The 286,148-nt window shown below is 44.3% G+C and overlaps 9 protein-coding genes and 2 long non-coding RNA genes across 24 annotated transcripts in view; 5 read left to right on the forward strand and 6 right to left on the reverse strand.

Moving 5' to 3' along the window:
• The first annotated feature begins 13,683 nt into the window (after positions 1 to 13,683).
• Positions 13,684 to 21,861, forward strand: FZD5 (frizzled class receptor 5). Its single transcript, XM_080600454.1, has one exon. The coding sequence runs from the start codon at positions 13,803 to 13,805 to the stop codon at positions 15,531 to 15,533; it is 1,731 nt and encodes a 576-aa protein (XP_080456580.1). The 5' UTR covers positions 13,684 to 13,802; the 3' UTR covers positions 15,534 to 21,861.
• On the reverse strand, positions 21,239 to 56,718 carry CCNYL1 (cyclin Y like 1). Of its 2 annotated transcripts, none has more exons than XM_080600485.1 (10): positions 56,382 to 56,718; positions 42,878 to 42,952; positions 40,558 to 40,592; positions 39,138 to 39,238; positions 37,653 to 37,688; positions 36,876 to 36,942; positions 33,338 to 33,457; positions 31,036 to 31,202; positions 25,877 to 26,039; positions 21,239 to 23,005 (listed from the first exon to the last, which is right to left on the reverse strand). In XM_080600485.1, the coding sequence occupies exons 1-10, from the start codon at positions 56,620 to 56,622 to the stop codon at positions 22,889 to 22,891; spliced, it is 1,122 nt and encodes a 373-aa protein (XP_080456611.1). In that variant the 5' UTR covers positions 56,623 to 56,718; the 3' UTR covers positions 21,239 to 22,888. The 2 variants fall into 2 exon arrangements, with proteins under 2 accessions (XP_080456611.1, XP_080456612.1); XM_080600486.1 differs by having other exon boundaries at positions 36,876 to 36,927; positions 56,382 to 56,715.
• A 376-nt stretch (positions 56,719 to 57,094) lies between these two features.
• Positions 57,095 to 65,685, forward strand: METTL21A (methyltransferase 21A, HSPA lysine). Of its 2 annotated transcripts, none has more exons than XM_080600477.1 (3): positions 57,095 to 57,406; positions 64,101 to 64,212; positions 65,211 to 65,685. In XM_080600477.1, exons 1-3 carry the CDS (start codon positions 57,164 to 57,166, stop codon positions 65,606 to 65,608), a joined length of 753 nt encoding a protein of 250 aa, XP_080456603.1. In that variant the 5' UTR covers positions 57,095 to 57,163; the 3' UTR covers positions 65,609 to 65,685. The 2 variants fall into 2 exon arrangements, with proteins under 2 accessions (XP_080456603.1, XP_080456604.1); XM_080600478.1 differs by lacking the exon at positions 57,095 to 57,406 and adding an exon at positions 63,667 to 63,952.
• On the reverse strand, positions 57,406 to 63,578 carry LOC308198305. The gene is made up of 4 exons (XR_013953805.1): positions 63,442 to 63,578; positions 63,227 to 63,357; positions 61,311 to 61,451; positions 57,406 to 59,910 (listed from the first exon to the last, which is right to left on the reverse strand). It is a non-coding gene; the product is annotated as an uncharacterized lncRNA (long non-coding RNA).
• Positions 65,686 to 70,049: 4,364 nt separating the features above from the next.
• On the reverse strand, positions 70,050 to 109,737 carry CREB1 (cAMP responsive element binding protein 1). Of its 3 annotated transcripts, XM_080600499.1 has the most exons (9): positions 109,599 to 109,736; positions 91,615 to 91,750; positions 90,481 to 90,602; positions 87,024 to 87,170; positions 84,928 to 85,028; positions 82,007 to 82,149; positions 80,356 to 80,538; positions 78,901 to 79,051; positions 70,050 to 76,616 (listed from the first exon to the last, which is right to left on the reverse strand). In XM_080600499.1, exons 3-9 carry the CDS (start codon positions 90,592 to 90,594, stop codon positions 76,472 to 76,474), a joined length of 984 nt encoding a protein of 327 aa, XP_080456625.1. In that variant the 5' UTR covers positions 90,595 to 90,602; positions 91,615 to 91,750; positions 109,599 to 109,736; the 3' UTR covers positions 70,050 to 76,471. The 3 variants fall into 3 exon arrangements, with proteins under 3 accessions (XP_080456625.1, XP_080456624.1, XP_080456626.1); XM_080600498.1 differs by lacking the exon at positions 91,615 to 91,750; XM_080600500.1 differs by lacking the exons at positions 90,481 to 90,602; positions 91,615 to 91,750 and having other exon boundaries at positions 109,599 to 109,737.
• A 28,416-nt stretch (positions 109,738 to 138,153) lies between these two features.
• On the reverse strand, positions 138,154 to 152,589 carry LOC308198299 (uncharacterized protein). The gene is made up of 3 exons (XM_080600533.1): positions 151,725 to 152,589; positions 150,558 to 150,708; positions 138,154 to 139,764 (listed from the first exon to the last, which is right to left on the reverse strand). Exons 1-3 carry the CDS (start codon positions 151,803 to 151,805, stop codon positions 139,643 to 139,645), a joined length of 354 nt encoding a protein of 117 aa, XP_080456659.1. The 5' UTR covers positions 151,806 to 152,589; the 3' UTR covers positions 138,154 to 139,642.
• An 864-nt stretch (positions 152,590 to 153,453) lies between these two features.
• Positions 153,454 to 212,469, forward strand: KLF7 (KLF transcription factor 7). 5 transcript variants are annotated; one of them, XR_013953801.1, is made up of 5 exons: positions 153,686 to 154,018; positions 183,297 to 183,909; positions 201,486 to 201,609; positions 208,454 to 208,848; positions 209,491 to 212,469. XR_013953801.1 is itself a non-coding variant. In XM_080600495.1 (4 exons), exons 1-4 carry the CDS (start codon positions 153,815 to 153,817, stop codon positions 208,503 to 208,505), a joined length of 891 nt encoding a protein of 296 aa, XP_080456621.1. In that variant the 5' UTR covers positions 153,454 to 153,814; the 3' UTR covers positions 208,506 to 212,469. The 5 variants fall into 5 exon arrangements, 4 of the variants coding, with proteins under 4 accessions (XP_080456621.1, XP_080456620.1, XP_080456623.1 ...); XM_080600495.1 differs by having other exon boundaries at positions 153,454 to 153,916; positions 208,454 to 212,469; XM_080600494.1 differs by having other exon boundaries at positions 153,684 to 154,018; positions 208,454 to 212,469.
• A 26,179-nt stretch (positions 212,470 to 238,648) lies between these two features.
• On the forward strand, positions 238,649 to 245,596 carry LOC308198317. Its single transcript, XR_013953822.1, has 3 exons — positions 238,649 to 240,639; positions 243,347 to 243,537; positions 244,985 to 245,596. It is a non-coding gene; the product is annotated as an uncharacterized lncRNA (long non-coding RNA).
• On the reverse strand, positions 243,571 to 259,558 carry CPO (carboxypeptidase O). The gene is made up of 11 exons (XM_080600464.1): positions 257,187 to 259,558; positions 253,962 to 254,037; positions 253,411 to 253,535; positions 251,077 to 251,188; positions 250,377 to 250,478; positions 249,523 to 249,627; positions 248,806 to 248,916; positions 247,593 to 247,683; positions 246,825 to 247,027; positions 245,717 to 245,801; positions 243,571 to 244,524 (listed from the first exon to the last, which is right to left on the reverse strand). Exons 1-11 carry the CDS (start codon positions 257,378 to 257,380, stop codon positions 244,256 to 244,258), a joined length of 1,473 nt encoding a protein of 490 aa, XP_080456590.1. The 5' UTR covers positions 257,381 to 259,558; the 3' UTR covers positions 243,571 to 244,255.
• Positions 259,559 to 272,136: 12,578 nt separating this feature from the next.
• FASTKD2 (FAST kinase domains 2) lies at positions 272,137 to 283,148 on the reverse strand. The gene is made up of 12 exons (XM_080600456.1): positions 283,019 to 283,148; positions 282,022 to 282,789; positions 281,528 to 281,631; positions 280,128 to 280,236; positions 278,993 to 279,116; positions 277,051 to 277,190; positions 276,605 to 276,777; positions 276,046 to 276,209; positions 274,821 to 275,042; positions 273,873 to 273,957; positions 272,719 to 272,833; positions 272,137 to 272,270 (listed from the first exon to the last, which is right to left on the reverse strand). The coding sequence occupies exons 2-12, from the start codon at positions 282,706 to 282,708 to the stop codon at positions 272,175 to 272,177; spliced, it is 2,019 nt and encodes a 672-aa protein (XP_080456582.1). The 5' UTR covers positions 282,709 to 282,789; positions 283,019 to 283,148; the 3' UTR covers positions 272,137 to 272,174.
• The window catches only part of MDH1B (malate dehydrogenase 1B), an 8,304-nt gene continuing 5,174 nt past the window's right edge, over positions 283,019 to 286,148 (forward strand). For 2 of the 6 annotated variants that reach the window (XM_080600458.1, XM_080600459.1), the window contains exons 1-5: positions 283,019 to 283,192; positions 284,430 to 284,564; positions 284,730 to 284,872; positions 285,075 to 285,137; positions 285,543 to 286,045. In XM_080600458.1, coding sequence (XP_080456584.1) covers positions 283,037 to 283,192; positions 284,430 to 284,564; positions 284,730 to 284,872; positions 285,075 to 285,137; positions 285,543 to 286,045 — 1,000 coding nt within the window. In that variant the 5' untranslated portion in view covers positions 283,019 to 283,036. Of the gene's footprint in view, positions 283,193 to 283,323; positions 283,437 to 284,429; positions 284,565 to 284,729; positions 284,946 to 285,074; positions 285,138 to 285,542; positions 286,046 to 286,148 lie in introns of those variants that run through there. The other 4 variants (XM_080600460.1, XM_080600462.1, XM_080600461.1 and 1 more) reach the window with 4 other exon arrangements.

Raw genomic sequence — 286,148 nt, forward strand, 5'->3', positions numbered from 1 at the left:
TCTATGAACCCATCACTGAAATGTGTTGCTGAAAGTACATAGCCCAATAGCTGTCACAGACAACTTGGGGCTGGAGTTACAAAAATCATTGCTTTTGGTTTTGGTCAGGAGCTGAAGTGATGGGATTTTTCTCCCTGTTATACATTGTCATTACATGAGAGCTGTGCCCTCCAGTGAACTGCAACTCTGCCAGTAAAACCTTACATTGGCAGCCCTGTTCTTAACCCCTGCACGCTCCTCCTCCTCGCAAAAGCCAAGCTTTTTGGGTAGTTCTGTTAACCTTCTGTTAGCCTTTTGTGTTAATTTATCAACTAGCCATTAGCTCAGCAGGCCACAGAAAATACCAGTCAGACTGTGAACTGGAGCGTGCCCTCCAGGTCCTGTGGGAAGCAGTAGCAAAACTGCTGTTTTCTTCTGATGCTGAGCAATCGGGACAAATTGGCACCCACAGAGTATCTACCCACTTTGTTTTCTTCCTGATTGACACCCCTTATGCCGGTGGGACAGTCAGTGTCTTGTATCAGCGTATGTGCTTGGGAATATTAGATCATAGACAAATCTCGTAACCCCTTAGGTCTAACAGTGAGTGTTTTGGATTTTGTTCTTTGTGTTCTCTTTGCACATTAAATGCAGTGAGTTGAGTCAGGAATATTCATCGTCTCGTAAGGCCAAGTCCCATGAGTGGTTCATATCACCTGAACATGCCAACCAAGCTCCAGCTCTTCCCTGAAAGGTCAGGACACTTCTATTTTAAAAAGCTACCCTTCTAGCTCTTAGACCAAAATTAACAGTCTTTGATTTTATATAGGAAGCTTGTTTTCTAAAAGGTGGCAGAACTAGAATACAGCCCTTCTTTGGGGAATAGGTGGCCGTGGTAAGTCCACACATTTAAGAAGCCTTGAGGATAGCGTTTGAATTAAATAAAATGGTACAAGCTCCTTGTCCAGAACTGTGCTCCAGGCTCAAGAAAATACTTTTTTTTTTTCATTCATCTTTTCAAATTCCCATAATGTGTATGATACAATCCCAATTACAATACAACAACAGATCAACCCAAATGGAACTAGCTTTCTCCTTCTTTCTTTAGGGACAGAGAGGGGCCTTCCAGGTCTAAGGGTCACTAGAGCTTTTCAGTGAAAGGCATGCTGAGGGCAAACGAAAATATTCTGGGAGTGTGTGTGCATAGCTCTGGTCTTTTTAAAATAGTTCTTGTTTAACTAAATACTCTCCAAAGCAGTGGTTCCATCTAAAGGTCTGAGTATTACCACTGTGAGAAGGTGATGAAAAGCATCTCAGATAACCAGGTGTCACAAGTAAAACCAGACAAAGTCTCCAAGGCAAGTAGGAGTAAATTCCAACCATTTAAAGCATTGACAAATATAAACTTTGGCATTGAGGCTGCAAACATGCTAAAAAGCTGGTCCACTGTTCATAGTAAGTGACTCTTGATTTTCTATAATTGAGTCTGAGGTGTTAGCCTCAGATATTAAAAATGAAGTTGTGAAGTTCATATGGAAAGCAAGGAAGTCAGATAAGAGCTTGTGTTAAGGGCTGGACTTTACATTGACTTGAAAGTTTCAGGTGTTTATCGTATAGATACGATATGTTGAGGTGAACAGGAAGGAATTGTTAGTAACGCTAAACGTTGTTTAAATGTAAGAAAGTGCAAATTACTGATTCTGTGTAGGAAAATAATAGATGCAATCAGTGTGCATAGAACAGTTCAGTCCAAACGGTATTCATAGCATGAAAGGTTATAAATAAGTCTCAGCAGTGACTTACACTACAGGCAGGTACTTGAAATACAGTGATGAAGGCATGAAACAAGACACGTGTCTCTCTACTGACTTGTGCCTTGCCCTGCAAGTAATCCCAGTGCTTTCTGTGAATCCCTTGCTCACAGACACCTGTGGAAGCAAGGTTAGGGTGGAAGAACTGAGACCCCAACACCATTCTGTCAGCAGACATTGGCATGCAATTGCTTGTGACACTGGTGGATGTTGTTTATTGTGTACTTATTGCAAAATGTCCTGTTCCAGCTTGGACTCTGCACTTTTGAAGAGCATTCATCTCTGATTTAACAAACAACATGATTGATCCTTTAAGCAGATACAAGTTCTGCTGATTTAAATGAAAGCTGCAGTTTATTAAAAGAACCAGAGCTGGGCTCTCAATGTTCAGAGACATGAGCTGTAGCAGTTTATAAAACTGGCAGATTCCTTGTAAAATGAAGTGACTGCACATGCATTCAGCACAGAGTTAACCCTGGGTGATAGCAGGTAAAAAAGGGTGAAAGTATAATAAAAGTATGAGTCTCTACTGCAGGTATTTACACAGTATTGACATTGTTAGCCATGCTTAGAGATTTATGTCAAGTGTTACTGCACTGTCATAAAATAATAAAGTACTTCTGCGAAGGGCTTAGGGTAAAGGGGAGGCAAAAAAGTCTCGCTATGTAAGGCCCTTCTCCAGCTCCGGTGGTAGTCCATGGAAATGTTTCCATAGCTGTCAGCAGAAGCTGCATGGAGGCCTGCTACGGGAAGGTGAGCAGAAGTGGCATATTTGCTATGTTTAGAGCAGGTAACCAGGGGTTTTGTCTCAGGGAGGATATTACCACCACCCAGTTTCAGGAGGCAGCTAGTGAGTCTGCCTTGCAGCCAGTGGAGATGAGGGTTCCTCCTGGAAGCAGGGATGTATCTGAACTGAATTATCTTTTCGTGTTTATAGAAGTGCTGACAAGGACCCACAAAAGCTGAAAGATGACATTAAGAAAAATGCTGTGCTCAATGTGGCTGGGAGGCCAAAAGGGCAAGAAGAGTCTAGTGTCTCAGGGTTTCTGCACCATGCATCCTGGACTCAGCACACTTTCGGCTTTGGGCTCTTGCAGCTTCATTTCTCACTCTAGGCTCACAGTAGGCATCCCCTCAACATTTTGGCTGCAGGACCAGATTTTGCAGCTGAACTCAGTGTTTATATGTAGTGGAGAACTGAAATGTCAGTGCCAATCAGTCAGAGCACTAGGGAGTTTGGATCCAGGCACGATGCCTGCCTGTCCTTAGGTCCGTATCTCCAGTTTGTATGCCCTACTCCAGTTTGTATGCCCTGCTCCAGTTGGTATGCCCTACTCATTGTCTCTGCCCTTCGTGAGGTTGTGGTACCATTTATTCTGCAAGCCATGCTGATACATGGGACCTGGTAGCCTTGCTGCAGAAAATTACTGCTGCAGAGAAGTATTGCTCTTCTACTAGGGGTGGTTTCCTGGTTAGACGCTACTGCATGGGAAGGCGTTTTGCTGCCTCTTTCCAAATAAAGGAAATAATTCTTTTCCACCAAATCATTTAGCAGAATTGTTCCCCCCATAGCAGTCTCATAGCTGTCCTGCCAAGGGTTGGGAGAGCCTGCATCCTGACTCTGCTCTGGACAATGCTTCTCAAAAATCAGGCAGCTATAAAAAAGAGAAATGCCTCTGTTGAAAAGGGAGCTTTCAGAGCCCTTCATAAACTTGCTTTCCCTGCTGAGAACCAGAGTGCTGCACTGTTCTGTGGGACAGCTGGCACAGGCTGTTTGTAAAACATGGGTTGGTAGGTGTTGAGCCCTTCCACATCTGACCCCATGTGTCTCACCTGGCTGAGCTAATTTTCTGCCTAGGCAACTAGATGAATGAGCTTTCCTCTCCATGACCATACTTCTTGTCATGGCCTCTGTCAGAAGCCTGACACATGCCATTTCCTGTCCCAGATGGTGTCTCAAAAGCTCGTAAGTAGGGCCGAAATTTGTCTCTCATACATCAGTTATATCAGCCTCCAAACTCTAGGGCTGACCACACACTGGAGCAGCTCTGAAAGTGCTCGCTCCATGGGCTCACCCCAGCTGAATCTGTGAGACTGGAGCTGGTCTTTCCTTAGAGTCCTGGAATGTGTCACTGTGGCAATAAATAGCCTCAGTCCCGTGACACGTGGTGTCCCTTTCAGTCCTCCAGCTCTCAGCTCAGCTGGTGCCGAAGACGTGGTCCAGGTGCATTCCCGTACTCCCAACAATACTGTAGGTTCCCAGTCCACAGGTCTGCCACACAGCCTGGCAGAGAATCATAGGACCTGCCCTTGCTTCCCACTGGCCGTGGGCAGCAGTGAGGGATTTTAAGCTCAGTTTGTTCAGAAGCGAACGCTCCCTCGCACATGTGCCCAGAGGAGAGGGCTGTGGCACCAGCGTCCCCCTGGCTTTGTGTGTGATCTGTTCCCATGAATATCTCAGTGGTGTCCTCATCACATGAACTCTTCAGCCTCTGGGATGGTGAGAAGGCCTCGGAGATTGAGAAGACCCTTTTAGTTTGTACATCTCTTGCTCTGCATAGCCACCCATTAAAATTATTAGCTTCACTTGTCTCTGTAGGAATTTGGGGGGGACCTTGGACCGAACTGCTGGGGACTAGTAGGGGGCGTGCATGCGGGAGAGGCAGAGAGCAGAGCGTGTCTCGCACCCCTCACACTCCTCCTCTTCTTTTTATTGACCCAGCTCACGGATTGGAAAAGACCCATGTCCCCCCCACGGCCCCCTCTTCCTCCCCGGCCGCACAATTGTCACCGCCAATTAGTGCATTGTTAGGGCACACAATGGCGCTGTGGCCACTGGAATGGGACGCTTTTGTGCGTCTCCAGTCGGCCGTAGGGGCAGTCAAGATTCATTTAGGGCCTTACACAACATGGACAGAAAATACTATCAGAAAAGCAAAAGGGGGAAAGAAAAAGGGAGAGGGAGAGAGAGGTAGCAAGAGGGGAGGGGGGGGGTGAAGTCTGCTATTCAGGGGTTAGCCCAGCCGCATGAAAGGCCCAAGAAGCAGTGCCACATTGAAGACGCCCCTTGGAACACAAAAAGGAACCAGGGCTTAATAGCAATTAGTGGGCAAACTGCAAAGAGCACCGTGGCTCTCCAGCGAACTGCTTACTGCCACCGCTCCCCCTTCCCCCTTCCCTGCGGATCCAGCCGGGAGGGGAGCAGCTCAGGGATGGGAACTGGCCGTCCTCCTCTACCCACCGCGCTCTGGGGAGGCCCCAGCCAGCACTTCTTTGTGGCAGGTAAAGCGAGTGTCATTCTCTAAAGCTCACAGCCAAATGCAGGAGGTGTTTTGCAGCCAGAGCAGGATGTAGGGTATGGTTTCAGAATCACAACTGTTTCAAGGACCTTTAAAGCAGCCCTGTTCCCTTTTGCTGCCTGGCACCAATGCACCTTGCAGCTGGGCTGCATTTGTCCACAGCCTGGTCCTCTTCCCCCAGCAGAGCCTCGGAGATCACCGCTGTTCTTCTCATCTGTGTCCATTATTATCCTCTTTACTCATAAAATAATCATCTGTATATGATTTTATGATATGTATATATATTTTTTTTCTAAAGAAAATCCATGGAAGAAGGCTGCAGGACAGTGATTAGTTTATTGGCTGTTCTCAGCTAATGGATGTGCATATATATTTAGGCAAAGCAGCTCTGTAGGCTTAGTAGCTATGAAGAACCTGTTCAGGCTGAGCACCAGACCTCACCCTCTCTTCTCCATGAAAGCCTGCACAGTGTGAACAACACCCGCATCCATCCTTTTCCCCTCGTTTCTGTGCCAGATCTCAGTCACTGTAAGGTCTGCATTGGTACAGAATTTCTTCAAGCACATTTTGGCCCAGCATGGCTTGGACTTGTCTTGGGTAGCTGCATTAGTGCACAGCTAAATACATTTCATCTCTACTTTTGTAGAGATCAGCTTGTTGCTGTTGTCATTCTCAGCTCATCCCCTGAACTGCTCATGCTAGCTTTAGTCAAGAGCTTACACGCCTCACACTTAGCTGCATCTCAGGAATATTCCAAGTTAAAAGATCCATAAGACAGGTTTGACCTCACATAAATATGCTTAAGTATTGAGGAGGAATTCAGGGCATCCTAGCCCTGAGACACAAAATTAGGAACGATTCCTTTTATGTTCTAAAGAAAATCCATGGAGGAAAGCTGCAAGGCACAGTGCTTAGTTCAGCTAATGGCTGTGCATCTCATTTTTCCTTGGATGTAGGAGTGCTGGAGCAGGTTCTGATCTTGAGCACAACGCCACGCAACCCCATAAAACTTAGCTGTGCTCTTGTGGACGCAGCTCAGTATAAATTAGACAAGACACCAACCAACCAAATTTAGCTGTCTCTGCTGGAAATGTTCCCGAACTGCAGTGCATGAGGGTGATACGCACACATGTACAATTCTGGTCCACTGCTTTTCTTCACGTAGAGGCTGGAAATAACTTCTGGTTTCCTCTGTTATCTGCAGCAACTGCAGCTAACTGTCTTCTCACCTTGTCCTGCCCCTTGCTGAAGGGGAAATGTTTAGTCCTGGAGGGATGCAGCCGGGCAGGCCCTCTCTTCTCTCTAAGATACCCAAGCGTGCCTGGGAAATGCAGCTGCTGCTTCAGTACCAGTCTTTTTTTTTTCCACAAGCTGGAAGCCATAGCTACTCTGTATGTCTATACCAAATCAGTTTGATTGTATCAAGACATGCAAACAGGATTCACAACCAAGACTCTCTGTCCATCCAAAATCCCATCACAGGTTTCACAGGAAGCTGAGGGTAGCACAGCAGGCATCAAGGACTTGGCTGGCATTGCTGGGATGGCCCCTGAAAGGCAAACATGATGGGGAGCTCACAGCGTATGTGTCTCACAGACAGGGCTGGTTGAAGGCACTGTCTCGCAATGCAGAACGTGTCTGTCTCACACCAGCCACAACACATCCTCACTCTGCTAATTAGCAACATCCCTGGCAGAGTCTCAGCTGAAAGGATTAAGCTGTCTTCTCACCTTGTCCTGCCCCTTCCTCGCCCAAGGGGGGATGTTTAGTCCTGGAGAGATGCAGCCAGGCAGGCCCAGGTAAGGAGGTGGTCTCGTTCCCCTCCAGAATGCAATTCTTTCAGAAAGGGATTTTGTCTCCAGGACAGTCTGTCCTGACCGAATGGACACCCAGCCTCACAGCCCTGTGGTGCGGTGCCGGAGGTTGTCAGCGTAACATGCTCTAGGGAAAGGGAAACAGAGAGCAGCGCCTGCAGCAGGAGCCAGAGTTGTCTTTTTCCAGCGTAGGCCCAAACAGCTGATTTCCCAGCTCTGTGTGGTAAATCACAGAATTTCTCTGTCTGTAAAAGCAGGAGAATTGTCTGTCCTTTCTCCTGTTTTTTGTTCCTTGTCAGCTCAGCCTGCGAGCTGTTTGTACTGCAGGTCCACTGAGCACCTGGCACTGCGAGGGGCAAATAATGAAGTTGTGTGGTGGAAGCTTGCACAGTAACTTCTCTGTGTGCACCCAGCGGGGTCCTGTCTGCCTCGTGGTGGCATAACTGCGGGGGGTCAGTGCCAGCCTGTGGCAGGCATGGACAAGGGCTCAGCCACTGCCTTGCCCCATATAGCAGAATAGTTAATTTCACCAGCGTAAGAGAAATACACACAGACAGACTGAATTTTGCTGCAGACACACAGACCTCTCCGAGCAAAAAGCTGAACCAAGCTACTCCACTGTTTTTATGCCATGAGGAAGGTGCTGGTCTGTGTGGACCAAACCCCGTCTTTGTAGATGTTGTGCTACCTTTTTTGTCAGGATGTCACTTACATAAAATCAGTTTGACTGCATCAGTTCAGTAAAAAAAGCCTGTAAGAGGACTAGACAACCTGGTCATCAAAGATTTTCGGCAACACTTTTCCAGCACTCGTGTAAGGATTTAAAATGTGTTGGCACACTTTTTCGTATCACCAGTATATATCCCAAGCAGTACTGCACATTGCAGAGAGGTACAGGATTTAGATAACACACGCCTTTTTTTGCCCTGCAAATCTCTTGATGTGCTCCAATTCCATAACACTAGTCCCTGCTGAAGCTGTTGCTTTTTAAGATCAGCATCTGTGGATCACTTAGGTTTGCTAATTCTTCCTATCTGCCTAATGCCTGAATACGAAGGTTGCTAGCAACATCCTTTCCAAAATCATTTTGACCTGTGTATTATGTTATCCTATGAATAACTCGTAGAAGGAAGTAATCAAAACGTGTATAGTTCCAGCTAGTGCTAATTGCCTTTTCATCTCGGTTTCAGTCTCTTTTTACTCCTGTCCTTAATAAACGTTGATTACGCAGGGATTTAAATCTGTATCTCAACATAATTTGGTTCATTCGATGTGAATGACATGACTCACTAAGCCTTAACTTCAGATATTCCTCCAGCCCTCTCTCAAGCACTTCAAGGATGTCAAAAGCACATACTGGGAATCCAGAGTGCCTGGTCTTTGCGAGAATGCCTAAAAGGTCAGAGAAAGGACATTGTTTCAGAAGGTCTCTGGCCTTGGTGTTTACTCACTGATTTGTGGAAACCTGAAAACACAGCACATGTGTATTGCACACACGGTTTTATCCTTCTAGGGAACTACAGATGAGTACACATGCAGGATAAAATTTTCAAATGATATGTGATTTTCGTTGCCTCTAATCATGGGTGGCCAATATGGCACATCATGGAGGTGCCCAATCTTCAGAGGACAAGTGTGCAACAATTTCTGAAAATGCAGCCCAAGTGGATGAGGTGTTTGAAATGTATTCGGATGTATGACACTTTGTATTTTCACAAAAGGCCAGACTGAATTCACTTTTAACAGCAGCAGTTGCTACCATACATTTTTCACCCATTCATAGATTTTTAAGGCCAGGAAAGACCACCCATATCCACAGGTGATCATACCAACAGCAGTTTCTTTGTAAAGGGACAGTTCTCTTGGAAACATTTCTGTTCTGACTTTCTCTGAAAGCGTGCAGGACCGCGCTGCCTCCTGGCTGAAGTCTGCCTCTTTCCCGGCAAGCTCTTGGCACCCCAGGATTTCCGTGTCCCCCGCTCCAGGATCTCCTCCAGTCCTGTCCTCGCAAGGCCTCCCAGGCAGGGGGCTTTTAGACCTTTTCCGTGTTGGGACAGGAAACCTCCTAGCTCTTCCTGATGCTGCAGGATTTCTCAGAAGTACAGGCAGCTTGCCCTATTTGGCACAAACTAGTGTGTTTTGCATTGTTTTTTAATGTTGGAATTTTCCACAAAACAGAAATTGCAAGTTTTAGCCAGCTTCAGTGCATGCTGCTTGAGCATTTTCTCTGGAGGATTTTCACCTTGGCCATTACAAACTTGTATTCCAGCTCTGAAGTATTTGCTACGTTTTCAGCCACAGGTTCCTCCTATAACCTGTCCATCTCTTACAGATTAGAGAACTGATTAGTAATACTTTTGCCCCCAGAATAAAGGTCTGTAACTGTAGTGGATTTTATTTAACCTTGAGTATAGAGCAAGCAAATAGAAAAGGGTTTTGAAGGTTGTGACCTGAGGCAGGGTACAGAAAGCATTATGCCAAAGCTGAACTGCTCTGAGGAGTTTCACACTGAAGGTATCTCACAGCAAAGGAGAGGGCAGGAAAATGAAACGTTTAAAGATGGCAATGATCAAAACAGCACTAGTTTGAAGATAAAGTAAGCAATAATTAGTCTATATTATTACTTAACAAAAGCATTTAATAGCTCCCACATACGTGTTGAGGTTTTGTGTTACTCCTGTGGCCAGAGCTGAAGCTGGTGTAAGCCAGTGCTGATCTTTGCCGGGGGTGAAGCCGTGCTCCTGCTTGCCTGCCAGGGAGCAGCTCCTCAAATCCTCACCAGTGCTTAGGAGCCAGCATTTGCATTTTAGTGTGCCAGTCCCCAGCAGGCTACAGGACAGTGTTGACAGTCCCACCTCACATGCAAGCAGAGGGTTAGACGTGCCACGGTAGAAACCACACCTTCATGGCTGTTAAAGTCACCTTTGGTGGACATTCAGATCAGACAGGGCAAACTTCTGGTGGTCTGCAGGAAATGCACAGCTCTCAGCTGGGAAACAGCCTGAGCTGCTCAGACCACTAGAGGGGCCATTGCTGGCCTCCTGGTCAAGAAAAAATCTCAGATTTCATGCTTCAGGGTTGCTCTTTTGGCGGCTTTCCTGAGAGCTTGATGCATTTATAGCTATAAGCATGCAAATGGTGTGCAGTCCAATCACCCTGCTTGGAAATCCCAGCAGAGCAGATTATTTAACTCTGAAAAAATACTTGGAGTAACTGCTTTGCAATATATAGAGCGGCAAGCATTTCAGAAACAGTCTATGTATTTAAACAGTCATTACTGCCTTCTGGGTAAATAACACGTTTTTAAAATGGTCTCTATACACAATAGACACTAACACAATAAATCCTAATTGCTCTGAAGGACCCATTAGGCACTATGAGGTCAATAAATGGTAGAGGTTTTTTGAAAGTCACTCACCATGTTGTTACATACGGCACAATTTGAAAGTCCATAAATAAGTATTTGCCCAATGAAGAGTGAGGGCTTTGCCAGGGCCATACTAATTTATCATGTCAACTTCACTATGGGGACTGTTTTCTTTTCAAAGGCCAATGTTAAAAAAAAAGAAAAAAAATAAAGCAGGGCGGGGGGAGGGCAGAGGACGGTGCGATGTGTTTCAAAAAGTCTGTATCTGAGAAGTTTCAGGCTACAAGATGCCCCCCAGGAAAATCAAGCATAAAGTTCACTGCCTCTTCCTCTTCTTGGCATTGTGTGAATCGCCGTGAGATTTGAAGAGCAGCGTGGTTGTGGTGCTGGAGGCTGGGCTGCAGGGTGGCAAGGACCTTTCCTTGCCCCCCCCAACCCTTTGAGCCATGGCCCCAGTCCTGCCTCTGCCTTCTGTGCGCCGTGGCGGTGGCACCTTGGGACAGGAACACCCCTTCTGTGCGCCAACCACGCCTCACAGACCCCGGTCTCAGTCCCTGTGGAGACCAACAGAAGCTAATCATGTGCTTCTTTTGTGCTCACATAAATAATATTAAGTAATAGTTGACAAGTCCGGCAAGATGAGCTTCAAGTACAGCTGCTCTTGCCAATTTTACATTAATCTTCCTTTTCCGAAGTTTTGGTTGTGTTTTACAAACCAGAGCACTCACGTCGGCTGTTGGTACAGCCTGTGTCACTGTTAGAAACCAGGTTTCGCATTAATTCACTCAGAAAGTGTCGAGTTCCATGTAGCTTTTCGAATATGACTACAATTTGGCATGGGTTTGTTTTCTCACAGTATTTTACAATGTGTAATCGCACAGGTAGATATAAAAACAAACAGTAGTGATGCAGGTTAGGGTTTTCAAGTTTAGCACGGCTCTCATGGTGAAAAGCATTCAAGTGATTTAAATCCGAATTCCTGTCCCCAGCCGACAGCTTTCAAATCATTTGAGCTCATGAGAAAATGCTGCCCCCCCGCTGCTGCTGCACTTGAGTAGGGTTCAGGTGCCAGGGTCCTGCTGCACGTGCTGGCAGCAATTCTCCGCCTGCCCTGCCCGCTCTCAGGGCATCACCCTGCGCCTCTGCCTGCCAGCTCCCTCCAGCAGGCAGGGACTTCGGTCCCTTGTAGGACCCCCGCTCTGGGTTTGGGGCCAGCAGGTCGGTCTCGGTGCCAGGGCTTGCAGTGCTGGCAGCCCAAGGCCTTGTGTCTCAGGTGGGAGCGCGAAGGGGTGGAAGCCGACAGCCTTCTCTAAGCCGTGGTTATCAGGGGTCACTGCTAATTCGAGCAGCGCCTGAGCTAGCACGGCCTCCAGCTGGGGTGAGTGACAGGCTGCCCGCCAGCACCAGGAGCCCCGAGTCACCTCCCTCCTGGCAGCCTGGGACTTGGCAGCGCCGGCAAAACCGGGATTTGCTGCTCCAAGCAAGAGGGGTCGAGGGCTGGGGCCGGCTCGCGGGTCCTGCAGCAGAGCCGTGGTTCCAGCCCGGCTTGGGTACAGCGAGGTCGCTGCTCCTGGCTTTGTCCCTGCCCGCAGCCTGAGCTGAAAAGCTCCGTGCAGATGTCTGCTGGGTTCTCCAACAAGGGCAAGAGCAACAGCTGGTCTTTGCCAAGGAAGCTCGCTCAGCCCTTCCCTAAAGTGTTTTAAAAGTCACGGTATCCTTCCCAAAAGTAGTTGGTAAACTGTGAATGCTGACAATACAGCAGGGAAAGAACCAAAAGCAGAAGTATTTACCACCTTCTTATTCTCTGTTCCTACCAGAAACCACTGCATCCCAGCTGGAAATGCACCAGTGAGTGAAAGGGGCGTCCGTGAGGACACGCGCTGCCAGCCCCTGCCCCTGTCCTTCGGGCTGGAGCCATGAGCAGGGCCGGGCCAGGCTTCCGAGCAGACCTGTCTGGCGTGGTGGAGCTTCATGAACGCCTCTGCACAGGGATTAAAGGTAAAGCAATTTCCTAATAATTTGTAGAGTTTATTAACAATGGCAGAAAGGTCTTAGGGGTGAGAAACACTTTTTCTTTTGTCTCCAGGATTTGGCACGGTAGGTTTTGTGCAGGCACAGCTTCTGTCACTAATGGTGCTGTATGCACGTACAGCACTGTACTCTCACACCACACTGTAGAGATGAATAACAAGCCTATCAACTGTACTTGCACTTACACCATATTTAATCCTGTTCTGGTTGCTCTGCTACATATTCATAAAACCAAAAAGGAAACAGAAGCACAGAGCAAGCCAACAGATGTCTACCTGTCTCTTAATTGGATTTTATGTGTCCCCAGTGTAGCAAATGCAGCATTATTTACAGCCAGGCTCTGAGAATTAGATACATCTGGAGGAGAGGCAAAACCTCAACCAGGCTACAAGAGCTGATAGATTAACTGAAATGAAGAGCTGCCCCATTTTCCCCTTCTTCTTATCTGCTCCCTTCCCCCCTACGTACCTGTTCCTCATTGTGTGTCAAATCAAACCAAGATATTGCCCAAGGGAATGATTATAAAAATGAAAAATACCAGCAAAAATGAGAATTTCTGCTCTTGCGGAGCTTCATCAGCGTTTTCTAATTGTACAGCAATGATGATAATAAAAAGGCTGCCCTCTGCTCTCAGCTGTAATTTGGATAATCAACTGAAAGCCATAATGAAACTGTCTGTGATTGCTTTCTGCTGGGCTGCTAGTTCACAGAAACTCATTGCCGAGGAGAATTAAAAGTTATGACTCCTGCTACAGGGATATGCTATTGTGTTTCAGCGGAGCACGTGACTGGTAACGCTGTGCCGTACAGCTTCAGCGCTGGCAAAACTTGCAGCGTAAAGCGAAGTGGTACGGGGACTCACCACAGCTTTGGGTTTGCCTTTTTTTTTAAATAAAGTTGTTCAGCTTCAGGGTTGCCAGTGCCAAACGCTGCACACGCCAAGGCCGGGTGCACGTGTAGACACGGAGCGTTTCGGAGGCGGCCGTGAGGTGTGCGGCCTTAAAGCCGCTGAGGACCTTGGCGTGTGGCAGCCGGGGCTGGCGCCGTGCCGGCCGGCAGCCACACCGCGTCCTGCCCGCGGGATGAGCGGCCGGGGAGAAGCCGCCTGGCGGGGGCTGCCCTGCCCCGCTGCCCCCGCTGCCCCCGCTGCCCCCGCCGCCCGCCCGGCCCGAGCAGCGCCGGCCGCCCCGCGGGCTGGGCTCGGGCGGCGGGGCCGGGGCCCGCCGGGGGGCGCTGCCGCGGCGGGGCGGGGGCGGCGGCGGGGCCGGGGGCGGCCCGGGGAGCCCGGCGGGGCGGGGCGGGGCGGGGCCGGGGCGGGGCCGGCGGCGCGGCGCGGCGCGGGGGCTCGCGGCCGCCCCAGAGCGCAGGTGGCGGCGGCGGCGGCGGTCCCGGTCCCGGTCCCGGTCCCGCGGGGCCCCGCTCCCGGCCCCGCTCTCGGCGCGGCGGCGGCGGCAGGGGCAGGCGCCCGGGGCATGCGGCGGCGGTAGGGCGCGGGGCGGCGATGGGCGGCCGGGCTCTGCCGGCGCCGCTGCTGCTGGGGCTGCCGCTGCTGCTGGGGCTGCCGGCGGCGGGGCGCGCCGCTTCCAAGGGGCTGGTGTGCCAGGAGATCACGGTGCCGATGTGCAAGGGCATCGGCTACAACCTCACCTACATGCCCAACCAGTTCAACCACGACACGCAGGACGAGGCCGGGCTGGAGGTGCACCAGTTCTGGCCGCTGGTGGAGATCCAGTGCTCCCCGGACCTGCGCTTCTTCCTCTGCAGCATGTACACCCCCATCTGCCTGCCTGACTACACCAAGCCGCTGCCCCCCTGCCGCTCCGTCTGCGAGCGGGCCAAGGCCGGCTGCTCGCCCATCATGCAGCAGTACGGCTTCGCCTGGCCCGAGAGGATGAGCTGCGACAGCCTGCCGGTGCTGGGGGACACCGAGGTGCTCTGCATGGGCTACAACCACACGGAGGCCACCACCTTGCCGCCTTTCTTCGGGAAGCCCACGCGCCCGGCCAAAGACACAGCCAAAAACCTGACGCCGCTTGGTGGGCAGCGCCCCGGGGGGACGGAGTGCGGGCAGACTTGCAAGTGCAAAGCGCCGCTGATCCCCATTTCCAAGGAGTCCCATCCGCTGTACAACCGTGTAAGGACCGGGCAGGTGGTCAACTGCGCCATGCCCTGCTACCAGCCCTACTTCACCCAGGACGAGAAGACCTTCGCCACCTTCTGGATTGGCCTCTGGTCCATCCTCTGCTTCCTGTCCACCTCCACCACCGTGGCCACCTTCCTCATTGACATGGAGCGTTTCAAGTACCCCGAGCGTCCCATCATCTTCCTCTCTGCGTGCTACCTGTTTGTCTCTGTGGGCTACATCGTGCGGCTGGTAGCAGGGCACGCCAACGTGGCTTGCAATCCCGAGCACCACCACATCCACTACGAGACCACAGGCCCCGCGCTCTGCACTGTGGTCTTCCTTCTCCTCTACTTCTTTGGCATGGCCAGCTCCATCTGGTGGGTCATCCTGTCCCTCACCTGGTTCCTGGCTGCTGGCATGAAGTGGGGCAACGAGGCCATCGCCAGCTACGCGCAGTACTTCCACCTGGCCGCCTGGCTCATCCCCAGCGCCAAGTCCATAGCCGTGCTGGCACTCAGCTCTGTGGATGGTGATCCAGTGGCTGGGGTTTGCTATGTGGGCAACCAGAGCCTGGAGAACCTGCGGGGCTTCGTGCTGGCGCCGCTGGTGGTTTATCTGTTCACTGGCAGCCTCTTCCTGCTAGCTGGCTTCGTCTCGCTGTTCCGCATCCGCAGCGTGATCAAGCAGGGTGGCACCAAGACCGACAAGCTGGAGAAGCTGATGATCCGCATTGGCATCTTCACTGTACTCTACACCGTGCCTGCCACCATCGTCATCGCCTGCTACATCTATGAGCAGCACAACCGGGAGGCGTGGGAGCAGGCGCAGAACTGCTCCTGCCCAGGGGACCCCCACCGCCCCAAGCCTGACTACGCTGTCTTCATGCTCAAGTACTTCATGTGCCTTGTGGTGGGCATCACCTCTGGCGTCTGGATCTGGTCTGGCAAAACGCTCGACTCTTGGAGGCGCTTCACAGCCCGCTGCTGCCGGCCCAGGAAGCCCGCGGCTGCTGCCGCATACGGCGAGGCCAGTCCGGCGCTGGCAGGCAGGACGGTGCTGCCCAGCATGGCCTCCTACCACAAGCAGGTCCCACTGTCCCATGTGTGACCGGAGGGAGCCTCGGTGACCCCAGCCACAGAGGGTTGCAAAGACCCCGTGCCGCAGAAGAGGGAGAGGTGGCACAGCCACCCCTGTGTCCCCAGCCCCGCCGCAGTGGAGCTGCCCAGGACCGAGCGCGTGCCCACGGGGCACGGAGCAGCCACAGCCCCGGGCAGGGGCAGGTAGCCCTGTGGCCTCAGGGCAGGTTGTGCTGGTACCAGGGCGCGGGGCAGAGCTGGAGCGGACAGGGCTGGCGGTGGCCCCTATGCTCAGCCGATGACTTGCACTGGCACTGAGCCACTCGCCGGAGCTGGTAGAGCTGGCGGGGGGGGGGCGGGGGGGCTGACCCCCACCCTGCTGCACCTGCATCCCCGGGCACAGCTGTGTGTCATGGCAGAGAGGGCTGGGGGCTGGTGCGGGGCTCGGGCAGCAGGATGGGAGCAGGGCTTGGTCCCAGGAGGAGAGGGAGGGAGGGAGGGCGCTGCACAGGCTGGGGGCTACACAGGCGGTGGTGGAACAGGGCTCGGCAAGGAGCTGCCACCTGGCCTCGGGGATGGGCAGGGGCAGGGCCCGGCTTGCTGCCACGCAGCCAGGGGCCAGGTGACCCCAGGGTCCCATCCCTGCACGAGTGCATGCCGGCTCCACAGGCAGGGCTGGTGCTGGGGCCACGCCGGCTCGGGTGCTGTGGGAAGGGTGGGCACCGCTCCACGCCTCTGCATTGGGGCGAGCTTCTGGCGTCTCCCTGGCGCTGTGCAGGCTGCCTGGGCTGAGGCGGGGGCCCCAGCACCCTGCCTGCCCGCCCGGGCACGCAGCGCAGCAGCTGCGCGTGGCAGAGCCGGCCATGCTGGGGTGGTTGCATTTCTGAACCAGGTTGTACATGAATGGGGGTTTTCCGAGGCAGACAGTCATCTGTCTGTCTTGGGAAACAGCTGGGTCTTCTAGCAGCCAGCCAGTTTCACCTCTTGCTGCTTTTTTGAAAGCTATATCTCTGTCAAAGACAGCACCAGGTTCAGGAGTTACCTGTTAATTTAGGAAAGCTCAGCAGAGCACTCGTACGCCTTTCCCCCCAGCTCCACAAGCTTTTTTCGCTTCCCTGGGGTTTGGCAGGAGCAGGGCACTGACAGAAGCAGTGCGTGGCATTAAGCCACCGTGACGGCAGGGCTTCAATAAGTAGGACGCTGAGGGGCCCTGTGTCAACCTCACTGAACAGCAGCGAGGCTGGGGGAGCTCCAGTGGTAGCAGGGGATGAGAGGTGGCTGCAGCTGGCTTCAGCTCCCCTGTGAAAGTACCCGAGGGACTGTTGATTCTTTCCCCCCGCCCTGAACAGCGGTCATGTACGTAACTGCCCAGTGATTACTCGAGTTCTTTTTGCTCTCCTTCAAGCATGGCACTGTGACCCGGCCGCTCGAGCACAGGAGAAAAGCAGCCAGCTTTGCTCCTGTGGGACAGCATGGGTCTGAGGTTGTTCTTGATACCCTCGGACCACTTCGGTCAAGGAGGTTTCCGCCTCATTTTAAAACCAAAGCCCGGGAAGTGAGGGGCCACTCAAATGGCACACCTACTGATAAAGGCACTGCCAGGGCACTGCATGCGTGTCCCTGCGGCACTGCAGAGAGCAGCTGGTGGCACAGGGCTGGAGCACTCTGCGGAAACTTTTTAGATGCAGGTATCAGCACTCTTGCGACAGAGGGCTGGCTCGCTCCAGCGTGTTGCAGTACTTCAGCTTGGACAGAATTGCACCATGTTCTGTTACAAACTGTAAATAGTTGTATTATAGCCTGCTTTGTACATATAGGAGCCGTAGTGAACTTTGATACGGGTTTGGGACAGGTGTGTTCTCAGCAGCGGGCAGGTCAGGTGCAGAGATGCTGTGGGTAGGCTCATGTTGTAATCCCGGGCATTAAATAATTCTAACCTGATCCAATCCACACCTCACTGGACTTGTCTCTTTCTATAGTGCCTTTTGTAGATACAGCTAAACACACACCATGCAATACAATGAACAAAAACATGTCAAAGGTTGTGTTTTGTTTTTTTAAAGTGTAACTGACTATGTAAATCTTTTTTTTTTTTTTAAAGACAAAAATTCAAGGTTAGCTGCAAACTGTTGCCTGTTGAAAAATGCAAGACTAATGGCAGGTTAATATAGTCAACTTGTATTTGAACCTGGCTTCTCAGCAACAAATTGCAGGCAGGAGGGAAAGAACGTTGTCTTATGCCCTAAATGCTGTACATAATTTACATCTTGGTTTTGCGTCTTCAGTTACTGATGTTGTTCAACTTTGTTAAAATAACTGTATTATATTTTGTGAAAAGCTGAAGAAATTTTATTCAAAGAGAAGTATAGAGATTAGTTATTTATGAGGAAAAAAAAATGTGTGTTGTTTTCTTTGCTTCTGCTAGACTGATAATTACCACAAAACCTTACTGTGGGGAAGGAGGAGGAGTGTGCCAGAGGGCTGTGTCGGTCTCATATCAGCAGGGATCGTGTGGAACTTGTGAGGCAACTGCACTGGCACAGTGCAAGACTCATTTGCTAGGTGTGCTGAACCCCACGCAGCTCTGCCCTTGGCATGGGGCTGTCACACACCAGCAGTGCTGGAGGGGAGGCACCCATAAAGGTGTGGTGAGTCCCGACCCGGCGGCAGCAGCCCAGCTCTGCTCTGGGCCTCAGGGCTGCTGTGCTGGCAGCAGGTGCCCATGGCCTCACTGACAGCATTTCCCTGACGGTCCAAGGTCACACCTCACCAGTGGCAGAGGGTTAACGATCAACTTTTATTGGTGTTCTGCAGTTTGCTCAGTATCAGTCCCTCACCCCACACTGAGATCAGGTGCTGAAGAGTTGCCCTTTGGTACATACCAGGCCAAAGGGATGACAGCTCTTACCCAAGTAGGATGTTGCATGCCCATTTAAGTGCCCATGTTGCCATCTGCTGTGCACTCTCCTGTGTTGGGAAGAGCACTCCATGAGGACAGCAAGGGGTTAAGCTGGCTGCGCTGTGACTAATCGTGCAGGACTCTGCTATCTAGTTAGGTGTGTAGGCACACACGGGTCCCACCAGATAGGATCTCTTACCTGGAAGCAGCATTCCAGCACCCAGCGATAAAACTGACGGAGAGCCGACAGCACAGCCTGACTCACCTGATTCTGCCGTGCTGGTGATCTGCTCCCCGCCCTGCACTCAGCTACAGCCAGAACAGTCAGAGGCTGACTGAGCGAGGAGCTGAAGACACCCATCACCTGCCTCTAGAAATAACACCCTGTTGGCAGCAGCGTTACCACCTTCGCATCCCAGGAAGCCTCCATGTCCTCAGCTCTTCAGTAAATAGACGTTTGGCAGAGCTGCCATCCACTGCCACCTTGAGACAGTGTTTTCAAGCAAGGGAAGGGCCATTACTGCAGGCAGCTGTTGTGAGCCACCTGCAGGGCTCTGCTCCTGCATGGCAGCACACAGTCCACCCTGACAGTGCTGTGTCACACGCGCATGCTCCATGCCCCATTTGGAAAACTCAGGCTACTCTTGAGGCAGTCGCTGGCTTCCTTTGGAGTTGAACAGTGCAAATGCAGCAAAAGTTCACTTACTTGGTGGTATGGGGAATGACAGTATCTGACAGCACAGAGAGCATGTGTCCTCACAAATGAGGTTCTTATATCACAGGAGCAGTAGGCAATGTGGTGGTTTCTTCTAGAAATGCCTGTCCGCAAAGGCAGCCTCAGACTTCTATTGCAAACAAACCCATGGTCAGTCATGTGCATGCCTTAGCTATTAAACTCGGGGGGTGTGGAGGGGTGTATTAGTACAGCAGTGCACTTATATTCAACTTCTGTAGTGTCGCACAGTGCATTTGGTGTGATTGCCTTTTTCCCAGAGAACGTTATGGGAAAGTCAGGCCTAGGCAATGCTGCTGCACTGTTGCACTGCAGGAAAACAGCAGCTCAGGACAGGGCAGCAGCCCTCCCAGTGCTGAGCTCTGAACAGGGCAGGCTGCCCACACATGGCTGCCAGCCCCACTGCACAAGCTCTCACTTCAGTTGCTCTTGTGGCCTCTTCTGCTTGCTCAGGTTAGTCTTGATGCCTATATTCTTATCCAGAAGCAATGTTCTTGACATTTATTCCATCCCTGAAGTGCCTGTCCTCTTAACTGCCAAACCCACACTGAAGTAGTTCTCATAAAATTCCCTTAGAAACAAAATACACAGTCTCCATACACAAAGGTAGAGGCCTGCTGAATCCCAAGGGCCAGATGTAGCCCAGGAACAGTGATTTGCTCCCCATATGGGCAACAAACACACAATGCTCGTATTATTCTTGATGGGCCATGATGTAGCTACTGTCTAAGCAAACTATTTTCCTACCATTTGAGGAGTACTACCCTGGAACTGAATGCAGCCAGAGGTTAGCTCACCACAGATTAAATATTATTAAATATTATTCAGCTGCTGGGTAGCAAGAAACAAGCATTCCTGTCACAAGATACATCCTTCCTGTAGCTGAACAGAGGGAGCAGAGGTAGGTAACATTCACTTTAATTCTACGATTCCAATTTTTATTTTGCCTTTGTAAGAACAGAACTGCCAACATATTAAGAATAGCGGAAGTTACAGGGTGTCTCCCCACCCCAGTTCAGCTCACAGCAGACCCACCTAAATAGAATTCTCTCTGAAACAGTATCACTATTCTTCCCCTCAACTGTGCTCTGTTAGTTTTACTTCTTTCTGGTTACTTAAGAAATGCTGTAGGTTTGTTTTCCAGGCTCTCTTTCAGATAGACCAGAATGTTAAATGTTAAAGGGAAATGCTGTTCTCCCTCTCTTAAGAGGTCATGTTGTAGTTGAGCTCTATTTAGCATCTGCCGAACAGATCAAAATCCTATTGACTAAGTGCTCTGGGCTAAGCTACAGAAAAACTGGAGCCAGTTAAGGCTCTAGACAAAATTAAGTTATGAGCAGCAGTCTCCTGGAAGACAGAATGCAGAAGCAGCTGTCAGCTGAAGTTGTCATTTACCTGCCAGCCAGATCAGCAGGAAGAGGCTTCATCTCCTTTGGCAAATAGGTAAAGGCCTGCCACAAGTCGCTGCTGTGCACCTTGGAGCTGAATGGCTGTATCTGCAGAAACCATGTGCTAGCCCACAGTGAAGTGAATCCAGACTGACCTCACAAAGTTGAAGGCACCTGGCAGTGCTAAGGAAAGAAAAGCTCATTAGCAATTAGGTCACAAGTCAATCCAGGAGTTGGTCACTCGTAGCTTCCAATTTAGCACTCCTCAAGGGAGGACTTAAAAACATAAAATCACCTCCAGACAGATTCGCCCTACTTAAAGGTCATTTATGTGCAAAGAAACTGTCAGTGATTAGTTACTGGAGCAGCCTGAGCCCAATTCCAAGTGGAAGCGACACAGGGGAATAGGTGGGCAGCTACATAAGGCTCCTGCCACTCCTTCAGCTGAAGCCGGCTGCCAGGGCCCTGCCCGATGCTGCAGACCGAGCAGTTTGAAGTTGCCAAATGACCTCTGCTGCTGGCTCCAGAGACGTTCACAAGTAACTGCAATAAAATGAATACAACGTGCTGGTACGGGGAAAGGGGAAGGCCCTAATGCACACCACTGATTTCCACCCCCCTCTTTTTCCGTAACTTGAAAGAAACTGCACAGCACCAAATACTTGTGAGGGGAATGAAATCAGACAACTGTACAAAACACACAATTTACCTTTAACTTTAATTAAAATAGAGTTTATTAGCTTTTCTTTTAATACAAACATGAGAAAGGAAAACCACCTGAAGATGTAGCATTATTTTCAAAATTGAATTGTGATCAATACCTGAAGTGCCAAGTTCCATGGATTTGAGAGCCAGGGGTTGGCATATTTGCATACCACAAAAGACTTTATGCATCATTTTAACAGTTGAGTGCAGCCAAACTGATTATTGCACTCAGACACCCCCACTCTCAAAAGTGTATGGACTTGCTATTCAGTGTAAGTTTCTGGACCTTGGCTAGAAGAGGAAGTGCACAGAAACCGTGCCATTTGGAGGGAGATCTGCTCCTAGGACAAACTGCCTAGAATCTATTTGGATCCAAGAAGGGAAGATATTACAAAGACTTGTAACAGGAAGAGTCTAATAATACTTATCCTGTTTAGAGTTCAGGTTCAGAGCCTGAAAGTGAGGTCCCATTCCAAAGTCTCAGAAGGAACAAAACCCAAGCCTCAAGAGCAGTTGCGCAAGATAAAATTCACTTTGGGGAAAAAAAAAGTTTTAAAGAAATATTTTTGACAATTATCAGTTGAACACTTCTTTTTTTTTTTTTTTAAATCTACCCTGTTAGGTAGTCTAGGATTCTCAAACTCATTACTGTCTCATTATGAATGTAAATCCCTCCCAAGAAACAAATACTCAAGGAGAGCCAGATGGATGCACAATATCAGCTTTAGGAACTCCACTGTATATAGCACAAGAGATCTGCAGTAGAACTCGAGAAGCAGTGCTGCACACATGCCATTCACCACTGGATTGCTACACTGTTTGGGATGGTGATGATGTTTCCAGACCAACTTTCTCATTCAATGCCTCAGAAAAATATACAGATTGCGTCTCTTCCGGAGCAATAATAAGTATTAGAAAATGAGAGAAGCACCATAATTCACAAGAAATGCAGCATGGACCCTATATATTTTAACAATACATAAAACCATCTCTCTGCCCCCAGTCAAAACATTCAAAGTCTTTTGACAATCTCTACTGGAGTGAAGTTGGTGCAGAGCTGGGATTCCTTCCTGCTGTGCAGCTTCTTGGTTATGAACAGATCACCAATAATAGCAGCTTTTAGTAGCCAAACCAGGGAAAAACCATCAACACATGTCTATGCTATTGTTTTCAGCTCCAGAGTGGCTTTATACTTTAAAGAGTCCCATGTTCTGTTTCGTTTTTGTTAACGTAACACTGCATTGGCCTGAAATACAAATGCAGTGAGACTCTGGATGACAGGGGAGAGGAGAGAAGAACATTGTAACTATAGTCATGTGGTTAGTGTTTAAATTCTAAAATTTAAAACTACTTATTATTAAAAACCTCAAGAGTTCACAGCTATAGGCCTACATAGTAAGCAAACATCTGTGGGGAAAAGATGGAGACAAGTTTGTTTTTGCACCTCTGGATAAATTAAAAGGAGGAGAGAGTTATTTGATAAAGGTCTTGTCTTTTGCACCAAGTATGCTCCTCAAGCTCTGGGCTCCCTTGGCTAATTTTACCCCTCCTCTCCTCCTTTTGCTGGAAGACACCATCACCGCTGGCTTGTGTGCATGGAGTGGTGGTATTCCTCCGATTGATATGGATGCTGGTTCATGGTGCTGCACCTTTCTCTCTCCTCAGGAGAGGATGGCATTAGAACGGCGGATACCAACTAAATTATCAGCACTGAAAGATCGTCTCATAGCAGCTTTTGACAAGTCTTTGTATTTATCTTCACACAGCCGGGAGATAGCCTGGGTATCATGTTCAGAAACAAAAAGAAAAGTACACATTAGAAAAACTGGAACATTTCAAGGAAGCTTTTACAAGTGTCATACCAACACAGCAGGCACCCTGTAGCTGTGACACTACTAGTTTTTTTTTTTTTTTAAACCAAGAATGACAGTAAATAAGAACTACTTTGGAGGGAAAATATTAAGGGGGTCCCTTCCCATGCTAACAAGAACCCCATTCATCTGGAATTAAGACATTAAAAAGGTGAGTGGTTTCCATATCTGAGTATCTTCATTCATCTGCCAGTCTCATTACCTAATGGCAAACTTGGATTCATTTCAGACTTACAAGTTTGTGCAAGTTATGTACAGAAGCGCATCCAGTAGCTAGGTCTGGTGTTTAGGTTTTTAACAGCACAAAAATGCATATAGCAAAATTTTCTCATTTATGAGAAAAAAGGCTCAAGCTAAAATGGTTTCTGCACTTCCTCAAGTACCTTGCCCTTGGCCACTCAGTGAAAAAGCTGTACTAGGACCTCTAGTTTTGCCTTTACTTTCTCTACACCTTCTTCCCCAAGCTGCTCTTCCCAAGATCACTCACGTGATCAAGTCAAGAAGGGAGGGCAGCACACTGCTCAATGGCACAGCAATAGCCATGGCACTAACACAGCTATTAAGTATCAGCATGTGTGGACAACTTAATATTTAATGGCTTTTCCAGCCACTTACTGGCTTACCTCTGCTCTGCTATTTAGCTAGTCAAGCAGCTTTTATTCAGATGCTGCTTTTCTAGTATCAAGCCAAATTATTTCAATTCTAGTAACACAATTGTCCAGAAAATAATGTGTATCCTCCCCGTAAAGTCTATTTCTGATTGAAGCTTTCAGACATGATCAATGCAAACAAGTAAGGATACCAGTAATAAAAGGCTGAACTGAATTTCAGTCCTGAACACTTACTTCCATTAATTATTTACCACCTATCACCAGATGAACTTTCAGAGTCCTACAATAAGCTACAAGCCTACACCTTCCCTTTAAGGCAGAACCCATTCAGCACAGCCAAGTGTTCTGGAAGTTCAAAAGGTGAAAAGCACTCTGAGCATGAATAAACTCTTAAGTGTATTTTAAAATAATTATTTACATTTATTTCTGCCGACCTTCTGGAGGCATGCATTTGGCTCAAGAGTGGCATTCTTTGAGACACTGGCTGTATGAGCTCCCAGTGCAAGACCAGACAGACTCTCCATCCTGTTCTAATGCTAGCACATCAATCATAAGGCAACCTGTGTTGACATATTTAGCCCCAGTCACCCACATGTTGTAAATCAGTTTTCAGTCCCTGGAATACTAATTCACTGCTTCATAAGGGCTCCTATCAGCTTCTCATGTGCTTCTAACAGAAAGGTAGAATTATAAAGAAGTTTAGCAAATGGTTTAAATATTTATCACGTTTCAGAATTAGAAATCAAAATGCCCTGTGTGTGTGTGTGCCCTATGTAGGTGTGTTATGGCAAACCACACACCATACTGAAAATTACTCTGGTTTTAAATACCAAGCTCCCAAATGCTAGCAAAGAAGAAACAAAACAGGCTCACAATCTGTAAATCATCCACTTATGCCATAGGCACTGAGCAGTTCAGTAAACAATTTCCTGTGGAATATGAACTGCCCTACAACCACATTTACAATTAGTGACAGTGTTAGCTTAAAGTGCAAGTAACAAGGGTGAGACAAAGCAGAAGAGCTGCATTGCTTAACTTTAAATAGAGGAATTTGTAGACATGTCATACCTGTCATTCCAAAGGACCAGGAGGGATCACACTTATTCCCAAAGTTCAACCACTTTGGGATGAAATAAAAAAACTGGCACTTGGCAGAATTATTGGAGGTGGACAATAAAACAATATAAGCCAAGAATACCATAGCACACCCCTTTTTGAAAGGGGTTATGGTATCAGTGTACACAGGGCCTGCATTAATGCCTTTGTTGAAAGGTCAACAAAACAACACACACAGTCATCAATTAAACCTGGACAGATGAAAGGTTGCACTGATCCAACAAGAAATTTTGCCTGGGAACCCGGGTAGTTTAGATATTTTCAAAGTATCTTTTATATATATATATATATATATATATATATATTCACCAGCAAGGAATAAAGTCTGACACTGCAAAAGGTCTTTAAAACAAGCCTTCATATGAAGGAATGCTGTGGGGACTTGCAGCAGGGCAGCCTTCTCCATTTAGCAAAAAGGGTCAGTAATATATATTTATACTCCTCTGGACATGCTGAAGTATTCCTAAGAAGCAGCTATTCCAAAAGTTTGTCTTAAAGCAACATTTCTTTGGAAGTGTGAGGTTCTAAAGACTGCGAAAAGAAACATACTATTTCTGCAGCTGTCCCTCTAACAAATGGTTTATTAAACCATGAGAGCAGTAAGAGCACTCCCTCTAAATCTAAAAGCAGCTGTGCAGTGGGATGCAGTGGGAAACCTTCAGCTGGTAGTATTTAGAAAGGTCCAAGTGTGACTGTCTCTAGGTGCTTGGAATACTGACTGTGACCAGGGAAGGACAGACAATCCATTACATATGACACTAATCCTTTCAATCTTCAGTAGCCTAGCTGAACTATGGTTCCAAAAATCCATTTTATTTAGTGATCTGCTAGACTTCCATGATCTCTGTTCCCTTCCCTTCCTCAGAATACTAGTTTAGCCTAGGCATGGTTTTAAAAGCGCTAACTGTAGTTATAAAGGGGTTAAATTAGCCTGTAATACACTAATCTAAAAGCTTTTTAGTTTTTCTAACCGCCACTTAATATGATTAGCAACAGATGCTCTTACTACACACACACACAGTCCCCTGCTCAGCCAACCTCAGACCATTACCTCCAGTTTCTGTGCTCTCTCTTTACTAAGAGGCTCCAGCAGAAAGCTCAGGTTATTGTCATCTGCTAGGGAGCGGAGATCGAAGTAGTATTTGGCGTAAACACTGGCAGGAACATTGATATTAAACTGCAGTAGCTCCAAGAAGTGTCTTTCCATCTCATTCCTAGGAGGCAGAAAACAAAGGAAAAAAAAGATTGTTTCAGCTGGCAGAAAATTCTGAGGAGACCTCAAGCTAGTTTTTAGAACCAGTAACTTTGAAATAGTCATTGAGAGGCCTGCATTATTAGTTTCAAGAGACAGTTCATTCACTGGTGCTCAAAACAAGGTGCAGCTTTTGAGTCCTGGCACCTTCAGCTAAGAGAGAAAGGTAGTGCCCTGTCGTGCACTCGCTCGGCTGACCAGGAGGCTCATTCTTCGGAGTTCCATTAGTGCAGCTGTACAATTCATGCGCCATTCTCACTCTCTTGTACGGCCCCACACTATAGTGATCAGATGAAAGGAATGATGTATGCTGTTTATTAGCTCTGAAGAACTTGCAGACATTTTCACCAGGCTGATAACAGGAAGGGGGTTTATTGAAGTAGAGGCGGACTAACAAAAGGAGTAGGCAGATCACCACGGCAACAAATGGATCTATGAAGAGCTGCTGCTATTATCTCACAGAAAAAAGCCTCTTGAAGCAACATGGATTCATCTCCAATAAATAAATAAATAAGCAGCATTAGGTGGGAGAAGGAATTTTCTCCTCAATAGCATTAGGCAGGATAACAAAGTACTGTGTCAAAGGGCACTGTCCAGTTTTTACTCACTCGTCTATTTTCACTGGGCAAAATATTTGGAGGAAAGTGGGAAAAGAGCTGTGACATAAAAAAGGCTGTTTCAGCTACTGTACTGTGGTCAAGTGAATCAGAGATGTTCTACAGAAGAAAAGCTTTTTTTTTTAAATAAACAAATCAACCTGGGCGAACAGGGTGGTACCCAAACCAAGCAATTCAACACTAAGTCACAGCGACTGTTCCTACTGGTAACAGACCTTTATCTATAGGATGTAGCAACTGTGTACGTCAAGCATAAATACACCAGGAGATACGTTGCACAAATTCAGTGCCAAGGCTGTTCTTGCTTTTTGGGAGCTTTTAAAATTGATGTTTTACCTGTCAGGGAAGAAATAAATGAAGGAATCATCCAGGTTGTGTCCTGTATTGGATGGTGGGTCTCAATATCAATAGCAGCTTTGTGCTTGTTTTTAGCACAGTGGACTTGAGCACCATTGAACCTAGTGCCAAAATTAATTTCCTGTTCATATGGTCATAAGCCTATAGAAATGTAAATCAGATAATGTTTTGATGATCAGCTGATCAGAGCTTGATTTACCCTGTGAATAAATGCTCTTCACTGCCCCTTTTGTACTCACTACACTAATACATTGTAATTGTATAAAAATACAATTCTTCATTGGATTAACAAGACTATTAATAGTGGTTTAAAACCTGGGAAAGCATAATGCCCATGTGTTTTCTATGCCTTATTTACAAATATATGTAGCCGAAAGAATGAACAGCATGTGTCCCCTTAACAAGTAATCACAGCAAGATTAGCAGCTGCACAGTTAATTTTTCAGTGATTATGGATTCACTCTCATCAAAGCAAGCAAGTTTTGACAAAGGATGACTTCCAAATATCAGTTTAATTTCCTTTGATTTTTTCCATTAGAAGTAAGCAAGCAAAACCAAAACAAGCCAAACCAAAACACAAAAACAACAACAACAAAAAAAACCACTACAACCCAAAAGACATTTTCTGTTAAAAACAAACAAAAACTTTGCTTTGGTCAAAGGAGAAATGGCTTGTGGTAGGAAAAAAGGAAGTTTATCTATCTTGAGTGGAACTTTATCTATCTTGAGTGGAAGGAAGCTAAGGCAAATTAATTCATCTGTGACTCACGAGGCCAGTAGCACACATTCTTTAGCAAATCACAGAATCATGAATGGTTTTGGTTAAAAGGTACCTTAAAGATCATCTAATTCCAGTCCCACTGCCATGGGCAGGGACACCTCCCACCAGACCAAGTTGCCCAAAGCCCCATCCAGCCTGGCTTTGAATGCTTTCAGGGATGGGGCATCCACAGCTTCTCTGGCCAACCTGTGCCAGTGCCTCACCACCCTTTGAGTGAAGATTTGAGTGAAGAATTTTTGTAACGCCTAATCTAAATCTCTCCTCTTTTAGTTTAAAACCATCCCCCCTTGCCCAATCACTCCACTCCCTGACAAAGCATCTTCCTCCAGCTTTCCTGTAGGCCCCCTTTAGGTACTAGAAGGCCGCTGCTATAAGGTCTCCTTGAAAGCTTCTTTTCTATTGGGGCTGAACATCCCCAGCTCCCTCAGCCTGTCTCCATAGGAGAGGTGCTCCAGCCCTCTGATGATCCTCGTGGCCTTCCTCTGGACTCATTCCAATATGTTCCTGTCCTTGTGCTGAAGGCCTCAGAGCTGAATGCAGGGCTCCAGATCTGCAGTCATGAGAGCAAACTTTAATACACACATAGTCTCTCTGACAGCCACACAGCTCACTGCTAGCAGAGGTGTGAGATGAGGCTGCAGAACGAGTGCCTTTAAGCAGCAAGGGGTGTTTGGTGAGGATGAGCTGCACCTACCCTGCCTTTAGAAGAGGTGTCTGCCTATGGTCCCATGGCTTGTGCGTATGTACAGATGTGTACATACACAGACGCACATGCATGCAAGTTGGTTGACCTGAAACTGATATAAATCCTTTTGCCAGTTTCAAACTGGTGTAAATCCCAGGCTTGACTTGCAGTGGCTAAACAAGAGTATGCATTAAGTTAGTAAGATCCTTCTAGATATTTCAAGCAAAGAGGAAAATTCACAAATAAAACTTGATACCAGTCCCTGTAGACAGACCTTTACTGCAACAGGAATGACCCACCTAGTAGAGTCTACAAGTGACCTGTAGATCAGGAGCTGCTGGGGCTTGGGGCGATTCTCCCACCACCACACACACACACCCCTGACAGCATCATCAGCCATCTCCAACATTAGAATGCAACCATGCCTGAAATCTTCTGCCAACTTTTCTCTCAGAAATGCTTGTACTCAAAATAACTACTGCTCACCATCAGGTGGCTAGTTTAAAGAAGGCAGTGTTAAAAGCTTAAAACTCAGTTTTGCTGCCTAGTCTAAGCACTTTTCCAAGGTCCTGATTGTGGTGATGTTGCCCAATCCAGGAGCAGTGAACTCTGCCCAGCTGCATCAGCACAGGGCCTAACTGGAACCCCTGGCCACTATCAGAAAGGGGTTGTACAGTTTCTGCCCATACCTAAATTCAAAGGTCTAAATCATTTCAAATGAGATTACAAAATTCCCATCTTCAAGTTGGGGAGGAAAAAACAAAAGCCTAAATTCTGTCTTTTTTTTTTTCCCTTAGCACCATCACTGCTTTGAAAATGTAAGTACTGAGAATTTCAGGAGACCCAGCACTGGCTATAGAGAATAAACATCCTGCTTGTTACAGATATTTTCAGTGCTATCAATTTGATTTTTCCCAAATAGGGCTAGAAGAAGGGACATCAAAAAGAGCAAGATGTATACTCCAGCACTCCTAGCATCACTGACCCCACTTCAGCCATCTCAGAGTTATTTGCAGCAATGCTTCAAGTATGTTCCTCAGATAGATGAGCACTCTGAGCCAGGTTGAGTGAAGATGTACATTGTATAAAATCACTAATTATGCTTTCCAGAAAGCAGGCTGGCACAGCCCTGCTTTTGGAGACAAATAAGTCTCAGGCAAGGGGTATGCATAAAACAAGATACTATGTTTGCTGTTGATATTTGCAAAACAAAATAATTTGAAACACAAGAACTGTTTTGTTGAAGAAAACTCCTGTATTTTTAGATATTTCCTACCCTCCTCCCCCCCAGAAAAGCAACAAAACTGGATATTCCTCCTACTAAAGGAATTTATCCTAGATAGATATTTACTTACGGTATTTTAAACATTATCTCTATGCTGAATCCAGGGAAGAAAGCTTTGGACGAGAACAGAGTATATAACTTAAGTAGCCTACCAGTGCTGTGTAAGAACTGCTACCACCTCAGTCTTCTCTTGTACTAGAACTGACTTTACTACATAGGCCTGGACACAGTCACAGCACAACAGCACGATGAAACTCAAAAATGGACAGAGCATTTCACAAAGTTTATTAAAGCCAGAAAGCGTGATATTAAGCTAGTTTTCTATGATTTCTACCACCATGATAAAGAAAATGCAGGAGGAGGTTGGCTAGAAGAATTAAAAGTGTTGACGTCTCAAAGCTCTCAGAGAGAGCTTCGCAAGAAGGAATTTAACAAAATCTTATGGGCCAAATCCACTCCACATAAACACACCTCCAGCCTGTAGTGTGGGCCCACAGCCACAAGGATGAACATTCTCTGAAACTGCAGGGCTTAAAGCTGAATACAGCAGGAAGAGAGTGGATTCAAAATTTTTGAAAAAATGATCCAGTATCTGAGACAAGAACATATACAAGAAACTATACAAGAAACAGCTTTACATAAACAAGGAGTGGTAAGACTGAGAAATTTGTTCTCAGCAATGTGGTCAAGTTTATGAATTCACCCAAAGAGGAAGACCTGTAGCAGCAGCTGGATGCAACACACGCAACCATAGATACCAACAGAAATGACACGTCTGCCACCTTGAAATACTTAAATGTTTGCTCCTACATCTAGCCAATGCTTAAGTCACAAGTGACAACTTACCTTGCAATTTTTCAAATTCTAAAACAGAAAAGGCAAGGAACAAGTTTAGTTCTAACAGTTTTTTTTGTTTTTGTTTTTTCAAAAAGACTATTGGTAAGAATAAAAATAGGGCACTTTAAAGTTAGGCAAAGCAGCCAGTCCCATGGCTCACCACTGGAGGAAAAAGGTTAAAAGAAAACTAATTTTGAAGTTACTCAGCCCAGTAGTCAGAAATAATAAAACAGATTTGTCTCAAAGTAAGGTTAATCCAAGTTTCCTAGGTTAAAAAAGGGAATGAGGCCTGACACCAGTTATGCATCATAGCACCAGAGAGACATTTTTTCAGTAAGGCACGATCACAAAAATTACCATTCTGAAAGCACAGATTAGTCAAACCTTGCAACTTACATGTCCTCAACAGTAATGTCCTTCAATATTTGGCAATAATCCACATTCCAAACAGCCTGATCATCCCAGACTTTAGAAGCCAGCAGAATAGCTCCTAAGACTATCCTCTTCCAGTTACTAGGGCAGATGTCAATCTCTGCATAGGTTAAAAGCCTTTCCAAATAAACCTATAAAAAAAAAGTTTTACATGTGTAATTAAGATCTAGAGCCGAGTTCTGACTAGCATGCTTGACTGATCAAATACACAAGTATATTTTATCCCATTACAACTAAGTGTATAAAAGTAAGTATTGGTGGGTAACTACTTACACTTTAGAATCCCAGCTTTCAAGAGTTACAGGTTCGTTTCTTTATTTATTGAAAAAATGTGAACTGGACCACCAAGATATAAAATAAAGATACTGAAGAATCAGTTCTGAGCAGCGAGTACTGCTGTTATAGTGAAACACTGCTAAGAGTTCTTTCAGTCAGTCACTGACAGGGCCTATTAGTGCCTACCTAGGAAAGTAAATCAACACCACTCTAGCCTTTATCATGGTTAAGGTTCAGCACTTGCAGCTTAACAGGAAGTACTAAAACCTGCATTGTGATCTATAGTCTTTGGACAAAGATGCATTAATTGATAACTCTCCACAACCAAAGACATCATAGTACTATTTTTACTTCATCCTCTAAGGAACAGACTTAATTCCTTCACATACAGCAACGTCATCCTCCACTTTCATCTACATCACCAACTGCTAGATAGTGAGATATCCAAGTTCAAAGGTATGTTGACGTATTTTACTCATTGTTCCCATGCAATCTCAAATTAGCCCAAAGATATCGGAGCAATGCCTTCCTTAAAAGTTTTCTACTGTTTAACACTCCTGTAATGGTCTATGAACTAAATAACCAGCACTTTGAAATTTGAATATTATATATAATATTTTATATATATATATATACACACACACACACACACTATATTTTGAATATAGATTGTTTTTGATGTTGCATTCCCTAAACCTAGTGGGTGCAGAAAGCTGTTGTATAGATCCAATGTCAGGATCAATACCTATTACCAGGGTCTCCTTATGCTTTCTTCCCATCCTTTGCTTGTAGCCTTCAAGTGGACTAAAAGTGTTCCTATAATAACAGAGCCATCTAGTGGTAAAGTCCACTTTACAAAACAAGTATTTTTTGTTAAATATTTCAGCTGGCTAGATTGCCTGGGGTTATTTACCATCTTATTCTGTCAAATTGTTTGTATATCTTTGGAAAAGCAAAAACCTCAAACTACTCTCAGAGTTTCAACAGCTCTAACTACATAGCCCTTTTAATTAGCTTATTTACTTAATAAAGAGTCCTTAAAGCTGAGTCTACTTAGTTGTCACATTGTCTTTTGGTGACAGTTCTTTTCTGTTCTCCTTTCAAATTGTTTAGCAGTCAGAAGCCACAATGAAGACTGAAGCCTAGTATGCAACAAAGTGCAGAGTTTATGCAGAGTTTAAGAGATCTTCTAATGCTGTGATTATACAGGTTGTGTTTTTTTTCCACTTTACGTACTTGTATGTATACACCTGCATGTGTGTGCACATGTATTCACACATGTATACATGCAGACAAACATAAATGTGTGCGCATAAAGAAAATCATCAGTATCATCATTTTTCTTAATCCCATCTCTCTTTTGGAAAGCAAACACCTGTAGTGAAATTACTTTCTTTTACAAGTATTCTTAAGTTCCAAGTATGTCCACATCATCTGGGGAAAAAGGTCCAAAAAAAAAAAGAGAAAAAGGGGGCAGATAGAGAGGTGGCAATGACTGAAGGATGTAATAATGAGAAAGTTCATCTTATGGAATCCTGCAGTATTGATCCTTAACCCCTTAGGGCATGTTATTTGTGCACTGTTCTTGTTAATATGAAGTCAAATCTCCTGCTCTTGCCTCCATACCACTGAAATAAAAGATGTCTTTGCATCCGATCTTGGTATACTCTGCTGTTTATATTATCCCACTTTATCTGCCCTTTTCAAGCTTCTTCACTGAATTATGTATTATGAAATAAACAAATGTTTGATTGGACAAGTAATTAAGCATTACATATTTATAAACAGGAAAGGTAAGTTCCTTTTAAGTTAACCACTTCTGTGACTACTTAGAAATCTTTCCCAATGAACCTGTTTGTATAGTGTCTTCATAATTAACATGGTTTCATGAGGTACTGTAACTATTTAAATCGTGGTTCAGCCCAGTTCACTCACTGACAGGACAAAAGTATTCTAAAAGCTTAAATTTCAGTAATCAGGCATCTCTTACCAATGTCACTATTGCACATTCAGCTGTCAATTGTGCAGCACTGAAAAGTGTCCGAACAAACCGGTAGATGTGCTTGTGATCAGGGTCATGCTTGTAGTAGTCATCTGGAACTTCTTCCCGCTGAAATAAAGTCCTTTGAATTACTGAAAGTTTGTTTTACAAACTGTAAAGAACAGCCACACACAGTTATTTCTTCTCACCAAGTAGAAGCTTATACAACCATGCTCATGTCACAAAGAGCTAGAACAAGATCATATACTGAAAGAAATACATAGACTTGCAATAATATGACTGTTACAATCAAAGCAAACAAAACAAAAAAAAACAGCAATAGCTTTAGCTGATAAGATCTATGTTGTCAACACTTTTTTGATCTGTAAGACTAACGGGAAAGAACATGAACTAGTGTCATTATTACACTAGCTTACTATTGTACACGGAACTTTTTTTTACAGACTAAAAAAAGGTTAAAAAGAAAACCCTGAAGGTTTCTCCCAGTAAGACAATCACACAGGTGTATACACACGAGGGAAACACTGACTTTTCAAAAAGCAAGATTAAGTTCACAAGGTCCCCCTTCCATCTGAGGAAAAGCTTAAGAACACATTTCAATAATTCCATCACAGGCAGAACTGGATGGTAGCTTACATTGTCTTCAGACTTGTTCTTGAGAAATTTCAGAAAGACAAAGCTAATGAACAGCTAGATTTAACTGCGACACGATGCTAAGCGGTTTCTAAACACACCAGAGAAGAAAAGCTTATAATTAAGTCTGTGAAAACAATCCTAAAATGAGCGTTGAAGAACTCCAACTTTGCACATTTATTCTGCAAGACTGGTACCTGTAGTCCAAGTTAGATGTATAGTGCAATACAGAACCAGGTGAGAACAGCACAGCTGCTTTATGTTATACAAGTAGTCATAAGCAAAGAAGCAAGTATTTTCATGTGGCTTTGTAGTTTAAAATAGCCAGGTAATAGTGTTAAGTAAAAGGAAGAGGTAAGTTAGCGTTATAATGTCTACACAATCTTCTAATACATCACTAACCAACATTATGAATAACGTGGGCAGAATCCCCCTTGCATAGTTTCCTGTGTGGCTGAGGCTGAGCTCAAGTTCACATGTATTAAAACTTTTTGCTCCTATCATTTGTCTACAGAACCAACAGCCAGCATAGAGGCTTTTTGTCAGGGAGCAAAGAGATAGAAAGACATGCTATCCATATAACTGAGCATTACTCTGAAAAACTAACCAGCATGCAGCAATAGATCCTGGCACTACCATTGGGGTTTACTATTCACAAAAACATACAGTTGACCACAGACAAGTTCTCATGGACAGAAGTGTTCAGCGCATATATTTCCCTCTTTTGCCTCTGAGAGGATCCAAAGCGGTGCAATAAATTGTCTGCTCTCTCTCCCTTCACCAGCAAAGAGAAAGAGGCAACAAGTAGACAAGATCTCATAAGCCAGTGCTTAAGTAGTAAGAAGATTCTTCTTCCTACATCCAGCCAAAATTCTAAGCCAATTCAAAAGGTCTGCACTATTAAAAAAACCAGGATCTCACAAGAACACTAGTTCTCTCCAATGGGAATGTACTTGCAAGTATAGCCTTTAATTTACTCATACAGAAGTATCTATTCCCAGCTACACTCACAGTTCAGTAACTTGCATCTGTGCTCTTCTGCATTACCTTTCTGCTGAGGATGTTAAGGTCCTCCCAAATGAAGGATGCAACATGCTAAATAGTCAAGGAAACACTAGAAGCAAGTAGTTCCAAAGAACAAAGCTGTTCCTGAGCAACATCAGGTTCCCAAAAATAAAGATTTCTGAGGTGGGATCACAACAGTCAGTGATCTTGTACCTAAAAACTTGTGAAAAAAAGACAAGCAAAGATGATACTAGAATTGACTGAAACACAAAAGCACCATGCAGAATAGCAAATGGAGCCATCCAGAACCTGTCAGTATGTGCAGTACAAAACCACATGAAAACATGTTTTTGCTGACTGGAACCGAGGAGGAAAAGTCTAAGACCACTGTTAGTGACTGAGCCCTATGATGCTGGTAACTTGCAGTTTGTTACTTTTGTAATGAAGGACAAGAGAGCCTGGACAGTTATCTGGATTTGGACTTCCTTGTAAGTGAATCTTTAGAGGACAAGATGTGCAAAAATTTCTTCCAGTTAATCTTTAAAGGAACTGTAGATACTAGGCCCCAAACCCTATTGCTAAAGGCATTAGGAAGTAATTTATATCTTTCCCCTCAAAAGTATGACATAGAGCCTTTACACTACATTTCTGTCTGTGTACTGCACTAGGATAGAAGAAACCTTTAAGTGTTCCCTAAAGGATACAATGATTTTCCTCTATTCCTACTCGCTAATTAGGAGGTGAGCTATACGAGCGGATCAAAAGATGTCAGACTGCTAAAAAAAAAAGAAAAAAAATTGTCTGATGAAGTGGATGGAGTTCATCTTACATAAATAATTCTCAATACGAATCAACTGATTGAGGTACTTAAAACAGTTTTGGACCAGATATTTCTGTTGAAGTGCCACATTTCATACAAGAAATCTATATAGCTCTTCTCTGAAATTCATTATTTTGATTGAGTCAAGAGTTATGTTTATTAAAGTATACAATTCCCAGCACAATGGGTCCTGTTTATGGATGAACCTCTACCAAAACTTTAAACATTTATTTTTTTTTTTAAACAACTGATTGTTAACAAGCCAAATATGTGATCTAAATTAAGCTGCATTCACTCTGCTAAGTCACAGAGCGAACTGAATTTTTAAAGACACTACAGCTTTGCTAAATTTATTTCAGGTGAGAGAAAATAGAGTAAGCAGTTCTATAGGACAGTCAAAGCTAGTAGTGCTCAAACTGGACATGAAAAGCACACACACCAGTCTTAAGCTAGCCTGTACTATGAGGTTTTGCATCTTAAAGATTGTCTAAAGAGATATACCAGAACCGTTTATGTTGGAATCACATACTGAATGCTCCTAGATGTTAGTGCGAGCAGCATTAAACATACTGGCTTTAAATTTTTGCCTTTTAAGATGAGAATTACTGTCTCCTACTTTGTGTGATACTTCATGCATTAAATACTCCTGTTTACAACCTTAAAAGGTTAGGCACATACCTACTATGTCTTCCCAAATAAATTGTTAAGACTTAACTAAAGTAGTGTTAAAAGAGGAAAAAGAAAGGAGTCAGACAAGACAGCTCTGATATGAAATATATATGAATCAGCACGTGCTTGCTTTATGTAAACAGATTCAGATAATGCAGAGAAAACCAAACATCATTGTAATATTCAGAAAGACTAGTTTCTGTTCATGATCTCGCTGATATCAGAAATCCAGCAGATGCCATCTGCACTGTATTTTATGTATAAAGATATAGCTTAACATCAATTTGTTTCTGAACTGGTGCTAAGACATTTTTTTTTTATATAAGTTCTATAGATCAAGATTTTTCAAAAAAATGTATATTAATACACATTCAGAGGATCAAAAAAAGCTACACTTACTGTGAGAGGATGAGATTTTTCATCAAAAATATCCAATGATCTGTCTGAATCTCTACAAAGTAAAAATCTGTTTTAACAACGAGACTTAATTGGTAATGCTATGCTCCACTAAAAAGTATTATTCATTAAAGAATAAAGGAACATATTTTATAGTTCATCTTTTCCTAGAACAATGCATGAAGTTATATTGCATTTTTGCAAAGCATTTAATGGTAAGATCTTACAACTGAATATTTAACAAGCTAAACAGTGAATAGTTATCCATGTTCGCACCAGCAAGTCAAATTGAATTTCCAAATACAGAAGCCATAGTTCATATTATGCTTAGTACACTTCTCCTTTAAAATGTGAAACCACGTGATTGATTAGCATTATTTCAAAAAAGACAGCTGCAATTTTGAAGCATATGCTGTAATTAGCTATAATGGCAAGGGTTATTTGTACATGGGACAGTGTGTTCCTTCACATATCAAAACTAATCTGTACCTCTGTATTCAGAAAAAGCTAACCCAAGTCCCAAGGCTGATGCGTGGTGAGTTAAGTGTATTTTCCTCACTCCCCCTGTTTTGACTTTTTAATGCTTTGTTTGAAGCATGTGTCATTGGACAGGTGTATTATGGACCTTTCCATATCAGCTCAAAAAGGGGTCCAAAGAGGAAGCAGATACATCGTGAAGTTACCAGATTTTTTCAACTCTTATAACTAGCTGTTACTGAAATGACCAAGACCATATCCCCAGCTCAAAAAAAAAAAAAAGGAAGAAAAGAGCACACTCACCTGTTCTTTATGTGGTAGAATATTGCTAATGTTACACTAAAAAAAAGGAGAAAGAAAAATACAGTTTTAACAAAGCATACTGTAGCATATTCTGTGCAGATTATTCTGCTGCAAAAGTTGTTGTTCAGGGCAAAATGTTCAGAACCCGTTATCTATGAGCATCCTCCCACATCCCTGAATACCTGTTACCCCATTTCTGATCCTTACCTGCCTGAAGAGAAACTAGCCAAATCAGATTTGCTAGCCAAGCTACTTTTACATTTGGTGTAGAGATATTTGTGCCTTGAAGGAAATATTATGCTGGATTTTAAACACATACCTTCATTGCCTGATTAGGTGACATTTATTGAAAACGTCGACTATTCATAACTAAAATATGACATTTCTATTTGATGTTGCATATACTCTGCTTATGTTTCAACTTTGTATCTCTGGCTGTCTAATTTAGGATGTATTTTTTAAAAATAGCAAAATAAAGAATGCCAGTGTTGACACTCATCTACTCATCAGTGTTGACACTCATTTACTGCAACCAAATTTCAGATATTCACAGTGACAACAGGAATACTGCTGTCACAGGAAATTATCATGGACAAGCACTGATCTATTGCTAACTGTACACCACTTCAAAACTGCATGAGCACTATCTTTTACATTTGTTCTTCTTTACAAAAAGATAAATAAAACGCTAGATACCTTTGTTTGAAACCAAATTTGAAAGCAAAAAATCTTAGATATTTCCAAACTCTACTAAACTGTTAAGACAGTAAAGCTTTCTGGGCCTGAAGCTGTTGTACCTTCCTTTCCCTTCAAGCACTTCTCATCTGGAATAGTCTACGTGAAAATAACTGTCTCTGTGTTATCCAGAACAACAGCTAAAACAGCCGTTTCCGCTGGAGAACCCAGACAACTAAGTAATTGTCAAACTCACCCATCTAAAGTAAGGACTATACCAGGAAACAGTAGGCACTAGAACTAAAACCAAGGCCAGCAACATACTTTTATCCACAACTAGAGGGCAGACTAATACCACCGGGAAGTAGCAAACAGTTGTACAAACTTTTCCTGAAACTCCATACAAAACACATTTCAAGTTTTCCCAGATCTGCAGTTTATTGATTTGGCTTTCAATTTGAAGACTCTGAACTCACCCCAATGCACACTTTTAAAATCAAAATGCTTACACATTTCAACACTGGTTCAGTTTCTCAAGTGTATGACAACTACTCTGAAATACAATACATTAGCTCTGTAACAAAAGGAAAAAAATAAGGGGAAAGGAAAAAAAAAGAAAAAAGAAAGTCCACTTCAGCAGTCATATAATTAACTAAACCTCTACACCTCTTCCATGACCAACTTGAATAAGCAATGCCATGCTCCCGTCATTGAAGTATGTAACTACCTTTGGAACAGACACCACCACGAAAATCCCAAATAAACTTTGCAGTGTTACTAAGCCCGTTATTGATAACGAATGGCTCTTACCACTTTATTGTGCTTCTAAGGTTAGGTTGACTGACCGTGCTGTCATCTATAAATATTGTTGAGCATGAGCTGTATTTTTTTGTAAGCTGCCCTGGAGAAACCTTTGGAAGGAGGAAAAGAAAGCAACAAGAAATAAAATCAAAAAGATTGATTCTGTAAGCTTTGGTTTACCACAGTGAATACTGGCTTTATAGCTAAAGTAGCTACTGAGAGGAGGTCTTTGTAGATGATGATGCTTGTAGATGCTCCTGGTGTGTAAGCTACCTCATAGCCATCAAGTTGCTCAGAATAAGCCTTTGTGCAAAATTGGCTTATAAGCCATCCCTTGTAATATACATATTTTCAGATGAGCATTTTTCAGCAGAATTAGCTGCAGCTAAAGCAGCCAAGTCCTCTGATTTTCTCAGTTCTTTCACTTGATTCTTGCCAGATATGGTCTGAGTCTTTCCCTTATAACATTTTCTTAGATTTTTTTTTTTTTTTATATCCATCATCATTTTCTCCCTTCCTTTACACCATATCTTAGCTGTAGGTTTTATACTTTAGAAATTTTCCTATCTTATTGTAACACTAACTCTGGCTTCCCTGAGCATTTTTAGAGAATTCCTTGAACTCAGATATATCATCATAACCGAGAGAAGAGTTTTAATCTAGCAATTCAAGATGCATTCGTTTCTGCGACCATATTTTTAAAAGCCATGTCTAAAACTACCGCCAAAAACAATCTAATCACAGTTCACCTTGGTGCTGGCAGACTAAAGCTGGTATTATAAGGAGGGAGGGATGGACAACCCCGTAACTGTATTAAATACAACACATTTGAAATATTATCTTACTAGTAACTTATCAGTAGACACTTCTGCTAGGCATCATTTTTAAACTTTTATTATGTTCCATTACTAGTCAAATTATTTTTATCCACTTATTAATAAAAAAAGATGAAATGTTATAAGTCACATCAAAGAAAAATATCTAATATGTGCAGAAGCAGCTTAGAGCATATTTTCAAATTTTAAAACTTATTATTTGTTCATGCTGATGATACTGTTTGTTCATCATTTTTTTATGCTGAATGTTTGTTACAATAAGCCTTACAGTGATGTTCAAACAGTAAGTTGTTTAAGACTTGTCATCTCAGCTGAGAAATTAATCCAATTTTATTTCTGTTTTAAATACCAACATAGGCAGTTTGACTTGCATTTTATTATTTACTGTTTTGAAACGCTTAAGACTGATAAAAGAGAAAGCCATTATTATTCTTTTGTCATCAGCCACTGTATGCTCTGTAATACTACGCCTGCTTATTTTTGAAAGATGGGCAAAGATAATTCATTTTTATCTTGCTAAGAATGACTTAGAATGTATGCAGGGCCGTACACATAGAACTACCACAGTTGTTTCTCTTAAGAATTTTACTTACATGGTTGATGTGGTTACTCTTCCTCTTCTCTCTCACTAGAAAAATGGAGAAAGAATGTGAACTTTTCTAAAATAGAATCCTGATTTACATTCAATCAAGTCATTCTATTAACCTAGCCTTCTGAAATATATGAGCATTAGAAGTTTCTAATTTGACTGTTAGGTCTCTAGAGAAGTAAATTTTGAGCAAAAATGCAAAGTTTTTATCAACCTAGCAAACTACGTACTACTTCTAGCTTTCCACATGTATGTTGCGAAACAACTACTACCCATCACACTAACAGGAAAACGTCTCAGCATTGAATAGATGTTAGTCACTAAGAAAAGCTGGGTGATTTTAAGATAGTTTGAATATATAATGTCTAATATCAAACAGCAACCACTTAGCAAAGAGAAGTAAAACCACCACATATCCTATTTGCCAAAGACACATAAGAAGGAACTGAGGTGCCTTATATACATGTTCTCTCTCCTCCCATTAGACAGCAAAAGGTAAGTTATTTCACTACACAGAAGATGCTGGCGCAAACTACAAGTAGGTGTTTATCAGATAACTGCAACCATTTTATTTAATCACCTTAGACCGTGTCAGACTTAAATAAATAAATGAAAATGTCAAGGGTTAGCTCCCAGCTGTAACAACAGCAGTGAAACAAAACAGTGCTGTTAGATGACAGCGGAGAGTTGCACACATGTAGTTTTAAAAGTGAAACAACCTATACAAATGTGACCAGTCTGGACAGGTAACTGTACCTCCTGCTCCAACCTTTTGACCTTAAATCATTACCACTTGTAAGAAGGACACATTCTCTTACACATTTCAAAAAAATAACAAAATGAAGAGAACGTCCAAATTTAGTCTGTTTTTTAAAAATTAAAAAAACCTCATGATTATGATAACATCTCAGTGAGAGAGAACTTAAGGATATTAATTCTACTGATCCTATGGAAGTTTAACTAAAGAAGATCCAGTGAAATTAGAAAATAAATCCTTCTGCTTGATTTGTTGGTAAAAATAGCCTGTAAAAATCAATTCATTCAACTAATAGGAACTTCAGAGGGTAGTTTAATAGCTATTAGCTCACCTAGCAGATCATTTTTCTACATGTATACAAGCGTACACATTTCAGTACATTACAGTTGAAGAATGCTGAATCTGTTTAAAAGCAATACTACTCTCAACAAGGACATTCATGTAGTTTGAAAGTTAAAGACTACACAGTGAAACCACACTACAACGTTCAAGAGCTACATCAACTTGTAGCTGCAACTTAAACAGAGCTTGCCTATAAGGAGCCTGAAATTTGCAGGTCAGATCCTTTTGTCTGTTAGAAGGCTGATATTAGAGACCTCTGGAAAAGAGGCCTAAATTTCCTTGGTATCATCTTTTCTGGTGAATCATGGTACTGCTCGTTTCCACTGCTCAGAGATTATCTGAACATTGTGAAGTTGATATAACTGACAATTTTACTTCTTGCAATAACAGTATCAGCAGGACTGCAAGTGACAGACCTGTCAAAACAATACTACTTTTCTGTGGCAAAGCTATGCCAAGGTAGAAGACACACTGTAGCTTTCCATCAACCCAAGCATAACACTAGGTTAGGAAAATGCTTCAAACAAGAACCAGCTATAAAACAGTACAGACGCATTCTTAAACTAGTATCTTAAACTCCTCTTCAGTTGCAACTTCAAATTTTTTATACTGTAAAAAATATTTTTTTTACTTATGCAATATGAAAATGCCTCTACTTTTTAACATAGCTACAGTACAGTAGCTATAAATAGCTATAGTAATTGTTCAAAATTGGCTTTCTGATTTAAATAAAGGATCTGCGAAGAAACTGGAAATCCCAATACATCCATGTTATTAAAAACAGTAATCAAGAATAATTATGCTATGGAAACTATTCAAACAGTTTAAAACAACATATTCAAAAGTAACTGATGAAGACTGATGGTTTAGGTTTACTATTCCTTACAGATTTTTTTTTTTAATTTTTAAGAAGTCCTTGGGTCAAAAAAAAAAAAAACACCACAAAACTACTTCTTGAAGCTTGAGTTACATTAGTGAAATGATAAAGCCTTGCTCCCTCAGATTACTGGAATCCAGCTTCTGAAATCTCCTGCTATTTGAAATAACAAGTGTTTAAGTGTTAGGTAAATAGCCTATGAACACATTTCTGTGTAAAAATCTAAGTTACTAAGCCTATGCTTTGAAAGAATTAAATTAATTCAGGTATTCTTGAGGTGTACAACTAAAATAGGCATTTTTTTTTTCAGTTTTCCTCCCCACTTTAATTGGGAAGAACTTAGCTTACCATCTGTTTGAGACTTGCTAAGGAAAATTGTGCTTGCTCTGGGATGATCAGATGGATTAGATTCCAATGCTAAATCTGAAAGAGAAAGGACAAAAAAAGGAAGACCATCAATAGAAGATGACGATTACTGCAGATTCCCACCCAGACTTAAAATGTTCAAGCATGGTGATAGAATCAAGATTAGAAATGCATAGAACAGGTTCTCTAAAGCAAAATCTCTCTTTTGCCAAGACAGATAAAAATCTGTCATCTTCCTTTTTACTGGGAAAAAAATGCGGACTTATTTATACTGCCATGCAACTCTGAAGCAGCTTACGGTTCCCATCAAAACAAACTCTGGAAAGGTAGACCTCAGAAACCAATATATACCTTCAGAAGTCAGTATACAGCCCGGCATGTTAGGATAGCTTGATGTGGAGCCTGTGCTCAGTAGATAGCAGAAAACCAGAACTTTATAAAGATCTTAAGTTAAAAAAATAAATAAAATAAAATAAAATAAAGGACACTACAGACTTTACTTTCACTCTATACTTTATGTATCCAATATGTCAGTAAACAAGCTTTGTGGTCCTATACAAGAGCTTAAGTAGAGTGCTGCTAAATATCAAAACACGTGTCTAACACTATTCTTTTCTTTTGGACTTTCAAGTAAAACTCTGCGCAGCTAATATATAGTTAGAGAAAAACAAAATGGTTGCTTTAATCCTTTGCTACAGTGATGGCATCAGATGAGGATATATTACTCCCTTATATATTACTCCCTTAGATTAAGATGGAAGTGATCACTAAAAAAGTTTGGACTGATGAAACTGTAAACATTATAATGAATTTTTGATCTTTGACAGCAAAAGCAGCTGCTTGAGGAAGTCATAAACACACCGACTTCTGTGAGCATACCAATAGAACCATCTTGCTAATGCTATGATCCTGTACATCCCAGAAGGAGCAAACTCTCAGCAATTTACATTCTGGTCTCCATGTGCGCTATTTATGCCATGCTAACCATAAAAGCAAGCAAGCTCATAAACTTGCACATTAGTGTTTCAAGGCAGTATGCCAATACTTTAAGGGTGTCACGACTGCAAAGTCATCTACTAATCACCATCAACTTTTCATGAAAAAAAAAAAACTTAAGAGCTTTTTATGCACTGAGCCAACAGAGCTCTGATTAAATAGTAGTCAAAGTATGCACAAACTCTCTTGGTGCTGGAAGTCTCAGCTATGTGAATGTTTTGTGCTACTGCACCTAGCCCACAGCACAGCCACAGCCCTCGTGCGTCAGCAAGTGAACGTCACTGTCAAAGTGCGTGTATGCCCGAGACTTCTCGTTCCAGATCCCCATTGGTACGCAACATCAGTATCTAGGCCTGGATATTTTCCAAGTACTTGGCTTACATCACTGATCTTAGTCCAACAGTGTTGTTCTGACACTGGTCCAGGAAGCAGACCACTGTAATTTTGAATTTCTACTGTACAAATAGGGTCACCAATGTGTACTACGGAATAGGATGATTTTTCAGCCAGGAATTTCCCCCTCTCAAAAAAGGCCACAGTCAGCTATGAAAGCAGATCCTCTTGAGCAGGGTTGAAAAGCAAAACAGTATTTCTATTTCCACTTTACTGTGCTCATTCCCGGCATTCAATTAACAGATGCATGTATTTAATCATGTAGTTAAAATGTAAGAAGCCCTGGTCTAGAAATCCTAGAACAGAATTTACCTTACCATTTACACCTCAAGTACCGGTGGTACATACTTGATTCTCTGAAAAAAATCCAGCATACAATAGTATGCCACACCAGCACATTTTAACTACTACTTATAATATTGCAACAAATAGTTTAACTTATTTAAAACTTGTCCACAATGTTGTAACACTTTTAAAATCACTTAAAAGGCAATATGGACACAAACTCTAGTTTCTAATGCTAGCATTCTATTAAAAGGGGAAAAAAAAAAAAAGACTGACACGAACCAAGGAATTCACTAATAATAGCAAATTTTAAACAACTTTTGGGATTTGAGAAAGGAGTTATTCAGGAATGGAAGTATTTTACTAGACTACCAAATGACCAAAGTGTCATCAACAGATGGAACAGGACTGCAAAATGCATAATTAAAATACAGATGATTACATTATTTTTAAGTTTTGACACAAACAGAGAAAATCATTCAGAATTTATTTATTTACAATTTAGCAGCAACTTTTAGAGAACCAGAGTAAGTCAGGTTAGAACAGACCTCAGGAGGTCTCCAGCCCACCCTCTTGCTCACAGCAGTGTCAGCTCTGAGGCACAAGTAGGCTGCTCAGGGCTTTACCCAGCTGAGCCTCCAAGACCTCCAAGGGTTGGAAGGCTGCACAGTCTCTCAGGGCAACTTGTTCCAATGCCCAGCTGTCCTCGTGGGAAAAAGTGTTTCCTTGTGCCCAGTTGGAACCTCTCATTTCAACTTAGATCCCTTGCTGTCTCATATTCCGGCCACACACACCACTGGAAAGAGCCTGACTGCGTCACCCCAGTGACTTCCCTCTAGGTACTGACAAACTCCTATGAGGTGCGCCTGCAAGGTTTGGCCCTCTTTCCTTCAGGCTAAAGAAGCCCAGCTCCCTCAGCTTCTCTTCACCTGTCAAGTGCTCCAGGCCCCTGAGGGGGATTAATGCCTACAGGGCCATGGGACTCGCTACTGAATGGTGCAGAAGAGCATCTGGGGACTGTACACAAGACTTAAGTGATATTTAGGGGAAAAACTGAAGGCTGGGAATGGGAGAGAGCAGGGTAGACTGGGGAGGAACAAGCACAGGAAAACAGAGAGAAAAAGGGATGAAAGTGGCAGTGACTTGTAAACAGACTGCTGGTCAACATGCTTTCTCTGGCCAGGCATGGTGGCTGATCACTGCAGCCTGTCCTGTCTGCACGGGTCTGAGCACCAGCAACTGGAGCAGGTCTGCAGGCCTCGGGGTTCATGTGTCCAGGTGTCAGCAACTGGGGAGACCTGGGCTCCAGGTATTGGGCAGACTGCGTGTCTAGCACCGGGTGCTGGAGGGACCCATACTGTATATATGCATCTTTTCTGCTAATGGGCTTTCATCCTGATCAGCCACAGAGGTGAACAGGATGAGGCCTCTGATGCTGTTTATGTCTGTATGTTGTGTTTTCTGCCTGCACTGAGCTGTACGGCCAGCTGTGTATGCGCTGTGCACATGTGCCTTTTGGGAAGCCTTGTACGAACCTACAGCTGCAGCAGCTTCCCCGCTACCAGGCTACTGAACGTGGTAACTCCTAACACAACTGCATTTCTCCTTCCTCAATTCCATAAGGTTCCTGTTGTCCTCCAGCCTACTCAGGTCCCTCTGAATAAGCAGCCTCCAGCATATTGACTGTTGCTCGGTAGGGTGTCACCTGCAATTTGGGTGTACTCCATTGTCTCCTCCAGGTCATTGATAAACATTACAGAGGCCAGTGTTTTTTTTTCCAGGGAAGAGACAGTAAGAGTTAAATAGCACCCATCCTGTTTTACCCCACAGAAAAATACAGTTAAAACGCTGATTTCCCTGAGGTCTGGATTCACTTTGAAATGACATTTCTTGATAAAGCTTTCTTCTTGTGCTTTGCCAGTCCTTACATCCATCCTTCTTAGATTTTAGAAGTCAGCTCTAAGGCAAAAAACACTACAAGAAAAACACCTGCAAACATAACCAATTTTCACCCTGCACAAGAAGGGTCTATGACAGGCGGCACTGTAGGATGTATCAAGGGACAGCATATTGACACAGTCACACAAGGAAAGTGTGCCTTCCTGAACCTAAGCAGACACACATGTGAACAGAGGAACAGCAGTGAAAGGAAAGTAGACTTCACTGGCTCCAATTCCACAGTGGTTCTGCTGGGCACAGGATGCTTTCTGCTGGACAACGTTAGGTGTATCAGCACCCACAGCACACCAAACCCACAACATCATACAACCAGATAGTTCATTAGTACCATAACTCCAGAACACGCTGTGCAGTTCCTGGTACGAAACACTATAATGTGATCTGGACCAACTGTAACCAGGCTTCTTAAACCAAAATAATGTGGCATTAACAGAAACAGCACAGCTGATCTGTCCTGCATGAGACTGTGAAGAAAGAGAGATGCATTTTGTAGACTGCCTGCCCGTAGCTTCCCCATTCTATGCAGCCAGAGAATTTTAACCCTCCTTGCTTTACTGTTCTCCCTGGACAATGCTTTTCTCCGAGCAATGGAAAAATTGTCAAATGGTTTGCTCATGAAACACCAAAAAGGAACGGCAATACGATTGATAAAGGAAACATAAGGCAAGAGGCAAACAAGGATGTGAGAAGAGGCAAAATGCAACGGGAAACACAGCAAAAAAAAGCCAGACAAAGAGATTAATCCACCTGCAACCAACTTGACTCACATCCAACCATAACTCCTAATACTTCACCTTGGTAGCACTTAAAAATCCCAAACCAAGATATCTAGCTTGAAAACAAGGATAAGTCTTGTTTAGGAGCTGCATAGAAGACATATGACAGAACACTCAGGCTTCACAGGTAGCTAACTGAAAATAGAAGGGGAAGAGTGGCATGCCATGGGATGAACAGAAATAAGTGGAAATTAAAGCATGCAGAAACAGGAATGACAAAAGTGACAGAAGCACCAGGATGATGCTAAAAGGCAAGAAAAAACTCCAAAACACTGTTTTAATGGCTACCAACTCAGCAGAAGTCAAACATTTTCCATCAGAACCTCACACTTTGTGACACTGAGGTGAGAAGGGAAGATTCCCACCAGACATGCAGTCTGTGGGAGTGGCACAGAAACGTTGCCGTCCACCTCTCCAAGAACTGCATATCAGAAGTAGCCTTTCCCCCAGCTTCAGGGTACTACCAGCCCTGTCAGATCAACCCCTCTCGCTCCAGTTAGAGCCCAGAGAAGCCAGAACTCTCTTCCCTCTCTCACCATCCTCGTTTTAAAGAATCACTGCAGTTTGCTTGCCCTCCAGACAATCTCAGCTACCCCTGCTGCTGCACACAGATAAGGACATACAGCCCCCCCAGGGCAGATCACATTGCTTGTGAGAGCAAACCTCCGTTTTTAGCTCAAGTTCTTATGTCCTTTCCTTGACACGAAATCTGCATGAAGAGTACTTTTACTCATCTATGCCACATAAGAATGCATGTGGGTTTTAGGAATTTATAAAGCTAACTACTTGTCTACTGTCTTACACACTTCCACAGGTGATTTCTAACTATGAAGAGCACATTTTACATACCGCATCATGTTACTTACATTATCTCCTGAATAAAGCTGACAATCAAAGATGTGACTAAGTAGCAGCCCTTCAAAGATTTCACTACTTTTGGACACTAAAATATTGTATTTCCTGTGACAGTTTTATCCCCATCCTCTGCTTTACTAGACAGCAATAACATTTTGATAGAGCACATATTTAAAGCATTAAATCATAAAACCATCTCTGCTGTAAATTGAGTTTCTTCCCTTGCTCAGTGGGTTGCTAGTTTTGATTAATGGTTGAGCTTCCCTTATTTCATCACCTAACAGTGCATAAAATATGGGAGTTACTTAACTCACAATAAAGATTTAAGAATTAAACCAAATCAGACCAACAAATTTGCCCATCCATTTCACATAGCCTGTTATTCCTAACAATAACTTCACATAAAGTAATTTGTCCTTTAAAATTATGTTACTCTGTTCCCAACAATTTACCTACCAAATTATAATTCTGGTTTCTAAATCCAACCTGCTTTGTTTACTCTGCACCAACCACACAGAACATGCCATAGAAGCAAGCACACAAAGGTTGCTTCCATTTGCCTTCTCCTGTTATGTCCTCAGTGACACACAGCTTAATCTATCTTTTCAGCTTTCCACAGGTGGCTTCTTTCCCAGATTTGGGTAGAATTAAAGCATTTTCATCTCTTGTTTATTCATATTCAAGAAAATCTCTCTTCCATAACAGGAGGGACTCAAAATATACAAAGCTTGCTGTTCTAGTAACTAAACAAGCAAATTTGAATACATAAAGGACTAGATTTGTGGTGTAACAGTGCTTTTAAACACAACCAGCTCTAAGACAGGAAATCTATTTTGAGGGAAAATCTCGGTGAGGACATAATCTTAACTAATACTTTCCTATACACAGGTCCTTTAAAAACACTCCTATCTCCCCACTGCCCAGAGGAAATCAACTATTTATTTAAGAAAAGCAACCAAAAACAACCTACACAGTTGGTGTTTGTTCACAGAGTGACAGAGTGGTTGAGGCTGGCAGGGACCTCTTGAGGTCGGCTAGTCCAGCTCTCCTCCCCTACAGCTACAGCAGGCTGCCCAGGCCCAAGCCCATCAGGTTTTGAAAAGCTCCACAGATGCAGACTTCGCAGCTCCTCTGGGCAACAGGTTCCAGAGGCTGACCACCCCTGTTGTTAGTTGGTTATTTCTAAGGTTCATGACTTTTGCATTTCTTAAACTGCAGGAGGATCCACACTGCTTTGGCCAGCCCCTGCAGCAAGATCCTATTGCACACCGGTCACAGGCCCTGTCAGGGAAACATGGTAAGAGATCTATTCCACTGCACACAGTACCTACTGCTTCTGGACTCAAAGAAATTAGGTTTCCATGCTGTGTACCTGCAAGTGTTACAATCACGTGCACACATTTTAACTAGGCAGAGCAGAAGGATGCCAGGAGCACCCAAAATTCCATGGTGAAGGCAGGACCGGTGAGAAGGAAGGAAACTACCTGTCTGTAGGAGTGTATATTGGAAGTAGAAGGAAAACAGTAGTTCACAAGTAAAATCTTAAAAGTAGCTAACATTTTGTTAGAAAGGTGTTTCTGGACTGCATCCAATGTAGAACCATTAACAAAGCCAAGGAGAAAGAACTACTTCCACGCTGCCCGCTTTTTACTGCCCATATAGACTTTTACATGGATCACAATTCACTACCATGATAAGATAGGGAAAAAAAATTAGAGCTGTGGAGCTCTGCTCTAAGTCAAAAATTTTCTACACATTACAACAATAAAATTTTCTACACATTGAAGCAAGATCAACCAAACTTTCACTCATAAATCCATGCCAGTAAGTTTAAGGAAAGCTTTCCCTGCACCAACATTTTGCATGCACGCTGCCTTCCTTCTCACAAGACGTGGCTCAGAAAGGAAATCAGACGAGTATCAGAAATCCCTGTATCACCTAGTGTCTACAGGCAACACAACTACGACGCACTGTACTGTGTGTTAGGTGTCTCATGCCAGTCCATCAGGTGGCACGTAACGTTTTTTTTCCTCTTCCAATTGCTGACATGGATGCATTAATTCAAGCTTCACATGAAGTCTGGGCTTTTATTAAAGTTAACAGGGTTTCATCACATCTTTTTTGCCATTTTAGGCACAAGCTCAAACACAGTCACTCTTTACAGTGGCTTTGTCGATTCTCAGCTTACCTGCATTTTGTTCAATAAAAGAACAATAACTATCTGTATACAAAACATGTCCAATGGTTTTAGAGAAAAGCTTTTTTTGGCTTTGAAAGAAACTGGCATTCAGCAGTTTATTATCCAAGTCTGACATGATTGATGACAAGCCAGTGTTACTTTTCACACTGTAAAACAACAACAACAAAAAAAATCAAAACCCAACTACATTTGATTACTGTAATGACTGAAGATCCTTTCAGAATTCCACAGGCAAAGCTGTGCTATACACGCACAGTTCATCAAGCACCGCAGAATGCTATCAGGTTGATAGCGGGATTTTTGTATCAGCTGTGGAAGTAACCCTGACACCTGCATCACCTACAAGTGGGATTTTCAGTTTTATTCATCTGGCTTCACTACCCATTTGAAAAAACAGCAGAGCTATTTAAGCACAGTTGTATCTTCTTTCATCCCTTCAAGTGGAAACAATTCAAAGTTCTCTTCTGAAAACATGATTTTCGTAGCAAGTGAAGTAAGAGTGCACATTTGAACTCTAACTGTAACAAAGACAAAACAGTAAGATTTAGAAGTCTCAAGATTAGTTTGTTTCAAGGATCTGCAGATCCAAGGTCTTGGTTCTTAATGTTTGGTAGTGCTTTCCTCCTACCACTCTCAGTAATTTCCTCCTTCTTCCTACATGTGGAAGAAGATTGTTGGAAGCCTTGATTTAATGTGTGATATGAATTTGGGAGGAGTCATTTTTTGCTTTTTGTTGGCTCATGCAAGAGTTAGTTCCCCTGTTAGTCACCGTCTCAGTACAAGCTCAGCACACTGAGCACACTGGAGAGAACAGATACTTCTAGCTACAAAACTTCTGGTGCTCTACAGCATCTATCCCGACAGGTAGGAGGAAAAACAGCAAGTCTCATAAAGAAAGCCAGAAGAGGAGAGGATCCTAGAGATAAGTTACATGGAAAACATAGTAATTTGAAAAAAAAAAAGTTGACGTGAAAATGAATTCAGTTTCCTTAACTCCGTAAGTTTCACTGAAACCCCCACATATTCCCCATTTTATGGGAATCTGAGTTACAATAGCTGCTATACTTTAAGTCTGAAGAAAGACACCAAAACAAACCTGCTTCCCTCCACATATGCTTCCTGTATATGCATTCCGTATCAGTGATTCTTAAAAACCTAAACTTGCTAGTTACAGAGATCTACGAGATTTGGTGGAGACAGAGGAGACAGACAGTGGATTCCTTAGCCATCAGCAATATCCACCCATAACAACAGAAATACAGACATGATAGTATGGCAATGTTTTCTTCTATTCCCAAATGTATAGGGCAATTTCAGCACTGCTTCTGAAGGACTTGCCAATCCCATCACTCCCACTATGTGCACTTTTCAGGTCATTTCATAAGGCATTAGGTATCTTAAGCCAACAAGTTGGAAGGTGTTTCAGGCTCATAAGAGAGTCAATTCTTTCTCATTTGTCAAGACCCCACACTATTTGTAACTGCTGCAAATACCTAGTTAATTCCTAGTCAGCGGTAGGAAAGGGATATTGATATTTCTTGGGAAAGGAGAGAGAGTTACATAAAAGTCTCAGTTTATATGGGGAAGAGGGGAGCAGGAATAACAGGGACAAATATATCTACTGGCTTCCATCCCCAGTTTCATAGGAATCTAAGCACACAACTGAACAGGGCCACAAGAGACAACACAAGATGGTTAAGTCTCTGATGCCAGCAGTTTTCAGCACAGGAAGAAGCTGATTCCTTGCATCAAAGTGTTCATCTTTTTTTTTTTTTAAAAAAAGCAAAACTACCTTAGTAACAATTAAAGCAGGATTTTTTAAAAAAACAACATCCATATGCTTTAAGCAAGCTGACATTATACAAGAGATGAACAAACAAACAGAACTTACACCTTCTGCAAGGAGGTTTACAGACAACTTATTGGTGAAATCAGATCACAGATAATCAATATATTCGAATATCTCTTCATCTCCAGCACTGTTTAGTAAGTCTGGCATGTAGGCAACTTGAAGCTTGCCCCTTTCAGTGCAGCACAGCTTCTGGAGAGCCAGAGGTAGTTTAAAAAAAAAAAAAGGAAAAGCAAGTTCATGGGTGCTTGTAAGAGTTACGCTAGGCACTAGTCTGAGCCTGTTCAGGTAAATCTCACTTTATTCTCTATTAACTCTCCTCTCAAATGCCCCCTAATATTAGTTTTCCCATCTAGCCTCCAGGCAATTATCTTGTCCCACTCAGCACCTCTCCTGATCCCATTTGCTTTTCCCTCTCATTCCTGATCCTCTTTTCCCTTCATTCTCCAGCCCCCAGCTCTTCAGGGGAAGGTACCACATGATTGTGTCCCATCAGATCAGCAGGTCAGCAATCCTCCACTTGGTTCATGGAATCAGGCATGCCCCTGATCAAACTGCTGCACTCAGCAAACAGCAGCGCTGAAAGGAGATAGTATTTTCAAGTACAAATGAGAAAAGCCTGCCAAGTGAGGCCTTCTTCTAGTTTTATCAAAGAATTAAAGAATTTATGAAAAACTAGATCTATGTTTAAACACAGGAATCTGGCAAGAAAACGTCAACTGCATGAAGTTCTCCACAAAATAACCAGAAAAAAATCACAGGAAAAAATAATAAATCCCTAAAATAAAGGTTATCAGACACTCATTTGGAAAAAAACAGTAATCGGCACAACACAACCCAAACACAACGTTAAGATCAAAGAGCTGCTGATTGTAAAACTAAGCAGGAAAGCCTTCTTGGTCAACTCCAACTGCTTTGGACTGCTGCTTGCACACAGAAGGAATGAACACTTAATGCTCGGCTGAACAATCAACTAGCAGCTTTAGCTTTTGCTTTTAGCTTTTGATATCGAACATTAACAGAAGGCATGAACCTATTTAGAAGAAACTATCAGTTTTCCAAAATTGTGTTTGTTCCATTTACTTAATGCAGCTTGGCTTAGAGTATCAAACCATAAATGCAGGCTTATTTCTCATTCAGAAAAAAATCTGCACGAAATAGGTTATAGCTCAGGATCTTGATAACAATAAAATACAAAGTCATCCTTTAAATTCTCTTAGCAGCGGAACCAACAGTCTATTCCCATTTGAATCAACTTTTGTTGAAGCATTACATTTTCAGTTTCACAGTATGTTTTATCTCCCTCCCACTTACCCTTCCTTTTTTGTCTTATATAAATACCACCTCATAACCTTTCTTGTTTAATTCTGCTTTGACATAGACAATCTAAGCAGTTCTGACTGGAAACCTTCTGGAGCTGGCTAACCACCATAAACCCTACTCCATCCCCTGAGGAGTACTTTGGATAAGCATTCTATTTCTAATTTTTGACAGCAGTTACTTCTATATTTTTAGCAATGAGATGTAACTTATGTATTTCAGATTTATATACTGTATTTACTTACTGTATTTCACACAGTATATTTGTCCTTTTCTTCCCCAAAATAAATGTCCATGAAGTAATGCTTATGAAATACAACGCGTGTTAAGCAGTAAGCTGGAGAAGCATCAGAATAATCCCCATTTAAGAGTGCAGACCTGTGAGGACCATGTTCCACTTGCTCCAAAAAAATGAGACAAAACAATACCAAAAAAATATCCAAAACTCAGCTGGTAAATTCTGCATTCCTGATAACCAACACATTCAATTCTAGCAAAACAAGTGGAAAAGGATTCAGAGATTTAAGAACAACAAACTTTAAAGACAGACATTTAAGGAATTAAGTCTCCATGACATTTGGATGCAAGTTTTCTGATATATTTAGCTGTGCTCTTAGAAACTCCTAGAACTGTGCATCACAAAACAGAAATAGTCAAGATTATATTGATTTCTTTTCCCCCGTAGCTTTTTATTTTTCTCCAAAGGATACAACAAAAGGCCAGTTAGTTGGTTCTGAGGCTTCTTTTACTACAAAACTGGCTTATCTTAGCTAACCATCATATTATACACTAAAAAAAAATTATAGAAGTAATATTATCCCTCAAATTAAACTGCTGGACTACCTACCGCTACAGCAACAAACTGATGTTCTGTAGTAGCCAGCAGCACAGAAACGTGTAGGCTGCCTGCATGGTTTGGTATGCTGACAGCTTTTATATCCTAGAGTTAAGAGGGATAAGCATAGGTACCTGGTATGTGTAAGTGCTGCGTTTACAGATTTAACATTTTCATAGAAGGTCTTAAACAGACAGCAGTATCGCTGACAAATTCATTACAATGTCTGTTTTGTAACACTTCATTTCAGACTCTTCACAAATAATGTTTTATGTTATGAAGTTGATTACTTAATTCTATTTGGTTAGCACTTTAATATGTTCAAAACAGACACGAGATACTTTAAATCTAACGTTCAACAAACAGAATTGTATTTTTGTAAACATATCAAACTCTGATACTTTTTACAGCCCTAAACAGTCACATCAGTCAGAAAACAGTGGACAAACAGCATTCATCACTTGCAGCAAGATCTACTTCTGAGACCATGCAGTCAGAAACCTCACACCACAGTAAAAGTGATCTTTAAAACCATCTAACACACAAACTATCAGTGCTAAATTTAGGATTACCTCCATCCTCAAAATCCAAGTTCCCATAGCCACAAAACTAAAGTTTGTGATGAACAGCCACTACCTTATTCCTGGCCTATACACTTCTACTCATGTCTGCAAATTAAAGTAAATAAATAAATAAATTAGTACTTCTCTACTTTGAGGCCAATTCTGGCATTTGGATGAGATCAAAATTAAGCCTAATTATTTAGCACTGCTGACATGATCACATACTAAGGAGTCAATCAAATACAATGCTTATTCCTGAGCAGACTTATTTAGCTTAGGCATTTCTGCTTGGCTTATTAGAACATTTAGAGAGTTTAGTTCCTTCTCGCTTAATGAGCATGGAAGAGTTCAGACGTTTCTGCAATATCTTCTCGCAAGAATAAAGTTTTATTTCTCCTAAACGGCAAATAAAATTTCTCCTGCTGTATTGCACAGCTGTCTCAAAGGAGACCCAGGGAGCTGACTGTTCCATCTCATTTCTGTAACAGCTGCACCATGCAGGGCTGTGCAGAACCACGCAAGTTTAATAACTCCATTTCTGAAGGTTTCCTCACCGTTATGCAGCCAGTTTCTCTACCACCACCAAAAACTTGTTCACAAGCTCGATATGAGTACGGAGGGCCAGTAATGATTGTTATTGTATGCATCCTACACTAGAGATGTCAGGCTATTTATTTTTCCAGCTGAATATATTTCATGTAGGTGTGGTTATAATTACAAAGAGGAGTAGCAAAGCACTTAATTAGAGAAAGTTTTGAATACCATGAGCTCTTCCACTATGCCGTATGCCTGCAGAACCACGTGAGCTGACAGGCAGACAGGAGCACCCCTAACCAGTTGTCTCAGTAACTCTGCCACGGCACAAACCTGCAAGCACGTCTGAAGAGGAGTTACGCTGGGGAGCGAGCCTTTGCGACACCCGCACTCCAGGTCTGATCGGAAGGGATCTGCACAGCAACACGTACTTCGCTTTTAGCTGAAGGAGAGCAGGCTAGGGGCACGGAGGGTGGCATGAGGAGGAACCTCGGTGCCAGGCAGCTCCGGCTGAGCATCCCACCCCGCAGGGCTGGGCTCCGAGCTCCCGGTGATGTCAGGCACACAGCGCCGTGCTCGCCGTGCCCTCGCTCCCCACACACCCTCTTCCTTCCTCCCGCCCGGCACAGCCTGGGAACGCCGCAGCTCCCGCCGAGCACGGCGCTGGAGGCCGGCCTCCCCCCGCGGCCGGGGGCGCCTCGCCGGCGGCCGGGCCGGGCCGGGCCGTGCCCCGGGGGCGCTGGGCGGGCCGGGAGGGAGGGCCCCGAGCACCGAGCCCCGGGCGGAGGCGTCGCGGCGGGGCAGCCCCGGGGCGCGGTGACAGCGCGGAGGGCCGGAGGGACACGGCCGGGACAAAGCGGCCCCCTCCCGGCTCCCTCCCACACCCCCCCGCCCCGGGCACCGGCCCGCGCCGCCGCTCACCATCCGGGAACTCCCGGTCGCTGATGTGCTGGAGGTGGGGGCCGCCGCCGCCGGGATCCGAGTCCCCCGAGTCGGCCTCCGCCGCCGCCGAGCCGCCGCCGCCCGCCGCCGCCGCCGCCGCCTGGTACGCGTCCGCCCAGCGGTCGGGCCCCGCCGCTGCCCCCCCGCCGCCGCCGCCGCGGGCCCGGCCGAGCTTGGGGCTGGCGTCCGGCGACACGCAGCAGGTGACGGTGTTGCCCATGGGGCTCCGAGCTCCCCCGCCGGGCCCCGGCTGCGCGGCTGCCGGGATGGGGCGGGGGGAGCCGAGGCGCCGGGCTGGGGAGGGGCGGGCGGCAGGAGGAGGGACCGGCGGGGCGGGGACGGCGGGGCGGGGCGGGGCTCAGCGCCTCAGCGCCGGCCGCGCGCGGCCGTTGGGGCGGGCGGGGCCGCGCGCGAGCCCCCCCCGCCGCCGCCCCCTGCGCGCGGCCACCAACGGCCCTCGCGCGAGCGGCCGCCTGCCCCCGGCACGGGGAGCGGAGGGGGGCAAAGGGGGGGGGGGGGGGGCGGCCCCGCCTCGCTCCCGCCCAATCGGCCGCCGCGTGACGCCGCCCCGCCAATGGGCGCGGGAGTCGTCACCGGGCCGGCGCCGCGCCCTTCCTGGCCCCCTCTGCCCCGCCCCCGCGCCAAGCCCCGCCCCTCGCCCCTCGCCCCGCCCCCCGGCGCCGCCCCGCCCCGTGCCGCGGCCGCACGTGCCGGCGGCGCATGATGGCGGCCGGGGCTGGCCGCGGGGCCTCGCAGCCCCCATGGGCGCGGGTGGGTCCCTGCAGGGCGCACAGTGGGCGAGCACTGCCCGGCCTGGCAGCGCACGCGGCAGCCCTGCCAGCTGTGGTTCGGCTCGTGGGCTCACAGCTCTGGCTCCTTCCTGGCCCGTCGGCTCCCCACCCGTGAGCCGCTGCCGGCCTGTGTCCAAAGCACGGCCCCATCTCCCAGACGGGTCTTCACGTTGCCTGCCTCAGGCCTTCCCCACAAGGATGGGTTGCCAGGAGGTTGGTGTGCGTTTTTATTTAACTTCTCGGAAAGCTCAGCGCTTGAGCTCGCAGCCGCGTGGCTCTCTAGCCCCTCGATTCACCACGCACAGCCGTGCCTCCCTTCACCCGTGAGGAGCTTTGTCCTTGAAAGGAGACACCTGAAGCCACCGCTACCAGCTCCTGTCTGCATAATGACTCTTGAGAAACTCCAAAATCTGCAGGCTTGCTTTTGCCCACACAACCTGCAGTGAGCCCTGAGAGGCTCCTGAAGAGACTGCAAGGAAACTGCAGGATTTTCCTTAAGCCATCCAGCTTCACGCTCAGCATCAGTCCCAGAAACGGAGACCAGCTCTTTGTGAATGCTTGGTTGTGCTTCACAGGGCCAATAAGTTTAAATCCTCTCAATTGTGCTCTTATCTTCACCTTGATACAGTGCTGCGTATGCTTTTCCAAGGCTGTGTGTCTCCTCGTCTGTGGGGAGATAACACCAGCTTTGCGACGTGTTTTCATCCATTTATCCCTTCTTAGAAAGTGTCTCGGCTGCAGAGAAGGGGTGCATTCTGATCTGACTCTCAAGCAGTCTCTGGATAACTTGGAGAAGGGCCACGACATTGTCTTTTCCTGGAAACATAGCTGCAGGAAGAATGAATCACCAGGTTGAACCTGTATAACCAACTGAAAACAAAAGCTCGGGCTTCTGTGTCTCACTGTTGCAAATAATGGGGGGAAAAATAGGCATCCTGTTTTGAAATCCACTACCAGCTGACAGGACAAAAATATTGCAGGCGTGATTGTCTTCTGAAGCTGACATGTAACATAAGACCATGGCCATTTAAGGCAAAAAAAATGAAGCAAAACAGTAGTTAGGGAAATAGATCCAATGCTTCCTTGAGGACTTGAATAAAAAGTAACCAGCGAGGTTGTTCAGAATACACAGGGTGGGTTTTTAGTAGCCCTAAATTTTCAGTTTTAAAGTCACCTCCTGGAGTATTCTTGGCTAGCATGTATTCACCACTACCCAGCTAGCCGGGGCTGGGAGGCTGTGCTTTGTAGCATGAAGACAGACTGCAGCACCAGTGTCATTGATTAAATTCGTACTTTTGTCTCTGCAGCAATCCAAGATGTCATTACAGGCAGTGCAGGGGTTTCTTTCCTAGCGTGCAAACATCTGGGTCACTGCAGTGATACCAATAGAACAAACATACGGGAGTGAACATTTTTTGACCTTAGCTTTTCTTTTCTGATCCTACCTTTATTTTGTCTTAAGAAAAAATAAAATTAGCTTTGCAGTTATCAAAGGCTAAGGAGAACAAATTGCAGCTGGTAGAGTTAATGGAGACTTCAATACCTGAGAAGAGAATTTGAGATGTGCTGAAGTCAAGAGCAAAGCCTGCAAAGCTGTACTTTGTGTGCTGCTGGGCAGAGAGCTGATCGAACAACTATTTTGATGAGCCAAGCGTTAGAAGTAGCTGTTACTGCAGGTCATGGATACAGTTTTCCTACCAGGAAAAGGAAAACGCTTTCCAGTATTTTAACACAAACATTCACATGGATGTGTGACTTCATTCAGAAGAGGCAAATTGCATGAGTAAGCCCTGCAGTAAGTTTGTTTAGGGTAAACTTCTAAAGGTTTAATTCCACCCTGGGCCACCAAAGCCTGGAAAGAGGCCCGCAGAAACCCTTCCTGCAAGGTCTAAGGTACATGAAATTGCTTAGACTTGACTGTTGCTTTTCTCCATTGTCTGAAGGATTTTGTTTCTAAACAGTGGAGAAAAGCTGCTAATATCATCACGAATTAAACAAACAAAAAACCCCACATTTTTCTTAAGCTTGATTTCTGCTTGGTGTAAAAAGAGTAACCATTGCATTGAGGCAAATGCTCCTGCATCTCTATGAATGTTCTAGTGGCTGTCTGCCTATATATAGACAAATACTGGTTTTAAATTGTTTTTAATTAGTTGTTGTTAACTACTTTTAAATACAGTACACTGCTTGCACTGTAACTTCCCCTCCAATTACATAACACTGCACCTATAGAACTCATCAGAAATTTGGGGACCTAAAATTAAGCCTTTAGATCCATATTCAGACTCGACAAAAGGGTATTTTTTGCAGCATTTTCCCTGCCCCAGCGTCCCACATGCCAGCCACACGTCAGCCCGGTGTGTGGCCATCAGCCGGCTGCAACGAGCACAGAAGCTGCAGGAGGAGGAGGGCACCGGAGGGCCCAGTGCTGCCCAAAAGCCACCCGTGTGCGCACTGATGGCCACTCACACATCGCTCATGCTCCGGTGGGTGAGGCGTGCTCCTGTCACACGGCCCAACACGTGGCATCCTATGGCCTGGAAGTCTGGCTAGTAGAGACCTGCATGAGGCTGCAGATCTGTGAGCATCCACAAGCACGTTTGTAAGAGGAGGTTTCCAGCAAATGAAGTGCAGTTGTTGCTTATGGAAAGGACGATCTGGCTCATTTTGCTTTTTGTTGCTTAATTAAAACTTCAGAATAATGTCAGCCTTCAGAACTGCAAGGCATTTGAGAGATCAGTCACATAATTCCACTAAAAGCTAAGCGATTTTTCTGTAGCAAGAGATTTTAATAAACATGGTGATTATGTCTGACAGTTTATCAAGATGTGAGGTTTAAGGTGTGAATGCAATACTACGGATGGGAACTATTCCTTCTTCAGAGGCCCCAGAAACTTCCTGCATTTCAGCTCATTTGCTTGTGAAATTATACATCTTCGTATTTTTTCTCATTACTTCCATTGTTTAATGTAACTTTGTGTATAAAGAAAATGACAGTGGATGATACATTATTTTGATATTTAACATTTTTCAGTGATCTTGCTGAACCAGCAAGTTATAATGTCTACAGATAACCTGCCAGTTTCTGCAGAAGCTTTAAGTTTTCAGTTTTAATTCACCCTGTTGGTTTCAAAGATGATCCAGATCAGTTCAAGCTGAGGCTGTCTTAACTCTGTAACTGCAAGCTGTGATGAGCCAAATTAATCTCTGGTTTACTCCCTTTTCATTTAACAAAAAGCAGTTCACCACCCCATCTATCTCAGTGGTGTAGAGAATCTGGAAGCTCCTGGTGAAGATTTAAATGTAAAAGTTGTTAACCATTTCACTGCTAGTCATTTGAATGGGCACTTATGGTGACAGTTAAGGAGAAAGACCGCTTTCTTTTGCGAGTTTTCCTCCGTGCCTTGTGTTTGCTAGTTTTCGTTGGCTGATGAAAGTTCTTAGCAAAACAGACATTTGTCAAAACTTTCCTTCAAAGACAGCTTTTGTTTTTCAGTGGAATGACAACCAGACATAGATGATATTTATTTAGAAAGGAGAGGATTAGACACGTATGACCAGAAGTTTCCACACAAATAGTCACTGCTAGCCTTTGGTACAACAGAACCATTTGGGATAAGGCGTTGCTGTCAAAGGGTTATCAACAACACAGGTTTCCAGATACAGAGTTAAAAAAAAAATAGATTGCTTCTATTTATACCTGCCTTTGCCTTGGTAACCAGAGACTGTGAGATGGATGCAGTATTTTCCCCACATTGGGGATGGTAATATGGTACATGCAGTGTCTGCAGAGCCATCACAAGAACTGTTGCATTCACTTCTAAGGGAGGATTTTAAACATTGAGCAGTAAAGAGAAAATTTCAATAAGGGAGGTATATTAGTATGGCTTCAAAACAATTTGCACTCGTTTCCAACTCATCTACTTGATTCTTTGATCTTCTGAGTATTACAAGGACCGCTGCTCTTAAACGCTTTTTTAAATTACCCAAAGCATCTTATTGGCATCTGAGGTAGCACAATTTACTTACAGTTGGACACATTATGCCTTTGTTCTATTAAGTAGTCGAGTGAGATAAGAACGGACTTAAATCAGTGTTTCTTTTTCCTTTAACTCACCCTTGCTTTCCATAAAATGAGCTGTTTCCTACTTTGAAAGTTTATCTGCTGCTTAGGTGTCTGTCTTGCCTTCTTCAGTTTTAAAAAGATGAACCAAGGTACGTTCTTGCAACCTTATCGTTGTGCTAAGCTCTCACCCTGCTGGGAGAAAAAGCATTTCAGTTCTGGACAATTGTTTTAGGCCTAAAATTCTTTGTTGTTTCATTTTCCTTATCATTTTACTGTCAGGAAGGGTGGGAAAAAACACATCTTTTTCTCTGCCACTATAATACTTGGGTATTGTAACTTAGAAAATAGATTTGGAGAGGGAAAAAGTTAAATTTAAGGCTCTTTCTGAGCTTTTAGTGCACTTGATTGCCTTTTAATAGCTTCACTATCCAGTTCTAATCTGGAAAGTAATTCCTGACCTTCTGTCTAAGGCTCATGGAAGTCAGTGCCAAAGAAACATTAGCAGGGAAGAAGGGAAAATACTTCTGGGAACCAGAGCAGGATTGCTAGAGAACCTGCTGATCTCCAAAGATATTCAGGGATATTTGTCTTACAAAAACACATTCTTGAGAAAAAAACATTCACTACCTTATTGTCTTTGAGAACAAACGTGTACATTTTCATGTACAGCCTCCTTTCACTCTAGTTACTATTTGGCCAGACTCTAGGTCTTCCAAAATACCGCAGGGGAAGAAAACTGCTGGGGGTGGGGTGGGGAAAGGAGGCGATTAGGAGCACTGGAGCCCTGCTGCACTCATCCACATCTCCTAGGCTGGAGATCCCAAGGCTGGCATGTGATTTAGGAGGTGGAGGCAAAAGATGCGTGCCATTTGGGAGTTTCCCTCGATTTGCCTGATGGTGTAGTTTAACACAGTGTAAGTGAATCAAAAACTCATCCAAGCAGAGTTCTTATTTCAAGTGTAATCATTCTCATAGCTTTTCCCACATTGCCTATATAAATAATTTAAAAAAATTCAAGATAATAGCACAAGGAGCTTCAAACTCTGAAAAGCAGAAGCAGTGGCAAGGGACCAGCACTTTAGGACATAAAACCACAGTAAGCTGAATCATCGCACCTGCTCTGGCATGCTTATGAGAAGAAGTCTGAGTTGCCATAAGACAAGTATGAACTGGTTTTGGGCAAATGAAATACTGGTTTTCATTCCCCTACAGTAGCAGAACCCTAAAAACAAGCTTTGGTTCCTGCTACCCCTGCGCAGCCTGTAATGCTCTTCCACAAAGGTGTTCATGAATCTTGAGCCATTCAGTCGAAATCAACGTCTTTCGCATGTAACCACATTTGCTTTCGTCTGCCAGCCAGATTCACTGCTTCCTGTGGGAAAGTGTTGTTTTTTTTTTTTTTTTTTTTTTTTGTTTTGTTTTTTTTTTCTGGAGCTGGTTATGCTCCCCAACTTTGAGGGCTGGCCTAACCCTTCTTTCTGGTGGTGACACAAAGAGCTGCCGAGCCACACAACAATTGGAGATGGCCACAGGGAAGCCATGCTGCTCCGTGGCCCCACTCCCCCAGGCATTTTTCTTGCGGCCCTCTGCACACAAGGTCTGGCTCCTTGCAGGGGCTGAGGAACATGTCTGGAGCTACTGTGCCTGCGGGTGGAATACCTGCAGCAGTGCTTCTAGAGAGCTGGAGTGCGAGTGCTGCCAGGACGATTCCCCAGCCCTCCCATGGCCTTTAGCAGGCTTTGGAGCAAGTTCAAGTAACTGGGTATGAAGACAGACAAAGGAGAGGAGCACTGTGTTGTTTTGCCAAACAAGATTAAACGGAGCCAAAGGTGAAGAGAAACCCATGCACAAACAAGGCAGCAGGAGCGTTAGCACCACACTCCCACTTGAGAGCAACTCTGGCTTTACTGCCACGGTCAATATTCTGGCCAGATGCACAAAAGGAGATGTGTTTCTGAGATGGTTACCTGGTTATTGAAGGACTGCTTCCAGGTTGGTGATGAGTACTTGCGGGGGCCATGTTCACAGAGCTGGCAGTGGGGGATGAGGCTGGGAGTCTGGACAAATCTGTTTCCTTTATGGCAACTACCTCAAAACCCTGAAAGAGAAGAAGTAAGCTTAAGCCACAGAGAGGCAACAGTGGCAGCAGACAGTGCCTCACAGAGCATTTGGCATCTCTTACCTTTTTGTATAGCACCTAGGTGTCAAAAAGAGAAGCCCACCAGCCTCCTCGCTCCCAAGCAAACTGGTACCACTTAGATGCTCACTGGGGTGTCCCCCCCCGCCTCTTTCTTTCGTGTTTTCCATTTCCGCCCTCATTTTTTTTTTTTTCCTTTTTTCTTTCCCTCCCCCCCCGGCCCGTTGTGGGACTCCTACACCCAGCCCCGAGCCCGCTGCTGGCGCTCCGAGCCCCGCCGCCAGGCCGCGCCCCGCCTCAGGCGCCCGGGGCCCGCCACGGGGGAGCGGCGGCGGCGGGAGGCCGGGCCGGGAGCGGGGCTCTCGCGGGGGCCTTCCCCCGGCGCCTTCCCGGTGCCCCGCGGGAGGCCGCCGGCATGGCGCTGGTGCCCTACGCGGAGGGCTGGGGCCTGCAGGGCCTGCGCAGCCCGTGGGCCACGTACCGCTTCGCGGGGCGCACCGTGCGCCTGCGGCAGGACTGGCAGCGGCTCGGCGTGGCGGCCGTGGTGTGGGACGCGGTAGGTACGGGCCGGGCGGCGCTGCTCTGCCCGAGCTGCTAGGCCTGGCCTTTCCCATAACCTTCTCCCTTTGTGTAAATCAGAAACGCAATGATTGAGCGTGACTGAAATGAGCCCTGTGCTTAACTGGCCTTGTCTCCTGGCTTAGGCTGTCGTCCTGTGCGCGTATCTGGAGATGGGAAGCATCGATCTCAGAGATCGGTCTGTGATTGAGCTGGGAGCTGGAACCGGATTGCTGGGAATAGTGGCCACGCTGCTGGGTAAGGGTTCGTTTGTTTGCTTTAAGCAATTTACAACTGTACTAAAACTGCCACTTTTACATCTACATGCCTGGTACAGAAGTTAATACCAAAGCCACCTATGTGAACTGGGATGTATCCTGCCTGAGTCATCTTCCTTTCTTGTTAGACTTCAGAGCCTGTTGCATTATTTATTGTGGCGATGGTGCCACTGCAGTTTACTTTATGGTGGGACCCTTGACGCCTGTTACCATGGTAGTCAGCTCCGCAGCACTGAGTTCTGCAGCTCTCTTCCCCCAGGGAGCGAAAGCTGTACTTGCTGTCTTCCACTTGTCCTAAAATGCAGCACGGATGAAGCTACAGACAGAAATCACTCTGTGCTTGTGTGAGCCTTGTTAGCCTGTCTTGCAAACAGGGAAACCAAAGTCTGGAGAAATGATTTACCTGGGATCCGTGGCTGAGGCAAGGACTGGGTACTATGTTCAATTTGTGCTAGCTGTCCCAGACTATCTTTGTAATTCAAAGCTCTAGTAACTGTGGAAGGTGCTGATTGAAATAATAAAAACAGTGGCATGACCACATTTTGTCAAACTGCTAAATCTCACAGGGATAAATTTCATCTGACCTGTGAAATAGGTTTTCTAGCTGCCTGTCTTCAACAGAACAAGTAAGGAATCAGAGCAGGTTAATTGTAGCAATCCCTTTAACTTTGTTGTCACCTATGGAAAGGCAGAAAGTAACTACTTTCATGCACTGAGAAAAAGCTCCAGAACACTTTCTTTGTTTAATCCGACAGTCTTTGTGTGAAAAATACTCTATATTCTTAAGTGACTGATGAAGAATAGGATGTGTGGAGACAGTGGGCTTTCTGCTTGTTTTGTTCTTTTGTTTTTAATCAAACAGCTTAGGGGAATTAATAGCGTTTAACAGGAACTAAGGAGGCTGTTTGACTTAGAGCACTGTATTCCAAATGCTGTGTTTACAGACATTAACCTGAGACAAACTCTTGTACCACCTAGGTGCTCGTGTTACCATCACAGACAGGGAAGCAGCACTGGAGTTCCTGGAGTCAAACGTACAGGCTAACTTACCTTCTGAACTCCATCCAAGAGCTGTGGTGAAGGAACTGACTTGGGGAAAAGACCTAGGTAACTTCCCTCCAGGAGCGTTTGACTTCGTCTTGGGAGCAGACATCATTTATCTGGAAGAAACTTTTGGGGAACTGCTTCAGACATTAGAGCATCTATGCTCAGAGCAAACTGTGATTCTTCTTTCCTGTCGTATCCGCTATGAACGGGATAACAAATTCTTGAAGATGCTGAAAGGCCATTTCTCTGTATATGAGGTCCACTATGATTCCAGTAAGGACATTCATATCTACAAAGCACAGAGGCACAGTCACAAGGATGACTTTTGACTCTATACTTTGTTAATAAGCCACTGATACTGTTCAAACCTCTCCTAGTTTCTATGAAATACAATTGTTCCTAAGCATATAATTGCAGAGGTTGTGCTATTTCTCTTCCACTTGGTCTGACACAGCAAGGATTGTACTTACCTTCTGCTTGTTGAATTTCTGCTTCATTCCTTAATAACAAACTTATAAGCTCTTCCACCAACTTTTTATCAAATGTAATTTCTGAAGCTGATTTAAGCTGCAGAAGTCTCCATGTGTGAAAAATGTCATAAAAAGACCTGTTGTTTAAAATCAAATGACACTTAACTTCTGTGGGAAACTTAGATTGGGGATTAGAATAGATAAAGTGGGATTTTTCCTCCTTATAATTTCAGCTTTAGAAAAGTAAAGTAATATGGAAGAAATATAAACTAAGACTGCAGCTCCAAATGCTTTAACTCTTCAAACCTTCTGCACCTTTAAAGTTGCAGTAAAAGAAGCCATTCAAAGGGCAAAACCAACAAAAGCAGATGCTATAAAGTTACTCTATTGCTGCCACTGCTGAACTGAAGAGGCACAGGGAAACAAGGGGTGGGTCAGTACAGGGGAAGGATCAACATTGCAGAGTACGCCAACTTGGAAATTAGAGGTGATTATATCTGACTTGCGAGTGTGGACGCGGTACTGAAGGTACAGGCCTGCGGTACTGAAGCAGTCCTGGTTCCTGGGTTGTCCCTAACAATCTAACTGTCCCTCACACGGATCAAGGCTCCTCTGAGCAGATAGAAACGTGTGTGCACCAGCAGGGCAAGTAAAACAAGGAGACTCAAACTGCTTTTTAAATACCAGTCTTTGACTCTCAGAGTACTACTTTTTACTTTCTACCTCAATTTGTTTTATGGGTCACTGTCTCTGAGAGCAGTTATTTAGGAGAGGAAAATGCTGCTGTAAAATCTTTATAGTTGGGGGAATGTATTCTTCTACTACTGGGGAGCTTGAGGCTTGAGACATCTAGATTTTGGCATGCTTCTGGTGCACAGATGCTGTTTTAAGTAACTGATTTTTATCTTAAGCTTTTGGAAATACCTGTGTGTTTATCCCATAAAACCTACATGATAGGTGCAGCTTGGAATCTGAATCACACCACGAGCAGATTTCCATCTCTTTCTAATGGTGGAAGCAGGAAACTAGTGAAAGCAGTGGCCTAGAATTTTTTTTTCCTTTAAACTTAACCCGGGTCAGGTTCATGCATGTCTTTGGCACGGACAACAGCAAAAGGCAGCAGCTGCTTTGGGCCATGGATGTAACAAGCTCTTTATCTCCTCTGCTTCTATCAAACTTCCCAACTGGAAAAGATGCAGAGGGTCTGTGGTCCAGAAAGGACAGGTAGACTGTAATCTGGAAATGACACATTTGTTATTACAGCTCCGATCAATGAGGCCCAAAGGTCTTGTTTCATCACTGGAGAGTCTGTCAGCTGTTTTCAGCTGAAGTTTTCTGCTTGGCTCTGAACTCAGCCCGAGGGTGGATGTTTTGTAAAACACTTGCTTACAATGGTCTGTTTAGAAGCCACATGGTGTCACTAAAACAGTACTTACACAGCTTGCTGGGAATCTGCAGTCTGAAACCAGAGTTTAAGTCCTTTGAGGGAATGAGGACAGCAGCTTTAATTAAAAACAGAACACAGAATGAGTTTTGATGTGCCAGACATAGCATTTTTTGTCCTATCAACTGAGTGAACAATGTTTGGGAAAAAAATTACAAGCCCTCCCCATTCTGTTTCTGTATAGTTTTTGGAATGTGACTAAGTTCTCACCACTCCTCTTCCTTTTCCTCCCCACCGGTGCTTCCTTCTCTCTTAGCTTGCCTGTGGTCACTGCATATTTTAGCTTCCCCTGGGGCTGGAGCTGGCAGAAAGCGGAGGGCTGGTTCTTGTGCCTGGGTGTGCACGTGACTTGGCCCATGGGGAAGATCTGCTACCTAGCCATGCTCAGCTCTCGCAAGAGGCTGCAGCTTGCACTGTTGCCTTAGCAGGAACCTGCTTAAAAAGCCTAAACAGCACAGAAGAAAGCCTAGGTAACAACCTATGTGCTGTTAAGAAGGGGGTTTTGCTCCAGGCCTTGCTTTGACAGTAGAAGGTCTGCATTTTTAAAACAAATCAGTTTCACTGTATCACTTCCTAATGTTTAGCAGCTCACAGCATGTTTTCCTAGAGCTGCTGTTACAACCCGTAGCTTCTGAGAGCAGGAATGTGGCAGAAGAGACCAGGCCTGACTTCTGCAGTGCTGCTGTTGCACAGGAGCTCTGCAAAGCCGAGGGAGTATGTTCGAAGGCACTGCTGAAGAAATGCTGCTGCTCATAAGTAAATACCTGTGGAGCACAGCACGAGACAGATGCTGGCAGTTCAGGCGAGTGCCTTGCCCTGAGCTGCAGAGATTTTGGTGGGCCCTCCCCACCCAGTGAGCTCCGAGTACAAAGTGGCAGCCCCTGAAGGGGACACCTTGTCTTCTGACCACCACTGGGGTGCAGGCACTCCTTTAGATTCAGGAGATGAGACCCAAATCTAGGCAGACCAAACAGAGCTTGCCTCCTCTCCCTCCCATAGCAGTCCCTTGATGCCTGCAGACCCTCTTTTTGCATTGGGTGAGGCCGGCAAGCTACGGCAGGGCAGAACAGGACAATGTCTTCTTAGGTGCCCTCTGCCCCTTCACAACAGAAGGGAGTAAAGCACGTGAGTTGATGCAGCAATACAAGGGCAGGGATCCCCTTTGCCAGTGTTAACTAGCAATCTGAGGAAAGGCGAGCTGTGGGGTGAGCCAGGAGAGAGAATGAAAAAGGGAGGATAGGAATACTGCTGCTAGGCCGCCACCGCAAGCACGTCAGTTCTGGTTGCTTTTTAAGCTACAGTGTTCAGTGGCAGGCACCACCCGTGAGAACAACTCATCTGAAACCTATATCCCACTCCTGTTCAGTAGTGCTCACACCCTTCTTCACTAGCCAGTGAGCAGTGCCTTCTGCTGTCCCAAGCCAGGCTACACAGCTTTTTTATATTCTCATTACACATAGCTTCAGGCAAATGCTGGGTGTGAACCACACCAGACATGTAGGACAGAAGTAGGACAGGTGTAACTGCCCAGTGAGCAAGCACTGAGAGCACCTCTCTGCAAGGTCACCTGCAAGCCTGAGGTGGAAGCAAACTCTGGTGTCCTGACCGATCAGTCCCAGGTGAGCTTCTGATGCAGAACGAGATGATGCACATTAATGCTTCAGCAGCTGTATAGCATTTATGCTAACACCCTGCCCAAGCACTTTCTGTCACTGTGTTCACCCTAGAACTAGAGAAATCGCCATGATTCTCTTTTGGGTGGTTCCACTACATCAGTCCTGTTTTGTGACATGATGTGAACTCACCTGGAGGGAGGACCTGTTTGTGCATCAGTCCGTGAGTAGTGAGGCAGTGCATAAATAGTCTCGCAAGAGAAAAAATACTCACCCCAGGGAGAGGATCCAAGACACAGGAAAGTGATTGGATAGATGTGAACGTGATGTGAATTTCTGCAGTCATTCCTGAAACATGTCATGCTGTGAGAAAACAAACTTTTCTGAAATGTCATTGCAAAACTGAAGTGGTGTTCAATTAATATAAAGACATGGACTATGATATTCAACTCTGTTTTACGGACAAAGAGCTTCGAGGTGCAGTATCACAAGAATCGGCTTTACTAGATGACCTACTGACTGCAGGCGGACCTGCATTGCCTGATTCTTTCAGTGTGAAATTCAAGACAAACTGCATTTTTATCTTATGGCCTAATCCCTGTTTGATTCTCCTTCATTACCGAGATGTGGATTTTGTGAACAAGTATAGGAATGTGATTATGCAAACGCTTAGTTGTGAAAACTACAAAATCCCAGCCATAATGAGCTGACCTTTCTTCTTTCCCTTAATTTCACTAGAGGTGTGTTTGCATCGGTACTGAATTTGTTCTTCTGGCTTTTATCCCAGTGTTTTGATCCAGCCTTGCAGATTACATAATCAAGTTACAATCTTTGCAATGCTTGCTGCCTTCTGTTCTGTTCTTAAAATCAGTAGTACATGGCTTACAGGAATGCTTAAAAGTGGGAAAGACAGCATATTTAAACTGTGAAAAGAAAAAAAATCTTTCACACATTATTAAACAACAGAACTAATTGCCACCAGAACAGATACAAGAAAGCAGGTTTAAAAATAAGTATCAGAAGTGAAAGAGAAACTGTTATTCAGGATTTAACCTCTCATTAATTCAATTTAATTAAGATTTAAAAAGCCTTCTATTTGGGAAAATTATCTCATGAATACTTACAGCAGGCCACAGATCATGAGAGGACACCATCATTGGCTTAAAATATGCCTTTTCACATATTTCTTTCTAGTTTTGCCCCTAAATTAGTGTAAATGGATCATCCTGTCCAAAAAAGAGACTTTTTAGAGTTTTTAAAAGCATGTTTATGTGACTGCACATAAATGTTTGTGTAAAAAGGGAGTTATGACAGTTTATACCACAAAGGTTACAGTAAGAAAAAGCACTTCTTTATGACAATAATTCACAAATTCACAAGAATCACTTTAATATACAAAGCAATTACTACCATTCTGAAACACAAAGCAGCTAATATGTACATAGTGTTAATAAAATGCATTATAACCCAGTACATTTTTTTAAAAACACAGATAAAGCACAAAAAAAAAGTAAAAAAAAAAACACAACAGGGATGTTTCTAAATTTTGGGGAAAATGTAAATAAGAACTTATTTTCCTCCAACAATGGATTTTCATTTAGTCTTTTAACTTCCACAGGTACGTGGGAGTCAAGCTCAAATACCCTGTTCTGTGCTGACATGGTTTGGGTAAAGAATCAGAAATGCAGATGAGGTGAACTTGCTCTTTCCAGCTTACATTACAAAGGGAGAATAACCACCCTCGCTCTGGAAGCTTCCCTGAAAAACGCTGTTCCAAAACAATTTCAAATTATAAATCCAGACTACAAGTAACTCGTTTTTGAAATGAACAACCAACCTGTGGACAAGTCTGTGGAGGGGTTGGCTGCCAACTAGCACCTCTTCTTGCCCTGTTCCCCATCCCATCCCTAGAAGTCCATATAAGCAGCACAGCGTCAAATCTCATACAAACTCGCAGTTCTAGAACTTTTTAAACTTCATGTTTTAATATAAATAAACGTCATTACACACACAAAAAATGGAGTGGCACCTGGATAAAACACAACTTGTAAAGAGCATCCAAACATCCTCAGTTCTTAACAGCGGCCATTTCCAGGTAACTGACTGGCTCAAGGCCTGCCTTCCCCTTGGTCTCACACTCGGCTATCCCCTAATTTAGAGAAATACAAAGTTGAGGCCGAGACTCAGTGAACTGACTGCTCCCAAGTCGTGAGTACAGTAAACGGTCAGCTTATGGAACTGCACTAACCGTGGATCACTACGGCCGATCCCTGGCCCTTCCCCTGCCAGCACCCAGCTCCTGATGACAGCTGGCTTTTCGTCCTTGCTGCTGGTGAAAGTGAGACCTAAACTCACCATTGAGCACCACAAGTCAAAAACTACACTTGCAGCACCACAACAGGTCAATGTCTTCAATTTGTGCTACACAAACTAGCCTGAGCAAACCTCTTTGCAGGCCAAAGCTTAAATACATGTAAAAAATACATTCCAAGGCAAAACACTTGAAATGCAATCCCCCCTTCACCAACTGGATCTGGTCCCTTTTTCTGAAAGATGCACAGATTTAAGCCGTATCCATCCACAGACCCGAACCTGTCGCAAGCACACAGCAGATAGGATTTCAGCACCCTATTTCTCTTTAACAGTCCAGCTCCTCCCAGAGTGACTGAGCTTCATGATACATTCAGGTTTCTGCAAAATCACTGTCTTTTACGACTAGAAAATTCAAAAGCTCAGGAAAGTGAATTCCCAGGCACAGTACATGAGAACCACGAATGTACCGTATGCTTTTAAAACCTGCTTATGGTGACAGATTTTAGGATTGTAGCTAGTTGTCATTGTTCCTGCAAAAGGAAGTTAGTTGTGCTTTTTTTCTTTTAAAGCAGGGTGACATACTATCAGTACATCTTTAATTCCTGGTGCCAAAGAATTGTAATTTTGCTTTTGATTTATTTTCTTAGAATGCAGCTTTTTAAAATTTGCAGCCACACTTCAAATTAAGAGGAATAAAGTGACTGAGAAAGAATTTAGATTTCTTTTCAAATCAATTTACCTTTCTCACCTGGGGTCACTGAACTAGTTCTAATCTGTCTAAAAATAATTTAATAGCCATCCTACGCCTACTGCTATGACACCATACACTTGATTCTTTCCAGTCTTCAGTAGTGCCAACTCAGATCTGCCATTTTGAAGCAATGCCTGCTGGAAGCCAGGTGCTAATCAGCAAGTTAAATTGGTGAAAGAGTCAACTGTTGTGGGGAGAGGAGTGAGTTGTGTGCAGGTGGCAGGATTACAGCAATTGTGCCAGGGAGCTTCTCAAGCAAACCCAATTTTTCTCTCTTTTTTTTTTGTTCTGCTTTGTGTGTTTTTTTTTCTTTTTTTAAAAAGTGCACATTTTAATTAAACATTTACAAAGAATACCGTATAACAAAAATAAATACATGACCTTTTGGTTAGATCATTGGCAAATGTGACATCAGTAACCAGCTTCAGGGTAAAAAAAATGACAATAAAAACAGGGTCTTAGGAAACCAATGAAATACCCTATGATCTGTCACAGATTTGCAACCACTGATAACAGACTTTCTTTGATGGGGCGACTAGTCTTTAACCCACAAAAAAGCACTGGCTATCTGTCTAAAATTAAAAAAAAAAAAAAAAAGCAGAGGCCAGTTTTCACCAATAGATGACTACTTGCAGCTGCTGTTTACTGGAAGCCCGAATTTAAAAAACAAAACAAAACAAAACTGTAGTACAAATTTAGATCAGAAACTATTAGGGCTGTTTTTCCTTATTAAATCTAACTTTTTTTTTTTTTCCTGAGCCTCTTAATGATTCCAAACACCCCACCAGTTTTCTGATCAATGTAAAGTACCAGAGAAGACAGTGGTCTGCAACAAACATGAACTATGCAAGAGCCAGAACCTATAGGTGTCTGTACAGTCCTGACAACGACAGGCTAAAATTGTGCTTTCAGATACAAGCAATGCTGCCGGCAACTATCTGATGCACTGGTGAAATCACCGCTTAAATAAAAATGCACAGACACTACCCCAGGAGGAAAACAGAAGGCTTACCAGTGGTTCCTTTTAAAAACACCTTAACAACCTTTCCAATTGATCTGCCTTTGATATATAGCTGCCAAAGAGAAAAAGCACAAAAGTGAATTATTCTGCGGGGTGGTAGTTGTAAAACAACTGTTTACACCATTTCAAAAATCTCCATCAAAAAATAAAAAATAAAAACAAACCAACTCACAAAAATCATGAAAGATGAAATAAAACTCTTGAAAATGGATAACTGAGAAACAGCACAAAACAAATCTGTAATAAGCGCTAGAATAATGCAGCCCAGAACTACTGGGGCAGGGGAAGCTTTCACACACGCGCACACATCCACACACACTCAGACACACACAGAGAAGTAAAAATTTTTTCTGACCTCCATATACTATAATACTCAGCATTCCTGACTTAAAAGCTCTCAGAGCTGTAGATTATATACTGTGTGTATATATATATATATGTACATATATTATACATATGTATTTTCCAAGAATATCTAAATTAAAAGAGCACCTCTGACAATATCTTAACTGCCTGACTGGTGCTGTTGTTTTGCAAAATAATGACATTACAAAAATTATATTTCAAATCAATTCTTGTTTATTATGAACATAATGGATCTAGCCCTTTCTAACCCTCTCTTCAGGTAAAACAGGCTATCAATTCTTGAAAACTCACAACCGTGAGATATAAAACTAACCTTCCCTCCCCCCTGCCAGCATAATTGCTGTTCTACTTCCAAATGGCCTTAGTTTATAGAAGCTGATTACCCCAACCTCACTACTTGGTAAGTAACACATGAATGAATGTCTGTATCATATCCTTTCCCTTTTTGGGTCGCTATGAGTAGTAAAGTATGTATGGGTAACCCTAGCCAGCCTTGTACTTGGCCTAATACATTTTTTTATCAACATCATTTAAAATTTCCATTAAAGAAATTCAAGTCCCTAAATCCTCAGTGCAGCATAAATAAAAATAAAGACTCTTGCAAATCCCTAGGTACTTTAAAATAATGTTCTTTTTCTCAATGAAATGCTAGTTGCTAATGCAGTCTACACTAATAACACGATAGACTACTCACAGACCACGCACAGACAAACTGGTAATGCAGTTCTCCTCTCACTGCCTCACAAATTTGCTTCAACTGAAGAACCATGTCCAGGAACTGCTTTAGGCTCCCCTGTCCATTCAGCTGCCAGGCTTTGTGCTGCGTGACTACCAGTGAGTGCTCATGACCTGCTAGGAACAGCTCCCAGATCTCGGCTAGCCTCATGCAGGTTCGGTACAAAACCTCAAGCTTTTGCAGACAGATGGTTCTGCGAAAGAAAAAGCCTTCATGTAGGAATGTACATCTTTTTCATGTTCCTCAAAGCTGGAGAAACCATCCCATGTAACTGTGTAAATTAGGCCATCATAAAGTTAAATATTTTACAAGAATTACTCCTGCATTATCAACAGCCTACTTCTACCGCTAGTTCTGAAGAACTGGTAACCGTCATACATGCACGTATTCTCCGTCTTTAAGAATCAGACAACTGTTAGAAAAGCACTGCTGAGAATTTAGGGTCTTCTTTAAATTTGCATTGCTAAACTCGTAAATTCATTTTCCATTAAATAAAAACATGAAAATCAATTCTCCATGACAGATAAAAATAGACCATTTATAAACCCCCTCAAAACTTAAGTTGAAAATGAATTCTTTCATAATTCTGATACTTATTTTCTCTTATTTGAAATACAAACAATTTGAAATTATTGATAACTCTAGATTTAACAATAATGCTACAAGTTTAACCCTGCTCCTTTTAAAGTCTCTTGGAAACTGAATGCCCTCTCAAATGAGAAAACTAGAACTTTTAATACTGCTTAGCTGTTTGAGACTCAACTATCAAGAGTCTTGCAAAAGTTCTTCTTACGTCACATTGATTGTATAACCTTTTAGAAGCTCATGTTTGAAATTTATCTTAAAAACAGATAGAGCAAATGGGAAAAAAATATTAGCTAATACTTTGCTAGGCAAGGCATTAGTACAGATCAGAGTCTTATTCATATGTCTCTATACATAAAAGTTGGACCAAAGGCCCAAAGTAAACATACTCCATCAAATGACCCAAGTTGATAAATGAAGAGACTGGCTTCAGAGGGCCAGTAAACAAACTGAGCATGATTCTTTTTGACACACAGTGGAAATCCTAAGGCTGCGTAGTTATTTTTAACATGATCTACCTTTTTAACAATGTAAATCTGGGAAAGATCATGTTTCCTCAGTACACACAAAAAGTTTGATTTTGCAAATGTCTGAGGCACACAAGTAATTTTACTTACACAAATAAACTACTTGGTAAATCTGACCCTTTGCATGAAAAAATCCTCTGAATAAATTAAGAATTTGTTTAGCCTGGGAAAGTTCAAATAATATTGTCTCTTGCGAAGCAGAAGCCAGTTGGAATATTCATGTTTGAAGTTCTCTTCGATATTTGAGGTTGTCCTCGTAGTTACCATACTGCAATTTATTTTATGGGTGGAAAGCAGCCTCAAAGTTTGAAAAATAATCTAGCAAACCAGGACAATGTTTCCATTAAGTACAATAATTTCCATTACATAAGATAGTGGTAGGGAAACAGAAATACCTGATCGCTTGAGAGGACTTGGGACAAACCATCAGAGAATATGTATGTGGAGTTGGCTATGCTTCAACTGCTTAGTTGTTCTGCATACACATAGGTAGTGCTTTCGTGCGTTACCCTTGCTTACTACACATCTGTTTTCAAAACGTCACTATTGTACCTTTTTAATTCTGAATTCCTTCCCCATCTAAATATCATTTGCCAACTAATAACCTATGAAGCTGGTGTTTTCTTTCTGTGCATTCAAAATGCTGAACACACTTGCACACATATGCTGCAAGAAGCAACAACTGACCAGTGAAGCTCATTTCAACCCATTTGTTTCTGTGGAATGGAGTTTTCACTAGTCCAGGAGGGACTACTAATGCAGATTACGCATCAGAACCCCTCCTACGCTAGTTTAAAAAAGGTATGTTAGCTCCACACACAGAACGTGACTGTGAAGTACCTTTCATTTGGTGTGCCACTTAGACGTGTATTTTTATAGTTTAAAATGAGTATGTGAAACCAATTTGGCAACCGCTGCTTCTTCATTGCACCACGTGTGCTCCATGTATGCCGGCCCACAGCTCTCTGGGCCAAGAGGCTGGGGTAGTTCTGTCTCTAAGGCAATGGAAAGAACTCAGCACAAATTCTTGAAATCATTACAAAAGGACCCTCCCCCACAGTAACTTCCCAAATGACCACTGTTATTCCTTGAAGAGGATGGGGAGATGAGAAAGGAGCCTGTTCTTCTTCACGCTGAGATTATTTGACGATGAAAATAATCTTGTAGGGGGAGAACTGGAGGCAAGTATTTGAACATTCACAGTTTGATGCAAAGCACAGATGAAGTATATTCTGTAGTTGCTTCAGGCAGTTTTGCGCATAGAAAAAAAGAAATGTTTAGAAAATAAAAAGTTTACTTTGTCTCTCTGGGTGTAGCCAGAACCAGTCTCTATCCCACCTGGACAAGTGAAAATGGGAATCCAAGATTAATCTGATTTGTGGCAGTAAAGGTCCTTAAGTGCTTTTAACTCCTCAATCAGTGTCTTGTTTTGGTTTTCAAGCACAGCCACTCGATTTTCTAGACATTTCACATACTCCTTTTTCTTCCTGCGACATTCACGTGCTGCCTCTCTGCAAAGCAAAAAGGACATTCAAATTCAGAACAATTACTTGCAGACACCAGCTACTTAACTGTTCAGGTCAAACCTTTAACTAGTACTGTCATTTTTACAATATGCAGGTACTGTAAGAAACACTCACAAATTAGGAAAAAAGGCTGACTTCATAACAATTTCTCAAGATCCAAGGTTTGTTTCAATCCCAGTATGTTAGGCTCTCTTCCTGCATCATGGCTTATCAAAGCAGTATACTATAGATACATGTAACATATGTGCTTGTTTGCCCTGAACTGCTAGGTGCAAAGCACAGCAGCTTCAAAAGGAGAGCGAGTGTTCCTTCATCGTAAATACTGCATAGATTGGTGATAACATCAATGTTCTGGGAAATGAGAGGACAAAATTGAACCCAGTTCTTCCACTCATTAGGTAAGTAGTAACTGTACTACAACGTAAAAAACAGCATCTGTTCCAGGATCTATCTGGTACGACAACTCTAAAAGCAACTTTTGAAATTCAGCTCTGCAAATGAGACAGGATGAAAAAAAATCAACCCTGAAAGGACTCAGGTATCCATTTCCTACTCCTACAAACAGAGTTTCATATGCTTGTAGCACTTCAGTGGGCCACGTGGAACATTTATATTTTAAAGTCATTTTGTACTATTACTTGTTTCACCAATAGATTAACTACTACTACATCAGGAAAGAGTTGTGCCTCCCAGTGGTGAGCTACAAAGTCGTCTCCTTGGGTGACAACTTTTTCTTTCTGTGACTTTGTGCCAGCTTGGGCTGTGTAACTTTGAGTCTGTGTACATTAGTTTTTCATTATGAACAGCTAGAGTTACAGTAATTTACACAACAGGTTTTAAAATGTAAAATTTGCACACAGAAAAATTTCACAATAATATCTACGAGTATTTATGCTATAATCCTTCAATAAGTACCACCTCCCCATATACGTCCTCTACATCCTTTTACCCTGCTTCCCTGTGAAGCCCAGATTTGCAAATACCTATTAAGTAGGCAGGCTAAAAGCACCACAAGCAACATGATACTGTTGCAAAAGCTGTCTATTTAACTCAAATGGAGATAATTTTCCACTGTTCTTCTTGGCTTTTCCAAACAGCAAAGCTGTCTTTTCCTGGAGTACCATTTCTGACTCAGTGAAGGGATTCAGAATGCTAAATAAATTTTTCTCAAATGCAGAGCTTGAATGGGTGAACAATGACATCTACTATTTACTGATATCCAAAAAATATGTAAAAAGGGGAGACAGGTGAGATTGTGTAAAAGAAAAAAGAATTAAAAAAGTGAACTCTTGGTGAACTCTCGTTCTTCAGCACTATTTACCTCTTCTTTCAAACCACCCAAACAAGCAATGGGTCTGCTCAGGCTTTCTGTTGTGTTCAAAGTTTAACCTACAGGAGATAAATGCAACTGTGTAACATAACAGAATGAGGGACCAAGTCAACAGCACTTCCTGGGACTTTCCCTCCACAGAGGGGAGGGAAGCAGGGCACTTTCCCCCTCTCAGGGTGTAACGTACAGGCTCATATCTGTGGCCTGTGGAGGGAGCTCAAGCCTGGTGTGATGATGGGTCAGCTAAGGCCCACCACTTTCCTCTCTCACAGCAGGCACTCTTAAGGAGCATCATGTCCGACTTCCCTCTGCAGTTCCATTTCTTGGCAGCCTCCACAAAGCCCCACCTAAGGAGGTTTGGTGGGTCCTCCTCCCCACACACTAAATCCTGTGGGTCAAGTCTCCTCTCTCTCAGCCCCTCTGCTGCCAATACTGACTCCACAAAGCATAGCTGCTCATTTAGCCTCCCCTTGAGTCTTTCTGCCTCTGGAGAATAAAACCCAAAGGGCAAGTAGCTAAAGAGAACAAGTGAGACATGAAAGAAAACGCTCATGAAGAGAGTGAGTCAGCCAGTAGCAAAGATAATGCACGCAGGAGGCTAAGCTGTAGATTCCAGGAAAGAAAACTACATGAATGTATTAACTTTAAAAAATCAACTCACCTCAGTGTTCATGACAACACACCTGCAATCAAACAACTCTCTCACCACTGACTTTTCTCCTTATGGCAACAAACAAAGGGAAGGAGTAATTCACCCACCTCACAGAATGAGTCTGACACCGTTACTTAAGGTTTCCTAATCAATGCATGGCACTAGTAGATTTGTTTCTTTGCTTTCCATCTTTTAAATGACTAAGAAAGATCAGGATTCTTACTGCTTCACACTCTAGTTCTATGCAGAGCTGATCAGGAAAAAAAAAAGGATCTAAAGGTACATGCCTGTTCTTCATTAGACGCACTTCTCTCTTCCGTGCGGCCTCTTCTGCTGGCTGGGTTGGAAGTGCTGGAGATGATGCCATGACTACTCCTGGTGCAATGGTGCTGGTAGGGGCGGTGCGAATCTGGTAGGTCTGCACATCTCCTGAGGCAGCTGAAAGATGAAAAACACAGGTGACCATATCAGTTTGGTGACAGCACTGTTAATCGTGCAACACACAGTCATCTATCTAACCATACATTTTGAGCTACAATACAGGATGGATGACCATCATCTGTGTGTGTCATCATTGCCATCTCAGTCTTAGTTTATTAAACGTATGCAAGGTTTGGGAATTCCTACTGAAGAAGTCTTCACTTGTGCTTGGTAACTTGATTTGTCTGCTGCATTGCTGTACTTCTTCTTCCCTTAGTACATTTCTTTTATTTCTCTGATTTTGGGCAGTTTTAGCATTGGCAAGAAAATGAAGGATGCTAAATAGTATTTCTAGTTGTGCTCCAAATTTCTACCTGCAAAAGGAGAAACTATGTTTTTAAGTATCTGGGGCAGAAAGAAGGGTATAGAAATGTAGCATTTACTCCAACAAGAGAGACAGTGCAAATTAGGCACACAAGTCTACCACTTCTCTAGAATGAAAAACATCTTGGGTTTCTTTTGTTTGTTTGTTTTAATCCAGGAGTGTGTATACTTGCCTGAGTATAAAAAATATTATACCACCTAACAAGATCACACTTGGTTAAGAACACGAACAACAGAAAACTAATGCAACAATAGTATTTTTCTCAGCTATGTATTTTCATTGGTGCCTGGAGACCTCTCCACTGGATAACCTTCAAATTACCTGCTTTACAATCATAAAGGCAGGGATAAAATTTTCTGTTATTTATAATAAATATTTTTCTTAATACTCTCCCCCTAATTTTCAAAAAACAAACAAACAAACACGTATTTTAATAAAAAAGAGAAACTTGGTCTAAGACTGAAGTAGCTCTGCTCTAAGTGGAGGTCTTGACCAAATGACCTAAGGCACTTTTCTGAAGTATTCTATGATTCTAAGACTTGATGATTAAATACTTGATGACTAGCTACAAACCCACAACAGAAAGGAATTATGACTTCCACTTGTAAAGGGGGAAAACTTACTAATCATTTTTTGTAGAACATGTAACACAAATCATGTAGACAGAATGCAGGAAATACAGCATGGAAAACCAAAAATGAATATATCATTTTAAGAAGTAAAACCCAAATATCTATAAATGTATTGATCTGAAGTGAAAGGCTCCAAGAAAATGTGACGAACAGCTTTGTGCAGAATTTTCTTTAATCATTTTGGAGACTGATTCTGTATCAAAGTTGTTAGTTCTGTTTCCTGACACATTTGAGGGAGTTGGGTTGGCAACTTACATCCACGTGAAGAATTGTTATACAGAATGACTGGCTGTGAAGTATCTCACCTTGTACAACGACTTGGTTGCTGGGTACAAGTATCTGTTGTCCATCCGTGGTCTGTGCATATTGTAAAATGGTGGTGCCAGGTTGGGTTGCAGCTGCGTTGGTCATAGTCAACGTCTGAAGACCTTGTACGCCATCTGTGCCATTGTTAGACAACTGTATCGCTCCTCCTTGCGTAATAGCAACTGAAGATGAAGCAATGGGATACAGTATTTAAGACATTAATGTACTCATTAACTTATAGTAATAAACCTAGATACAAAAGACTACTGGTTCAAGTAAAATCCTCTGAACCCTTATACACCTTCAAATCAGATACACGACTTTAACGTACATTTAAAGAAATCATACTTTGACAGTAAGCTTTTAATTTTTCATGAGACTCATATTTTGGGGGAGACAAAAACCACAGTTTAAAACACAAATTAGTTACTCTAACAACATCACACAGAGGAGCTACAATCCTCCCCTAGGGAATACTTTTTATTTATTAGTTAGTATTTTCTTCTTGGTTGGTTTAGGTTTTTTTCCTTGCCTTTTTCTTCTCATCTGAAATTCCTCGCCTCCTCCATGCTTTACTCCCTTCAGTCTCCTCTGATGCTACTGCTATCCATCTTGTGTTTCACTTTCTTCTTGCTTTGGCACTTTTTTCTTCTGATTGTATCTCCTCCCCTTCTCTACAACTTCCTCAGCACCTTCCTAGCAGTGTTTTCACTCATACGGGTCCAGTTTCACACATTATTTTCTTTCCTTCATGCAGTCTTTGTTTTTTGTTTTTCCTTTCCCTCAATCCTGTCATTCAGGTGCACTGAGACATCACTTCTCATTCCTACTTCCACAGAATTTCACTGTGTTCCTATATACAGACATACCAAAATCTCAGGTATCTACATGACCAGGTAGTTTTTACAGTTATGGTAAGAAAGCAGAGTTAACCACATCAGTTTCAATAAAGTTAGGCAGTGTATAAGTGGCTAAGGAGTAAACAGAGATACAACATTTTAAAGAGATTTTAAGAGAAAGATATGAACTGAGAGTTCTTTCTCCCTCTTGTACATTTAATACTGAATTTGTTTGTGCAAAACAGTATGTGAATTATAGCTTTACTGCTGTATCCTCAACCCTTTACGTCAAAGGACTGTATCTATAAAGGACTGTATCTATAAAATCTAATGAATAAAGACATTGAAAACACACAGAAACTTTGATTTACTACATGTTTTAAATAAGGTTGCTGAAGTCCTTATTTTTTCAGGACTTTCTAAAAACTCAACGGCAGACTAGTGTTTTTTCTATTAAGTAGGCAACAATTTGGTCAGCTGGGATTAATAATCTGCCAGACAAAAGGAAACTTCTGAATTACCTCATCTGGTTCCTGAAGCTAAAAAGTTTATAACAGCATTACGGTTAACTCATATTTTGCCTCAGGGCACATTAGCTGCACTAGCTGGCAAGCAGTCCCAGAATGTTCACTGAACGTTTTGAATATTTACAAGAGCAATGTGTTTAAAGGGCATGGTCATCCAACAGTCAAATTAAAGTAATCTTATTTTCACCTCCTGCTTTGTCCTTGCCCAAACAATTATATAAATGATAGTTCTTCATCTTCTCATCCCCACTTACTAGCACCACCGAGAAATTCAGACTACATACTGTACTGCCCACTGCTGGTTTGGTAAATGGGAGTTGGCACCGTAACAGTGGCGATGGCAGGTGCTGCTGTTTCCTCTTCAGACTTTTCTTCTTCGATCCTTGGCACTCCTGGGGCGTCTGAAGACAAGTCATTCAAAATTTTTCTGGCAAAGACAGTGTGTTGTAGAGATTTTAATAAAAAGTGGGAGAAAAAAAGTATTTTTGATATGTAATTCTGAGGAAAACTGCGAAGTGCAGTGAGCCAGCAAGGTAAATACGGAAAGAAAAATCCAGACTAACTTCAAACTCTCATTGGAGAAGACTGTTCAAAGTGCCATGTGCAGATGGGCAAGGGAGCCAGCAAAGAACAGTGCAGGTACTTCTCAACCCAAGAGACAACTATTGCAACCTTCCCTTTTTCTTAAAAACATGTCTCGGTCTCATGCATTTTTACTTGTTTCCTGCTTTTACCCACGAAAGATTTAAAGAAAGCAGAGTATGCAAAAACCTATCTCCTCATTTACATCAGGGTGAACTGCTTCATTTTAGAGACCATAAAGGCCTCAGCCAGAGAGCCAAAAATAAAGGAAGTTAGCAGAAATGCCTGTAAAGAGCAACCAGCTTACAACTGAACAGCTTCCTGGGAGACAATGCTGACTGTTTGAGTGGAGTCACGCAATTATGTTTACAGTGAGGTAAAAACCCTGCCTGGGAAAGCTTTGAGATCAGCATTGGTAAAGAAAAAAAGTTTGTTAATTACGTCTATGGATTAATTATCCAAAGACCAAACAGCTAAAACATCACAGCTACAGGTCCTATTGACTGCGACTGTAAGACTGACCATAGCAATTGCAATTTGCATCATTTAGAATAAGCACTGTCCCTCAGAGAGGACCATCAAGCCCTTTTTAGTGCTGGCACATTCTACTATGCCACTGCAAAATGCTACTTAGGTGAAAGGGAACATTTTTTGTAATTCTCCTCATATATTTTCCTGTGAACTGTCTCAACAACTCAAAGTGTGATGAAGAAAACACAACTGTAGATCCCAAGCTCCAAGACAACAGTCATTGCTTAAATAAGGCTCCTAAGGCTTTGGGAACTAGAACATCTGTATATATAGCTATCTGGGGAGACTGGTCTCTCTGCTAAGCAACTTGACAAACAGAGCTTTGCTGTTACTATTTCAGCTCTGCGGGCATGCAGGAACCCCAGCATTGCACAAGCACTCCACTGTGCCAAGCACCACTTGGACAAATAACAAATTCCTGTCAAGAGAGTTTGCAATCTAGGTGTTAGACCAGAAAAATAAGTGGACAAAACAGATTAAAAATATGAAGAGAGCAGGCAGGATGAGGAAGAACAAAATCCAAGAAGCTCAATATAGAAAAGAAGAAATTACAGCTCACCCAATTTTAAACTCATGCCAGATATGATTTGATAGTTAAACTCTATCTTTGCATTCTTAAAGATGGATTTAAAGTAGAAGGTAAGGTGACAGCTATACAAATATACAATATATGAACTGACATGGAGAACACACGATGTATGTCAGTACCAGGATCAAAGTGGAGTTTCTGAGGAAGAGGTACAGCTCTTCAGTTCTGTGAACTTATCTGTATCAATCTTGTCTCTAGGGCCATTCACAACACCTTGGATAAAGCCAATGGGAAGTCACCAAATACAGCTGTAGTTTGGATCAACCTTTCTGGCTGAGCCTGGCCCAGAGGCTGAGCTGTGTATACAAGCTTTACAATCACTAAGTTTTGCAGAGTTACCAGGATCTGATTTGAAGGACAGAGGCTGTGGTGTGGCATCAGTGCAGGCATGGGAGTACAATCCAAATGAGAAGTTAGCATGCACAAGTCCCCTCTTTTCAGTTTTGCTGTTTGTTTATTTAGCTCTGTTGTCTCATGCTATTCAGCTACTCTTCCATATATAGTAAAAGTGTTTCACTGCAGAAGCAGACTGCAAGGAAGTCTGTGACAGCATTAATGTTAGCAACACTGCTCCTCACAAATGAGAATATTTTCCCAGATACATTATGGCTAGGGATATTCAGCAGTGATTTTCACTATCTTCAGCAGGACAGCCTTGAAGGCTCCTAGAGAATGTAGAAAATAATCTGCAAGTGCTAAAAAAAAAACCACACATATGGGTGAGATACACTCAGACTAGAGTCTGGCTTATATTTCTAAGGCTACGTTCATAATGAAAAAAAAGGAGCAGATGAATTTTCTGAAGCAGCAGGAATCCACAGGTCACTCAAAAACTGCTGAACTCTGTAGCTATTCTTTGAAACTATTTAGTATGTTTTAAGTATGAAAAGTGAGATTTAGTACAGCCAGAAAAAGCTGTGCACGGGCTTAATTAATAAAGTAACATATACTAGATGTCTATCACTCCATTAAACACATCCTGACTTTTCAAACTTTAAATATAACTTTAAACATAATTTTGTTCAAACAGAAATTCTCTCTGAGCCACAGAACACTCCATGTTCATTGAAAGTTACATGGGAGAAAGGAATTAAGTTTGATGGCTGCTAGCATTTCAAAATGGTAAAAAACAATAGAATTGATTTTATGCAGACTACAGATTATGCAGAAGCCACTTTCTTGCAAAGCTGCAGAGTATTTTGTGTGTTAAGTATGCAATAAATTTATTTTTAAGACACCTAGCACAGCGAAACCTCGATGTTTCACAAATTTTGCAATCAGCTTATTCTCAGCTCATTTCTGTCTTCATTGAGTGTAACAGCTGAGGTTTCTTCCCTCTCATATGTGTTTATCTCTTTACATCCTATTACAGAGGAAGACGTTGCAGAAGAGAGATTTTGGTAAAATGGTAAATCTGAAAATAACTACTGAATCCCACCATTTGACTCCTCATGTTAAGAACACATCCATCAAGCAAAATGCTTCTGCTTTTGACCTCCATACCTGTAGGACGGTCGTCTGGAAAGAATTTCTCTCCGTTTCTGTGAGTCTGTGACACTGTCCACTGATTCCTGTGAATCTTCACTTTCTGCTATAGTGGAGATCTGAAAATAAGAACAGCAATCAAATTTAACACGACACTGCCAATGTCTGTATTTTAATGAATTGTTGATATGTGAAAAGCACTGAAATGCAAGTATTAAAGAGAACTATTACCTAGGCAATGAACGTAAAGGGCAGGCTGTTTGGTAACTGGTACAGTGAAGAATGACCAGAGCCAGGTATCTACCCATGAGATACCCAGGTATCTACCATGTCCCTTAGAATTAAAAAACCCCAATAAGAAAATACAAATAGTAATCCCATATACTTTTTTTCCTTTTCAAGAAAGACCCTGTTTCCATCCATTTTAAGTGAACAAAAAAGGTAGTCAGATTTAGGGAGAGAAAAACTGAAAACAAATTAAGATAAAAAGCAGAAAGGTTAGGAAACAAAAGAGCAAAATATTGAAATTGAGAAACATTAATTTATAAATCACTGTAGGGATATATTACAAAAAGACTACTTTTCTTCTGGGAAATTGTCAGGAAAATTTTGTAACTAAAGATGCTACAAAATAATGCAGTGATACAATTTTGAAAATCTGTGCTAAAAAAATTACAAAAATTTATGAAGGAAATCTGGAATGTTTGTATCAATTGTAGCTCCACAATTTTAAATTCAAAGTGTGTCAAAAATATAAAAAATCTCCAGTATATAAACACAAAGACTGGTTTCCAAATGGCTATACTCATGTTACAAATATACAAAAGCTAATGACAGTGAATGCCAAAATGCCTAAGCGAACATAGCTCACAGCCTGACACTTCAAGCACTGTATGGAAGATACCTCAAGGCTCAAAAAGCTTGCTGGCTCCCAAATCTCACCATTAGCGGACAGAGGGCCTGGAGGGGTCCAAGGCTGATTGTGAACTACTAGGCTTTGACTATCGCAGAATTCCACACACATTCTTCTTTTGCACTGAGCCAGGTGAATTCCAACCATGCTTTCATTGTCAGTCTCTTATCTTCCACCCCTGGGCTAGTAACTTGTGCACTTATCTGAAAATTGCTTGTCTCCAATAGATTAAAACTCTAAAGTTCTGACTCCGGCAGCTGAAGAGGGTAGAGCCTGCCAAAAACTCATCATTCAAGCTGACAAGGAGTACACAAAGATTACTATCAGAATGGCCTAGTTTTAAATTACGCATGCTTCATTATTTTTACAAATAATACCCAGCCAGATATCTGTATCAAATAATTACAATGTCTACCTTTTAAAATTAACCTTTTTTTTTCTGAGCTCAATGTACTAATAACTAAGAAATGATGTACAGTCCTTGTCCTGTGTAGCTGCCACACTCTAACCAATTTCTGTGGTCGGTAACACTGGACTTGAAGTGGTTCCAAAGGAAAATGAAGAAAAGGGGCTATGGGTTTTAAGATTTCAGACTACTTTACTCCTAAGTCTTCAAGCTGTCTCTTCATTCATATTGCATTATCTTTCTTGCTTTACAGAAGAAAGACAAAATTCAACAGGCAAGTTAAAAAACTATTTTTATGAGGAGACTAATAAGTATATTTTAAAGACCATTAACACACAGGTGTGTTTTTTAAACCAATGCAAACATTTTCTAAGCAGCAAAGACTCTAATCCCGGAATATCAGCTTCACTAATGATTAACAGGTTACATTATAAGAAAAGTAGCTTTTGATCAGGATAATATGAGCTCTTAGTCATACTCTTACTGTAGGAAAATACAGTGGAGAGAATACAGAAATACTGTAAGAAAAGAGAAATACTGTAAGAAAAAACATTAAGCTGTTAAACTCACCAACAGAGTTCTAGAGGGAAATGATACTCAGTGATGTATGAAAGTGAAAAGTGGTTAAAACAGAACAGAAAATAGTCACAGTGTAGCAAATAATGTACAGATTTTGCCTTTAAGTTTATAGAAGTGAAAACACAATCCAGGACACGAGCCTACCAAGAAACCAGTGAACTGGCAGAACTATTCAGAAGGCACAATTAATGTATTAGGAAGTTCTTCAGAAAGTACCTGAACTGTCTGGACCTGTGGAGACTGAATAACTGATGGCTGGGCAGCCTGAATTACTCCATGCACTTGAACCGTCTGCCCATTGGGCAGCTGAACTAAGGTCACCGTGGGTGCAGAAGACGTTGCGTGAGCTGCTGGCATAGATACCTGCAAAGAAGAGACAGCGAGCATAAATTAAGTTATTGCAAAATATTTTTTCATGATCAGGAACACTTTCTGGTGAAAGAAGTACGTCTCTTCTAGACACCAGCTAGATGACCCAAATGTTTCAGTGTAACACAAAAACCTCTGAATTGCCTATGCCCAACATCTGACCTACTTTACAAATTAATCTAATGCAGAATTTCTGTAGGCTTAAAACATCACTTGTAAAAACACTGACAAGAATGAGAAAAACACAACTGCCTCTATTCTGAGGTAACCTAATAAAAACATATTATTAACCTTCACTTACTTCAGTTACACACTGCTAGGAATTGGGTGTACTCCTACAGACACTGTTGAGTCAAAGGCAGAAACATATGGGAGTGGAGCTATTTTTGTTTTCACTCAAGAAAATGCAAAGTTATTTGCCAGATGTAAGAAGTTAGAATTTTTAGGGAGTCATATCTTTCAGACTTACTGGAGACTAAACCACGCGGAGCAACTGGCAAAGTCCAATCAAATAAAGAAAACTGACCATGTGTTCAGACAGAGAAAACACGAGTCTGAAGAACAAACCGTTCGTAGGCAATTATTTTGATCCAGTGTAATGAGTCAATACAACTTCTAGTCTTAGAGTTATTTTATTTCTATGAGGAAAAATGGCCCAAGTCTTAAAACCTCAGTCTCTAAACACAACTTCTCATGTAAAGCAAAGACCCCCAGGCACAGTGGCTATGCCAGCAGCTAACCGCTGCTGTGGGTGTCCCCGTCATAGGAGCTCCGGCCCGAGGGACAGCGGTACCCAAAGAGCTGTTCAAGCCATGCGGGGAAGTCCTGCTTCTTCGCTGTGGCAGGTGACAAGAACCACGATGGTCGACTGACGGGCCATACATTGGGGTTGCTCTGCAGCTGGGTAAATGCTGGTGCTCAGCCCCAAGCTGGTGACACGATGCACATGGCCGTGCCTGGGGCTCCTTGCCTCTTGACTCACCATCGTAGCCCTCAGAAAGGACTCACAGGCAGCAGCCAGCTGAGGGGTCATTCACTAGGCAGCCTGCTCCCGGGCACCGAACAAAATAAGTCTTCCTACGTGTAATGGCATTTTCAAGAAATTCGATCCATTTAGCTCCAATGAGAGAAGGGGTTGGACTTCTGTCCCACCTAATCCCAGAGAGTGGTGTATATGGACCACAGAAGTAAATCCTCTGCTGTCCTCATGGACACGTGGTTCTCAAAACGCTGCAACAGCTGACCGCTGAATTTCCATAAACATACATCATTTACAAAGAAATCTTGCTCAACAACAAAATTAAGGGGAATTACATGTAGACCTCTCTCCTCCACAGCTGTCCCTTCCTAACCCACAATCTGTGTTTGCCTTTCCCTTCCTTTTTCCTGAAAATGGCTGCAGTGTTACGTGGCGGTACTTAACTCACATCTGAAAGAAACTGGGACTGAGATTAGCATGAACTCTCCTCTGGCAAATCGTACTCCTTCACCAAGCGACCTTTTTTAATACTGCGTGCCTGACTGAACAGTCCTTGGCAATGACAGCAAAGCTGATCAACTGGAGGCTACTCTGCGGTTGAATGAAGCCAACAGCAGAATGCAACTTCCGCAGATGTCTCTGACTCATACCTTGTGGAACTGGAACAGTTTCCTTTTGACTCTGAAAACTACCCTGAACTCGCTAAAAATGCAGCGCTTAAACTAAGCTTACAAAGGGGGTGATCTTACAAGAGATAATGAAAGAATTAAATTGACATAATTAATTATTCAGATTTGCCTAAGCCTCTGAGGGCACTCCCTAATGCCAAACACTGCCGCATCACATATTAAAAATATCACACTAACGTAACACTGCTGATCAGAACAAGACGAGGAATTATGTTTAGACTGTTCAGTCACCTCCAAAAGGAATATGAAGTCTGGGAAATAGCCAAGGTGCAAATAATACACTAAATGACAATAGGGGAAATTAGGGAAAATATTACATATTTGCTTATAGTTTGCATGGGTTTTAACCATAGCTGTATAGCTGCTTCTTACTTAGAAAAAATTCTCATTCAATTGCCAGGGTAATTTTGCCTGAGTAAAGTGCATTCAATCCACTACATACCTGTAAATTTAGCTACCTGGAGGGTAGTATGTCAACACACAAATTTAAAACATGCTTGCTTCTCTGGACTATATGTTAATGCACACAAAGTGAGAAGCAGTTTACTGGCTTTGCAAGAGAAATAAACGACTTCCACTTAGTTGACTCTTAAGTGTTATTCACACCACCTACATCCTCTGCCTAAGTTAGACAGTGAGAAAACTGCCCAAAGAGGCAAGCTGGTGCAGGGCAGCTGGTGGCCTGAAAATTCACACTACAGGTCACTGAACAAAAATCACCCTGCTCATTTCAACAGCTCTGATCTCTGTACTATCACTTGAATGGAAGTGTACTATCTCTACTTTACTAAAAGGTATAAAGAGTTCTTAAAGACATTAATCATTTATAAAATTTAAGTGATTCAACACTTGTGCCACTTAAAATACATTAAATTCCCCAAACTGTGTGAACTAAAAAAACTGTCAGTTCTTTACAGACTGCAAAATTTTAGTTTTAAAATGAAATGGTTATGTGATAGAGCTGAACAGACTCTGTACTTGTTTACACAATGGAGTTGCTTCTGCCAGCCATCAGTGTATCCAAGAATGACCCCAGGTTCCAAAACTAGAGATGTAGCTGGGATTGCATAATTTCTTGTCTCTCCAAAATAAATTTGGGATAATAAAAGAACTACTATCTCTCTGAGCAGCGAATAATTCTGTGAAATTCAATAGGATAACATGAGCTGTCAGATGCCAGGTTGTTCCACTTGTTCATAATGTTTATGGTATTCATCTTAGATTTTGAGTTTATTTCCTTCAGAATTAACCTGATTGCTATAGACAAGATTCTAACAGAAAAAACAACAGCAGAATAATCCAGTCAATATAAAAAAGACAATAAACTATAAGTTTAAAAAAAAAAACTTTCAGTGGTATGGTTGTGGTAAAGAATGCTAGAAAACTTTTAATTAATTATTCTGTTAAAATTGCACAGTTTATATACACACAGTTCTTCAGAACTAACAGCCTTGTGTGAGGTGAAGTTAAAAATCTCTACTGCTATAAAATTCTGAAGACAAACATTAAAGGAACTATACATAGCACCTGTTTCAGAATCGTATCAATAGGACCTTCTCTCAGGCCCATAAGCAGACATTATCCCTCTTAAAAAATTACCCAATAGGTAAAACTATTATACCATATCATTTTATACCTGGGCTAACGTTGCAATCTGTGGTTGTGCCTGTACTGTCATCTGTTGGGTTTCTGCCTCTGTAACGGCTGCATCTCCACTCTGCTGGTTCTCTGCTCCAGATTCCATGGTCATTTAGTTACCTACAATCACAATATTTGTCATAAGTCTGTGTTGGTATGCAATTCCATTACGCTTGGTGGATCTGGTAGCAATCACTGCAGCTGAATTCCCATTACTACATATTTGTTTCATTTGCATATTAAAATGTTGCCAAACTATTAGCATTCAGGCAAAGTTTTGCATGCCATGTGTCTGCCTCAGGTTTATTTTTCTGTGTGTAATGTTTCTGAAAAACTGGTCCAGCCTCCTCCAAAAATGAGATCAGAAAAAAATGTGTTTTGCTCATGTTAAAAAAAATGCTTGAGCAATTGTACTATGATGATCTAGTACCTCCATAATTTGGAACAGTGACCCACAGTTTGTCAGGAAGCCCCAGTGCCAAGGCAAAAATATGCCATAATTAAGTATTAAAAGCACTCCCTGTTCAGCCCTCCCTCTCCCCCGAGACTGCCTTTTGCAGATAACCAACAGCAATTGTTTCTGTGTTGGGTAGTTAGCTTTCAGTCTTCTGTCTGAGCTAAATACCCAACATCTCCATACAAATTCTTTCCACAACCAGACTGTGTACAGGCCTATCTATGCCACAGGGACTTGTCTTCTCTACTCTGCAGTTTTAAGATCATATACGTAAAGACAGAAAGCATTTCTACATGAACCTTACTGCAAATAATTATTTTTATACTAAGAGGTACACCGTATTGTTATGACCTCAGTTTTGTATCTTACACATTTCGTGACAAACTTTTATTTTTAAGCAATAACTGAGTAAGTCTAGATCACCAGAAAACACAACTCTATAAAAAGAGGTTGCATAACTTCCAAACACCAGCATGTAGGCAGAGTGCAATGAATGCTAAATTCTGCGCTGATCTGTGAGAATTAGTTTTCAGTTCTTCTTTAAATACTGATATGAAAGTATTTAATATCTAACAAAGAACTTCAAAATACAAGGAAATCTTCCCAACAGGGATACGGCAATACAATAGTAAATATACAGAACTCCAAATACCAAATAAGAGGAATGGCCATTACCTCCGCAGCCACAATACCAATGTTGTGTACCGCTCTGTGCTGCCCAGTTACTCAGGCTTCTCTCTACCCAGCAGCACCACACCTCTCCAGAGCTGGAGCAAAACCACCAGTAGAGCATTTCTGCTTTCGGAAGGGCCTGGAGGCAGAGGATGCTCAGATCAGTAGGAAGGTGGGAAGAAGGAGAAATCCCCCTCACCCTCCTGAACTTTACTGGCCCTCTGAGAAAAAGACTGAGAAGAGTCAATATAGATGGTGGTACCATGACCACATTTGAGATATTGCATTTTAAACACAAAGTCAGGGAAACGTACATTTCAATGCAAACTATGCTTTAATGTTATAGCAAAGAGAATACTCCTTGGAGATGTGTTGCCTAAAGCAGTAGGGTCACACTTCAAATCCCAGTATAATAAGAAATTTCCATCTCATAGTAAATGACTGCTAATCAAGATAAAACAGCATTTCAAAGTAGTAACTGCATCTAACATAAAAAGAAGGCAAATCAATGTATATAAACCCAAATCTGTATATTTACTACTGAACGTGACTGTTCAAACAAGCTTTTGCGTGTTTGAAAGCACTGAAATGTGTAAATACCAAATATTTAGTTACAACATCAGTTTATAAACTGTTAGGAAGTGAAAAGAAGCAAATAATTAAAGCTGATTTTCCTTAAAAACAAACAAACAACAAAAAAGAAAAATTACAAATTTTTGGAAAAAGAAAATTGAATTCTCCCAAGCATCTGGAATTTTGTTCTGCCTCTCCCTTGTCATGATTTTATGTTTCACAAAAAACAGACATTAGTCTGACAAATGCTCACAGATGAATAATACTCTACTTATAACTATATACTTGCAAACTGGCAATGAAATAAATTCATTGTAAACTCACTTAATTTTAAGTGATCTATACATTACTTTTTATAAGAATGTCAAGATTAGCCTGTGCCCATGCAAATATTATAAACCCATTCTCTTCTATAATACCAAGTCTCTGCCATGCTGCACTTCATCTGCCAGAAAGCACAAATGAAAACCCCTGCACTATTACTATCAGTAACACACATTACCAAACAGTTCTTAATTATGTTATTAGTGACACCAGTTCAAGTGGTTTTCTCTAACACGAGTTTTAATAGTTTTAGTTCTCCATGTCATACACCCAACTTTTCTGAGTATCGTATGTTTTCAAAAGTGCAAACTACAAAACAGAGTACTGCAGGTTTCCCTTTGATTTTTATCATTTTTAAGGAGGTGTCCAGTTTGATCAGTTTTTTGTGTGTGTATCAGCCAGTTTGCCAAGGTAAACACAGCAACAAATTTCTCCCAGTTCCTGTGTATGTATCATGGTCACACCAGCCAAAGGTCTACCTAAACAGACCCAAGGAAGAATTTACAATCTTCTCACACATTATTAAGCAAAGGACCTCTGGTTTTACAAGCTTGGTTTCTATGCTTGCATCATCTTTTGCATTTATCAGTGTAAGTATTAACTGTTTAAGGTGCTCCCTCCTCTACAACACCAACATTTTGGAAATCAAATTCTTAACCCAACTTGCAAACACCTAAAAGGAACCTTCTCCTAATGTCCAGTAAGCACCAAGCAATGCAGGAAGCTGCCTGCAAGATTTGCATCTTGACACGTGCAGTTTAAGCAAGTTTTTAGGGTGACTTGCAGGGTTTTTTGGACAAGCTCCGAGTCTTGGGTTATTTGCAGGTTCTAAGTAATCCTGAAATTGGTTCAATTTACTATGCACTTCCACCTCACAGCATTTGTATTTTAATGTCTTAATTAGTGCCTTTTATAATAAATTGTGAGAAAAAGAAGGAATTATATTTGTGAGCATTACGGCAACATATTCCAGATACACTGACTACTACATTGCCTCATGTTTGCTTTAACAGCACAGTATTACAAGATTGCCGAGATATATGAGACAAGGCACTTAGAACATAAAAGCTTATTAAAAAGTACAGATTGTTGTATAAAGCATAACTTGTTTTAGAAGTGTTCTTTAAAAAATATTTTTTAAATTTGTCCATCTAAAAGAAATTACCAAGTCTTTACATGATGCAGGTATCAGTTTATTAATTATGTGGTTGTGTATAAGACTATCATGGCTAAAATTAAGGTTAGTAATTCCTATTAGTTCTTGCAATTCACAGCTTCAGTTCACAACTGCTCCGTTTCCAGGCTGCTTTCCAACTTGTCAAAAAAAATCTCACATTCCCACTTTGAGAAAAAATTAGTAATTGGTGTACTGCATTTTGACTGCATTGACTCCTAAGCATTCCTAGAGAAACTAAATTATGAAAAAAAAAAAAAAGTTAGCTGTAACAAGCAGAGTTGAAAAAGGCAGGAATCTGCTTGCCCAAAACACTCCAAGTATGAACTCGGAACACGGGTTCAAAAAGCTGATGAGATTACTTGTTGAGATATAGTTTAACTCAACACTTTCATTTAATAGATAAATTTCTTTATTAGTTCAAAAGAACTAGTATTTTTTGCCATACTTATTAATGAGCTGAAATTTCAGAGGTGAACAGCAAAACATGCAGCTGACACAGCAATTTGTTTTAAACAAGTCAGGACCAGGAGAAAGAAGTTTAGTAGAAGCTAACTGTACTAGGCGAAGTTACAACATGACAGCATAAGATGGATGATGTCGAACAGAAACAGTTGCAGAATGCACAGGAAATTCTTAACTACATACACTGCAGAATAATCCAAATAAACCTGTCTCATTCATAGCATAAGCCTGGGAAAGGGGTCTGGACACTACTGCAGCTAGTTCACCTCAGATTTCTGCTTAACATGCACCTAGGACAAGAAAAGCTGAAAATTCAGAATGCTAGAAAAATAGTTAAAATGTTAGAACAGTAATAAGATACAGGGTAGCCCTTACAAGTTCTATTTTTAGATGGACCCTATACATCAGATGGATTACAGTGCAGGTCCATCTAAAAAATGGATTTTGTGGAATTTGGGTGTTCAGAGTAAGCAAGCATTTGGGGAATGAAAACCTGCTGAAATGTTCGTTGTCTGAATGTAAAATACTGAAGCTGAAAGGTGGCAAATTTTAAAGTGTAAAAATAAAAAAATTAAAATACTTTAAAAAGATGAAAATTGGTACTTCATGTACGGCACAAAAAGGCCATGGATGCTGCTGCTGATAAGCATTTTATCAGAATTCAAACAAGGGTTAGACATGCAGAAGGACAACAAGAATATCCAGAATTGGCCTCTTCCAACTCAGGATGTTTTATGGTTCTTCCATACAAAAAAATGTGCAAAGCTGAAAGGAAGATAATATCTCATGAGTCGAGCTTTAAATCAATTTCTAATTCTTAAAAAAAATCAAAAATAAAAATAAGGGTTTTCATGAGGGAGGCAGATTATGTCACATGTAATTCTTGCAGTTTCCAGTACAGTCTTGCGGTACTTTCTTATCTTCAGTATCTTAGAGACTGGACGCTGAATAAGGTGCTCTGCAGCTAACTGTAACTCCCATGATCTCTGCTAATTAAAGTGAGTACCAATGCTGTGTATTCAGAGCATGAGTACAGCCACCTCCCTTACCATCTCCCTTAGAGCCAAGAAGATATAACTGTCTTCTCACAGCTTTTATAGCTTCTTCATTCCACAATACTCACCTATGGATAGCTATTTGGTCTCCCTGTTATATTTTGTTTTCTGACTCTTTATATATCTCCTATCTGAAATAATATGCCTAGAAACTCCAGCATCTCACCCAAATGTGATGGTCCACTGCCAGGTGTCCCCCTTCCTCTTTTTACCAGAGGCCTCTTTTTACCCACTCACACGCACCACAGAGCTTTCCTGTTCTGCAAAGACAGCTTGTTATCGTGCAAGACCAGAGTGGGGAAAAAAGGTGGAGACCCCTTCCCAACCACCACCACTACGTCCAAGAAGCAAAATACCTTGCTGTGGCTGCTACAGCAGGTACAACCTTCAATATGCAAGGAGGGTCTGGAGTGCCCCAAAGCTCTGAGGCAATACGGATCAGTCTGCACCTGAGACTTAGTGCCACAGCATGCTCATCAACAGGCACAGCCATAACCTGTAACTTACCATGTCACACTCTGTGCAACTTTGAAAGGTCTCTTTCTCCTCCACAACTAGGTGATGGGTTCTGGTTTTACTTTATTAAAGTACCCACCCAGATTTTGAAGCCTCCATGACAGCCTTCGACACCAGCACGGAGCAGAGGCCCAACAAACCCAAGCCCGTTGAGCCCGACATGGGCCACATCCAGTCACACATTCACCCAGACATCACCTGCAAAGGCCACCGCTATGGCCACACTCTTCCTGGCCCAGCTCAACACCCAGCCGCTGAGATGCTCGTGGCAGTGCAGGGCCGGGACAGTGTGGGGGCTGAGGGAAGGGAGGGCGCCTCCTCCAGTGGAAGTACCCCATGTTCCCCCTTATAGCCTGACAGCAACAGCTGCTCAGTGCTCCGGTCTGATGATTTTCTGTTGATTCCCCTAGGCCTGTGCTTTCTGTTTCACCATAATGTGCTTAGCGCCTAGGAAGGGCTTGTGTTGAAAAAGATCCGTTTGGCTAACTCCTACATTAGAGAAGTCGCTGTTCCCAAATGGACAACCAGTAGATCACTCTGTTTTTCCTTTGATTCTCAAGTCTGAGGAGCCCCAAGAGGAAGGAGGGAAGATCTCAGCATATTCAACAGCCCTCAACAGTCCCATTCAGCTACTGCATATCAGATAAAAACTTGTTAAAGGCTCACAAGGAAGCCTCTCAGGAGGAGGAGTGAGAAAGGCCTACTCTACAGACGTGAGGCTACCAAGAAATTCTCCAACAAAAGGGAACATTGCTTGGGTCAGGTAACTTGCAAGGAAGTTGTGAAACAGAGTGAGACTGAGGTTCTTTAAAATACATTTGTAAGCAAAAATTGGAATAACACCTCTCCTCAAAAATATCTTTAAAATGCAGTAGCTACAAATAGAGAGGTCTACATGTATTAAATGGAATAAACTGTTCCACAAAGCACTTTCCTTTCACATATATCACTATAGCTTCTTGTTCTGAATGTGAGTTTTGCCCCCTTCTGCATACCTTTCATTTTATTATCTTTGGCAATCTTTGGCATGAGATGGATTCAAGGATGTTCAAACAAGAAAATAAATATGGTAACAGCTTTTGTTTTATGGCAATTTAACATCAGTGTCAGGCAGCTACACGAACATTGTGTATACACCAATCTTGACTTCACTGGCTGTTCTGAGTTTTGGAAAGCTTCTCCAAAGCAAGCACGTCAAGTCTGTTCCTCAAGCAGTGCTCATTACAGACTGTATTTCAATTTATTCATAGCAGGCATACCAGCACCATTGTTCAGAAAGCAAATACAGCTCCACAGTCTACAGTTCCAGGAACTCAACTCACTCTGTATTTACTACATGTGGATTTATAAAGCCAAAGATCCACCACGAAAGCACTGAAAAGGTCATCAAACATGGCTCTTGTGTGCTATTATTTGTTTTCACCTTTTCAGTGTAATTACTGAGGACATTCACTTCAAATCTGTAAACATTTCTACTATTACCTCGCAGCGTGGCAGCCCTTTCAGCTACGGCTGAGCAGCTGCTCTATGAATTCCATTCAATCTCTGCCAGACTGAAAATGTTCAGAGAAAAATAATTTTATTTACAGCTAACACATGGGACTTCAAATAACTAGCAATAAATGTTCAACAGGACAAGACAGGCCCATAATTATCTCTGTCACTAATGACTACAATGAGTTGGCACAGGAATTGCAATTTTTACCAGAGCTTCACTGTCATCCTAAACTGCCACTGTTCTCAAGTATTTGCTCATGCCTTGCTCTGCCCTTTAGGTGACAGAAGACTGTGCGCCATGCTGTGAACACAACTTAGTTTGCTTATTGTTCTTAAAAGTACCTTTTACCACTCCTCTGAACCTGTTCACTACACAGCCAATCGATGATTATGCCAGCTTCTGGAAAGGGCAGCGCAAGGGCCATGCAAACCAACTGGAAGTGTGAGTACAAGAATGGCTTCAATAACCACCTCTGTTGAAAATGCCAAAAATGGAGAAGATTCCCCAGATATTTGCATTCAAGTACAGCATTCTGCCTTGCAAATTGAAGAATAAAAAGCTGGAAAGGTTCTTCTTATCACTGAAGATAAATATTTGATCTTGAACTTAGAAGAAAAATTGAACCTCACTTTAAAGAGTTGTCACACAAAGTGGAATCAGACCATCAGCTGAAAGTAATACCCACAGTCCCACTTCTGTATACATAAATATGATATTGAGAAATGTCTCTGAACACTCTGCTTACTGAATATAAACTGTAGCAGCCAAAGCAAGAGAGGTGAACAATGTAGTATTTTCATAAAGATCACTGAAAAATGCAACCAGGGAACTTGGTTATTACGCTTAACAAACATTCTTGTCTCATAACTTTTCTAGTAGAACTTCTAATGCACTTGTAGCTGCACTTTCAAAGTCAGTGTAAACTTCTCATACTTAACGGATTTAGGTACCTAAATGATGGCAGTATCGGAACAAATTATTTGGTTTGCATGCTCAATCTCCCTCTTACTAGTCAAAAAGCTGTCTCAGGGTTTAAAACAAAGGCGGGAGATCTAAAATCTGAATTCATATGTACAAAGTAGAGCACTCAAATCAGCCATCAATTTTTTTGTTTTCTGTTAGCGTAACACAATAAAGCTGACATTTACCAGGCAGAGGTGAACCGATATGCACATGTGCAGTGTGTGAATGAATGATGCTTTAGCATTCTTCAGTGCTGGATTTTCCTCGTCTGACTCTACACTCTTGGCATTGTATTAGTATCCAGTGTTTCTGCCTTCAAGCTCACTAAAAGGATCAGAGACTCTGACAGTAATTAACTGCAATTTATTTATTGTATCATGAATTCTGTGAACAAATACAAGAGCATCCAGCAAGCACCTGTACACATGCATAATTAATCTATACCACCTTTTCTTGCTCATTATAGCATCACCAAGGGACCTAACTGAATTATAACCTTTCCCTTCAAGAATAGGAATTGGGTGCTAAAGGTAAGGGTGAATCCTCCTGCCCATCTTAAAAAAAAAGCGAACGTATTTTAATGTAACTGATAATATAGTTTCTATTTCAGCTACAAACCTCACCTAATAGTTGGGATGGATCTTGTGTGAATACACCACTTTTGCCAAGGAGCCCTCTAGAAGTGGAGGGCAGGAGATGAGAGCAAGCCTAAGACATTAACAATGAAAAGAAAACAAATGCCTTACCATTGTCTTACCCCTTCACATTCAGAAATTCTCCCCCAAAACTGTTAGACTTAAACAAAACGTCAAAACAAATTCAAGACAGGTTATAAAGTCATTTGCCAGCTATTATTATTACTATTGAAGACAGAATCCTTAAATATATTCTATTTATAAATGTTCTGTCCACATACTGAATGCACATAGGGTATGAAAAGAGTAATTCATATGCTTTATGCCTGTGATCTTTATCATAAGACAGAAATATGATAAATATTTATGAATACCTTTAGCAAATATGTGAGAAAACAGAGATTTTTAAGGATGACCTAGGCAGCATACACAATCTATTCACAAAGACTTCAGGAGAACTTGCATGTTTCTAAGAATTCAGCAAATCTTGTGGTTCTGATACATTTCCTGTTAATGTTATCTATAAAGTGCATTTACATACAAACTGATGGCACTTTACTACAGTTTACCATCTTTTCTCTGAGATCACTTCTGGAATATAATAAGCACCTACTTTTCAACCTATACTGGTTTCTTGTAATTCCTACTAGCTGTAGAACGAAGTTTTCCTCTCACAAAAATCAAAACATGTAAAAATATCAAAGTATAGGGCTCTTTTCTCCATATGTCTACTGTAAGTAATGTGTCTTATTTTGCAATGTGTAGCTGTTGCTAAATCAAAAATTATCACAACGACACATCTGAACAGTATGATTTGTATGCAGACATCTTTAATACAACACAAGACACAAGCATCAAATGATTTTTGTGACAGACCTTGGGAGCCAAAGGTCCCACTTAATATATCATGAACTCGGGAAGCAAGCTCTTAGCAATTGGTATGGGCCTAGAGAACTAATAATAAGCACAACTGCTCGTGACCATGTTTAATTTCTTTCTGAACTGTGGGTGGAAAACTGAGGAGTAAATAGTCCCTGAGATCTGAACTTGACCTATCAACATGACTGACTGTAGCAACGACATCAGACACTTTTTTGCACTTTTTAGTGCTAAACTGTAACCACTCACTAGCTTGATGGCAGTTTTTAATAAAAAAGGAAGACACCTGTGTTAACATGACTGTTTTTTTTTGCTTTTGTTTTTGTTTTGTGACTCCCAAGGTAGCCTCTGTGATGCTACTAGATGCTTCAGTTTAATAAACATGCTCACTTCTGCAAACAGGAGGTACCTCAGAGAGGGTGGGGACTGCATCTGCTGAGTCCATGGCGAAAAATTGCTGGAAATGAACCAACAACAATCTCAAAGTCATGTGGTGTATTAATGCAGCCTGAACCCAAGTAACATGAGTACAACAGTAAGTAAACATCTCTGTTCTGCTAATGAGGCCCTTTGCCTGAGCTGGTACACCATACTGCTTAGCAGGCATTACTAGCTTGGGCTCAGCACCACACAAAAGCAGCTGCATGACTCCTGCCTTGAGGAAGTAGGTTGTACCTGGCTGGCACTGAGTAACTCAGAAACCATGCTCTGGTGACACTCAGCAACACAGAAATGCCCAGTAATTTATCCTGCCATGCTGGTCAGCAGGAGGCAGAATGTTTTCGTCACCTCCTTTCATAACAAACACTGGCATGTGGTGCTCCAGGAGAGGAGCTACGACAGTCCAGAATGACAGAAAGGAAAGCTAATTCTGCAGGCAGACAGAAACCTCCTTCCTCCCCAGTGAGAGGGAAAAAATGGGAGGTGGTGTTAGACAGAGAAACTGTGCCCATACCAGTGATGCAAGTAGTATTTGCAGCAGAAAATGATGCAAAGCTAGCAAGGTTAAGACCCATCTAAGAAGGTGCATGTGTTCCTTTTTTTCCACGGTGTAGATCTGGAAGGGCTTGAAATTTCCTCTTGACCTGGCACAGTCATTCAAATGGATCATATTTGTTTTCCTCCATATGCACTTCTGTGTCTTAGGGCCTTTAACTGCCCCACCAGTCATTCTGGCAGAGCAAGGCACACTTTGCTGCAGGACATATTTGAAAACATTTTGATGTGTTGCAAGGATCTTTGTCCATGTGCCAAGCAACCTTTAAACATCCCAGTTTCAGAGGCACCAGCTGAAGGAACCGTGGCAATCCCAAACATGCAGCAGTGTGGAACTCTGCAGGGAGACACTACGCACATTTGTGTTCAGTGCACAGCTGTCTCTGCAGTAGGGAAACTACTAAACTTGTTCTCAGCAAACAATTACTGCAGCAATGACTGGCTGCTCAACAGAGTACTCTCTTAGAAAATGTGAATTCGGACAATGATGTCATGGGGTCAGCACAAGGGTATTTAATAATAGTATTTCCTGCACGGACTTTGCTCTAAAATATGCAGAAGACATTCACATATTCTGGATCACTGGGTCCACTAACAAATACTTAAGTGAACACCTATGGCTACTTTGAAATTACATAAAGATCATCCATCTCTCTTTTGGTGCTCGGAGCAGATCGGGAATGACACACTAAAAATAAAAAATAAAATAAAATAAAAATAGATCATTACACAGAGTCACACCAGTCTGGCTAACCAGAGTGCTCCAAGCCCAAAGGCCAAGAGTGCAACACAGAAGTAATCTTGCAGCTGTAGTAGAGAAAGGAATCGTCTCACTACAGGTGTTTCCTTAAACGTAATAATTTAAATTACATACCAGGTATGATTTAAGGAAGCATATGTAGGAATGTGACAAAGACAGATATCCATAGAAACACGTTTATTATTACCTGAAATCTTTCACTTCCTCAGCTCATTTTCAGTGAGCTTCACAGCTCATTTTCAGTGTCTGGGTTAACTTTATCGTACAAAAATATTAATATACACTTACCAGAATAGTGTACTTTAAGACTGGACTGAAGCTTCTTAGAGATTACAGTGATTAAAGATGACATTCTAACATAACATAAATTTAATTTTATATTAAGAAACTTAATCTACTGGAAAGTCCCACAAACTCAGGGGACTTTCCCATGAATCAAGTAAATGTTTCCTTTCCCATCCTATAATGATGGGGGGCAACTGTCAGCTCTTTATTTGGTCACTTAAAACATTAAATTAGACACCTGAATTTCATCATCCACTTGTATTTTTCATGTAAAAATGAAATAAAAAGCCTGAGGTTTAAATACTAGGTCACCTCAGCAAAACACTGCAAATCGAAAAGGGTCAGATGTTGGAAATTCCAAGGTGACAGACTGTATCTTTTTTCTTATCATTCTTCTTTCTCAGGGAACTATCAATCAGTTAAGAAATTGAGGGCCAAATAGGGAGGTTTAGGTATTATCAACATATAATTAAACTTGACAAGAAAATTTTATATAGTAATTTGTGTCTGTGCTGAGACTCTGCCTGTTGACAAGAATGGACGGCTCCATTCCAAACGTTTGTAACCCACTTGTGAATGTCAGTAGCTAAAGGATTAATGTGTTAAAAATGCTACTTCAGATATTTACGCTTCAAGTTTTATAAGCGTAAACTATTAAAAAATATATTGTTAATTCTGATCATTGCTTGGATCATGTGGCACTTCTAGAGTTCAACCCACAGTAAAAGAACACAAAGTTCTATAACTTGGAAATACCGGGAAGCCTTGTTTAAAAAACACCACCACTTTTAATGAATTCAGAAAGAAAACACAACAAAATGGATGTTTCAGACCAATGTCTTCACTGTTTTATTAACAGATTATCATTAGAACTGGTCATCTGAAAATAAGACTGAATTATTTATACAAAGCTCATAATTACCAGATATAAAGTCAAACGTCTGAAACAAATTCAAAACAACCTTTATCTGCAGAAGCAACATTTTTTTTGTTGTAATAGCTTTGTTTCTTTCTTAACAGACAGTACAGACTCATTTTTGCTTTAATGCTCTACAGTGAAAACCTTTGAATTTTCTCTAATTGAAGTGTTACAGTAGAACATGCCCAGGTATGCACAAGAAAAACAGCGCTTCCTTACAAACCTTGTCCTTGTCCAGCTTCTGAATGCTTCCTATTCACAAAATTCATTGCAACATTAAAACGGAAAGATTTGGGGCTTAAGCCACCGCTCAGACTTGAAAATACGTTAAATCCTAAAATTGTTCTGGCTTTCCTAGTTATACTGAAATCATTGTTAGTCAATTGGTCAATTAGCACTGGTCTTGAAGGAACAGAAGACACCTTATCTTGCTTAATGTACCAAAATTACATCTATGACATACCCTCTCCCTAAAAAACAACTGAACTTAAACCATGACCAAATATTGTAGCAATGTTATCAACTCAGTGGATTCTGGCCTATTTTCTATGTATTTTTATATTTGCATGGACAGTGCAGGAAAATTTAAAATGAGAAAGATCTTTCCCGTGCCTGCCAGGCAGATCTGCTCTGCGTAAGTATCATCTCCATAACCAAGAATAATTTCTCTTGGTTCTCAGATACTTAAGCAGAGTTAAGAACTGCATTACCTGTGGGCAACACAGCTCTCTTGCTGGAACAGAGATGTGACTTGCTGGTAACTCGGAAATGCAGAATGATGACTGAATAAGCAACGGGGGGAGCCATCGATGAAGCAAAAAGGGCCAGTGAAAGAAACAGAATCTGTGCCTTACATTCGTACGCAAAAGTGCATTAGCACACAAAAGAAAATCTCTATTTTGCTTTCTGCAACTACGGTCTTACAAGCATTTCTGATGGTAGCACTACCAGCTCCAGCTCTGCTTTCCTCCTTATTTGTTTTCATTTCCACCCTTAGGGCTGTCTGTGAGGCTGTGCAGTAAAGGGGGCTGGGGAACCAATTTGGACTGCAAACAGACCAGAAAACACAAAATATCTTCAACACGGACCTGTTCTCTGATCCAATTCACCTCACATCGCAAGCAGCTGTACCAGTACTAGTGGCACGGGAGCAGCAACAGAGAAGGTGAAAGCAGAGCCTGCTCTTGCTGAAGCCTCACCCACCAGTGGAAGTAAAGGAGATCAGATCATGGACACAGGTGTCTTAACACTGTAGGAAATGAACAGACATGCTGAAGAAAACATATATTCTGTAATTAGAGTATTACTGTTTTGCTGATGACTCTCCTTATGAGTGGGAGGCTAAAACCAGGCTGATTAGTTCTTATGTAGTCTACAGAAGCTTGCTGAGGACTGGGCAGAGCGCCACGCTTTTCAAACAGCTCCATCTCCAAGAAAGCAGTTGTTTGCAGCAGGTAACAGGCCTCCTCCTCCACCCAGCCCAGAATATTATGCACTAGTTATATAATCCACATTAACCTTTTACTACAACTTTCATGCTAGTAGTTTCAGCCACAATTGTTACTTTTAAAATCAGGAGGAGAGGCCAAAGCATTTATCTGCAGTAACAGTGAAACTAAAGCCAGCTCACTGCCCAGGTGCCTTGGGACGGATGGCAGGATTTACACTGAGGTGTCGGACCTGAACCCCTTCTGGAGCTTCGTCTTTCAAATCAGGGTTGGTTAAAACTATCCTATGTAATGCTGATCCAATGTTCTGAGAAGGCTAACGCCTACCTTTGCTGAGGAGTAGCTAGTTCAACCACACAGCTTCACAAGGCTTTCAAAAGAGGGAAACTCTCCTCTCAGTTTCTATTTAATTTCAACTGGAACACTTACTGTGATACAGCTTTCCTAGCTGCAAAGACAAACGACGTGGCTCCGATCGCCATGGACAGAGCCGACTCCTCCTTCTGCCACTAGAAACAAGGATGTGCTGCAGCTCCCTGAGATGGGCACAGCGACCCAGCTCTCTGCTGCTGGAGGGAGAAAGTTGTGTTCCTCCTTCCTCTTTCTGTGCTCTCGCTGCGAATTTGTACCAGAGCCGGTGCTAGCAGGATCTCCACCACCAACTGATACAGCTCGCTCATGCAACAGAAAACTAACCTGGCAAGAGTACAGCTTTCCCCTGGGTTAGTGATTTGAACCGGCTCGTTAAGCTGTACAGTCAGCACTACAGCCAACAGAAGGGATGGATGCACACCACACAACCAGCGGCAGGAGAAAGGGAAGGAGTAAGATGTCTGTCTCGAGAGCCACATACAGTTCTATCAGCTCAGAGGAAAACAGAGAAACAGACTGCTGCTGCTGGTATGCTGCGGTGTTACCACACACTGCCCTTTTTCACATCTTCCCTCCCTTGCTATTGCCCAGAATTTTCCTATCAGCACAAAAGAGAAAAATTTGGATGAGTTTCACGAAGAGGGGCAGGGGTCCTACTTCTATAGTAATGCCCCAGGCTTTTACTAAGAGAAAGCTCTCTGCAGTCTACAGAGCCTTAAATTTACAAACCCTGTGCATATTCCAAGGCACTTGGAGGAGCGGACAGGCACCAGCAGAGTTTGAGGCAGGGCCAGCTATACAGAGCCAGAGGAAGAGTCATCAGAGAAAGGCAAGAAAATGATGTTTCTCACCGATTATTCTACAGGGTATAGAAGATCAGCTGGATGGGAAGAGATTTCACATTCAGCCCTAGGAAAGGTGCAGGGGAAAACAAAATTGGATTGCTCTTTGAACAACAGTAGAGAACGAGAGAAGATTTAGGGTAGCATCTACCAGAAAAACACACGCAATACTGGAGCCGAAATGTGACAGGAGGTTGTACAGTCGCTAGAGAAATGATTAAGATCGCAGCAAGGCGCTGCAGAGGACAGAGACAGGAGGGTAGAAGATGGAAGAGACCAACAACAAAGCACGTGAGAACAGGACTGAGGAAGTGAGCACAACAGTTGTTAATGCACACAAGCAAATAGGTAGTGCAACAAACAGTATGTGGACATGGTACTAAAGTTTAGGAACAGTTGCTGCTCATGTTCATAGATGTACTCATCTAACACACACAAAAACTTAAACTTAGCTAAATGACCCAGTGCTGCAGCAAAAAGAACAGCATCCATGTGATCCAATTTGGTTATGAACACAGCAGTAATTTAAAAGCCTTATGCAGGCTGCATTTTCTCGTTTAGCAGCGCTGCTGTTCAGGCTGCCCCTATCTTCCTGCTCATTGCAGCCCCGTCCCTTCCCCTGATCGTGCTGGCACCACTACTGTGCAGCAAGCAGGGAAGGGAACGGGCCGGGTAAAATTAATCCAGCCCCCCAAGGCTCACTTCCTCAGCCAGTTTTACCACGTAGCGACCCAAACGTTTGTGACAAGGCAGTGGAGAAGACTGAACAAATCACCAGATGTGGAGGTGCTTAAGCCAATATTACTGTCCAAAAAATGTACGTGGAACCATGGTTTCGGTCTGTGAGGCAGTAGGCAAACTTCGGACATCCCTGGATTTCTCAGGCTACCCTACTGTACTGCTCCTTGTTCCCCAGGTGAGCCTCTGCTCAAGAAAAGAACCTGCTAAGTTTAGAAAGCTATCTCAAAAGGTTTCTGCCAGAAGAGGAAAACACAACCCAGACTTACAGTTCCTCCAAACTGGAGAGACAAGTTTTACAGATAAACCCCACTGACCAACCAAGCTGTCACTGGAACAACGCTTAGAGGATCAGAGAGAGATTTTTACACATCGCTTAAGCTCTCTCCTCCAAAAAGTGTGAAAACCTCAAGGGTAGACATCTTTGTTTCATTTTCCTGCCAGAAGGTAGCTTTAAAATAGTTCATTGTAAGGCTTTCTGCAGCTTTATCTAAAGTAGCTGGTGTTGTCTAGTCTGAGAGACCAAACCGACACGTAATGAAATCCAGAAGAGCAATTGGCAGGACTCTTATATCTTCGGAACTATTTTTACATCTTTCTCCTAATGGTCTCAGATTTATGATAAAGATCAGGTCTGAAAACACTCTCAAGAGAAAAGAGGTATGCTTATTATCTTAAGGGGTAAAAAAAATCCCCGTATTATGCATTTGGCTCACTGTGATACTACATAAAAAAAATCCATGTTGTTTTAAAATCACATGTATGTAAGTTCATATATATATATAAATAATTAAATAATATAAGTACTAATATAAGTAAATATATAAATAATCCAATAATATAAATAATTTACATGCATACATACAGGAACACACTTCCTTCAAACCCTTTACCCCCTCCCATTAGGAGGCTCTTCCACCACCTGCAGTTTTTTATTCCCTCCACTTCCCACAAGATTATCTAAACCTAGCGCTGCCAGAAAAAAAAGACAGCAGCAGCATGAAATGAGAAAATCCTCGTCTGTTTGCAAATGCTGTTTTACCTGGCAAACCTAAAAGAGCAACTAGACCCAGCCACATGTTCGTCTATCTCCTGCACAACAGCGCACAAGGCTGTTTCAGAAGCATGCAAGAATGGAAGGTGTTGTGCTTCTTCTCACTCACCTTTGTAACTGCAGCACTATCAAGCGACTCAAAAGCTTTGAAAAATAAACCAGGTGTCAGTGCCTTAATGCTGGCAGAAATGCAAAGAAAATCGCTAACCACAGTGGTCAGGTTCTTATAATCACCATGAAGTGTGACCACACGGACTGCAGATGAGGCAACACCATTTCTGATTTAGAGAAAAATCACAGCATTGCCACGAAACTTCAGCTGTACGCAGGCAGGGCAGCAGAGAGCTCCAGCCGAATTCAGCGGGGTTGTTTCTGTTGATGAGCGTTACTGTCATTTTCCATTAAACTAACTTTAGATTACATGCAGAACGCCAGCAAGGCCTTCTCGCTGCAAAAAAGCCTTGAGACCTGTGGCATGAGTAACTGATCTCCACTTGCTTACGGAGATCCTAAAATAGAGGTGAAGTGCGAATATCCCATTTGTTTCACAAGGGTGTCAACAGAAATTCCTCACGAGGGCCTTGTCTACTATCAAAATCTGCACCTACAGAGCTGTAGCTGCACATAGGCAAGAGGCTGTTCACTTCTTACCGCAGAGGAACGCAGTAAGATGAACTACTACAGAATATTTTATATTTGATATCAGGTCCAGCAATAGCTACACGGGTGCAAACTTCCAGGACACGGACAGATTGATGACTTAACAGTCTAAATTAGATGTTTCTAAATTTTCTTGATCGACAGATCACTCTCCCCTTTCAAACCGTTTTTTTTTCCACCCAGGAAAGTAAGCACGCTTATCACCAAAGCTGGGGGAAGAGGGGAATAATATAAATCAGATACAGACAACTTGTGGCAGATCCAGATATAAAGCTGGGAGTACTCATTTTAATATTTATGCTCTATCAATGGAATTAAAAATTATTATACTCTTCTTTTCTACATTTAAATATTTGATTTTAGGTCACCTGGAAGTGATGCTTAGCAAACACAAAACCACTTGCCTGCTCCCTTTTCCCTCTGATCCGTGAGGATACAAAGCTCATGAGGAAATGCAGGTGTATGTGTTAGAAAACATGGATCATACAGTCCTTTACGCTATTATGAAACAGAATGTTTTGGGGATAAATAAGGTGTTGTGTCTCTAAAGCTACAGAAAAACGACATGCAAGGATTTAATGACACGTTTCTGTATTTAAAAAGTGCATATTTTAGCGAACCGAGAATGAATGAAATACACCAGCCACTACGCTTTGTTTAATCGCTATCAACAGCTACGTTGCTCCGTGAAGTCCACAGGCGTCTATCAATCAATTACAACTTTAGAAACCCTCTTTGCGTGTTGGCATTACGGAGAGTGATGTAGAGTACCTTTGGCCTTCATTTCAAAAAAAGTGAGGGACAGAAAAGAGCAATTCACGCAGAATGGAGAGGCCTATCTACACGCAGGAATCACCGCTATTCATCTTGAATAAAAACTTATTTTGGTGGCTTATACTTTAATGTGAAAAACTACATTTGCTGATAATGGGGAATTCCTGTATTTCAAAAAGGAGTGCTTGGTGGTTACAACAGCTTTGAGAAGGGTTCTCCGGTACTCCTAAATACGTCTCTGGTCCTTTATTTAATAGGCAGGAAATTTGTTTCTAACCCCAGAAAAAAATGTTGTTTTTTTTTTTTTTGTAACAGGTGTTGCTTCAGAAGCATTTCAGTATTTAAGAGAGAGAGTTAAAAAAAAAAATAGGTTAAAAAAAAAAAAGGATGTTTTTGGGGAAAAAAAGTCGTATGACCTAAAAAAGACCAAAAAATCCGTGTATGTATTCGAGAGGTGTAAGCACCTGCGGCCGAAAGCACCTTTGAGGAGAGATGCGGTTGCCACGTCATTTGCGCTCGTTGCTGCCCGAAAGCCGCGGCCCCCCGGGCTGGGCGCGGGGGTGCCGCCCGGGGCAGGCAGGTCTGTGCGCCGGCGGCAGGGCGCGGAGCCGGCCCCGCAGCTGCGGCCCCCGGAGGCCGGGTCCGGCCGGCGCGGCGTGGACGGGCGGCGTGCGCTGACATCCGCGCAGGGGTCACATACTGCTGGCCGGGCGGCGCCGGGACGGAGCCTGCGGAGAGCTGCGGCGAGCCGAGCCCCGCCGCCGCGGCCGGGGCCGGGGCCGGGGCCGAGCCGAGCCGAGCGCCGCCGCTGGCTGCCGCCGGAGCGGCCTCCGCCCGGCCGTGTCGGCCGGCGGCGGGGCCGTCTCCCATCCGCCATTATCCTTTGTTCGCGGCGGGGCCGGTGCGGGGCTCGGCTCCATCTTTAGCGCGGGCGCCCCTCCCGCGGGCGCTGCGGGGCCGGGCCCCCGCGTCCGTGCTGCCGGCCGCGGGGCCCCGCCGGGCTGCGGCTCCTTCCCTCCCCCCCGCCCCTGCTCGCTGGGCGCCGTCCTCCTCTTACCGGTTACCAGGCTGCTCCGTCACTGCTTTCGTTCGCGCCCGGGCTCTCGCCGCAGTTTTATTCTCTCCCCCACGTAACACACCGCGTCAAACTACACCTCCGCCGCGTCACTCGCGCACACACAGGCGCTCCCAGCCCGGCGACAGGCAGGCAGCGGCCGACTGAGGAGCGCCAGCCAGGGAGCGAGCGCCGAGCGCGCCGCGGCCCGCACGGAAACCGCCGAGCGCTCACGGAAACCGCCGAGCGCGCGGCGGGCGGCGGGAACGGCCGAGCGCGCCGCCGGCCCCCGCGGAAAGAGCCGAGCGGCCGCGGAAACGAACGAAGCGCCCCGGAGGGGGAGGCGGAAAGAGCCGAGCGGCCGCGGGAAGGCGCGAACGGCGCTTCCGCCCCGGGCGCCCGGCGCGCAGCGGCGCCGCGGGGCGCGGAAACCCGCGGGCGGGAGGGGAGGGGGGGGGCGGCCGCACCGCCCCAAGCGGGAGCACGGCGGCGGCGCGGGGACCCCCCCGCGCCTCACGGCGCCCGGCCCCGGGGCCCGGCCCGCCCCGCCGGCTGCCCCCCGGCACAAAATGGCGGCGGGCCGGGGGCGCACACGGGGCCGGGGGCTGCGGGGCCCGGCCCCAAGGGGGAACGAAGCGGTGGGGCAGCGCCGGGCCCCCGAGGCTGCTGGCGCCCAGCGGAGCCGGCGCAGGGCGTTGTGGCCCCTCGGGGCGGGACACGCGAGGGCTTTGTAGGCACCGGGTGGGCGGAGGTCTGCGGGGGCCTCTCCGGGAGCCGGGGGGCGAGGCCGTGCTGGGAAGGGTCCCGAGGAGTCCGTGACACCCGGAGCGGCAGGGGCTGCCTGGGGCACCGCCAGCGCGGCCTGCTCGGCGTTAGGGGAGCAGCGCGGGCGCCCCTCATCCCCCCGCGGGGTGGAACAACTTCGGCAACAACTCCTAAAGCCCCCCCCCCCCCCCCCCCCCGGCTCTGCAGAAAGCGCTTCGTGTTCCGCAGAGCCTCCAGATGGCACTGCGCGACAACGTTTGGGGCTGCGCTTCTGCGAGCGGCTGGCCTGGCACACGCTGTCCCCGCCAGGCACCGCTGCGCGGCCGCGGCTGTCGCGCACCGACGCCGCCCTGCCACCGCTGCCGGTGCCCCGCCTTACGGGGCTCCCGTCCGCTCGGGTTCTCTCAGGAAGGCTGAACGGATTTTACTCAGATACATAAACGCATCAAAAATTAAAAGAGATGCTGCAATTGCAGGTTTACTGTCTGATTGTTTTTGTTGATTACAATCGTTCTAAAGTGGGCTGAAATAAACCACATTTGACATACTTAAAAAAGGCAGTTCAAGTTAGGCAGATGGCATGTTGTTTTACTGATGGCACAAAATATGTCTTGGGCCACATCTTATTTTCCACTTCTGTTGTGCTTTTCCCCTCTGACCTGTCTGCAAGCAGGAGCTCCAAGGTTGTGAGCGCCTATGCGAGGAAGTATCAATAATGAGCAGAGCAAATGTAGTCATCTGAGTGTCTCCTGTTTGATTCATGCTTTTCTTTAACTGTTTTCCCATCAATTCTTTCCTCTTTGTGTTCATGTTCGTGTTGCATCAGCTTCCTTTGCTCCCCCAGTGACCAGCATCACGCATGTTGTCTACACATGCCCGTTTCCCAGAACTGCCTTGCTCACCCTGGAGCAGCAAGCCTGAAGGATCATGGCAGTAAGTCCTTAAGAGAATAAACTCCAGTCCTCAAGGGAATAAACTCCAGTCCTCGAAAGGCAACTGAAAGGCACTAAGCAGACTTAAGTGAGCGGCTCCCACCAGCAACATGGGCTGCACGCTCAGCCGGAGCAGCGGGAGCGCTGCTGATGGGACCAGATCACAGCTGGTCCCCGAGCTACGCAGGCAGGCAGCTCCTTGCGTGGCTCTGATCCTGCTGCCCATTTAAGGCCAGGCCGATCCTCTGGCATCCCGCTGCCCCCCCCCAGCCCTGCGCTCACACGCAGCTCTCAGCTGCGCTCTCAGTCTCTGTCAGCTCATCCCTGCGTTTGCAAAGGGCAAAGTGCAGGGGTGGCTGCTCCAGACGGCGTAGGCTCCCCGTGTAACACGCAGCCGAAGAGTGCAATTTATCTCAAACTAGAACAGATGCCTCAGATAGGTCAGATGCCTGGAGTCATTTGAGATTGCACCAATGTTATGTTTCTGTGGTATCTTCATCTCTTGCCCACGGCCGAGGCTAAGACCATATGTGGAGCCGAGCTGGCTTCAGCCCGGACTCACACCGGTGCAGTGGCAGGGCTGGGTGAATATCTCGTGTGCAGCTGCTCTGAAACCTTCAGGCAGCAGTTTTGCATGTTCCTCTTTACTTTCCGGGGTTTTTGGTTTTTGCCTCTCACCAGATCTGAGCAAAATCAGGACACTAAGCAAAACTGGAACTTCTTTGGAAGTGGGAGTAAAAGTCTGAGCCTAAACAAAACCCTTCCCTCACTGGCATCCATGCATTCCTTTCACTGTGGCCTCATGGGGAATTTGAATAAAATGGGACAGTAATGATGTGCCAATTACCCACAAAATCCAAGAGGGAGAGATTGACATGGGGAGCAAACTGGGATGCTCAGCAGTTTTCCTCTTCATCAGCAAAACTTTGCTCGATGATGAGTGAAACCCAGCCAGATTAATTACTTTTTTTTACGTTTAAGCCTCGGGGGCAAATGAATTAGCACTGCAGCTGCCAGGCAGATTATCCTGGGCAGCGGGCTCCTTGAACATGGCATTGCAGGTTGACTGCCCGTGGCCCAGGGCCTGTAGAGGCTCATGGGTGACACAGACCCGGCAGGGCTGGCACCTGGCTGTAAGGTGCAGCAGAGCCACAGCGAGCAGAGCCGCTCAGAGCAGTCAAGGCTACCGATGCTGTTCACACACAAGACAACACTTACTGTGGAAACAGAGATGCGTGCATTTTCAGCCTTCTGGTCTACACACTGCTGTGAAGAGAGCAACACTAAGTATTTTCTACAGTACACAGTCATCTCCATGACTGATTTATAACAAAATAGTCTTTCGGCATCAAATCCTCACCGCTAATTCCTATAGGACCAGTGTGGTCTGGCAGTACAGGGGCAGAGAGAGGGTGTTTGGTACAAGTATGGCCTAACGTACAGCACAAGTATTGCTGGGGAGGCAGGGAGGCAGAACGTGCTCCAGGGCTTTGCAGCCACATTCGCTAATGGATATTCTCCCAAGGAAAGAGACAAAAGGAGAGTGTTTGCAAATAATGAATGTGGAGGGGGGCAGATGTTACATTAGGTGGTTAGCAAAGTGCCCAGCACATTTCAGTGTAACGGGTATCGCATTGCACTTTCCATTCGACGCAAATGTTGCAGCTGATTTCAAAGCAGATGCAGGGGAAGGCAGGGGGTGCCACCATGCCCCTGTGATGGACACGGCCATTCAGGAGCACTGATCCGATGACGAGTTTTGGGGCAGAAAATGAAGTTAATAAAGAGGTGCTATTCTGAAACCCAAGCAAAGACATGTCAGTCCTCCATTTCGGCCTCTGCGTCTGAGATGGATGGAGGCTTAGCTTCCAACTCCCATACAGAGCAGTCTTCTATCATTTTATAGCCTCTCAGGACCAGCTAAAACTGCTTACTCATCAGGATAAGGACAAAGCCCTACAGGTTTAGTATCTGCCAGGGAGCACAAGATTCACTGGACTCCCTGAGCACTTTATTACAGAAGTAGGTCTAAATTCACAGTTACCTCAGAACAAAGTAACCAAAAATAGAAATGGTTTTTTAACATCATCCCACTTAAAGTTAATGAACTGCAGCTCAGGTCTGCCCTCCCTGCTCTTGGACATTCATCATTGCTAAAAGTAATAAATCTTCCAGGCCAAATACAGGCTTTACAAGCAGGTAGATTGCATGCTCAATTAGCCCAGGGAAATTGTTCGCTTGGCTTAAACCCTGCCGTTTGAAACACGGAGTCCTGCCGCCGCGTCGGTCATATTCCTCCCACAGATGGAGCAGCCCAGGAGGGGAAATCCCGCGTACCCAGCCAGGGACACGTTGCTCCTTGCTGTGCCTCACAGGCTGCTCCAGCAGGACTCGTCCGCTCTGGTGGCAGCCTGTCCCCGAGCCGAGCGTGGTGCCAGGGGGAGAGGTGCGGGGTGCGTGCTATGCATCCCCCAGGCAGCACAGGGCAGGTCTCCAGCAGCCAGGGCCCTGGGTCGTGCAGTTCAGGTACAGATGTTGCCCCGCTCTTTATCCAAATATTATGTTGCATTCCCCCACCGAGTCCCCTTTCTACTAAGCTACGTCCTTTGCCCCCCAACTCAAAGCCACTCGGTGATGTATCAAAGGTGGGATTTTGCCTGGGTGCAGCAGTGCGGGTGCAGGTTCGCACCGTGCCGCTGTTCTTGCCTTGGGATTGACAGATAAACGGCCCCGCAACAGCTTGGTTATCACTGTCATTGCACCTGACAGCAACTCCCTTGTGCCAGGTGTCAGCAAAACCGAGGGCTGAATATCTAAAGGTCACGGGGGCTCTGAAGAGCATCTCGTGTTTTCAAGTGACGGACTGTCACACGGAAGGAAGAGCTAAAATGAATTGCTGACCAGCGCGGGGCTTAGAAATGCTGCAAACACATCCTCACACTCCAAACCACGGTGACATTTTTCTTGTCTATTAAGCTCTTTTATCACATATTTCATGGCTTGTGGGCATACTCAAAACCCTTCTGTTGCTTAAAGAACCAGAAAAACTGATGAACGATATTGGCAGTGCTTACTGAAGAACCAGGCATGGCAAACGTGAGGAGGACGGGTCTGCAGCTGGTACCCCGTGTGCTGCGATGTGCTTCGGGGTGAGGAAACACCAGCCCGAGGCGAGGGAGAGGAGCTGGGGCTGCCTGGGAAGCTGCCTGGACAGGAGCTTTTCCTTCCCCACAGGAACAGGATTTTATCTGCCACACAGGGAGGAAAAAACTGTCGGAGGAGGCCTGGTGGAAGTCAAAGCTGAAATGAAAAAGCACACCAAATCTACTGACTGCTGTTGGACTGAAATGGGGAGGAGGGGTGGAAATTTTCATGGAATAATTCTTGGAAACATCTGCTGATTTTTGGCCAGCTTTGGCCCTGAGTGCCTGCATTTTAACCTAAAGTTGGCTGCTGGGGGCTATTGCTCTGCTGGTAAACGCCGCATTTCTATCGGCACAGCCTGCTGGCTTTGAGTCAGCTCCTATCATATAGAAAACATTATTTAGAGTGACTTTCACACTTTCAAAAAATAAATCTTACACCTCCCTAGCTGTCTTTCTGCCATGCGAGAAGCTAGCAAACACTCATCTGGTGAATAATTTTGGTGGTGGCAGGAAGACGGGAGCCTGCGTGTGTGGTGTTTGGTTTCGGGATCGCTATCTCACCGTCTTGCTTTAATTTAACAAATGTCTGTGTATGTTGAGCTGCTCCAGTTTTTAGCATGTCCATTCACTATAAAGTCAGGTCGCCGGAGCTGGGAAGGAGTGGGAGGTTGTTGGGAAATGAAATACCAGTAGGAACACTCAAAGGGTAGTGCAGGTCGATCCGAAGCAAAACAGGCAAAAACCAGGGTGGGTGGAAGAGCAGGGGAATAATTACCATTGTCTTCCTTAGTTTCCCATTACAAGCATGTGCTATCTATTTTAATGTAGCTGCACGAGGGAACCACGTTTCCTTTCACACATGCCAGGGCTCTGGTCTGTCTCTCAGCCTGTAGTATCCAAACAACAAATTGGGCTCCCAGCTGGGCTGTGTTTACCAGCTCAAAAGGAACTGAATTTCTCTTCCAGCCAGAAGGAAAGCATTGTCTGACAACACAAACTGAGATCAACACGCTCTCTCAAACTCCCTGCAAGTGGGCAATCTTAAGCATCTGGGTGTCCAGGTGCCGAAGCAGCTCTGCAGGCTTTGACTGTGCCCTGCAACTGGTGGCACATCCCCATTGTCCCTCACCCATCCCTGTTGTCCATCCCCATCCTCGTCATCCATCCCCATCCCCATCGTCCATCACCGTTCCCATCGCCTGTCCCATCGGCAGCCTCCAGCAACACCTTTTAGGCCACCACCTTCTGCACAACCAGCTATGCTGTGACCTCTGCCCGGATGCACTGCTTTGAGTGAGGATGGCTCTGAGCTGATCTGAATCGCAATTTAAACAGGCTTGGTTTAAATAACGAGGCTTAGCCTTTTCTTGTATTTGTTCTTGCTTATTGTCTTTCAGGTCGATTCTCATGGACTGCTAACTATTAAAACGTGGTGATTTGTACAACACTTCTACTAACCTTGCTATTATGTGTAGGTGAGAATGAGATACTGTATCTAATCACAAGTATTTATTTATCCAATTACATAACATATTTACTTGTGTGGCTATATAACATATAATTTAATTTGTTCTATTAAAATAGTGAGCTTTCCTTACTAGATTTGTGTCAAACCATCCGAACATAAATTGGAATTCAAATAAAAAAATCACATTACTTTAAAGTATTCTTATTTAACTATTGATAAAATAGCTCAAATGGGCACTGTGTAAATGACAGTAAAATTGGCGTTTACAACAGACCTATTAGACAGAGGGGAATTGGACTGAGAAAAACAAATTGATTTTTTTTTCTACACCGTGCTTGATGTAAAAACTGCGCATACAGAAGGGATCTGCTGATTTAGAAAATCCTAATCGAGGGACAAATGCTTGCTTTCTTCCTCCCACCTCTCCGTTTGGGGGTGATCTCCGGGAGTCTGTGGGGGCACAACTTGTGGTTGCTCCCGGCGAGCTGCTGCGAGGGCTGGGGAAATGGCCGGGACCTGGGACCATCTGTGTGAAAATCCATATGAGAAAGCAGTGCCCGAAGACCAGCTCTTCAAGCACGACTTGATTACAATGCATCCTTTATTTTTTGGAAGGCTGCAGCTCCTGCAGCTGTGGCAACACACGTTCCCCCCCTGGTGCACTGCTCCCCCTAGCCATGAGGCGCCTGGAGCTGGCCAAGCAGAGGGCAGCTTTTGGGGCTCCGTGGGCGAGTGAGGCTGTGCCCGGCCGACGAGATGATGTGAGCTTTGCTGGTGTATAAAAGGCCGGTTCTGCCACACACCGGGAATAAAACCAAAGGGGCTGATGCTCAGCTGGTGGAAAACGTCGGTCTATTGACTTCAGATCTCTTTGTCAAGATAACTATTGATTACCCCTCTTCCTTCTCCCTTAACTGGTCAAATTTGATATAAATGAGCTGCCATGCAGAGCTATGGACAAAAGGATATTATATGATAGGGAAAAGCCAAAGCCAAGCATTTGGCTGAGTTTAGGCTGCTCTGTGCCTTTCCAAGCACGCTAAAATTGACAGCATTATCTCTGTGTGAGCGCTAGCACTTTTGGAAGGCTAATGGTGTCAAAACGGGAAAGGAAAATGAGAACAGGTTTGGGAAGACAGCAGAGCATTATCCCCAGACCAGAAGATTTGCGGTTTAATTTGAATAGCTTCAGGTTAGAAAGACAGGCTGGAGGGGAGGTTATGCTGAGAACGGAATCCTTTTGCCCGCTCCCCTCTACAGGATGAGATTAAGGAGGGCAGCAGCAAGGAAGCTGGTTGAGAGCACCACGCAGAGTCCTGAGGTTCGTTACTGGAGAATATTTGCTCACCTCTGTTTAGCACTGGGGTGTGGGCCATCTCCAGCCCTCTGTCCACCAGACCAGCCTCTGTCTGCCCAATATATGTAGCTTGTGGCAGCATAGCAAGCAAATAAAAAACATTGCAAGGGTCTGTGGCAACAGTTAGGTTTCACTCATGGATGCTTTTACTGGAGAGGGAGCAAATCTGACAGTGTCTACCCAGACATCTTGCTGAAAATTGGAGTTTCTTCTGTGAAACACATCCGGATGAATCTTGACTTTTGTGAAATGGAAGTGGAGCAGGTGCTTTGTGGCTTGCAAAGCCACAGCCAGGTTTGGCCCCCTGCTGATATCTCCCACCAAGGTTCTCATGGTTGGCAGCAGGCCCCGAGTTAAAGCAGGTCTTGTGCTCCTGAGTGCCGAATTTCAGCCTCTAATTCTCTGGGGTTGCCTTCAGAGCCACTTCCATCATGGCTACAGCATCAACTACAGCATGTCAAACTGCTGGAACTGGTGGAATAAATATCCCAGAGCTGCTTTTGGCTTCAGGAAGACGTAGCAAGGCTTGGCAGCCCTTACGATTACTGTGATTTGTTGGGAACAGGAGGGATCGTGAGCTACATAGCGAGAAAACACTGCAGCACGGTCCCATTTCAGTGCCAGATTTTCATGGGTTGACTGACACAAACATCTCAGCCAGGCAGAAGAGCAAGAGCCACAGAAACCCAAGAACGCAGGAGGAAGCACAATGCTGCAGCATGAACTCCTGTTTCTGTAAGCACGGCACGAGGTGTGTCAGGGCACTCCAGCCCCAGCCCAGGTGGAACAACCTCGGGTTAAAGAGCTGCAGCTTCCCCTGCAGACCTGCTCCTGTTGCAGGAGGGCAGGAGAGGGCTGGAGAGATGGAGCCGTGCAGAGGGTGAGCGCTGTGCCTGGGAAAGGGCTGCTCCCCCCAGCACAGGACAGCTTCTGAGAGAGCAGGATTTTTCCTAGTTTTTATTTTTCCTTGTAAATCTTCCAAAACAAGAACTTATGTGCAGCCCAAGTGGAAAGTCCTGAGGTGGCGGCTGGCAAAAAAGAGATATAATGACTGTGTATGGTTAATGACAGATCGTACATAACCGGTGGTGTCAGCTGGAGGTCTTCAGCAGACTCGATCTCGAAATGGTAGCTGCCACCCGTTATCTGCAATGAAACAAATGGAAATACCTTTGTGTCTTTGCCTGATGCCTTTTTTATGTCTCAGATCTGGAGATTTTCCTTATTCCTGTGAAGCAGACAGCGCTGACAAAAAGGAAACCACTTGCAGCTGACCTGTGAACTGGCTCACGTCGAGGGTGCAGCCTGGGTGCCCCTGGGATGCTTTTCAGGGGTTGCTCCAGACTTGGTGTGCCGTCAAAATGGGTGAAACCCTAAAGACAAAGACAAACTCCTCTACCTCTTCCTCCTTCCTTACTGCCTGTGCTGGCAGTGTGGTCCCAAGGGGACAGTGCTGCCCCGACGTGCTGCTTCAGCCAAATGCTGGCAGCAGCAGTGCTGTAACCGTGGTCAGACCAGCTTATCGCTGTCCCTTTATCTGCCTTCCATCATGGGCCTTACACACCTAGGTCTGTGCTCACAAAGAAAAGAGTAATTTCTTGCTGTGTGTTTTCCCTTATGCAGTCCGTGGAGTCACATAAACAGAGCATTTTCTGACCGAGTCAGGGAAAAAGATGCAGTTCAGACCGATCCAGATCGTTCTGGCTGATACAGACCTTCACGGCTTTGATTTATCTCACCCTTTCTAAAAATAATCCATCTATATCCACTGCGACAACAAAAAAATCTGTTTTGAAGAAAAATCAGCAGATTTTGATGCTTTCCCATTTGCTCTGTCACCGTGAGTGCTGGATAGGAGTCATAAAAACACCTCAGGACTCTCAACACTCACTTCTTGGTGCTGATTTGGGAGCAGTGCCCATCTGGCACAGGTCCCTGGTCCCTGGAAAGGCGCTGGGTACTCTCCCCGCTGCAGCCAGGATGGGGTCCGGCTGCGGGAGGTTTTGGGGTTGGGGGATACCCCAGCACGGCTGTTCCACGGCTCGTGCATTATCAGGGCAGAGCTGAAGATGGCAGCAGGAATTTGGTTTCATTCCACCGCCTTGTGTCTCCTTAGGAAACGTGGCTGGGCGAGGAGGCTGCTGCAGAGCACAGATGGGGCCAAGTGTTTCAGGATGAACACGTGGAGCAAGCACCAGTCCTGCTTGCTGCGGACTGAGGCTGGGGAGGGGGCACCGCCAGCAGCACTGGGTGCTGGGGTTGTGCCTGCTGTCAAAGGCATCACGAAGCCTGCCCGTGACCGGGCACGGGGTGAGGAGGATGCCTGGTGCTCCGCCAAGCACACAGCTGCCAGCACTTTGCTCTCGAGCCAACGAGAGAGGGGCCAAGGAAGGCAGCGGGAACTTTATTCTGCATCTTAATTTATAGATGTTTCCTTAAGCCTCTCACAGACCTCATCTGTTTGAGAAATCAGGTTCATATGTCATCTGTAATGTCTCCTTCCAGACAAATAGCACCACAGCATCTGCAATTTCCATACGTGTGTTGCACTTTGAAGACAGAGATACATGGGACACTTCAGTGTAGCTTGCTTTTAAGTGCCTTAGGATTTGCCTCATCAACATAAAGGTCTGTTTACCGTTCAGCGTGCGCTGGTATTAGTTTGGAGTTGCTCAGATGCATCAAAGGCAGAAGAGCCCTTTGCTCCGGGAAGCTGCTGTCAGTTGATGCATTGCCCGGGTCCTAATTCAGAAGGCAAAAATTGAGAGGAGGACTCAAAAAAAAAAGAAAAAGAAGAAAAAAAAAAGCAACCCCATAAACTTTACATAATTTCCTGAGTTTCATTCATTTTGCTGTAATTTTACACATGTCTTCGCATTAAGTGCTTATATTGTCAGAGGACCACTCAGGATAAGTAATGTCACTCAGTGAGTCACAAATGGAAGCCACGTCGGCTGGCATTGCAAAATGGATCTATAACTGGCTTTTTGTCCCTCGATTTGAAATGATCTAATTCGATTTCTATGATTTATGGTGAGGAGGACGATACTCACTGTCCTCCTGCTCCCTCCGTGCACCCTGACTCCATTTCTTCCCCTTTTCTGAATATTCAGAGTTTTGGGAGTAATTAGTCTCTGGAAGGAGACTGAACGTATTTCTTGCCTAAACTGGTCTGTATACCAATAAATGGAAGAGGGTATTTTTTTCTCCTGCCCTTGCTGACAGCCTGAAATAGCAAGTATCACTCATGCCAGTCCCGAATTCGGAGATCATAGTGAAACTGCATTTATAAGAAAAACAAGTGAGGCATTTGGGGTGAATTATGGAGACCCACAAGAATTTACCGCCGTAACAGGGAGCTGCTGGTTTTGGTGGCTGTGCCCGGGTGCCAGCGCTGCTGTGTGAAAGCCTCCTTGCTGCACGAGCCACCCTTGCGTGGGTCTAGCACAACATCTCCTGTGCCTGGGGGTTCCCATGGGGTTGAGCAGGCTTTGGGTCAAAGTTGCGATGTATAAAAACAAACCATCTATACAACCTCACAAGCTACTGCTTGGGCAAGGAAAGAATCAGGGTTTTATGATATGATTTAGCCAAAAAGAGATGTTGCATCTCAGCATCAAACAGATTAACACTCGGATAGCTGTGCACAGACAGCACGTGGCCAACACGTTGATCTTTGTGGACGTAGTTTCTTCATGTCACTGCAGTCTGCAGTCCTCTCCCATGCCCACACCGGTTACTGCACCCTTCCATCCCTTTAAGCACGGCTGTAAGCACCCTGTTGACTTTGTGAGCCAGGACGCATGAGAAGAAAAAGCACCTGTGCTCTGTTCCCCTAAAATTTGGGCAACATGTACTGCTGGCCATCGGAGGTGGCAGGATGCACCCCGGTGGGTCGCTCTGGCTTCCTGGCACCCTCCTCCCCTTCTGCTTCTGGAGCTCAGGTCATGAATAAATGTATTAACCACATGATAGTCTTAAGCAAACATTTATCTTGCAGAGCAATGGCCGCTGCTACAGGCTGTGGGGATGGATGCTTAGGAAAACAAGTCCATTGGAGCGCGGCGCTGGAAATGAGGACGTCCTCACAATAATTTTTTCTTTGGGTTAACAGTTTCCAAATAAGCAGGTGAAATGGCCTGAGGTGATTAAAGCAATAGAGAAGATTAGTTTTGTTACATATAATCACCTTTGCTTCTCTTTTATGCATGGAGCGATTTTCTCAGCAGGATATGTTATCTATTTTAGCGAATGCTTGACTTTTTTTTTTTAAATGTAAATCAGGTTTTTAATCTTTTTGTGTCAATTTGATCGACTGTAATAGCAATTCTGCTTGGTAGTAGTTCCCCCCTCCCCCAAGCACTTCTGTGCATTTAATTGCCTTAATTGTTCTAATTTGAATAAATCTGGGATCACACCTCGGCTTCTCAAAACTTGCCGAGGACCCGAGGTGTGGGTGCGGGTCCAGGCCTCCCTGTGCCAGCTGTGATGGGCAAGGGCCTCCTGTGCCCACCCTGCCCAGGAGCCCACGCCGAGTATCCCAAAGTCCCACACGGCCACCACTATGGCCTCATTGCGGCAGAAGGCTTGGGTTAAGGTTTTATCTCCACTGTTTTACTCCTGCTCCTACCAGGAGCAGACACCTCTTCCTCCTCGCTGTTGCCGTTTTCTCAAAGAGGTGAGGTTTTGGGTTAAAAGGAAGTGACTCTCAAAATCTACATGTGCTTTTTTTTTTGACATTTGCAACTTTTTCTACTGATCGACCCAGTGCTGGAGCGCTCGCCTCTGCAGGGCTTTCTCTCTCTGCACAGCAGCAACGACCTTTCCCAGCAGAGCTCAGCTCTGCCATCCTCTGCTCTCTCCTCATTTTGGGGATGGATGTGGCTGCCCATGAGCCGACATTCCTGTCTGACCCCCTGTGCTGCTTGGGGCCATTGGAGCTGCAGACCCTGATCTGCCACGCAGCTTTAGATTAAAGCCTGAAAGAAGGGAAGGTGCAATTTGGCATCCTCACGTGCTTCACCGGTGAGCCAAAAGAAGAGGAAATTGCCATTAACTTTCTTGCTGGGAACCTGAGAGGTGCAAGCAAACGTCCCCAGTAACATATTTATTTTGCGATGACCACTGATCACTTTTCTGTAGAGAGCTAAAAACATTAAGGAAGATTCTGCAGCATCAGGGGACCAACATTCGGGTAGCGGCCCTGCTGATACCCCGCGGCACAACCTGGGCGCTGGGGTTTGCCGTGGATCGGCAGCCTCCAGCAGGAGCGGCAGAGTCCCCGACCACCTCCCTTGGCTGCTTTTATAGGAAAGTTAAGTCCCAGTGTTATTGGGAAATAAAGAAGGAAAGTGCTAGATCATTATCGGGGAGGAAAAAAGGTTATAGTAAAAAAGGAATTAAGAGAAAAAATAACAAGTTGACCATTATTAGGAAGGGAGATGCAAAGAGATAAGGGACGGGGGGGGGGAACAAACATCTCGTACAGTATATTAGACTTCAGTGCGGATGTAAGTATAAAATGCTCCACAAGTCCTGTAATTGAGAAAATCCATCAAATGTCCTGACAGCTGTTCCAGCATTTCCAGAAGCGATAAAACTTGAATTTATTTCACTTCTGGAAAGGGGGCAGTATCACCTTCTGGCGGCTTTAATGAAATGCCATAAAATTCGAGGAAAAACTGTGCAGTAAAGTAATAAAAAAGGGCGGTCGGCCGCGGATTGTTTGCTGAAGCGCTGTCGGAGGGGAACGTGGTGTCCCCGCTTCCCACAGCACCGAACCCGCTGACCCCAGGGGGATTTTTCACACCCTGGCCCTGATCCCCATGTCTGGTGCCCCAGTGTCCCCAGTGCCAGTGGTGACCGGCTGTCCCAGAGGGTTTCTTCCAGGCAAGAGTCCCACAGCACAGAGGGAGCCCTTTGCAAAATGTCAAAAAAATTGCAAAATGCCTCCCCGCGCGCAGTAGCTGCTAGGCAGTGAGCTTGTTTTTCTATTTAATTTGTTAATTGAAATTAAATTTGTATTACAGCATTTAACTTATTTGAAGACTCCTGGACACTGTAATTTAGACCTAATTTGTTGGCAGAAGAGCACACCTTTTGCATTTATTTTTCTTTTTGGCTCGCCGTCATCTCTCCCATAATTGCTGGAACGGTTTCCTTCCACTGCCTAAATTTGTGTCGATGCCGCGGGCACCCTGGGATCCAGCGCTGCCACCCCCAGCTGCCAAGCACTGTGGGCCTGGGCAATGTGTTCAAGCAGGAACAGGAGAAGTCAAAACAGCTGAGGGGGATGGAGCTGTGCTGGTGATGCCACACCGGCGGGCACCTCTTGGACGCACAGGGGGAAAGGGCCCATGAAATAACCCGGGGGCAGCGGGGGTAGCTGGCACAGCTCTCTCCTGCGGCATCCCAGCATCTGCCAGGCTGCTCCTCTCTGCCCACAGAGAGCACCCAGAGACGTTCCAGGACTTTAAATAGGAATTATTAGAGTATCAGGAAGGGGGATTTCCCGAGACTTTGGTGACTGCACATCAGGAGCTGATATTGAAATACCCATTGACCTGCCCAGGGGCAGCGCTAACCCTTGGCCGCGGGGGACACGCCGCTCCCGCACGCCTGCGGGAAGGACCCTCCCGACTGACCCCGAGTCCAGCTTTCTGCGTGCACGTTCCCATGGCAACCAGGCTGCAAAGATTAAATATTTAAAAATATGGAAGTGCTGCTGGCGTGCGAGGCAAATGCAAGTGTGGGCCGTGCTCGTGCTGAAGCCCCAGGGCCGCACCGTGCCCCATGTGCCCGCAGCGAGGAGGTGCCCGCGTGCCGTGCCGGGTGGGGATGGGTCTGCAGGGGGGTCGCAGGGTTTGCAGCCTCCCCTCCCCAGCCCCGCCAGACGCTTCTCTTTCCCCAGGCTCTTTATTCCCCCCTTTTTGCTTCCCATGTCATCCGGAGACGACAACGCGGCCCCAGCCGAGCCGAGAGGAGAGGCAAGGTTTGTCCCAGGCTGGGAGCGGCGGGGCTCTGGCTCCAGAGGCCGCATCCAGCACTGCCAAACCCTCCAGAGACCTTGAACCAGAAACCCAGTAATGAAACGCTCGTGACAGTGCTTCCGCCAGCACTGATGTTCTGCTCCGTGTTCCCGCTGGGAAACACACGGTCTTTGCTCTCCCATCAAGTAAGGGTGCCACAGGGCAGGGATTAGGGATTAGAGATTAGGGATTAGGGTAGGACACCACTCAGTGTCTGGGGGACATATCCTGGTTAGTGCTGCGGTGCCAGTGGGGACACCAAAGCAGGCATGTGCAGAGAGGTACAGGTGGCCCCTCTAGACACAAAGGAAGTTTAATGGGACCAAAACTTCAGCTCATCTCTCTGGAAAAGAGATATCTCATCTCTGAAATCACTGAGAAGTTACAAAAGTTGAGTTTTTAATAGCACCCACCACACCTATATCCACGTTTAACATTTCAGCCTTGTCTCTAAGGTAAGGAGAAGTGGTGCTCATTAGAACCTTTCTTCTAATTAGCTGCTGCAAACAGATTTTCTTTTATAAATGACTGAATGTAAAGTTATTTGTGTACCTAATTTCTTTTTTATGTTACATTTATTTTTAAGTGTAATTCACTAAGGCTTAACATTTGTAATTCTTGCAGGGGCATTACAACGAACGATGCACATTTATTACAACCCCTTAAATTGCCGCATTTTATTTCCATATGCTTTTAAATTGCTATTGAGCTTGTTTTGTGCTCTTCCCACCGTTAAAGCGTATTTTTTTATTGTACATAAATGGTAAATAATTGATACCTGCCATCTGGCGCTAATCATCCTGCCAGCCCCGTGTCTCCACCCTGTCCCTTTATTCCTTGCTATGTCTCCCCCATCAGCTCTTCCCCTTTCTTCCCCAGCCAGTTTTCTGCAGCGCCCCGGCTCCCCGGCGGCTTTCGAAGCGATGCCCCCGGGCACACTCGGCTCGTCCCCATGCCCAAGCGCCCATCCCGGCCGGTCCCATCACCCAGGGGCCAGGAGACCCCCCTGCAGGAGACGCTTGCCCCCAGGCACCACGGGGCTTTGCAGCGCAGCCCCTGTCTCGTTACTTTAAAATTGATGGTATCGTTGCCAGCATTTTCTACTGTGTTAGCAGCAGTGTGTACAGATCTGCATGAGATATGAACACCGAACTGCAGAGCTGGCTTTCTTGCAGTGTAGACTGTGCTGGAGGAAAGCAGCCACACATTCTGGTATTTAATGGCAGCAAACCCCAAGTCTTGGTGGCTCCGCAGGGAAGCAGTAAAGCAGAAGCCCCAGTGACAAGATGATGTGACCACTGCCTGCTCTGCCAAGGAACAAAATGAAGTCCCTCTGACTTCCTACATTGCTAAGGGGTGAGCTACAAGGGTTATGCACACTAAAAAAAAATGCAAAGTGTCTAATTGCCATATTGACATAGGAAAACCCTATGTCTGACTGGAGCTAAAGTGTGGCTTGGATGAGCAAAGCAACCTCTTGCTCTTAGCCTGAATTACATCTTTCCAGAAAACAAAACAAAAAAAACCCACCAAACCTTCAGAGGCAAATTCTTGGGATGGAGAATTTCTGTCTAAATGGTTAAAAGTTGAGCAACGCTGTGAGTGACCAAAAGCAAGATTTTATAATGGGAAATGCCAGGGAAAAACAGTAGCCAGAATTATTACCAGCCTAGCCCATAATAACAGCTTGTGCTGTGCAGAAATGTAACCAGCCATGCTGAGCTAATTGTTGGTAAAGCCCCAGAAGCTGCAATTAGCCCCGGCAGGACTCCACGCGCGGGTGGGACAAGGCAGGCACCTCCTGCGCGGGGGAGCTGGATGTGGCCAAGGGTGCAGGACGCTTCAGGGCCCCTCGGGGCACGCAGGCGCTTCATTGAGGTTGGTATAAGAGAGACGGTGTTTCAGCCCTGCCCTTCTTTCCCACATTTTCGGCAGTCTTGCTTCACCGGGGGACCGAACGGTCAGTAATTAAAGCAGGGGAGGAAGATCTCGTGAAGTGTCCCCTCGCCGCCCGATGCGTTAGCTACGTTCAGTCCCGGCTTCCCGCTGCCCCCGAGGCTCGGCAGCTTGCTCGCCGTGTGGTGCTGCCCAATCTCACCGCCAAACAGAGGAGCGTGGCAAAGTGCATCAGCCCAGAGCGTGCCCGCGCTCCCAGCCACAGGGTCATGTCCAGGGACTTCTTCCTGGGCTGGTGCAGGCCTCCGAAGCACTTAGCTAAATGGCGGCTGCTTCTTCGGGGGAATTTCTTTAGAGAAAAAATCCTGTACCGGAGCCAGGCACCACCAACGTGTGATTGATAGCAAGTGGTGGGGTCTGCAGGCAGCAGCAGGGGGGGAGAAACGCTCTTTCACTCCCACACGTTTTTGGCACAAGCACTGGCAGCTCTTTCGAAGCTTTTCCTGAAAGCTGGCTGTCTTGCAGGATTAAAAAATAATGCTGTGTCAACAGATGTGCCCGCACTGAGCAGGTGAAGCAGCAGTGAGACAGGGAGTGAGTGAGAGCTGCAAGGAGCCGGGGCAGAGCAGAAATTAAAAGCTGTTGCCACCCAGTCATCCTTGGGCACGTAGAAGGGAAGGGAAGAGCTGTTGCGAGCTTGCTTGGGGTCCTTTCCCCCGGGTTTTCCTGCCAGAGATGATCTCTTTTTCCTTTTCCCATTCTGGAGATTAATTGGATAAAGAAGAGCTGAGAGCAGAAAAACACCCACCCCAAAAGCAAGAGGGTTTCCGTGCTCTGGGCAGCCTTCCCCATCCCTGCTTGTCCTTGTCCCCATGCCTGCCCACCCACCCACCCACCCCTGCAGCCCCCGCATCCCGGTGGGACACGGGGATCGGCAGAGGAGGTGGCACCAGCACCACCACCAAGCCCAGCTGCTCGGCCGGGGTGGCCACTGCCCGCCCCGCGCTTCCTCGCGCCGCCGTGCCCGCGTCTGACGGGCTCGTTAGCGGTGACTGACGTTTCGGGGGTTTTCAGGGCACTTCGGGGGAAGCGCAGAGAGTGGGAAGAGGAATATGTTGACAACTTTTTCACATAAGCCTTTCCAGCCCCCTCATTTTTCAGTCAGCTGTGGAACGAGTCCAAATATCTGGGATTTTAATGAAATTAAAAGCAGTCGGACCCAAAACCCTTTGAAAAACGCCAGAAAATCCACAAACGGCCATTTCCCTCCCATCCTGCCCCCAAACCACATGGGACGGGTGGCCTAGAGCACCCGGGGGTGGCACGGTGTGGCTGCCCTGTCCTCGCCCCCATCCCCACGCCGCCAGGAGTGTGGGGTTTGGGGTGAGCATCTCCCCCTCCTCCGCAGCCGGCTGCCAGGTCCTGCGGGAAGGGCGTTGAGTCCAAAGGGACTCAAGAAGATTCGCCACAGGGAAATAAAGCTCTTTGTATTAATAAATAGCTAAAAATGGTAAGCTACAGGGAACAACGTCGGGACAAAGGCCCAGGAGGAACCGTTCTCCTCTCCTCTGAGCCGCGAGGCCCGGGCGCTCCCACCCGCAGTGCGTATCTACCCCTCAGCTCCGGGCTCCCGTTGGCTTTAGGGCACGGGCAGACTGACAGCTAGCTCGCCTGGACCTTCACAAAGGACACATCCAGCAACAGCTATTTATCTATTTTAGCTTGATTGAACTGAAGAAAGCCATTTATGTGAGGCACGCTACAGAGGTGCAGCTGAAGGCAGTTGCGAGTTGCTGCTGGATATGGGTACAGCAGCGCTCACACGTGCAACTTCCACCTCCGCTCCTCAAAGCCTCTCAGCCCTTGCACTAGTCTAAGCATCGCTGCTGGTGGCAGCTCTGGCATTATCTGATGTACGATGCAAACCGGTGCGCAGTAAATACCTAACGAGCACACTGGATTTGCCTTGGAAACGGCAACCAAAATCACCTGCGTGGCTGGGAGTCACTCTTACATTGTCACTGCCGCGGCTGCTCACGCTGCGCAGAGCTGGCACGTCCCCGCTTCCGAAAGGCATTCTTATTTCGTGCTAACGCTGCAAAGGTGCAATCCAGACACAGCTGGAGCTCTGCCTCGTACGAGATATTCAAATCTCAGCCTGCGAATACATACAGCCTGTATTTTCCCTGGGTGTCCTGCTTAGCCTTTAGGCTTCCCGGGTTTTGAATTGACTCTGCCTTGAGAGTGGGAGTTTTAAGAGAGAAATAGCAGGCTGAAAGCAAAAGAGCAGGCTGCGCTGACTAACCATTTGATTTCAGGAGAATGTGAGGAGTACCGAGGGGAGAAAGCAAAGCCTCTGCTTTGTGAGCTGAGCATCAGCAGCCAGCAGCAGCGCACACTTAACATGGATCCCAATACCTACCACCCTCAATTTAAGATTATTAATGTTCCTTAACCTAAACGAGAATGGATGGGAGGATTTTCCCCCAGCACAGATTACTCAGTCAGGAGAAAACCAAAATTCAGCAGAAATCCTCTTAGTCGTTTCTATTGGGGTGAGATTTTCACATCTGAATCTCAGCTGCCAATTTGCACGGATAATCTCAGATTAGTTTTAGTCTGTGGTTTATTTTTTTGTTTTGCTGCTTTCCCCCCTGCCTAAGTAAGCGCACTTTTGCAGTCACAAAGGCGAAGAACAGCTCTTTTGGAGAACGGCTGCGACATCTAAATAACAATGATAGCAAAGTCCATCTAAACATGAGCAGCTCGGCGCTTCTGCCCCCCCTCCATCACTATGCATTATTCATAACAGGACCAAATGTGTCCGCTCCCTGGGCAATTACCGGGAGAACGTACTCAAAGACATGTGCGAGTGCCTCGTAGTGAAACGAGCTGTGCAAGCACCGGTTCTTTGCAAGGCACTGCTACAAAACCTGCAGGTTGGACCCCGAGGCTGCGGCTGACTTGATCCCCCGGCAGCTCTCGTTACGCATCCATCGCTGTGCAAGAGCGCGGTCATTGCTTTGTGTGCGTATAATACGCGGCTGTTTGGCACAGGCTGGTGGAAAAATGTGGTTTGCATCGATTAGCCTTTCTTATAGAAATGCCTGGGACTGAATGACAGGGCATCGGCAAGGTGTTTGAGACTCCCGGTGTGTCATTCAAAGCCAGGTGTCACCGAGGTTTCCTGTACTGCCAGCACAGCTGCCTTGTCCTGGTCCTTCCCAGCACAGGAGCCTTGAGGAAGATTGTCTGCTCGTCTGATTGCCTCCTTGATCCTTCCTGATCCTTCCTTCCATGTAGGCTGCCCTAAGCTGCAAGGATCCTTGGACTAAATCCTTTTTGCATTCACGTACATGCACACTGCTCAGACACAGACCCCACCGAGGGGGCAGCAGACAGGTTTATCATGATGCGGAGCTTGAGGGCTTTTGTGAAGCTGATAAATGCAGACGCTGGAACTTCTCTGGGTGGTGGATTGATGCTCACAGGTGCCGCCAAGGAAGGGACTGAAATGAGAAGAAACAGCAAAGCCCTTGTTGTGCCTCCTGCGCTGGGCATTGGTGTGTTTTAGGCAGCCACTTGGATAAGGAAATGGCTCTGCAATTTGGTGAATGTTTGCGAAATATGCACCCTTATTTTTTAACCAACCCCACTTCCTGCATTGCTTTGGGTGGTAAGGCATCTCTTCCAGTTATCCTTGGCTGGGAGGTCTGACACGAGCAAAGATGTGGTGTGGTTTCCGTGCAGATCCTTAATGTAGACATGCTGCAGCACTGCAAAGGGAATTGACTTCAGTGCAAATTAAGGAGGGCCTTAAGTGCTTTGTTGAACAGCAGCCGAGCTCTTTGGTAATGAACAACAGCAACAAAAGAAATAAAGAAACAAGACATGATAGTCTAATGTGGCTGCAGTAGGATAACTGTTGTGATGTGTGCCGGGGTGCGAGATGACACATGAACACCATCCATTGCTGCACGTTGCTGCAGTCTTTCACCAGAGGCTAGCTTAAAAACCTCGGAAGACTTGGCAATTAAACACCTCTAATTGAAACAGAACAATGGCAAGTTTAAACACACAGGTTTAAAAGCACGTTTTAAAAATCATACAGAAACGAAGTCGTGCGTGTGCTTTGCCTCAAGAGTGGATTGCGTAGAGGTGGATGGAATTGTTTCTGCACAGCAGTGAGGCTGCATGTAGGGGCAGCCAACACGTGTTGCTTCAATGGGCTGTGCTTGCTCTGGACACCATCGTGCTGGAAGAGAGGGGGATGAAATTCTGCACTGGGAGACGCTGGAGGTGCTGGCAGCGGTGCTGGTGTCCCCTGCGACAGGCACCCAGCTCTGTGCTGGGCAGCAGCCACTGGCAAATAGAGGATGTAATTTATTAATATACTTCCATAATTCCTTTCATTTACGAGAGCCCCAAGACACGCTGCAGCAGATAATCCTACTGATCAGCTGAATCAAAGCTTTGCAAGCAAAGACTGCACACTGCGTCGGGAGCAGTGCAATACAAAATCAATGTGGTGGACAAGCGCTCGCTACATCAAGCGTCCGAGGGTGCTGCTGCTTCAGAGCCCTGGTCCTCGTCCAATTTCAAGGCAGGTGACAACCAAAGATCAGCTGTGTTGCTGGTTTTTGTTGCTAATTAACTGCTGGTCCGGGGCTGGATGACACTTGAGGTGTAAAAGATGCAGCCTGAGCCCTGGGGAGACCCCAAACAGCTGCAGCCCTGCGGGGGTCCCACCAGCACCCTTGGTCTCCCCCTCTCGCCCCACGCAGCAGCAGCGATGCTCCTTGGTGGGGAAGAGTTTTGGGGTAAGAGGCTGCACCCACTGCCGAGGCTGCAGCCTCCTGACAGAGGCTGTCGCGGATAAGAAACGTCCTGGTTTTGCTCTCAGCAAAAAAACAGGCCACTGGAGGACTTTTTCTTTAACCTGCCAAGTAAAAGCCTTATAGCTAATATTAATAGGTTTTATCTGATGAAAACATTGCATTCATCAGGCAGGGAAGGGCTTCCACCTCTCCCCACATTAAACATTTGAGGAGATGTTTTAATTTTTTTAAGCTGTCATTGATTTTTTGGAAGCAAAAATGGACATGATCAAGCAGAAAATTTCCATTTCGTTGTAAACCGGTTTTCATTTGGGAAAACATTTCATCAGACAGTTCTCGGCTTGGTCTCCTAGCATGCTCCCTGCACCACTCTTCCACGGGGCAGAGCCTTACTGGAGACTGACAAACACACCAAATGAGTGAAGTTGCTTTAACAGTAATAGGAACTTTTATATTCCTTCCCAGACAGTGTCGTCCTGCCGCTTTCCTTTGTGCACCACCGCAGGTCGGCCCGAACCACCGCCGCAGCAGGGAGCTGTTGGTGGAAACCCACACACAGCCAGCGGGGACCAGCAGCAGCACGGAGCGGGGAGCGATGCCCCGTGCGCCTTCCCTCCCCATCAGCTCTCCTTTTCTTGCAGCCTGCCACCAGCCCAACGCCTCTGCCTGAATCCTTGGATGCGTTTTGCCATAGTCTCTGCTTTGTACCACCTTGAGGAAAACGGTGAAAAGGTGAGGAGCAACGAAACCGGCTCCCGCATTGTTCGCTTCCAAAGGAGATAGCGAAGCTGCTGCTCCAGTCCGCAGGGGCACCATCTGCCATGAGTCAGCAAGCAGCCAGATTTACTGCCGATTGATTAAATTAGCATTTGTTACAAGCCAGGGACGGGAGGAAGGGGGAAGAAATCCTCTTCACGGCTCTTGAATTATTTATGCCCTGGAAGCCTCCACGCGGTGCTCGGGGCAGGCACAGGCTGCAAGGTCCCCCACACGGGGACGGGCTGGGACCTTGCGGTGCCCCGTGTCCCGTGACTGAGTTCAGCCTTCGGGGTGGTTCGGTGGCCGTGGGTCCATCACATCCCATGGGAGCTCAGCCGCTCCAGAGGGCATTTTGCTCCCTTTATTTTGGCAACGGGCTCTGCTTTCCCCAACATGGCCTGATGGATGGAAGGGAAGCGCCGCTGTATTTTTCATGCCCTGCACCCACCGAGTCTTTATTTAATTGTGCGAGAGCGACTGCAGGTTCCTGTGATGAGGGGAAGGCAGCGCTGGCTTTGCTCTGCTCCGCTGGCAGGAAGCCAGGCATGGGAAAAACAAAGCCGAATTCCCACCAATTTGATGTGAGATTTTTTTTCCTAGGCACTGATGATTAATTTGGATGGAGTCGGCCGGGTGCCCTGCGATTTCGGCACAGCCAGCCTCTGCGTGCAGCGCCTGAGACACGAGGCGCCCAACCCGGGATGCAGTGGGTCCTCCTGCAGGGGCTGCCGGGCTTCGTTTCTGCGTGGCTGAGAGGACGAGAAAAGGCGGTGATGCCGAGAAACGTGCCGTGTGGGCAAGCTGCTGAGCGGGCGGGATGCGCTGCACGAGAAAATCTATGCAAAGCTGGGTGCACAAACCGCCCCGAGAGCAAGGAGCGGGACCGCAGGTCTTTTGTTCTCGTTGCTTGTGCCTGATTTAAGAGCAAGCCAGACCTGACACAAGACAATAGCGCTGACCACAATGTCCATTTATTTGCAGAGTTGGCAGCTGGCCTGAGTAAGAAATAAGGAAACGCTTCCCTTTTTCTCCTATAGACCAATATCCTCCATGAAAACACCATCAGGATGCATTTCCTTTTTGCTGGCTGACCATGTGTGTGTCCCACAGCCCCTCAGAGGGGGGAGAAGAGAGCAGAGTGCTGCTGTCCCGGGGCAGGAGACAGCCAGCAGGCCTGTCCCAGAGAATAAATTTAGGTATTTAAACTCCTTGTTACAGTCAGCCATCAGATATTCACAGCAAGAGATAAACGAGGGGAGGAGGGGCAATCCGACTGCACAAGGGCTGAAAAGGGAAATAACTTTTTACAGCCAGCCAATTAAGTTATAAATCTGGTTGCATACAGGATTTATTTAATTTGCTCTCTGGAAGTAAGCGAGGGGGAGGCTGTGGTTGTGAGCGAAGCAGGGAGGCGTGCAGCTGGCCAGGCTTTGGGAAGCAGCACTGGCATCCTGTGGGAGCAGAGCCCGGCCCTACAGGCACCTGGGGAGCGGATGGGGCACATGGGGTGACCACAGTTGTCCCTCTGTCCTCAGGTTTGCAATGGAATGGCTTCGGATTTTGCAGGGAAAATGCAAATTTCATGTCCTCGGGGGATATGAAAACATTGGCCTGGCCGTGGCAAAATCCTGGTGCAGAAGGAGGCTTTGCGAGAGCCAAGCCTGGCTGGCTGCAGGGCAGCTCCCGCCCGGGGCTGTGTGGTGACAGGGCGCAGGAGCAGGCTGTGCATCTTCCAGCTGCTGCCAGCGGCTCCGGGCACCAGCAGACGTGAGGAAGGTTCCCCTGTGTCACCCCTGGTGCCCCTCGTCATCCCTTCATGTCAAGGACATGGCTTTTTCCCTGCAAAGGTCACAGCTCATCTCCTCGATGCGGTGCATCCATAATGACGAATGGGTACTCGGAGCCCTTTCCCAGCCTGTCCATCCAAATTCCAGGATAACACCATATTGTCAAGCTCCAGCTTTTTGGAGTCGCAAGCTGGAGGCACGCCAAGGTGAGCGCAGCTGCTGATGAAGTTTCCAGTCATATTCTATTTTAATGTTGAGATCCTCCATTTGTTCGGTTCCTAAAGGTGTCCCACAAAGGAAAGTAAAATTTGGGGTCATGCCCAGTGTTCACTTCCCTGTGCTGAATAAAAAGACCTGGAAGTATGTATGTTTACAAAGCTACTTTTGTGCATTATAAATTTGGATCCTTGCTTAACTCAAGACCCTAGGGTGGCAAAGCAACTCATAAATGGTTCAGTTACAAAAACGGTAACTATATGAGCTGAGGGGCAGAGAGGTGACCGGAGCAGGCTGTTTACTATCTAATGTTCCTGTTTGTTTTGTTATTAACATCCACATAACCTCCACAACCAACTGACATTTTGGATAAAAAGCCTTTGTGAAAGTACCAGTATCCCTCCCCCTGCACAGCCTTCACTTCCCTGATACGTTTTCCAAAGCCTCACCCTCCATCTGCTTCAGCAAAACACATTGACTATCACTTCCATGAGCTAAAACAGCAAACGGGAAAAGTCTTTAATATTTCCTTGCCACGTCCCCACCTTTTCCAGCCCTTTCTGCTGGGCCAAGGCTAGTGCTGGCCCTCAAGCACTTGCATCTGTGTTGGCTGTGATGGGAGCCCCGGTGTACACGGAGGACGAAAGCGGTGCAGGGGCTGAGGATGCTGCTTCGATCCAACGGTGCTAAGGCACACCACGACACAATCCTGTGAAATAAGGTGGCCAGACCCTCGCAGCAACTCCTGCAACACCCTTGTCTCCCTTTTGGGAGTCTCCCAGCCACCTGTCTCGCCTGGGACAGGCAGCCTTCGTTGTGATCTGCATGCCCATCAGCCCCTTGGGCCCACAACCGAAGTTGGTGCCTATGGAAGTTACCAAAATAAATAACCATACTTCTGGTAATCATGACTGATCCTATAAATACATACATAACAAAGCAAAGGAATGAAGTCTTTCCTAGTCCTTTGCTGCCTAATTCATGCCAAATCCTGTCTCTGCTTCTTAAATACGGAACATATACAGCAGTCAGGTGCTGCTCAGGGATGAGAAGAAAATAGCAAAGGGCGGAGGGAATGCCTGGTTGGTGACCATCAGAGAGGGCAGGAGGTGCAGTTTCTGCAGGTTCGCTGAACCCACCATTTGTCCTGGGTACCCACATCTCACGGCAGAGAGGTCCTGGGAAGGCAGAGGGAGGGCAACATGTACATTAACGGGTGCTGGGGCAAGCACGGATGCTCCAGACCTTTGTTTGCATTTTGTTGTCTCCCATCTCCTTCCCATTCACACTCTGCCATCCCAGGGCTGCTCTCTGAACCCACCAAAGGTGCTTCTTGGGTCTTAACGCTAATTTTAGCAAAGGTTCTTCCTTACACTGGGGATTTCACTAGTGTCTCTGTCAAAGCTGCCTTTGAAAGCTTTGCCACTCGTGCTCACTAATAATTTATTGCTTGGCTTCTGCTTGGCTTCCTACTGCTCTCCTGGCTCCACCAGTCTCCCTCCTGGTTCACTCTTCTTCTTCCTCACGCAGGTTTGGGAGCAGGAACCAGTTAACACTATTTCTTCCCCTGAAGGCCGTATCTAGGATGCATCAGGGGATCAGAAGGAGCCCAAGTCCCGCAGCCAGGCGCAGCCCTCCCAGATGTCTCACTTGGCTGCCTTTGTGCCTCGGGACGCCCAGCCCCTCTCCCCGCCCCGCACCCACCCCCAAGGGCTGCTTTCCCTGCTGATAATCCATTATCTGCATTTAATGCCTCGCTGACGTCCTTCCCTTTGTCTGGTGGCGAAACCCTGACCAGATGTGAGGCTTCTTCTCTTACTAATGGCAAATCCTTTTGCAATAGCTGGTTGGAAAATGCGGAAACTGTTTTCATGAAGTGAAAATTGAAACACTGGAGACATTTTCCTTCTGTATGCCTCACAAAGGAGCAGTTTTTGTTTGACATCATTTCTACTTTTTTTCCAGAAAAAAATCTGTAGAACTGTGGCTGAGAAGATGGGTTTGTATTGTCAGTGCTCTCACTGTCGAACATCTCCCCTGCTGTCCCGGCGTAGCTCCTATTTCTCTCATGTTAGGTTTCGCCTCTGAAAAAAAACAAGCAATGGAAGGTGTCCCACCCGGACAGCACAGGTCTGCAGGATGCCCCAGGCCTTTCCTGGGCAGCTTGGGGATCAGGACAAAAGCCTGCCCTGGGGAAGGAGAGGACAGCAAGTGCAACGAGCCCCTGCCCTGCTGAGGTGTTGCTGGGGGCTTAGGTCTGGCAGTTGGGCCTTGTGTGCTGGGACCCACATCACCTTTCTTGATGAGACAGGCGGTAAAAAGAGACCCTGGGCCACAGGAGCGCTGGGCGCTGCCAGCAAGACTGGGAAAGAACTGTCCTCCTCACCAAATGCTCACTCCCAACACTACAGATGTGCCTAACTATGTTTTTCCTTCAGAAGCAAGCATTCATTTCTGCAGCTAGTCAGAAAGTCTGAAAAATGCCAGCCTGAAACGTGTCATCTCCTGTTCGATGAACTGCCACTGAACCCAGAAAAAAAAGAAAAAAAGATCTGCAATGACATGCCTGGGTTCCTGGTGGGCCTGCCCAGAGCCAGGGTTTGAGGAGCCTCCCGGATTTATTCATGACGTTCTTCCAGTTCAGGGGAAATGCAGCTAGGTTTTAAGTTTCAGTCTAATCCAGGAGGATTTTTTGCTTTTAATTTCTGGGTACAATGACATACCCTGTGAACTGGAAAGCCCGTGCACTGGCAAAGGTTTGTGTTAGGGCTGTGGAAGTTCTTGTGTCCTGTCACTTGGGATAAAGAAGTCAGTAAACTCATCTGATACCCCAAAGATTCCAAACAATGGATAGAAAATACCAAATGCAGACACACAAGGCAGTGTGAGCAGAAGCCAAACTGTGTTGCCTGAGAGATTTAATGGGAGTTGGTACAGCAAACGCATGGGATTACGACCACGGCACGGTACAGGGAAGGAAGAGCAGGCAGACAGAAAAGCTGTGAGGGACGGCTGCCAGGGAAGCAAGGGAAGAAACAAAGTGGAAAGGTGTGGGACCATGTACCAGCAAAAGGAGTCCTGCAGCTGTGAGCAGAGAAGTTTTCTCCATGTGATTTTCCCAGGCACGAGGAAGCAGGTCTTTGGGAAAGTGGAGGTTGGCAGCAGAGACACTTCCCCTTGCCATCATTACTCCTTCCTAACAAGAGCGGCCTGCCCAGCACCGCCTTTTCTGCTCTGTGCCACACCAAGAAGAGGCGACCATACGAGGAGCGACTGGCTTTGATGAAGCCATGCCTTTAGCTGCTGTGTGCAATGTTTCCTCCTCACACAGTGCGTGGCAAAGCTTCTGCAACTGGCTCTGGCCAAGCTGGTATGGATGGGAAACCGGGGGATGTGAAAGGCTGAACGTACATAAAATAACCACAGGACACAGCTGACCGATAAACAAACAGCTCTCTTACAGCAAGGCCTTTCTGGAGGAACAGCAGGTCTCCTGTGCTTCCAGGAGAGAGCTTATTCAGTGCTGGCTGCCTTGGAGGAGATGCAGTTGTCCAGACTTTGCCAATTAGTTCTCCTTGCTGCCTGTTAGCACAGCAGTGCCTGCCATACTGCGATCAAGCAACCTGGGCCTGCAGGAAGTTTCCTTTGCTGCCGTCCATGCAGTTGTTTCTCTTTTAATTCCTGCGTCTTCACCATGACATTTTGTATTTTCCAGTCCAACAACTCAAAGAGCCTCAGCTGCTTCACTGGGATGCTCATCACAGCCTCTGGTGCCACTGGGATCCTGTCCTCAGCTGCTGGACCCAGCAGGGCACACACCGCGTGCAGGGGACAGCCACGGCGTTTCCGCTAGAGCCCATGCTCCACCGTCAGCATTTCACCTTCTCCACAATAAGGAGTGGGGAGAGCTCTCGTGTGGGCAGCTGCCATTTTAAGCAGCCTGCCACTTGCTGCTTCACTCGGCACATGCGCTTCCTTCTGCTGTGCATGATGGATGCAAGGGGTTTCTTGTTCTGGGAAGAAACCCTGTTACTTCCACAGAGAAAACGCCCAGGGGACCACGCTGTGTGCTCCGGGAAGATGCCCTCCGCTCCTGCCCTCAGTGCCCAGCTCAGAGCGGCCTTGCAAAAAGTCCCAGATGCTGAGAGCTGAAATCCTTCCCCTGTCTGAAGCTGAGCTCAGCAATGGGACGGGCTCCAGGGCGCATGGACAAGGGTTGGAGGTTTCCAAGGGGATGCTCCAGCTCCTGCAGGTTTCCCAGCCACCAGCTGCACTTCTCTGCTTGATAATTGAAGCAAACTCCCCAGCCCAGGGCGAAGGCACTAATTGCAAACAAACACCGCCTCCGTCAGAGCAGCTCCTGGGCAGGGGAACAGAAACTGGGAGTCTGCAGGCAGAAGGGCTGGTGCTGGCACGTGGCCATCGGGACAAGCAGCGCACTGCTGTCAGGACAAGGGGCTGTGCCGGGGCAACTTTTTGGGGTTCCTCCTTTTCCTGTGCACTGCTCGCAAATTGCTGAGATGTGTCCGGCTGTGCCTGGCCTCTCCCCACCAGCAGGGGCTTCGTTTGTTCATGGGCTGGAACCCACCAGGCGAGCAGGGGACGGATCCGGCACGGCTGGCCGGCCACGGGGAAGGACGGCATCGTCACCACGCCGGGGGAAACGCTCAGCCCACTTATCCTTCGACACGCACCTACAATTTTCCCTTTCAATCTCGCTCCAATCCGGCTGCTCCCCCATGAGTTACTAATATAGAGCACGCAACGGGGCTTCTCCCCACCCGGCCTATCCTCATCTATTTGACTAATTAGCTCGGTTTCACTTGGGGGGGGTTGGGGGAAGAAGGGATGAAAGGGAAGGGAGGAGGGATCCTGTCCAAAATCTGCCTTTCTGGCTCCAGCTCTAATGCTGTATCCAATGCTCTGCAGAACTGGGGGGCACGCTGGCCCCTTCCCTCCCGCCCTCCCAAAACACCTGCCCACGGCAGCAGCAGGTGTTTGAGCAATAGTGCCCCTGCCCTGGGGAAATCACAGCTCCCAGCTGGCCAGCGAGGCGCAGCAGAGCAAACAGCAGAGGTTTCAGATTTGTTTTCCTCCTGCCCCCTCCCGCAGCCTGTCCCTGGGGTGGGTCAGGCACAGACGAGGGGTTTTGGGGTGCATCATCCCCTGGGGGGCACCCCCCAGCACCAAAAATATCCACAGCCGGACCTGCGTCATGTGAGCTGCTTTATGAGTCCTTCGGCGGGGAATGAGTGGTTAATTACCATGTGCCACTGCTGTTAACCTCTGCAAATAAGTCTAATTATCGCAGATTAATGAACAGAGCACAGGCACATCCGACAAGCCGTCGCTGAGGGTCTTGCAGGGCCACATTTCATTATCTTGCTGCGCACCGCCACCCCGCCGCCCCCACGCTGTGCTCGAGCGGGTCCCTGCGAAAGTCGGCCTGGCTGCCCCCAGGCTGCTGCACCCATGGAGGAGCCCCCAGCCCCGGCAGTGCACGGGCTGCTGCCAGCAGTGCTGCTTTGTGCTGTCCCTTGCTGAGAAATGGGAGGAATTCAGCAAGATCAAATTTTGAATAACAGGTTTGTATTTTCTGCCCTTCAGCGCGTGTTATCCATCTCCTCTTCTGGATCTAATGGAAAGGGAGATGCCACTTCTGCCTGGAGCCATCCGGCCACACCAAGCAACTGGATTCAATATGTGTGATTGCAAATACCTGGCTGAAAAATGGGATGCGCACAGACAAAAGCAGAGGGATGCCAGCACTTTGGCAGCACTGCCAAGGCAGAATGGGAACTCCTTTTTGCAGGCTGAAGACCTAGATGGGTGCAGGCATGGTCCTACAAGGACACTCACACTTCAAGGCCATCTCCTCCCATAGTTTTATCAGTAGCCCTGTGATATTTAGGTTTTGCTTTCCCTAGAGACCCAGGCTCCTGCAGGCCAAGAATCGTCTGAGAGTCTCCTGTTTCCTCTGGGAAAGAAAAAACAAAAAGCTAAAGCATGAAGTTAACTCTTGTGGTTGCTGGAAAAAGCTCAAATGAGTCTCACAGACTAAGAAAGCAGACAAAGGAAAAAGAGAACACACTTCCTGGTATTTAAAAACACAAAAAAACACAATCTTAAGAGAGCCCTGTGACGAGGAAGGCTGGAGTCCTGACACTCATACGCTGGGGGCCAGTGCAGCAGCACCCCAGCACTGCTTGACAGAACAGAGCTGCGAGATCGGGCCCAAAGAGGCAGAAACATCAGATGCCAGGGGGTGGTACGGGATGTAGTCTCAAAGAGAGCAGCATTAATAAATTACAAGATTTTACGACCATGTCAGGAAAGCTTACACTTCCAGGATCAAAATAAACAACACTTTTTTTTTTGATATTCTGGCTTATTTTCAGCAGTTGCTGAAGGGTTGAAGCTTTGTTACGGTTGCTTACCCAGCAATCAAAAGTATCCTTTCAGATTTGAACCAATTATCCCACACTCACCTCGATGAGCATCAGCACCACGTGAAACTGCTGTACCAAGGCTCCTGTGCCAGCAAATCGATGGAGCCTCTGCTCGTTACCCAGCCTGAATTTAAAAAGTTGCTACCCCATCTTCCCATGCTCTGAAGTCAGGAGGGATTTGCCTGCAGAGAAAGGAAATCCACGCCCGGGGACACGCTGCCATTGCAACCGGCGCCTTATGGCCCCGCAGAAGAGCTCTAGCAGCCTCAGCTGTGCTGGATTGAACACTTCCCATCGTCTCCCTCGTGGAGATTTCGCTGCTGAACAGCACAAAAACGTCTCCGGCCGTGCTTTGCGCTCCGACACGCTGCCGCATGGAAGAAAACGGCAGATGCAGAGGAAGCTGAATGGGCAAATGAATGTTAAAATAATTGGAGCCACCATTTCCGACTTGATGAATATGTTGCTCAAATTACAGCTCTGCCTTGCAAACAAAACAAAACAAAAACCCCAATGAATGTAACATTAATTTAATAATAGCGAAAGTTGTAAATAATGTAACACTCATTTAAATGGTTGCTCATGCAAGATCTCTTGAGAGGAGTGTAAGGGACGCTGTAGTTTTGGGGACGGGATGACACGTTCTGTAAAATGCAGTCTTTTATTCTTCGTCCCCTAGGAGCTGAGGGGGGCAGAGGTGCTGGCAGCAACCCCCAGCCCTGCCCTGAGCCCTGGGGACCCACCTCCTGCTGCAGCACCACCAGGCCAAGGGGCAGCTTTGCTGCACCTATCTGTGAATAAATAGCGTATGCTTTTCCTCCCGCTACGATCAATGCGACTGTTCCCACAAGCCTTGCGTACAAAGCCCTCAGTACCCCATTTCTCTCCTCCTCCTCCACGCTGCACACAATTAAGGTAAAATCCTGCTATTTTGTGTTTCCCAATATACCAAACATGCTTTACTTGTCTAACATACAACACATTTAATGCACCAAACGCTGTCTCCAATTCACAACAATTACGGCGAAATTGCCTTGCTCTATTTACTTAAGGAAGCGATCTGTTGGCTTACAGCACGCTCTGCCCCACGCATTGGCAAACCCGCATGCAGAACAATTTCTTGCAAGGAAGCCCCCTTCCTTCTGCACACATCTGTGGGACAGCGGGGAAGGCCAGCACTCAGATGAGCCATCCGAGCCGACTGGTGACAGCCACTGCGGGCACAGGATGCTGCTACAGACAGCAGCAAAGCCCACAGCGGCTGCAGCCTCCCACAGGTCACATCCTCTGTGGGCAAGCTTCTCTCCGGGGCCTGACCTTCCCCTTCCTCTTCTTTTCCCTTTTTTCAGCTGTGCTGCGGGTTAAAGGCCGTTTGTTTGGAAAGCTGCATGTCTTTCCCGGGACTGTCTCCCACCTCATGGGCATCCCCCGGGGCAGCACTGATGCATCCCCCACGTCCCTCCTCCCTCTGCTTTGGCATCTATTCAAATGCTTCTCTCCTTCACCCTCCACCACGAGATGGAATTGAATTCATGGAAAAACAAGAAATGCCATCCAGGGCTAAGCTCATAATTGCCATCAAACCCAGAGAAAAACAGAACAGAGACATTCGATCCGATTCTTTGTCCCTTCCATTTTTTAAAGTTGCCCTTTTTTTTCTTTCTTCCTTTTTTTTTTCTTTTTAAACTGCTGTAACAGCCTATTACCAGCATCTACAACTTCCTTTCACCAAGGACCTCTGGGTTTTTCCCTGCCTGCTTCCTCTGCTTTATTTATTGACATATTCAATAATTCAGAGAAATCTTATTTTAAATGCACAGGGCAGAACTCGCCCCCAGGTTTAAAAAACAAATCCTGTCACGTTTGGCAAACAGCTACACACAGAAGGCAGACATCAAACATATATATATATCCAAATATGCAAATTCAAAGAATCAATGAATACGGCATATTCTTTATGTTCATTTTTCATCCGGAAATAAAGGCTGGCGCACAACATCGGCATAGCACTGCTGAATCGATGTCCTTGCGGTAAGGAGCATCCTACAAAACGTGCCCCGTGAATAAGCTTTCCTCCCTCAGCAAAGGTCAGCCTGCTGCCACGGGGACTGCTCCTATGCGACCAAAAATGCTCCACGGAGAACTGATCAGCAGCACCGGGCTCTAACCTAACGCGACTTCCTCCTCCTTCCAGGCATCATTTCCGTGCTGGCTGAGGAAAGCCCCAAGGTACAGGGCGCTGAGCACAACTCCCAGCCCACCGAAGCGTGCCCTGCTCCAAGACCTCGCTGGGCTGGGGCATGCAGGGCTGAAGCCTGCGGGTGGACGCCTGGCACTCACTTGCCCTCCGATCTGTATTGATCCTCCGCAGTAAATTTATTCTGCTCCTCTATGCTATTTGGAAGGTTACCGCTCCCTTTTCGCCGCCTGGAGAGTATTTATTTTTCACCTCTCCCGTGCCCAGCCCATCGCACAGCCTCACAGTTGACCAGCTCCCTCCAGCCATCACCTGCCATGTAATTGCCACGCTTTGTTTATAGATAATCGAGAAAGAAATGTAAACGCTCAGAGATGATTAAGATATACACAGCTGGTGTCACCAGAAACTGGGAAAAATGAGTATCAAGGATGCATGAGAGTAGCCTGTGCTGCTTCACAGTGACTCATCTGCGAGCGTTACCCTCCGCACGATGCCAAAGGCAAAGAGGCTGCATTGCAAAACCGCTGGTTTGTGCCTCTGGGATTTTTTCATACATTATCATTTTCATCTCGCTGCTGTCAGTTCGACAATAAAGGTGTACATCAATACAGTAGTGGCAAGCAGGAGTCTGTTTTGAAGAGACGTTGGCATTGTCTTATAAATGTCAGCAGCTGAACAGCACAGGGCTCCGTCACCTGCTACCGCTTCTAGCGCTTCCCTTTTATTAAAAATACATATTGACAATAAAAGCTCCAGCTTAAAAAAAAAAGCCCCTCCCCTCAGCAGAAAGACCTTGCTCTGCTCATCTTGGAAAATCTTTAAAACGTGCCCTGAGAAGTGACCTTACACATCTTCCCACCTCCTGTGTGCGCCACTGAAGTACGCTTTTAGAATCCGGCCGTAAAAAAGGAGGCTCCTGCAAGCATTTGGATAGCAGGGCTCCTTGGAGACTCCGTAGGAGCAAACATTGGAGCTTTCCCAACTGCTGCACGTTGTCCAACCCACCCTGTGCCCATCCTGCAAGGCTGTAGCTGCAGCAGCGCCGTGTGGGCAGGAGCAGGACCAGAGCTATTCGTCAGGGCTTTCATTTCCCTACCTGGGCACAGACAGCAAAGAGGCATCAGAGGCCAGGAGCTGGGCACATCTGGAGGGGATTTATCACACCTGGGTCAAGCGCCACAGATGGCACTGGTGTAGTTTTGCTATGACAGCAGTTTAAATGATTTTTTTCTTTTGGGCATTTTTTTAAATTGAAAATTACTTTTCAAAGTGGGAAACCCTTTCATTTCTAAGCAACACAGAAGAGAGAATTAAGTTTCAAAAGCACCCTATGAAACAAAGGGGCTTTATTTTAACAGTCACTGCCTACAACCTTAGTATTTGAGTTTGGCTCTTTTTCACTTCTTCTTTTACCAGGCAGCTTGGGGAAAGAGCGCTAGTGATATTTTAGGAGAAATGCTCACTGTACACAGCACACAGAGTGCTCAGACTCACTCCTATCTCAGGTGCACAGTGGAGATGCTGTTAAGCAGACAGCAGTTGTGTCTTCAGCTTACACCTGTTCACACCTCTGTAACAAGGAACAGAAAGCTGCAAGCCCCAACTCCTTTGCAGAAATTCCAAGGAAAATACTTTGCTCAGAAAAACAGAAATGTAAACACCGCCACATAAACGCCAATCACCGCGAATCTGAAACATTGGCCATTTCTAAACTATCTGACTGCAAGTCAAATTGTTTTATGGTTAGAGGAGTGTTTAATACACTATGAACAGTTTAAAGTTAGCATTTCGTATTCAGAGTGATTAATGGCACCATATTGTATTTCAATTACTATGAGATACTTCCCCGTAATAAACGATGGCAATAATATTCACATTAAGTCAATAAAAAGCATCTTCAAAGCGTGATGTATAAGTGCCATTATCGCAGCGTGATTTGGAAGCATCACACAACAAGTTAGCAGCACCGATAACTGAGTCCCGGCACCCAGAGGTAGGCGCTGGTCCCGACGCCCAGGGAGTTCAGCCGGGCGGTCGTCTCTCCCTTCCTGACCACCAGACCTCACATCCATGTGCCTTCAGCATCTCATGAGAGAAGCGCCAGGCCGAGGTACTGCTTGCGACAGCAAGATGCCATCACTTCTGGGTACAGCTTCATAATCACCAGGCTGGGAGCTGATGAGCTGGGGACAGCGAACACGAACATCTTCGAGTCACTTCCTACGCGCTGCAGCCAGCACGAGCTACACGACAGGTCACGCAACGGCCCTTCATCCTATCTTCTTCCACACGAAACCTCATTAACTGGAAAGGGAAATTATTGCTGCCCAGATTGTTTTAACCTGCTTGCTTGCTTTTTAATTGCTAGCACTGATTTAACTCAAGTGCTCAAGAGCATGCTGACTGGCAACAGAGCTGCTTTCCACAGCCTCACACCCCAGAACATAGCTGCATTCCCCATTAAGAAGTGAAAATTTAAAAAAGTGTTTGTTTTTTTTTTGATTCAGAAACAAGAAAATATTTAATTTTAACAAACAGTGAATCGTTTTGTCTTGGCACCTTAATTTCATTTCACTAAAATAAGAAGACACTTGGTTTAGATGTCAAAACAAAACAGTATACATCAAGATTAGGTATGGTATTAAATATCATCTAAAGATAATGATAAATTAATAGCTTATGAACAGTATATTTCTAGTTAGTAGAAAATGGAATAAAATGAGCAGGTGGAAGTAAAACATTTTTACATCACAAAAATGACAATTTTGTCTCTATCAAAACAAGACATTTTGACATTAATGAAACAAAACAGAAAAGCCCAAATGATTCACTTTGACTTTTCTGTTGAAAACTATGTTCAAATTGACACGTTCTCATGAAACGCTTCAATTTCAAAAAAAAAAAAGCTGTGTGTTCTGATGAAAATTCACTTCTGCTGGAAACCTTTGCATCCAGTTCTGCTGAGGAGCTGGGAGAGAAGGTCCCTATGGTCACACGTTGGCATCTCTGCCCCTCTGGTGAGGGATTCGGACCCCCTGCCCAAGAGCACACACTCCCTCTGCTCAGGACAGTCCTGTTTCTGAGGTGAAAAGCAAGCAGTTTGTCTCCTCACTCCACAAAAACCATGGCTCACCCTTTAATGCCAAGAAACCCCAATAAACGACGAGCAATGCACCAGTAATAGCGGTACTTCAGAGAACTCTAAGAAGCATTTAAAAGAAGAGAAATACATATTTTTCTTTGCGGGTCAGCTTTAATGCATCCAGCACGGGGATCACAGGAGAGCATGAGAATCTCGGAGGGAGCCATTATCTGTAGATCACTGCCACAGCAGAACATAAAGGCCTCTCCTGAGCTATTAGAGGCAATTGTTTCAATAAGCATTCGTCCTGCAATCAATGCCAAGAAAAACGGTAATGCCCTTTCAGACTCCCTCTGGTCTAGTGGGGAAGGGGTGGCCCTGGGGGTGGGGACAGGTCCCCAGGGACGTGCCGCTGCCCTCTCCACGATGCCCTGGCTGGAGCCTGGGGCCTGAGCAAGGCCTGCTCCTGCCTGGGGCCATCTGGGTACCTTTGGCACGGTTCAAAGGGTTGTGCCAGCGGTGACGGCTCCCTCCCTCCACAGGGACTGCGGCAACTCCACCCTCACATGTCGGTCATCTAAAGCAGGAGCAACACGTGCAGGAAAAATAGAGGCGCCGTGCACCCTGATGCACGCTCTGTCCAAATCCAATATAAAGTGAAAGTTACTGGTGGAAAACAAGGAAACCTTCACAGTTTATCAGTCCTACACAATTAATGCTCATAATATAAGTTACCAATAGTATGCAGCTCTTCTACACAAATCAAACTTGTGCTACCTACTGCGCAGCTGAGACGGAGGCTGAAGTAGCAGTAAAACACAGGCTGAGTGTCCAGGTCAAATCAGGCTATGCCCTGACCATATAAAACTTGGAGAAGCGAGGAGCAGCATTATTCATTTCTTTAAACACATGTTCCTACTTAAGTCAATGGGAAACTTGCCATTGACTTCAAAGCAAACCGGAGCAAGCTCCTGCAGCAGTGGCTCTCTTTAAGGAGGATGACTGTGCATCCCCAGTTTTGGCACAGGGCTCACAGCCCTGCCCGTTTATAAAGTCACGGTCACGCTTATCACTGCAAAAGCTGGGGGACGTTTTCTGCAGGAATATTCCGCTCAAATTCATCATGGCAACTGATGGACAACATACCCAAACGTGCACAGAATTCAACAGGTTCATAAAAATGATTAAAAATACATGCACGAAAAGGGGGAAGTCACCACTTCTCGCCACAGGAAGGCAACACCTGAAAAATGCAAGAGGGCAGAGGTTCAGCCCCTGCATTTGTGCTCCCCAGTTGGCTCCAGTAAGCCCCGGCAGCGCAGGGTGGAGGAGCCAGAGGTTGGCGAGCTGGTGGCTGAGGTTGTTCCAAGGTACCGCCGTATGTCACCTCGTGTGACGTCCGGGCCTTTCGCTGTGTCCAGGCCACGCAAGCCCTTTTGACTGCCCTGTCAGAACCCCAATGATGTCTTTCTGTGTTGCCATGGAAAAAAGTGATGTCAGAGGCAGCCGGAGTTCGCCTGCTTCCAGGAATCTGCAAGAGTTTCTGGAGAGATGCACATCTCCCTCGCTCCTTCGCTCTTCCAAGGCTCTGCCTCTCGGTTTCTTAACTCTTGGCTTCAGAAATCAGCACAAATCCACCACACGCAACTGGCACCTGCCTTTGGCTGTACAGAGCTCCGTCAGGAAGGATTACGCCCAGCATCTTCACCCTCAGCTACCCATAAACCAGCTCTCAAGGCAGGGGACTGCAAAACAAGGCTCAGATCTCCTCAGCTGCCACTGATCACCTGTATCACCTCTTGCTTTCTTTCCTCAGAAAGAACAACCTCCCAGCTCACCTTCTGCAGGTACTTACCTCCCATTACAGAGAAGAGAAGCTATGCTGGTGCCCTCCATTTTATAAAACAATTTCCCCCACCCCTTATAAAACAATCTCATAGCATTCCCCGTGGCTTTAATAATAATAACCAATTACTCACTGGTGGCAGCAATTGCTACGGGTAGAAAGGGCAGGGATGACAAACTGCTGACTACCCTGCTGAGCACTGCCCTGGAGGAAACGACAGCTCAGCAGAGCTCTCGTCTCATGAATCGACGCGGGGAGCCAGGAGTTTTCTCCCATCACAGAGGGCTCCGAGGGAGCAGGTACAGCAGATACAGGCCAGTCCCTGGGCATTAATCTGCCATTTGAGAGGAGCCAGGTTTATTCTGGGATCTGACTCAGTTTGTGACTTTGGACAAAGCTTGTCTTTCTTGCATTTAACCCATGAGCTCTCGTATTGTGCAACCAACGCCCCAGGATCAGTGCTGCTGCCTTTCTACCAGCAGCCAGGTATCCACCTGACCTGACTCCTTGTGCGACATGGGCCAAACGGGTATGAGATGCTCAGCAGAGCCCCATTGATCCTCAAGGGAAATCAAAGCAAAGGAACAAAAAGCACGGTGGAAGACAGGCCAAGGACAGGCTCTCCCTCTAAGCAATATCCTTCCACTTCCTTTTCAGCAGCCCACAGTTGCCTGGCTGGTGAGGGCTGAGCCCCAAGAAGAACTTGGCTGTGAGCGATTCTTCTTACGGACCATGGCTGCAGGGCCTTGGTCAAAGGTCTCTCTTAGTGCTGAGAGATGGAAAACTGTGGGAAGCACAACTGGTGTTGGGATGGGAAGGGGCTGCCCAAGGGAAGAACCATTTCTGCCTCGTTTCATTCAACACCAGTCCCCAAAGAGATGCTCTTTAGGGGGAGAAATGCTGCCATACTCAGGTGATGTCGAGCCATGAGCCCAACCAACGAACCAGAGCAGGAAATTTGGCCTGGAGTTGAGCTGGGCTCTGGTCCTCACTGTTTGTACAAGGCTTGGTTGCTGTTGTGAGGCGCGTGCGGGTGCCAAGCCAGGCATTTTGTTCTTTGTGCACGGGAACAGCTGCAGCACCTGCCTGCACCCAGCACGACCCGCTCTGACAAGCGAGCTCGGAGCCTTGATCTTCATTCCCTGCACTCAGGCATTTCCTCGTTAATTCACACATCCACGCTTTACTGAGAGCCACATCTTCAGCAGCTTTTTGTAAGGAACGGGACTAGAGAGAAACCCCAAGAGGCTGTGAAAACAGCACAGTAAGAGAGTCTCACAGCTTCCAGCTGAAGACAAGCTTTGCTTTGAATGCATTGCATTTCTTTCATCTGTGACAAGACTAGAAAGAAAAAAACAGCAATGCTGCTGTAACCCCTGCTTTCTGGACAGCCTTCTCCTTTGCACAGACACCAACTGGCACAGGTATTCCCTGCAGTGCCACCAAAGAGCCACGCACAGCAAGCCCCCCGTGCTGGATGTGCTACCTGTGCTGCAACGCCAGCTCTTCTAAAAAGAGCTCTTGCTGGCTACAGCAAATACAAACCAACACTTTGTCCAGAGTAATGTGCGTAATAACACAAGCCAGTCCCCGGTTACCAGCTGCTGAACCATTCATGTATCCTTCTGTTTTATTGTAAGGTTTCCTATACATTTCCTGAGTGTAATCCAGCTCAGTCATTAAAAGGCCACCAGCCCGGAGATTCCACGCACAAACGCGTCTCCCTCATGTCTGGTAACAGCCGCACAGCATCTCCCATGGCACCATTTTGTATTTTCACATTGCAGTGTGCAGCAGGGGGACAAGAAGCCACAGCCTCTGCCCAGGGCTGGCACTTCTTCCCACCCAAGGTGTGAGGGAATGTCCTGCTGCCCTCGGCAGGACCATCAAGACAACCAAGCCACCACTACACAGGAACCCACCCCACCACACTTCCAAGCACACTTCCCTGGGCTGAGGACCACCTTTTCCTTCACGCCTAGCACAAAGGGACCCTATTCCCAGGCCACTCTTTTGGCAGCATTGCTGCACTGCCAGCAACAGTGGCCCAGAAGGGTCTTCAAAGGGGATGCATCAGGTGGAAGCTGTAAGAGCCCAGCCTGAGCAGACATCCAAAACTCAGAGGTCTTCCTTGCAGCTCATTATTATTTATTATTTGTACTGTAGAAGTACCTGAGAGCCTACTAATATGATCAGAGACTGTTTATGTCAGATGCTGAACACCAGCTGAATAGCAATGATAACTGCCCTTGCAAAGAGGTTCAGGAACACAAAGATCACTTTGGGCAGGAGGCGGAGGTCTCAGCTTTGCATGTGCATGCGCTGACCTTTCTCGTCCCCAGGGGCTGGAAGCAGAGGTACAGCCAGGAACTGAGAACAACTTCACTCCTCTAGTGCCAGTCTACTCTTACATGATTTACAGATTTGTAGCAGAATCTGGAGGACAAGGGGAGTGAGGGGAAGGTTACACAGCCACATCACTTTTCTGAGAAGGACAGACAGGCAGTTAAAGGTTCAGGACTCATACGACAGAAGAATTGGTTAGCTCCAGATGGGTTCAGAGCTCTCAGTAGGACCCAAAGAAATTCACATTTCCTCCCACTAACGCTGTGGTCGTACCTACTACGTGCTGCTGTAAGCTTTGACCCATCACCGTACTGCTCTGTGCACATCTACACTACTCGCCTTTACAGCACTGCTTTACTTTCTTGCTCTGAAAACTGGGAGACAGATTGATATTGATGCAAACAGCCACAGTTCTAAGATATAAGTGATAATAAGAAATACAAAACCTTATAGCATGTGAACCAGCCACAGCAGATGAAGACTCCTTCCCCAAACTGAAAACTCAATTCTGGTAAGTCCTGAGTGTGCTCAGTGTCCTTTCAGGACAATGGGGGCCAAAAGCCTCCAGGTCAGAACCAGATCAGGCCTGTCCAACTATTATCTCAACTCCCCTTAGAGCATCAGACTTTGTTTTTCAGCTCAGCCCAGAGAACTGAGCTAGCTGGGTACCACCTCCCTGCATCTTCCAAACATTTCAGCAAGTCGCAGCAATGATGAAGTTTAGAGCTGTCCTAAAAAAGTCCTTTTACCTTCCAGGTTGTTCTCTTTACCCATTTCACGACAAATTTGTGCTAGGGCTGAAATGCTCATCCTTACACTTCCCACAGGTCCAGCTTTCGCCCTTTACCTGAGTGTTGTACAGTCCTTCGTGCCCTTGAGCCCAGCAGCACGGTGGCAGTGCTCCTCCTCCACGTTTGATTGCGTTGCTCTCTGGTGGGTGGTGTGGTTGGGCCAGAGCGGGGAGAGTGGCTATCTGCCAGGAGTAAGGTCAGCACAGCCTGGAAAACAAGAGCATGGTACAAATTGCTTCCATTACCTTTGGGTTAGCACAGGTATATGTTACCCCAGACGCTGAAGCGAGAGTGTTACACCCTGTGTATCACCACATTCATTTTTTGTCCAGACTTTTCTACTTCTGCACAGCAATAACCCCATTCTGCTTTTTCGAGTGACCTCCAAAGCAGAATATCCAAGACAATAAAAATGCAATGTCTGCCTGGAAACCACCCAGGCAAGCGGCCAGATCTGTAGCCCAGCTCTTCACCTCACGGCTCACAGCCAAAATCCTGCCCTCAGACAATTCCTCCTGTAGACAGCCAGAGCAGCAGACCAGCATCTGCTCACCGGATCCGGCCATCAGTTACGGTGCAGCCTGGGCACAGGCAGGGCTCTGCTGGGGAAAAGCAGCTGAGCTCCACCAGAGAACAACCTTCACACCGAGGGGGGAAGAGAGGCTGCTCCTACAAGGGCATGCCTTCAGCAGAAAGTTCAAGACGGACTAACAGAAAGATTTTAAGTGACAATTCAAACCAGAGCTACTCGGTGGCAAGCAGACATGACTCTTTATCACAGCAGAGGGGATTCCTGGGCCGTCTGCACACAGTAACTCATAGGTGCACAGATGTGCAACCCAAAATGACCAACCCACAGCTCACGCAGGCCACTTCTCTCACACCTGTGTTAGAGCAAAGGCTTGCCAATCAGAGCGCTAATTAAATAAAAGGGTAGTATGATTAACAAGGCCAGAATTACAGCACCAAAATGTTTTTCAACCACAGGAATCACAGAATTTGAAGATAGAAATGTATGCTTACGTAGCTTGCACCATAAACCTTTATTGCTTTTGTCCTGTTGCCTAGCCGAGGTCAGAAGCAGCCTCTGCATATGCATATGGCCTCATTCTAACAAGCTCTTAAGGAGCAATGCTTTTAGAAGCTTTTTCTGAAACAGGTATTTCTTGTGTAAACCTCTGGGTACAGGAGCTGTGCTACAACACCCAGGCGCTGCTTCTTACCAGCTCTGACCACCTCAGATCAGTTCTCTCCTCCGTCTTCAAGGTGTCCCAGGAACGTGTCACTGTGCCAGCCCGAGGCATGCCTGGAATCGGTAACGACCGCCTGCAGGACCTTCAGCGGCACACGCTGCGCTGACCTTCCCTCTCGCCTTCCCGCTAACATGCGCATTTCCACTTCTGTGGGTGTACTGATGGGAACGATCAGTTTATTATTCACATCCAGTCTCACACCCGGCTCTTCTGCAAAGCTGAAGGTGGGCCTGCTGGAGACAACCGACAGCTCCCGAGGCGAAGGGTGAGAAGCAGGCGTTCCTCCCACAGCTGGCTGCAGGTGAGCTGCCCCCAGACCGCCCTGAGCCCTGGCCTAGGGGTCAAAACCATGCATTGACCGCCACCAGCTGCTTCCGTAACTCAAGTGTCCGCACAAAAAGCATTTCTGCACAGCTGAGAACATTTACTTGAAAAAACAGCCTCTGACCAGTCTCTCCCAATTACTGTCTTTTGTAACAGCTCCATTTCCCTCTTCCCCACCACATTTTGACTCCCCAAATGAGGGTGTGGCGCTCACTCTTTCTATGTAAAACAATGTACGAGCGGTGTCACTCAACAGCACCTTGGAGGCTCTGTGGCCTGGTGCAGCCACAGCGTGGGCAGCAGGAGGCTTATTCTCAGAAGCCTTCTTCAAACGCAGCGTTCAAAATTGTTAACATGGGCCCAGTCTTGGAAAAGGCAATTTGGCTTCATCACCAGGAAGGAAAACATACCATGAACTAATTAACGCTGATGAGTCGTGCTGCCTCATGTTTTCACATCAGTCCGGGCGGGACACCTGGGACGAGCCATGAGTGCAGTAGCAGCACTGCACCAATTTGCGCCAGCTGAGGCCAGGCACTCACCGGGCCGCGGGGGGAAGCAGCGGCGAGCACAGGCATCTTGGTCATGGGGAGCGGGGAGAGCGCGAAGCGACCCCTGTGAACCCCGATGGCCTGGCAGCACCTGCTGGGGGCACACCTGGCCCCGCGGGTGTTGGTAACGATGATGGGTGCCGGACCAGCAGCCTGGCGGCAGGATACGACCGTGGCCACAGGGTTGGTGGCACCACAGGGCAACGAAGACAGGGGATTTATGGCACTACCGAACCCATCTTTCAGACGGCCGCATGCTCCGTGCCCCCTCCGAACACAACGAGCCCAGCGCCACGGCAGCTTTGGGGGCACCACACGCCACAGCGACCACCTGAGGCCGCGCGGCCAGCCCCAACCACAACGCCAAGGGGGCAGCGTCCACGGCCCCTCGCTGCTGAGGGCGCCCCACGCCGCGAGCGCGGAGCCCCCGCGCCCGTCCTCCGCCGCCCGCCCCCGCCGCGCTCTGCCGCCGCCGCGCGCCCCGCCGCCCCCTTATATAGCGCCCTAAAAATAGCTCGCCGCGCGCCGCCCCGCCAGCCGCGGGCGGGAGGCGGGAGCCGCGCCGCCGCCCAATCCCAAGCCACGCCCCGCCCCTCTCCCCGCGATCCCGCGCCGCCATTGGGCGGCAGTGACTTCAGGCGCGCCTCGGCCCCGCCCCTCCCGCCCCGCCGTTTGCCTTACATGGTCACGCGCGGCCTGAGTGGGCCGCGAGCGGGGGCGGGGCGGGGCGGCGGGGGCGGGGCCTGCGCCTCCGAGGGAACCGGCGCGGGGGGGCGGGGGGGGGGATGCGGGCTCCCGACAATACGGGGGGGGCGCGGGAGCGCGCATGGCCGCGGCGCGGGGCTGCGCGGCGGCGGGCACGAGCACGAGCCCCGGTGCGGCGGCCGCGGGGTGCTCGGTGCTCGGTGCGCGCCCGGCCCCCGGCGCTGCGGGTCCCCCTGCCTCCCTCCCTCCCTCCCTTCCCCCCCTTTCCTTTTATTTCCCCAAAGTGTGACTGAAACACAACAAAGCCCCGGGGCCGCCGGCTCCACCATCGGCCGCTTTTCCTCCTTTTTTTTTTTTTTTTTTTTTTAAATTTTTTTTTTTTTTTATGCTCGAAACCAGCCCCCCCCCCCCCCGCCCCCCCCCAGCAGAGCGCACAAACACACACACGGGCAGAGAGCGGGGGCCGTGCTCAGCAGCAGCATGGATGTCCTGGCTAGTTACAGCATATTCCAGGAGCTGCAGCTTGTCCACGACACCGGCTACTTCTCAGCGTTGCCATCCCTGGAGGAGAACTGGCAGCAGGTGAATCCTTTGCATTGCTCGGGAGCCGCCGGGGCGCCCGGTGCCTCGCGGCCGCGTCTCCGCCGTCGTCTCAGTTCTTGTTCCTCGGTTCAGGGTTGGTCGGTTAGTATGGTTTTTTTGTCGGTGTTTTTTTTCTTTGCTTTTTTTTTGGTTTTGTTATTATTTTTTTTTTCCGCGTGGGTAGACCGCCAGCTGCCTGGGTTTGCCCCCCCCCCGCCCCGAGCGGCACCTGGGGGCCGCTGACACCCGCCGGGGCTTCGCTTTTGTGAGCACCGCTCTCCTCATCTCGTTTTTCGGCTTAGGCTTATTTACCGTTTTCTTTCTGTTTGGTCTGTTAAGCGAGGCTGATCACTTCCAGCCAGTGCTGACAACCGGCGGAGATCGTCTTGTGTTCAGGTGTTTCTGTCACCAGAAACCGGGCAGAGGTGGCCAGGTGTGCGGGAGCGCCAGCGGAGGCTTTAGGCTGAATCCTCCGACCAGGGGGCGAATGATTTTTTTTTATTATTTTTCACGTTTTCCCTTTTTCTGGAAGGTGGGGAGAAGCGCACGCTGGCTGTACCGTCAGACAATGCCGCCTCAGGCTGGTGCCCGTCAGCCCGCGTGCTCGGAGGCTCCGTAGGGTTGACGCGCAGGCAGGGCTGGGGGACTTCTGAAGGGGGAAATCAAGTACTGCCAACGCGTTAAAATGACGGTCGGTGAACGAATAACACCCGGGAGCAGAGTAGGTGACAGAAAGGAGCCGTACAAACAAACCGTGTGCCCAAATGCCCAGACCCGCGAACAGCTCTCTGCTGGGATGCCGAGGGAAGCGACGCGCTCCCTCCCGGCCACAGAGGCAGCGCTGGTTGCTGGTGTGGTTTTCTGGCAGAGGGGATCTGTAAACTGGTGCCTCTTTAAAAGAAAAACAAAACATGCTGGCTGGTAAGAACAGGAGTGTGGCTGGAATGACATGTGGCGCGAGCGCGCTGCCCGGCCCCACGGCACTGTCACTTCGGGAACGAGGAGCCGCTGGGCTGCGTCTTGCAGGCACTCACGGGAGTCTTGGCTAGCGCAGGGGCAATGTGCGCTAGTTCTCCAGTAAGTGACAGCTTGGGACATTCATTTAATGCTCCTTGCCGGTGCGTGTGCGGGCAGAAAAGCAGACGGTCGCTCGGCGGGGGCTGTAGCTTTGTCATCCGCTGGACTGTGGCTGGGTCTTTAAAGGTTCGCCCTGGTAAAATTGTTTTGGCTCCAGCCTTGTGTGTGCACGCACACCTGTGAGAGGTTTACTGACAGCCGCGGTGTGAGCACGTTTGGGATTTCATTTGCGAAATAACCGATCCAACTTTGCTTTCTCCTCCGAGGGGGGTGGGGATGCTTTTTGTTATTAATATTCAGCTCGCACATCCATGGTGGTCACATCTGCTTTCCTTTTATAATTTTAACATGCTAATTAAACTGAAGAGGTTGATATAATTTCATTAAGGAAAATAATTTCATAGCATCGCTGTTGTTGGATCAGTTGCATATTAGTAACAGCCCAGGCAGTCCAAAGCGAGATAATCTGTTGACATAGCCAGCATGCTCTAGGCAGTACTGTGCGTGATACTCTGTCTCCTGCTGCCTTCTTTTATGTGTGGAAGAGCAGCAGCTTGGTTTATACCGTGCAACGTACCTACCCGAGCCCCCTCTTACTGACACAGAATTTAAACTTAATACTCTCCCGGTTAAACCCCACTGACTCTCCACATATGTTTGGAAAGGAAAAGTTGGAAATAAATTATTACGTTTTCCCTTATTTCCCCTCAGATCTTCCAACCAGTGCCCGATGTTTCATAATGCATCCTGTATTTGCAGTTTGATTTTCTCCCCTGTTGCTGCCCGGACCCTCCTTGCAGACAGCAGGGGAGCCGACCCGGTGGATGAGTAGTGGGAGCAGCCGAAGTGGCTGCACAGAGCGTGCTGGCACGCGGGCTTGGCAGACCCACTGACACAGAGACCCCGATTTCAGTCTGCCGAACTGCTTGCAAATGTAGCCCAGTATTAGGGATTTGTTCACTTCAGGCAAACCGTAGCAACTTGGGGACACAGGGCACACACGTGTGCATGTGTGTATACCCGAAGGTATCCCTCAGAGCTGTCAGGGTGCGGGCAAGACCCTCGGGAAGACAGCTGGCAGGGCAGTTGCCAACCCCTGGGGGAAGCACTGGGGTAGGGAAGCAGCAGCTTTAATTCGGGGTGAAGGTGCTTGAAGGGGTCTCGCGTCCGCTCCCATGAAAACACCTGAGCTCCTTGGAGGCTCCAGAGCAGTGCTCCTGGCAGCAGCCAAGCAGTGTCCCCCAGAGAGTGCTTCAGAGTCTCTGAAATGGGGGAAGTAGTTGTGTGGGTCAAGAGCAGGCTTCCTTGTCTGGCTGTGAGCGCAAGTTCTTTGTGATAGCAGGCTGTCCGTCCTTGGTGGGGAGAGGCTGGCTCGTGCCAATTGCTGCTGCTAGGTTTGGGGGCTCTTGTGGTACCATAAATGATGCGATTGCCCTGCTGAAAATTGTAGAGTGCCTTGGGGTGAGCGTGTTGCCACAGGCCTGTCTGTCTTCCTCTTTTCCTGAGTCAGGACCACGCTTTTGTAGCTGCTGGCCGAGGACTACCCAGCTGGGGCAGTTGCTCATGTTTCCGATTGGGAAACAGCCATCACTCACAGAGGGCACTGACAGCACAGGCAGGTTGCTAAATGCTTGCGTGCGGTCAGCTGATCCTCTCTCCCTTTTTCCTTCCTACTACAAGAGAAATGTGAGCAAGTTTGGCATTTACGCTTTTACCAATCAGCACTGGAGTTGGATGAGAGCAGCCCAGCAATACGTGTAACACAAGTGGATTTGGGGGAGGAAGAGATTGTCATCTCTTCCGTAGGTTTCCTTTTCAGGAGAAAAATACGAACAAAAGACCTCTCACTCCATCCTGGACGTAGTTTACGTAGTAAAAGTGGCAATACCTGGAGTGGAAGCTGGAACTGAATCCATGATGCATTTCATGTTATTTTTAAAGCACGTGTTGGTGGGCTTGGTTTTCAGGCAACAAAAGCTTAGCTTTGCTATGTCAGCTCTGAGTGTCCTCCTTCAGGTGAAGCGCTCTGGAGGTCGGGGGGTTTCTTCTTGGAGTGGAGAGGTCAGGATCTGATGAGTAGTCCACAGCACAGCTTCATCGGGAGGGAGAGAACTTTGTTTGGTCTTTTCCAGCAGCCTCGCGCAGCCATGGCACTACGAGAGATTAAAAAAAGGGGTGGGCTGGGCATTGAAAAATCCGGCGCTTGCTGTACGCCAGCTGGCTGGTGTCTCAGTATCTGTCTGCTTCTGCCTGGCGCTCCATCCTCGCCGTGCTGTGAACCACGTGGACTGCTTGCCGTCCCCACTGCTCTCCGTCCCCGTGAGCTTGCTCGGCGATTTATAACCTGCCCAGGGGAAATCCCAGCCCCTGTGTGGCTGCGGCCGTGCAGCGTGAGGAGCTGCGGTCCCACGCGCGTTGCTCAGGGGTAGGTGTCTGATGGGGTGTCCCCGGGACTGGGAGTGGGCTGCAGGGAGAGCAGCATGAGGCTGGGAGGTGCCTGGTGGCTCTGCCGAGGGCTGGTCTTGGGGGAGGTGGCTGCAGGGAGTGCAGCCCGTGCAGCTGCACGTGGTCCCACTGTCAGCGTGCCACAGAGGAGCCGGGGCGAGAGCTGGCAGGGGCTGGGCTCGGGGCTTCAGCCTGTTCCTCGTGCTGGGCCCTCACGGCATCGTGTGAGGGGTCATCAAAAGATCAACAGCAGCGGGCATCTTCTGTAGTCAGATTTGTCTCTTCTAGGTGCGACACTTCAAACCGCCCCTGCTACCCCGTGCCCTTGGAGGGCTCTGTGTGTGCTCAGAGGTGTGACCAGGAGGCATCTGGGGGCTCTCCGCATTTTCTGTGGGGGCCGCAGGGCAGCCTCTAGCACGGCGATCCCTGTGTTGCCAGAGCACAGCAGCACCAGGAGGAGGTAGATGCGCAGGGCCGCTGTGTGTGCAGCTGATTCAGCAGAAGTATAAAATCAGCAGGGTTTAAGTGTCATGCTCTGGCTTACACTAAAAGGCAGCCAGCCTTTCCCACATGTGTCACAGGGCAGAACAGTCCTCATTGGTGGCTGTAGCCTTGTATCATTTGCTTGATAACCATTGCCTGATAACATTTCCTCTTGCCTTGGCTGACTCAGTTGCTCTCAGCTGCAGCAAGCCATGATCCTTCTAAGGGAGATGTGCATTTCCTGTAAAGCACAGGATCAAGGAAACCTTTGTTTTGCCCTCGACTCTGTGGTAGAACCTTTGTGTATTTTTAATCAGGTCTTCAGGCCTCATTTTACCCTCTTCTGAAATGACTGAGAACAGCAATACAGAGGCATGGTCTTTGTGGGGCTGGGCGGCTGAAATGACCCATCCTGGCCAAGGGCTTTGAGATCCCTGTGCAGTGTGAGAGCAGAGTATCCCAGGGTGACTGATCTGGTAGAACCCTTACATCTCAATGCTGACTTCTCTTTGGGAGACATTTTCAGGCCTATAGGAAAAATTTCCACTGCTACTGGAAAGGCATAAGTCTCACTGGAGAACATTCCTGCCTGCCCATCGTCTCCATTGTTCTAGTTTAATGGCATAGTTGGCCACTACGTAAACTAAACCATCTCTTTTAATATTGCTATTTCATCTTGGTTCCAGTCACAGTGTAACACATTTCTTAAGTGCTTATAGTACATCATGCCTCTTGAGAATAACTTGCAGAAATGGTTGACTTCCAAGAACAGCCACATGTGTAATGCAGTGTATTTCAGACTCTGAGCACCAGTCCATTTACCCATGCAGGCACTCCACTTGCTCCATGTGCTGAAAGCAAGCTCTTTGCACACTCTAGAAGGAGATGGGGAAAGAGAAAGTCAAACTGGAAACTGCTGCCTGTATTGTTTTGTGATTCCTTAATTGCAGAATCTGTTATAAATGATTAGTTCTTGGTGTTATGAAAGTGTGGAGCCCTGAAATCCATGTTGCAAATGTTAAACAGCTGATTTTGTGTGTGATTTTTGTGTGTGGCAGGTGCTTTTGAAATAGGGTACATAGTTTTCAGCAATGCACAATCATAATGTGGGTATTAACTAGAAAATGCCTTCTTTTATTTGTTTGGGATGTTTTAACCTTCACACCCCCCAACACACCCATGTCTTTATATCCTATTAAATAGGCAGTGAATAGACTTCAGTAGGTTACATAAAAATTGTGATATATAGCAAGTCTGCAATGCGATACTTCCACGTGGAAATGGCAGAAGGTCTTCAGTACAATGCAGTAATTTCACACTTAAGCTTTCCCGGGTGGGGGAACAATATATTTTTTTCTGGATAATGTCATGTTTTTGAGGCCTTGCCAAATGACTTTCCACTGAGAAGCATCGTCTCCATTCTGCACTGGGACACGTTATAGGGAAGCAAGAAGGAAGCTGTTTGACTCTGTAGCTGCACATGCACAACCGTGATTGCAATTGTTCGTATAAAACAAAGGGGTTTTGCTCACCGGCTGAGCAACATTGGCATTCAGTATGTGAAGTGTAATAGTATACCTCACACCAAGTTCGTCACATCCTTCAGAGGGGAAAAAACACTGGAGGATATTGATCATCACACTCAAAATGTCATAAAAAATCATTTGTGGGTATTGTAATTGGTGGGAGTTTTCCTATTTGATGGTAAAGCTGAATTCTGGAGAGTTAATAAAGTGTTTTCAAGAGTGGTGCTAAGTCCCTCTTATTTTCCTCTCTGTTTCTCGACTCTCAGGTGCCTCCTGCCCATTCTCATACGTATTCATCTACAACACCCCACTACTTCCAAACTCCTGGCATCGCTCATGAGCTGTGAGTGGCCATTTCTGTGGTTTCTTTCAGGTTCAAGTCGCAGGGATAGCCCATCTCTGATTCCCCCTCCCCACAGGTCTTCTATGTACTGTGCGTGACTGCTTCTGACATGGTCCAGACGAGTCTGGATTCACTTGTACTGCCGGGTTCAGCTGATTCTGCAGCGAACAAACAAAGCAAACCTGCCAGGGAAAGAGCCTCCCTTCCTCCTAAATGTTGCTGGGTAGAGAACAGGTTTGGAGCCTAGATCGTACAAAGGTAGATTCCCCAGCTTGATGCTGGTGTATTTGAGACCATCCCAGTTTTCTTCTCTAGACTTCGATCTCGATAGGCAGTACATGTGTTTGAGTGTCAGAGTTTGGTACTCTCTCGGCTGTGTCTCCTTCCCAGCGTTGCCACTTTGAGTTCAAAAATCGCGTGCCTTGTTCCCAAAACACTGAGATTGTTTTTAAAGTCACAGGCCTTTGTTAAGGCTTTTATGTCCTTCCTACCTTTCTTGTTTCCAAGCCACTGAAGGGTTGTCTTGTTGTCCTTTATTCTTAAAAACAAAAAAGGTGGGCTTTCCAGCAGTTACTTGATTCCTGCAGCATTAAGAAAGCGCTGCTATTGTATAACCTGGAGAGCTGGCTGGAGTACGGAGAGGTGTGCGCATGTCAGAAGGAGCCCGCTCGTCCCTGTGCCAGCCGGGCTGTGTTTGCACCCCTGGCCTGGCAGCAGCTGGTGAGGACGGCTGCGTGTCCGCTCGCGCTGGGGCTGCCTGGCGCAGCAGGGGCCACGTCTCTGTTCCCTGCTGAGAGGAAATCGCCTCGGCCTTTGTGCTCCAGGGCACTGAGACAGCTTGGATTGCATCAGGACCTTTCCAAGCCTTTCCTTCTCGGCTCTTCAGTCACGAGATCGGCCGGTAGCTCTTCCTTTCACCTGCTGGTGCTGTGAGGATCGGTGTCGGGGCTCGGGACCTAGGGCAGGGGGACAGGCAGTGCCGCAGGCCTGGGCCATGGGGGCAGGCCCTGAAAGCGCAGGACGGCTCCCACCCTGGGTGCCCTCCACGAGTGCGGGGTTGGCTCTGTGAAATAATGAAAATAAAGAGCCAAAAGGTGAGCTTGAACCCCTTCCTGAGGTCTGCCTTGCCTTTGAGACAGCCTGTGTGTACCACAACTTTGACCCCAGCTCTGAGTTTATAGAAAACAGGTCAAACAGGGTGTAGAAAACTCGGTCAGGAAGTCCAGGATTTATTTATTTTTAATGGTTTTTACTGTGTTGGCAGAGTGCTCTGATGCTCTTAATTGTTTTCAAGCAGGTACCCTCTCTCTCTTTGTTCTCACACATGAAGGATCCTTTCCAATTCAGAGCAATTCCGCTCAGTGCAACTGTGCATTCCTCACACGTGTTGTTGTTTAGAGAACCATTAAGATGCATGTGGTATACTTTACAACGTACACTAAAGAGTCTGAGTCACTTAAGCATAAACGGCGTATTAATGCTTGCTGAAGGTCCTGCAGACGTACGCATTTAAGTGTCATAATGGTTTTGAACACGGGGCTTATAGACCGTGTCTGACACGTCCTAATCCTGTTGGTTATTTCCCAGTGCTGTGGACCTGCGTGCAAAGCCAGGGCTTAAATCATACGGGGGGTGTCAACAGCTCCTGCTCGGCAAGGGGTAGAGAAATAGCCGGTGACAGAGGTGAGCTTGGGAGACAATGTGATTGACGGGGGGGCACACAAAGGAGAAGGACACCGGCTTGTGAGAGGCTTTTCTGCGAGGTTCCAATTAGTGTCCTGATTTACAAATCCTGCCCTTAAATCTGCAGCCTCCCAAGGTCAGTTTTAAAGGGACGTGGCATAGGGTTGACGTTTGACTGTGATGAAGGTTTGTAAATCAACATGTTCTGACAGAAACTGCAATCAGTGGAATTATCTCCATCTATATAATTAAAAGAAACAAAACAAGGCATAAACAGGGTTTGCATTTTTTGGACAGGATCATCTTGCCCACCTGCTGTCTGTGCAGCTCTTGCACTGCAGCATTCTTCCCGTGCATCTGAAATAAAGCGAAGTGAGAGCAACTGTTTGGACTGTGCGGTGAGGAAAAGGCATGCGGCATGACAAGTAAATTAGATTTGAAAAATGCTTTCACTACTAATAGGCTACTATGCTGCTAGGCATTTGGTTTTAATCCCGATTTTTCAGTGGGCAAACTTCGTTTTCAAGCATAAGGAGAGCTCTTGGGTTTGCAAACGTTTGCGATTTGTACCCCTTGCTGACTTGTCTTGACTCCAGCCCAGGAGGGGAACCGGCATCGTGCCGAGTCGCTTTGTGCTGCTGGGGATGAAGTAGGGGCCTGCCTTTAATTGCCTGCCGTTATTCTCCACCAGGGCTGGATGGAAAACAAAGGTTCCAGTGAGCAAAGGCCACAGTGAAAGTGTTCGGTAGGTGGAAGAGTAGAAGAGGAGAGAGCTGCTCCTGTCTGCCTGCTTTTTATACTCAAAATGGACATTGGCCACATCGCAGCTCCTAGGTGTGCTGTGAGAGACCCAGGTTTGGATCACTTTCCTGCTTGATTTCAGGTCTGTCCTTCTAGATTACATCTTGGGTGTGTGAAACTTTAGTTGATTGTGTGGTGCTTCCAAAATCAATACATTCCAATAAAACACTTTAGATTAAACAAAAATGATTTTTTTTTTTGACTGGAGATTGTTTAGTAGAAATGTTTCAACCAGGTCTGTTTTCTAGAGGCTTCCCTCAGGGCCGGGCCTTGTTTCTGGTGTGAGAGACTTGGTTTGACTGGCACCTTCGCCTTTGTTGTCCTGCGTCCCTAAAGCTTGATTCATTTTCCCCAGCTAGTATCAGTTTGGCTAGTAAAAGATACCTAGACTCGTTGCAGCCCGTGACTTGTGAGCACTGCAGCCACAACACCTCATGGTGCCGTAAGCAGTATCTGACCACTTCTGGTCCGTAACCCAGGGGCTGCTCTCCCTCCCCACGCAAGTCTGGCAAGGCGTGCAGGTGCATGAGATGCATAAGAGCAGTGCATTCACGTGCCTCCATCGGCTCCTCACAGCTGCTGGTCGCTTTTCTCCCTCCTCAGCTCCACTTGTCCGGGACCGCTCACAAACACTGCTGGCGAGGTGCCGTGCCATCGTCTTGGTGAGGAGTCTGTGCTCGCCCTGCCTTGGCACCTCTGGCCCACGTCTGGCTGTGAGGTGCCTCGTGTCCCAGGGTGCAGGGTGGGGTGGGTGGCTCAGGGGCTTTCATCTTTACCTGTGGCTGCACAGTGCTGTAAAGGGTGACAACTCCGCAGAGCTCGCTGCCTGCTTTGAACTAGTGAAAATAATCCTTCGTAATCCTGGTTTGGGTGTTGTGGTTTTTTTTTTTTTTTCTTTTCTTTTGGCTTCCCATGTCAGTCTGGAAAATTTATGCTGCTCTGAAGGAAACATTCCACTCATCTGCAAGCTACTACAGCTGCTGTGTGAGTAATAAAGTATGAAAGGGAGGAAGGGAGAAGGGAGAAGAAAGATGGGACCTGGTGTTTCATATGGAAAGCATCAGGCCAGAAGTGGCTTTGTTTCCGACACGTGGACAGTGGAGAGGCTGCATTTGCTGCTCAATGGAAAATCTGTGCCAGTGAAAAGAAACCTCCCTCATTAGTGAGTGACTAGATCAGATGGGGAGGAACTTCAGTGTCTCTAGCTTTTATTTTTAAATTTGTCTGCATTTCAAAATAATAAGGGAGAAACAAGGGCACTGGACTGACCGACAGAGATTACAACCAGTTTGAGCAGAATAGCTCTTTTCCGTCTCCATCTGAGATGCTCTCCCAGCCACAGACAGCCCTCCCCCAGCTGTTCATAAACTGTGCCAGCACCTCCAAATAGTTGTGAACATCTGAGAGTTGCTGTACATCAGGCAAGGTGCATGTTGTTTTTATTTGGTTTTGGTTTGTGATCTTTTGGGATAGTATAATAGCGTGTTTGTAGGCTTTCCTGCACAATCAAGGAAAACAGAAGCTTGCTTTTGGTGTTGAGAAAGGTGCTCTTGATGTAACCAGAAGCCTCTGAGTGTTGTGGCTTTAAGAAACACATGAAAGCAGGGGGGTTGCAGTCAAATATTGGGAGGAAGGGGTGTTTCTGTCTGGTCAGACCAGAGGAAGGAGGCACTTAGAGTGTCAGAGGTCTCTGCTATCTTGAAAGATGAGGTAGATTGCTGTAGATTGTAAAGTGCTGGCATGACCCGGTGAAAGGGATTGTAAGGTGCTTCTGTTGCAAGTCAGAATTTTAGAGTAAGTGGATGTCACCTGGTGTAGTACAAGCACAGCCTAGGGTGGTTTCCACCTACATATCGTAGGAAAACCTGATCGTCCAAGAGTTGAGTGCCTGTTCAACAGGACACTGAGTGGTTACCCTAGGTTGAAGACTCCTCTTCACTGGGACTGTCTTACATGGATTATCTCCATGTAGTGAGAGCTAGATCAGCTGCAAGGCCTTGGTTTGAGCAATCTGTGGCTCTCGTCAGATGTACTACTATGATAAAATGGGAGTTTCTTTTTGCTTTCCATTTCTTTATGTTTAAGTGGAAAAGATCAAGGAAACCTTTGATATCCATTTCTGAACTGGTTTTTCTCTCTGTAAAAGGGAAGAATAGCATCCCCATCACACGGGGAAGTGCAGATCAGTCGGTGAGTCAGATCCTGGGCTGATGCAGACTGATGCAGATCTGCCAAAGTCACAGTGGTGATATGCGGATTTACGCTGGCCCAGTGTCTACAAAGTCACTTGACACCTTAGAGGAGAATGGTCTATACAAATCCCAAATATTGTCAGGATGTGGAATAAATACCAGGATGTGGGCAAAAAACAGCACACCCATTTTAATGATTTGATTAAAACAATATTGCTGCTCTATGGCTCTCATAAATGTGCTTCCAATGGTGTGAGGGGAAGAGATGGTCTCAAGTGCTGTAACGAGAGGGTGCATTTTTTAAAATGTTGCGCAATAGGCTGCTAAGTCGTGCTCTGACCATATCGGCTGAGTTCTGTTTTGTAGTGAGCATGGCCTGAGGCATTGTATAAATGCCGTTTCTCCCCCCACCTTCAGCTAATAAATAATGGAAACTCTACCGGAAATAAATTTTCTTTCCATGAAAGAGTGGGAGGTCTTGAGTGGCTCCCTATAAAACAAAGGATGTAGCATGGTTTGTTTGCTTTGGTTTTTCAAATGAAGAAAACGTGGGGGTGGGAAGGGAAGAGATGTTTCTAAGCTCCAAACGTGCTCTGTGCAACGCTGCAAGGTAGTGTGGGCACTGCTTCCCCCAGAACCGTGGATACCCACCCGCCTGTGAAACGCAGACAGATGAGAGAGGTCTCCGAGCAGTCTCAGTGCATGGGAAGACAGAAGGACCCTGCTCCAATTTACCCTCAGGCTCTCATATTCAGCAGTGGAAACCAACCTGAAAGTGGGTGTAAATGAGCGTCTGGAGGAGCCTTTTGTGCAATTCCATGGGCAGTTTCTTCCAGGGGTCAGATACATGAGCAGAATGGTCTTTTTGACCTTAAAATCAGCTTCTGTAAGTAAATCCACTTCAAGGCCTTCTTGTACACGTGAGTCTGGGCTGAAGGAAGGCCCCGTGTGCGCCCGTTTCCAGAACCCATCGCGCATGTGCACTGTGCCAGGTCGGAGGAGAGGCCGGGTTTGTGGAGCTGGCGGCTTCCTCCCGGCTGGCTGGAATCTGAAGCAAAGCTGTGTCATCTTGTGTCGTGTCATGGACAGCCTCTGGGGCCGGAGTCTGACTGCAGCTTGGCCTCCGAGGTTGAGAAGGGTCGCAGGAGGGCCTCTGTTCAGCAGGGGGATGCGACTGGCTAATTTTGAAGGCAAATGAGGTTTGAGAGCAGGGTGCACATGATGAAAAGGCATTTTCAGCCACTGCCTTCATCCAGCAACAATAAACTGTGCGTATAAGCGGATCTGGTCCAGTGCTAATGTCTGAATTTCTGAATTGCTAATTAGCAGTTCTGCTAATTCAGAAATTGCTAATTCAGAAATTAGCACAGAAAAAAAAGTGCTGTTAGATCATCAAATTCTTTTGCTCAGGTGCCATTTCTTACTGTATGCCTCAGTGGAGCCTTCTGCTCTCATTGGAAATCCACCTAGCACGAGGACCTGGAAGCCTTGAAAACGTGTGCTAAAACCTCTTTAAGGGGAAGAATATCTGAAAGCTTTTTTTTTTTTTTTTTCTTACCTGAATCTAGTTCCTCACACTCCTGTATTCTCTCTTTTCTTTATGAGGACCTCCATTGCTTTGTTTGAGTTTATCCAATTCATAGCTGCATAATGTGACGCTTTTTCCCATCTTTATTAACTCTTTCAAGGATTTGTATCTAACTGTGAAACGAGACCCCTGCTCATTGACTGGAGATTATAATACTGACTGTGGAGCAGACATGATAAATAGGAACAAATGTGCATGTCCCTTTCAATTTTGTCATACTTTCCATCTTCGTGTTCCCTCCAGTTTTCCGATATATCAGATGCTAAGAATGTATCCCCAAAACCACAGTGGTCTTCTCTGTGTTTTATCTGCTCAAGGTCTCTTTTCAGCCTGACTGGATCTCTGCTTTGTATTTAGTGTGCATGCTGTGTTGCTATTTTTTCCATAAATGCATTAATTTGTCTTTCTTCGAATTCAGTCTCAAGGATTTATTTTCTGCCCCTGTGTGGATTTCTTTATATACTGCCTCTCTCTGCTGGCATGACAAAAAAACTTTAGCATTTACTCCTTAAGCCCTTTTCCCTGCTTTTCTTCACAATGAAAGCTTTTTATCAGTTTCCTTAGTTTTCTGATTTGTTTTTATTAAGCATGTTTTTATACTGGGGACTGTGATCCATCAAAGTAAACGGAAACAAAAAGATGAGGCCAAGTTTTTGTTTGTTTGCTTAAGGAAACAGATCAGAACTTAAGTGGGATGAAGTCAAAACGGCGCTGGTGATTTGATGTGATGGTAGCTGATTCAGAATCAGCTGGCTGTTGACAGCAGGTAGTGGAAAACCTCAGCATTTGAGGAGTCTAAAAACAAATACAGCCACGGGGCTGAAAATTGCATGGTGATAGTAGTGACGGGAAGAGTAGTGTTGCTGTGAGTTGCTGTCCTTTGTTCAGAAAACAGCATCCATGTGCTGCTGACTGTTGAAGACCAAAGTTTTTCTTCATCACAGCTCATTTGAAACAGTGCCTTGAATTTCCGTGCCCGCCCAGCACACCTCTGTCCTTCCCTTCAGCACCCTTGTGCAGATGCCACAGCAGAGGAAGGATGGTGGCGTCGGTGCGCGGGGAGCTTGGAAGGCACCATCGGGAGCGTAAATCCTGCTGGCCGTTGACGTGGGCTAGCCCTGCGAAGCCGTGGATGTGTTTCTGGGCTCTGTTTACCACTAAGAACCATTCCAGCATTTCCCCGGGCTCGCTGCACCGCCCCGAAGCCTGCAACACGGGAGCCTGGAACGGCACCGGCACCGTTTCCACCTCGCCCTGTGGCCGTGTTGCTGAGTCAGTGATGGGCAGGCAGCTCGGCGTCGTCCCAAGGCTGCTGGAAGCGATGGAAATAATTCCCCGGGATCCAAGCGGGTTCTGGACCAGGCCCAAGAGAGGCAGGACCGGTACGTCCTGGCCCCGCTGCCTTGCAGGAGGATTTGAGGAAGCCGCTAGCGTAAGGCAGAGGAGCCTGCCTGAGCTGGGGGCAGGCGTTCCCTGCTGTGAACTGCGGGACTCGGTGTGAGCTTGGTTGGTCAGCCTGCACGCTGCACCCTCCTGCTCTGCGTGTCTGCTTTGCTGCCTTTAACCATCGCCGCTCCTTTGAGGTGGCTTGGGCTGCTTGCAAGAGGAGGCTTGCAAAGGAATAGTCTCCTGGTGTTTCGGAAGATGCGTCGTCCCCTTTCCTTCCTGCGCAGGAGGAAAGCTGCTTGCCCCATGCGGTGTCTGCTGGGGTTGTAACAAAATAGTGGGGCCTCTCTAAATAGTAATGAGCTGCACAGCTGGTTGAGGGCAGCAGAGCTGTGCTGGTTTATGCTGGGTTGTGCCTCTGTGAAAACTGTTCACAAAAACTGTAGTCTTTTCCTCTACATTCAGCAAGCCTTTAAGAGAGATTGTCTTTGAAGAGCTTCAGGCAATACAAAGTAACACCATAATCAATGCTGCTGCTAGGCTGGCCAAAGAAATAAAATCATCCTGTGGGGTAGTAACCATTTTTTTTCTTTCCAGAAGTGCACATACCAGGTGTACAAAACTGGGTCTCTAGTCGTGTGTGGGAATTAGCAGCTTTCTCAAGCACAGATGCGGTAGCAAACAGTGCACAGGTCCTGCTGTGAGCATCTTTTAGGCATGCTTGTGTGGAGCACAAGGACTATAAAGAAATGTGTTCTGTACAATGTGCTGTTGCAGATGTTCTCGCAGACCGGCATGTAAAAAGCTAAATGTTTTACCAAAAATTAGGGAGTAAAAATGAAGGAAGGACCTGCTACAATGAGGTACCACGTAGGATCATCCTTATGACTTGATGGCGTGATTGCACTCAGTGGTCCACATTGTGGGTGTATTCTTCAATTTAATAGCTTCCTGGTGGAGCTGAAAACACAGGGATATGCAGAAAATCTGCTCTCCATCCAGGCACTAATCAATACAAAAGTCTAAGTTCAGAGATAAAATATGAATAAGAAAACGTTGGTAAAGCGGTACTCCTTGTGCATACCTGTATTTCAATACTAGGGAGCAACAGTGAGGAAGGACTTTCTCCTTTAACCACTGTGCCAGTGGATTTGTGTAGTCTGGGGCAGCAAAATCCCCTAGCTGTACCCTGGTGAGTCACAGACCTGACACCTGCAGTCTTGCAAGTCTTGCAAAGTTGCCTTTTTGAGGCTCAGATTTTCCAAGAGCAGTGACAGAGCTGTTTCAGCAGAGCAAAATACATATACTTTCATCCAACACCCAGCGTTTTAGAGCATTCAGACGTCTGATGTGATGGCCGAGCTTTGGACAGACAGGATGCTTCACAGCCGCTGCCCATGGAGAGCAGGGAGCTGTAGCGTGCCCGTTTTACGGGCTGGGAATCTGGGACACCCCAGCGCCCAGTTGTCACAGAGAGGGAGCCGAGAGCGGAGCCTGGAAAGGATACCCGTTCCCTGATCTCCATTTTAATTAAATTCTTTTTGCAATTGTCTTCCCTGGCAGTTTAACTGGTGGAATGTGGTCTAGCAGAGGAATTTTTGGCTGCAGATTTGACAGGAGTATTTTTCTGGGCCAGATCCTCGCTTAGTGTAAATGCAGATAACTCCACTAGCTACGATTACAGCACTAGCGATTTACTCCTCCCTCTGAGAATCTGGCCCTGGTTTGCAGACAGTGGGCAGTGTCATATAATTTGTTCTTTTTAATTTTAGTCTGTCTAGACACTTTTACAGCACCCCTTTCTGAGAGAACTCAGTGCCAGCAGCTCTGGAGCAGCACCGCACTTCTCTGGTGAGAGGAGCTTGGTAAACACAGTGTGGAGACAGTGCGGGGTGCTCAGGCTCAGCATTTCACCTTCCTTCTGTAGGATTTGGCTTTGGTCTTCGTGCTTTTGTGTTGGAGAGGTGGCAGAGGGGAATCGTGGAAGGATTTCTCCCCTATGGAGGGGGAGTGAGTCTGTCATTCCCCTACCTCCTTTTCTTTTTTTTTTTTTTTATTCTACGTCCAAGCTGAGTGCCGGAGAAAGACGTCTGGTGCAGATGCAGCAGTTCTGGGGTGGTTTTTCTTTCCAGCAGTAGATGAAACCTTCTTTCCGTGGGCAAGAAGGCCTTTCTCCTGGCTTTAAAGGCCATTTGCTGGTCCTCCATGCATCACCTGGGGCGGTGCAGGGCAGACCGCAGGCTCCTCGTGCGGCAGGCACAGGGCCCGGCTTTGACAAGAGCCTCACATGCACTGGCCGTGGTTAAGCAGATGATTAGCTAGGACTGTTTTTCTTCCCCTTCCATTCTCCTGCCAATTCCTGAGCTACTCGGCGGGATTGTCTGTAAACTCCGTTTGCGAGGAGCCAAACAGAAGGGCCACGGCTCTGACCGGGGCTTGGCAGCAGTAGCAATATATATATATATACACACCCTTTTACTACCATCCCTTCTATGTGAATCCAAATGCACTTAGCTCAACCCCTAATCCTCGTAATATTTTTACAAGATTTGCTATTCGTAAAGTCCCACCTTCTGCAGTCACATTATTGTTAGCTGCCTGCATTTATGTGCCTGTCCCCAGCCCACAAAAGGAAGGGGCTTCATGGCTGCAGAAAGAAAGCCTGAAGGCAGAGATCCTAAAGCAATTAGAAGCAAAATCTCTTCAAAAAAAAAAAAAACAGCACATAATGCACATGATATTTATGGGTTTCCACCTGAGCGTGATCAATACTAATGAAGCAGAGCTCTCCCAAAAAAGCAGCTTGCACGGGAACGGGGAAGAGATTCTTTGTGCAGCCTGAGGATATGGAGAGACACGGCTCCCCTGTGAGCTGCTGCAGGAGTTTGCACCCCTTCCCCCACGCTCGGCAGAGCCTGGAACATACGACTGGCCACGTGCAAGGTATCGCAGTGTTAATAACGCCGCTGTATTGATCAAATTGGGCTGCTTTGTCTCCAGGGACATCTGGGGGGATTTGTTCAGGCTCTTAAGGCTGTGCCTCCTAAAGAGCATTTTCCAGTCCTTTCACTAGGCGAAGGGTGTGCTGTGCTTTTTGTCCCAGGCAGCAGGAGCTTTCAAAAGATTTCATGGTGTCCCACCACCTACTGCCTCTATCTTTTCTGCTCTCACGGCTTCCACCTTATTCCCACACAGAACTGGCCGTGTCTCAAGCTTAATGTGCAGCAAGGTCCGATTTTCTGCCCTTGGAGAGCTCCTCAAGGCTGTAAGCGCCGCTGGCTGCTGGAATGTGGATAAACACAGGGTTACGGGAACAGGAGAGGCTTCCTCTTTGCTTAGAAAGTGAGCAAAACATCGGTAAGAAAGCGGCGGAGAAGGAAAACATGTGCAGGGTGGTTTTGTTTCCCTCCCTCCGCCTCCAGGCTGATATTCATGACCTTGTTAAAAAGATCGGTCTGCTTCAGAGACTGCACGTGGTCATTTTTAAGTGTAGGGAGAAACCAAATGTGGCTTTTATTTTTCCATCTGATAAATTGCCAATTGCAGGTTTTACTTACAGAACACTCTGAGTAGTCTGAGGAGAACACGATCACCTTGATATTATATTTATGAGTAAAAATGGTATGAGGCAAAGAAAGCTCTTAGCTTGCATGTAAAGACGACTTTTAATGCAGTTTTTGCTTCCAGGAGTGCATTGTTAGTTGTGGTGGGGAAGGGACACATTAGCAGTCTTCGCAGGAGGACTGAAGTGCCTCGGGGGACGCTCAGAGGCTTGCAGGGTCAATTTGACTTCATGCTTCTTTGACAGATGTCGAGCGCTCGGCGCTGCAGTGTTGGGAGATCTGCAGAGCAGGGGTACCTGTGGTCTTGGCAGGGAAGGGTTAGAGATGTAAAATGGAGGAAATCCCGCTAAGCCTTGCTCTTGCGATGGGGAGCAGTATTTGGGATGTTCACGCTGCCCTCCGGAACATGTCTGCGTGTTGCTAATCGCTGTGTTGACTTCTGCAGGGACGGAGGATGGCAACAGTCAGGATCCGTGCCTGAAATATTGTTCTCTGAACATGTAGGCTGCCGGCAGCACCAGCTAGAGCTAAAGCAGCCCATTTTGGGCCTGTTTCTTTCCCTTTCTGAGTCTTGTTTCCTGGACTGCCGGGACTGAAGCAGATCCCTCCAGCAGCTACCAGCACCAGGGATTTTGGCTCTCGCTCCGGCTCTGATATCATTGCAACTGCCTGGGAAGCGGAGCCGGTGGGAGGAGAAGCGGCAGAGGGCTCCCAAGGAATGTTCCCCACGAGGCAGAGGCTCGGCCTGCGGTCTCTTGTGCTGCTCCTCCTTGCCCAGCATAAAGGTTACCTTTGTATGTTTATAACCAAAATAAAATTGCAGCTCCTGAAAGCTGTAATTTGTACTTGGGGGAACATAATGTTTGTGTTTAGCTGTTGCAGGGATTCTGCCATAGCAGAGTGACAGAGGTCTGAAAGTGTTTGGGCTGACGATAGCTGGCAACAGACCCCGCCTTTGGGGGCTACTAAAAACAGCTTTACTTGAGCAATATTGGAGATAAACAGAATGACAGGGGGAATTGGTTGTACCATGAGGAAGAGGACGCTGCTGCTGCAGCAGGAGAGGCTGTCGTTGTTCAGTGGCAGAGCACGTGTTCCTGCTCTTCCCCTTCCCACAGCGCCAGCCAAGGGAGCCTGGCCGTGGTCTTCCAGGCCATGACAGTGGAGACTTCCATCCCATCTCCGAAAGACAATAGAGGGAAGGTGGGGTATGCGGCCAGCACACAAAAGCAGGCTTATCGCAGGAGGCTTAAATAAATGTGATGAAGGAAAATCAGGGAAAATAGGACACTTAAGGTAAACTAACTGATTTTTTTAAATGTCTGAGTGGGAAATAAGCCAGGTAACATCCACTGTTGGGATTATAATGACTACAATGTGTTTTCTCTTTTCCTTGTTGGTAAACGGGTTATGTTTGTTTCCTTTCTGGAGATGGGTGAGGGACCAGAGCTCCCTGCAGCGTGTTTGGTACTGAGTTGGAGCCATGTGTGGTGGCTTAGTCAGTAAGGCTCCAGTGCTGCGAACGTGTCATCTTCCAGTTCCCAGCATCATCAGCAGGGACTTTTTTGTCTTGGACAAAGGCACAGTGTCGGGTTTCATCCGACTTACTCTAATAGGATACTTGAGGATGGGGCTGGGAAGCCAAAGGCCTCATAAGGGCCTCTCAGCAGAGTGGCTGCTGGAAGCCTTGTGGCATTGTCAGTAGAGAGATGCCGGATGCTCTCAGCTCCAGAAGGTGGTGCTGAGTGTTGTGCTCAGGGACATACCTGGAATTAATCTGGGAACTCTCCCAATTAATTTGAGGGGGACCGGTGCCAGCAAAAACTTGAGACAGGGTCTGGCGGTCTTGCACAGTATTCTCCAATACGTTTCCAGGGAAGTTTTGCCAGGAGAAAGAGTAGGTTTAAGAGAGAGCATGAAAAGGGGCAGTGCCTTGCCTTGCCAGCTAAGCTCCTGCCAAAGTGAAGAGTGTTGCTGAGGAGGTGCAGCGTGAAGGAACAAGGGAAGGAGAAGGTGCTGGTGGGAGAGTAGAGACTGAGAAGAAGAGCCTCTGGGAGGTCCTTGTGTCAGACAGCTGCTTCGTCACAGCACCCAGCCTCTGCTTTTCACCAGCCTGCTTGCGGTAACACAGTACCACCCTCTGGGACTGGCGGTACTGTAAGTCTCTGCGGACTTGGGATTCGGCAGGTATCCATACAGGGCCTTTCTGTGAAGGGTGTCATGATGGCTTATGGTATATTAGATCCTGTAACGAACTACAAAGTCTCACAGGAAAGTCTTGAATTGACCATGGCTGCTTGGATGCTGGGAAGTTGTTTTATCTTCCAGGAATACCAAGACATTGCATTCCTTCTAGGCTATTTTCTGGCTGCTACTGCTATTAATAACTTTGTCCTGAAATAGCACTTTCATATTGCAGCATATTAAAATCCATAACAACTGGGTGGGTGTCCACAGTCAACAGACTGAAGAAAGCGAGCCAGAACGAGAGCCTTGCTGGTGTAAGTCGGCTCACAGAGGTGTGCTGGCTCTCAGCAGCCGCTGATCGGACCTGCTGAGCTTTGCCAAGTCCACAAACAGCAGGGCTCTTGGTGGCATCTCCCGGCTGTCCATCCCGTGCTGCAGCTGCTAGCCCTACGGCCTGCTGCAAACCTCTCTGACGCAGGTATGGTCTCCTTCCTTCCACAGGGAGGAAGCAGAGCCTGCTCTAGGTCTGACAGCGCACCTTGAGTTGCTGATGATATCCACAAAAGGCCCTGCCATGTCTCCTTTTTGTTTCATCTGATGCATTTTTGCGATGCAGATCTCCTCAGATGCCTGTGGCCAGCTGCCTGTGTTGCTGCTGAGTGGATAGGCCAATGCTGGCAGGATCTTTTCCAATGTGCTCCAGCAAATTGCCTTAAAAGAGAACTGTGCTGCTTTTATCGGGGTGTGTGGCAGCCCAAGTGCACTGCCTGTGAGATTTGAGGCTGGTTCTAAATCCCTGATGGCTAAAGTTTTGGAACAAATGCCTTGGTAGTGAGTGTAGGAAATAAAAGCAACGGAAAAACACCCTTGGCGGTGATGGAGCACCCTTTAGAGGGCACCTGCTTTTGAGTGAGAGGCAAGTTTACCTGCAGTGGGATGTTCAAGCATGAAGACTGTTGTTTCTGCACACTGATGATGAAAACTCTGGTACAGAAGTGGTAGTGAGCTTGTCAGTACCTCCAAATACACTGCTGGCCAAATTAAGAAGGAGAGAGAGAAAAAAAAAAAAACAACAACAAGCATCAGGATGTCTGAAGATGGTGGTGTTTTTAAATTCTTCCCATTTTTCCATTTGGGTCACATTGTTCCTAATAAAGTAGACAAGATTTGTAATATAAAATAACCGTCTCCAGCCGTCAAAGAACATGTCAAATTCTGCTTCACGTAAGCCAGAGTTAAATGGCGCTAATCAAGAGCAGAATTTCATGGAGTTTGAGTGTTGGCAAGGTCCTCAGCTGATGTAAACAGGAACAATGAAATCAGTGCTGCTCTGTGCTGATTTACCCCAGCTGAGAATCCGGTTGTGCTTCCATCGCTTTGTTTCTGGTCTGAGGTTTTTTCTCAGTGTGACGGTGAAACTCGAGGCTGCTGTCTTCTCTTTCCCTTGCCCAGACTGGCATATTTATCACAGCAGCACATGCATCTTCTTGTTCTTGTAAGATAACACATTGCCCAAATGATTTAAAAAAAGAAAAAAGCAACAAATGGCTTTTTGTAAAAGTGATCAAACAGTTGCTGTGCTCCCATTAAAAGTGTAAATTTCTGCCAAGTAGCCCACTGCTCCCTGCATGGCTTGAGGCAGACTTTGGTCCTATATGTTTATTATGGTTTAGAAGTGCTTTAGTATGCTCTTTTATTCTTTTATTCTTTTTTTGTTCTGACCTTATTCTACAACATATTCCCCTCCTTCAGCCTGCTTCCTGTTTCCCAGACAGGTCCCCACCTCTTCCTCCCCGCAGCCAAAAATAATACAAAAGGGAACAGACAAAAGGTTTTTTGAGCCATGAGATGTGATAGTGAATGGGCATCATGTGCAGAGTAGGTTCAGTAGTCCCAGCAGACACATACTGATCATACAAAGTTAAGGTGAGGGACGGCACGTATTGGGTTAGGAATTCAATGTTGTGCACACTCTTGTTTAATATGCTTTTAGGTCAGAGCAGAGGTGACTCACAACCCAGAAATCCCTCTTACGAAACGTACTGTATATCGAGTGTAGCGATGACACCTCTTCTTCAGATTTGACTTAATTGTGAAGAATTGTGCTTGTGAATATGTTGTTGCTTGAGCCTGTGTACACATTTGTGTCAGCTGCCGAGGAGGAAATGTTAAGCTATCTGTGATGTTAATGAAACATCTCTAACTAGTACATTTTTTCATTCATGATCCAATCCGGAGTAATTACAAGGGATCCAGTTCTGCTGTGTAACCCAACCGCAATACTTCATAGGGATGAATCTTAATTGAGGATCAAGACCTAAAATATTGCTCTACTTTGTACGTTTCACAGCCGTCAGCATTTGCTTTTGCATATCCATTTCCTGTGAGAAGTTTACCACACTCTGGGGCATGCTTTGAACCTGATCCTTTGATTTCAGTGGGAGCTAGAGCTGGCAATTCAAGGAGCTAATTGTCCTGTTTTGCTATTTATAATGCTAAATTAAAGCTGCTTCCAAACGGGACAGCAACAGGTTAAGTACATACTTGATGAAGTTTAGAGGAAAGTTAGCAGTGAGGGACACTAGCCAACTCACTCAAAGCCATCCAAGGTTGTTATACAAATAAATGATCTCTTCAGAAAGATTTTGAAACACACTTAGGTTATTCTTTATTCTATTCTATTACGTTATTATTATAATTTCTCAAATGGTTTTTGTATGGCTACCTGTGGTGTGGACTGCATGGCAGCAGACAGTGCATGCGCTGATGTGTAAGCACACATGGGTTTTATCGTATTTTGATACTAGCACAATGGACTGCCTCCACTTTTGAATTCTTGATTTGGCCGTCCTTAATCCTTTGCTGATGCTATTTTTTGTTGTTGTGACTGGTTGCAGATATTTTTTTCTATCTTTATTAAACAGTCAAAAAACAATAAAAGCTCTCCAAAGCCCTGGTTGAGTGTTTGCAGATTTCTTTCATCCATTTTTTTATCTAGATGCCTATCAAATTCAGCCATGCTTAGCTGCAGTCCTTTGTTCAGTCTCTCACAACCAGCACACTGAAACTCTCTATGCTTAGAGCCCAAATACCACGGATTTTTAGTGAACAAATATAGCTTGTCCATTTCCAAAAATAATTGTTAGATACGATTTGTTTCATTGTCACTGAGTTTGGCAACAGATCTTGATTCTGACTCCTTGGGTAGAGTTACAGGTTACTCTGTTTGAGACATTTGTTTCACTACCATTTATGCTGGTGAAAATCGCTAATTTATGGCAAAAGTGGGTTTGATCCTTTGAGCTTCAGAGGCTGATCAAAGCCTTTGATAACCCTGGTTACACCATGCCCCAGAGCAACAGGAAAATGGCTTGTGTTTATGTGGAGGTGGTGATTCTGCTCTGTCAGTAAATCTGCAGACTTTTTACATTAAACTGTATCTTTACCGAATGTGGTTGAGGCTCCTGACTTCAGCATCTTTTATGTGCTGAAGAAAAAGGCTGTGAAGAACATGCAGGGAGAAGGCTGTCTGGGTCGTGATATGGGAGCATTCTTTGGGAGTGCTTTTGTGCATGAATAATAGTGAATGGCTTGGTTTGGCTAAATACATTTCCTTAAAAGTTGGTTATTTGTGCTGACACCAAGAGGAAAAAATGGACGTGGGTCATAATTATATTGAAGAATTTTGCAAACAGAGCCTTGGGTCGTGCGTAGCATATTCACCAGAAATCACAGAGTTCAGAGGCTTGCCTGGCCCAGACTCTGCTGGCTGCTGAGACTCAGCCAGTGTTAGAGAGGACGAGCCTGTCAGCTCGAGCATATGGTGAAGTTACCACAGGAAAACCAGGCTTTGCGTGTCAGCTGATCTTTGCTGACCATGTGCGTGCCTGCTTTTTGCTCTTGGCAAGAGCCTGTTGGGTAGCTGAGTGTACAGTTAACTTGGGTTTGCCTTGTATATACGGGGGAACATGCATGCAGATATTTGCTGTGAGTTAGCTGTCAGCAAGTGGCTTACTGTTGTACCTGGTTTTAGCTGTCTTTTTCTTAATGAACTATATAACATGTGGGTAGGATGTGCTGGCACATTACTAGGAGCTTTGTCTTAAATCCTTTGCAATAGAAATTATTTGCTATTGCCTGCCTGAAACTTTTTCTTACTACTCATTCATTTCAGACTGCGGTTTCCCCATTTCCCCAAGTGTATTTAGCAAAACTACTTATTTTAATACTAAAATTCCGTTTATTTTATGCTGTCCCAAATGTTAAGCTTCTGATGTGCTGCAGCTTTTGACAACTAGCAACTGCCCAGTAAAGGTTGCCAAGAGGAAAAGCTGGAGGTTTTGGCAGCTGGCTGGGAACAGATGACAATCTTGGAATAGATGGACAAGAATATTGGGGTTTGTTGTTGTTCAGGAAGTAATGAAGGATTTCGGCAGTGGGAGGAAGATACATCTTTCAAGCCTTGCTTTAGGGTTAAGGACAAAAATGGCATGACATTCCAGGGAAGGCAGGTGAGTTTTGGTCCTCTTACTCCTCTGAACGTCAGGGCTGCCCCACAGTATCGTGTTCCATATCTGGAAACCAAAATGCAAGTGGCGCTGTAGCTCAGAGCTTTTGCTGTCCTGCTGAAGAATGACAGACTGACACCAGATGCTGGACTTGGAAGCAACCCATCGTAGTTTGGTCTGAGTGAACCATGGTGACACTCACCTTAGAATGATTCTTTTGGGGTGCTTTCAGGTTGGGGAAATTTTCTCTTCCTTTGCAATCTTGAGACTTTCACAGTTATTTCATGTTACGGATGAGGCCCCTTTTTTATGTGCCAGTGGAAAGTGATGGGGTCATGATGGAGGCTGGGATTTCACCTCAGCTATTGCATGTATAATTCTGCTTCGCTCATTTCAGTTTTGCTGCTCAGAGAATCCTTTCAAGTCTTGTAAACAGAACTGGTAGATCAGACCTGCTTGTCAACCACATTTGACATTTTCATTCGCTGTCACAGCCTGATCTAAGTATCCAACTTCTTAATTAGGTTTTGGATAACTTCCAAGATCAGTGCTTGATGTCCCATTTTATCTGCAGTAAAATGGCACTTAGAAGTAACTAGCACTTCCAGATAAGAACTTCCCGATGTCTGCTGGAAAAATTCAAAATCAAGATGTTATAAAATACTTCAGCATCAATAAAACAGAGAAACCCACTGAACATGTTGATTAGGTGTCTTCTCCAGCTGACCTCAAATCATTTTAAGTGCTGGGGCTTTGTTTTACCCTTGACAGAACTTTGCTGTCACCACGCTGTTCTGTCTTTAGCTCTGCAAAATGCCCAGGAGGTTGAGTACTGTAAAGACTTTCTGCTGGCTGCAGTTAGGTGAGTGCTAACCTCTGCTGAGAATGGTACACATGTGTCACGTCTTACTCTCAGAGGCATACACTGTGTTTCTCTTCTGCTGTATTTCCTAACAAGTAGAGCAGTGTTGCAGTTGTTGTCATGAAGTGTCTGAAGGATCTGGTCTTGCATGTGGAAGTGTCATGGTGGATTCTACTGCTCTACACGCCCCAGAGGCCTGAGGAGGGGAATGAAGAGATGCCATGGGTTGAAGGTGTGTAGGCAGGAGACACACAATATTTTTATTAGGTGATGAAAATGTACCTCTTCTTGGAAAGTGAATATTTTTGCGATTGTTTCCAAAACTGAAAAATCCACATGCCAGACTGCCATCCTTTGCTAGCTGGCTTTCTGCAAGTACATGGGGTTTAGCAAAGTCATACGCTATTATTTGTCAGCCATGAATCATCATTTCTTTTAACTGGCTAAATTGAGGCGCAAGGTGCAAAGAGCACGACCCTTGTTAGTCAGGGCAGATGGGTTGAAGTGGTTGGGTCACTTTTTATCCCTAGCCTGCAAAAACAGCTTGACAGCGGTCAGCAGTCTTACATATCGTCTTCCTGTGTCCCTGAAGGGAGCCATCTTCCTCTTCCCATTACATTTTTTGAGGCCGTTGTCACTGCAAATCCTGTGAGCACTGGGTGAGAAAGTTTAATGCCCATCAAGTTACCCGCAACGTATCAACCTACAGCCCAGTAGGACTTAGTTCGAATGTGGTGTTTATTACATCTGTTACTTCAGTCTCCCCCTCTCTTGCATGAGTGCCTGAGGAGAAACTGGACATCCGGAAGAGTTAACGATCATGACAGGAGCACCTCACTCCTGTCTTTGGTAACCTTGGGCCGCTTTCCGCCCAGGCCGGTGGTGGAAGCAGAAGATGTACAGAGGTTCCCCAGTGTCTGAATCTTGCCATGTGCGTTCATATCTCTGTGGGCAGTTGTCAACATCCTGCTGCTCCCACACAAAATTGTTAGGTTTTGCTGCACACACTGGCAGATGACTTTGTGGGAGTGGAGACCAAAGAACCTCTTGACGGCCCATAGGGCTGGAACGGAGGCCTTGGTGGTCTCAGCCTGAGTGGTTTCACCAGCTCAGAGCTCAAGACAAGGGGGTGAGCTTACTTGGCCTAAAAATCACAGGTCTTGCCAGGACAGGAGTGAAGAAAACAAGCTGTTTTCCAAACGCTGCCTCGCCGCTCCCTGGGTGATTTGGGCCAGAGCGAGGGGAAGGTCACGTAAGGTACTTGGCACATGCCGGGGAGCGCATATGGGGAAAGAAGCTTTGTTCCTGCCTGCCATCCCTGCCCTCGGCCACGGCAGCAGCAGGTAGGGCCCTAGCGGGGAGCACAGGAGGGGCTGTGGCCTTAACCCTCATCGGGCTTTGTCTGCCATGCAGCTGAGCCGGAGGCCCTTTCTGGCTCGGCGTTGCCAGGCTTTTCCCCCCTGTTGACTTAGTGGAGGGATTGAGGGGGGCGGGAGGGAGGGACTTCATTATATTGTTTCTTTTCCTTTGAGTTGTTTTTTTTTTTTTTTCCCCTCTATGGGGAGATGGGCTTGATCCACTAGTTTAGGATTTCTGAGGCAGAAGGCAAGGCATGACCAGCTGGTGTCTTGAAATGGCACAGGTGCAATGGCTGCGGGAGGGGGGAGCCAGGAATAATTACAGGTTTCTGAAGCATCAGGCTTTGCCTGAAAAGGGCTCATCGAGAAACTGCTCTTTATGGAAAATTAATGGTGAAGCTGGAAAAACTGTCAGGCCTACTATTGTTGTCATCGGGGTAGTTATGGCTTAAAGCAGCAGCACCTCCCGCTTGCCTCCACGGGCGCGTGGAGCCAGAGTGCAGCTTTCTGGTCCCAGCCATTGAAATCTCTTGTCACTGTCATCACGTTTAATGGCCTTGAGTCCCTCTCTCTCTCTTTTTTTCCCTTTCTATCCCTAATTTGTGATTATGCTCACTCATCACTTTGGAAGCCTTTTATTTATTAGGCCCTTAGACCTGTTTCTGCCCCACTGGATGAAGGCTAAGTGAGCCAGAAAGCCCAAATTACACAATGTGGGGAATTCAAAAGCATCACCTCTTTTGGTACACTTGTGGGCGTCAATCCTGAAAGATTGTGGGGCACATGTGGAAGGCTGCCCCTAAAGCCTGTTAGGATTCACCGAGGGAGAGACCAGATCACCAGCTAAAGCCATTCCCCGGTCGCAGAACTGCCCTTTAAGCAGCAGCCAGGCTTTTTGTGTTTGTGAGAGCAGCTCTCCCTTGTTACTGTGAGCAGCCCCAGCATGGTGGCTTTCTGCCGTGCTGGTACCAAGGTTTCTGCTTGGGAGCAGTGTGAGCAGGGTCGGTAGGTGCTGGTCCCCTGGGGACAGCACTGGGGCTGCCTGTTCCCTTCTCAGGAGCCTGTTCAGATGGACCTTCAGGGGAGAGGGGACTCGTAAATAAAGCTGAAAGCCATGGCCCCTGTCCCTGCCCCCAGAAGGAAGTCCTTGGTACTGGGTTAAGGTGGGCTCAGGGCGAAAAGCTTCTCCTGCAGTCACACGAGCTGGCAAGGTCAGTTAACAGCAGCATGCAATGCTGTGACGCTCTGCTGGGAAGCTTAGTGCTGGTTCCCATTGTTCCCAGCTTTCTACTGCCTGCAGGAAGCGGGGAAGCCCTGGGGGCAGCCGGGCGGACATGTGGGCCGGTCGCATTGTTGCAGCAGGAAATAGGAACCCGTCCAGAAAAACCCAGCTGAAGGAGCGGTGGGGAAAGGAGGGAGCACAAATAAACAGTTTCTTGTGACTCCCGGGGCAGGCTGCTGGAGAAATGAGCTGGCAGCCTCCAACAGGAGCCCCAGCAGTGGGCTGCAGCCCGCCGGTACCAGCTCCCAGGCACTGCTGGTGGGGCGTGCTGGAGATCTGATTTCTGTGGTTGTACCTCCCCTTGCTGAGTGTCAGGAGCACTAAAGCTTGCTGGCTTCATCTCCCATGTATTTGACAAAAACAGCTCTTCAGCGATCCCGTTTGTGGCAGGTGAAGAAGTGAAGAACCCTACTAAGTTAGGGTAGGCTGGTTGTATGGTGGTTTACTTAAGGCAAAGGTGCTGATTAGTAAGTGTCCCACCTGCAGGCACATCGCATGTACAGTGTCATGTCTGTGAAAATAACCCCCGTGTCTCACTTGCATATATTGCCATTTTATTGCTTTTTGTCCAAGTCCATCTCTACGGCTCAGATCTATAATCAGCTATTATTAAAAAACAAACCAAAAAGAAACAAACAAAAAAACACAGCAGTCTGACAGATTACTTTTGTAACTCTGGAAGCCATCTCACCCAATTGTATCTGCAAACAGCAGTGTTGCTTCCAGGCTACATTAACAGGAATAATCTTGAGTTACACGGTAGCTCCCAGAGAGCTGTGAATGGGGCCTCTTTACACTCTTATTGACGTTTGTACCCAGAAGGCAGGAGTCTCCGTCTCGCCTCCGGTGATAAGGAAGTTTTTGTTTCTTGATCAGATGTTTGGCTTCCAGGTTGAGATGTAGTTGGACCATCAGCTCCCGTAGGCTGCACGGAATATTTTTGCCTAAAGTCCCTTCTTTCATATCTCTAGAAGTGTTCTCTTAGGAGTAGTTTTTAGAAGTTTCTAAAAAATCTGAGTTAGAATGTGTGTTTTTCTAAGCCCCGTAAAATTGCAGTGATGGTATTAAACCAGCTATCCTTTTGGGCAGCAAGAAATGAAAAATAGCACTAATAAACTCCATTAAATGCTCCTGAAACTACAGCTAACCATTTTCTATAAATAATAAAAGTCTATAATGTTGGTTATGGAGAACACTGGGCAGTGTGAAGGTGCCTGGAGACTTTATTGGGCCTCCGTATATGAGCCCAGGGCACCACATACAAGGTACATTCAAGTAATAGGTTCACCCCATCCTCGTGCTGATGATCACTGCCGTGGAGGTGCGGGAATGCATTTTTATGTGGCAGCTGCTTGCCTGCATCATCACCTACTTTTTAATAAGTTGTGTGAGTGTGCTGGTGTGCAAGTGTGGTGTCCTGTATACAGGAAATCCTGCTTGACCAGATGTGCCAAAAACCCTCTAAGAAAGGCATTGGGTCCCTTTTTTCTTATCACATCTTCTCTCAGCCCCTTCAACCAAGCTATGGTGTCACTGGAAGGTTTTCTGTCTCCTCCTTCTGTTTTAAAATGATATACTTCAGAATTATGCCATTCCAGGAATAGATTGAGCCCCAGCCAGCTACGCTGGGTTAAATTTGCAGTTAAATTTAATGTTTGGAAAGAAAGAGGAGGAAAATCTCTGGAGAGGTGACTTTTTGTTGTTATAAAGCCAGGAGACTGGGCAGATTGGGTAGTTGCATGTGGAGGTGACAGTTGGCCAGGTTACACTTAAAATTGGAAGGGGCCTGATGTCCATGGGACAATGTGCAGATTTCCATGAAAATTTAGCGGATGCTTTGTTGTATCTTCTCTTCTACCATAATATCTGCTACCGTACACAGATATTCCCATACCCTGTCTCTGAGCAGCTTCAAACGAGTGCAAATCCCCATGTGTGCCAAAAGGTCACCATCTCGCAAGAAGGTGCTGGTTTGCAGGAGTGCTGTCTCTGAATGGCTCTGGACCACATTGTTCTCCTGCCCTAGGTGGGAGCTATGCTGTAATCTCTCTCTAACATCAGTTTCTTTCCCTCCCCTCTCCCTTCCCCTCCTGCAGACATGCCTCGAGTTGGAGCGATACCTTCAGACTGAACCACGGAAGATCTCCGAGAGCTTTGGTGAGGACTTAGACTGCTTCCTTCATGCCTCCTCAGCTCCAGATGCGGAGGACACTATCCGACGGCTGGACCCCATCCTTTTACCGGTGGAGACGAGTACGTGTGACAAAAGCTCCAACATGGACATTATCCTTTCACGGGACAAGCTGCTGTCTGAGACGTGCCTCAGCTTGCAGTCCACCAGCTCTTCCACAGAAGGCTACACAGCCGTCAACCAGGCCCAACTCAATGCAGTAACCTCGTTAACACCCCCTTCCTCTCCGGAGCTCAGCCGCCACCTTGTAAAAACCTCACAAACTCTCTCAGCAGTGGACGGCACGGTGACATTGAAACTGGTGGCCAAGAAAGCTTCACTCAGCTCCATGAAAGTGGGTGTAGCGGCAGCAACCGCGGGGACAATAAAAAGTGGGCAAAGTGACAGTGAACAAGGAGGGCCAGGGGCGGAAGCGTCCCCAGAAAACAAGAAGAGGGTTCATCGCTGTCAATTTAATGGGTGCCGGAAGGTTTACACAAAGAGCTCCCACTTAAAGGCTCACCAGAGGACTCATACAGGTACTTGTGTAGGATGCTTCTCTCATCTTGTCCTCCTGCCACCTAATCGTAACCATCTCCTTTTATTCTCATTAGGAAAAGAAAAAAAAAAAAGCTCTTCCAAAAGTTCAAGCCTGTATCTGTGAAACAGGGCAATGGAAAAATATGGTAGGCCAGCAAATGTACCCCCTTTTCAACAGAACGGAGGAGTTCACTGCCTACCATTAATATGTTGAGCTTTCATGTGTCTTATGGGGCTTGGTGCAGAGTAATTTTAGGATACCTAAGGGTTGTAGATGTATCATTCATGTTAAAACTGTGGGCATGCCAATTTGGGTTTTCCGCACTCAGATCCCCAAGACAGCTTTAAAAATGTTAATTTTAGTCAAGTGTTAATTGCTTCAAATAGAAAATACCGTGGGTAGGTTTTTGCTGCCTTTTGTATGGGGGAAGGGAACAAGCATATTTCAGAACGGAGATGTGCGGTTTAGGAATAATGTTTGTGTGAGAGGGAGTGTGTGTGTAGATGCAGATGTGTACAATACAGATGCATGTACACTTGAGATCTCACTATTTTGGGCTATTCTGGTGACTAAATACAGCATGTGGTCAGGAGACTCTTTGTGCTGCCAATGCTACAAGAGCAAATTAATCAATGACATGGAGTTTGGATGGAATAGTGTGGATAGAAAGGGTATGGGATGTATGGAAAGATACCAGGCAGTTATTTTGGGTAGTATTGATTAATGTTGCATATAAGCTTTACTGTGTAAGCATCTTGAAGCGTACCAAATTGGCTGCAGTTTGGCTGTTCAGCATCCCTACTCTCCTGTCATTTGTTCATAGTCCCCAGTAGCTTTTCAGCTGGTATTCATTGGCAGTAATAGCTGTGCAGTTTGCTAGTGTTGCTGCTTTGTTCTAGGCTTCACATGTGATGAGAGATGATAAATTCCCATTAGCACTATCTTATCATGTGATTATTCTTGTTTCCAGAGGGATTGCTGTAATCAGTTTTCTCAATTTTACTGTAAAATGTGTGGTCTCTTACGATAACTGCACATTTAATTCACGATCTTATCATGCAGGCATACTCCTAGAAGCGAGGTTGTTCTTGCAAGGTAGAAAATAACATGTTGGACCAGTGCAGTAAATCAAACAAATGTGTGGGTTGTTAAGAGAGCTGCATCCATCATATACTAGGCAGCACTGTAAAAGTTACATGGTCTGAGGTATAAATCACGTTACGACATAAAAGGCCTTGGTTTTGATCTTTCAATATGGGCTTTCTAGTGCTTTTACTGGGGATAGCCGCCTTACCAGGAGTGACCTCACATGTGATCCAGTGATTTGAAAGCCAATGGAAGCAGTGCAGTCATTTTAAAACCTGCAGTGATGTGATCAGGAGACTCCTCTGCTGCCAATGCCACCGTGAGCTTAACCCACAGCAAAGCAGGCTCTGCCGTGGTGTCCAGGAGGACGTCCCAGCCAAGGCCTTCCAGTGGGCAAAGGGGCTCCCGTGAGGGCACAGCTCCAGGGAGTGAGTTGTTGATGCAATGGCCTTTACTGTTTGGATGTGACCCCTGTGTTCCTCCTCAAGCTGGAAGTGATGAGTCTTACACAGCTTTCTGAAGTTAGCCAAGGATGTGACATGTTCACCTAAAAGGGGTGAACTTGTGGAATTTTTTATGTTTTGGTCACCCAGTAGGTGTGAAGGGGGACAAGGAGTCCTGAGAGAACTCTTGCAAATACAGCCACTCTTGCAAGACCTCCACCATGGGAGTTCAAATCTTGCAAGATTTTGCGTGCTTTTGAATCAAGTCTTAGGTCCAGCTGAATATTGTATCTTTCCCCTAGGTAACATCACCATGTCAAATACTGTGTTTTGCAATTAATTCATGACAAGAAACATTTCTCACTGGCACCGTGATACTTTTATTGAATAGCCTTAGTTGGTGTGTATGTGTGTGGTTGGAAAGACAAGTCCACCTTTACTGGCAGATGTGGGAGACCTGCATCAAATGATGAGACTGCAGCTGTGCAGGTGCAGTGCCCAAATGTCCCGCTCACCTCACCTAGTGGGTTCAGCTATCCCTCCGAGCTTCCCGGTTAAACCATCAGTAGTTCAACCAGTCTGTAAACCATTTACTAGTTTACAGAGGTGTTCTTGTTTTCATCCACCAAATTCAAAGAAGGTAGCAAAGGTTGTTAGGAAAAAGCAGGCAGGTAAAAGAGAAGAGGCAAGAAGCAAACCCAGATGAGGAGCTGTCCCATCCTGTCTTTGCAGCCGTACAAGCATCCTTTACCTGGTTACATCCTAGCTGTCTACAGCTGTGTAGAAAGGATGGTTTCATTTGCAGCGTGGACAGGATACAGCTCTGTTGTTCAAATCAAGCTGAACTCTTTGAGGCAGAACCTGGGAGCAGGTAGGCACCTGACTCCATTTCTCTCAGTGGAAAGCACCTAGGTGTTCAAAGGTACCTGAATACCTTTAGATTACATCTTGGGAGCAGTCTGAGTCAGTGGTGGGGAGGGGCCTATGTAACTAGCTTATTTGGGTCCAAGCACCAAGTCATTTGGACCCCTGCATCCTGTTTAAGTGCTCTGTTCCCTTAAAATCCATTGACCATGAGTGCCATAATTAGAGCTGGTACAATCAAGGCATCGAATCTGTTCGCTCTGACCTCGGCAGTGGGGCTTCCCCACAGGGAGCTCCTGAGCTTCCTGTGAAAGAGAGGGGCAGAGAGGACTAGCCATGGAAATTTGGGACTGAGCTGTAAATGGCAGGGCTGCCTCCTTTCCCATGCCCGCCCTGGGGCTAGGGCCGAGCAGCCCTTTTCTCCATCGGCGCTTTGTTTTTCCGCGGCCGCCTTGGAGCTGCAGGGAGCCGCGTGTGCCGTGGGTTGTGAATGCACCCAGCAGCGCCAATGGCTACTAGCCACTTGGCTTGCTCACTGGCTGAGCCAGAGGGCCTGAAATGATTGCGAGATATTTTCCTTTGGCTGGTAGCTTGTTAGTGTGTCATGCAAGAGCAGTCTGCCAGAGTGGGCCCTGTGCAAAGGGGTGGGAGTGCCCTGGCAGACAAAGAGCTCTCAGTGTGGGGCTCGCCGTCCGGAGGCAGATGCGGGCCGGTCACCCAACTTCCATGTGCAAAGTCCACTCGCTGGATCAAAGGGACTTACTGCTCTGCAGGAAGACAAGAAAGCCATGGGCTGGGGAGCCGGGGGGTGGAAGGCAGCGGAAGGAGGTTGCATTCCTTTCGTTCGTATGTAACGCTGACCAGACAGACGCTGGCTGGCCTTCCTCGCAGCGTGATGAGCCAGACTGGGCTGGAGGCAATACAGACTGATAGCAGCTTGCTGGGTTGGAACCCGGCTTCTCCTGGGGCTTTACTTCGCTGGGGAGCCCAGGGACAGTCAGACCCCACACTGTACATGGTGCTGTGCAAGCTTCCCTCGTTATTCTCTCGCGTCTCCTCCATTAGAGAATTAGGACAGTTCTGGAAGGCCCATCAATGGTTGAACTGGTTATGAAACCACCTTCTGGACGACCTTTGGAGAGGGAAAAACTATTATCTGTGTGGGAGAGAATTTAATCTGGAAGGGAAAGGGAAAAACATTGTCTGGGTTGAAAGGGAAATGAAAATATTTGATTGGATTCGAAGCAAGCTGGGGCATCTAAAGAGAAGGGTACATAAAGGAGCTCAGAGCAGTGGTGGAACTATATGTCTGTCAGAAGGCAGCAAAGAAGCCGTTCGGGAGAAATAGCAGCTGTGCGTGTAAACAGGAGGAAAAGGTGAGCTGTAGGCTTGGAAAGGCTGTGCTGCCAACATGGGGGCGAGGTAAAAAAAATTAACAAAGGAGCCACCAGGACTGGTGCTGTAATCCAGCCCTAATACATTCTCTCACACTTATTCATGGAGCAGACATCAGTGCAAACGACAATGTCTCTTTTGAGAAACAGAAATTTTAGTCCAGCCTTCACACATGTGTGGAGATGAATTGCCAATGTAGAGGAGAGTGGAGAGGAAAGGAATTAGAATGGGCCAAAGAAAATGTATAGTCATCGGTACTTCCTAAATTAGAAAACAGGATATTGCTGGCGAGTGTCGGGATGCAAATACGTCTAAGGGGGAGCTGGCCCGCGACCTTTGGAAAGATTAGTCACGGGGAAGTCATTGTGTCCCATGGATCAAAGACCCATGGAGAAGATTTCTATCTCCCGATGAAACAACTCACATCAGCTTTCCTTGCAGTAATGTACAGGGGAAGGCATGAGGTGGCATGGTTGCTTCATGGCCAGAGATAAAGCATCACAAATAAACTAACTGGGAAATCCTGAAGATTGCAATAATGATTAAAAAAATAAGCCATAGAGTGTTTCGCTGGGGTTTGCATTTTGTGAGTGTCAGAAGGTTTTGATTATTTTTTTTCTTTATACATCTAAAACCAGGATCTGATACAACCTAAGATCAATTCTTAAAAAAAAACAATTGGGCACCTCACATCTTTAATTAGATTTCTAAAGCCTAAAACGAGTGGGAGATGCCCATGTAAATAGATAGTACGAGTCTACATACTGTCTGAAGATAGCATTTATTTAAGTGGAGTTTGTTTCACATTGTCATGATATCTTATTGTAAATTACATAGTTCTTTGATCCAAAGTGCTGGGTGAGAGTAACAAGAACAAATAAATCCACCCTGCAGGAAAACAAATTACTACGTTTGGAAGAAAAAAGCAAGAGGTACACAAGAGTATTAGAAGAGCATTAAAGAACAGGAAGGTTTTTGAGGTGGGATTTAAACTGACAGAGAAGAGTCTTCCAAAACTGCTGGGGCTAGAAGAGGAAATGCCCAGAATCTGGAAATGATTGGAAAAGCGCAAATTGAGCGGGGAAGGCTAGATGAAAAAAGAAGAAGATTAATTTGAAGTAAAGGAATAATAGAGAAAATAAAATCTGTCTGTGCCAGTGGTAACCCGTGAATGGGAAGCTGCAGTGCTGTGTTGTGTTAATGTGGTGCCACCAGTGAACACAAAGCCAAAGATGAGAAAGAAAATACAAACAGCCAAGCAAAGCACCAGTTCTGTAAGATTCTGAATAAATGAGTTAGGAAAAAGCATTTGGGAGAACAGTATAGCTACAATGGGAGGAATGAAAGCCAAGGCCCAGGATTTTTTTGTTGTACAAAGAGAGAGATCCACAGCCTTGGAACAAGTCCCCAGCTCCGCGTGCAGGGCTGAGACCAGCAAGGGGACACAGAGGGACGGAGAGGATGTTAAAGCTCCCGTGGCAGCAGCTGGAGCAGCGGGTGAGTTCGCTGCTGGAAACAAGAGAAGGGAGTTGGGGAAGGAGAGGGGGTGTGAGGAAGACCTTCATTCATGGCTGGATTTGTTTTCAGTTGCGCTGCCAAATTGGAAAGATGTGTTTTGTTAGTTTTTGTTTTTGTTTTTAATCAAAGCTCGTTGAAATAAGCCCGACCTGATCACAAGCTCTTTAAAAACTTTCTCTTTTTGAAGCCATTTAACCACTTGGCAAGTTGGGAGAGGAGTCTTGTGATTTCAGTGCGGAGGGCCAGAGCCTCACGTCATTACTACAGTGAGAGCTTAGGCTGAGGAAACAAGCTTTGTGAACGCCGCAGACAGAGGAAGGATGGGCTCTGCCAAAAGCAGCCCTCGCCATTTGAAACGCCCGGGCTCAGCCATTGCTTGGTTGCCGGTACCTGCATTCTCAGTCCTCTCTTTCTGCTCCATCATTTGCAATTCAGTAGCACAGGTAGGGAGACAGTCTTACTGTTTGGGTTTGGAAATGTAAATAGGTATTGTTTGTTTGGTTGTTTATGTGCCACGTGAGATGATTTTTGGCACAAGGGAGACCTAGAAAGTGCTGTTTGCTGCCTGCTGGCAGCTGCAGAAGGGAGAGTGCAGGCACCTCCAAGTGTTGGGGCAGGCTGCCTCAGTAAGGCACGGAGAAGCCCCCTCTACTTTGTCATCCCGCGTTTTCTTTACATCCATCCCTGAGCCCCTCGGAGGCACCCAGCAAAGGGGGTGAAGGATATGGCTCACAGAGTAAGACCTCAAACTAAAAACCCTCAGTTGCTTTCTGTCAGGGTCCCTTCGTGTTGCTGGTGTCCCGCACTGGATACAAATGGCAGATTAAGAATGAGAAACTTTGCTTTGAACAAAAGAAAAAGAAAAACACCAGCACTTGTGAAATATTTGAAGTCACGCCAGGCCTGAACCAGAGATGTGTGGGCGGAGGTGGCATCTTAGACTGAGGTGGGCTTACTGGAAGAGAAGGGCCTGAGCAGCCTGGGAGAGCTGAAGCACTGGGCAGGAAAAGCCAAGTGTGCTGCCACATGTCTTAAAAGCAGGCTCTAGGTCAGTCCTCTAAGCGCAGCGGGGGTGTCTGAGTCCAGGTTACATCTGGGCAAGTGCCCAGGAGCCTGGGTGGAAAGTGTGCGGGGCAAGGGGCTTGCTCCCAGCGCAGAGCCTGCCTTTCACATCCCGCATACCCCCACACCGGCAGCAGCAGCTTGGCACGCAGGAGCAGCCGAGCTGCAAGGCTTTGTCTCAGCTGACCTAAACGCAGCGGGGGCGTCCGTGCTTCTGCCGGGAGAGGTCCCGTGCCAGGTAACACCGTGGCCACCGTGGAGTAGATGGTGCCCATGGTATAGCACAGACCTTCACTAACACTAGGAATGATGTCTGAAAAAAATGAATTTCAAGGTAGGTAAAGGGCAAGCATCTGATGCCGAGACTGTAGGGTGGATTTCATGTGTCAAACTGTCTGTTTCTGTTTTGCTGGAGTTCAGGGAAAAACTCTATTTGCGTCTTCAGAAAACTTTTTGTCTAACACCACTGCCAAAAGCCAGTTGGTTACCAAATGTCAAGCAGTAAATTGTAGCGTACTGCTGTAGAGTGAAATGAACATGAAACAAGGACTTCAAGCGAGGGGAGTTTTAAAGACTGGTGCGGCCCTGTTAGAAAGGGGAGGACAAAATACTGCATGGGACCCTCCTTATCCACAGTCTCTGGGAGTGCCCAGAACCTTTGTTTCACTGGAGACCCCAAATCTTTCTGTTGGCCAGCTTTATACGTGATAGAAGGCTTAATAAGAACTGAAAGCCTTTAAAAAATGTGCGGGCCAGTTCTCAGCCCTAGCAGCCCCATCTGGAGATAGACACACGTGCTGCCTTGGGCAGATGTGCTCCTGGGGGTGCCTTGCCTTTGAAACCTGGGACCAAAAACTGGGGCTTGAAGAACTGAAAGCTGGAAAAACATTTACAGGCGTGCTAGCTAAGCTAACAGTGACGAGCCTGTGCTTCCAGATGAAAGCGGATCACCAGCCGAGTTCTGAAAGAAAGGTGTCCCCATTGCTTAACTGTGCACATTCGGAGTTTAGTGGGGACTTCTTCCTTGCTCCGATTCCTCTGGACTCTTACCACCGACAGAGGGAACTTAATAGATTAGTTGGACAATTTTGCAATGTCATTCTAGTTTTTTATGATGACTATAAGTGATCATTAGTGCACTAGAAGCATGTATTAGTTCTTGGAAATGAATGCCATAAAAATACAGGCGTGCTTATCTGCATACACTTTTGTTCGATACATAAGTGCATGGAACCTGTTACGGTTAATTTTGCATGAACTTCCATTTGGGCATCTTCTTGTTGGTCACGTGTAACTCTGCTAAGCTTTTCCCTGAAGCTGAATTTTTCCACATTTGGTATTTTTCCAGTGTGGCTGCTGTTTGTTATTTTAGAAGTTGGAGGAAAAATACTTGTTTTTTAGGAGAATGTGGCATGTGTGTTGGGGATGGGCAGAGAGAAGAGAGCTTTTCTCAGTGTAACAAGTTGAGCTAAAAACTTGGCCTCTGTAATGGAAAATAGCCTTTGAGTAGAAGACCTTTATCTGTGAATATCTGGGTGAAAATTAACTGGAATGGACTAAGCTCTGATCTGTCATGAAATGACTTTTGTATGAGTGTGGTACACGTGATGCAATTTTATTGTTAATTCTTTGTGAAACCCAGAGAATCCCAACAGTGGTTTCTCCAGGTGGTTTCCTGGGCTTTGTTTGACTTTGGACGTGTATTAGGGAACATATTTCATACAGAGGGTGTCTTTATTCTCTAAGATTTTCCCTCTGAAGATGCAGTGCCACCCAGCAATGGGGTTTTGTAGCACACTTGCGTCATTCCTCATTTACACTCATCCGGCAGCATGGATGACCTGGGGGATTTCCAGCTGGGTGCTTCTGTCTCCCCTAGAGCTTAGAGCTTCTGGAGTCCTAGCTCTGGGAAGCTGATCAGCAGTGCAAACTTTCCCAAAATGCAGATGAGTAAACTTCCTAGCTGGCAAGAGTTCATCACCTTTACTGGCTGCCTCGTGCTTTGGAGACCGGGCCCCTTGGTTCGCCTGGGTTTGCCTGGCAGCGTTGCTGAGACCTTTTGACCGCGTCGTGCTCCACGAAGCAGCGAGCAGCTCCTGCTGCCTCCACCGCTGGGAGCTGCGCCGAGCCCCCGAGGAAGGCAGCGGCAGGAGGGACGGCGTCTCCTGCCGAAGCATCGCCCGCCTGGCCCCGCTGCGCAGCCCGGCCCTGGCACAGGGTGTGTTTTATAAAGCCAAACACACGGCTTCCCACCCCCCCAAATCAAATATAGTACCTGAATGAATGAAAGCATCCCGTGTCTTGTTCCTTTCTTCTCTTTGTTCTTGACAAAACCAGGAAACAGAAAGGGATATGTTTTATTTTCCCCTTGTGTTTTATTCCCGTGCTGTCTCTGCCAGTCTGCATCCCTGATTTTTCAATGGCAAAGGGGAGAAAAGGAAGAGACACATAAATAGCAAGAACCATCAGCACTGCAATAGTCTGAGTAAATGAAAAGCCACGTTCGTTAGCAAAAATATGGAACAAAAATAACTTAAACTGTTAGCATTTGGGACAGGGGGTGTCTCTTCCTCTTCACTTGCTTTTTTGTCAGTTCTGGTCACTGATAAATATTTTTTATATTCTGCCTGGGATGTTACCTTTGCTTTTTGCATGAAATTTCTTAGAAGCTCTTGGCCTAAAATGCAAGTGTCCGAAGAGCAGACCTTTACTACGCTGCTCTGGATTATATAAATAGGCGCCAGGGCCCATAAAGGGCTCTCATCGCTGCTCACCCTCTGGTATAATTTACAAAAAAACAAAGGGAAAAGATCTATTGCAGGGTCCTGGAAAAATCTGACCCGGTGAACCGCTGAATTTTTCTTTCTTTTCATCTGCTGCTTCTGCTGCTGCTGCCTTGCCTTGCATCTTCGAGCTCGCGGAGCTCCGCTGCATTCGAAACTAAAAACCCTTATTAGAGGAGATTTTTTTTAAAGTTCTTGCTACTCCTCTGGGGACCAAAGTAATGGCAGCTTGAAGCAGCGGAGAATGTGTAATTAGGGCAAACAGCGATGCCGTGCCTGCCGGGGAGAAGCGGGAGGCGAGGAGGGGATGCGCAGCAGCCCGGCGTGCACCGGCTGTTACTAGGAGACCCCGGCACGAAATGTGGGGCGTGCAGGATGCTGATGGGCCAGCCCGGCGCCTGGGTACCAGCCCGACCTGCTGCACAGCTGTTCCTGCCCTCGCGTTGCCAAGCAACTCCAGCCTTTCCTTTCTTTCTTCCTTCTTTTTTTTTTTTTTTTAATTTTAATTTTCTTTCCCCCCTCGCTCACTCGTTCCGGAGGCTTAATTGGGCAGCCTTGCTGCCGGGGATGCTGCCGGCTGCCCGCCCGTCCTGCTGCCCTGCTGCCGTCCCCTGGGCCGGGCTGGGCGAGGATGCGCCGGCAATTCAGGGGGCACAAGGGTGGGCTGTACGCCCCGGCCGGTGCTCAAGGAGGGTACAAAAAGGAATTATTTCCATTTCTTGGAGCGTTGCCGCGTGCTTCGCTTTGCTCTGCATTTCAGCTAGGCAAGCGGGCTTTGTGCGTGCGCGTTAGGTGCTTGTGTGTGTGAGCAAGAAATAAGGCTGCAAAAATTCATTTGTTTTTGTGTCCTGAATGACTGCCTGCAGAAGACTGCTGCCGGCTTGGTAGACAGGCTTTGGCAAGGCCCCTAGGGACTAGTCCGGAGCTTTGAAGCTGGTAGAAAGACTGATTGGACAGTGGGTCTGGTTCTTAACCTCTTTTTGCCCATCTCTGATACAGACATGATTAGAGCCATCTCTCTATAAGGGCACTTCTGACCTTTTTGGATGAAAGGAGCTGTACATCGTTCACAGCAATGTACTGCTTTTACACTTGATCATCCCTGCCCGTCTATAAATAGGTACAACCTTCTCACATTGTGTTTTTCACAATCCTGTCACATTCCTCTTCTGCCCTGTACTGTCTACTGCCAGCTTTTCTCTTGTGCTTTGTCACCCTTTCAAAGGCTTTTCCATCTTTCCAGCAGGTGGCAAAACTGTGAATAAAATGCTGTTTCTCCTTTTTTCTCTTTTGGGGGAGAAAGCATTGGTGAGCCACTTGAAACACTGACCACGGCCCCCCTTGCCTTCCTTTGTAATAATAAAAATAATAATTACCCTTTCTATTTCTCCAACAAAAATCAATTAGGAGTATATTGAGGAATGAAAGGCTCCGAAAAGTATCTGAAATTGATTTTTATAATTAGTTTTACTGGTTGATGGGTTGCATGCACATACACTTAGATGGTGGCATTGACTTCCAGAGGATGTGTGTATTAAATAGCCTGCTCTTCCTTTTTGCTAAAGAAATGAACTTAGTGACATTAAAAGGAGGGTGATGTTGTTGTGCACTGAACTGCAGCAGCTCTCCAGCTTTTCTGTAACCACACCAGCAAAGCAGCTGTCTGAGCCATGCATCCGATGGTAACTTGCTGAATTTAGCGTCGAAGTGGGGCCATTCAACAAGCAGGGCTCCTCCTCTGTGTCTCCTATTTGGGGGAGTGTGCGTATGTGACATGGGGGGACAGAGACAGCCGTAAAGGAGACCTATTTGGTTAGGAGATTGCATTTTTTCCAGAGTCCTTAAAACTGAATTTCCTTCTGCAACGTGCTGCTGTTAAATATCACGTAGCACTTTCCATATGAAGAGAGGAGTGACCAGTAACATTTTCTGTTGTGCCATGTGATGTGTGCTGATATTCAGCTAATTAGAAGAATTATGGCTCGGCTTCATTGGTATGCCACGTATGTAGCTTGTAAAGCTCTCAGGGACCCTTAGAGATGAAGAGTGCTACATAAATATAAAATATTGTTAATGTGATGTTCCACATTAGGCTTCCCATTGTGCCGTGGCAGACTTTTGTAATAAACTGCAAAGCAAATACAAACGCCTGCCTGGCATTTCTCTGCAAGGCAAGCTGGGGGGCTGCTTCTCACCGAAAACCCACCGGCTGCCGGCGTCTCCGCGGCGTCCTTCTGCGTGGCACCGTCCCAGCGCTGACACCGCTCCTCGGTGCGACGGCACGTTCCCAGCCACCAGCCCCGGAACAGTAGGTCCCAGAAGGATTTCTCAGAAAGGGTGGCGAGGAAAGTTATTAAAACGCTCTCTGAAAAAGCCAGTGGGACTACGGGGTTCTTCACACATTTTCTTTGCACGACTCAGGCCCCCGGAGCATCCTTATGGGAGAAATCCTGGCGAGAAATCTTGCATTTAATTCCTTTTTCAGTTGTAATTTGCAGTTTGTCTGGTTCTCCAAGAACGCCAGTCTTAGAGCAAGCGTAGCTAAAGCTGTCTTTCAGGACATATTTTTAGACGTTGAGGCTTTTAGAACTAGTTTCATTTTGAGTAGTATTTTAATCACGGATTTTAAAAATGAAGGAGATGGTTTGTGTTTCTTTCATAAAACTTTTTTTTTGGGATCTTGAAACTATATGTAAATAATTCCCTGCGGGTTAGAACACATGGCGATTTTTCAGGGGGTGTTCCTGTTTTTCTAAAGACTTTCACATGCTATTTTTATGTACTTACATAACATATTAAGGAGCTGTTAAAGCATAGCATAACAAACATCTTATTTGACTGGCCTTCAAAATGTGCATGCAGACAGGATTTGTTTTATTCCTCAGTTTCTTTAAGCCTTTTTGGCTAACTCAGGCATACTGACAAAAGGAGGCTCTTAACTGTGCCGTATTTTAGCAGTAAGGTATACCAGCAAGGGTTTTGACGGGGATTCTCCACTGTTGATCTGTCTTACTGAAGTTATTGCAGGACCACGGGGCTTAAACTGCTTGCTTATTTTACTAAGCACACTGTAATCAGCATGTATTTGTGCTGTGGTGTTTAAGTTGGGGTGCATGGGGAGGCAGAAGGAAACAGATACACAGGATAATCTTAATATGTTTGTTTACTTTTAATTCCGTAAAGATACAGGGTGAAACTCAAGCCTTAATGGGCATTTCTCCAGTGACTGATGAAACCAGGGTTTCACCCTGCAGTATTGCTTGATCTTATCATGCACATCCCAAAAGCTGTAGGGTTTTCTTCTAAAGTCACCCCCCCCCCCAAAATCCAGGGAGTAGGGAACAAACTCCTTTCTCTGTTTGTGTGTGTGTATGTGTGTGTGTTTGTTTTTAATAGCAAATGTTTCTAGTCTTCAGGGCTGCAAAGAGAAGTTTAAAATCATGACCCTAGGTTATCTCCAAACCAGAAGGCAAATGATCTCTCTGTCTTACTGTCTTCATCTTGAAAATCTCATTATTTTCGTGGGAGACTGGACTCATAGACTTTTTAAACCCCTAGGGTTGGCAATAAATACTGTAAAATGTAAGATGTATAATATCCCTGGCTTCCTCCTTTTGTGCTGTAGTTTTCTGGTCATGACAATGTCCGCAGCTGATCCTGTTTATGTTCCTATGTCTCCCATAACCATAATGTTTCTACTAACCAGTCGCTGTTGAAACTGCCACTCTGAGATGTCTGCAGTGAGCAGACTCTTCTTACTCCTTGTACGAAAGAAATACTCCCTGCACCTAAATGGTTCTGGGGGATCTAGGTGGCAAGGGCAAAGGGTCTCAGTGTTTTGTGCTGTTTGGTGAGAGACTCTGTATTGCTGAGGCTTGTATACAGTTTGCAATGTATGCATATGGGAGAGAAGACCTGATAGTCTCCATTTTGTGCTTGGAGAGCAAAGATACAGCAGCCTGTGATGGAGCTGCTCCCCTGTACAACCAAAGGAGAGAAATTCACCTCCAGCTTCGGTCTGACAGGGGTCAATGTGTCCCACTCCACACACGCCTTTGTCTCTTCATTAACGTCAAAAGGAGCAGCAGGTGATTATTTCCGATGATGTTTTTCGGTATGTAAAGTTGCATGAGGTGAAGCTCACCAAGTGTATCTGAGGCTGGAAAACAACCTGACAAGTCCAAAAGACCAGTGAAGTGGCATCACTGGTGTTTTTTTTTTATAACTGGGTGCTTAATATGTAGTCTTGCATTTGTCTTAGTCACCAAAAGAACAGTGACCTGATTTCAGGGGTACCAAAGTCTTGTGGATTTTTGCTACGACTGTCATAGATTTTAGCTTCATCATTGTATGTTTCCCCAAAGTTTGCAAAATTCTTTGTCCTCCAGTTACGAGACTAGACAAGGGTGGATGAAATGAAGAGGGATGGAGGGCCAGCCTGTTACTGAAGTGTACTTTGGGGGGAGTTTTTAGAAGGAGAGCTAAGTTGAGTGAGATGCCAGGAATAGAAGCGGAACAGAGATCTTCTTCCCCAAACAGCCCAATCTCAGGGTACAGAAATATGCTCTGGGAGCATGAAAAGATAAAAACGGGCTAGGGACTGATCAGTAGCTTTCAGCATAGTGGTTTGTGCACTCACAGCATCTGCGGGCTGCTCCTAAGGTGCCCTCGGCATGCAATTAAGGATGTGTCCATGTGAGCGTTTTCTGTAGTTCAGAAGTCCACTTTTGGGGTCGCTCTCCAGGTTGCCCCCATTCACAGCCAGAAATAACACCCCTGAAGCACGTGCAGCAGGCGTGCTGGGAAGCCTGACCATGGTTTCCCTCTGCAGCTCGCCTTTTCGGCTCTGCACTGCTCGCCGATGTGATGCTGCCTCGAGAAACCAGTGTGGTCAGCAGGTTTGAAATCACTACACGGTGCTCTCCACCTCGCCACTGCTCTGGGGCACTTCTAGGATTTTTCTGTAAACAAGTGGTACGTTGTGGGAACACTCGTGCTTGTCTCAGGAAACTGCACAATCCGGTGCTTCAAAGTGTGCCCATGTCGCTGGCTCCCTGCCCTGCCCAGGCGTGCCGGTGGGTGCATGGAGGCTAAGCCAGCCCCGTGGTGCGGAGCACCTCCTGAACTGCAGCAGAGCCTTTAACAGCTGCATATCTGGGTATCAGCTTCTTTTTAGATGTGCGCTGGCTCCTCTGTGGAGTGCACAAGGAAAAATGTGGTTTTATGGATTTATATAAGCACTGCACAGCCCCTTGTGTTGGGTAAAGGTGACTTAAAGATTAGAGCCTCCTTCCTGGGAGTGGCTCGCAGGCACGAGGTTTAAGTGCAGTTTTTAATTTTGAGGAATTAGAGCCTGGAAAAAGTCAGTATGGCACAGTTCTGTGATGTTCCCATTTTTAATTGGATTTTGAAACTCATAATTAATTTGTTAGAAAGGGGGAGATCCTGGCCCAGTAGAAGAGTGTGGGAGTTTTGCCATTGCCTTCAGCAGAGGAGGATTTCGCCATCTACCCTTTTATTCTCGCTAATCCTCTACAACAACAGAAGAGCAGCCTGGCACATGGAAACGATCCTTCCCATTTCTTCTGCCTGCCATTGCCAGTAGTGAGGTAGGAGGGGCTTCTCCCCCTTCTCCATTCCCACGCTTCCTCCTGACACACACCTTGGCAAGAGAGCTGTCATTTCATCTGCGGGTGAGACGAGAGCAGCCATTAGGAAGCAGTTTGTTCTTCATCCTCACATACAGAGACACAGAGGTCTTTCACTTTGTGCCCTCTCCTGTTTTTGAGTGGCTGCGGGAGGGCAGGGTATCTAACCTTTCTGAGGTCTCTGGGTCAAGGAGCCTATCTGACATGGCTTTAAAGGTCACCGTGCTCCTTCGCCTGTATGCCGTGCCACGCAGAGCTCTGCACGGCAGCGTGCTGCCTGGGAGCACAAAGAGGTACTTCTGACATGTCGTGGAACGGGGCTTCACTTACAGAGGAAAAGCATCCGAAAACAAAAGTCAGCTCAGGGCAGCGCAAGGCCAAATCAGGAACACTTGAGAGAGGAGACCCTGGAGCAAATAATGGGGATATGTGGCATCCCGTGGGTTTACCAGTAATCACACTTGGCATTTCTGTCTCTCGTAACCTATATATAGCACTGTACATTTTCAAAGCTCTTGACAAATGTTAACAAGCCAAACACAGCTTCAGTCTTAATAGCCCTTGTTTCATAGAAAGCCCATGATGTTTTTCCTTCACCCTTCTGCTCCGTAGGCGGCTGTATTGTTCAGGCTGGCTGTACCTGCCAGATCTGGCTGAGCATTCATCCTTTGCCTTCTCTTTACAGCGTGTGTAGTAAATGCACTACAGGGCGGTTTGTCTGCCTTGCTGTCTCCACTCTAAGGTAGGCACTAGAGAGCGTCAGAGAACCAAGGAAGCCGGATTATCACCGAGGCCCATTTATTGACAGCTTTTAAAAATAATGCAGGAACCGTTCACATGGAACCGCTGCACCATCAGAGACATGACCAGGGCCGGGGAAATCCTTTTCCTCTGACAAGGGGAGATCGAATGCAATGTGCCAGGTAGGATGTCACAGGCTGTCAAGGGGACAGTGCTGAAGGAACTGCAGTTCTGGCATCTGCGACAGCACTGGTAGCAGTGTTTGAATTACAGCTGAGTAACCAGCACAGAAACAAGACACCAGCACTTGGCTCACTAACAAGAATTTTCTTCCCCTTTTTTTTCCCTCTGTGAAAAAAGTTGTTTTTTTTTTTTTAAATAAAAATATGCAAGCCTGCAGAGCTGACCAGACAGGCACAGTCTAAGTGGGACAGGGTTATTATTGGCTCAGCCCATTGTCTTGTTGGGCACGTCCCCATGGTGGGTTGTGGCACACAGTAGAGACATCCAGGCTGGCCTTTCTGGTTTTGGGGACTGAGGGCATGATTCAGTATTTTGGTGAAGTCTTGCCTGCTGCTGCCCCCTCTTCACCCAAATAAATCCTTTAATTGAGTTACTGTGCCGAACAAACTTCTCAGAATCTGGTAAAATGGCTCGACCCCAGTTAACAAACACATCAGCCTGCTGGGGCAGGGGACCCCAGTGCAGCAGAGCTGCCTGTGCAATGAGAAGTTTGTGGAAACTCACTCACCACAAAACAGCTTTTTAAAATGTATTTTGATGCAATTATCCTGCCCTCTTCACTTTTCTTGCTCTTTTGGCCTCTCCAATTTGTCACTTTGAAATACATAGGGCTCCCATAATCAGATCTCACTCCTTTACCTGCTGAATAGACACACTAAATATAGAAATCTGCCTCTCTGCACTGAGAAATTTATCTGCTGTGGCCAAGTAGAGAGGTCATAAGTATTACAACTTCAGTTTGGTCAGTGGCATTTTTTTTTAAAGACTGCCTTCTTAGCAATTTTAAGAACAAATAAATAAGTCCCTTCTCTGTTTATAATTGCTGGCTTAGTAGCTTAGTAGTGAAAGTGATTTCTTGTCAGCATTTTGTCTCAACTCCCTCCTCTTCTAATGCATCCACACTGTGCTGACAGTGTGGGCAGCAGGGACTTTGAGTTTATACAGGAGGAGAAGCACTGTAGCATTTGTTCTGGGGGGAGATGATAAACTTGCATGTGCATGAATACATGGGCACTGAATAAGAGGAGGGGAAGCATGAGGCCTTGGAAGTCTCCATCAGGAGGTGTGAAGGACTCATGGATGTTACACCATGGACCCACAGAGGCTGGTCTGTGTTAGAAGATAGGTAAATGTGGACACAGAAGACAGACTCTCCTGACATACCACTTCATTGCTTCAGTGGTACGGTTAATATTTTGGGGGTAGAATAAGAGCTGATACAGGTGTAGTGCAAAAAGACTGAAGGACCAGCTCATTTAAAGAAGAAAATGTTTCTCCTCTTGCACTCCCTGTCCAGAGGTGGTTGCTCCTGGGGGTGCCCAGGTGGTGGTACGACCGGCTCCCACCTGCGGGGTTTTAGCGTGGGTACAGCCACTCAGCTACCACAGTAATTCAGCCTGCAAGCACAGAGCAAGCTGAAAGGATGACTGAAAATCAGGCCCCAGCAGCACAGGGGGCGAGGTCTGGGGACATCCTGAGGGTTTGTTTGAAGAGCAGTTGACGGGTTTTGTTAAAAATGGGAAACTGGATGTTTTAACAGCTGTAATGTTGGAGCTGGATCCATCCCCAGTACAATGAATTGTAAGCCCTAAGTGGTTTGCATCATGCTCTGGCCATGAATCGTGTGACTCAGTGTGGGTTAGCCTGCCCATCGTGCTCTGGCCATGAATAACTCGATGTGGGTTAAACTACCCAAGTGGGAAAGGGGCGAGGGGGGCGGACACAGGACTTGCAAGTTGAGTGCTCAGTAATGCTGCTGCCGCGCTGACTCTTCTCTCCTCCCCTCTGCAGGTGAGAAGCCTTACAAGTGCTCGTGGGAAGGGTGCGAGTGGCGTTTTGCACGGAGCGACGAGCTCACGAGGCATTACAGAAAGCACACGGGGGCAAAGCCCTTTAAATGCAACCATTGTGACAGGTAATGCTGCCTCCTCACGCGGTGTTTGAGCAAAATGTGGCCATTGTGAGCGGCACGGAGCTGCCAGCTCCCTGAGAGCAGAGGCCTGGCTCCCAGCAGAGAGGCCTCTCCTGGCCTCGCGGCCCACTGCCTGAGTCCCTGAGCCACGGAGGGCACAAAGAAAGATGTGGGACTGGGTAAAGGTCTGACTGAAACGTGCCAGTGTCTGTTGTGGGCACAGGATTCAATCCATAGGACAGCTTTTTTAATACTCTGTAAGCAGAGAGGATGTCCAGAGGGCCCCAGACCACTTCACTGATGGACCTGCCAGCAAAATATCTTCACAACTTTCTGTCTCCTGGTCTTACGAGCCTGGTGTCCTCTGAAAGGCAGAGCTCCCTCTCCACCTGCCCTGCTTCATGGGCTACCCCAAGCACCACTGCTGGCTGCTTGCGTTTCAGCAGGGTGGTCTGCAGAGGCTGATGGGCCTCACAAATACATGGGTGTACGAGAGGGCAGATGGGGTCTGTGTGTGGCTGTTGTGTCACGGGTGCCCAAAATCTACAGAACAGTCTGGGAAAAGAGTATTTAATTTCTGTACAAAGTTACTACATCATTGTCTTCTCTTTCCACTGAGTCAAGGGCTCAGTGCTTCCCTGGGTGAAACTGAGAGTCAAAAGAAGACAGCAAAGTGCTTCGTTTTTGAAAGCACGGGAGTATTTTAGGCACGTCTGACAATTCACATTCATGGGATTGTTTTGAGTAGGATTAGTGATTGCTGCGAGTTCCTGCTAATGAGTGAATCTTTTCCTCCAGTTCTAAATCTCACCCTTGGTGTCTATTTGATGTGGGAAATACTCTGCCCCTTCATTTTGTGTGGGCACAAATTTAAAAGCCTTGTAGGTGCCTAGAGCCAGGCTTCCTGAAGAGCCTGTCACGCAGCCATCCTCCAGGCACTCAGAAACATTTTGCTGGGGGAGCTGGGCACCCAGCAGCTCCCAGTGAGAGCAATGGGAGCTGCTGCTCACTGCCAACCTTTTTGCAGTCCTCGCCGCTTTAGCTGCTGAATGAATGATGAGGTCGTCTGAAAATTCTGGTTGTCCTTGCTTGGTGCTGGTTCTTTTGAAAGCTGGGTTCTTTGAATTCAGAAGCAAAACCAAAAGAAAAACCTCCTCCCCATCCCCAGTCCCAAATGATAAGAAATTAGGGTGGAGCAAAAGCAATTACCCCTGTAATGACTCTTGACAGCACTGACAGGATCAAACAATGAGCACTTCTCCCCCTCGTACCCCCCCAGCTGGAGACTGGCAGTGCCCTGGGTAAAACCTGGATCCAGTATTGAGTAATCAAATAATGTGCTTGCATCTGAACATGTTATCCGGCTAATCTTATTTATATATGTATTTTAAAAGAGACTTAAGAAAATTACCCATCTTTTTAATGCAGCACTAAGGTTCTCTGCTCTGATAAGAAAACATTTTGTAATACAATAAAGGCTCTAGGAAGCCTCTGGGTACACCAGACCAGCAGAGAACATGCGTGGAGAGAGGATGTGTGGGACATAAACAAGGGACCCCATCCTTTTATGGGAAGGAAATTCGATCATTTTCACATCCTGCCTTTCCAAGAGCTTCATCTCCTTGAGCACTCTTCTCCCCTTGTCTCCCCTCTTCCTGCCCCCACCCCCACCCCCCCCGCCACAGAGAGCTTCCTCTTGGATTATCTTTTGTTTTATCCCTGGATTATATTTTGTTTGCTCAGAGTTAGGGACAGGATAAACCAAGTAGGGACCTCTGGAGTTCTGCTTTTGTATAAGCACATTTGTGAAGGAGGACATTTATGTTCTCTGTTTCGAATGTAAGGCATTGCCTTTCTCTTTTTCTCTGAAGAACAGAGTAACCAGCCCCACAAGCACACAAACACAAGCAGTGCAAAACTGCAGGGTTTCTGTGTCAGGACAGACAGTATTTTTAGCAGAGGTTTAAGAAATAAAACAGGTATTTTCAACTCCTCAGTCTCTTTCAGTCCTTTTTTAAGTAATCATTCTTCTCCATCTACATATTATCCTTGCCTATCTATTTTTTTTTATTTGGCAGCCAACTCAGTTACTGCAGTCAAGAGATATATTTTTGCAACCATCTAATACTTCTTCTGCTCTTCAGCTGAATCTGTAGATAAAAGAAAAATTATATTAATAAGACTGCTGGGATTTGTGCACTCCATGCACAAGCCATCTGCGTGCGGCTGTAGGAGTCAGGTTTGGGTTTACTTTTCCAATCAGTTGCAAGCCTATAGAGTGCCAGTGTCTGTTCTTTTGGCCCACTTTGCTATACTGCTGTTTTCCCGTTTTTCATTCATTCATCTGTCCGCTACTATCTATTGGAGATGTCACTTCAAGCAAGTACTGAAATGTGCATAAATCTGTCCCTAGCCATTTAGGCAGAATTTAATGCTAAAGATGCTCCTTCCTGAGCCAGGGCTCCCAGCTGGAGAACAGTTGCTCCATATCTGAACTGCTGCCCTCTCCTGCACCCACCATTATTGACAAGAGTTGTGGTCACTCCCTCAGACATCCGGGCTTGCTAAACTTTAAGGAGCCTTTTGGATTTACTTTTCACAACACTGACATCGCACAAAATATATTGTTTTGTTCAGAAGGGAAGGCCACACCTTGGCAATCAGAGCATGAAAGCAGGGATCAATATAGCAAAGAAGGAGAAGGGTGTTGTGCATATGGTGTGGCTGCAATTCCTTTTTAGTCTGTTTTCAGATGCAGTTGTGTCTCGGACCTCCTGGCCAACATCAAAGGGGTATTCATGTCCCCTGTGTACAGGACAATTCTAAAACATAAGAGATGAGAAGGCTTGATTCTCTTCTGCTGCTGTCCCCAGCCTTATCGCAGCCTGAATGCCATTCACCCCACAGATCACATAGTTATAGCTGGCAAACCACTACTGGTTTGAGTAGCACCATATGTACAGCAAATGGTATGTGGTTTGGTGGCAGCAGGGGAGAAAGGAGAATCTGCTAAAGTGGTGCAGAAAGCAGCGTACAAGTCCCTCATGCCTTCCAGACACCCGGGGTATGCTGTTTATTAGCATTCCCCAGGAGTTATGCTCTTCAGGAACACAGGTAGGTTATGTTCCTCACACGGTGCAAGCCCTCAGCACTCCAAGGGGACAAAGATGATAGGGCAGTGGCACTTGCTTGTTCTGCATAAATACGTGTTTAGGAGATAGCAGCTCAGTGCCAGATTATTGAGGTATATACTCCAGTGTAAGTGTATGTGCTTGGTGTCCTCTCTGACAGCAAGTTAAGAGCATGCTTGGCTGAAATGCACAAATCCCACAGTGGGAAATCCACAGCTGGTAAGAAAGATGGCTGAGCAATGTATTCTCTTACCTTCCCTCTTTCTCCTGTGGAGGCTTCAGTGCTGAGCAGTACTGTGTTGCTAAGGAGATAGAGCACAAAGAGAAGGGAGAGAATCATGTTTGGGAGTAGGGAATTTTTGCATTGTGCATCACTGTATCTCTTCCAGAATTAGGGTGTCTTAATCTAGCATAAACTGCCCTTCCTAGGAAGAGCTGGATTAGGGGAGGGATGATGGGGAAGACTGTGATGGCCCACATACCACATGCAGTGCTGCTCTAAAACTGGAAGAGGCGCAGAGCCAGAGATGTGGGGCAAAGTCTTGCCTCACAGACAGGACTAGGGACCAGCAAGCTGCTGCTTCTTAATTTTGTGGAGAAAGGAGTTTATCTTGTCAGTGTATCCTGTGGAGCCTCCCTCACTCTTAGCTCTTGTTCCAGAATGGAAAAAATATGCCCACTGATCAATACCTTTTTTTTTGGACAGCGTGTTTTAGTTGTATCATTTGGTAGGGACTGTTATACTGTTGAAAATAAACATCCGTATCCACCAGCCTTACCAATAGCTACAACTAACCAAATCAGTCAGCAGGAGGACGTGAAAAATTAGCATTGTACCATTTTATTAGCTATAAATTAGCTAAGAATGGTGCCATTTTATTAGCTATAAAAATATTATAGGGCTGAAAAATACACTAGATACTAATACTATGGTAATTGATGTGAAACAGTGTTTTGGATTCGTATTTTTAACAGATCTTGCTGTGTTGTGACTCAGCATACTTTTCCTGGGATGCATTTATCATAGAGACAATCGGAGAGGAAAAGCCGTGCTTGGGTGGTGGTCTTATGACTAGTCCTAGACTAAAGTGCCAGCTGGTGCATGTCTTTTTGGCAGCCACTCAAGCTGTTGTTTTGTTTTGGCAGCCCCTGTAGCCAGAGCATGCTGCTTTCTCAGTTGAGACTGACAGGAGAGATGTTGGTCCAAGGGTGGATTTTGGCACCCCTGGGCTAGAAAATTCTAGCTGTGCTGAGCCTGCTGCGCTAAAAGCAAAGTTTCCATTGTCAGTTCCTCATCTGTCTCACTGCACTTCATGCAGGAGCTTGGAGGAATGCAGCCATCAGCCCATTTTGAAGTCTTTTTAATTTTTGCCACTCCAGAAGGGTATTAACCCCTTTGTAAGCTGCTGCGAATCAGTAGAGAACAGCTGATTGGAGCAGAACTATGCTCATCCATAGATGATGAGAGTTTATTTTTTCTTGTGAAAGTTGCCTTCATACAAAGCTTCTTTGTCTTAAAAATTTACCTCTTGGTGACTCATCTCTGTATATAGGTAGAGATAGACTGCCTGTACAGGGGAGTGCTGCCAGTGGGACAGAAAAGATTCCCTAACTATTTTAAAATCTCTTCATTTCTATAGGACTTCAATTTCTTAATTATTTTTCTGCTTAGGGTGTTTATTCTCTTGGTGCTTGCTTTTAGATTGAAGGCACTTCTGTTTTTTTGTTTTTTGTTTTTTCCTTTTTTTTTCCTTTTTTTTGACTACGTAGTTGAATTTGTTCTTTTATGTTCTCTCTGAAAAGTATAAAATACTCAACTATTGCTTTTTTAGAAATAGATTCAGTGCCTATGTATGAGCTATCCACATTCTCACAATAAGCCATTTGGATATTCTAACCATTGGTGGCTCTTTCAGACTCTAGATCTGTGGGGCAGTGAAAAGACATTGCAGGCAACTCAGTTCTGGAAGTAGCTTCTAATGATGCCCTCAGAGCCTACAAAAACATTTTATTCAAAAGCCACGGATTTGTGTTTTTGTATAATATTTATAATAGATGTTTTTTCCTCTTACTAGAAATAATTGTGCCAGTGTCTTTTGGTTTAGGGTGGAAAGAAGACAAGCCAAGATTTGCAGAGAAATTGGAAACCTCCCGTTTCTGAGTACTCAACTCGAAGTCCATAGTAGAAGTTTGAATTTTGAGAGTGCCTCAGTGCTGCCTCTCTGACAGCTGGGCTCCATTTCAGGGCTTTGGGGTAGGCAGCCAGAACCACTGCCTGCTTGTCCTGCAGTTTACTCTCTGGTGCCATACATATCTTTAATGACACTCTGATAGTGGGTGTGAAATGGATTGGTGCCTTTGATCCCATTTCTGTTGGGTATGAAGTTAAATAAATATTCTTGCTTACTGGCAGTTTTGATAAAATGGGGTATATATCGAATGACAGGGAAGAAAAGCACCTGTCCTCCTCAGAATTTATTCCCCTAGTTACTGACAATATCTTAGTGCTGTAAAGTCACAGATTTTGGGCTGCTGTTCCTGCTGCAATGAGTGCCCTGCAGCAAGTCTGCTACAAGACAACTGTTCTAGAATAGTAATTCTTGATTAACTCTTTTTGGGGCTGCTCTTCTTTGGGAGTAAGTGTTTTATTCTGAATATTTTAACCCACTTCCCAAGTGGATTAAGTAATTTCAAAAGAAGGCAGTCATAAGCCTTTGGAGAGGGAGTTAATCAAGAATAGATGCTTCATTTCAAATTCATGCCCTACCTCATCTTCAATTAACTGCATGTTTAGACCAGCCCTAAAACTCAACTAGTTCTCTAGGGTTGATGCTCTAAGTCCGTCTCATCGGTATCCATCTACATGTTTAGAATATCAAAATGTTATGTTGTGTGATGAGATGGGTTAGTGGATGAAGAACAGAAGTTGAAAGTGGAAGTCCTGGCTTTTTTGCCTTTTTTTGTTTGTGTTTGTTTTACCATACTTCTTGTGTTATTTACAATATCCTTGCCTTCTCTGTGTCTCAATTTTCACACTTACAGGATAGGGATAATAGTACTTTGTCTTCTCTCAACATCATTTAGGGAGATAGTATTAATCAGCATCCACATATTACCGATGATATTCCCAATGGAGAGAAAATGAGAGAGATGTAGCTGAAGGATTTTCAGCCCCCAAGCATTGAACTATTTTCCTTCTGATTTGTAGTTAAAAATGGGAATTTAGCTTTCAAAACTGGCATCTTATGTTGGTGTTTGTTGCTGATACCGGGCACTTGAAAAAGCTATATTTTTCTGTTTTTTTTTTTTTTAATTATTATTTTTTATTTTTATTTTTAAATTGTCATTTCTAAGTATTTGAGTAAAACTGACTTGTTTTATTTTTTTATACACACACATACACTGAATATTTGATTTTAACCTACAGGTGCATGGATGAGCACCCTTCCCTGAAGTTTCACTCAGTGAAAGAGGAGGAGGGAAAGGAACAGAGAAGGGAGAATAGTCTATTTAGTTGCTGAAAGCCAGGATAGTTGGCCATCAATGGTTAGTTATGGTTGTGAAGCACACAGGGTTTGGTGTTGATCAATCAATAATCTAAAGAATGTCATTAAACCTGGATAAGTATTTCCTCCTGTACATAAAGAGGGAGGAGCAGGAACCCTGTTTTCCCAAATTCTGTATTTATTTAATTTCCCACTTGGTTTATTTTGCAGGTGTTTTTCCAGGTCTGACCACCTTGCCCTCCACATGAAGAGACACATCTAAATATCCATCAACTTGGCGTGGATGTCATCTGAGCTAAGTGTTGTGAGATGAAAGTGGAACTCGAGTAATAACATGCTGCCTTGCAGGAGAAGAGAACTTGATCACGTGTAATCCTCTGTACAGAGACCACACGCTTGCACGGTCATGCACCCAGTTATACTTCAATACTTACATCAGTTCTTTATGCCTTGCCCCAGCTGGATGGGAGAAGATGCAGGCGAGAAAATGGTATAGAGGTGAAGTCAATGAGAAGAACAATTGCGTACAGTGCTTTGTCTCTCTTGGATTTATTTCCTGGTTTTGCCAATGGAAGTCAAAGAAAATGGAGGAGGCTTCTCTGCAGGTGGACGGCAATAGGAGGGGCTTATTTAACTTGCTTCTCAATGCAACTTAATAGGAGAATATGTCGTCTTGAAGTTGCATATTTGTAGCACTAACTTTCTTTTTAAATAGATGGGGGGAAAACAATGACCTAGAAAACCAAATCCCAGTTTGGTAGCCAAAATTAACCTCTTGGTTCGTTTGTTCTTTGTCTGAGGATTCCTAATGTTCAGTGCGTCAGACTTTTCACAGACACTTTGACCTGTCTTGGTTTTGGTTCTTCTTCCTAGAACTGAGCTATTGAGATCCTTTTAAGTCAATACCAGTGGCCTTAATGGCAGTAGACTGTGGAGTGACACTTGTGACACAAATATCCTCTCTTTGGCCTGAGTTTATGTAGACTTCACGGAGGACTATATTTTTGTTGGTTGTTTTTATTTCAATTTTTGTTTTGGCTATTGCACAACATATGCACTAGGGACTCTGGAAGCTGCTGCCATGATGGCTAAGTGGCCAAGGGATAAACCCTGAGAAACAGCACCTAATATCTCTGTAGGCCTCACCTTATTGCCATAGCTAGGACTTCTTGTTTATTTGTTGAATGAAAACTTTAAAAGCTTATTTGGAAGCTTAAACCTTCTTTTCTCTTTTCTCCACGAACAAGTGATCTTCAGAACTCCTTGTCTTCACCTGGATATCGGTCTGGGACTGGCCACACCACACAGGCATGACTACAGGATTCCTTCCACATCATGTGAGCACATTAGCCACAACTCACAGTGACTTAGAGATGAATTATGTTGCTTTTTCTTGCTGTTCTTCTAATAACCAATTAAAAACATTAGACTTTTGTTTGTGTAAGGAGCACCTGCAGACATTTTTATTTAAACCTGATGTTTTTTGAACATCTTACCCTCAAAAAAACACAAGCCAAAAACCCTGCTCCAGTCTCTGAGTGGGAAATCGAGAACCTCTTCCAAGTACAAAGGCTTCATTCAGCATTAGCCTTTTAAAGAAATTATCAAAGTCCTCCTTTTCCACTCATCAAGTTGATACTGTAGCCCACTCCAATATGAAAAAAACATAATGGTGTGAATGGTGAAGGAAGGGTTGGATTTCACATACAACAATGAGGCTTTTCCAAATGATTGCTCTAAAGTATTACTAACCTAGAGGTCCATTTTGGCCTACTGTGTGAACCACCAAGGAGAAGTGGAGTCTCATGCTCACCCTTCAGTCCTATTGATAATTTGATTTTGTTGGGCTCAAAGTGGATTAAAGTCTTCATTACAAAAGAAAAACAAACAAAAAAATGTATCTTACTATAACTCACATTTGAAACTATTTGGCACTGGCCCTGACTCCAAAGACTGCATTTAGGACCATAAAAATGGCCTATGCAAGCAGGCAGGTGGTCATTAGGTTGTATATTTTGTATATTCTGGGACCATCCCTACAAGATGTGTCTAGAAATGAAACAAAATGGCGCATGGTCCACAAATGGTTGCTGCTCTTTTATACTGTATTAGCCAACTGCCCTTCTTTGACTGTTTTGACTCATTGACTGTTAAATATTTCCCTTAATTTATGTTTTGGGAGGTAAAACTGTACTCTTGGGGAAAAAAGAACAAACAAGAAACTCAATAGGTGTTTAAGAGCTGTCACCGGGATTCTTGGCACTTGAATTCTCAGCATTTTGCAACCTTTGGTTCCAGTGAGAGATTGAATTTACTCAAAAGATGCTGTTTTTCCTCACAGTTTTCACAAAACACTGTGACTGTCAATTGAACACTTTGGGGACAGGGGAGAAATACAATGTCTGGCCCATATGGCATGAAATATGGACCAAAATCTAACCATCTTTTAGGGGCAATGATGTAACATTCATGATAAGAAAGAGAGAGAGAGAGCAAGAGAGAGTGTGAAGAAAGAAAAGAAAAGAAAGATAGAGAGAAAGAAAGAAAATTGAGTTTATTCCAAAGATTTAAAACTAACCGTACTATATATACATATATATATATATTTTATATATATATATATATATACAAAAATTGCGGAGCACTGCTTGCTGACAATCTCGCATTTCTCTACTTCTGTGTTTGCATACTTCTACGGCCATTCCATCCAACTGTTCCACTGGGACTGAGGGCCCTAGAATCCAATTTGTGTTGGAATATATAGAGCATCCTGCCAGATGTCTAATGGGAACTGAAACCTCAGCTGTGTGAAACTGTAGAGCATCCAGTCAGTGCATTAGATTAAAAAAAAAAAAGGATAAGAAAATCCTAGAATTTCATTAGTGTAGCATCCTAATGTATGTGCTCTCAAACTCACTACTACAATACTCATTGGCTGTGAACCTGCATAAATATCCTCCTTTGACCTCTGGACACACCTGTCTTTAGATATGCTAACAGTAGTCTACAAAGAATAATTATTAAATGACAGTTTACATACCAGGCTCTATTTAAAAGGGAAAAAAAATTAAGCAAGACTGCTTCTTTTATTCCAGTTTTCATTTGTGGTCTTGTTGACGTCTTATTTAAATATGGCAGAACAAGGGTCCCATAGAAAGAAACATACTGAAATGTGTGATTATTTTGTTCTAGAGACAGGCCTACAGTTAAATCCTGGATTCGTATAGCCAAATGAACATAGAGGAAAAGAGGATAAGAGCCTTAACCAGATTTCAGATTTCTCAGGCTCTTTTTGTTGCAGGTCTTGAACTCTGAAGCCAAATTCTGGGCTTTGGGACCATCGCTTCTGCTTGTAACAGGAGGTATTTTTCACCTGTATATGTTGTAGACTCCGTCAATCTCTGCACTTCAGTTTCTGGGTGCTCATATACAAGTGTCTTAGTCATTACTAAAATTTTGAACCATAGCTTGTATTTTGTAGATGGAGTCTCCATTTTGGAAAAGCCTAATTAGTGACACGTTCCAGGAGTCATTTTTTACAATCACAAGTTTTGTTTCTTTGCAGATATTTCAAGCTGTGCACTTCAAACCTGAGCAATCCAGTATAGCTAGATCATTTTTGGGCCTGTGTCTCCTTGCTAAAGTTGTACAGACATCTTCTATTTATAAATTATGAATAGAAACAGGCTAATAAGGAAAGGCTAATCCTTTCTGTAAGGCTTCTTTGGAAGCAAAAGCCTAAATAGATGATTTGGTAACAGTTGAGGACAAAATTATTGAGCTTTAGAAAGGAGAAGCTTAACATTGTTTCCTTCATGCTAGATTTATGTCTGTTTGCAAAACAGAAGCCACATTTTTCTGGCTTTTCTGAAGAACGTCAGATGTGGTTTCCAAGGCCATGGAACTGTAGGACGAGAACAAACTGAGACAAATGTCCCACAAAATAGTATAAATAAAGGAAGCAACTAAATCAAATATCATTTTTTTGTGAGTAGCTAAATAATATTTTGGAGCAGTGTAGTCAATCATAGAATAATGCAGGTAGAAAGGGACTGTCCAGAGGCTGTCTCAGCCAACCTTCAACTAGAGCTGGTTGCTCAGGGCCATGTCCAGTTGATTTTTGACTACTGCCAAGGATGGAAATTCCACAGCCATTCTGTGCAAGCTGGTCCAATATTTGACTAACTTTGTGGTTAAAAAAAAAAAAAAAAAAAAAAAAGGACAAATCTCTATGTCAAGGAGGAATTTCCCATGTTCCAACTTGTGTTTGTTGGCTATTCCACTGTGCACCACTGCAAAGAGTCTTCATCTTCTCCACACCTTCTCTTAGGTATTTGTAGGCAGCAATAAGATCTACCTTTACCTTTCTCTTTCTATTGATTAACTGTGTCTCTTAGCCACTCTTCATCCATCATGTGCTCCAGCCATCTGATCTCCTTGGTGGCTCTCTTCTAGACTTGCTCCAGTATGTCAGTAATTTTCTTGTATGGGGAAGACCAAAACAGAACAGAATATCCTAGATCAAGATGTACTTTATATGTTACAGTGTTGAAAAATCATTTAGAAAGTACCAGTATCAAGATTTTTCTAGTAAGATTTTCTGAATGTATAAAATTATGCTTATGGGAATATGCTTTTTATACTGCCAGCTTGAGGCTTGGCAAGCAAAATTCTGCTTTTCTAACATAATCATCACTTTTTTACCTTAAACTAAAAAAACATATCGCTCATACTATATCAAACATGGAGACACATGAAGTTGCATTTTAGTCACTCTTTAGAACAAAACAACACTTCAGTGCATCTTTGTTCTGCAGTTTTTTCCCCCTTAGGAGAAGAGCAGCCTAAACCATCATGTATATTTTATAAAGAATAGTTTAACAGGAAAGGAGATTCCAGAGTAGAGTGTTTTTCATTATCTCAAAGTTGCTCTCTTTCAATAGCCGGTTCTCAGTCTAGAAGATGATTTCACCTGGATAGTCTAGGCAAATGAACAAAAGAAAGCTTATTTCCAGGACTGAAATCCGGGATTTATTCAGTGCGTTGGACAAGGCCCTGAACAGAGTGATCTAACTGAACTGTTTTTTAAGCTGAGGCTTGGATTAGGTGACCTCCAGAGGTACCTTCCAACATTATTTTTTCTGTTTCTGTGATTCATATCAGAGCTCTGTCTGATTAATTGTGTGTACTGGCTCTAGTTCTTCCCACACTGTAGAATGGGTCTGTAGGGTTACTCTCAAACTCTGATAGTTTCATCCATATCAAACTTTATAAGGTTTCTTCATGAGCAAGATGTAGAGAGGTAAAAATCTTGAGGAAGAAGAAAAAAAAGCTTAGCAAAGCAGTTTGAAGGAATATGGTACCATGAGATGTGTCACAGTTGCAGGGGCCAAGCAAATATTACAGAAACAAGTTTGCTAGCCTGGAAGACCCATGCAATGTCTCAAAAAAGGTTCCCGGTACCTGAAATCTTAGCCAACTTACATTTCTACAGAGGTGATTTTTTTTTTTAAATTTGACTCAGATTTTTTGGAATTGGGTTTACTGCTTTTTTAAAATAGCACATTTTCACTTAATACCTGGAAAACACTGACTAAACACAGATAGGGAAGAAGAACCTGAATGCAAGAGGAGCCTCCAGTCCCTTGCTTTTGGAACTATTTTACCTTCAGGAGTAAAAAGGATAATCACTAAGATATATGGCTAAAATGGAGTTGAAAATATGATGGTTGCAGTAATTGAATGTGTCTTATCTGTGACCTTTTGGTATTTATAGAATCAGGTTTTCTCCTTCATTTTTACCTGTCTGTAGACAATTTGGGCTTTTTAGCTGTCCCTAACATAAAGGTTGCTCTTCTTATTTAACATACTTTGTTTATCTGTGTACAGAACAAGTCATATTTGGTGCTTTTGACAGAACTGATCAAAATCCAGCATGCTTAAGGGTATTCTTTTCTCTCACCTTCCTGTAATGTATGTCAAAATCTTTACATTTAAAAAACAAAAACAGAAGAAAACTTTGGACGTTATTCTATGTTACCAGGCCAGCACCCAGTGGGTCAAGGGCTTTTATTCTTGATTTTAATTGGGACTTAGCAAATCCTTCATTCCATCCAGAAAGACTGTTTTTAAGCTTTCATATTTCTGGGTTATGCTTTCAACCCAACACTCTTTTAAAGTACTTTTTGCTGATTTCAGATAGAATTGCGCTTGCAAAGTTCCTCACATATCAAGAACAAATGATGCTTGACTAACTATGGCTTTGACTTGAAAAAACGAAAATTATTTCTTCCCAAGATTTTACAACTACTCATTGATAAGTCTTGCCTGTCTTTCATTAGCATTAAACCTACACCTTCTTGAATGATCATTTCAAGATCAAGCTTGGATATTCTTCTTCCTTGTGTCACACTTGTGTCTTTTTTTATTAATAGTTTAGGGATGATTACTGCAGTCTTTCTCCTCACAGCTCTACATTGGCTTCAGTGGCAAGATTTAGCATAGCAAGAACTGGAGGGTCTGGCCCACCAGGTACTAAGATCTCTCTCATAAAAGCTGAGACTTTCCTCCTCCCTTAGAGGAATAAGTCCAAGACATACTTGTACTATATAAGTTATATATATAATGATGTAGTTGTATATATAAATTATATACATAAAAATGTGGAGATAGGGGGGTAGGCTGCCTTTATCACCTCAAAAATAGGTTTCCCTACCTGAAAACTTTCAAATGCAGGTGTCATTTTCAAACAGGGTTTTATAGTTTTCCTTAATGCTTGTTAATGGCATTTTTGGTGTGATAATTCAAGTTGAAACTCTTCACAATTTTCAAAATGAAAGCTTTGATGATTTTTTTAAGTGCTTTGGTCCTAACTTCTATATACTGCCAGAAAACAGGTTCTACACTGTTTCTCTGTGTGAGTGTGGAGGTGCAACCGTATACACTCACACAGAAGACAAAACTGAGCTACTGACTTACAGCGTGTAGTAACCAACCGTGCCTATTGCTTTGATTTAGGGAGGGCACTTACTGTTGCCACTGCATTTTAGGAATCATGTCAGCTTCTGTAGGAAAGTTTTCAACAGTCTGGGAAATACTTGTTGCTGTGTACTGTGAATGAGTAGGCTGCAAATTGGGGGTTGGGTGGGGAGGTGGGAAGGGAGGGGGATGAGGGCTTAGCATGTACACACTAAAAGTGAACTAGAATGGACAGAAAGGTGACAATTTTAGCCTTTATTGTTGGGCTCTCGGGGAAATAAAAAGCTAACATGCAGTCCCTGAAAGGCCTGATGGCTGAAGGGCTGATCTTTACTTTATATTTTGCAACATGCCTTTTTCCCATCCCTCTGTATTTTAAAACCCAGGCCTGTCAGATTCTGGAAGTAGATCAAAACACTGGTTTACACACTACTGTGTTACCAAGGCCATGTCTCTACCAGGGAAGTTGCCCTATGTTAAAATATCAGTCTAGTTAAAATCACTTTGTAGATGCACCTAGTATTTGTTTGCCTGGACTGTGTTTGCATTGGCATCCTATGCAGTTAAGATAAAGTGTAAGAAATGGTTCAACCAATTAAGATACCTCGACAAAAAGGTTCTTGCACCAATTTAAGTGTATGGTTTTGAAATCACTGCATATAAACCATGACAGCTTTTCTCTTAGAAACAAGGCCTTAGTTTAGCATGTCTGCTCATCTGATTGGAAAAATAATAAAGCAGGCTGAGATTTATTTTTTTTGTCTTGCTTTGCGAAATGTCACTTTTTCTTTCTTATCCTTTAAAACTTTTCTTGCTCTCTACTTCACATTAGATTTTTGTTTGGGGGATTTTTTTTTTAGCAACAACAACAACAACAAAAGGATGAATGCTCCCTATTTAAAAAAAAAAAAAAAACATTGCTTGAAGGACTTTCATTTTGCACTATAATTTTTCTTTTACCAGATGTGTCTGACAAGTGCATTTTGGAGATGCCCTCGGTCACGTTCTCTCAGGCCTACTCTGGTATTTCTAGTATATCACAGAAGTACCCAATCTTGTAGCCCTCAGTTCTGCCTTTTTTTGACATTTTATTTTTTTTAAGCTTTTTATATATATATATATAAATATATTACTTTGTCAGTTTTTTTGCTGTACAAAAAGTCTTAAGATTTAAAAATATTATTTGTATTATATGATGGTGGTATGTTAATGTTACAAAATTATTAATGAAGAAAAAATTTATTTTTGTTACTGGTCTGTTTCATAATTCTTTTTTAAATTGGTATATTGTAAGATATCTATGCAAAAATGTTATGTGACGCATTTTTATTTAAGAATGTAATATGTGTAATAAACAGTAGAATGTGTTTGGCCCGACAGTGTTTAGTGTGCCTTGTATATTATTTCTTTATGAAAACCTCCGTGAACAGCGAAGTAGCTTTTGAATACCAGTTAAGGCTATGGTTGTGTGAAAACACATATTGGTATAAAATAGATAGCTTATGCTTTAACTTAAGAGAATCACATTTTGGAATTTAAATAATATTTTAAAAATGTATTTTGTAACAGTTCAAGTGTTGTTTATATTCATGTCGTAACACATGTTGCTTTTGGAAAAGATGCTCGAGAAAGAAATTCTTATTCTTAAAAGCTAACCAGATTTCCATCTGGCTTGTAACATTGCTTCTGTTGGAGTCAGTGACTTTTGCTCTTTGAAAGCTTGCACTGGTTGAAGATTTTAGCCAGTATTATTTTTGTAAAATATACAGAGAGCACTTGCATTGCATTTTCCATGCCTAGCTTTCAAAACATTTGTCAGTCAGTGGTCAAAACAGGACTAGACTTTGAGGCTCCTGAGCATTAGTGTGGTGCTCTAGTCTGTGCATCACGCGGTCTCACAGGAGCTGAGTGCAGTATTGTTCTCTTTCCCCTGCCTCAATCATTTAGTCTCTCTCTTTAATGTCTGCAAAATTGCAAGCACAATTGAATCCACCTGGATGCTCAAGTACTAAAAATGTATTTAGGCAGTAAAGACAGTCATTCTGAGCACAATTACTTTGCAGTGTCATGCCATAAAATGAAACGACTGACTTTGTCAAGTCAGGCCTGTATCCATTTAGGTTTTTGCCATCTTGTTATCATACACGGCAGTGACCTAAATGGCACCATGTATGAACATCCTGTAGGGCTCATTTGATACAAACTTGCTAGCTTTTAGTTCTGGGGCAACATGCCTCACTTTCCCTGTTGGAAGACCTGCTAGGACTATACATGGCAGACACAAGGTAGGATTACCCTCATGATATCTGCATCTAAAAGTCAGATTACCATTCTAACCTACTCACTTATACTCCCTCTGTAGCTAATGAAGAGAGAGAGACATATCCAGAGGTGACTAACTCCAGGTGATGAGTTGAATGCAAAAGGAGATGAAGTGACATCAGGCGTTACTGAAATGCCACATGGTAAGTTGGAAGACAAAAGTTCCAGTGATGCACATAGCTGCTCTGGTCACTCAGGTCATGCCAGATGTTTGACAATGGACATAATTTGTAGTGTTTGGGTGTATGTTACAAACAGCTCTTGAGCACTGGAAAAGAACTTGGCTTAGGCTTAAATTTTGTGCTGGTGTTCTAAATGGTCAAAACTTCACAGTGCTCTTGCAGCTTTACTACAGCAGTGGTATCTTGATGTCACTCAGGGCTTGAGGGACTGAGGCAGTCAGTTGCCATATAGTTTCTTAAAAGTCTCTTTATTGTACATGGATTTGTACAATGAAGGTATGTCTGGAATTATATACAATATAGAATTCCTCCTGGAAATTAAATTTTGGTTTAAAGCTATTTGTTTATTTATTTATTTATTTTTCTATAAAGACAAGGTTTGGTTGCTTCACGTCCTGTCTTCCTTGAAAACCTCTGGAAGCTTTTTGCATTTCACCTACCTTGAGCTTTCTGATGGTTAAATGTCTGTATGTCTAGCCTAAGATAATTATAATGTAAATTAGTCCTCTGCTTTCCACATATGAGAGCTACTTCTGGAGAGCTCTGGAACAACCTTTATGAAGAAAACTTTGAAGAAAACTTATGAAGAAAACTTTGGGGTAGCAGTGCTGGTTCTTTGGCTTGTTTTCAGCTACCTTGAATTGGAAAGAATTCAATTCAAAGAACATCAATTACGGATGACCATACAAATAATTTGTTTTCTAGGAACTTTTAGAAAATCCAGTGCTTTACTATCATACACTTCCTCTCAGAAGATGCAAGAACAGCTGTGAAACACCTTCCTAGGTTAGAGGCCAGGAAAAAGAGATACCATGAAAGAACAACTTCCCTCTGAAATTGTTCAGGCAGCACACACTTACACACCTTGGGCAACTCCCACTGTTGGGGAATGGAGTTCTCTAAGGAAAGAAAAGAAGAATTTGTCACTTGCAGGGTTAGACTGCATATGAGCATCTTGTTGGACACATCTGTGCAAAATCGTGCAAATTTTGCATGACTTTGCGGACAGTTCCTCTCTTTCACATACACCTCAGCTGAAGCAGAGAGGAGCAGCAAGCACAGGGATGAAGAGTCCTTACTCCTTTCTCAGGCTGAAGGAGGCTGAGCGAGCTCAGCATTTTCTAGGAAGCAATCTGCAGTGTGTGGTTATCTGGCGGGCAGCTTATTCTAATGGATTCATTAGTTTTCTCGAGCATCTTCTTTTCCAAGCTACCTCAGGAAAAACATGAGGGGGCAGCTATAAAAAAGAAAATGCTTCCTATGTTACAAGCGTAGATTTTTCTTTTGTTTGTTTGTTTTTAGTTTTTGGCTTTACCTCACATTTTCCTGGAGAGTAAATAATGAAAGAAAAATTGAAAGTTAATGAAAGTGAGGTGTGCCATCAGAATTATGTGATCTTAGTGCTGAATTTCCCCTGGAATTTTTCAGAGGTACAAACTGAGCAAAAGCATCTCAAACCTGTGGAAGGGGATATGTATGCCTCAAATACAACTTGAATTCCCCAAGTAATACAGAGTGTTGACTAGAAGCCAGCGTCACAATGCAGGCAAGTATGTTCTGATTCGAAGCTCATATCTAATCTTTCTAATTTTTTGAGGTAATCAGAAGGTAACCTTGCCTTGAGTGTCCAGTCTAACTGGTGTTAGCAAACCTAGGAAAAGTACTAACCCCATAAGTAAAGACAGGTATGGTTGAGTGATAACATTTAAACAGTATTTTTGGATTTTCAGGAAGGATCTTTGAGAACAGGAACTTGCGTACCCTTCAGCAAAAGCCTCTTACCCGTTTGGATGACAATACAAGTTCCTAAAATTCAGTGATGAGAACCTTGGCCTTCTGAGGTGAATATTTTCATCTCTAAAATACGCTTTTCTTTCCACCTCCTTTCCTGTGACTCAGAAAGCCACTCCTGTGGCTGGCTGATGGTGCAGAAAGAGCTGCTACAACTAAGGCGATTTAGAAGAGGAAGGATGGAACAGACCCATAATCAGAACAATGCCTAATGCTCTGGGAAATGGTCTAAATACAGTTCATGAGCTGTGGCAGAGAATGGAAGGTTTCAGTTACAGATCTTTATTTCCACGTAGAATCAGGCGATTCCCTTCCCTCTCCACAAGTGTTGAGAGTGGTTTTTGTGTTCCTGCATAACACCAGCCCTGCAGCTCATGACAGAGGAGACAAAATGCTTCTCCTCACCCCCCAGATAATGCTGGGAACAACAGTCTGCCGCGATGGCCGGGCAGGGGCTGAGGCGGGCACATCTCAGGCCGCCACAGCGCTGAGGCCCTGAGGAGACGCACCAAACCCCTCAAAATGGCGCCTCTCCCCTCAGGTCTCCCCACAGCGGCCGGCCCGTTCTTCGGTGAGCCGCCCCCCTCAGGCGCCTTCCTGGGGCGCACTGTCCAGCTGTGAAGGAGCAGGGCAAGGAGGTTGGGTCTGTCCCTGAGCAACATCTGTGAAATGGCGGCAGCTTTAAGGTTCAGAGGAACTGCAGGAGGAAATGTGCTCCACCCTGTCAGGTGGGTCTTCGCGCTGCACACGGGAGCCATGCTGTCCTCTCCCCACACAGCAATTCTGTTGCCCCTTCTGTGCTGGCCAGGCTTTCTGCTGATAGTTATCAAACAACTATAAAAGTGCCGCCATTTGAAATATTCTTTATGGTGGGGATTGCTATTAACCCCTTGCCTGCTTTTCTCTCAGCATTTCTGATGCTGGGCGCCTGCCCCTTCAGGCCACCACGCCAGTAAAAAAAACACCCACCTAAGCATACCCGTGTCACATTTTCACTCATAAACACAACAAGGCCACATCCCAGTTACCCATATTGTTGAATTCCCGGTATGGCCCCACCACAGCACCCTGAAACCACCTTGGTACAGCTGAGGGCTATCTTTGTGCCTGAAGTCAGCCAGGCCATGGGCACTATTTGGGAGATCATGTGGAGAAAGGTACAAAATTTCAGACATAAAAGATGCAAGCCATGCTGAGAGCATTTATTTGTTCATATGAACACCACCAGTGTGCCCATAACGCACCAGTCCCCCCAGCAGGTGCTGTTGGGCTCTTTTAGTGACTGCAGCTGTCTGTGAGGAGAGCAGGACAGGTGCTTGGGGAGCCGTTACTGTGATCAGGTGTTGCCTAAAAGTAGTTTATCAGTGCAGGGGAGACAGCGGCTGTGCTGTTCTCCGAACATAGTCTCTGGCAGCTGGGTCTCTCTGGCTTGGTGCCTCAAATGTCCACAGTGGCACAGAAGCTGCAAGATGGAGCCTGGGCTAGCAGTGGCTGCAATGGCCACCAGGCTGGGCAGGCCTCCTTTCCCTGCTGCTGTGTGTGCCTGGTGGTACCAGGCAGCAGGAGATCAGTGCATGCTCCAGGAGAAAGCTGGATCACCACACTAGGTAGGTGCATGAAATATCCATGAACCGAGAAATTTTGTTGAGCCCCTGAACAACAAAACAGTCCCCAGGCAGTTGCTGCTTGACAAGGAGGTCAGTTTTTTCTTTGATGTTAGTGGGAATTACATTTTGCACGTACCAAGAAGAGGACAATTCCCTCATGAATCAGAAATTATTGTCAGCAAACCTTTGTGTCAGAGGGGTTTTGGCTATTTGTCCCTCACTCCTCAAAGGGCTGCTTTTCCACATAGGGAAGGACTTGCATGGAAGTGGCTTGAACTAATGAAAAATTAACAATTTGGGAGAAAATTACCTGTATGTTTGTGTCAATTTAATATACAAACATACCCTCATATTTACCTTTGCTTTCTCATTTGGAAACAGGTAAATAATACTATGAACTCCTTGTCAGGGTGACTGTGTGGATCAAACATTTTGAGAGGGCTGTGTAACTGCTGAAAATACGTATTTGGTAGTAAGCAGATCTTGTATGCTGTATCCCTGAATCTGTATTGTCATGAGAGAAAAATGTGTAATTTTTCTGTAAAAAACTCTGAGACCAGTGCTAATACACTGTGATGTGTTTAGGAAAAAAGAAGATCCTTATGGAAGGGGTTGTATGCTCTACATCCTTTGGAGTGCATAACAGCATCAGAGCATACTCAAGTCTCTTCCATTCTTAGAACGTTGTAGGTTTCAGGCATTAAAGTTCAAGGCCCATAGATACATAGGGAAGGAGAAAGAAAACTAGTGTGTTTAGGTAGCAGTTATTCAATCTGATGATTTTGGAAAGAGAGATCATCTCCAAAAAGAGGAAGAAATTCAGTTCCATTGTATTTGAACGGATAGATTTGTATGGGTTACTCTTCAGGGCAGGATACATTTAAAAAAAGTCCTTTTCTGAAAACTTATTCCTAGCCTGGTGTTTGCTTAGTAGCTTAGCTTGTCTTTAGACCCGACTTGCAACTTAAATAGAGTTTAGACTGCAACTTCAGTTCTTAGTCCTCTGTACAGAGATTTTACTGATTTATGCCACACCTTTTTATTTTGTCATAAAATAGATTTAAAAAAAAACACTAACAAAAATGTTCAAGGACAGACAGTCTAATTATAATATCTATGTCAGCATCCATTATTTTGTCCCCAAAAAGAGCAGACTCCTGCCATGGTTCTGCTCTTCCATGTGGTCCTGATTTTGATAAGAACAGGAGGAGGCAAATGGAGAGAGAAACATGTTTTCCAGTCCATGTCTCAGCATTAAGAATGTAGCAAATTAAGAATCTCTTCTAAGAGCTGCTCCATTATGATGACAGCCCAATGTGCCATATTTCCTACAAAACTTCGGTTTATGACTAATGCTCTGGTCAGATGCTACACATACACTCATGTCCAAATGACATTAACCATGGAGATGTATTCCAAGCTTCACACAATCTTTTTCTTTCTGTTTCTCCTTAGAACATACATACATATATGTGTATATATATATCACTCCACCTAAAGCACTTCTTTTTTTCTCATCTCGTGGGTCACTAACAGACACACATACCCCATCAAGCTGTGTGAAATCTTTCCAGCAAGACCTACAAACATGTGATATCCTCTTGGATTCATGTTTCATGTGGAATCTCAAGCTGAGAGAGGCCTTGGGGTAGAGTGCTAACTGACAGGGGGATGGCGAGGCAGTCGGGATTGTGTAGGCGTGAGGAACTGAGGAACCAGGGCGGCTCAATATGTTTTTAATGAAACTAATAAATACAGTCATTGAGTGAATAGAGCTGATTGACACAGGGAGTTCCCAGTTCCCCCTTCCATCTGCAGCCTTTTCAGTAGCAGAATGGAGTAAAGAAATTTAGAACGAAACTGGCACATGTATTTTCAAAGAAATGCTATACAAAATTGCTAGCAAAATAATGGATAAGAGAAAAAATGTTCTTTTTCTACAGAAAGCTTAACAGGGTTTTTGATGTTCTTTCCACAGAAAAGAATCAAACCCTCTCATTGTTTCCTCTGAGCCAATGGAAAGATCAGTAATGGAATGGCTGAAAAAAAAAATTCAAAGTTTAAATTGTTTTTCATTATCATTTTTGTGATGGGGAAAAAATTGCTAGGAAAAAATCAGTTGTCTCACTGCTTTAAGAAAAAAAACAAAAGAAAAGAAAAAAATAGAAGTGAGCTTTGAAATGTCTTGATGATAAAGAGAGAGCATTTCCAAGGGAAAATGCAGCCCAGATCTAATTACAGAAAGGGGTTTGCAGCCACACAGCTCTGACCTCATCACATCCACACTGTGCAGGACCAGGCAATGCATTGTCTAGCACTGGGTCAGAGTCAAGTCTGGGTAAAAGAGCGCCTGTATTTCCACGTGCCTGCTTTCCTCCCCCCCCCCCCCCATCAGCAAGTATAGCCAGTATAACAGTGACTGTATGTAGTGCTAAAAGATGGGAACAGGGGTGATGGATGACCTTGAATATAACTGAACTGAAGTCAAAGTGGTATATTTTGAAGTAGGGAGCAAGGCAGAGGAGTTGTTTAAAAATAGGTAGATGGATGGCTAAAAATAACTCCTATCAATGTGTGCTACAAGCTTAAAAATAATAACAGGTGAAAGCAGAGTGTATGACGGGGAAAGAGTACTTGATGTAATGGGTATTTCTGAAGAATGAGGGAGAGTCCAAATTCAATGTAATATTGTAATACTCTAAACTAGAGCAAGCACAGGTTAGGTCACAGAGTGAGGGGGGGAGGTTTGGAACGCTACACCTGCAAGACACCATTGGATCTATAAAGATAAAATTGTAGTAGAAGAAAAAAAATAGATAGTGAAACAGGTGTCTATTAATGGTTAACAAGAAATAATGTTATGGATTGGGAGAAAATAAAAGGGGTCACAGCATAACTCTGAGCAACTTCCTTTGGGGAGGAAGCATACCAAAGAGTAGCTTGCCAATATTAAAATGTGGAAAGGGGGCGTTTTCTTCTAAAAAACACGAAATCAGACAGAGACTCATCAACAAGCCACAAAACTGCAAGTAGGGATACTCATAGCCTTAGTCTCAGCAGGGAGTTGTTTTTTTCTGAGTAACTCACAGTGATCACAGACAGCATACAGGAGATTTTATAGGCTAGGTTATCTAATGTCTACTTCTGTGCCTTCCCACCTCATGCCCTAACATTACACTGAAATGTTTTCAAAGAAATTCTTCTTCCTGCTGTTCCCTTTTATAACTCCCTCCCTCAAAACTGTTGTTATGGCAACAGTTTGGCTGTTTTCTTGCTGCTTTGGATATATGCAGAAGATTCCCACACCATTGCCCAGATGATAGCCTAGAATCCCTCAAAGTGTCTCTGAGCTGCTTAACCTTATACCTTGCACATGCAGAAATCAAGGAATCTAATTAAAATTGCAAGGGGGAGAGGGGAGGAACAGACGCTACTCCTTAGAGGTTTGAGTTAAACATATGCACAAATCTTTATAGGGACAGAGCCTCCAAATCCCACACAAAAGTCAAAACACCTATATATTCATACATAAACCAGAAAGGTTATTTATATTTGAGAAATAAATTTGCCAGAGCCTGACTTGCAATGGCCAATATTCTTATTCCATAACCAGATTAGTCTTGCTGGCGCTGTACCAAATCCCACGAATACCCAAATTAAACTAATTTAAAACAGATTTTTTGTAACTCTCACTTCTGAATCGGGGACCTAAGTTGCACGGTGTGATATGCCAAGTGGGCAGCAGAGATGAATTCTGACAAGTCAAGTACAAATGTATAATCCAGGGTCAGACTCATTGGTATCAATGTAAGTTTTGTCTTAACTGGATCAGAGCCCCTCTGGGCAAGTATGTTGAGACTGCTTGTTACTGGCAGAGTATTTTTTAAAAGTACAGAAAAAGGAATCAAGGAGAACAGAAATCTTACTAGTCCCCCAAAATAATTAATTAAGCACACCCTCCCACATGTTTTCTTTGTTCTAGGAAACCTTTTCAGTTAGGCAGTTTTAATCATATGAGTGTTTTTTGCAGATACAGGCAGTTTGTACACTGGATGTCTCAAGTTTGGCTATCAAGTGAGCTTCAGGATTTATGCCTCCTAGGGATTATCAAGCTGTGAATTTTGTGATAGAACAAACTTTCAAAAGTAATATGTGTAAGCACACGAGATTATCTTTTAGAAAGTGATTAGACTACTTTCAAGTATTTCAAATGAAATGTACTCAATCTTGTGATTCTGCAGTCTTGATATTCTGCAGATCACATTTCTAGAACTGTGTTTCCTGGAGCTCAGATCCAAACTCACCGCTTCCGCCAACCCTAAGGCTTGGTCACGTTTCTGTGCAAATCAGAATCATTGCATTGGTTTCACAGACAACACATGCAGACTCTAAATGTCTGATTGAAATGTATGAGCTTTTTATTTATGTATTTTTAAATTATTGGCAACATTTTTCCAAATTTGCAATACATGGGAACATACTTTATGGTGGTCACAAACAGACAAAATTAGATGATTTTCAAAAGATGCCCTGGAGACTTAGGAAAGATAAAGTTTTACATGGCAGTTTTATTTCTTCTTCCTTTTGTTTTGTTTTACTTGCTATTTGTGAAGCAGTTCATTTACAGAAGACAAAGATCAATGAAAATGCCAGGCTCAGTGTTACATATATTTTGTCCTCAGGCTTCCAAAGAAATTGAAATGATTCAGAACAAATTCCTTATAAAATTTTGGGAATATTTTGCTATTTTTATAATGTATTCCCCCACCTTATTTAAATAAGCTGACTCCTTCAACACCCACCATGTTTAGGAAAGACAAAAACTTTGCAAAGATTTATTATACATGACAGGGAAAAAAAAAAAAACAAAAGTAGTGGGAAGAGGGGGAAAAATGAGGAAATAAAGCAAGAAGGAATAAAGAAGAAAGAAAGAAAAAGAAAACAATCAAAGAAAGCGTTCATCTGTAGAGCTGCAGAAGAGAAGAAATAGCCTCAAGTTCAGGAAAGACTTCCTCTTCTCAAAGAGGTGATTAATCATGTGCTTGAAGTTAAGCACACACTTATGTGCCATGCAAAATTAGTATATAGGAGGAAATTATGTGCTGAGTGGAACATCCTGATTTTATTTTCTAAAATGTCTTCTTTTCTTTAAGATCTGGTCTGTTCTGTCTGACAGGAGAATTGATAATCACAGGACAAAATCGATCTAGACTCTGGAGCAACTGATTGGCAGCAGGTCAGCTGAAGCATATCCTGCACTAGGGACTAATTGGTGGAATTCTGCAGTTGTTAAGGAATATGCTGGGGAAGACAGAGACCCAGCATTTGTATTGCGGATCTTATTAGCACAGGGACAGAAACTAGGAACAGATCCTCATTCTTTGCATTCATCCTCAGTTGCAAGTATCTGGGTGCTAGGAAAAAAAAAGGGCGGGGGGGGAGAGATTCTTATTTATATTCTGGTACCTTTGTATAGCTTTGTGTAAAAGTGCTTTCATGTTAGAATCAAGAAAAAAATCGCACTGAATTATAAGGTGGTAGAAATAGCTTTTCTGTAAATGTGAATCTGTCCCCAAATAGAATAGCATTATTAAAAAATAAAGGGGTGAGAGAGGTTTAAGTTCAGGCATGTAATTGCTTTGCAGACATTCATCATTCAAAAATAGTAGGAAAAAAACTTAGTGGGAAAAGATGATGTGATACACTAAAACGTTTACCCCCAGGTAAATCAGGAGTAGTTCTCCTTGAAATCAAGAGATTGGTGTAAAGTGAGCCTAGAGCAAGATAGGATTCTGAAATAACATTTGCTCAAGTTACCTCGCTTATTATTGGAAGTATTGTCAGCCTCAGCCAGGTCTACTTGGAGCTGTAGTGCAGGAGGATAAAGGCTGAAAGGGAGAATGCTTGAGAACTAATTAACAAGTTACCAGCTGAGTGGCTCTCATTATTTTGAAATGTAAATGCTGTTGTTGATTAAATCTGGACCATTAGCTCTGCTCTGTGATAGAGGAAGTTTCATCAGAAGTGAAAAAAGAGGAAGTAAGGAGCTTTGCGTTGTTGTGATTGGCCATTGAAATCGCTGATCCACTGGGGAATGTCCCAAGAATGTACAGACAGCTGGAAACATGAGCTTTTAGATTTGAATTTATACTCTGCAACTGAAATTGTGTGAGGCTGTAATTCTCTTCAGATTATGCAGAAAGGGAAAACATGACTTATCCTGACCAGCAGTTCCCAAACAATCAGTGTAATGTCAAGACCAATTTCTATTCAGCAGGATATTGGTAATGTTTCATACATGTGAGTTCTAGTGCTGAACAGACTAAAGTTTCTTCTCAGATCATTTCCATAGATTTTTATCTACTCCAGATGCCTGGAGTTGCCATTCGTGAAACCAAATTTCGCACGTGTAAAAAGACATACATAGTGTATTTACACACCTTCCCAATTGGCTTGCAGAAGAATAATCATCTAATTTAAACGACTGTTGAAGGGCACTTTTTTTGTATATACAAGGCCAAATTCTATCCTAATTATAGAACAGGATGAAGGAAAAACATAGAAGTTAGCAAAACAACCATGGCTAACAACGCTGTCCTTTCAAAACTCCTGGTTGTGTGGTGTGGATTTCTAGTTTTGAAATATGCGGTCAGCCTCCAACCAACTTCTTCTTGACCTATGTCAGGGAGCCAAGGCCATTCTTTTGGATTTTGCAATCCACTTTTCTTCTGTCTACTTTCCAAGTGCAGCGGGAAACTGCCCAGGCATTTCATTACCATCAGTTGCAGTGATCTCCTGTCTACCTCAGGACAGTATTCTTGTGAGAAGTAGTTACCTACATACTGAATGACCAGAGGACCAAAAAGATCTCCTGAAGTGTAATTCCACAGCTATGCACCTCAGTCACCCTGCCAAATGCATCATATTCTGTGTACTGTGACTTTCATGTAAATATCAAGTAGTACTTTTCATAAAATTTGTGGTGAGGGCTTTGGGTAAGTTGGCCAAACTTGCAATTACGGAGTTATCTCCAGCTCCACTATGCTGATTATTGCTCAAGCTCTTGGACCACAGAGAAAATCTTTATGCTATTTAAAAAGATACAGCCCTGGAAGAACTGGAAAGCCTCATTAAATATTGGCTAGAGCAAAAAATAATTTCTCCCTCTAATTTAGCAAGAAACTATTGTGTACTTTTCTCCTCATTTTGTCCAGATAAACAGTTGAGTTTTATTTTACCCATTCAAGAAACAGAGCGTTCACCTCTAACATAAAAACAGGTTTGTATCACAGTAGCATCAAGAAGCACTAATTAGGAGCAGGATCCCTGCTATGCCAGGTGATGCACAAACTTCTGAATGAAAGTCTCTGTGATAAAGATGCTGGCTTCTAGTTAAAGATAAAGCATCAGCAGCTGGGGTAGAAGGAGATAGGAATTTAGGGGAAGGCTTCATTACAGAGACCAGCTATGCAAATGTAAAATGGGTGACAATTTTGAATTCTCAACGTTTCCGAACCTAAGTAAGGACAGGAATATCATGTGTTCCTTTGAAATGCCTTATCTTGTCTTTTGGCTTTATCAAGTGACTAGCAGTTGTTTTCACTGAAAAGTAAAGAAAAAAAAAAGTTAAGAAAACAGACTAAGCAAACCAGATGCTTTCCATGTGTGTTTAATAAAACGCTACTAGAGCATTATCCCAAATGACTTATACCCTCTCAAACAATGATAGCTCTAGGAAAAAGCAAATATTGACACTCCAATAATGTTTGCCTAGCAATCAGTGAGCAATATACAGCACTCAAGGTGTCTTTGTTACAGTAATCAGTTAGGAAAATGGAGAATTGAGGTCCTCCAATTAGAAATATATTATAAATGCTGACATTACTGAAAATATCCACTCTAAAAATCTTTTGGAAGCTATGCATTTATCTGCGTCTCAGTCAGTAGCACTTAAAACTGTCACTCCAGTTGATTACCTCCCAGTATCTGTACCTTCCATTTTAATGTCATCTTCCACCTGTGAAAACAGATGTCATCACACTAGATCCACACAGCATCCACCTAGTCCTCTGTTCTGCCTCCAAAAATGATTAGTACCAGCTTTGTCAGAGGGCATCATCCTGCGGCTGAGGAGATACTGAAAATATGTCCCCTGGGAATGTTTCATCCTATTCCCATTAACTGCACGGTATCCTGACGTAGGCTTAATATACTTGGATTAGATGGCATCCATTTTCTTCCTGCAAGCACTCGCTTCCTTTCTCTTTGCTTGACTAATTCTAAGATTAGCCTTCCCATGTACCAAAACATTGGCGTTTGAAAATAAAGGGCTGGGATCTTGAGTAAGTTCTCCTTCAACACTTTGTACGGCCAGCAACGCAAGGAGCTCAGCGGCCCCTCTTCACACAGTGAGAACTGGAGCTCAGCTCTTCTGTGTCACTGGGGCACCCAAAGCAGTTAGAGGAGGTTAGTGACTCAAACCCCAAACACGAATGAAAGACGGTTCCTGTTGTTTGTGCCTGCAGTGCAGGGGATAGAACTTCTTAGAGGGGAGGTTCACTGTCCACTCTGCAATTCCATCGGGGACAGATTGTTAGTCTGTTTCCTGTGTGCTATTTTCTGATTCTGATAGCATTCAAAAATGTCTCAACATCTAGCATTTTTTCCATTACAACCTCTGTAATTTGTCACTGCTTCTCCCAGGACAAATATTTGCTGTGGAAAGATGCATCTAATTGGCTTGTTTTTAAAACCCTGGCTTTCTCTTTTCCTTCTTTTCTGATAGTATCATTATTGTTTTTGGCAGCTGAGTTACAAGAAGATGTTACACAAAGGGTATTTACAGTATAATGAGGTTCAATGGAGTTGAAAGATAAAGTTCATTAGCCTCGCATTTAAGACTATTAGAGCAGAGAGACTGTAGTGAGGCATTGTGTTTGTCATTTGCACAGTGTTTCTGAAAAGCAAACAGCATAGATTCTCTGGATGCTTACTGCCTTCCTTTCTAGCCTCCCAGCTGATTTTTATTTGCAACTGAGTCCAATATTGCAGAATGGAGATTGATGGAGCCATTCAGCGTAGTGTCAGCAAGTGTATGTAACCTCTGCTCTGACCAGCACCAAAGTTACCAGGAGAATGAATCAGAAAGGATTTGAGCAAAAGATGGTGTCGGTACCATAGTGACCATGCAGTTGCTAAGGATGTGATTAGCACTCCGATTGCAGGACTGGGAGAGTTAATTGCTGTGTCCTCATTCCATTTCTCTAGGGGAATACCTGTTTGCCAATTATACAGGACCAAAAAAAACCCGCCTCTTGATTTTTACACCATCTGAAGCCAGCACCTGTTTGACCCTGAATATCTCCATTATTAAACTAGAATACATAACTATTATCCAGTAAGTGCAGGACATGCAATGCTAACAATTGCCTTTCATATTTTACCTTTTTTAGCTATATTCCCTCCTTTCGTGCACAGCACACGCTTGCTTTGCTCTGGAAGTTTGAGCTTTTTTTTTTTTTTTTTGGTAAGTCTGAAATTCAGCTATTAAGCTGATGAAGGTTCAGGGAAATGAACTGAAATGTCTAGTGAGAAGAAGAATGGTACTGTAAAGACAGGATTAAAAAAAAGCCCATGGTAATAGAGATTGATGACTCAGTCTGACCATGGCCTCAAATAAAACTGATTGAATTTAACATGCTAGGTTACAGTTAAGAAGCTGAGTTGTTTCAGTGGGTATAATATCGTTTCAGATTATCGTGGGGAGCCATTTATTTATTTTTGCATTTGTGAGTCATTTAGTCAGTCCCTTTATGTGAGTGAAAATACGTTTATTTTCTCACTCCCTGCTGTTGTGTATTCTATTAATATCACACTAGTTGAAATAGATGGGCACACTAGAAACTACTTGGTGTTGAATTTGTTTTTCAGATTTCTTTTTTTCTTCTTCTTCAGGCACCTATTTTTATAAACCAATTCAAAAGCCTTGGACGTACTTATAATACAAGCTTAGTTCTCCTCCATTTTTAAAACACTGGCCTTAACCCTGCAATAACAACCCACAAGGATGTGTAAGGTCTGTGATGTCTTTTATCCCTTTCAGAAAAAATGGAGATGACACTGTATTTCCCGAGCTTTACTAAACGAAGCATCTGGCACTCAGAAGTGCCCCCTATTTGATATATACTGCTTCTGTTTGATGAAAAACAACAACAACAACAACAAAAAAAGCTGGAAGCTGTCAAAAGCTGAAGTGAATAGAGAAGGAATGTGGCTGTAAGATATGCTGGTCCCTGCAGTTTACCAGCAGCCACAGTTACCACCTCCCTTCCTTCACCAAGGACATTCTTGGTAGCTGCTATCACAGATGCTGTTGCCCCTTTCCTCGTGGCAAAAGTTAATGGGACACGGGTAAATTTGCCCCTTTCTGTGCTCCCTATAACTGCTTGGAGTTCTTTTTCTTTGCTCTGCCCTTCCTATGTCTCCATGTAGATTTTAGTGAAGCATGGAAACTGTAATCAGGGATCTAGTGCCATGTCATGCTTGGTGCTGTACATGCAGACCAGAATGAGACTACTGAAGAGCTTATTGTCTAAAGGGATGAGGCAAAACACGTTTACAAAGCAGAGCAGTGGAGAAAATGAATGTGAAGTGCTCCCAGTTGAGCTGAGCAGTTCCCAACGGAGGTGCAGCAGAGAGCTTGAAGTCCGAGAGCCTGAGTAAGATCTGACTCAGCTGGTTTTGCTCACGTTGACAGAAAGGGGAATTAGAGTGCCCATACTTGATGGGGGCAAGTGGATTGTGTTGGGACCACCAGGTAGTTGTCTGTGGGCTCCTGAACTCACACAGCTTGACTTATGCTATTACTTTCTTGCTTTCTGTAGCAGAGGCAGGATGGCACCCAAAATGAGATCCTCTCCCCTCCCCCTCAGCCAGCATGACCCCATTAGCTTGCAGTAGACATCAGTCAGGATGCTCACCTCTGCCTGTGACTGAGCAGCAAGCTTGCCCTAGTGCCCCTGGCTCGGCTCTCACTTTGCCCCCCATTTGTCTCCCCATTATGTGCCGCTTCCTCCTTGTGCTGTGTACCGCCTAGATAACAAGGTATGTGCACTGTGGAAGTGCTGTCTGAGTTTTAAATGTCGCTGTGATGTCTTGTACAGCATGGCCCTGACCCGTTGGTATTGGTCTTAAGAACTGCGGTAACAGAAATTAATACATAAATCCTCCCACTGTAACAATAAAGGAAGGGTGGAGTGGTCATGACCCTCTGATACATATTCCCACCCTTCCTGGGAGTCTTCAACCCCAGCTTGTCACTCCAGGGTGGAGCACATATTACCATCTTTTAAATGCAACCTCAAAAGCTTTCTCCATGTGGGGGAGTGCCTCTGTCTCTTCGTTCTTTCTTGACCATATATTTTGGTTCACATGTAATGCCACCCTCCCCCCCCCCCCCCCCCCCCCCTTATGTCCTCATCTCTACCATCAGGGGTGGTCAGTAATTTTGAAAGGGCATTAGTGATCAATCATTTTGTACACACTTCAGATAGATCGATGAATATGTCAGCTTTTCCAAAGATACCACTGGACAGTAAGCAAATGTTATATAAAGGTAAAGAGCTACGTAGACTGCTTCGCTGGCTTAAGCAAACAGATAAGCAGACATAGACAAGCTTCATGGAGGGATGAGCTAAAAACCCCGGTCACAGAGAGCAATAGATAGGAACAACAGATTCGAGGAGAAAGCAGGAAATTAAGAACAGCTATATTGGTGTCAGTCCTACTTTTCTTAAAGTCCGAGGGACATGTGTCAGTATCTACAAATAAGAGCAGGATCAAGACATGAGAACTTATGCTCTCATTGCCTACCACTTGCGCTGGATATCCATGTATTACCTACTCTTTCAGTTGCTTTATTCATCTGAGGAAACAACCTGGTAAAAGATTTTATGTATCTTTCCTAGAAACATGTCCACTGTGTCTGAGTGGTTTTGATCTGGGACAATTTTCCTCTGGTGCTACCAGCAATATCAGTGGTATCACCTTATGAGTCATCTTTTATAGCAGCACTTTTTGAAGGTGTTCTGCTTTCTAATGCTGCATATCTTTTAGTAAGTCTTTTCCAAAGTCCTCCGGCCCCTAGGAAGCCAATTAATAACACATCTCTTTTTAAATACATGTGCCAGAAACCCACACATTCAGCATATCAAGCACAGGGGCTTAACATAAGTTCTTAAACCTTTGGCTGAGATCCTAAAAATAAGCACCAGAATTTTCAAGAGGGATGAAGACTAAAGAGCTTCAACACCACATCAAGGAGTGAGGTATTTGGTCCTTTTGAGAAGCCAGAATATAACAAGAGACAGGGCTTGTAATGCAGGACTTACTTTCTAGCCTGTGTGAAATGTGCTGTTTTTTCAGTAATTTCAGGATTTTGCACCGGTTTCTCTTTAGTGATATTGATCCGTTAGAGGATTGGGTTAGGGTCTGGGAATTTTCAGCACCTCTTATTGTTGTCCTGTTCTCTTGGCTATAGTTTCATGTTAAATAAAATGAAAGATGGGGAGGGAGAATAAAAAGACAGGGAAAAGAGGAAATCATGGTGACCAGATTTATGAAGCAGATTGTGATCTCATGAAAATGGGACAGAAGAGCCAGCAGTTATTATGGGGCACCATATTCATTCTGTCCTAGAATATGCACAAACAGGCTTGGCAGATCATCCCCAGGAAAAAGAGTCCCTGAATTTGTTTGTATATTTACACAGAGATGTAAGTATAATTGTTACAGGACTGCACAGTCCTGAGTGGCAGGGAAATTGCTGCTGTGCTCTATGACTCTGTTGTGTAACCAACGCTCTGCGCCATAAATCATCGCCCAGTTACACTGTTCTGCTGGAGAAACTTCTGCTACTGCCCTGAAAACATAAAAAATAAATCCATACTATTTGGCTTTCAAAGAGCAAACCGTGGCTGTGCCTGGAAATTTACTTCCCTGGACACACTCTATACTAATAAAGCATGTTCCTTCTGTGCAGGCAGATCCCAGGAGGGAAGAGCATTTGGTATTTCTTAACTTGGGATCACACTGGTAGGACTGGGCCTGTTTTTTTTGTTGTTGTTTTTTTTTCTTTTTCTATGACTATCAGTCTCCTAAGAAACAAAATGGGTAGGAAGAAAAATAGCAACTAGGCTAATAACGAAACTAGGGGAAATCCCAGCCTGAGTCATTGTAGGAAAGGGAATGAGCAGTCCCCCTGAGCCTTGTGACACACATATTCAACAGAAGACATTGTTCTCGGTTATCATCCTGCCACCTGCTGAAGATGCAGGGTATGTCCTTACCAGCTCTTCCTAAAGCTCCCTGCTTGCTTCCCATTCTACTTACTTATAAGAAAGCACTGTTTTTAACAATTGAAGAATGAGACAGTCCTTTCTTCTGCAGGAAAAGGTGCCGCCTTTGCTCTAAACGCCCTGCAGGTTCTTTCCTCAGTTTTCTAGAGCTTTCATCATGTATATTACTTTAATTAATATGCAGTATAAGTTGTGTATTGATATTGGCTCTTATTTTGTATATTACATGGCTTCTCAGCAATTGACCTTCTTTTCTCAGCATCCTCTTGTGGTTTTGGTTCAGTTCTTATCTATTGGTAATGCAATTGAGTCTGCTATGTCTAATAATTCTAATAATTTTCACAGAAAACAGTAACATAACCAAGCAGCAGAATTAACGAAGTCTAGTTTCCTCTGAAATTGCATTTCTGCCCACACAAGTCTGTAACCCACTTCTCAATTTCCATCATGTGTGCCAGAAAACACCCTCAGTTTCCTCTGTTCTCCTCTTAGAGAGTGCTTCCCCCCAGCTCGTTTTTAAAAGACCATATTACTGACCTCATCACACACCCCTTTCCCTCTCAAAGGTGCTAACATGGGCTTCTGTATGCCACACACACACTTTTTTTTTGTAGGAGCTTCTCATTTTTGTGACCTTTCTCATATTGCCAGTTTGGCAGAAGGCAGCCAGCAGGTTCAAGGGTTACTACAGAGAGGCTGAGAGGTAGGCAGCATGATCTCTTAGGCTGTATTTCTACAGAAAGAGAGGATAAAAACACAACATGATTAGAGCCCGAATCTTTTTGTCCATGGATGTGTGTTTTTGGAGGCACGTCTATGCCACAGAGCTGGTGATTTTGTTGAGGAACTACTGTGTATACTCCAACATATTACAAAATCCTAATATTTTACCTAACCTAACCCAACATAAGCTAAGAGCTAACATTTTACCATGCCCCATTGAAGATGATAGAAATGTTTTAGATAATGGTTAATTTATCTAGCTGGCTGTGAGAGGCTGGGGACTGCATTTAACCAAGACAAAAATTCCCTGCTATTTTGAACTGCTTGGAAGCTTGCAGGGACTTTGTCTGACTCCTGATTGCACTCCCTCACTGTTCCCTGTTTTCTAAATTGGCACACGTTGACAGCAGTGCCTGCTGCCCAAGCAGTAGATGGCATGGCTTCCTGGAGGGCTGTCAGCATAGGTCTTTTAATCAGTCGGGGATTTGTCGCTGAATGAAAGAAATCTCACTCAGACATCTTTCAAGTGAATGGTCTCCACAGAATTCCCAGCCCAAGTTACCGTGAGAAACTGGGTAAAAAGGTTTTAGAAATCAAGCTCTGATCACAAGCATGTTGGGATTTACAGGGTCAGATCCAGCATTGCTGAGGGCAGCAGAAGCTTTACTATGGATGTCAGTGAGTGCAGGATTAAGCTCATTGCCACTTAGCTCCCATAGTGAAAGAAACCTTAGAAATTTCTGAGGTATAGTTGATGTGCTGGACTAATTCCAAGCTTAAATTTGGACTAGTCTGTACAGCAAGTTTAACATTGCCTTTTAAACTCTAGTAAACTGTCTTTTCTCCTAAAAACAATGCATTAAACAAAATATATATATATATATATATATATACACTTAACGTATTGGAGGTATGGTGCTGTTTTGCAAATTCTCTTCCTTATCATCTAGAAAAAATGACTGCTCACCAAAGAGGATTATTTTCCACTCTTGTGTTTGGAAAATGCTGCTGTTCTTTAGTGAAGAGCCCTTGCAGACACTCAGGCTTTCTGTGAGGTCAGAACTCTGCACGGCATGCTGCAGGTTGTTGCTGGCACATCATTGTATTAACACTCCTGGTAGGTTTCTCTAAAGCATCTCTGGGTTTTGAACCTGAGGAAGAAGTGGAGTACTGTAGCAGCATGTCAACATTTGTTTTCAGGCATCTCAGGAAAACCTGCTGCACTTTATATAGAAGTCTAAGGTCTCTGTCAAAGAAAAAAAAAAAAAAGGTGACCTTTAAGCAGTGTGTATTTCAGTAGAACACCTGTTAAAGATACTTGCAAGTGCTTTTCATGGCTTTTCTCTAGAAAAGCAAAATGGGAAATCAGCACTGTACTACTAAAAAACCTATGTAAGACAAATGTTATAGACAAAAAATATTGATTAGCACTAGAGTGCTGTGTGTTTTTAAAGTAGACCTATGCTTAGAAACTGTTTCTTTTCATTTGAAGCCATTTTTCATTTTAAAGCTCAGTGGTGCCTTTTGAATGTTACAGGCTAGCGAGCAGGTTGCCAACTGAGGCTCAGAGGATCTGGGTCCATTCTGTGTTCTGCAGTTCATCTTCCTAGGTACCCTTACGCAAGCTGTTTTTCTTTCCCCTCAGATTATGTGTTTTTTTAAGTAGTTTCTCTTGTCACTAAAAGACTTTGAATAGCTGTGTGTTGGCCTCACTCGAAATGGCACCAAATGAGGTACTACAAGTCACATGAAAGACAATATTTTTGCTGTTCAGAATCTTAGAACTCCAAAAGAGTTGTGCAGCAAGTGTCATTGCACTTGATTGTACAGGGAGGTGAAATAAGTGGTGTCTGCTTGCAGTAGGGGAAAGTGCCATTTTAGCCCATTCAGAAAAGAAACAGCTTATTCTTTCAGCACCCTGGCCACTTCTACATCCACGTAGCCCCTCTGAAAAGACCTTCGCCTGGCAGAGACCTGAAGAATAACTTAGCTAGATCTGTGGGACTGACCAGCATGCCAAATTTGAGTGATCCTGAACATGCAGTAGGTATAGGGTTAGAGCAAGTCTTGTCTCAACAGGTATTGTAGGCTAGAGGACTCAGCTGGAGTTCTCGATTTTCCTTGGAAGGTAGTCAAAGAGCTCAATCTTCTGCTGATACTATAGAGAAAGTGTACAGTAGATAACATCAGATCCCTGCTAACCTGGACAAAACCTGCAATACAGCTGGAAAAAAGGCTTCAGGACCTTCTTACCAATAAACCCTAAAGGAAGAGACAGTTTCTGGAAGTTGCTGTTTTCCAGTCCCAGGGATGCTGTGGGTCACAAGACAGATGACTAATGGGCCACTGTCTGACAAGCTGTTGTCTCTGGATCCTTGAGAGTCCATGGGATCCACAGAACTATCTAAGAAATGTAAGCCTATTGCCAAAGTCCTGTTTTTGCTAAACGAAACAAATATATTATGTAAAAAAATACATATGTATAAAATATGTATTTCCTGTGCTGAACAGTTGCACATATTGGAAAAGGTTGAAAACTGAAGCTAGAAGTACAACTCCACAGTTTGAATGGGGACATGGAAGAAAAGAGCTTGAGACCTTAATGACTCAACTAGACAACCTGCCTGTCCCCAGTGTGCCCTAGAGGGCAATCCTAGGAGATAGATAGTCTTTCACTGGCCTTTTTTTGTCATTTCTGATTTCTTTGATTCTGTACATTTCCACATCCTTTAAATAGAACAGGACTCCTATCAATCTCTTGATCTGTTCTCCTGGCACACGCAGTGACAGTCCTCTGTGCAGATGGAGCCAGGGGAGTTTTAGTGCCGTATTTTGTTGTGTTTTTTACAAAAAAAAAAAAGCATGTCCAAACTGCTTTTGGATTCTCCACCCCCATCATTCTGCTACCTCTTCCCATTTCTTTGCTGCTTACATTTCATGACTTCTCTCCTGCTTGTAAGATATATGCTTTATTTTATAATGTTTCTCATGCACTAAAACAAGTGCTAAGTCAAGCAGTTACCAGAGCTGGAGGATCTAACCTGCCTCCAATCGGCACAGCCATCATGTAATAGCCATCATGTTACCTTTAAGTATAGATTATTATTATTGAGCGTGTATTACCTTGGCTGTTTGCCCAGCATGTCCTTGATAACTGAGGGTCACAAAAAAAAGAGTAATGCTCCGGTCCTACTTAATAAGACATAGGATCAGCATGATTAAAAAGGCCTTAGCATTCAAGAATCCTTTAAATTTGGCACACAAAATTAAATTTTAAAAGTGGTTTAGATTGCTTTTCATGAATAATTGCTATTAACCCTTATTCCCCTTCTTGTCCCTTCACAAGACTATTATTGATTCCCTGTTCCTTGGTCACTAAGATATCCTTGGATAATGTGTTGGGGATTTCAGGCACTAACAGGTTTATCAAAGTAATGGAATTCTTTAGGTAGCAGGCAAAATAGATGGATAGATGTGCAAGTGGCTTGATACTGCCTCTGAGGTGGGAGTAATGCCAAGTAAGGCATTTTGGGTGTGATACTCTTAGGCACTCATTTTCCTGATGGAATTACATTTTCCTGGTGTGGGAGGGTTTGTTACCCCTGAGAATGACCCTTTTATAGTATTTCCTAGTAAACTGTTTGACACAGAACTCGCTTTCTGAGATTTCTATCCGCTTTGAGTGTTTTCAAAATCACACACTAGTTAGTTCAGGTCCATGTCCCAGGTAACTGGTGAAGAAAATGGCAAATTAAGAGACAGTTCCGATATCGCAAGTGTTTGGCCACAAGGGATCTTGCTTATCCCAAGCAAGATATATTTTTTCAAGTAGAAGCTAAAGCATAGAACAAACAAACAAACAAAAGCCCTTGCTTTGTTTCTAGCTGAGGTCGCCTGGAAAGAAAGTTGCGATGTGCATATCTAAGGAATATACAGAAACAGTGACTGAAGTGAGAAGAGGGAATTTGGAGTAAAGTGGCCTTTGTCATAGATTCATGTGTTTTGTGTTTAGAGACTAGGAATGTGGACATTAAATACAGAGTTATTTTCTTGTGTTAGGTGATCCTCCTCAGCCCCCTCCCAGGCAAAGCTGTATGGGTATTTGAGAAACGGGAGAGATTGTATTTTCAAACAAGGTCTGTCTCTTTCAGACACCCGTGCAGAAGAACTAAAGCTAGCAATGATGACATTATTAGTCCATCTGTGACCTACCCATTTCCTCTTTCCTTCTAAAGTCTTTGTCAGCACAATAAATTTCCATCATTTTTGCAAATATTCTCCGTCATCTATGTATTATCTATTGTAGGTACTATGCAATCCTAACCGACACTCCCTAATTTACATTGCCTTCATTTGAGTCCTTCCCCCACAAAAGAGGGCATCTGTGATGGGGTGTAATTTGTGGTCAAGACACTGAGGAGAATTAAAAGGTGTGAGCATGACACTGCATTTGCTCTTACTGCTTGCCACAGGCTGCCTTGGGAAACAGCATAATTGTATTGTTTGCCAGCTTTCAGAGAAGAAGCTGGTTTTATGAATGCCCACCATGCGCATAAACAGACACTGTGATATTTGGCAGACAGAAGCAAGTGATGACAGGTTGTGATCAAATTATTCATTTATATTTTATACCAACAAGGATCATCCAGATTCATTGGAAAGCAGATACTGGAAATAAAAAATGCATTTTAGAAAATACTTTAATCAAGAGTACCCAAGTTTGCTAATTCTAATGTCCAATCGTCTGAGCCTTAGAATTCTCTTTATTATCTTGATCTTTATTTTTGGTCCCTTCTCAGCTTAGTGATCATGAAGGAAAAAAAAAACACCAGCCTTGGCTAGCCATTTATGTTGAAGCAAATCATGAGCACAGCTTGTCATCAAAGCAGTGGGCTCTGCTGTATTATTTGTGTATGGTTTAACTGGAAAACCCATCTAGTCAAGAAAACCAAGCTCTAGATGAAGCCAAAAGAAGGCACAGGGAATGAGACAAAGCTTACCAGGACCATGAACACTTGTGGGTTGTAGGCTGAGGGAACCCAAGACAAGCTCAGGATGCTTTGATTTCTATTCAGAGCCTGACCTGTCCGTCTGAAGTTGGTCCCAGCTTACTTTGGAAAAAGTAGTTTTAGCTAGAGAGATTTGAGACCCGAATGGCTAGGTCTTCTGTTGTAAATCAGTACCTTTCCATTTACAATCATGCCTGGAACATACTGAGACCATTTTCTGTGTTTCTGAACAAGCTTGTACCAGCTAAGACTGCTTCTAATTTTGATACACAGTCTCAGATGTTCAAGTCTGAGAGTTTTCTTCAGACCTGGCTTTTCTTTTTCACTTGGAGCAGAACCTGCACCCAAGAACAATGTTTGAGTGGACTTCTGGAGCGTAAGCACTTTATCAGGAGATAACAACCAGGAAATAAGTGCCTCCCCTGGAAGGTGAGCTTACAGTTTGCTCTTACTGCTTGCTACACTCCCTTCAAAACTGCAGGGTTTTGATCTTCCACCGTGACTCCAAGAAATGAGGCTACACACATTCGTTTAATAGTATAGTTCCCTCGTGATATCTTCACTTTCCTTAATGAGGGCAGTGTTGCTAACTTGTTAGGAGCCTGAGGACTGTCTGAAATTAACATCGCGTGTAGGAGAAATTAACAAAGAGGAGCTCCTTGCATGAAATTGAATGAGATCACTGATGGCCCTTCCTTCAATATTTATTCCTATATTAAGGAAGAAATATTAATAAGGATAATGTAGAACACTCTTACTCAAAACTCAGATGCCCTTGTTTTTATTCAGTAACCTGAATGACCAAAGGTAATTAATCCTTTTCAATAACAATTACATGAGTAAAGCGAGCATGATTTGGGTGCATAACTATGAAGGAGAAAGAGAAGAGACACGGGTATTGGTAAAATTACTGGGGAGAAATAACAATCAATAAAAGAATAAGTTTTGCGTGATAAATTCTGTTGTGTTTACACGAGTAAAGTGAAAGCCACACTATTGTCTCAGTATGATAATGCAATGCTTCTGCTAAGAAATCAGAATGTGGCTCTTTCCATAGTTCATCCTAAAGCAAAAACTAGCAGAAGTCAAAGAGAAAACAAAAGGAATATAGGAGAGACAAAGCCAGACAGTGGATTCACGAAGTAAGGAGAGTTTCAAGAGACATTCGTAGTATGTTTTTCTTTTAAAATTTTCTTTGCAAAATGTGGTTGACAAAATACACCCTCTCTGCAGTCATTTATCAGCTTCACTTATCACCCTTCTACAAGCACAAAAGGTACACGAAGATGTCAGCAAACTGGGAAGGTGTGTGAAATAAGAGCCCGTGTAACGTTTGTAAAGATCAATTTGCTGCAGCCTTGGCCTTTTAGTGGTTGTAGCTTGGTTGTGCAACGACCGCTCCTGAAAGGGGCTATAAGCACTCATTGTGGGACATCAGTTCTGCAGTGGCAGGGAGGGCAAGGTACTGCTTCCACACAACCTTTGTTTGTGGTTTTACTGTGCAAGGTGGGTGAGTCATTGCTGATGGATCCAAGGAGCTGTGTACCTAAGGATGATCAGTGTGCTGACAGTGGCAGACGTTCTTCAAAATAATGATTATTGCTAAATCTCTCTCTGTCTCTCTCTCTCTCTCTCTCCCGCTCCCGCTCCCCCTCTCGCCCTCCTTTTTTTTTTTTTTTTCCCCTGGCAGTCTTCCTCTTCCCTTCGGTGGTTCTGGAATGCTGGAGGCAAATTCTCCCCTCATCCCCCTGCCTAGGGGCCATGTGCAGGTGCATCTTTCCCTGTCTGCTGGTGGTTATTGTAGCAAGGGGAGTTAATAAGGAAATGAGCCAGTCCACAGAAATCTGCTAATTAACCTTGGGACACACCTGGTTTTATCTTGTAGCGGCAAACAATTTTATCAAAAGATCCCCAAGATCAGCAAAACTAACTCCCTTCCAGTCTGTCTCTAGGAGTCCAGGCTGTGCGGTGTCTCCGAATCCAGGAAGGGGCCCTGCCCAGCAGCAGTTTGTACCAGTAAACTCATGGGCTGGTTTTGGAGATGATGTGGTGGCAGCCCAAGCTTGGGTTGGCTTTGGCAAGGTGAACGTGTGGGCACTGGTCCCCAGAGGGCGTCGCCATCTGGTGCTGGTGGCAGCCCTGGTGGAACTGGGGGGCTTTGCTTCCGCTTGCCAGCAGAAGGCTACAAAACACTCATGGTCAAAACCCATTTCTTAAAGACAGCTCACAGTGATGGGCCAGATGGGCTTGTCTTGCTTCTTACGGTTCCAAAGACACAATATACAAACATAAATTTAAAGCCTTACAAGTTACATACTAAACTAAACGTAAGTTTGGGGAGTGATGCTCCTGTGGGGAGAAGTGCTAATTAGTGACACCTTCTGCTACAAAGCCCAGCGACAGACGGGTCTTACTGTAAATGAGTGGTCGGCCTGGAAGGACTATGCTCTGGGGAACCTGCAGGAGTTAGACGGATTTAGCTACACTGATTGGTAATAATCTGTGGACAATGAACACAGGAGCTAAGATTTGATAATGAACCATACAGACAAAACGACAATAAGATGTGCTTTGCAAAAAGGACAGCAAGCTTTCATCTTTATTTTTTTTAACACTATCATTGTCAAGTGTAATCCATCTTTCTCTTGCCAGCATCGGGAGTTCGTCAAAAGAATTTTTTGGATTCTGCCACAGAATATTGATGACATCATAGTCAAGTCACAGAGTTTTGTTGTACTTTATAGCTTGAGGACAGTAATATTATGGTCCTCTCCGTGTGCTTTATCTGTTTTATACCAGAAGCTTTTGATCTACGTTTGCCATGACTAGCTTTCAAGCAGTCATTAAAAACAGACAAACAAACAAACAAAAAAAAAAACACTCTCTTCCTCAAAGTTGGAAATACTTTGTTGAAAATCTCTGGTCAGAACACTCTCAATTTTCAAGTGGAAACTTGAAGTCTGCTAAGAAAATTAGACATTACATACATTTTTTTCCTGAACTTTTCATTTTCTATCAAAAAAAAAAAAAAAGATTATCTGTAATAGCCAAGCCTGGTGGACATAGTTCTGGGATGCAGAACTCCAGGATTCAAAGGCAGATAATACATGTTTAAAATAGGTTTTCTCTATTTTAGTGAACGCCCTGCACCCTCTGCTGTTGGCTGTCACAACACATACAGAAGCTCGTTCCTTGGCACTTCCTTCTGAGTGGCCCAGTCTGAAGGTCTCTGCTCAATAAGCTGCAGTGGTTCCTGTCTTCTAGCACTCTGTCGAGCTTCCAGAATTTGAGAATGCAAAGAAATCACTCTCCAATCTGCTCTGTGAGGTAGGAATAGCTCCTCATCCTCATCCTCCTCTTTCACTTCACTTTTGTATTTAGTAAGTATTTGGGCAGTTCCTATCTTCACCTATTTGACTGCTTCTAAGTGACAGGGCCACGCATCTTGTCAGTCTCCACATGCTCGTACCAGCTCAACTCTTCAGCTTGTTTCTGGCTGCTGGTGATGGTTACCTGATTACGGCCTTTCCCCAGCTTTTTTTTTTTTTGAGCTCTGTTTTTTCAGATAAATTTTGGTATGCCAGTTTAGGGAAGGAAGGGGAATACCAAGGAAGCTGTCCAATTTTCTGTACTGGGAATTGGGGATATATAAGATTTGTAGGCATCCTGGTAAGGTCAGCAGTGTCAGGTGGTGGGGAGAATTGCAATAGGGCAGGACTGTGGCTGACAGAAGGGTTGCATAGGCCCAGGCGAACCCCTGAAAACGTGTTCAAGAACCAAAGAGTAATAGTGCTCTGTCCCCGTGCATACTCACACTGGCTTCTTGCACGGGCAGCAAGTGAAGCTTGAGAGATTGCCACAGCTTTTCACCCTTTCCTCCTTCCCTAAAACAGAGCTAACAAAACCACAAGTGGATGCTTGAATTTTCTGGAATGAGCCTTTATTGAAATATTTGACATTTAGTTCCTCTGCTAATACACTTTTGTCGTTTCAAAGGGATATTACGCCTTGTCTGGTGTCTCTTGGTGGGCTCTCTGTGGTGTTTTTAAGAAGCAATCCATGTAAATACAACACTCAGGCAAAGGCTCAGGCTCAGGCTGCCTGAGGTCAGCATCACAGCCCCACCTGGGAAGTACTTCTGATCAACATAGTCTATAATGGTTGTCACAGCTAACATGGTCTCCTCACATGTGGGCTGGATCTGGTCAGAAGGTAGAGTAAATGCATGAGTACCATTGTCTCGCAGTTCAAATGTATAGGAGAAAGGAATGCCAATCATGTGAGCCCAGTCCCGTGAGGAGCCTGAGTTACTGTCTGTGAATTTAAAAATAGAGGGGAGATATATGTATTAAGCATTGTTCTTTGAAATACCTCTTGCTATAGTTAATGCAATGTTATACCAGAATCCCTGAACTAAGCAGTAATCATACATAACTGTGACATGGAGACCAGCATTTCTAGTTGCTCCAATTCTTAAAGTCTTCCATGGAGTTTCCTAAGTGAAACAATTTTCCATAAGATGATATTGTACAATAACAAGAGATGAGTTCCACAGATTCAGTGTTTATAGCATTTTGCCATGATCAGTGTTGGATAGAAGGTGGATTGGCCATTTTTCTGTTCTGGTACTTCATTTCCTACAATGACACTGTTAGGAACTTCTTTGTATATTTGTTTTTAAACATGATTTTGTTCAAGCCTGAAAAAGTTCTGGCTACTTCCTGTATCACTGTTTATCTGCCTCATGGATCTTTTTTTCTTCTTACCCATTCAGTTTAAGTACAAACCCTGGCAACATGCACTCCTTGGCATGGAAAAGTTACCTGATATTTACACCACATTGCTAATGCAGGGACTGGCATAGACAGACATAGTGAATATGCAAAACCACGTGTGTACTGAAGCCAGCTACTTACTGTTCTGAGTGCCTGGCATGACTTCCTGCTTGGTGGGAAAGGATTGTTTTTACCAGGCAGTCTCTAGGGCCCTCAAGTCCTCTATGTTAAGACTGTCAACTAAGATCAGCTGTAACGGTGTGTTCGTGATGTGGCTATCTGGTCTAGTAGGAATGAGACTGAAAATGACATATTTTACACCGAACTGCAGGCAGCTGCAATGTGATAATGTCTGATGGAGTAACTGTAGACCTGATTGGGATTTTAATTTTTGCTTGACTCCAGTGAAGACAAATAGGAGTTCAGCTGCTGACTTCAGCAGGGTCAGGATGATCTATCACCAATCTCTTTCTGTCCCCTGTGATGTATCTGTGAGGAATTCATGTAAGAACTGGCTTCTGATCAATGCTTCCTTCCTTCCTGCAGTCAGCTTGATACGGTACAGTGTTATCTTGTATTCAAATGACTGTTACTTGGATGTTCCACCAAACCAGCCGATTAAATATTACTCAAAAAAGGACCTTGGCAAAACAGCACTTGCTGATGTCTATGACGCAAGAATGACTCTCTTCTTTGAAAAACAGAGCAATTAAAGGGGAAAATTAACTCACATAAAATTGAAGAGGTTGATCCTACTTTATAACTGGTCCCATGCTTTCCCATCAGGGCAGCAGCTGCTTTCTGTGCAACGTGCATCTGTACGTTCAAAATACAAACAGCATTTTCGTCAGTACCACTAAATTTGGCAATTATTCCGAGTACTCCAAAATTTGTATCTCTTTCAGCTGTAAGTTTACTTGTAATCAGCCTCAAGTTTTATTTCTATTAGCTCAGGACTCTAGAGAAACCCATTACAAACATTTGGGCAAAATGTTCTTGATTTTTTTGAATGCAAATTACATTTAAAGAAGATAACTGTTATTAGGTGGAGAAGATACCTGTTTTGTTTTAGTGCTAGAGAGATGCATTTTGGAGAACTAGAGTCTATGCTGCATAGCATACTGATACTGACTACAGCACTTATTGATCTCTTACACTTCTCCTATCTGAGTGATGGTGAGTCTGTCTCTCACCATCTTTAGAAACTGAACCATAGACAGACTGAATCACTTCTCCAGTGTCTGGTATGAAGTCAGAACCCAGGCTCTACATGCTCTTTACTAGTGCAACAGCTATGGGAACGTTCATAAATACACATTTTAGTGAACTTAAATTAAACTACTCAGAAACCAAGGGAGAGAAGTAACCAAAATGTAGGTGTCTACTTTGCTCCCATTCTCCAAATGAACATATTTGGAGTACCCATTATGGATACAACCCTGACAACCACGTGCATGTAATGTACCAGCATCCTAAAGTGCAAACACATTCTTGCATGCAGCAAATGATTGCAAGGAGACCTTGGTGCTCTTCTCTACTTACCTCTACTGTACTGTAGTAACACTGTCTGTAATAATTCATTTTTCCTACATTAAGATGAAAGATTAGGGTTAATTCTGAGGCAAAGAAACCTTGCTGATACTGCCCATACAAGAGACAACTGAGAAAGCTGAGGAGACCGCAGCCCAGCGTGAGGGCAATGAGCATGCTAAAGCCCTGGAGACATGCCTCAAAGGAAGCTTTCTTTAAAGAAAAAGCAACAGCTCAAATAGCGTTGTGTCACGTGTTACTGCTTGTACTATTTCTCTACTGGTGTAAAAGATGAATGTTTTGCCCTACCAGTTCTTCGTTGTTACTTGGAGGTGTGGTTGTGGAACCATATGGAGTGAGGATGTACTGTCCGTAGGAGTGTATTGTTAAATAGCACAAAATGTCAGTCTTCTTCTTTTCAATAAACTGGGCCACAGCTCTTGTCTCAGGCTCTGATTCTGGTCCAGATCCACAGAAGATTTCACTGGTGCAGTTATAAGAAACACCAACACCTGGAGAGGAATACAAAAAGTGAATTAAAGGAGAGACATATTAACTCCAGTTCAGAGAGAAGTTTACCTGGGGGCGTTAAGGTGTGCGTGTGTATGGGCAGGCAGACTAGAAAGCTCAGGGGGGCTTGAATGCTTTACTCTCTTGGTAGCAACTAAAATTTGAAAATTATGAAATATTTTACATGCATTTCCAGGCTGGCTGCAACGAAAACACTGACACAACAACAGTATGCAATCTGTCAGCAAACCTTTGGAGGCTCCTTGAAATTCATGGCAAATACAAATGCTGGCTGTTAACTGACTGACTCCTAACACTGGTGATGCTTGGTCCTGCAGTGAATTAGAAGTACAGTTGTGTAAGCAGTAATCTGCTGCTTGCAAAAGTAAATGCCAGTTGAAAGTCAAAGGCAATATTTTTACAAACCAGGTTTTTATTTTTACATGTATCTTGGTGACAATGGGATGAGTATTCCTTTCATATAGGATTTCATTTTATTTCAGAGACTAGTTATTACTCTTGCTTTATTTACATTTATGTAGCTGACATGAAACACTTGGAACTTACTGCCCCAGGAGGAATTAAAGTTTCGGTTCAGATCTGTCCCGTAGCAGGTGCCATTCATATATGGAGAACGGTTTTTCCTCCAGAGACGTTCCTAAACAAAAGTAATTTCAGTTAAATAACTGCAACTCAATGATCCAAAGAACCTAATGATAGTATGGCGTTGCATGCCTTTGTTTTAGACCTCTGCATTCTTGAGTAACTCTTGCATTGTAGGGGACTCTGTTCAAGGGTGATAAAACTTAGTGATCAAACATCTTATTTACTACTGCCATGCTGACATCTTCCACAAGCCTTCATGCACTTTGAAATGAACTTCTGAGTTTTTAAAAAAACAACGATATTATTTCTGTAGTACTGAACTGCTTCTGTGCAGTGTTGCATTTCTAAGAAGGACCTGACATTGTGTAGGATACTTCTTTGTCCAAAAGAGATGGTAGCTGAACTTACATTTGTTTCAGAATCAAGAAGATGAATGCTTTTTTGCCATCTAATCTTGCTGCTCTTTGATTCATTGTTAAATTCACTTCCATACTTGGTTCCTGCAGAACTCACTGCACTGCCTGTATGAGCCTCCTGGCTGAATTACCAGTGCATCCAAGTGCAGTGTGTGGTGTGCTCTCAATCTACTGGGGAGTAAGCGGCGAGACAACAGGGTCCACATGGCAGTAGACTGAACCTTTTGGCCCATGCTAATGTTCCGAATTAAAAGATGTTTCTACATTTTGCATTATTCTCCATATCAGAAAAGGAAGATTATTTGGGAGAGCACACCTATTTCAAAGCCAGATAGCCTAGCATTTGACCAAGTCTTCTGCCCCATGCTGCAAAGGTGATTAGATCCGTCTGCTAGTTGAGATTTCTTGCAAAGCACAACTGACTCCTCCAGACATGTTTAACTCTATCATTCAAGCCTTGAGCTGTTAGCAGGGAAATCAGTCCATTCCCAGAATCCCAAAAGCAATGGATCCTATGGTTTTGACTTTCTATCTTCCCAAGGCTCATGACATTTGCTAGGAGTTTTTAGCCCTGTGATCTCAAGTGACTGCTGATTTACCAGAAGAAACAAAAGCTCTCTGCCACAGGAGGATTTGTGTGAGTAATGATTCTGTCACTGTTCTCTGTTTAAATATAATTGCTATGACTGTGTCTAAAATGAACAAAACATGTTGTGCACGTCTAAATTTCGGTCCAGTCCTGGATTTTCACTACTTACTGCTTCCCAGGAATAGATATAACCATCAACATTGAGGACAGGCAAGATGTAGAGATCCAAATTCTGAAGAAACCTTCTTATCATTGCATCAGATTTGTAATTTTGCAGAATCTGAAAAGAAAAAATACAAAGGACTGAACAGAGAATATAGTGGTAATCACTGTAAAGAGATGGTTTAGAAATATCATCAAAGAATCACTCACTCCTGGATATTACTGTGGTATCCAAGATCTACTTGATCCCCAGATATATTGAGAGATCTGCCTTTTGCCATTAACAAAGTGACAGTGTATCTAGTTGTAGTGCACTTCCGAGGGTGCAGAAAATGAAATGCATGATGCCATAGGCATTGTGCACCAGGTACTTTAGAACATTGCTATACTGCATTTTTAGGGATGTTTCATTCCAGGGGGACTGTCTTTGTGATACAGAGAGGCTTGATCCAAAAGCCGCTGTGGAAAAGGTAGAAATTGCTGTCCAGTTAAGTGTCTTTGGAATCAGTTTAGATAGAGGAAACAATGTGCTAACAAATATTGTCCTATATCTCATCTCATCTCAAACTGTGATTTGAACTTAGGTTTCTGTATTGTGTACTAACTTTGAACATCATATTTTAACAGGAAAAGCATGATGCTTGGTACCACTGTAGAGAAGAAAACTGAAGTATTCAAAACGATCTGTGTTTTTTATTATTTAGGTGGAAAAGATAGGGCTCACTTCTTTCACAAACCACTGGCAGAAGGCTGGAGAGATCCATTCTCTGGCATGAATCCCACAGTCCATCCAAATGATCTTTTTGGGTTTATTTGATGGTTGACTGATCTGAGAGAGTATAAAAATGGTCATTTGGCAAACTTACATTACAATAAAACAGCCTAGCCTAATATATAAAGAAAAGGATGTTCCTGGATATACTATTGAGTTATCTGAGATGATTATTATTGCAGACATCATTATGATAAGTTCTCCTTCCTAATAAGCCCATCTCTGAAGTATCTCAGGGCAAGAGTTTTAAAGCGTCTGTTGAATAGAAGTTTCAATAAAATAGTTTCTTCTTCATTTATATTAGTCATTCACAGGTCTGATTGTTCTTACTCTGAGATTCTTTTTTTAGATGGGGAAGCACAGAAAGGCAGGGAATCTAATTTTACTCAGTGATGGGAGCATATTAGACAATAACTAAGCCAATTATTAAGACTACAGTTTTTACTAGAGCTACCAATAAAAAGTATCATGGAATACTTGTAGAAGAAATGTTATATGCTGTGAAAAATAACAAAAACAGGAAAACAAAACTCTTGGTCCTCACACACAGCTGTTGCCAAGCTAGTTTCACCTTGATTTATATTTCTAAACAAGATTCCAGTTGAATTGTCTGTTTTTACAACATAACAGCAATAGCAAGGTTATAGTGATAGTGTATATGAATGTTGGGAAATCTTACTGCACTGTAGAGGAGTAAAACCATCTTCTTCATTTCAGTGAACTGGAATAGGCACAGTCTTAGGGAAGATCTGAATCCTATTTTCTCCTTTGTACTTTTATTTATTTTAATAAAGTTCCTGCCTTACCTGCAGATAATATATTGTTCGATTCTCAATTGTCTTCCCCAGGTGGTGCTGAGTCACCAGCTCACTGTTGCTCTCCTGGATCTGAGTCATCCATTTATAAATCTGAAATAGTCACAGAGAATGCTTGGTGCTAAGGCGGAGTTTCCTTTTCTTATCCACCTCTATTTCCAGATTAAAGGATTTTCCTAGACAAGCAATGTTTTCTTCAGACCTAAGCTGTGATATCAATCTGTGATATCAGTTAACACTTATCGAAGGTCTTTCCTTGCCTGCAGGCAAAGACATGGCCATATCTCACTGGGTGGTAAAAGACAACATCACTGCAATACAACACTGATACTCTATCCCGAATCTTATCCAACATGCCCATCCCATTGGGTGTTTTTCTGTTTGTTTTTCTGTTGTCTTCACTGGATGCGGAACCACACCCTCAAATCTCCAGAACTGCATTGCAGTATCTGCCATATTAGTATTTATTTTCCACATGTAAGTTCAGCAGGAGACTTATGGGTAGCTTCAACAAAATACGTGAGGACAAGATTCTAGTCAAACAGTAAGGACTGATCCTTCAGAAAAGACCCCTAAAAGCCAGAAGGAGCTCCAGTGACTTCAGTAGAGCTTTCTGCAAGCAGGGAGGTGCTTCCTGTGGCAAATACAAAATAGCAACAAAGAAAGCAAACAAACTCAGGTTGATCTTTACCTCTTCCATTGGATGATACTCGGTATAGTTGTAACCTTCAGGGATCTGCCTGTGGCTTCTCTGCTTTGGCATGCTCTCATCCACAAGCTCCTGCACATCATGTATCAGGACTCTGAGAGGAGGGGAAAGAGAGAGATAGGAAAGAAAACAATCCCTAATGATTACTGCAGAACTGTCATGATGGGTACACAACTTATATTAACAAATAAAAAGCTGTAGCCCCTTGTGTTCTGAGCTGCCTGGCAAATTAATCACCATCAGACAAATGGTTACTTTTGTGTAAGAGAAAGTTCTAAATACTGAAGTCTTCATTGGGTTTTATGAATAATTAAAGTAATAATTTTATCAGATTTTTTTTTAACCATTGACCATTTTCAAAAAAAAAAAAAGTTCAAGATCTTACTTTCCTTTACCAATTCTACTCCTGGGCAAAACTCTAAAATAGCGTTTTTGGGGAAAGGCAGGGGGAAAGTGAAAATTTTAAGATTACTGTTTCTTTGTATTTTATAGAGACATTTTCAGTTTGCAAAGACTTCATGTAGGTGTTTGTTGCACTTCGAAAAAATCAGAACAAACCCTGATCTTTTCTTTAAAAAGATCTTATTGCTTTTTAGCTAGAAATTAGTTCAGAAAAGAGTGTAGTATAAGGCTGATTCCATGAGGAAGAGCAATCCATAAAACTTTTGCCTTGGCTTCAGAGAACCTTGTATCAGACACTGTTATTTCTTACTGAAAGCTGCCCCTTGTTAACACTCACAAATCTGTGCTCATTGTAAATGATTGTGATAAGACAATTGCAAAGGTAGCTTAAATACTGATTTCAAACACCATAAGTGCTCATAGCCTATTCTGCTGACACTAGCACCAGCTGGCATTTCTGGAAACTGCACATCTAACTTTTAAGAGTGGTTACAGCTGACTGTCTCTCTGGGCTTTGATGTTTATTCACATCTGAACTTCAGACTAAAATGTAGCAGTGCAAATTCCCATGACTGAAACCACACACAAAATGCCTTATCAGAGCTCTGGAGAACAGAAGTCCCAGCATCTGACACAGTCAGAATATTTATGTCCTGATTATAATTTGTCATTTATGTCTCTATCTTTATTCACCTAACTGTCATGTTACCTTCCTTGCATGTCAACTACCTTATAAAAGATGGCTCCAGCTTTGAATCTGTCGCAGGAACTTTTAACTGTAACATTGCCTTATTGCTTATCTCAACCCCTCTGCAATACAAAGCCAAAATTTCAGCTTGACTTTTAAATCACCCACCGCTCTCTTTAGGACCTTACACAAGGTGGATACAATTCTGGCTTCAATCAAAAAATAAATAAATAAAAATTAAGCTGCTAACTTCTGTTTAATATTTAAATTTCCCCTAGAATCAACTGAAGCCATTAGAAAATGAAGAGCCTTGATGTAAGAGGGTAAAGATCTTGTATGTTGTCATCTGGGTCTGAATACCTAAACCTGATGCCAGACCATGCATACTGGCTGCCACCTCATCTCTCCCCATGTCTGGTTGTCAGGGCATCACACTTACTAAAAAGAATTTGTCAGGCAGGATGTCAAGATCAGCTTTAACTCTAAACAGCTTTGAAGTGGCACCAATCCTCTTTTAGCTTATCTTTCATTGGTAAATGTCAGTGTATGTCCATAGGCCATTTGTCATCAGCCCTGAGTGACTGCAGGATTGTTTATATGAAATATAGCTAGCTGCTGGTTACCTGGAAAAGTCAGTTCCAAATGGGAGTGAGATTGTATGAGGAATAGATCTTATTTAATCCCATCTAGCTTTACAATCACTCTTTGTATCTGAATTAGGTCTTCTGGTTGGAAACAAAAGCGTGGCCCTTAGCATAGATGAGTGGCTGGATAGCTGTTATAAAGCAGCTTGGGGCTGTCTGCAGCTAGTGGCTCTCACCAGTGTGCAGTGGGGACCTGCCACAGGGACCTTTGTTCCAGGCTGGGATTTTTCTGTTGCAATAGATGCTGCCTGGAAATTCTCCCCATCCTGGCCAGGGGGCAGGGGAAGAACAGTTAGGAAGACTGCAGTTTCTGTTCTGTCCCAGATCCCAGCTCCAAATTCACAGTCCAGGCTAGTTGGAAGGTGAATAAACAGGGCATAGAGGAACATGCTTTTAAAACTCAGAGGTAGCCATAGTATCTGTGAATTGGGCAAGCCAAGATAAGTTGGAGGCACTTGGAACAAAGATTGGGTCCTGTCATCAGTACTTGCTGACTGTTCATTGGAAAGGGTTTGATCCTTCTGTAATAGCAAGGAAGATTGCTAGAGCCAGCCTTTCTTATCAGGAAATTAGAGGTCGTACTTGTAAGAGATCATATGTTGATCTAAGCTGTCTTTCACCTCCTGCACCAAAGGAGCTGGGACCCTTATGTGTAGGTCTTCTCCAGCCTGGATGTCTTCAGGCAGCTGGGGCTTCCACAAGTCCAGCTAGGCAGATGACAAAAAGGAAATGCACAAATCAAGCTCTGTTCTCAGAATGAGAAAATATATTTACTTAGAGTAGTTGCATATCAAAAAAAAAAAAGGAAGAAGTTTTTCTTGAGATTCTTCCCTTAACTTTTCTCCAGCCATCTGTTCATAGAGCATGCAGCACAGGCTCAGTGTTTCCATTGACTCAGGCACCATTGATAAGGAGCAGCACCTTCCCAGAGCCATGCAATGAAACTATCTTCTCCCCATAAATTCCTTCATCTAGTGGAAAGGCAATTTAGCCTTACATTAAGAAAAAAGTCTTAGGTAAAGCTTTTTGAAGTTTACTTTCACCTTCATTCCTGTCCAAGCTTACATGCAAATCTGTTTTACATTCCAAGCCCCCTCTGTGCTTTTTAGGCACACCTGGTTATTCTTACTCACCATTGAAGTGCTGCAAAGATGCTGAAGATGCTGGACTTGCTGAAAAGTTTCTGGCACAATATGCAAAACCTGATCTCTGGAAATTAAGTACAGAAACAAGATAGGTTTTAATATCTGTTAAAGTAGACATGATTTCCATAAATCAAAAGGAGGTATTTTGTTATGCGGAAGGAAGACAGAGCATGTAAATGAGTGGTGTTCTAAGAAAAGCATGTCTGAGTGATGAATTTCTGGAATGTTTTAGCTACAAACAGGACTAAGTGATGTGGGTTCTCTGTTGCTGGGGCATTAGGTTAGCTCTGCTTCCTTGCTAGTGGCAATCCTTTATTCATCATATCAGCTTGCATGAGCCCTGGTGTGTGTTTCTGCCTTTGCAGGACTGGGGCCAAAACAAGATCACTGATAAAATCTCTTTTTGTCCCTCCTGTTCAGGAATTGTTCAATTATTCCAAATAAGCTTTGTGCTTTGCTAATCTATTTCAACATGCAAAAAAGTTAGATTGCCATGATATCACCAGTTGCTAAGAGACTGGGATGTTCACAAACTACTCGCCATAAGAATTGCCAATTTATTCCACAAACAGTGAATAGAGTGGTCTCCAGAAGCACATATTCTTACTCAAATAGCAGAAAACAGAAAAAAAATATTGTACAGGATCTAGTGTTTTAATATTTCCAAAAATGACACACAGATCCAGCGTCTGGGAATATATTTTCATTAGGCCCCATGAAACTTTCATTTACTGCAGCCTTAATCTGAAAAAAAAATAAAATTGAAAGTTTGAAAAGAACAAATTAAAGTGTTTGGAAATGCAGAAAACAAATCTGTATGCTTTATAGAAAAAAAAAGTAATTATTTTTTTTTTTTTGGGGGGTGTTCATTCAGATCAGCTTTCCAGGTCTGATAGCAAGTGTGATATTTCTAATGAAAGGATTTAATAATAACAAGCAGATTTTGACAATTTTGTTGTGTTTCTCAAAGGTGAGGTGGCAGTTATCTACTACTGATGTGGTCAAATGGGGAACCTGGGAAATGTTCTTACTTGTTAGTAACCAATAACCACAACTTCACAGTCTTCTTCAGTGACTTCAGTAGGCTTTGAAGCCTTTATAGGTCAAGTACAAAAAAAAGAACATTTGCATGCTAAGGCCTCTGTGATAGAAACTCTTATTGCAAAAGCCTTGCATGGTGAATCATTATGGTCATCGATATAATATGCTCTCATCATCTGAACTGCAACTGCTATCGTTTGTGCTTCCATACAAATGTACAATTATCAGTTGAATATACATGCAAATAGAATTCACAATTTATTCACATTATCCACTGAAAAATAGGAGGGTGGGTTTTTTTTATATCTCTGTTGAATATATCACCTTTGCTGATGAACTAACAGAACTTGATAGTTAAAGTGGGCTGTTTGCAACTGGTTCAGGAGATGCTGTTAGCACATAGCAGCACCCTAATCTATGGGGCAAAATGATTACATTTGCATTGCTAACGGTTTGATACAACAACCATGGTATCTTTGAAATAGATCCTTGTAGAATAAACATCTCAGCTGCAGTTCTGTGTTTATTCTCCAGAAATGCCTGGGCTTGCTTCGTTCTTTGTCTGTCAGGAAGGGAAACAATATCCTGTAATATCTTTCTATCCTCATTGACATTATGTCTTAATTACACCAAATGAAAGAAATGCCAGACAGTCAGATTGCTGCCAGATGGCCAGCTCTTATTTACTGATAAACCTTTTACAATAGCCAGTGTGGAGACAGATCATTTTTAATAGTACACTAAAATTAGAAAGCACACACTCATTTATGATTATGGACTAGGATTCTCAGTGCAGAAGTGCAAAGTCAGCCCATGTGACCATGCAAGAACAACATTTTTTAAATGCTACGGTTAAGCTTTCTTACCAAATTAAAGGACCATTCTCAGCACAAGCTGCATTTCCTTGGATGTTCATAGATCACATGCCTCTGATATTTAATTTAAGTTGTTGCATAGAGCAAATTACGATGAAAATGTTATTGCTGCTGGGCTTTACCGGTTGCTTCATCTTTGTGCAGGTACTGCTAATCCAAAGTCACACAGATCATTCTGTTAAGTGTGTTTTTAAATCCTATGCAAGTACTCAACATGTTCAGTCCTGAACAGCAATTAGAAACAAAGTTGAACACTACATAATCAGGGGTCCATGAATTCTGCCCAGTGAAAACACCAGGCTCTGAGCAAGTCCCTGATACAAATGTAAAGATTAAAGGGAAATAACGCGTTGTAAAGGGAGATATAGTGATTGTGTATGCTCTGCCAGGAGCTCTGCTAGGAGAGGTGTTGAACAGGTATACTATGAAGGTGCTTACTTGCTTGGTTTTATGTTCTTTTTAAAGCTGTATCTAGGGGGTATAATTAACCCAGAAGTATTAATCACAGGGCTACTTTATTGACTTTAGAAAATTCTATATATGAAGTTATATATGGATAGTTGGTCTCCGCACTATATTTATGCCCCTCCTGCAAATCACAGCTGCTGTAAAGGCAGTGACCTATCATTCCTTGTAAAGTTGAGGGTTAATGCCTATCAAAATTGTTTAGATAGGCAAACAGCACAATTTTATATCACTCATTTCTTAGGAAGCAGAACTGAGAATGGAGAATACAGCAAAAGCAGACATTTCAGACTTTTGAAAAATACTTGTCAGTTAAAAAAAAGTGATAATCTCATTTTGTGAACACCTTTGGATGAAGATTGTCTGGACCAATTTCATTGGCTTTTTAAATTATTTTTACAGATTTACAACAGGAGTTCAGCATCTGAGCATGTTCTTCACATAACCCCAGATTTCTTTTATTAATGGATCTAATTTTGCTCAATCATTTTGTACTCAGAAAATGTATTTTATTCCTACAGCATCTGATTTCAAAAATTCATTTCAAAAGTTTTGAAAGAGGATCAGCCAAATGATTTTCAGCTAATGGTAGCAGAGATGCATTGCAGGGACATTTTGCGTCTCCTACAGCAGCCACCATATCTTTGTTGGCTTGGATTGATTCACTCTTTCTCATTTCTTGTCTTTATGTTTTCTTTTTTCAAATCTTACAAATTTACAGGTTAGTAACCCTTCACCCACATTTTCATTTCAGAGATGTTATTATTATTTTTACACAGTTCATGAGAATGTCAGTGATCGCACAGTTCTTCATGACCCCCTTCACACTCACCCATCATATTGCAGATTCAAGCTGAGTTTTCCAGGAATTAGAATCCCCAGAGAAAAGGTCATCCCAAGAAAAAGCCACATTTTTGTGCAAATAATCCAGGATGGATGAGGATAGATCTGGACTGAATGCTTCATTTGCACAATTCTATTATATAACCAGACCTGCCCTTGTTCAATCATTAACTTCATGTTCATATAATTGTACTTTTTGTTAATTGTTCAAGCTTTCTATTTCACGTCCCAAAATACAAACTCATATGAATAGCTACGTTCTCACCGCAGCACTCCTTTTAAGAAGTAGAATTTTTTGATATGCCACCTTGAAACCTTTAAAAATGTTATATGAAAATGTTGGTAGTCTTTGAAGAAAATGTTACCTGCAAGGTCTATGGCAACTAGTGAGGATTATGTAAAAATTACAGGGATAGGAAGAACAAGAGAATACTGGTAAAATGAGCTCCATCCTTGCTTTGTTCCTTCCCATGTATATGTCCTTGTGGAGCACTTCCTTGACCTTCTAACTGCAGTTTTGTCACTTGGGTAGCCAAAAAGAGAATGTGAAAGAAACAACCAACATTTGTTTTGGAGGGAAGGATGGGGATTGCAGAGTTTCACCTAAAACTACATTCATTTGGGCCAGATCAGTCCTGGGCCACAGACTATCAACTTTACACTGCCATAAAAAGTGTGTCGATATACTCAAAATGGTGGGTTGGTTACTGTCTGAAATACTTAATTTCCTATTTAGTTCATATATCAAGAGTGAGCAGTTGAATTCTTTCCTTAGTAGACCACATTTAGACATATAGCACAATTCTTCAGAAAGAAATTGTTTCACTGATCTTCTCTCTTGGAGTAAAGCCATCCCATTGTCCTTTAATACAGCAGACTGCATGGATTTTGAGTGAAGAAAGTCCAGTAAGTCAGTTTGTTTGTGTACACATGCAATGAATTTTAACTGTAATCATAGTGTCCTTCTCAGCAAAGTATGAAGTCCTCTTACATTACTGCCAATGCTGTCATCAAGGAAACAGACAGCAAAACTGACCAGCTTAACTCAAAAGTGTGTTCTCACAAAACCAGGCTGCATTCAAGAGAAAAGTATGCTGTTCTTCATAAATCACACCAGACCTTTCCCACTTTTTGCCTCGTACTATTACTTGCTCAACTGCCTGATTGTGAAAATGATGAATATTTCCCTCCATGCAGATATCCAACCCACAGTGACTTCCAGAAGAGCTGAAGGAGGTCCACCTTCAAAGGATTAAAAATGGATTAGAGTCCATTCTTACAGCAACTCCATCTGTGGAGGAAACAAAAACAAACTCATGTTTGGAAGACCATATTCTATATTGACACCTCTGCTCAGATAACCTTTCATTGTTCTTCCTTTGTCCACAGTATAGCTATATGAGGTAGACTAATGTTTTGAATTATCTTTCCTGTGGTGGTGTCTGTGCCCTTTTACCAGAACTGGCTTTAAATGGAGTTCAGTCCCTTGACAGGGACTCAGAATCAAGAGACAAGGAAAATGGAGGCATAGAGTAAAAAACCAAAAGGCTTCATCATCGTCATCTTGGTTTTTTTTTTTTCTCTTGCAAAAAAAAAAAAAAGGCATGTACAAATGGCACAAATCATGATATATGATAAAATTCAACTCCAACCCTAACCTTACACCTTCATCCTGAAAGTAGAATCTATTTATTTGGTGGTGAAATCATTACTCCTCTGATGCCAAAGAGTTATTAAGATAGATAGGGTCATTTTGCTTTTTGGGCATGCGATTCAGAAGAGATGACAGTTGCTTGTTAGGTCTTAGATTCAAATTCCTTTGAAGTCTACTTGATTTTAATGGGCTTTAGATGAAAGTCCTGTACAAATAATCATGGACATTTCTCACTGATTTAAAAAATGGACTTGTTTGGGGGCTTGGGCAGAAGATTTGTTCATAAAAGAAGATACTTAAGTGTGTACTTAACATTCAGCTTGTAAGCAGCACTGCTGAATTTGGAATAAAAGCCATTAGAGACATTATTCTGCCACCAGTGCAAAACTACCTTGGGACAAACAGTTAGAGTCAACAAGCCTATTGCCCTCTTGGGCATAAATAATGTCTCTCTCAGAAATAAAGCCTGTTCTTTGGTCAGGTTCTTACTGGCAGCTGCTTATCTTTCTAGCAAATGTGGAAGGCAGCTTAATCCATTTATTCCCTCCTGGAAAACTGTGTAAAAAGACATGGTACGTTCTGAGGAGAGGAAAGGTCATAAGCATATGGCCATGTGAAACCATGCAGTGTCCTTTCTTCCAAACAAGTTTGCTCTGCAGTTCTTGCATACGTTTTCTTAGAGCTTCAAAGCATATTTTCAGCATCAGTTTAGCCTCTTAACTGCCTCCTTGACAAGCAAATATTATTTCCACTACTTAGAAGATTAAGAAAAAAGGGGAAAAAAGTGACTCCCCCAAGGTGACATAGGAACATTGCTGCAGAGCCAGGAATAGAACTCAGATCTCCTGACTCCCTGTCTGGTGCTTCCTTAAATATATGACCATCTGCTCTCCTCCTGGAAGTATAGATACTATATGCTGACTCCAACAAGCTGGCTGCTAAGCCTGTTAGTTTATCCTCTTTTTATCCCATACTGATATCATCTCAAGCTAAGCTTTTGGCCTGGAGTCAAAGTGATTTCCAGTGTTTGAATGATTCGACCTGCTTGTTATTGTTTTAACCTTGCACCACACATATGCTCAGCTATTTGTGACTTATCTGCATACAGTCTGTTTAGCAACAGCCACAAGCTAGAACTGTTTTGTTTAAAGATTCCATACTGAAGCGTAGCACATGTTTTAAACAATTATCAAACAGCGGTGAGTTTGATCCTGGTAGCTGCCTGCACCCAGATTTCCTCCTGAACTGCATGTAACTTTCAAGGACAAGGAGCTTATTAAGATGAAAAAAAAAAAAAAGAAAAAAATACACTCTTGTATCTCTCCACAAACATCAGTTCACCACATCAAGCTTTCCCAGTTCCACAGCAAACTCCCATACTGACTCCATCTGAACTAAAAAACAAAGTAGAACTAGATGGAGTTCAAGATGATCATTGTTTTAATCATCACCTTAATTCTGGCAAAATAATCTTCCAGTAAATTTCCCTCTTTCATTGCTGCAGAAAGCTCATGGTATATGTCCAAGTCAGAATCATCACTCAGTAGGGTCAGTACAGTAACATGCTGAGTAATGTGCCTTAAATCCTAGTCTTCTGCTCCAGTGAAGAAGTGGGTTGGATAATTCAACTGTTTTTACTAAAATATCCTCTGGTTATCACTGTAGCTTTACTTTGAGGAAGCACACAATGAAATGATATATCTGTTTCCCATTGACTTGTCATAGGAGATAGCTTATTGCATAGTTACTGTCTTTTTCTGTGAGTACTAAAAGTATTCTCTGCCTTTCTGAGCAATATTCCAAATATTCCAATGCATTCTACAATATTAAGTGTATGGTCTTAATTCTGTAGCGCATGCATCTTCAGCAATATGCTGTGTGGTCTGCAATTCAGATCATTGTTCCTCTTCGTATACTACGTCTTCACCTTTCATAACTTTATTAGAGAAAGGTTTTTCTGAAATTCTCTGGACTCTGTTGTGATTTGACAGTGCTAACAGTTCTCAAGCCTCATTACCTCCAGCCACAATCCTAGCGTAGGTGGGAATATACTGGAAGCTGAGTTTTCCTCTCTCTCTCTTTCTCTGATTTTATACTGAAAACACTCCATTAAACGTACATTTGGGATTTAAAAATAATCTTAGAAAAAATTCCAGACAACACACGCTAGATTAGAATGACATTACTAGCAAACCTTAAAATTAGTTCCACTAAGCCAACTGTTAGTGTCCTGCAGATCATTGACCGACATAGGACACTTAAGCTTTAGCTGAGTGGAACTAATTTGACAATTGGTACATGACCTAATGATTTCAAGACATACACATTTACAAATGCTTTCGAAAATTTTTCCACAGTTTTTATAGCACTCATACACATGCATACTCAGGTATTTTGATTCAAAACTGGAAATTTAAGTGTATTGTGTCACTGTATGAAATAACACCTGCCTTTTCTCCACCAGTCCCATGATACAGTTTTTAGACAGCTTTATTGTCTCAGAAGAACATCAAGTACCCATTCGGTAAGCAGCTCCTTATGGAAGCAGGCTGGCAAAATCTGTATTGCTTTAATGAGGCTGGCAGCAGCTTCCTCAGATACCATTTTCCTTAACCAGGAAAAGAGGATGGTATTAGAGAAATGCCTTTCCTTAGCTGGCCTATTTTGCCTTCATCTTTTAGACAGCAAAATGTCACTGCTAAGAAACCTTGAGGTTCTCCTTTAACATAGAGTCTGAATTCAAAGTGGTATTTACAGCTTGTTGCTCAGAGGTAACAAAAACCATTGGTTTGTTTCTAGGAGTGAGGGATGATCCCCGTTACCAGGAGTTGTGTGCAAAATCCTAGAGCCCTTATGTAAACTCCAGTAGGAAATTTGTCTGCATGAGGATTGTGCAGTTGAAAAAAACCACTAGTAGTGTATTTTAGGTGCAGTGGTAAATTATTGAACCTAAATTCCATGCATACAAGCTGGCTGCAAAATATGCCCTTTTAGCTTGATCAAAGGAAAGATTCCTTTTGCTGGCAGTTTTTAATGTGTCTGAATTTGCTGTCATAAGGAGCAGTTAGATTTTCACACTCACCTTCTCCAGTCCTGAAAACTTTCACTCCTAAGAATAGCTCCTGGTGACATGATTAGAGCTTATGATTTCAAAGGTACTGCTTTGGGACAAAAGGATTTTCATAAGTGTTTGATACTGTAATAAGGTTCTGAGTGGGCAAGAATTAGACGAGAATCCTTGACTGTGTAAAGAAACAAAACTTAGTGTAATTTTTTTGTTGTCAAAACAAAGCATGGTTTGTTTTGATGAGATCTTTTTAACGAAGATGTCACATAACATTTTAAGTGTATCTTGCTTGTATTTTTAAATACAATAATTACCTTTGTAAGTAAATGAACCAATATTACTTTATTGCTACTAGCAGAACTGTGAAAGCACATAAGCCTCTATTACTGCTTAATGGTTAAAAAACAAGCTTACTGCACTGCATTCTAGAATAACTAACGTTATTTTAATGAGTTCTATTACAAGCCCTAAAATACTGTATGAACTATTTAAACATGGCATAAATTATTAGGTGCAAATATCCTTGCACACAATTTCTTAGACCCAAACAATATATACTATACTCACTTTAAGTTAAGTAATTAACTTTTGCAGCTATGAAACATTTTCATATTAACCTTTGGCCTCAGTTCTATCAACAGTGATACCCATACTCAGCTTTCATGTTTAATATCAGCACCACCAAACATAACAGTATTGCTTGCATGCTTCAATTTTGTATGTAAGGTTATGCAAGGTGAGTAGTACTGCAGACCTGTCAACCAGCAGAAGGATTTAGTAAAAATGATTATGATGTCCCTGAGGAATCACAGGAATGATTGCTGAAACCCGTAGTACTTGGCAAAAGATCCCGAAGCAGATCTTGTCTGAGTTAGAGAAGTCTCTATTCTGCATAGCTTATACTGAGTAGAATTTCCAGGGTATTTTTGCAAATAAGTCTTAAAAAATTTGTAAGCCAGGTTTGGAGTGTGTTATACGTGGACAAATGTGACATGAAGTAGAAATAACTTGCACTTTGGTGTTTGATTTTGTAAAAAAAAAATGTTGCTGCTAATAGTATCTGAGGAAAGGGACTGGGGAAGGAACTGGATGGTGTAATTTTGACGTGCTTGTGACAATAAGTTTGCAGTAAGGCTGTTGACATGGCTTGCAGTGAAGAGTTCCAGTCACAAATTTGGGGGCTTTTCAGTGAAGGGAGCTGTTACTTCTGTAATTAGCCAAGACCTCCTCCACACTTGTGGCTAACAGCTCTGAAAACATCAACCAGCTCTGCTTGGGGGAGCAAACAAATCCAAGCGTCTTGACCTTGGGACATCCTCATTATACAGATGGGAGCACAGGCACCGGGCTGGGCTGTGATTATTACCTCTGTTGGCAACCAGGACATTCCTTGGTGTCATGGCACACCCACGATGGGTGCAAATGACAGGTCCCTGGGTGTGCCATGAGATCCTCCTAAGTGACTTGCCCGTGATCAAACAGATAAGTGATGGCAAGCAGGGAGCTGAACTCGGATTGCCCATGTCTCCACCTAATGCCTTGGTGCCAGATGTTCTTATTCTCTGTTCAGATAAGGTGGTTTTGATACCTTTATTGTTGTTCCCCTCTTTTTTCCTCCTTCAAATACTGAGCCGTTAGGTTAGGGAAATGAATAGCAAGTAACAGCAGAAACAAAAAATGGGGAAGTTCTCTTTTTATTCTGCATAACCAGAAATTACACCAACCTACATCCACCTCATTAGTACCTTTTAGGGGGAGTGCTGACTCTACTGAGAATGAAATCTTGCGGACATCAGTGAAGCATTCATTGTTTTGTACTGTTCCTTCAGCATAGACTGATACAGAGGAAATCTCCAAACATGTCTCTTTTTTGCCAGCTTAACTTTGCAGTTCTCCACCATTTTCCTTACATTTATACAAAAGTGACCCAGAATGAAGATTCATTTAGCAGAGAGTATGTCCCTTGAGCAGATCACTCATTCACAGAATGGAACATGTTCTAAGACAACAGAGACAAACGCATTAGCAGTCTTTACCCTTTTCTTACCTCACACACCCCAGCATACAAGGGGTTTAGGTTGCCTTTGTACTTTCCAGAGAATTGCCTTTGTCACAGAACTGTCTGTCATTCCACTAAAGCTGATATCTAACTGCTGAGCCAGCACAAAGGGCAAGCAGGAACACAATATTTGTCTTTAATAAATATACTTTAAATATTCTTTTATGACGTGATCAACATGACTTCAGATGTGGGCTCCAGGCTCTCCTCCCTCCCTAGCTGCTGTGTGCAATAAAGGCTGAACATACACACATACAATCTCTTCCACAACCAACTCTATCAGTACAAATCAAGACTTCAGTGGCAATTACCACTATTTACACTAGGCTGCATACAGTCAGAGTCAGATTCACCAGCTGTTCTCTGTTGCAGAAGAAGAAAACTGGGCTTGCATATCAGTTCAAGTTTTCTCCTTTGAAGATGTAGAACCAGAACCTCAGCTGGTGTATATTGCTGTGGTGCACTGACTTCAATTTAAACCAGCTGATGAGCCACTCCCCCTTTCCCCCCACACTTCCCTACCTTTCTAAAGGGTGGTCGAGTGCAGATGACATATGTAGAGGAATCTGTACCATGAAAATCAAACAGGCAAGTACAGAAAATTTAGCAGGAACCCTTTGTGGGTTGAACTGATAAGAATAATCCATGGCATGTATTCAGAAATAACAAAGAGTGTTTAGTATATTGCATCTGTCTGGAGGCATGGATAGAATCCTATACCTATAGCAGTGAAAAATGAAAAGAAATTCTCCTCTTATCAAAATTTGCATCTTGCTACGTTAAAGCAGGAGCATATCTGGGTTTTGATGGGTGCCATGGCAACAATGTTATTGCAGTATAGTATGGGAATATTTTCAAAGAGAGGAAACAGGATGAAATGGAAAGCTCACTGGTTGTCTGTGGACACAAGGACTTGCTGCAGACCCAAAGACAGGTTATCTTTCTTGTTCCTGGGCTGTTATTTGCAGTATTAACCACATTCATGCTTTCACTCCATACTGCCATTATCTAGAAATAGTGAAAGAAAGCAAAAAACTGCTGCTGCTAGGACAGGTCTTGAATATAGCAACCCATTACATTGGCATCACATAAAAGAGAAGAACAATGCAGAACTTCTAAAGCAGCTATGGTCACTAGCAAAGAACAGAAACACAGGATTACATGTTCAGTAAAACGTGTGCTTAAGTATCATAATTGTTTTAAAAGTATGTCCGTAGAGAACGACAGATAAGCATCATATTCCATTGCTATTTTTTACTGGTTCTGCTTTTGTTCAGAGATAACTAATTTCAGCACATTTGGCCTTGGAGTAAATACTCCACCTTTTTTGAGTTCTACATAACATCTGCAATTCTTCTTGGGTTCAGATATTTTCCTGCCAGCAAAGAGTAACTGAAACTGATACCTCACTCATGCCAGCTTGTGTGCTGTGAGATTCACATGGAATGGGAATAACTTAGCGTTAACAAATGGCAATAAAAAATCATTCCTGTTGCAGTGGTGACTAACAAAACAAGCTTTAGAGGAAAATCTTAGTATCAGCTCTGGATATTAAAATTTTCTTCACTTTAGGAATTGACAATAGACACATCTTTTGGCCTCTGCATACAGAGCATTATTCAACCTCTTGCATATGCAGAAACAGTTGCAATACCTGAGAAACAGACTTTCATTCCCTAATTCCAAGGTTTATTTAAATGCTGATGTCCTTAACAAAAATCAAGCTATTCCAATGCACTCAGTCCCTCTTTCCCAGTCATTTTTGAACTTCGTGGCCAGTTTGAGAGCAAAGTGGAAGTTTTAAGGAGAGTTCCTGGACGTTTCACAAGAATGAGCGGCTGAGTGATTGAGATATTTCATACCCCTGAGAAGACTGGAGTTAGGGCTCAAATGTGTTTTCAGACATAAGCAAATCCAAGCAGCAGAGAAACACAGGTCATTGAGGTCTGCAAATCCAGCTGCTTGTGTTTTATTTTCCAGACCCTTGCTGTTCTCATTCTGCATTACTTAACAAACTTCGTTTCATTTTTGCTCAGATGGTACTAGTTTATTTTCTGTTCATGCAAGAGCCTTCTTGACCCTTGCAGCACACATCTCCTGCCTTCCTGTTTCACGCTCTCATTTTAGATCTGTTCATACATCCTGCAGTGGTTAACGTCATCCCTGAGCCAGTGAAGTTTGCTATATAACTTGTAAGTTCTTCCCACAATGTTTTCGTCTTGATTGTGTGATACATGACAGTGGTCTGAGCTTGTCACCCTTTTGTATGTGGATGTCCTTCAAGTGATCTGAAGAATTCAAAGGGCAAAACACTTATTCATTAATTGCTTATTGTTTATGCTTATTCACTGAAAAATATAAACCAAACCAAAAAAAGATAAGCCAGCTTTATCATTGCATTTTATTGTTTTGTAACAAGGTAAGATTTATGAATCAAAAAAAGGTATAATAGAGCATGTAAAAAAAACCAGGAATAACAGGTAGTATCTTTTTCTTTGAGATTAGCAGTACAGATACTCAAGTCAGGTATTTGCCTGGCTATCGGCTCTTCAGGAGGGACAGGCAGCACAGAGGGGGTGGTGGCGTGGCTCTCTACATTAGAGAATCTTTTGATGTTGTGGAACTCCAGGCTGGGAATGATAAGGTTGAATCCCTGTGGGTTAGGATCCGCGGGAAGGCCGGCAAGGCTAGCTTCCTGGTCGGGGTCTGTTATAGACCGCCGAACCAGGATGAGGAGACGGATGAGGAGTTTTATAGGCAACTGACAGAAGTTGCAAAATCGTCGGCGCTTGTCCTCATGGGGGACTTCAACTTCCCGGACATATCCTGGAAACACAACACGGCACAGAGAAAGCAGTCTAGGAGGTTTCTGGAGAGCGTGGGAGATAGCTTCCTGACGCAGCTGGTCAGTGAACCTACCAGGGGTGGTGCCCCGCTAGACCTTCTCTTCACAAACAGAGAAGGACTGGTGGGAGATGTGGTGGTCAGAAACTGTCTTGGGCAGAGTGACCACGAAATGGTAGAGTTCTCTATTCTTGGCGAGGCCAGGAAGGGGACCAGTAAAACTGCTGTATTGGACTTCCGGAGGGCTGACTTTGAGCTGCTCAGGACGCTGGTTGGCCGAGTCCCTTGGGAGGCGGTTCTGAAGGGCAGAGGAGTCCAGGAAGGCTGGGCGCTCCTCAAGAAGGAAATCGTGATGGCACAGGAGCGGTCCGTCCCCACGTGTCCAAAGACGAGCCGGCGTAGAGGAAGACTGGCCTGGCTCAACAGAGAGTTGCGGCTTGTGCTTAGCAGAAAAAAGAGGGTTTATAATTTTTGGAAAAAGGGCGGGCCACTGAGGAGGACTACAAGGATGTAGCGAGGCTGTGCAGGGAGAAAATTAGAAAGGCCAAAGCTCATCTGGAGCTCAACCTGGCTACTGCCGTTAAAGACAACAAAAAATCCTTTTACAAATATATCAACGCGAAACGGAGGACTAAGGAGAATCTCCATCCTTTACTGGATGCGAGGGGAAACCTAGTTACTAAGGATGAGGAAAAGGCTGAGGTGCTTAATGCCGCCTTTGCCTCAGTCTTTAGCGGCAATACCGGTTGTTCTCTGGATACGCAGTGCCTTGAGCTGGTGGAAGGGGATGGGGACCAGGATGTGGCCTTCGCTATCCATGAGGAAATGGTTGGCGACCTGCTACGGAGCTTGGATGTGCGCAAGTCGATGGGGCCAGATGGGATGCACCCGAGGGTACTGAAAGAACTGGCGGAGGAGCTGGCCGAGCCGCTTTCCATCATTTATCGGCAGTCCTGGCTATCGGGGGAGGTCCCAGTTGACTGGCGGCTAGCCAATGTGACGCCCATCTATAAGAAGGGCCGCAGGGCAGACCCGGGGAACTATAGGCCTGTCAGTTTGACCTCAGTGCCAGGGAAGCTCATGGAGCAGATTATCTTGAGGGTCATCACGCGGCACTTGCAGGGCAAGCAGGCGATCAGGCCCAGTCAGCATGGGTTTATGAAAGGCAGGTCCTGCTTGACGAACCTGATCTCCTTCTATGACCAAGTGACGCACTTGGTGGATGAGGGAAAGGCTGTGGATGTGGTTTACCTTGACCTCAGTAAGGCTTTTGACACAGTTCCCCACAACATTCTCCTCAAGAAACTGGCTGCTCGGGGCTTGGACTGGCATACGCTTCGCTGGGTTAAAAACTGGCTGGATAGCCGGGTCCAGAGAGTTGTGGTGAATGGAGTCAAATCTGGTTGGAGGCCGGTCACTAGTGGTGTCCCCCAGGGCTCGGTACTGGGGCCGGTCCTCTTTAATATCTTTATTGATGATCTGGATGAGGGCGTCCAGTGCACCCTCAGTAAGTTTGCAGATGACACCAAGCTAAGTGCGTGTGTCGATCTGCTCGAGGGCAGGAAGGCTCTGCAGGAGGATCTGGATAGGCTGGAGCGATGGGCTGAGGTCAACTGTATGAAGTTCAACAAGGCCAAGTGCCGGGTCCTGCACCTGGGGCACAACAACCCCAAGCAGAACTACAGGCTGGGAGATGAGTGGCTGGAAAGCTGCCTGGCCGAGAGGGACCTGGGAGTATTGGTTGATAGTCGGCTGAATATGAGCCAGCAGTGTGCCCAGGTGGCCAAGAAGGCCAACAGCATCCTGGCTTGTATAAGAAGCAGTGTGGCCAGCAGGTCTAGGGAAGTGATTGTGCCCCTGTACTCAGCTCTGGTGAGGCCGCACCTCGAGTACTGTGTTCAGTTTTGGGCCCCTCGCTACAAGAAGGACATGGAGGTGCTCGAGCGAGTCCAGAGAAGGGCAACGAAGCTGGTGAGGGGTCTGGAGAACAAGTCTTACGAGGAGCGGCTGAGGGAGCTGGGCTTGTTCAGCCTGGAGAAGAGGAGGCTCAGGGGCGACCTTATCGCTCTCTACAGTTACCTTAAAGGAGGCTGTAGAGAGGTGGGGGTTGGTCTGTTCTCCTACGTGCCTGGTGACAGGACGAGGGGGAATGGGTGAAAGTTGCGACAGGGGAGTTTTAGGTTGGATGTTAGGAAGTACTTCTTTACCGAAAGGGTTATTAAGCATTGGAACGGGCTGCCCAGGGAGGTGGTGGAGTCACCATCCCTGGAGGTCTTTAAAAGACGTTTAGATGTAGAGCTTAGCGATATGGTTTAGTGGAGTACTTAGTGTTAGGTCGGAGGTTGGACTCAATGATCTTGAGGTCTCTTCCAACCTAGAAATCTGTGATACTGTGATACTGTGATTTCATAGCTCAGAATGAAAGGAGGTTTTTTTTGTGGATCCTCTTTTCAGACTTCCTTACAGCCCAGGAACAAAATACGCTGTCTTCATATGAGTCTGGTCAAATGGTTGCTTTATGCAACTGAGTCTACTATCTTTTAGTCACCGCTACATAATTACTCTAAGCTGTATACTTGCTATCTCTTCTTTAATTAGCCTTCAATTCATTGAAGATTAGCAAGCAATTTAGTTTACTTAGTAAATGATCTACTTTCACTTTACATGGGGTTGAGAACCTTTGGCCATGCTAGATTGGATGTACCCCTAAAATACCCTTAGTGAGTCAAACACCACAGCAGGTATCTGTTTTCCCTCTGTTAATGAGGTACGCTCCTAGGCTCTATAAAATAAAGCCATATTCAGCTTCCAGGTTCCCTATTCCTTGTTCAGAAAAAAATTCCAGCTACTGTACTTACAACGTGTTCTAAGTGTGAATAAACGTTAGAAACACATGCCTGCCTGAGTCTGCAGGCAGACTGTAAAAATGGTGTATAAACAAAAAAAAGGTGCAGCTTGCACCCCTGTTAGCCTCACTGTCAGGTCCACTAAATAAATGTTCAGCCCAAAAAAAGGGGATTTTGCAGCTTTTATACTGAGCAGTCCATGCAGTGACAAAACCCAAAGCAAAATCATTGTTATCTTCATTGCCGGTCTACCACTAACTTTAATAAGCATGATTCAGAGAAGGAGAGGAAATGTTCTAAATACATTCTGTCACACAAACTAGGGAATCAGATCTTCCTTACTGCATGAATCAGACTCCTGAGAAATCAGTGTATTTCCATCATTGCAGCGGAGTAGCTTTTCAATGGGAGTAATGATTGAAGAAACCTGCAGCTCCTAAGTCACTGGCAGCAGCTATTGTATTGCTTGGAACTATGAAGCAGTGTAGGTGACAATAATCAATTATTATGGTAGTGTAAAGCAAGATATTTTAGTAAGCAAGGTGATCATTACGGTGGACTACACTTCCATCATTCTGCTTGTGTAAGTGTCCATACACTTACAAGATGTTTAAAAAACAGAAGAAAATAATCAACTAATTTTTTGTATGCCATTGTGTGCTCACAGTTGGCTAACTCTGTCCAGGCTGCTGGTACCCTAGAGATACTTTCCTGCCTGCTGTTTTGTCCCTGAACGGAAGGAGCTACGTACCTGCTACTGAGAACCTGACTGGAAAGCCTGAAGCAGAAACAGCAGTTCCCCAGACCAGGTGAGAGCTGCAGCTGACACTGTAGCAGCTTGGTTTGCAAGGCTTCACCTTTGAACAGAATCAAATGCTGTCTCAAACACAGCTCTGAGCACAACCGAGCACTCCAGCACGGACAAGAATATTTCACACCTCCTTCAGTGCTTGCCAAGGACCATGAGTCAGTTGGCTAGCTCAGAAAATCAGAGTGGCCCTCACCGTTCTGCTTTACAGATGAGTTCATGCAGACAACACTTCCTTAAAGTAGCAGATAAAAAAAGAGGCATGATAAACTTCACATCAAGTTAAGCAGATTAACTCTGGTCTGGTTAAGTTTTACAATTGCAAAAAAATCTGTTTTTCAGCACTTGCTGTATTTCAGAGGTTGAAATGCTGAACACTCTATGCTTTTTATGCCAGACTGTGATGCTTTTTAGTTGGTTTCCTTCATAAATGTGCACCATACTGTTATCTACATGTTCTGCAAGAAATTGCACAGTGCATTTTATGAAGCATTCTTTTTGACCTTATTTCATTATTGTAATACCTTATCCATACATGCATGCTACTTCAGAAAGACAAAGAACATACTTCTTATAGCTTATCAAGTGAAGCAAGGGCACCACCATTAGGTAACGTGCGGTCACTGTAGTAAGTATTGCTGTTTCCCTTCATGCCAATTTGGCTGTGGTTATGGTAGAGCAAATTTATGACTGAAGATCTGATTGTACAGCAGAAACAAGCGACCCGTTCTTGGCAAATGTATGTAAGTCCAAACATTGCAATGCTCTTGCTAAGTACTCCAGTAATTCTAGTGCAACAAATGGGTTTTACCAGTAATTATCAAGAACAGAAAAGATGTACCAGTTCTCTATGTTCTTTGAGCTCAAACTCTTAAAGCTGTTTTGAACTTGTAGGCCTCTGCCAATGTGATAAATTCCACCATGCTATCATTTTACCTTTTAGTAGTAGAGGTGCATCACAGTATGTAATGAACAAACCTGAGTATTGTAAAATCTCTTTAAATAGCTGTGGAGACAATCAGAAAGGGAGAGCAAGTCAGTTTATAAGGATGTGACAGACCTGTAATCTTGTGGTCAGAAGCCTCAAAATCTATTACAGTAGCAGTGGAGCAACAGGTTCAAAAGAATAAGCATACAGCTCGTGGAACCATTTTTGTCCTAAACTTCTGAAAATTGAGTGAGGTTGATTTCTTAGGAACTTTTCACACAACTCTGGATTTTTTAAATACACCCCATAGGCTTAGTTACTTGCTAGAGCTCTGCATAACGATTAATGCAGGGGATGACGGCGACTGGATGTTGGAGGGAATCCCTCTAGTGCTTGTTTGTAGGCCAGGTTCCAACACCACTTGAAATGGTTACTTCCTTTTTCTGACCCAGCTCAAGAGGAGAGAGAAGTTTTATTTGGGGCATGGGAGGCATAGAAATAACAGTAAAGTTAAGGAATTTCAACAGTGATAGATGCCAGGATGCTTTTCAGATTAATCAAGTAGTTGTTTCCACTAAAGAAAACCACCACTACCAGCAGACATTGTTGACTTTACAAACTTCTCAACCTGAAATACTTTGGGGCATGCAGTTGTGCAGAAAAAAAATGTTTCTCTCTTCCATTAAAATCAGTCTGTTAGTTAAGCAGGAAAAAAAAAAAAAGAGACACAAAATTGTTGGTTTACTTTTATTATTATCAGGCACATTCACTTTATAAGATAGGGGAAGCATTTTTAGAATAGATTTTTCCTTTTAAAAACTCAACTGCATCTTCATTTGTCATTTCCTGAAACTTCTTGTTCAGAACCTGTACAGAAGGAAAAGGAAAGGGTACATTATTTCTTGTGTCTTTAGCAAACTAGTCTGTCCCATAAACAAAACATTCAATGATGGGAAAGTCATAGGGATTTGCTCTACTTTGAAAAACATGTTAATTTGAATCATTCATTCTGTAAAAAACAGAAATAAGCCAAAGTCACACAGGTTTTTAGGTACAAACAATTCAGTGGCTTGACTTTTTTTTTTCCCTGAGCTATGGTAACATTTATTTCACTGACAATGTTAAGTGGTAGCTTGTCTTTTAGAGCTCCTCTGTCCTTTCTGACACAATTACTACCTTGTAAAAGCAGATATGCTACGCAGTTATCACTCTGGAGAAAGCTCATCATTCCCTACAGGGCCTGTTCTGCCAAACAAACATACTCATCACTGTGCTGATAAAAGGACCTAAACAGAGAAAATAACAGGACTCTTACCAGAATCACATGATAGCCCAATTTATTTAGATGCCGCTTCTTCATTGCAAGCTTCCCTTGGGGGTGTGTTGTACCCAAACAAAATGCAGACACAGGAACAAAGAGAAATGCCAATCTACAGACAAGAAGAGTTTAAGACAATGATTCAGTGACGTCCTTCAACATTGCAAAATATAGAGCTGTCTTTCCGGTAGGCAAAATATCAGGACTGCACAAATTTCATTATCCTTTTCTTTCTCCAGACTTAATTAATTTAGACCCTCTCATCTTCAGTGAGCTTCACTCAAGTGCTAGCATCTACTCAAACTACTACAGCAGAATTAAGTCCTTAGACATCCACTTCCCCCATAATGGGAAGGAAATAGATCATTCCAAATTCTACATTATTTTGACAGCTTGTGCATTTACTTTGATCCTTTGCTAATATTCAAGATCAGTTACTTCCTGCCATGAAACCTACTTGGAAGGGTAAGGAAAGCTGAATGCTTTGAAAACCTGACAGTGAGTTTCTGTTACTCAATTGACTAGCTCTCTTTTTCTCAAAAAGCAAACTACACAAAATATGTTCCTGTGCAGTGAGACCCAGCACACAAATTTAAGCATTACCCAATTCTAGTTAAGGCTTACTTAATCGATGTACGTCCTACTTCATTTAGTGAGAGGTCATTTTTTCCCCACAAGATTAAAATTATCACCTAAAGCATGGGCATGATGGTGCATTTTATTCAAATTGTATTTCAGCAGCTGAATTCATTGCTAAAACATACAATTGGGATGCAAATTTCGGAGACATAAGAGAATAACTGAATTTTTAATTGGACACAGTAATACTTGGAATTTTACAATCATAATGTACTAATTTTTTGGAAGGGATTTTAATCATACTTCAAAATTTGTATCCATTGCAGGAGGTTGAGATTATCCAAACTGTGAGGTTTCCTGCTTCTTTCTCTGGAATGTAATTTTTTTAGCCTCTATTAGAAGTTAGCGAGCTGGATGAGGTGTTATTCTGAACTAGCATGCACGGCAATTTCTGGGAGCACAAATAACAAGTTACCTACTTTGCTTCTGCAAATCAGTAGAAATCGTAAGTGCATAGAATACATATAAACAAAACTAGCCTACTAGAAAAAATAGACAGTCAAAAAAGACACCTTTGAATGCTTGTGTCAGCATGATTATCTGTTGCAGTTACTGGGAGCACTTTCTTTCGGTCTGAATCCATCCTGATTTCAAAATCTGAAAACAAAACAACAATAAACATTACAAGAGATTACAATTAATATTCTATGTAGCTCATTTGAAAAAGTTATCAGACACTGTCACTGCTGTGTTTCTAATTACTGTTCTCTTGTAATTTGCACATTACTGATCGCTTTTCTCTCCCTGCAACCAATATAAACTGCTAAAGCTTGCACATCTCCAAGAAAAAAAGTGTTTTTAGAAACTGTGGATGTAAGTTTAAACTATGATTCACTCTCATAAAGAAACTCGTTTTGATCTGAGTCCATCATACGTACTCAGATTTTCCTGTAATCTGATCCCCAGTTAGAAATATTTAGGAAGAAAACTATTACAAATAGCACAAGAAAATCGGTTATCTGGGTGGCTGGCAAAAGAATAAGCAACATCAAAATATAAAAGAAACTAAATGTTACAAAATGATCACCTGTCAAGATCATATCCCATTTCATAAATGAAAGTAGAAACCAAACATTATCCAGAGTTTTAGAGGAGAAACAAGTCAGAGAACAAAAGAAGGCCACTGTTTCATTTTATTCCAGGTTTAATACTAAGATGTCAACTGACTAAAACAGCTGGCCATACTGGATTTACGTGCAGTTAAAATCTGCTCGCTAATGCTTGACAAGAAGTCCAAAGCAGTTTTGTAAATAAAAGCAATCATAAAATTTCAGTAAACTGACTTTACAGAAGCATCCTACAAAATAAATTCAACAATCAAGGATATAATTTGTTAAACGACTGCCTTAAAAAAATTATCTTTTAATCACCTATACGCTATGCAAATTTGTTACCACCTTATTATTTTAGGGATTATACATCTACATTAAAAATAATATGATATTAATTTGTCTTCATACCAATATGATATTTATATGGCAGCTGAACATTTTGCCGAAACATATTCTCATCTCCCAGAAGTTCCAGCAGCGCCTCCCGAGCCTTTCTGAGATTAAGAGATACTAATGAGGAGAAATTCTCAGTTGGTACAAATGCAGGCTTCGTGAAGGAAGGGCTATCAAGTTCCATACATGTCTTCACACAGCGAAGCATCATTTCCTTTTTTTCTTTGTAAAGATCACCTGAAAAAGAATACAAAAAATATTGCAGCCTAAGTATCATCTCTCAGAACTTTTCATTTTGTTACCATTTACAGTCTCTTCAGAGCAAATGAATTTCAATATAGGAGTCAAACTCCAATTTTTTTCCCAATGATTTTTATTATCTTCAATATTCTTTTAAATATACACTGTCAATTCACTAACTAAAATAGTAAAGTCTACAGCTGGTACCTTCCCATTTATCCAGTCTTTCCCCTCTACTGTAACACATCTCTGTGCCTGCCATCAGTTACTACAGAAACCTTAAGAACATGGAACAACAGAGCATGCATACAGGTCATTTGTAAAATCCAGACAGTAGAAGACTATTTATAAAACAAAGGGATATCAGACTTTAGCCATAATTTTGAAACTGTGTTTTAAGAGTACTAGCCTTCCCAAACTAACCAGTTACAGCTTTCCATCTTTCAGGTTCAGTCAAAGGAGGCTCAATATCAAGTCAGTTTTACTCTGCACTGAATTCCTACTCTGATAAACTACACTACTCACTGTAGAGAAATGTAACGTGGAAACCAAATTCTGCAACAGTGTTCCAAATTCCTCATAGTAACTCCGAGCAGTCAAAATAAAATTCTACTCATGATTCCAGGTACTGAAGTTGGTTTATGAAGCTTAAGATTTCCTGTGTTTTTAAAAATGTCTGAACATCTGTTGAACAAAGAACCCCTAGCTCTTAACACGTTTCCACCATTTCCACCAATCTCACATTCACCTCTGTGCGCAAACTATTAATTAAACAGTTGCCACCATGAGGCCCAGGACAATAAACCAGATGCCCTAGTGCATAATTAGAGACTAAGGTGTCACTTAAATCACCATTACTACATCAGCTTTTTCTTGTGAACTTCAATATTAATCGTGTTTGCCTTCTTTAAGTTATAAACTTTAACACAATTATAAAAAATTATTTAGGTAGGCAGACTGTCCTTTTAAAGAAAAAGAACATGACAAAGTAAAGCCTAACCTGATGGTAGAAGTCCTTCATAGCTCTCCTTTTGCAGCAGCTGATCAAGTGCACGATGAGGAAGGTGTCCTAAGATGCAAAGTGAATAAACTGCCTTCAGCAGTTCTGTGTTGGAAATCTGGGGAAGGTACTTATTCAAGCAGTTCTGAAGAGTCTCAAAAAACCTTTTCCAAAAGCAGAAGAAAAGTATCTAAATATACAAGACTATAATGGATTTCAAATAAAACTATGTGCTAGTAAATTTTATTGTCCTGTACAATCACATGTCGAGTAATCCAACATTAGCTTTAGAATCTTCTTTGAGGCTACAGCTACCTATCAACAGAGTTAGTACCTTTATCGGTCTAGAACCAAGAACATATCCATTTTCAGTTTCAGAAAAGAAATCCTATATAGAAAAAAAATGCTAAAAGACAGAAAATTTACCTTACAGATTAATAAAACAGGACTATGGATTTTTTCACAACTAATATCAAATACCAGTTGCCATTCCATACATTTCCGTATATTACTCTATTCATGACAACATAACATCAGGCATTCTCAAATGAAAACCTACAAATGATGTTGGCCTTTGGGAAGGTAGTTGAGTCGTGAATACACTCGGAGAACAATCAAAAGGCTTTTCAAGTCCAAGAATTCAGAGTCTGCTGTCACCTTCTCAGCAAAAACACCCATCAGTTCACTGGGCTGAAAGCCAAGTATCTCGAAGGCAGACAGAAAAAGGATAATCTGAAACAAAAGGTATTTTTGTAAGGTCAAGAGAGCCAGTAAAGTGGATCTTACATTTTGTTTTCATAAAAGGCATTTTTAATGAAAGCAAACTTTTCAAACCATAACATTCCTGTTATTTATTTATTCTGTAAGTCAATAGATAGAAGAGCATTTTAAAAATATAACTGTATGAACTTCATCAGAATGGTATTCCTAAAAGGGTAACATGGAAAGCACCAGAAACTGCCTATTCTACTGCTACTACTATAAATTATTTGGTCTCAAACTCACCTGTTTTTTGTCCAAAATGCAGACAATGGAATTAACATAGTCTGCTACTGTTGAAAACAGTTTTACATTACGGTACTGGAGATTGTGACAAGCTTCCAGAATAAGAATTAAATGCCAAAATCGAGCATCGTGAATATTCTCTGTAACAGAAAAGCGAAAAAGGACAAATGATACAAAGCAAAGGGAGCTGTAGGTTGGAGGCACTGTGGCACATGATGAAATTTAAATTTTTTTTCCGATTTGGTTTTACAGAACTGCAAGAAACCATAAATGTGTGTCTATTTCTAAAAAGCACTGAGGCTATCAAGCAATGAAGCACTAGCACGTCAGCCTGGAAAACCTTAACATAACCTCCTGGCACATGAGCATGACAACACAGACTGAGTACCAGATCACAACAGACCTGTAGCACAGCACTGCTACTTCATTTGCCACACAAGATGGACCTACTCCTGAGTTGAAGATTAAGTACTAAAGAACAATGCTCTCTCTAGAACATCCTGCCTTGTTTGCTTCAGTGAGTGACATGCATGTCCTGAAAGACAGCGACTGCAGGAGAAAAATGCACAGCTACAACTAGACTTTGTTTCTTCTCCCTGAAGACTCAAGATGATAGTAGGAAAATAAATGAATTCAACTCTCCTGGTGAGTTGTGGCTCAGTGATTTTCCAGGCTTAGTATGAAACACTGTTACCTCATTTCTTCAGGTGCTCAGTGCTGACAATGGCAATTGAAGGCAATGAAATCTGTGCATCAAATTCAGCGATTGGTAATGCTAGGTATTCTTAAAGAAAACAGATCAAAGGAATCTCGTGTTACTGGACACTTTGACCTGAATCTCTCCTCTGTGTAATTAGAAAACTAATATCACCACTGGGTCATCTCCTCACTGCTGCAAAAACTAACTCAATTTATGAAACACACGGTTACTACAATTATGCTCAGGTCCTGAGATATGGAAGAGGGTGCTACTTTCTTGAAAGCCCCAGCAACAGCACAGGACTTGGAAAACATGCTGGAAAATTCCCTCACCCAATGGATAACCCTCCCTCCTCTTCCTGTTCCATCTCCAGACTCTAGAAGGGGTTACTTCTGTCAAGAAATAAATGACTGTGCCCAGAGCACAATGTACAGCATGTAAGTCCTGACGATATGCACTAAAAAAAGTGCAGAAAAAAGCACCGAGTAGCTGCTTACTCTATGCATGCCATGTAGCCTGCATCTGAGCATGGCATGAGTCCTGTGGCAGAAGCCACTATATGTAATTAAAGACTGTGTCCTAACACACATGAACATCAGGACAAATAAAGACTGTACAAACAGCCTAAACATTCTTGTTTCATAAATATTAAGAATGTTGTTTTGATATATTACTGTTTTTTGAGACACACGTATTTTAAGTGTGAATCAATATGTACTGACTACACATACTCAGGAAATGCATTGCAAAGGTTGGAGAGAGGTGAGAGCATTACCTTTCGTTTATTTTTTTTCTGTACTGCAGCATGAGGTCAGCTAGATAAAGCAGCATTCAATATTGAAAACCAGTTAATCAGGGAAACACTATGTTCCCTTCAGTTGGTCAACTAATCGCATCAGACCACTCATCTATTTCCAATTCAGATTTGTTTTAAAAGCTTATCTGAAATCTACTTTTTACTTCTAGCATTCAGTTCTTTTTCCTAAATAATGCATTCAGAAGAAAAGCAAAGAAAAATATATAATTCAGGGAAATGTTAAAAAGGGTACAGAATGCAAGAACTATTTGTTTTCATTATCCATCACTAATTTTCTGTCTTGCCACTTGTCAAACGACTCCACATTACTATTCCCTTCTGTAAAGCAAAGATACTTCCTGAATTTTAAAGAAAATTAGGAAAGGGACATGAAAGGGAAGAATTTGGCGTAAGGAAGGGAGATTTAATAAACATTTTTTTCTTACCCTGGATCTTTTTACTGCAGGCATTCAGGATGGGAATGGAACAATAATTCATTGCAACAAGACCCAAAAACACACGCCGAGCATTTAGGTAAGTCAGGTGGTCAATCTCTTTCAAAACTGCCATCTAAAGTGAATTAGAGTTTATTAAATCCTTTGTTCTTCACATGTTACCACCGCTTTATCGTGAAGGAATCTTCACCAAAACTTTCCCAAATTCATTAGCCTGTCCAGACTTAAATGAAAGAAAAAGGAGCAACAAAAAGCAAAAGCGTAAAGTAACTTCTTTCAAATTCTCAATACACAATCAGAAGAGATCAAGTGTTCTCTAGCTGGGTCACTATGTCATTTCCCAGCAATTTGCCTTTGTATGGATTTTTTTTTTTAAAGAAGTCTCAGTAAAACTTACTTCCAAATACTATGACACCATATACTAACTCTTAAAAAAGCAGCAGAAATATAATTAGCACAGTCGATTTACTTTATATGACTGCAGTTACTATTCTGGACATGTGCAAGAGCTGTAAGCTTTCAGCACGATCCAACAGCACACTGAGTGGCATATCTTTAATACGAACACCCAGCTACTAATGTGAACAGAGGCACAGATGATGGCGCAGAACAGACTTCATTTACAGAAGCAGCAGTTAAACTGATATAAGTGACAGTAGAAATGAGACTACAGAGTTTAACTTTACTGGTTATTAAAATGCAATATTCTTACTGCATGTCTATTAACGGGTAAATACAAAATGCATCTACAATAGAAATTACACAGTATTTCATCAGTTTTCCAGCCACAGGTTGGGCAAGGGAATCACAGAACAGCCTATAAGTGCTTCTATGAAATACCATCTGGCCAACCCAAACAAAAGGTGAAGGCACTGCTAATTTACTGTTTCAACTCCTTTTATACAATCTCCATTGCTTCCTGCCCCCTTTCATGCGGTGATATTCCCAACTCCAAATTTAAGTTCCTCTTGCAAATATAGCTGGACTATGATTCATATAGCAAATGCAGTTAACTTTTGTATTATACACTCTCTTTGTGCATCTGGAAAGAACCATACACAGTTCATAAAACAACGCAAGAGCACGGGCTTTGTGGAAGTAAAAATGAGCCCTCAGCCAAGTTCACCTCTAATTTCTTTTTCAGAAAGACTGGAGCATCTTTTCCCATGCATTTCATCAGGTTTTGCAGTATAAAGATGTCTCCGATACTTGGGATTCGCTGCTCCGCTAGTAATCTGATGAAGAAAGAAAAGCAAGGCCTTCAGATGGTTTCCTTGTTTCAGCAGAAACTGGTACGTACCCCCATTCTCCCTCACTGATATACTCCCAAGTTACAGCTGTTATTCCCTGCTCGTCTCCTGCCTACTTTTTGCAAGGCTGGCACAACTTTACATGATGTTGCTGCAGCACAGATGTTTACCCATATGGAAATAATTACATTGGTATAAATATATGGTTTCTTAATGTTTCCTGATACATAAGTGTTGTCCCTGACATATTCTGAACACTAGGGTCACCTGCCCAGACTACAGGTGACCGTGCAGATGCGAGTGCTGTTAAGCCTCATGGAATTAACACTTTTCTGCAGAAAACATTGCACGTTTTTATCATAGAATCATCTAGATGGAGACAAGTTCTGAAACAGACTGGAAACTTGGGAATGGACATTGACAATGACCTGGAGCAAGTGAGGAAAAAAAAATGAACAAGCTGTGCTGTGAGCTGCAGGAACAGAAAGGGGTATCACAGAACAGAGGAATCATAAGTATGTGATGAAGGAGTTTCTGTTTTCCCCTGCTTTCCACCAACCTACAAGAACTGCGTTCCCGAGCTTACAGGACAACCTGCTCTTTCTGTATCACTAGCACGTCCGCCTTTTCAAAGCAGGACCTGACTTGGGACCAAAAGTACTAATCTATTTCAAGTTTTGTGACAGCCTCTGTAAAAACAAGCTCATGGGTGTAAGCAGATCAGTTCCCCACATACATCTCATCAGTCTAGAGAAAATCATTAAAACCAGAGAAGTTATTCTGATAAAACACTAGACAGAAGGCTTTGCTGTATAAAAAGATGAAGTCAGAACTTGTTTTCATTGTAATTTTTCCTTACTAAACTCAAAGGAAATAGTCCCTGGCTTTTGAACAGCATTTTTCATCATGTTAAATCAAAATAGTTAATGAATTAAGCTAGCCTTATTACCTCCTTTTTACACACAGGTAAAACAGAGGCATAGATATGCAAAGGGACTTGACCAACATCACAAAAAAACAGTGGTAGCAATGCAGTCAGAATATGTATCAGCTGCAGAGTGGTCTAGCTTCCTATGCCATCAGAAGCCTTTCTGCTTGAAACTGCAAAGACGATGCCAAAAATCACTGTTATGTACAGCTGTTATCTCATGTAATCATCTAAATCCTAAAACCAAAATGTCTTTTATGCACAGATATTCCCTCCATGACTTACATAAGACATACATTCATACAATATTTAAATATCAAAAACACGTGAAAAATGTATTTTTCTCACTGTAATCCAGCTTGAAGAGCGCTCACATTCTTGTCTTTATCCAGCCCTGCTAAAGTAGTTGCCAAAACCGAGATACACCGGTTATCAAGTTGATTGAGCTTTTCCTGTTAAAGAGTTTCACAATGTTAGATTACTTCAGACCAGTAAAAATTTCAGAGAAGAAAACTGACCACTCTTAACTTCCACCCGCCATCCTGCCTTCCCCCCGAGAAGTCAATTCCTAAGACTCCATTGTCCTACAAGGTCTCCCATCAGCCACATTTAGTTGATTTGAAAAGGGTAATGATTTTTCTGTTAAATCCATGTGAAATCAGCCAGTGGTTTCAAAAATTGAAGAAACTATAATTACACACGGATTAACTAAGCGAGCCCGATTTCCAATGAAGATCAGATTAAACCAGGGATGTAATCCAAATCTCTCTGATGTTGGGCAGCCTCCCAAAACTAACCCTGACACTTCAGCCCAAACTTTGAAGAGAGATTTTCATACTCACCTGGCATACCCTCAACAACGTCTGGACTAGGAGAGTGTTCTGAGGAACACCGAGGTTCACCACAGCATGCAGACTGAACACCAGGTCAGCCCGTGTCATCCTTCTGGAGTCTCGCAGCAGGTGCTGACAAAGCTTGACAAAGGCTGGGTGCTCAAAGATCAGCTGCTTCTCGTAACGCTGCTGGTCTTCAGACAGGCTTTTGAGGAGTCTCCATACTGTAGTTAAACAGTTTGTGTAGTGCTTAATGGAAACAGCAGACTCTGAAGCCAAATCCAGCACATCGCTAGGACAGGTGCATTTCCGGAGACTACTAAAGAATTGTTCGTTATGATCCAGAAGAGGCTTCGCCTTGAAGCCCTCAGAATCATCCTCCAAGTTTTTCAATTCCAAGGAGCTCTGGGGAGCCTGCTCGCTCCCCATAGCCTCCGTACTCTTCTCTGGTTGTATTTCGTCACCTGTGCTAAAAACATCTGCCTTTTGAGATAGAAACCGAAGAGATGACCCACGTGGAGAGGGAAAAATATTTAGAAAGGATTTTCTGAAGTTCACATTTTCCAGGGGATCCTTGTGCCCGCCAATCCATGAAATGTGTTTTCTTGTGGTGGCTGAGTACTTGGGAGCGAGCACAGGACCGCACCTACGCAAGCACCTGACTGTGTTCAACAAGTTACTTATCTTATTATTCATTTTTGTGAGCGTCTCACGAACGAATTTGACGTGCCAACTCAAGACAGGGGACCCGACGAAATTCCTCCTGCGGAAACCAGCCTGGAAAGAGAGCACGAAGTCATTTATCTGAAAGGGAAGCCATAGCTCAGCGAGCAGACCTTCAACTGTAAATCTGCAGGGAAAACATTTGGGACAAACCCCCCCGGGAGGTGCTGTGCAGGGGGGACCCTGAGGGCCGCTGCCCGGCTCGCCCCGGCCGCCCCCCCCCCGGCGGGGCGCTGGGCACCTGCCCCCTCCCGCCCGCCCCGGGCCTCCGGGCGGCCGTTACCCGCCGCGCGGCGCCGCCATGCCGCCCGGCCGCCCTGCGCCAGCCTCGCGAGAGGGGACGGCGCGCGCCGAGGGCCAAGCGGCGGAGGCGGCGCGTGCAGCGCGTTGCCGCGCGACGCCCCAAGCAAGCGGCCGTTGGAGGGCGGCGCGCGCATGGCCAAGCTGGTGCTGGCGGGTGAGGCGCCTGAGGGGGCCGGGGTGGGGGTGGGGCGCGTGGAAAGAGTCCGAAAAGTTTTGGGTTGCTCGAGTTCCCACCAGCCCTTGTCACCAAATCTGCCTTTGGGCGTGTTGCTGCTGCTTCCACAGGCAGGGCAAACTGCCCTCACTATGCCAAAGCGGAGCTCCTGGCTGACTACCTGCAGGCTAACTTGCCGGACTTCAGGGTTCACAAGATCACCCAGCACCCTGACAGGTGGGAGGTAAGGGACTACAAACCAAGCCGAGGTAGATAACAGTGCTCCACCTGGCAAGGAGTGTGCCTGGCTGCAGTGTCTCTCTTACTTTTCCGCATTAGCGTCTTGGTACGTGGATGGAAGTGCTGCAAAAGCAGCTTTGGGTATGAGCGCCAGCCTGAGGAAAAGTTTCAACGTTCTCGCTGGCAGAATATGTACATAAAATGAGGGTCACACTGAAACTGTGTTTTGCTAGCAAGAAACTGAAGTTTATGTCTTATTAAGTACACGTGACTGTTCAGCCTGCTGTTTTCTGTAAATTTTTTGCATGCTGTGATTGTGTATACTTTCACAGCCATTATTTGCCGAGAGGATTTCTGGCATTCAAAGGCTTTGAATTACAACGAAAGTATAAAATTAAATCTCATATATTGGTTTACAGTGTGAGTGGGCCTTTCTAATTACTTTGCTGTATGCTCAGTTGTTCATTTTACTTTAAGTTTGTTTTACTGTAGTCCATATAAAAATGAAAAATTGCAGTATTACTTCATGAGACAGTATTGTGCTTTATATTACCCCTTATACTTTTGATTGACACCTCAGCCAATTCAACAGTAAAGTGAATGGCAATTAACCTCTTCAGCCTACCGAGCCTTCTGCAGAGGTTACCTACTTCTTACCTATTTAAGGAATCCTCAAATTTCTCGCTGCTTTACAACATTTCTATATTCAGTGTTATTAAGACAATGGAGCAAAATTACAGTAGTAAAACCAAGCAGAAGTTAGTAGGACGTTTTGCTCTTTCGCTGAAATATTGCAGTATATCATCATGAATTGCTTTGCGTCAATCTGCCAATTTTTGCACACTGGTATGTAGGTAAGTTGTGAGACACTTTGTAATCATGTATTGAGAGGAAATAATAAGAATGTTACTAACTGTAACATTTAACTCTTATCATAAGTGAACAAGTATTAAAACTTTTTTTTTTTGGGGGGGGGTGGGGTGGGTATTTACATTAGCAGTGGCTCCGTGACATTTGTGAAATGAATGGATGGGAGCACAGACGGTCTCCAATCATTTGGAGAGAACTGTTGGACCGTGGAGGGAAGGGTCTGCTTCTGGGAGGAGTTAATGATTTTCTGGAATATGCTCAGGTAATGAGCTGCTTTTTATACTATAAAACATGAAAATGTATTTTACATTTTCTTATAATGTTGTTCTTTATTCCTCCTTCAAATGTAAAATAAAGCTATCCTAACGTTACCTTGCTGTGTTTGAGCTGTCATTTGATTAGAGATCACCTTTTTTTTTGTTCTTAGCACTATTATGGCATCACCTCAATGATGTTGAGTGAGGAAATGTTAGACATTGCTGAGGAGAACCTACAGGCACATGTGGAAACTGAAAAAGAGGGGGAAGAGATTAGAAATCTTACCAACCCTTTGCAAATCTGGATCACCAGGTGAAAGTATGAAGAGTATTTATGAAGTTTCACTCAGTTTCAGAAGAATGCATTTTTTCGCATCACATATGAGGTATAACTCTCTGAGGTTATACATGAATCCACGTAATTTGCTGATTTGAGTTAGGTTCTGCACCCTTCACTATGAGTATTCAGCATATGAATTGAAAAGTATTTCTACTTTTGTTACATTATGTTCCAGTTTAAGTGAGGGATGTGAACAGGTGTCAATGAGCTCACCAGATCACCTTGGAGGGAAAAACAGGTATTTGCAAAATCTTGTAATGCAGCTATCTTACATTAAATATATTTGGAAATATTTAAATACGTAATCAATTCCTAGCAGGTCTAGCTGTAGAAATTTATGTATTTCTCTTAATCCTAACAAAATACCTAAAAAAAATTGTGGTTCTCTAAGACACTAGACTTTAAATGACAGTATAACCTGAAATGTATAGGATGGAAAAACCTTCAAATGAAAGGATTCCCCAACTGTTTTTAATTTTTAACATGTTAAGATCAGAGAAAGACCATTAGCTTGGATCTTTTATTGCTCTATTTAAATATAATCAAATGTAAAGGTAAGATCTTTGTGTTTATTTATGTAATACTTTGAAACGAGCAGTGTACAGTGCTTAACTATGATTTTTCGGTACCCTTCTTTTATTAGTGCATCAGCTCCTATATGCTATCAGCTGATACCTCTGTTGGCAAATGGAGAAGTGTTTGGGATGACCACAGAAATCAGTATCCATTTGCTCGACACTGACGAGTTTAAGAGTGTTCTTTGTGGTATTGTAATGGAAGTGGAAGACATGGCATTCCCACTCCTCCGTGGTATTTCAGAGCACACTGAAATAGATAAGGCTTTTCTTCAAGCTGACGTTATCATTGTTCTTGATGATATCCTCTTAAAACGTGAAGTCCAGTCCCTTGAGAACTACATCAGAGAAGTGAGTGAGATCTGCCATGTGTATGCTCCCCTGATTGAGAAGAATGCAAAGAAGGGGGTCAGAGTAATTTCAGCAGGAAAAACCTTTGTAAACCTTAAGGCGATGATGATTATCACATACGGCCCATCCATTAATCCTGAAAATGTCATTGCTGTTGCAACATCCTGGGAAACTGCAGCTAAAGCCATGCTGGCCAGGAAGCTGAATATGAATGCAGCAGGTGAATGTTTTTGTGTTCTGGGAGAATTTGGGGATTTCAGTGGATGAACTTCTTTGAGAGCACGCATTTCATAGAACAACTGATAGGCTGACTTGCCTATCAG

The sequence above is a fragment of the Anser brachyrhynchus genome (genome assembly GCF_964034855.1).
Source record: "Anser brachyrhynchus genome assembly, chromosome: 7".
In the NCBI taxonomy this organism is placed as follows: Eukaryota; Metazoa; Chordata; class Aves; order Anseriformes; family Anatidae; genus Anser; species Anser brachyrhynchus.

Coding starts and splice junctions, on each gene's coding strand:
- FZD5 (XM_080600454.1), top strand. CDS start 13,803: ATGGGCGGCCGGGCTCTGCCGGCGCCGCTGCTGCTGGGGCTGCCGCTG.
- CCNYL1 (XM_080600485.1), bottom strand. CDS start 56,622: ATGGGCAACACCGTCACCTGCTGCGTGTCGCCGGACGCCAGCCCCAAG. Junction 39,239..40,557: donor AGAGTAACCACATCAACCAT/GTAAGTAAAATT, acceptor CTCCTTCCAAAG/GTTTCTCCAGGGCAGCTTAC. Junction 33,458..36,875: donor AAAAATCTCATCCTCTCACA/GTAAGTGTAGCT, acceptor ACTTTATTTCAG/CGGGAAGAAGTTCCAGATGA.
- METTL21A (XM_080600477.1), top strand. CDS start 57,164: ATGGGCGCGGGTGGGTCCCTGCAGGGCGCACAGTGGGCGAGCACTGCC. Junction 57,407..64,100: donor CAAGGATGGGTTGCCAGGAG/GTTGGTGTGCGT, acceptor CTCCTGGCTTAG/GCTGTCGTCCTGTGCGCGTA. Junction 64,213..65,210: donor AATAGTGGCCACGCTGCTGG/GTAAGGGTTCGT, acceptor TGTACCACCTAG/GTGCTCGTGTTACCATCACA.
- CREB1 (XM_080600498.1), bottom strand. CDS start 90,594: ATGACCATGGAATCTGGAGCAGAGAACCAGCAGAGTGGAGATGCAGCC. Junction 85,029..87,023: donor CACAGGTCCAGACAGTTCAG/GTACTTTCTGAA, acceptor TCTTATTTTCAG/ATCTCCACTATAGCAGAAAG. Junction 80,539..82,006: donor AACCAGCAGTGGGCAGTACA/GTATGTAGTCTG, acceptor CTTCATCTTCAG/TTGCTATTACGCAAGGAGGA.
- LOC308198299 (XM_080600533.1), bottom strand. CDS start 151,805: ATGCCTCGGGCTGGCACAGTGACACGTTCCTGGGACACCTTGAAGACG. Junction 150,709..151,724: donor ATCTGAGGTGGTCAGAGCTG/GTAAGAAGCAGC, acceptor CTTGTTTTCCAG/GCTGTGCTGACCTTACTCCT. Junction 139,765..150,557: donor AAGGACTGTACAACACTCAG/GTAAAGGGCGAA, acceptor TTTCTTTCCCAG/AGGAAACAGGAGACTCTCAG.
- KLF7 (XM_080600494.1), top strand. CDS start 153,815: ATGGATGTCCTGGCTAGTTACAGCATATTCCAGGAGCTGCAGCTTGTC. Junction 154,019..183,296: donor CCTCGGTTCAGGGTTGGTCG/GTTAGTATGGTT, acceptor CCCCTCCTGCAG/ACATGCCTCGAGTTGGAGCG. Junction 183,910..201,485: donor TCACCAGAGGACTCATACAG/GTACTTGTGTAG, acceptor TCCCCTCTGCAG/GTGAGAAGCCTTACAAGTGC.
- CPO (XM_080600464.1), bottom strand. CDS start 257,380: ATGAACATGAAGTTAATGATTGAACAAGGGCAGGTCTGGTTATATAAT. Junction 251,189..253,410: donor CAACATATGATCTCTTACAA/GTACGACCTCTA, acceptor CCCTCCTCTCAG/AGTCCTGATACATGATGTGC. Junction 247,684..248,805: donor ATATCTATTCCTGGGAAGCA/GTAAGTAGTGAA, acceptor ACTTTTGTTTAG/GAACGTCTCTGGAGGAAAAA.
- FASTKD2 (XM_080600456.1), bottom strand. CDS start 282,708: ATGAATAATAAGATAAGTAACTTGTTGAACACAGTCAGGTGCTTGCGT. Junction 276,778..277,050: donor GCATTTTGGACAAAAAACAG/GTGAGTTTGAGA, acceptor CTTTTGTTTCAG/ATTATCCTTTTTCTGTCTGC. Junction 272,271..272,718: donor TGGGCTATCATGTGATTCTG/GTAAGAGTCCTG, acceptor CCTTCTGTACAG/GTTCTGAACAAGAAGTTTCA.